Source organism: Ovis canadensis, chromosome 1, assembly GCF_042477335.2.
Source record: "Ovis canadensis isolate MfBH-ARS-UI-01 breed Bighorn chromosome 1, ARS-UI_OviCan_v2, whole genome shotgun sequence".
NCBI classification, from domain to species: domain Eukaryota; kingdom Metazoa; phylum Chordata; class Mammalia; order Artiodactyla; family Bovidae; genus Ovis; species Ovis canadensis.
Window position 1 is genome coordinate 111,753,899 of NC_091245.1, and position 256,141 is coordinate 112,010,039.

The window sequence follows — 256,141 nt, forward strand, 5'->3', positions numbered from 1 at the left end:
GGGAAAATATATAGCTGAATATTTATATAATCTTGGGGTGGGGAAGTCTTTCTAAAAATAACAACAATATAGAAATTATAAAAGGAACAAACTGACCATACAGTTTTTAAACATTTCAGTTCTCAAAACATAAAAGGCTGGTGGCAGACTAGGAAAAATATTTAAAACACAAAAGATCAATAGCCCTTACATAGAAAGACAGATTGTACAAATCAATAACAAGCACCTTCAGAAAATATCAAGCATAGGCTGTGGAAGAGTAATTTGCAAAATAAGGAATGCCAACAGCCAATGAATATATTGTAATGTCCCATGTCACTAATCAAAGAAATACAAATAAAGCCAGTGACTCAATGCCATTTTCCCCTATCAACTTGAAAAAGGTATTTTAAACTATCTTTTAATTTTTTAATTTATTTGACTACACCAGATCTTACTTGCAGCATGTGGGATATAGTTCCCTGACCAGGGATTGAGCCCCCGGGCCACTTGCATTGGGAGTGCGGAGTCTTGGCCACTGGACTACCAGGGAAGTCCCTGACAAAGATTTTTGTTTGTTTGTTTTTGAGGTCCAGTGTTGACAAAAACATTTATCAGTGGTAGAAGGATCTTTGAATACAGCTTATAGAACAATTTGACATTATAGGTCAGAATGCTTTAACTCAGCAAGTCCATTGCTGGAAGTTTAGCCTGAGGAAATAATATATACAAGGATTTAGTTGCAAGAATGTTATTATTGATATAATGTGTGTGTGCTTAGCTGTTCCGTTGTGTCCAGCTCGTTGGGATTCCACGGACTATAGTCCGATAGGCCCCTCTGCCAATGTTGATGTAATATCAGAACCCAAAAACAAACAAACCAAAAAACAGAACAATGCAAACACTAATTGAGAAATACCTAAATGAGTACATTCATAGTGGGAACATCTTAGCATTCAGTTGCAAGTCTGAAGAAGTCTTGAAAAATATTTATTATTATTGAAAGACATTCACAATACATTGCTGAAGATTTTTAAAATTTATTTTTAATTACATTTAAAATAAATAAAATTAAGTATATTTTTATTTTTAAATTAGTGTGACTCCAAACTACGCAGTTGTATATACAAAGATCAGAAAGAATATATCTCAAGATATCAACATAAGTTCTTACAGTGGTCATCTCTGGATTGTGGAGATATGATTATTGTGTTCCAAATCTCCTTTTTTAATATTTTGTTTTTGTTTTTCTATAATGAACATTTTGTTTTGATAACAAGAAGGGAAGCTTTATTTTAAAATAAAAAATAAGGAAAGCTAGGGTCCATCTAGTCAAGGCTATGGTTTTTCCAGTGGTCATGTATGGATGTGAGAGCTGGACTGTGAAGAAGGCTGAGCACCGAAGAATTGATGCTTTTGAACTGTGGTGTTGGAGAAGAGTCTTGAGAGTCCCTTGGACTGCAAGGAGATCCAACCAGTCCAATCTGAAGGAGATCAGCCCTGGGATTTCTTTAGAGGGAATGATGCTAAAGCTGAAACTCCAGTACTTTGGCCACCTCATGCGAAGAGTTGACTCATTGGAAAAGACTCTGATGCTGGGAGGGATTGGGGGCAGGAGATGAAGGGGACGACAGAGGATGAGATGGCTGGATGGCATCACTGATTCGATGGAGGTGAGTCTGAGTGAACTCCGGGAGTTGGTGATGGACAGGGAGGCTGCGATTCATGGGGTCGCAAAGAGTAGGACACAACTGAGTGACTGAACTGAACTGAACTGAACTGAGCGGTACCAGGTGGACTGATTGATTATTACAGTTACTTGGCTGTAAGTATTAGAAGAAGCCAGACAGCATTCAGATAGTTTAGTCTGCTCTGCATGTGTACATAAACATATATACTGAATATAATCAGGCTCGCTTTCTACTCATGTTTTGCTTGGACTGCTTTTAAAATAAAGTCATTTGCTAAATGCTGGTAAAGAGAGCCACCCCAGAAATATGTGAAATGCAATAAGAGAGCTTAGGCAGGATTTAATTTAATCTGAAAAATTAAAATTTTATTGCAAATACTCCACAAAATGGATTTTCTACATGTGGTTTATTAGAGTTGCTTATAAGTACCTGGTTTAGCCACAGTAACTTAATGGACGCTATACAAATATTTACAGGCCCAGAGAGAGGTTTATTGGCAGACTTGGCCTTCCTGCCAGGCCTAACAGTGAATTCCTGCCAACCCTTCAAACACACATAAAGAAGCTAGAAAGATTTTGCCAGTGATTTAGGCAAGGAAAAGTGTGGAGCTGTGAAGGGTCTGACATTTACTAGATGAATCTGGAGTGTATTCATAAACAACGCAAGTATCCAAAATAAACTGAGTGGTACATGTTAACCTGGAAACTAAAGGCCTGCACTTTAAAAGCAAAATGGCATTTCCCTAATCTCACCAACCACTCCCTGTCTCTGTTGCCCATTGCTGCCCAGCTAGACTTTCGATTGTGACAGCACCCAGGGCTCAGTCTTAGGTGCTCCCACGTGACCTCATCCCGCCTCTTGTTTTAGGTCAAGTCTGTAACTTGGTGGCTCCCAGACACACATCCAGCTGCCCACATGCTTCCCCACTAGGACATCTGACCCCTCAAACTTGACATGATATCATTCAATTCCCAACTCCATCTTCCTCCCTAAATCTGCTCCTTCTCTCAGTCTTTGCAGCTCAGTGAAGGGTATTACCGGGCTTCACAGATGGAGCTAATAGTAAAGAACCTTCCTGCCACTGCAGGAGACATAAGAGACACAAGTTCGATCCCTGGGTTGGGAAGATCCCCCGGAGGAGGGCATGGCAACCCACTCCAGTACTCTTGCCTGGATAATCCCATGGATAGACGAGCCTGATGGGCTATAGTCCATAGGGTCTCAAAGAGTCGGACACGACTGAAGCAACTTAGCTCACACACACGCAAAGGGCATTACTGGCCTCTTAGCTGCTCAAGCCAAAAGCTTAAGAAACATTTGGATTAATTTCATCAGCAATTCCTGTCAATTCTGTCTCCAAAACACAAAAATACACGCTGAATATATCCCCTTCTCACCCCTTGATTCAAGCCACCATCACCTCTCAGGTAGATTACTGCAATAACCTCCAAGTTGAACTTTCTAGAATTCATTCTCCATTGCCAAATTGAATTTTTAAATGTAATTTATATGTGTTTAAATCCCTCCAGTGACTTTCATCGCACCCAGGAAGAAAAAACCCTAACTTCCCACCACTGCCTACAACTTCGGTGAATGCCTTTACTCTGCTCCCCATTCCTTGCCAATTATTCTTTAGCTACAAGAGCCTTCTTTCTATTTCTGGGATTCCAAGTTCATCCTACCCGAGGGCCATTGCACTTCTTGTTTCCTCTGGCTCAAACTTCTCCCACCCAATTCCCACCCCGTTCCCATTCATTCATTTTTAAAACAGTAAGAAATTAAGAATATGCACGGACAGAAAGCAACAAAATTCTGTAAAGCAATTATCCTTCAGTAAAGAAAGAAATAATAAGCACTGAGGGCACAGTGTGTCACTGGCAAACAGAAGACCTGGGTGCTTGTCTCCCATTGTTTTCAAGGTATGACACCTGCTCCAAACCAATAGTGATCCCAGCAGCCAGCAACCACCGAGGAGATGCTTTTACTCACAGCTTCCCCTTATGTAGGACGGGTACCAACAGCTAGCTTCTCTCCTGGCAATTTAAAACCTGGACACAGAGATTTAGAGCCTGGAGGTCTCGATGGAGCTGGTTCCCAGATTCTCTTGTTCAGGTCTCTCCGTGGAGTTTATGAGCTACTCGGTACTCTTCAAATAAGTCCCTTGGCTAATCTTTGTTCCCGCAATGTACAACTGAAATGAACTTTGACTAAAATAATGAAGGACTCCATCTTAATTGCCTGGACTGCTTCCTAGAACTCAGCTTCACAGAATCCTTCTTTTACAGATGACTACTGGCTAACCCGGGGCGTCCACCGTGGAGCTAGTGGTAAAGAACCTGCCTGCCAACACAGGAGACATAAGAGATGTGGGTTCAATCCCTGGATCAGGAGGATCCCCCGGAGTAGGAAATGGCAACCTGCACCAGTATTCCTGCCTGGAAAATCCCATGGATAAAGGAATCTGGCGGACTACAGTCCATGGGGTCACAAAGAGTTGGACACAATTGAGCACAGATGGATAGATGATTGGCTAACCCAGGGCATCCTTGGAACCAAAAATCAGCATTGATGTTGGCATAAGTGATAAATGAAAGTCGCTCAGTTGTGTCCAACTCTTTGCTACTGCATGGACTAAACAGTCCACGGAATTCTCCAGGCCAGAATACTGGAGTGGGTAGCCTTTCCCTTCTCCAGGGGATCTTCCCAACCCAGAGATCGAACCCAGGTCTCCTGAATTGCGGGCGGATTCTTTACCAGCTGAGCCATAAGGGAAGCCTGATGTTGGCATACTTGGGCAATTTAATAGTCATTTTGTCCTCTCTGACTGATACACACACACGCTCCTAAAGTCTCTCCAGGTCCTCTTTCTCCAGCATCCTTGAGGATAAACTCTTTTCTGTTTTGATGTTTGCTCACAGCTCATCTCCTCTCTGCACTGCATGTTTGTACATGTACATGAAAGGGCCTTGTGCAAACACAGCAATAAATCCAAACTCTGAGAAGGAAATCTCTCTCTTCTAGGAGGAATTTACTTCCCTTGCCTTTCCTGAGTTAATCTTCTTTCTATTTCATTTTCCCTAGTAGTTACATTTTCATCACCAAGACAGTGAGCTTCTCTTGGAGTGAGCACACTCCCTACAAGCACACACAATCTTGCATGCAAGAAAAAGCTATTGGATTCTTGATTGAGAATCACTGCACTAGAAACAGGACTTCTGTGACCTCCTACAACCCCATACATACACACATACACACACACACCACTAATTCTCCCCTTTCTCTACCAATGACTCATCCATGCCTCTGCTGTCAAAGATACTGATAAATTAAATGTGGTTCCTCCCTTCTAGGGTTTATTCTGCTGGTGGGAAAAAAAAAAAAAAAAAAAAACACCCAAAGCATCCTTAACAATTATAGGCAGTTAAATTTATGAGTCATCAGAAGCTTCCCCCATTAGAACACTTCCCCAGGACAAACATTTAAAAATTACAGTTCATCTCACACAAGTTACATTTTAAATGTTTTCCTTCACCGGGAAGCACTCTTGGACTCTGACTGAGCTTAGGAAAACAGACAAGTTTCATCAGTAGCGCACTTATCAAGAGTTTCTTAGGTGGGTTATTTCCTGGGTAGATTATCGCAGTAATTAATCTCGTCCATTTTTCATTGTCAGTTTCAGAAGGTGACATTTTTGGCCCTGTTCCCAGATTCTAGAGATGTTGTCAGTTTGGAACCTGCAGCTTCCCATATACTGACTCTGCCTTCTGATTAGAGCTTAGAAAAAAATGGTGTTTTCTGGGTTGCCTTCTACAAGCTAAATCAGAGTTTGCTAGGGGTCTGCCCTGGTGGCTCAGAGGTTAAAACGTCTGCCCACAATGTGGGAGACCTGGGTTCAATCCCTGGGTCCGGAAGATCCCCTGGAGAAGGAAATGGCAACCCACTCCAGTATTCTTGCCTGGAGAATCCCATAGACGAAGGAGTGTGGTGGGCACCGGGAGTCCACAGGGTCGCAAAGAGTCGGACACAACTGAGCGACGAAAGACTGGATGAATGCATTAGAGAAAGAACGGAAAAACCAGAGGCTGATCAGATGAGTCTTTTTTTTTTTCTTATAAAAGCCAGTGGCTCCTGATTGGCCTCAAGCCCCTAAGGTGTCTCTTCACCCAGTTAGCCTCCCCGGTAGATGCATTTACTTTGTATGATTATTCATTCTTGAATAGAGTCAACATGGTGTAGAGTGGGGTTTCTCAACCTCTGCTCTGCTGACATCTGGGGCCAGAAAGTCCGTTGTCAGCACTGTCCTGTGCGTTGTGGGAGGTTTAGCTGCGTTCCTGATCTGTACTCTCTAGATGCCAGTAGCAAGTCCTAGTTGTGGCCACTAAAAATGTCCCAAGAGTGGGGAGCAAAATCACCCCTGGCTGAGAATCACTCAACAGAGGAAAGCGGCAGATTCAGGTTTAGGTTCCAATTCTAGCTCCATCCTTTACATCCTTAACAAACAAACAGACAAAATAATATTTACTTGAGCTTATTTTCTTTCTTTTTAAAAAAATTTACTTATTTGTCTGCACCGGGTCTTAGTTGCAGAACGCGGGGTCTTTAGAGGTGAAATGTGGGGTCTCGTTCCCTGACTAGGGATTGAACTAGGGCCCCCTGCATTGGGAGCACAGAGCCTTAGCCAGTGATCCACCAGGGAAGTCCCTGAGCCTGTTTTCAGGTCAGCAAATGCTTATCTCAAAAGCTGTTTTGAGAATGAAATGAAATGTGTGAAAAGCATATATTATCATTATCATTAACACTGAGCTCCCAACAGGTGTTTAGTAAGCATTTGTTCCCTCCCCATTCCAGCTTCATTTATTTAACAAATGTTTACTGAGAACGTATGCTGTATGCTAAGGATACAAGCAGAGAACAATTCCTGTCCTCCAGGAGGTAACCCACTCTGAAAGGAGATAATACTGCAGGTTTCTACGTGTACATGAAAGGGCATATGGACACATATTATAGTAGTATAATACTACACTAGACCAAGTGCAGTAATAATGTTTACCAAATCTTACAACTGTGCTCCTATTTTTCTTTCTTTTCTTACTAATTAATATCTCTGTCTAAACTCACTTTGCATGCCTCCTAGTAGACAAAGGGGCCTGTGAGTTGGGTCTTAAAAAATGAGTGACAGTTCATCTGAAGAACAGGAGCAGCACATGTGGCCGAGAAAGAGAGCGAGCCAGGGCAAAGGCTTAATAGTGTGGTGATTTCAGAAAACCCGGCATCATTCAGCAGGTAGAGAGAGGCTGAGCAGGAGGAATTGGCCCAAGATGGAGGAGGCCACAGAATTTAGACCTTCTCTTGCCGGTCACGCACGGAGTCCTCTAGGATGCTTTTATCGGGATGGTGACAGGATCAGTCTGCTTTGGAAAGCATGCTCTGGCAGCAGTCGGGAGGATAAATGAGAGGCGCAGTGGAGGGCGGGAGAGATGGGATCTGCGAGGACCAGTCAGGAGCCATCGATTCCAGATGAGAGATAATGAGGACCTGAACTGCAGAATCGGCAGTGACAATGGCGAGATGCCAGCAGGCTCCAGGGACATTAAAAGGTAGAGCTGACAGGATTCAGTGACTGATTAGATGGGAAGGCAGGCAGCAAGCGAAGAAGAAGGAATAGGAGGTGATTATAAGATTCTAGCTTAGAAAATTAGGTGGATAGACGGCATTTAGAAATGACAGGCACCCAGAAACTGCTCCCTTTCTTTTCTCAGCTGCCACCATTGACACTGGGCACAGAAGCTCACTATCCCTGGTTCCCACTTGACAGATTCATGTACAACTTAATTCAACAAACCCAGGAGAGTATGTGGCGCACACAACAGCTCGGCGACATGTGTTACTGCTGTTTGGCTCTTCTTGGTCCCGGGAACACCCAAGGAAAATAACATCAGTAACTAAGAAATAATCACTGTCCCTAGGGAGCTCAGTCTGGGTAGCTCAGACACACAAGTGGGAAGTTACTGCACTATGCTATCTGCACTGTATAATAGGGGCACTGAATCAGAGAACGTTTCATGAAGGTCGTTGTTAAACTGAACAGGGGCTGGTGAGAGAGACAAGGGGATGAGTAGAACGTTTTGGCCAAAGAAATGGCAGATGAAGAGGCGTGAAGAGGTGGTGTGGTTTGGTATGACTGCAGGGTGGGTTGAGGCCCAAGAGGAAGCTGGAGTCATAGGCCAGGGCCACATCATAAAAGGTCTTGTGAGCCTAAGCTAAGGATAATCTAAAGTGTACTTAATCACTGAGTGACTTAAGCAAGGGAATTTCAAAGACAGCCCCCAATATTTACTCAGTATGGAAGGAAAACAGGTAACAAACATCTCAGAACCTAGTGCTAAAAGATAAACTTGCGCAATTAGTTTTTTTAAGCTTATATAAGCAAAAATTGTTTCAAATTGGGCAGATTAACCTGGAAGTGGTTAAGAGCAGTCTACCTACAGGAACTAGGGGAAAGACTTTTACAGGGAAGAAGCAGAAGCAGAGCAAGGAAATTATGTGATTGGCTATAGCTCAAGGTGTTGCGTTATTTGGAAAAAACTTACTTAGCTGTCCGTAACTAGCTTTCCTTAGGTTTCGGTTTGAGAGGTTAAGGCCTTCTTAACCTTTACAGGCTTAGGTTTTAGCTTGCTCATGCAGGCTGCTAAGGTTTTAGAACCACCTTAGTTAAACAGTCTCCTTATTTAACTAGTTTAACACTAATATGCACCATGTTCTGTGCTGGCTTTGTCCAGTGGGTGGATTAGTGAAGCGCTTCCAGTTACTTTATGTGTGTTTGCTCTTGCCATTGTCACACTGAATTATAATCACCTTTCCATTTGTGTCCTCTGTGAGACACTGTGAGCTCCTTGGAGCGAGGAATGTTGTCATAACCATCCTCACACCCCCAGCCTAGCTGAGTGCGTGGAATAAGACCGAAGCATGCAACAAAACAAATTCAGGAAAAATTTACTAAGTGAGTGAATGCTCTATTGGACAACTTTCCCCCAAACTTCTGCCTTCTAGAGTCCACATGTAAATGATAAGAGTAACACAGAGAGAGGAGTGGTAACTTTGGCTCTGGAAGATGTGGGTTCTGGTCCTATCTTATGTACTAACTCACCTTGGGCACATATTCTGAGCCTTAGGGTTCTCATCTGTGACAATAGATTCAAGAAAATCCTCATATCTCAAAATAACATGTGAAAGTACTTTGTAACCCTGCTCAGATTAGTTTATATATATATATATATTATCTTCCTTACAAATTAACATGTGATCAAAAGTCAGGAAAAACAGAGCTCCAAGTTATTCTATTACAGGCCAATAAAAATACTAATGTTAATTGTATTTCTCAACTAGCATTCATGTTCTACTGGATACTGTGCATGCAATTCTGGTTCATCCTCGCACACTCCCATCCATTATACCATCCTTCCTGGTGTTCTTTAAGCCTGCCAAGCTCTTTCCTGTCTCAGTGGCCTCCACTCAGCAAGGTACACTCTTCTTCAGGGAGCTTCACGAGTGCTAGGGCTTCGCTCCCTTCAGGTCTCTGCTTAAATGCCACCTCAAGATGCCGTCTGCAACCACTTTATCTAAAATAGCACCCCTACTTCTTACTTCCGTCACTCTTTACTTTCTTAGCTTGCTTAATTTTCCTTCGTGACAGTCGCCACAGTCGTGTATTTGCTTACTCTTTGCTTCCCATGAAACTGTAAGCTCCGTGAAGACAGTCTTTGCCTCACTCACTCAGAGACGCATCTACATTGCTTAGAACAATGTCTGGCACATAAAAGATACTTGGGGCCTTTTGTTATATGAACAGCAGTTGGTAAATAAGTGAAGTTTCTCACTGTAATCACCTGTCACCATACGGAACTAAGAAGGACTTGCAAAATACAGAATTAGAATCAGAACACCTACTCTTTTCACTAACAAGCCGTTTGGTCTTGGAAAGTCACATGCTTCTTAGCCTCTATTTTCTTATCTGTAAAATGGAAATAGTAGAATACTTTCTACTGCCTCATTTTAAGAATCACCAAATTATTGTGGAACTTAATGAGGTCTCCTATAGAATTTATTATATTAATGTTTGTCTTTACTGTTAACTCAAGAGTATGGACCCTGTCTTACTCATCTATTATTAGACTTGGCATAGGCCTGGATCTATAAATAATCACCAAAAGGATGGAGAGCAAAGGTTAAAAACTCCCTTTGTGAAATCACTGAGCTTCAAATATTCACACTACAAATTATCTTTAAATAGTCACTATGTCATTTCGTCTTATATAGCAGACATAACAATTAGCAAAGTGTCTGAGCAGCTAGAAATATTCCCATTTTGTCTGGTTTTTGTTCAGGGTAATGAATATGAATGCTTGTTTTGACTAAATGAATGGTTCTCCTGGATCAGCACTGAATAAATGCTTGCGCTATTATTCTGATGATTCTCAGCTAGACAGAGGACATGTGCTTCCATCAACATAACACCAACCCTTGAATGACCCCTCAACACAATGGAGAAAAGAAGTGCTGTGTAACTTAGGGGCTAGAGCCAAATCGCCAATGTGTAGTGTCAGCCAAGGTATGACACGAATGCACAAATACAAAACTGTCAGGTCAGAACCAGAAATCTGAAAAACCTGTGCATACATTCTCACACATAACTACTATCTTCTCAGAGAACCAGATCAAAATTAGAAGGAATATAGCTTAAGTTAACAGATAGACTCATTGGAAAAGACTCTGCTGCTGGGAGGGATTGGAGGCAGGAGGAGAAGGGGACAACAGAGGATGAGATGGCTGGATGGCATCACTGACTCGATGGAGGTGAGTCTGAGTGAACTCCGGGAGTTGGTGATGGACAGGGAGGCCTGGCGTGCTGCAATTCATGGGGTCACAAAGAGTCGGAAACGACTGAGCAACTGAACTGAACTGAACTGAACTGAAAACAATTATTTAATACAAATCCAGGTTCTTTTCCTATATTCTAGTAAATTGGGAGAAAAAGACAAGTCTAGATTCTAAAAAGAGTTCCTTCTTTAAAGGCTTGTAAACAGATGTGAAACCTGGGGAAGTGATGGGGAACAGCTTGTCCTAGGCGGGCATAAGCACTTTGGGTATATTAACTCACTTAATTCTTACAAACAATTCTATGAAGATTATATTATCATCCCCAATTCACAGATGGAAAACTAATTTATCTAGATAGAAGAAATCTGTCCAAAGTTACACACTGGGATTTGAACCTAAACTATATAAATCTGTGTTTTCTTTTGTTATACTTTTAGTATAGGACATGAGTTTTAACCATATGAATGCACTCTGCAGAAGGTACATTGTAGAACAAGAGGAATTTAACAATAATTTGGAAATCTTTGATTTATAAATAGAAGACTAACATGTGGCTCAGCAAATCAACTTCTTAGACCAGGCTATGGAGGGAAAGGACATTACAAAGTCAGCAGTAACAAAGAAATTATACAATTTGGTGAGAGGGTTTGGATGTGGGAAGGGGTTATTAAATGTCTGGAATTACTAAAGTTGGGGAATGACATAAACTTTTGCCCAACTGCAAGAGAACTGCCCCTCAAGCAAATAAAAGAGTAAGGACAAATTGATTGGCAAGGCAATTGTTGAGAGTAGTGCTGAGTTTCATTTATTTTGCCAGAATCTCCACCTGTTGCATCTAGACACTTTGGAAAATCCCAAAGCCTAATATAGTGGAAAGGTTATGACATGTAGTCTGGCAAAATGTGCTTCAAATTCTAGCCCTGTAATTTATTTCTAAGCCATTTAATCTTTGAGCTTCTTCATTCATCTATAAGATGGAAGCACAAATATCAATTCTAAAGTGTTGCTGTGAAAATTAAATGAAACCACATATGGCAGCAAAGGTACCCCGAATCATTTAGCCATGAAAAGCCAGAACTTATCATCAAGATATAAAATCAGTTAATCACTTGTTGGAAGAGAGAAGTAGATATCAAGAATCTACACACGGGTAATTCCTGGCGGCCTAGTGGTTAGGATTCTGTTTCACTGTCGTGATCCAGGTGCAATCTCTGATCAGGGAACTGAGATCCCTCAAGGCTCATGGCCCAGCCAAAAAAAATCTAAACATGTAATCTTTTATTTGGAAAACTTATTAGGGATGATTACTGCCCTGCATTTTCTTAGGAGGAAGACAGAAAGATCTGCACAAAAGAATTGTTCGGTCGACTTTGATAGAAGGTAAATCCCTTAGTTTACACTTTGCTTTCAAGAACAGGGAAAGATCCAAACTTCCTAATTATGGATTATTTCTCATCTCTTTCAGAGAATCTTTGAGATCCAAGAATGTCTATTCTTTAAAATTAAACACAAAATAATTGAAGAAACTTGAAAATGGACAGGATGCAAAATTATATTAGGTAACAATATAATAGTTTTACAGGAAGAGTATTTTTACGCAATGCATGCTGATGTACTTAGTGGTAAAGTTCAATGATGTTTTCAACTTTGTGTGGTTCAGGAAAAAATTGTATGTAAATAAAGCAAGCATGGCAAAAGTTGTTGAACTTAAATATGGTAGGCATATGGATAATGTTTAAAACTGTTCATGGTAAAGCACTGGGTATGAGGAGGGGGGAAACAAACAAGAAATTGCTTTTAAGGCCTGTCCCACATGAAGGTTTCCATCTTTTCCATTTCTACTCATTGCACAGATGGTTGAGGTAAGGGTGGTACAACAGAAAACAGCTGGAGAAGTAATATATTCAGTAATATATTCAACAAGTGAATTAACTAAAAGACAAGTACTGCAAAGCTTTTGAAACCATGTTGTCACTCAGAGTCATTCAGCAAGGTGATGAGAAGTCAGTAACTGAAGAATATGGTTTTAAGAAAGAGGTCCTTTCCAATGGACCTAATTCAGGGACTTTAGGGATATTTAGGGACCACATTTTGAAGACATTAAGGCAAACACAGAAGAAAATAAGTCATGCAGTCCCTCTGTTTAGAACACACACCATCTTGAGAAGCATCCTTCACATGTTAATAATTAATGTTTATCTATAAATGGGTATATTGATCTTAAAGGGTGGCATAAGAACAAAAAGTATTATATAGGAAAAAATCCAAAGTGCTGTTCAATTTTAAAGTGTTATAATAGGATTAACAATGAAACCAAAGGACTTCATATGAGAAGACAAGAAATTTTACAAAACCAAAAAACAAAAACAAATGAAAAAAATTTAAAAGCCCAAGAGATCAAATAAGATCTTTTCTTGAGTTAATTTACTAAATGACTTGTAGCATAAAAGAACACTTTCAGCATCTTCTAAGAAATTCCTGTAGTTCTTTGGTAGAGAATTTCTTGTAAGGCAGGATTTGCTGATGAAATTCCCTCCAAAATCCCAACAGAACCCCACTGATTTCTAAGAATGTTAAGGTAATTTAAAATGTGGAAAATGTTTACTCTTATGATGCATTTATAATGTGAACATTCATATGATAGAGTATTATTTAGCAATTTCAATGTAAATATGAAGAGTAAGGCACAACAAAGAATGTTAAAGTAAAAAAGAAATGAATAAGTAAATACACTTGTGACTATTAAACATACCAAAAAACCAATTATATTGAGATATTGGAAATCTATTTCTGATACCCTTTCCCTCCCAGTTCTACCAGGAAAAAAAATTTTTTTTAATTATTATTATAAAAGGATGAAGAAAAAAAAAAATTAAGACTGCTATGGCTGGAAGGCCACTATTGAACAGTCATATACAAACGTTAATGTTGCATATGAGACTGTTACAAGAAAGGTCTCTGTCCTCAACAATTAATTCTCTCCACTACTTTCATCCAAACAGCAGCCCATGCAAAGTCACCCATTCTCCCCTTCTTCTTCTTTTTTTAATATTTATTTGGCTCCATTCTGCCAGGTTTTAGTTTCAGCACATGGGACCTTTAGTTGCGGCATGTGGGATCTAGCTCCCTGGCCAGGGATGGAACTCAGCCCTGCATTTGAAGGACAGAGTCTTATCCACTGAACCACCAGAGAAGTACTCTTTCTTTTTAATGGTGGGTTGTAAAAGGTATCTATTTAAGAAGTGCTGCCAATAATAGCATTCTTAATTATGACCTGTCTACAGACATCTTATTTTCAGACATTTTTAGGCTTGAACTGACATGAAATATACTACTTCCTCTGCAGTTTTTTGGTTTTAGTGAAAGAACAATGTTGTCACATTACTCATCTTTTACTATCAAAATCATAAAACCAAACTCACTCATTGCTAATACATTTAGAGTGTTAGGGAGTCCCCAGTCTAGATGGGTTGGTTTTTTTTAGCTTGCTTGTTTGAAACTCACAAAGCATTTTTTTCCTAGAAAATTAAGAGTAATAAGGAAAGTGCATCTGGCTAAAGCCCATTTTCACAATCTCTCCGTCAATTTCCTGGTCTAAAAGACTAATGGCTATTAGAATGCTTCTTATACTTTTTAGGAGCCTCCTATGCAGGTCTGCATTTCTATCATAAAATTTTCATAAGTGAGGTATTTTTAAGCTGGTAAATGCCTATTAATGATTTTTTTATCACCTAAAATCTCTAATCATTTTAACAACACTGATAATACTTGATTAACTTATATTCTGTATCAAAAGTCTTTTCTAGCAATTAGAAAATTAAAAAGAGACAAAAGTGAGTTCTAAAATGTCATAACAGTATGTGACCTCAAACATCAAAAGCAAGATGCTATTTTAAAACGTTGAGAAGTTTAAAGATGAATGAATTTATCTTTTTAAAAATATATATTTATTTATATTTATTTGGCCGCACGGGGTGTTATTTGCAGCATGCGAGATCTTCATTCTTTTGTTGTGGCACATGGGCTTAATTGCTCCGTGGCATGTGGGATCTCAGTTCCCTAACCAGGGATCAAACCCAAGTCCCCTGCATTACAAAGTGGATTCTTGACCACTGGACTACCAGGGAAGTGCCAAGATGGATAAATTTAAATTTAATCCTTTTTGTATAAAACCAAACAGTAAACTAATACCACTAGAATTAAGTGCTGAAAAACTAAGTTATAAAACAAATATATGAAACATAACTATAATTTAAATTCTTCCATTCTTTATCTTCTAAGCCCCCACTTTTAATACAGAATTAACTTTCCCAACCTCAGTAGTATTACTTAACACTTTATATCTAAAAGCTATACTTTAGGAACATTTTGAGTTTTCACAGTTATCAGGAAAGCCTTAGAACAAAAAAGTGGGGGATAAAAGACAGTTTCAGACAGTACCACAGTATAACTGTAAAAAATACTGGCTTAGATTTCATATCTTGACTGTATTCCTCTATCCTTTCTACAAAAACCTTTTAGTATCTGATTATTTCATTAGCCCTTCCATTTTCAAACAAGAGGACTGCAAGGAGATCCAACCAGTCCATTCTAAAGGAGATCAGTCCTGGGTGTTCTTTAGAAGGACTGATGCTAAAGCTGAAACTCCAATACTTTGGCCACCTCATGCGAAGAGTTGACTCATTGGAAAAGACCCTGATGCTGGGAGGGATTGGGGGCAGGAGGAGAAGGGGATGACAGAGGATGAGATGGCTGGATGACATCACAGACTCAATGGACATGAGTTTGGGTGAATTTTGGTGATGTACAGGGAAGCCTGGTGTGCTGCAATTCATGGGGTCGCAAAGAGTTGGACACGACTGAGCGACTGAACTAAACTGAACTGAACCTTTACTTCCCATCATGTCCCGGATGAATGAGTCCTGAGATTTCCCAAAGGGTGAAACTCAATCATTGAGCCCTCTATAAGTAAGCAAACATTCATTAAAATTTGTTGGAATAGTTTTATGCTCCAAACTGAACTTTCACTAGAGTGCTTAGGATGTTCAAAAAAAATTTCTCCAAAGCTCTCTCTGATCCATTCAGAACAATCAGAATCCAAGTCGCAGAAGGATTGGAGCATATCAGTCATATTTGGTTCTGTCTGTCAGGGGTTCCTCCTTGTAATGGGAAATGATTTGAACGAGGATGGAACAGTTGATAAGGAGGAAGAACAAACCGGCTAACCAGATAAACAGAAAGGTGTTCTTTCCTTGAAACTCAAGAACATAAGCAGGAGCCAGCCACAAGGCCTGCCCGATGAACCATAACATCAGGAGAACCACAGCTCTTCTCCAAGGTATTCTCACTAGTGGCATCACAAGAGGCAGGAGGCAGAGGTACCAAAGAAAGTACTGGGAGGTGCAGACTTTGTTAAATGTCACAAAAATTGATGTATGAAGAAAACAGCAAAAGACAAGGTCTCTGTAATAGGCGAAAGACACTGCTGAAAGTAAGATGAACTGCGGCAGGAATGCGGCAATTCCCAAGGAAAAACTCCACTTGCTCTCTGCGGTCAAATAAAGCATGTAGAAGTACGGAGAGAAGTTGTGTCGGATATCCCGCCTGGTCAGGTGATAAAGGTAGGCGTGCTCCAAAAACTCCCAACCATATCTGTAATAAAAACCGAAGCTCAGGGCAAAAAACGTGAGTCCAGCAACTGCTACGAAGAGCAGCACAGCCCGATGACACAACCTTTTCAGGAATTCGTACAAACGAGCCTGGAAAGAATATCGGGATTGACGGAGACCTTCATCACTGTCGCGCTCCGGAAGCAAGTGGAGGGCAATGGGAAGGATATAGGTCACCGGATACATCTTCAGGTGGACTGCGAAACCATAGGATACAGCGGCACACGCGACGAGTCTTTTTTCTATTAGGTACAGGGTCATAAGCACCAGGGAGGCGACAATCGAGTCCGCATTGCCTCGGCTGGACACCGCCATAGGTAGGGGATTAAGAAGCCAAAAGACACAGTACCCGCAAGCCTGGCGGCGACCCAGCCCCTTAAGAAGCAGTAGCCGGTATAGGAGGAAGGCGGTGAGGAGGTCGAAGCTGATGAAGAGAAACTTTCCAAACAGTTCATTGAGATAGATGTTGGGAGTGAGTAGCCACCCCAACAGAGGAGTGTACCGGTATGTCGCCCTGAGGTAGGGGGAGCGCCCCTCCGTGACGAAACGCGCGGCGTCCGTGAAAACCTGGTAGTCGATGTCTGTATACCTCACTAGCAGGGTCCGGTCCTGGAAGACCCCATAGAAAATCAGGGCCACTCGGGCAAGGAAGGCCACAACAAATACCCCAGCGGGGGGAACCCGCAGATTCAGGAACTTATCTCCCCAGTGTGTGGTCGGGCTCATGATCTGACGGCACCACAGCAGCTCAGTTGCCAGCACTCAAACTGCCCCGGAATGTTTAATCCTCGCTTCGGTTCCTCGCTTCAGAATGCCTGCACATCTATCAGCTAGGCGGCCAATCGAAAACAACTTCCGGCAGGAAGATCCGCCCCCGTCCTGCTTCCGGCCACATACCAGGGGCTGGATTCTCAGCGGCCCCTGCGGCAGAACTGCCTTCTGTACTGGCTGTCTCGCTTCCGGTCCTTCTCCGGCGAAGGCGGGATTTCCGGTCTTTGGGATAGGCGACTTTCGCTTGCCGGGCCGGCTGGCTCAGGGTGGACTTCTACAGAGCTGGAAGTGTGTTATTTGTCGGTGGCCGTGTACTTCCCCCGCCTCAACTCCAGTTGGGAGAGACTGACTCCTAGAGCGGAGCAAACTTCTAGCCACATCCCTCTGGCCTGGGCGGGAGACCCGAGAGTGAAAAAAATAGGAGTGAAGGAAAAGTAAACCTGTGATGATTTCTCACGCTTTACGTCTCCTGCTCGAGGGTAATTCGGAGGCCGGGGGCGGAAATGAGGTGGGTTGTGGGCTACCAGAGAGCCGAGCTGGGATGAATTGAAAGGCCCAACGTGTGTGCAATATTTGGGACATAGTTATATTTTGAAAGTATTGTTTATCTAAATTTGAATTGAACTGGTCAGCCTGTATATTATCCGACAGCGCTTGGTGGAGGAACGGGAAGGGAGAACGGGAAGCTTCGTAGGGTTCCTAAAATATGTCATGCCCTCGTACTTCAGTGTCACTGTATTTGCTGTTCTTTCTGTCAACGTTGCCGTCTCCTCTTCAGTCACTACGTAACCCTTCAAGCTTCGGCTCACCTGTTAACTCCTGAAAGCATATCCTGGCTCTCAGCTCACTATTTCATCAGGCACTGTGATTTAGATGCCATTCCGCTAAGGGACTTACCTGGTGGCTCAGACGGTTAAGCGTCTGTCCACAATGTGGGAGACCCGGGTTCGATCCCTGGGTCGGGAAGATCCCCTGGAGAAGGAAATGGCAATCCACTCCATTACTATTGCCTGGAAAATCCCATGGACTGAGAAGCCTGATAGGCTACAGTCCATGGGGTCGCAAAGAGTCGGACACGACTGAGTGCCTTCACTTTCACTTTTCTTTCTTTTCGCTGAGGATGTACAGACAGAGGCCAGGGGCCTCTAAGTTCTAGAAAATCATTCACACAGAAGCTCCTGTGTCCAGTGCCTGCTGTCCCGTTGCTCTAAAATTCCCTTTTGGAATCACTATCCCTGTAATGTACCATTTGTCAGTGATAACTGTTTTTTGGTTTCATTTTCCTAGTTTTCTGTCAGGACACTTTGAGTTCTTTGAGAACAGAGATGATCTTGTTCTCTGTACCTCAGCGAATATCGCATTACCAGACTTATGGCATTCGGTTCACGTTGAATTGATTTTCCAGGTTGCTCATAGCAGAACCTCTGGAGTGTCATCTTTGGGGATGCTTCCAACTCCCAGTCCTTTTGTCTTTGAAATATCCGTTATTTCAAGTTCTACCCCGTTTACTCATCCCACTCCAAAACCCTGTTCCCATGAATTTCTCACCAAGGACTCTAACCCATGATCTCTTGCCCTTCTGTGGGCACTTATTGAACTTATAGTCTGCACTTTGGAATTTCATCATTTATTTTATATTGTATTCATAACCCTTTCAATGAGATTGTAGGGTTTTTGAGGCCAGGGGTTATATCTTATCCTTATTTTTTTTTTAATTGCTTGTAACTTATTACAGTCTTAGGCACATGGTACATGTTCAGTAAATGCTGACCTTCTTGACTTTACAGATTGATCCTACTTCCTAGGGGAAGTCTTCTATACTAACATAAGGAAAGTAAATGACTCCATCTCGTCTGAACATGCAGCTCCCAGGACTACCCTCCATGCATCCCTCATACAATTTACATTTATTCTTTGGATGAACTGTCTTAATCTCACACAGCCTGTATTCATATTCTGATATCTCTTTGTCATTATCTGTGCCTTGCTGCTGCTGCTGCTAAGTCACATCAGTCGTGTCCGACTCTGTGCGACCCCATGGACGGCAGCCCACCAGGCTCCCCTGTCCCTGGGATTCTCCAGGCAAGAACACTGGAGTGGGTTGCCATTTCCTTCTCCAATGCATGAAAGTGAAAAGTTAAAGTGAAGTCACTCAGTGGTGTCCGAATCTTCGCGACCCCATGGACTGCAGCCTATCAGGCTCCTCTGTCAATGGGAGTTTCCAGGCAAGAGTACTGGAGTGGGGTGCCATTGCCTTCTCCAATCTGTGCCTTAGTATAAATATATACCTTATATTAATAGTTACTTCAATTTTTTTGGCTCTGCTGGGTCTTCATTGCTGCGGGAGCTTTTCTCCAGTTGTGGAGAGCAGCGGCTACTCTCTAGTTGCAGTGTGCAGGCTTCTCATTGTGATGGCTTCTCTTGTTGCAGAGCGCAGGCTCTAGGGCACATGAACTTCATTCAGTATTTGCGGGATCTTCCCAGATCAGGGATGGAACCTGTGTCTTCTGTGTTGGTAGGCAGATTGTTTGCCACTGAGCCACCAGGGAAGTCCCAATAATTACTTTTAACCTTTTTTTTTCCTTGCAGTTAAGTTTCTTGCATCATTCAAATGATGATGATGATGACGATTTCTAATAGCCAGCTTTGCTGACAACTTATTTGCAGTATGTCCATCGTCACAATAAATGCTTAACCATGTAAGATAGTCCCACATTCACAAATGAGGAAATCAAGGCTTATGGAGGTTAAGTAATGTTGCTCAGTCACATAGTCAGCTAGTGGCAGAGCTGGAACTCAAAAGCAGATGGCCCAGAGTATGCAAATAGAATGTTGATTATGACATCTAATTTCCCCCTCTCCCTCCCTTCATCAATCTCTTGTTTGAATCTTTCTGATATTTTCTCTCACTGTGATTTATCTCTGATATTCTTTTCCTCTGCTAGTGATAGATAAGTGAGGGCTGGTCCCAGAAGGTAGAGGATATGGGAGGTAGATGTCTGAGTATTAACTTAGTTAATCCCCCAGAGGGAGAAAGGGGTTCCTTTGGTTGGATTGGTTTAAATAGTGTGGCAGAAAAGCCTCAACCAGTTTGTCCCTATAGAGCTTAACCTAGTAAACATAAAACACATCAAATTTGGGAAATTAAGGAAACAGTAAACAGCTAATCAAAAGAAACAAGTTTGGCTCAAAGTGAGATGTAGATAGTGTTTGTGGGACTTAAGAAGGGAGTAGATTAGGGAAGGCAATTCTAGGCAACATTCCTATTTCTAGGTGAGACAGAAGTATCACGGCACTGAGGGCCCCATATTGAGCTTTTTGCATTGGGCATAGGAGTTGTGTCTTCTCACTTCTCCCTGAAAAAGCTACATTTTTTCAAATGCTCCACTGTTTGTTACCTCTTGAACTATTACTTAAAATCCTTCCTAATTCTCCCTCTCATTGTCTGTCTCTTGCTTTCCAGTTTTTTAGAACGAGTGGCTAGGGAAAACACACAGACCTGCATACCTAAGCCCCGGCATCGTTAGTGAGGACCTTGGCCTTGGTTACTGCGCTGTGTGTGCCCTCATTTGCTTTTTAGGTCCACTCTGTCTATTCGTCCCTGTTCTTTCAGCGTCACACAGTTTCCCTGGCCCCCTGGTTTCTCATTAGAATAGGCCAGTGGCAGGCATTAGCAGGACTTTGGCAGTGGCATGAGTTCCTCTACCTAAGGCCAAGGCTCCTGCTGAAATTATAGCCCTCTCCCTTGGCTACAACTCGCACCAGGTTTCAATGGCAGTCCCTTCAGATTTAAGGCTAGTAAAGCTTCCTTAGAGAAGGGCATGGCAACCCATTCCAGTATTCTTGCCTAGAGAATGCCATGGACAGAGAAGCCTGGTGGGGTACAGTCCATAGGGTCACAAAGAGACATAACTGAAGCGACTTAGCAGGCACACACACGAAGTCTTCCTACTGTTCCAAGTCCCTGGGTGCTTCACCAGCCCTGAGCCTCCCCATACCTCTGCAGATAATCTCTTCATTAAATCATGTCCAGTTAGCCCTTTGAGTATAAGCATCTGCTTCCTGCTGATGCCCTAATTCAATCCCCTTCTTTTTTTGTCTGGATCTTGCTTATATTTCCTGCTTTGTAATTTCTTTTGAGTCTGTCCCTAATTCTTTTTGTGCTCAGCATCCTTCACCTTAGTCCAGACTTCAACAGCTCAATTTGATAACAGTATTGACACTTGTATTACACTAGGATCTGTGGCAGTTACCTTTCCCCTAAGGTTTTGCCAGTCTCGAACTGGTTCAGTGTCTCCTGGTTCTCAATTCTGCAGCCAGATTGTTATTCATAAACAGTATTTTAATTAGATGCTTTCTTTTCTCAGACATCTTCAATAGCTCCCAAGCCTGTAGAAAAAAATAGTAAACTATTTAACCTGATATTAAATCCTTCCATTATCTTGTGTTTTAAACTTATTCACCGAGAAAGCCCTCTATTCTAGGGTGTTTTTTATAATATAATTTTTATTTTATATTGGGGTACAGTTAATTTACAGTATTGTGGTAGTTCCAAGTGTACAGCAAAGTGGTTCATTTATACACACATATTTTTTTTTCATTCTTTTTCAGATTCTTTTTCCATGTAAGTTATTTCAGAATATTGAGTGCAGTTCCTTGTGCTATGCATTAGGTCCTTGTTGATTATATCTTAGGTTTATTAACCATTCCTTAAATATACCTTTTGCCTTTTTAACTGTGATACTTTTTTTCATGCTGTCCTACCTACAAAGGTTACTGTTTCTCCTCATTTATCTATTACTTGTCTTTCAGTATAAGAACAGACTTGTCTCCCTCTTTTCTTTCCATCCTTCGTTCTGCAGTTCTGAGCATCGCACCTGCAGGTGGGCTTCCCAGGTGGCACTAGTGGTGAAGAACCCACCTGCCGATGCAGGAGACGTGAGTTCAATCTCTGGGTCAGGAAGATCCCCTGGAAAAGGAATGCAACCCCCTCCAGGATTCCTACCTGGAGAACCCCAGGGACAGAGGCGCCTAGAGGGCTACGGTCCACGGGGTCGCACAGAGTTGGACATGACTGAAGCAACTTGGCACGCGTGCCTGCAGGTGCATGCTAGATGCCCAGCTGTACTGGCGACCCAGCACTGACAAGAATCGCACTTAAAGTCACACAGCACTTAAAGTCTAGTGAGTGAGGCAGATCTTAGATAACGGACAAGTAGCAAAATTGCAGCTGTGACAAGTGTAATGAAAGGAGTACATGATGCAGTCACAGCTTTTAACAGGGTTCTGTCTACTGAGAGTTAACATGGGAGTTTGCAAGCAGTACGGAGAGTTCCCCAGAAGGAATAGCAGGTATAAAGTCAGAAAAAACTGTATGCACCTTGATGGCATGTTTCGTGTCTTGTTTGTCTCTTGAATGGTACATTTCTTGTAATAGGAACCCAGTTTTTGCTGATTTTTCTTGAATCCTATGTCAGATGTGCTTTAACCACACCTCTTAGATTGATACCATCCCTTGCCTAGTGCCCATCCTTGGGGAACGTTTCCCACAGAGATCTCACTGTTTAGAATATACTGTTAATGGTGTATCTGGCCCTAGTGTATGCTACATTTATTTTATCTTTTTTTCTTCACAGGTTGACAAGTTTCTTCAAATGTTATGGGTCTGTATATTTCATATATAAGATATATGAAAACCTGTTTTATGTGTGCATGCATGAAATCACTTCAGTTGTGTCTGACTCTTTGTGACCCTGTGGACCATAGCCCACCAGACTGCTCTGTCCATGGGATTCTCCAGAAAAAAATACTGGAGTGAGTTGCCATGCCCTCCTCCAGGGGATCTTCCCAACCCCAGGGATCAAATCAGTCTCCTACGTCCCCTGCACTGCAGGCGGGTTCTTTATTTCTAGTACCACCTGGGAAGCCCCATGTCCCATGACTCATCCCTAAAACCTAGTGTTTCCCAAATGTTGTAGATAAGTATTTATTGATGATGGTAAGAGACCCAGTCTTCTCCCTCTGTCTTTCCTTTTCTGGGGAACAAGAGTCAGTAACCATGGAGGTCTGTTTTTTCAATTCAGGACTGGATATTAACAACCAAGCCTTTTTCAGGCTATTAATAGATAAGCATAGAAGAGAAACCCACTTCTTTGAGAATTGGGGCAAGAAATACCTAATGATTAAATGCATGGGCATATAGAGCCTTGAGGACATATAAGAAACTACTCCATGGTAGCATGGGAGGGAAGTTGCATTCGTGATCGCTGGCTAAAAGGGGCAATGCCTGGGTTCCAAAGCAACTTGACTTTCCTGGATTAAGCTGAGACAGTTTTCAGATTTCTCATTCTTAACTTTTTTGTAATCCTTTTAAAACTGAGTGTAAAAGGTATTTGCTAGAGGGTCCTAAAGTTAATGAGGGGAGGTGTGGGAAAGGAGTTGGGGGACTGATGATAACACTAAAGGAGAAAGACCTGACCATGTTGTCAGTGGCTCCTCCAGCACAGCCTGGTTCCACCCTCCTTTCCCAAAGGAAGGCCAGTGAGTTTAGGCCTTAATAACAGGATTGGTTTTGAGTTCTAAAAGAAGCTGGAGCGAAGAACAGAGATTCAGCCATTTTATTTAGTAATAGTAACTTGTTCTGAACAGACAAAAATAAACAACAAAAAAAAAACAACCCCACATATTTTTCCTAGGTACGTTTGACCTGGTTTAGTCTTTAATGCAGTGAATGGAAAAACCATCCCTAGATATTTCTGCTTTCAATAGAGTTGGCCATGACTGAGCCCGAAGCCCAGGCTAACTTTACAGCAAAGATAGTGTGTTATGTTATGTTACAAATAAGCTAGGTTAACTAGCAAGGGTAAAGGAGCAAGGTAGCAGCCTTGGGAGGGGGCAGTGTCCTTGACTAGTAGCAGTAGTATAACCGGCTTATTTTCTCTGCTCAGGTCTCAGAGAGAAATCCCTGATGGTCTTACTAGCTGACGCTGGGTTAGGGGGTTAGGCGGGTAGGCGGGTAATGAGGTAAAGCACAGAGTGGGGATTTCAGAAGCCTCTCCCATCAAAGCTAAAGCACCACGCCCTGCCCCATGCCCAGGTGCTGGAATTGGGACTCTTCCAGCACAGAAGGCATTCTCTTTGGGCTGCTTGCAGCCACACAGAAAGCTGGGCCTCTGCCTTGAGAATATCTTGGGTCCAGCAGCTCTTTAGTCCTGGCATTTAGATTCTAGACTTGAGGCTTCCCTTTAGTACCTCTGACACACCAAAGTGCTCAGCTTCTCAGTTTAATAGCCATCACCTCCTGGGGCTGGAGCTGCAGTTGCCCCACCCCATGACAGCAGGGAAATAGAGAGGGGAACAGGATTCTTAAGTCCCACAGGGACAGGACATTGGGTGTGCAAGCACGCCGGCTACGTGGTAGGCCGTCCTAGATTTCCATGGATGGAGTGTCTCCCCTCCTCCTGGTCCTGTCAGCAGCACAGCGTTTATCAGAAGCCTCAGTGGACACCTCTTTATTCTGAAGAGCAACTTCCACCCCTCCCTTTCCCATCATCAAACCTGAAAGCCTTTGTCAGGCTTTGCATGTTGACATCAGGATCACTGGCTGTAAGTTCTGGGAACCTGGGAGTCCTACCTCCCAAACGAGAGCAAGATACCTGCCCCCATGCTGAGCTCTCTGAATACTTTCTTTCTGTACATTCTGTATATTTGGTCCTATGTACATCTATATTACATCTCTCTATATATGTGTGTGTATGTATATATATATATATATATATTATCTCTGTTTCTTTCTTAGATAAACCTTTCATTTATTTATCATAGCTTAATTCCCCGAGCCTCCAGCTACTTCTTGTCTGCTAGCCCAAGTAAGACTCAAGGGTTTCATCGATTTCACTAGGTCCCCCCAGTACCACCCTTTCTCATCTTTGCACCCTGAGTATCCTCCCACATGAGTCATGTTGCCCATCCTCTGAAATCTCCTCCCTTAAGATCTGTGCCCAGTGCTCTCCCGACAGTCCAGGTCCATCATTGGTGTGGTCAGGGATCCCATTGCTCACCAGACCTGGCTGCTTCTAAAGCTTGCCTGATAGCCGGAAAGATGATTTCAGCTCAGAAGAGATGGGGGCTGTAGGCTAGAAAACCACTTAGGGTTGAGGGCAAGGGAGTGTTGTTCTCTGATGGGGCTTATAAGCCAGGTTGTATCAAAAGGATGGTATGATTTAAAGTGCAATTTAGAGCAAAGTCAGGGATTGTGCAGGAGAATGAAAAAGGGTAAGTCAGAAAGTGTTCATTTTGTTATCCAAGAATCTGAGGAGTCTGGAGGCTTGGAATAGACAGCGAGGGAATGGGAAGAGCATTTCTCTCAGGAGGGAAGCCACTGTGCAGAAGAAACTAGATGGAGGATAATTTGCAAATAGATAAGAAGATACACACACATGTACACACAACGCAATGCTCTTTGCCCTTACACATGGAAAGAAATCAGGTGAGCCAAACATTGAATAAAGTGTAGAGCCCAGAAGGTGACTCTTTGCCTTGTTTTCTGTCTCAGATTTTCAAGTTGTTCTGGTTCTTGTTTGCTTGAGAGCTAGGGAGTAACGGCGGGGTTTACAGTAAGTGGAGAATGAAGGGTTAGTTGAGTTCAAGGAGAGATCAATATAAGAGGATCTTGGGCAGTTGTAGTAAATGATAACCATGGGTCCACTCTCCAGATTTTGTGGGTTTCTCTGTAAGGCTCATCTTTACACAGATGCAAATACACATTCTGTATAAGTGTGTAACTTATAACAAGTGTGTGTGTGTGTGTGTGCATTAGTTGCTATAGCCCACCAGGCTCCTCTGTCCATAGGATTCTTCAAGCAGGAATACTAGAATGGGTTGCCAGTTCCTTCTCTAGCTCTTCCTGACCCAGGGATCAAACCTGGGTCTCCCAGATTGCAGGCAGATTCTTTACCATCTAGGCCACCAGGGAAACCCATAATAATTGGCTGGTCTACCTTAAATAATTTGCCACTTGATTCATATATTGACTCTATGTGAATCCATCTGGGGTGGGGGAGAGTGTTCCTTGGTACCTAAATGAGAACAGGGAGCATTCTTGGGATTTGGAGCTTTTGAGAAAGTTCTGGCATCCATACACCCTTCATGACCTCATACCACAGTCCCCATCAGGGAACAAGGAACGGCCTGAGTCTGATCTTGTAAAATATGCCTTTTAACTTGCCTGAAACTGGCTTCATGGCAGAGGAGAGAAGAGAGAAGACTGATCCTCATTTTATAATGTCTTGGGAATGGCTGAGGGAGACCATAGTTATTTGAACAGGAGGTGTAATTTCCTCCCCTCCCAGCACTGCCTAACAGAATAGCTGGCACTTTTCAGAAGGGCACTGGGAGGGGTAACAGTGAATAGTGTCTGCCAGCCACAGAGTTCTGCCTCTGCTCAAACCTTAAAGCCATGCCGATTCCCAGAAGCTGTCTACAGCAGTCTGGAAATCTGAGAATGTACTACTTGCATTTGGTGGGTTGGTTTAACTTTCCTGCGACTCTGTGCCCTGTGAGTCTAGTTTTAGTCAAGCATCAGTGTTAAGAGAGGAAGGCCGTTGCATTTTCCATCCCTTCCTTCAGAGCTGGGATTAAGGGGAGAGTGGGCTAGGAAGGAAAGAATCAGGGAAGCCAGGGACAGAGTGATCAGGAACACTATTTCCAGACCTTTCCCTGGGGCCTGGGCATTGGACTTTTTCTAGGGGAATGAATTGGGGAGGGTCATCACTTTATGGGACACAGGGAAACAGGGCTACCTGGAGGACAGGTTCAAGGTTTGAAATAGTAGCTCTGCGTTAGTCACCCCACAGTGAAGAATTCAGTATTCAGGCTGGGTACAGGTGTGGTGGTTGTGTCTTTATGCTTTATATTCCCTGGGAGTAGAGGACATCTGTGTAGGAGCTGGGTATCCAAAGAGAGAGTCCAGTTTAGAAACTAGAAAGGAGAACAGTGGGGACCAAGATCCTAGGTTAGAGTCAGGAGTTGCCAACAGAAAGTAAACTATACCATGAAAAACCCTGGCTTCTCTCCACAGGTTTCGGTGGGGAAACATTATTCTGCAGACTATATTTCTGAGGGCATATACCCCATCAGAGAGAGTCTTGCCTTAGGTAACATGGTGAGTGGGAAGATAGGGAGGGGGCTCCAGCCTCAAAGTACCAGACATTGGTGGTAGTGGGAGGTGGGGGGGAGTCTATTCATCCAGCCGCACGGTCCTTCTAATGGGAGTCTCCAAGCATGGCTGAGGCCTTCTAAGCCACTTCAGCCTAATCTTCCCTCTCCTTCCCCATCCTGGCTTAAGGGAGTTGTGCATCTTGGGCCCAAAGTGGGGTGAGGTGAAGGGAGGAAAACGTGGACTCCAGGTGGCCTCTGGGTTAAAGAAGAAGAAGTGGAGAAGGATGTTCCTGGGGCTCCCCAGTAAGCCTGGGTAACAAACATCCCTCACCCAGGAGCCACAAGAAGAAGAGAAACCAGAGGGATGGGGAGGTGGGACTCCAAGCCGTCAGACATTGCTGATGCGCACGCTAACAGCACTGCCCTCCTTCTCAGCCTGCTCCCTTAATGACTCCTCCAATTTGAGCTTTTCGGGGTCTCCATAGCGTACAGTGCTGTCACGGAGGCCGCTTGGAGAGGCTACTTTCACCACTTGGTCAAAAAGGCTGAAGTCTGCTATGTATTTGCCACTGGCTGACAGCGAGATGGCGGGTATGAACTCATAGCCCCAAAGGATCTCCTCCGGCAGGTAGGAAGTGCGCACCTGGCAGGTGGCACTGGTGGATTCCACTGTCCCACTTAGGATGAGCACCAGCTCGAAGTCGCCCTCACCACTGCGGAGGGGGAGGTCTTTCAAGGGACTGGTCTCATCTACCACGTGGTAGAAAGTAAGGGGGAGGATGAGGAAGGGGCTGTCAGAGGCTGTATCCACTTGGAAAGTCACATTGACCTGGTTGAGGCGGATGTTCTCCCCCTCTTTGGTCTGGTGGGTCTGAAGCAGTTTGCCTGTCACCTGGCAGCCAATGAGGAGGCTCTTCCGCATGTTGGCCACTCGGATCATAAGGCAGGGCTTCCCATTGTGGGCGGCTACGACCGCATGCTGGCTGAAACGGATGGTCTCCGCCCGCTTCTTGGGCCGGGCAATCTTTGCCAGGAAGGTACCTGTGATGAAGATTTCCAGGATGGTGGTGAGCACCAGCTGGGCAATAAGAAGCACAATGGCCAGTGGGCACTCCTCACTGATGTAGCGGAAGCCATAGCCAATGGTGGTCTGGGACTCGAGGGAGAAGAGGAAGGCCCCGGTGAGTGTGTGCACCTGGACCACGCAGGGGGTGTGGTTGGCCGGGGGACCCAGCTCCAGCAGGTCCCCATGGGCCACGGCCACCAGATACCACACCACACCAAAGAGGAACCAGGTGCCTGCGAAGGTGGCAGAGAAGAGCAGGAGCTTGTAGCGCCACTGCATGTCAATGAAGGTGGTCCACAGGTCCTTGAGGTAGAGGAAGCGCTTATCAGCGATGTGCTCCATTCTCACGTTGCTTCGACCATCTTTAGTGAGGACTCTCCTCCTCCGGATCCCTGGGCCCATTAGGGGCCGGCTTTCCGTCTGAGTGGTCTGGCTGTAATACACCTTGGCAACCGAAGTCATCTGCAGAGAGCAAGACAGCATAATGAGAGTTACTGCTGAAATCCAGCCAACTCCCAGCCACCCCCTTCCCAACGGGAAGGAAGAAGAAGTATTCATTTCAGTGCCACTGATCTGTTCTCTTATTAGCAAATGTTTACTGAGCACTTGCAACATGCCAGGCCCTGTAGTGCAAGATGCTGGAAAGTCAAAAATGAATCTGACAGCTGACAGCAACCTTGCTCTCCAAGAATTCACAGCCTAGTGAGAAAGATACTTGTTCAACAAAGCGAACAATTGCAATGTAGTCTGATATTTTTAATTATTAGGAAAAGCAGAGAAGAAAATACGTTCCCAGTTCCTTGAAGGTGGCAGTGGGACTAAAGAGGGCTCTACTGGTCTCCTTTCACCACAAAACTGGTTCTGTGAAGATCCCTAATTCTGAAATAGGATCCCTCCCTACCTTCTTGAATGACACTGGCAAGGAATACTATCCTGTTGTTATCCTTCCAAGTCAGTCCCCCTGAACACACATATGCCCTTAATTTCTCCATTCTGTCCTCAACCTCCACATCAGTGCTCACTGGTGATACTAAGATACTCTTCTAGCTGAGAAGATAGCAGAAACTACCCATTCTTCTACCCCTCAAGATGTTCTCTAAGCACCCAGCCAGTTTCACTATTTATTATTGTCATTATCATTATTATCATCATCTTTTTTCATTATCTAGGTTGGGGTCTGGAGTGGTGTCAGAAAGAGCATAGACAGAACTGAGTAAAAGTAAACAAGCGATGGTGTAGGAAAAACATCAAACTGAAGCCTCCTGGCAGCACTGGGCCATTTTCCCAAGGACTGGGAGAGATGCCAGATTGTAGTGGCAAAATTGTCTTGACTGAGTGAAGTAGAGAGTGGGGAGTGTATATTAGCTTGTGCCTATGTGTGCTCAAGTTCAGATTCAGGAATGCTGTTTGTCCTGATAGTAGAAAGTGGGACAAGTCTCTGAAATAGGAGACAACTCATTTAATACAAGGTGCTTGGCACCTCTGCCCAAGGAATAACTTGGTTTTTTCCTGCAGAGAAAGAATTATAATAAATTGAGCCTTTGGACTTGAGATCTGCCAGCCAGACCTTCTGGGAAGGAGCAGGTGATCTCTGGGGAGTTTGTCTCTTCTTGGAGAACACAGAGAGGCTCATCACCTTCTTCATTCTCAGAAGTCTGTCCCATTGCATTTTATCCTTCTGCACATTGCCCCTTAGCCTGTGTTTCCATGGCCTTATTGCTAGAAAACTCTAAACTATCTAGGTCCATTCATATATTCACCCGGTCAATCAGTTCAGTTGCTCCATTGTGTCCAACTCTGCGACCCCATGGATTACAGCAAACCAGGCTTCCCTGTCCATTACCAACTCCCGGAGCTTGCTCAAACTCGAGTTTGAGTCAGTGATGCCATCCAACCATTTCATCCTCTGTCATCCCCTTGTCCTCCTACTTTCAGTCTTTCCCAGCATCAGAGTCTTTTCCAATGAGTCAGTTCTTTGCATCAGGTGGCCAAAGTATTGGAGCTTCACCCAAGTAGACACAAAATTGGAGATCACCAACAGACAAGAATCCAAGAATATTCAGAGACAACCAGCAGCGCATTTTACACTGCCCACTTGGAACTCATCCACATGAGACTCCTCAGCCAGACATGGCTATTTTGGAGAAGGAGACCCTATAATTCTGAAGTTTGAAAAAATCTTATTTAGGGCCCAAGTAAAGCCCCACTCAGTACTCAGTAGTAATATTAATAAAAGAAACAATCACCACAAAACTTGCATCTGTGTGCCATTCACAGTTTACGTGTTAGCATGCTTCTCATTTGACCCTGAAACTTGAAAGAAGTGAAACTTCTATAGAAGATTTTGAAGAACAGGGGAATCTAAAACAGGCATGCTAGAAAGTTGTGGATGAGTGAGCATGATTTTAATTTTCAGAAAGAAAATTTAAGTGCATTTCACAAATTACAAAGAGGGAGACCATAGACAAGACTCTAGAATGGAATGTTAAGATAGTGAATACTTGGACAGGGTTGGGGAAAGGCAGTTATCAGTAGGACCCAGCATGGCGTTACTAAGAACAAGTCAAATGACACTAACCTAATTTTCTTCTTTGACAAGGTTACTAATTTGGCACATCAGAGAAATGCAATAGAGAAAGTGCATCTAAGCAAGATTTTTTTTTTAAGATCTCTCATTATGTCCTTGGGGATAGAGACAAATGAACAAAATGCATCTCTAATTGGTGGCTTAAAAATAAAAAATCAGTGTTACTGGTGAGTGGATCATGAGAGCCTGAAATAAGCTTTCTAATGATGTGCCAGAGAGCTTTATCTTTGGTCTTGCCCTCAGTCAATGTTCTTAACACTAATTTTACTCAAAAATATAGAACACATGGCCATCGATTATGCAGATGACACAGAGCTGGGACAGATCAAAAAGAAGTCAGATGAGTGGGCCAAATATAACAAAAAGGATAAACACTGGATTACATATTTGGGTCTAAAAATTACCTGAGCAAGTTCTGCAATTAGAAAGATGTGATTTCATAAGCAGAACCATGAAAGTAAATGTAAGCATTTTAGCAGAAAGTAATCCAATGTGAGTTACTTACGTGTTTTGGTTGCCAAAAAAGCAGTGCAATTTTAAGTTCCTTGAGTTGAACTAAAGTATCTAAGGATTCAGTTGAGTCTGCTCTGTTCATCTCACATCTGCAGTATTGAGTCTCAAGGAACAATTGGGACATGAGGGTCTTCGGAACCAAATCACATGAGAAGTGGTTGAAGGTAATGGAGAAGTTTACTTGAATGCACTGCCATGTGAATAGAAGTTTGAATTTGAGCTCCAAGAGGAACAACCGGGACCACTGAGTTTAAACCATCAAGAAAAAGATTCCAGATTGATATGAAGAACACTGTAACAAATGTAGAAAGAGCATCTCAAAAGGTAGAGAGTACCCTGTGCCTGGAAGTGTTCAATGCTGGGTAGGATGAGAATTTTACAGAGATTCTATAGAGGAGACTAGAGCTTTGGATGGGAGATTTAAAGACTGTCTTTAAGTTTCTGACTACATTCATAGAAGATCAAGATGCCTGCCTCCTCCCCGTCTCTATCCCCTCACTTTATACCCTGACATCCAGAGATCCTGCACTGAAGTCCTAACTTTGTGTTGAGGAGAGACCCTGTCTGAGGAAATGGAAGCTCTTGGGGCTCAAGGAAAGTCTTGCTTATCGTTCCCAACATAATAGCCTATGATTATATGTCATTTGGGGGCTTCCCTAGTGGCTTAGTTGGTAAATAATCCGCCTGCATTGTGGGAGACCTGGGTTCGATCTCTGGGTTGGGAAGATCCCCTGGAGAAGGGAAAGGCTACCCACTCCAGTATTCTGGGCTAAAGAATTCCAAGGACTGTATAGTCCACAGGGTTGCAAAGAGTCAGACACAACTGAGCGACTTTCACTTTACTTCACTTCTATATCATTTTACAGTTTATGAGACATATAATTTGACCCCCACACCATGAGGTAAGTAGGAAACGCATCATTAAAAACTAAGGTTCAGAGACGTTTACTCCAAGTGGATTTGGAGCCAGAACCCGTCTTCTGGCTCCAGGACTTTTAAATTATAGCAGCTGCTTCCGTATATCCCAAGTTCATTCTCACCATCTCATGTTCTCAGGAGGCACCTCTGTGGTCTCTTGTATAGAGAAGCACAGCCGAGACAGAGAAGACAGGGCCCAGAGCTTCTAGAGGCCAGTGTTAAGGCTACAGTTTCTTGGGCAGTGGAGGTTTTGGCTACTGGCTAGTGGTGACTGACGCCTCCAACTGTGGGCCTGCTGCTGCCAGCCTTTGTATCTGCCTGCTCCAGCTGTTATATGCTGCTCCCAGCTATTGCGCTACCTCCCACCGCCAGGCAGCTTTGTTCTCCACAGTAGTAAGAATCAGAAGCGTATAAACAAATCTGCTACACTCCACCCCCAGGGCTGGCTGGGCCCGGGAGAAGGGGGCAGCATAGAGTTCTGGAAATGATTTGTTGCTGCCCCACCTGAAACATACATGACTGTCTCCTCTAGAGGGTGCTGTTTCCCCAGAACAGTCCCAGCAAGATACCAGGGACAGTAGCTGAAGAATTCTGAAAACAAAAGCAGCCTCTCAGCAGTCAGACACAATCACCTTCTTTCTACTCCAAAAATTAAGCTAATGAGTCCCTAAAACAAAGGCCAGTCACACCTACAATGATGTCTGGCATGTTCCCTTAGCAAACAGCTCTCCCTCCTGATTCACACCTGCAGATGGATCTAAGCTTTATTTCTTTATCTAAGAGCTCATGAGTCATTTACCCTCCAGAATGGATTTATCAGAGCCTTTCTTGAGTACCAGACTGCTCTGCAGTATGCACACTCCTCCTGTGATTAAAACTGATTCCTGGCTCCCCACTGCTCTGAGCACAACATTCAAGGCTCTTCGTGATCTGGTCCTTGCCTCCTCCTTGGCTTTGGTCTGGCCACATTTCTGCTCATATCCTAGACTCCAGCTCCATAAAGCCGCTCACATCTACCTTTACCTCTGGATCTGCTTTCGCTCTGCCCCGCTCCTTGCCCACCAGGATGATGACCTTCAGCTTATCTTTCAAAATTCACTCAAGTGTTATTTGCACCCTTGGAAGCCTGCCTGACCATCGAAGAAAGAGTTCATCTCCACCCCCCACCTCCAGCAAGAGTTTACTAAGCATAGTTTGTACACATTCCTATTTTCAAACATCATGGTGTTTTGCAACGGTTTGTTTACAATTGTTTGCCATCTGTGAGTTCTGAATTTAAGGCCACAGACTGTGCACATCATCTGTTTCACTAGTACTGAGTGCAGTTTGTTAAGAAAGTCTGAGTAAAAGGAAGACTAGAACCCTGATTTGGACAAACAGAGGCCAGGTCTACCTCACAAGGACCCAAGTTTACACGTGCACAGATGTTTACAAATTCTTTTTTCAAAAGGTGGGATAGAGCAAGCCCCAGGCACAGGTCCCAGCTCCCTCTGGATCTGCAGTTCCCTTTCCAAGAGGATGAAGGAGGAGAACATGCCTATACACAGCTGTGGGCATTGGGGAGGACTCTGCCAAACGGCATGACCAGAAAGGATGCTTCAGCCCCCTCCCTGAGGCAGTGGAGGAGGGGCAGGTTAGAGCTGTGTGCCTGTCAGGCTGGGAGTGGGGTGGGCGGGGAAGCAGCCCTGAGCAAAGAGCTTTATCTGTCCTCTCTGGCAAGAGCAAGCCTAATGAAGAAGCTTTGGGATACGAATCCTAAATGGATCCATTTCCACGTGTTAATGGATTCTCTTTCTTTTACTTCTGCCCCTCTTTCATTTCCTAAATAGTTAACAGTGCCAGGACTTCCCTGGTGGTCCAGTGGTTAAGACTTCGTGCTCCAGTAAAGGAAACCCTCAGAATGGGAGAAAATCATTGCAGATGAAACAACTGACAAAGGATTAATCTCCAAAATATACAAGCAGCTTATGTAGCTCAATACCAGGAAAACAAACAACCCAATCAAAAAAAAAAAGGGTGGAAGACCTAAACAGACATTTCTCCAAAGTAGACATACAGATGGCTAACAAACACATGAAAAGATGCTCAACATCACTCATTATTAGAGAGATGCAAATACAAGCTACAATAAGGTATCACCTCATGCCAATCAGAATGGCCATCATTTAAAAATCTACAAACAAATGCTGGAGAGGATGTGGAGGAAAGCAAACCTTCTTGCATGGTTGGTGGGAAAGTAAATTGATACGGCCGCTAAGGAACAACATGAAGATTCCTTAAAAAAACAAAAAGCAAAACTAGGAACAGAACTACCATATGACCCAGCAATCCCTCTACTGGCCGTATATCCTGTGAAAATCGTAGCTGAACGGGGCACGTGTATCCCAATGTTCGCTGCGCACTTTTTTACAGTAGTTAGGACATGGAAGCAGCCTAGATGTCAATCAACAGATGAATGAATACAGAAATTGTGGTACATATATACAATGGGATGTTACTCAGCTTTTAAAAAGTATGCATTTGAGTCAGTCCTAATAGGTGGATGAACCTATAGCCTATTGTACAGACTGAAGTAAGTCAGAAAGACAAATACTGTATATTAAGCATATATATGGAATCTATAAAGATGGTACTGATGGACCTATTTGCAGGGCATCAGTGGAGATGCAGGTATAGGGACCAGACTTGTGGACACGGTGTGGGGGAGAGAGGATGAGACGAATTGAGAGAGTAGCATGGAAACATACATTACCACATGCAAACTAGATACCCATGGGAATTGGCTGTGTGACACAGGGAGCTCAACCCAGTGCTCCATGACAACCGAGAAGGGCTGGCTGGGGAGGGAGCTGGCAGGGAGGTCCAAGAGGGAGAGGACGTATGTATACCTGTGGCTGACTCATGTTGATGTATGGCAGAAACCAGCACAATATTGTAAAGCAAATACCTTGCAATGAAAAATATTTTAAAAAAGACTCTGTACTTCCAGTGTAAGTAGCACAGGTTTGATTCCCTGGTCAGGGAATTAAGATCCTGCATGAATGGTGCAGCCAAAGATTGTTTAAATAGTTAACAGTGCCATGACCTCCAAGTTAACTGCATTGAAAATGTTTGATAACATCTCAAACTCTGCTCCCTCCTCATCCCAATATTCATCAGGCGCCACATGCTGTGGATTTGTTACTTATGTCTCTTCCCCCTCATTTCATTGTCTGAGTTCAGGTCCTTAATACCTTTTGGCTGAATCATCAACCTCCTACTCATCGCCTGTCTCTACTCTTTCTCTCCCCAAATGCTTCCTACACTGCTGCTGGATCGCTCTTCCTAAGCTGCGCCTCTGATCACGAACCAGTGCACCTGCATCAGTACTTCACATAGCACGTCTGCTTTCATGGCATTCCTGTGAGGTATGGAGGTTACGATCCTTTATGAATGAGGAAACTGAAGCTAAGGGAGAGGATGTGATCGGTAAATCGAGGTCTTTGGCCTCCCAAACCTTTCTGCCTCCAAACTCCATTTGTCATTGTCCTGTAACTCTCTCAGATCCTTCCCCAGCTCAATCCCTTCTACTCTTGGTGTAGGTCTGACAGATGATGTGTCCACTACGTATCAAAGAGAGGCCAAACTCAGTCTGGAGCATTAGCAGAGTCTGCTTCTGTACCTTCTTTCCAGCCTTTTTTCCTGCCTCTTCTGTCCTTGGCAAACTTCAGACAAACCAGCAGTCCCCTGCTCCCTATTGCACAAACCCAGGTTTTCCTGCCTTCAAAGGATTGTTCATGCTCTTGTATCTTTCTGGTCTCCCTTTCTCCTTGTCTTCGTATAGCCAAGATATCTTTCAGAGCCCATTTCAAATGATTCCTCTTCCATGAGGACTTCTCTGACCCCCACAGCCTTACGTAAAGCCTCTGAAAAAAAAATATATATATGTGTGTGTATTTTTATATTCCATCTATATCTTCTATTGCACATCTACTTGGTATAACATGTATCTTCTACTACCAAGGAGCTTATTGAAATAAGGATCCAGGTACAGCATATTTCGATTAGCCTGACATATGATTAACACAATGTTTGACACACAGTAGGTACTCAAGAAGTAGTTTCAGTCAGTTCAGTCACTCAGTCGTGTCCGACTCTTTGCGACCCCATGAATCACAGCACACCAGGCCTCCCTGTCCATCACCAACTCCCAGAGTTCACTCAAACTCATGTCCATCGAGTCGGTGATGCCATCCAGCCATCTCATCCTCTGTCATCCCCTTCTCCTCCTGCCCCCAATCCCTCCCAGCATCAGGGTCTTCTCCAATGAGTCAACTCTTCACATGAGGTGGCCAAAATATTGGAGTTTCAGCATCAGTCCCTCCAATGAACACCCAGGACTGATCTCCTTTAGGATGGACTGGTTGGATCTCCTTGCAGCCCAAGGGACTCTCAAGAGTCTTCTCCAGCACCACAGTTCAAAGCATCAATTCTTCAGTGCTCAGCTTTCTTCACAGTCCAACTCTCACATCCATACATGACCACTGGAAAAACCATAGCCTTGACTAGACAGATCTTTGTTGGCAAAGTAATATCTCTGCTTTTCAATATGCTATCTAGGTTGGTCATAACTTTCCTTCCAAGGAGTAAGCGTCTTTTAATTTCATGGCTGCAATCACCATCTACATTGATTTTGGAGCCCCCCAAAAATAAAGTCTGACACTGTTTCCACTGTTTCCCCATCTACCTGCCATGAAGTAATAGGACCAGATGCCATGATCTTATTTTTCTGAATGTTGAGCTTTAAGCCAACTTTTTCACTCTCCTCTTTCACTTTCATCAAGAGGCTTTTTAGCTCCTCTTAATTTTCTGCCATAAGGGTGGTGCCATCTGCGTATCTGAGGTTATTGATATTTTTCCTGGCAATCTTGATTCCAACTTGTGCTTCTTCCAGCCCAGCATTTCTCATGATGTACTCTGCATATAAATTAAATAATCAGGGTGACAATATACAGCCTTGATGTACTCCTCTTCCTATTTGGAACCAGTTAGTTGTTCCATGTCCAGTTCTGTTGCTTTCTGACCTGCATATAGGTTTCTCAAGAGGCAGGTCAGGTGGTCTGGTATTCCCATCTCCTTCAGAATTTTCCACAGTTGATTGTGATCCACATAGTCAAAGGCTTTAGCATAGTCAATAAAGCAGAAATAGATGTTTTTCTGGAACTCTCTTGATTTTTTGATGATCTAGCGGATGTTGGCAATTTGATCTCTGGTTCCTCTGCCTTTTCTAAATCCAGCTTGAACATCTGAAAGTTCACGATTCACGTACTGCTGAAGCCTGGCTTGGAGAATTTTGAGCATTACTTTACTAGCATGTGAGATGAGTGCAATTGTGTAGTAGTTTGAGCATTCTTTGGCATTGCCTTTCTTTGGGATTGGAATGAAAAGTGACCTTTTCCAGTCCTGTGGCCACTGCTGAGTTTCCCAAATTTTCTGGCATATTGAGTGCAGCACTTTCACAGCATCATCTTTCAGGATTTGAAATAGCTCAACTGGAATTCCATCACCTCCACTAGCTTTGTTCATAGTGATGCCTTCTAAGGCCCACTTGACTTCACATTCCAGGATGTCTGGCTCTAGGTGAGTGATCACATCATCATGATTATCTGGGTCATGAAGATCATTTTTGTACAGTTCTTCTGTGTATTCTTGCCACCTTTTCTTAATATCTTCTGCTTCTGTTAGGTCCATACCATTTCTGTCCTTTATTAAGCCCATCTTTGCATGAAATATTCCCTTGGTATCTCTAATTTTCTTAAAGAGATCTCTAGTCTTTCCCATTCTGTTATTTTCCTCTCTTTCTTTGCATTGATCACTGAGGAAGGCTTTCTTATCTCTTCTTGCTATTCTTTGGAACTCTGCATTCAGATGCTTATATCTTTCCTTTTCTCCTTTGCTTTTTGCATCTCTTCTTTTCACAGCTATTTGTAAGGCCTCCTCAGACAGCTGTTTAGCTTTTTTGCATTTCTTTTCCATGGGGATGGTCTTGATCCCTGTTTCCTGTACAATGTCACGAACCTCTGTCCATAGTTCATCAGGCACTCTGTCAATCAGATCTAGTCCCTTAAATCTATTTCTCACTTCCACTGTATAATCATAAGGGATTTGATTTAGGTCATACCTGAATGGTCTAGTGGTTTTCCCCACTTTCTTCAATTTAAGTCTGAATTTGGCAGGAAGGAGTTCATGATCTGAGCTACAGTCAGCTCCCGGTCTCATTTTTCCTGACTGTATAGAGCTTCTCCATCTTTGGCTGCAAAGAATATAATCAATCTGATTTTGGTGTTGACCATCTGGTGATGTCCATGTGTAGAGTCTTCTTTATCAAGTAGTTTATGAGTGAATAAATGAGGAGGAGGGTACTCCCAAGTCACTCCAGCCACAGGGGCCAATGTAAGCATATTGAGAATCCTCCTCCATGAGGACTGAGGGCATATGGAAGCTCTTGGCCTGGGGACAACAGATAGAACTTCACTCTGGTTCAGGGTCTCTCTTCTTCTGGGGCCTTCCCACTCCCCATTCTCATTTGTATCTTCTTTTGATTTTTTCTTATGATGATTTTTCTCTTTCCTGTATCCACTGAAATGCCAATAACTAATTATCAGCACTATTAGATATGCAAACAAACCAAACATCCTCATCTGTAATGATGCACCCGCTGCATAGGCATATTTATGCAGTTTCAGGTGTGTGTTCGTGCATTTATACAATGAACATTTACTAGGTGCCAGATTCTGAATAGGACACTGAAATTATGGAGGTAAGTTGGATATAGACTCTAGCCTTGAGGACCTTACAATCAAAGGAGGCAACCACAAAGCAGGCAAGCTGTGATAAGTGCCACGGGGTGAGGGGAAGATCCCTGAAGTCCTGGGGGACTTTGCAGAGGGAAAGGTGACATCTAGCTCAAGGTGATGGGGCTGGAAAGACAACCAATATGTATTGATGGAGCACCTATTAAGTGCTAGGCACTGGGCTAAGTTGTGGGGGATATTTTAACGTTATGTAAGTGCTATTATCCTAATTTTGTTTACCAGGAAACATAATCAGTAAGTAACAAGCAAGAGTTGAGATTTTTCTCCACACCTGACTGTTTCACCCAGGGGAGATTATGTTAGAGAAAGGTGGCACAGGGACTGAGCCTGAAGGCAAGATTTGGACCCTTAGAGATTGGAGTTTTGGGGTGGGGTCAAAGAGAAGGCCCCTCAGGGAAGGGAGCAGTAGGAACAAAAAGTATAGCGTTGAGGCAATCCAGGGCCAGCAGGGGAGAGGAGCCAGTCATTTTGGGAGAAGTGTTGAGAGCACATGAGACTTAATGGGACAAATGGGAAAACAACGATGGGCTCTGATCCCATAACACCCTCCTGCCTTGGGGTCAGCTTCATGGATTTAAAGGTTGGGCTGTTAGAATGAGGGGCAAGAGCCACATGGCCTGGGTATGGAGCCCGGCGCCTCCCACAGGGATCAGATGCAGGGACTTGGTCCCCTCCCTGTAGTGCACACCCATTCAGAGCCCCCCAGGGGAGTCTTCTTCAGGGAAACAGAAGGAGAGAGAATGAGGGCAACTGTCATTTCCTGAATGCCTCCTTTAGGCCAGCACATCACATTTCATCCTCACAGCAATTTGGGAACAGTTTTGTTTTTTTCTTTTTTTAAGGGTTGTTTTTTTTTTTTTTTTATGTGGACCATTTTTAAAGTCTTTATTGAATTTGTTACAATATTGCTTCTGTTTTATGTCTTGGTTTTTTGGCCACAAAGCATGTGGAATCTAAACTCCCCAACCAGGGATCAAACACACACCGCCTGTGTTGGAAGGCGAAATCGTAACCACTGGACTGCCCAGGATGTCCCAGGCAGAATTTCCACTCTTCAGTTCCTTATGGAACTGGGGTTCAAGGAGCCCCAGTATATAAGTAGCAGAGCTGAGATTAGTATCTAGTTCTGGCTGCATTACAAAGTTCTCTCCACTATAGCTTCAGGTTAATATTACAGTGACCCTGCCTTTGCTGAGCAGATTTCACACTCAACCAGCGAAGATGGGCACCTGGAGCAGGATGGCGGCTCGCAGGAGCCAGCCAGGTGTGAAGAATGCGCAGCAATCACCCAGGGTGCATCTGAGGGTTGGTGGTCATGCTCTCTGTTGTGTGACCGCTCCGCCCTAGTGTTCCTTCTAGGTTCGCGTGACAGGTCTTTATCCTCCCCGTTCCTTCCCTTGCACTCTGCTCCCAGCTCTCTTCTCATCTCTTCTATCATCTGCACTGCCCTGCTCATATTTCATACTGGCTGTTTTACCAAAATGTGTCTCCCCTTATCTGTCCTCCTTTTCACTTTCCTCTCTGTCTTTTCACTCCCCCGACATCTGTCTGGCCCATCCCTTCTTCTCCTCCACCTTTCTTCTGCCTCCTGTCTTGCAACCTGGACATGTGATTTTGGAAGATGGTGATATGGAGGAATACTGTGTGTGTGTGTGAGTCGCTCAGTCGTGTCCCACTCTTTGCCACCCCATGGACTATAGCCCACCAGGCTTCTCTGTCCATGGGATTCTCCAGGCAAGAGTACTGGAGTGGTTAGCCATTCCCTTAACCAGGGGATCTTCCTGACCCAGAGATCAAACCCAGGTCTCCTGCATTGCAGGTGGATTCTTTACTGTCTGAGCCACCAGGGAAGCCTGAAGGAATACTGTGCTGTCCATCAAATCACAGCTCTGACCTCCAAAATCTGTCACACTATATCCCCACCCACATCCCCAAGCCAAGGTGCCCATGTTAGTAGAGGCATTCTAAGCCCCACAAACTCCCGTTCACCCTGTTTCTTCCCTCCAGAGATGGCTTCTTGATGCAGGGATTTGGAAGTGGGATCAGAAAGGTAGGCAGTTTCTAGGAAGATAGGAAGAGTTCCCACTATCCAATTATTCTACATTTGAAGGTACAGGAATACCTGAACCAATCACAGTGGGGTATAGATAAATGAATGGGGGGCTAGAAACAGGAAGTCATAGTGCCAGCTCACTCTGTCCCAACAACTGCCCATCATGCTCAGGTGCTGTGTGCTGGGAGAGCCCTGTGCACAAACAGTGGGGCTGTGAGCATGATCAGGCTCAGAGCTGGAGGCTGGGTGGGTCTCCAAGCCCATACACATCTTAGACAGCTGAGTTAGGTGTGTGTCTGAGCCTATGTCCTGGAGACGGAGCCAGGTATCAGGAACTCATAGGTAGGCAGTGGGCTGGAGTGGGAATAAGAGCTTTCAGTACCTGCCTCAACTCTGCCTCTGACTAACAGTGATCTTGAGTAAGTATTTAAACTTCTTCGGCCATTATTTCCTTAATTGTGGAAAAAAGGGCATCAGATTACCTCCATACTTCTCAAACTAGGGTGCCAGGAGGTGCTCAAAGCCACAGGATTAAATTTAAGATACCTTCCTAAGATATCAATTTCACTCAAGGATTCTGAGGGGAAATCTTATTTTACCATTAAACATAGTTAATATTACAGTTAAGTGTTAGTCGCTCAGTCGTGTCCAACTCTCCAACCCATCGACTGTAGTCCGCCAGCCTCCTCTGTCCATGGGATTCTCCAGGCAAGAATACCGGAGAAGGTCCCTTCTCCAGGGGATTTTCCCAACCCAGGGATCGAAGCCAGGTCTCCTGCATTACAGGCAGATTCTTTACTGTCTGAGCCACCAGGGAAGCCCCAGTATTCAACAAATGATGTAAAATGGAGTGAAAATTTTATGGAATTTAAGAGACAAAACAGATTTCAAGGATATCCAGGGTGTGGGAGCTTATGACCCACCCCTGTATCTTCTGGGATAAAATTCCTTCTGCCTTTTAGAACCTGTTGCTGGGTCAATTTGGGATGCACTGTGCTTGAGAGTTATCAAGGTCACGTCCTGCTTTAAAAGTCCATGTCTAGCCTGAGCCCCTCCCCGTGCAGATGGGTCCCATCCCTCCCACTGGCCTTGGTGGAGACAGGAGACTACTACTTAGCCTCCTCTCACCAACCGTATTATCTCTGTTTTGGATACCAGCTCCAACTTGAATAGCGACCTTGGAGGCCTCCAGGAGGAGATCAGCTGCACAGTGGGGACTGAAAAGAAGCATTTCTAGGCTTCCAAGTGTTCCAAATGCGAGTGAGGGGAAGAGAAGAGAAAGGAGACGGTGTCAAGGAAGGCCTGGAAGAAAAGCACTGCAGGATTATGTAAGCCCTCGAGGTTGGGAGAGGAATGGAGCTGGGTTTGGGGTTCTTTTGAAAGTTGACATCTTTGTTCATTTATCTTCCTCCTGTCCTGCCCCAAAGAAAATAAACAAATAGAAACCCAGCCAGATGCACACAAATCTTGAGGTGGGGAAAAAAGGGCCGTGTGTGTGTCCGGGGCCTGCCTTGCCAGCTGAGTCACCGCAGGCTCTGCCTCCCACCCTCCTGTCTCCTTCCCCTTCCCTCCCATCCTCTAGCCTCGGCCTGACACAAGGCCCTGGCCCAAGGAAGAATAGGCTTTTCTTCCCTTGTGTCAACGTTTGGAAAGTTCTCATAGTCTGATCAAAAGAAGGGATAAAAGCCTTCAAAGCATTTCCTGGGAGCCTGTGACCTCCATCTGGCCCTTCTGACCCTCTTGTGCTTTCCGGTCAGAAGAGGGAGGAACACAGGGGTGGATCCCTGTCAGATGTTCTCCTCTGTCCAGACGCCACCCCAGTCAGTGTGGGCTGATTAGGGCCACAGCCCCTTCCTCCACCCCAATTCCCTGGCAGTGACTTCTGTCCCATACGAAAAGAGAGCAGCGTTCCTGCAAAGAACTACCGGGGCGGGGGGAGGGGTGTGGTTCCTGGGGGACCTCCATCCCCCAGCTGGAGAGGGAGAAGACTTCCTGGCACGTGCAGCTGGTGACGACTGCCTCTTTGATGCACCTGCCTCCCCTTGCCCCCAGCGTGCGCTCCCTCTGTGAGTCACCACCTGGCCACAGCGTCTGCCCCTACCCATTGTTTGGGGCCGCAGGGCTGCACATCCTGGTCCTGTGTGAGGAGCTTGGCACCATCCAGAGTTCAGCTGAGGACAAAGGACACGCCAGTGCCTCCTCAGCCCCAGCTCCAGCCATCCCGGGAGCCTCCTGGCCTGGGTTCTCACCTCAGAAGAAGGTCTCAGAGATATTAACCCACCCCTCCTCACCTCGACTGAAGAACCGGAAAAAGCAGGCGCTAAGACACAGCTGAGGCGCTGAGAAGCAATAGCATTAATACAAATAAGATCTGTTTTCATTGTTATTCTGTTGTCTTTGGTAAGATCTGAGACACCGAAGAGGTCGCCACGGACACTGGGGGAGGTTTCAGAGGAGCTGGGCTGGCGATGACCAACAGGTTGGTTCAAGACCTCGTGTTCATGTGTCAGCCTGCCTGGACTCTTTAATCAGGCACCACCTGGCCTGGGTTCCTGAGATTGTCCATAGAACCCAACTGATCCCCAGTGGTACTAGTTGAGAGGATCACCCTAGTTTGGAAGTTAGAAGTATTCTTCCAGACAGAGCCCCGCTGGGAGAGTTCACCCCCACGCCCAGCTGCACTTAGCATAGAGGGTGCTGGCAAGATTACAGATGGCTGGAGGGGCAGAAGAGAGGACTCCACGAATTCAAGCTTCACCAGGTTACCTGCCCCCCACACTCTGCCCCCTGGTCTGTGCTGAAGCTCACCTTCCCACCACCAGGGGGCAGGGCACCCCAGCCCCAGGAGCCTGCCTGTGCCCAGGGCGGCTGGAGTCTCCCCATTCAGTGCCCTGGCCGCCCTACCGCCACCCCAGCCCACTCCTTTTACGATTAGGTTAAAGCATACGAAATTACCCATTTTTTTAAATGTCAGCAATCTCAAGTGGTCCAAGCCATTAATATTTAATAACAATAAAAACAAGAGAACCAGTCTCCTTCAAACTACCAGGGTCTGCGTTCTGCAAAGCATGTTAGAAGCAATTTCACTTGATCCTCACAGCCAGCTGGGTGGCAGCTAGAGCTCCAAGAAGCTCTCTCCAAGGTCTGAACTTCCAGTCATCACATCCAAGGGCGTTTTGTCAGCCCTTGACCCCAGCCGTCTCTCTGCATCATGTGAGACTGATGACCAGGCTCTCCGTTCTGGACACTCTCTCCTTTGACTGCCCTTTGACTCTTAACTGTGATGTGATGGGGACCCACTGATCTGGAGACCTTGATTAGCTCTTAGTAGCTCTGCCACGTCTAGGCTTTGGGATTTGGGAAAAATCACTTAAACTCTTTGAGTTTCCTTTTCCTTTATCTGCAAAAAAAGAAGGGTCTAATGATGACTACCTCACCAGGGTGTTGGGAGAGTTAGATAAGCACACAGATGTACCAAGAGCACTGGGTGGGCCAGTACAGACGGTGTGGAGGGTCTCAGCATCACTCTCTGAGTTGCTCCTCCAGGCTTTCTCCTCCCTCTCTCTTTTCTTTTTTTTTTAAAATTTTTGGCTGCACAATACAGCTTGTGGCATCTTAGTTCCCCGACCAGGGATTAAACCTACATGCCCTGCATTGGAAGCGCAGAGTCTTAACCACTGGACCACCAGGGAAATCCCATCTCCCTGTCTCTTTACATTTGGCCCGTCTCTCTTGCTGTGGCCTCTCGCTGACGCTGAATTACTGATGATTCTCAGGGATCCTCCTTGGCTCTCATCTCTAACCTCTCTGCTCTCACTTCCTCAGCTGTTTCAGCCACTCCCACGATCTCCCCTCACCTCTGCCCCCTAGGTCCAACCCTTACAGGCTCCCTCTAACTGGAGGTAACAGTTTTACCATGTTCAGACTCACGCACTATCCTCAAAGGGAGTCTTCTGTGCTTCCCCTCTTGTACGCAGAATCACCCCCCCCCCCATTCAGCACCCAAGCTGCAACCTTAGAGTCACCCTCCGTTTCTCTCTTGCCCCTCATCCAGCGGCTCACTAGGTCTTATCAATTCTGCCTTTGTGGGCTTCTCTCTGTCTCCTTTGAGGCTGCCCAAGTTCTCTTTCACCTGAAACACTGCAGTGATCTTCTGTTTCCCCGCCCCCATCCTCGCCTCCCTCACCTCCACCTCCTCAGCCGAAGCAGCGCCTTTCAACAACACAGTTACATCCCATCACTCTGGCTTTCCATCCTCAAGGAGTTCCAGAGCTTCTGCAATAAAACCCAAACATCTAGACATAGCATTCTGAATCCTTCCCCATCTGATGCCACCCTGATTTTCACAGCCTCTCCCTCTGGTTCTTTTCCCCTTCGGGCCTCATATTCTAGCCATACAGAACTGCCATTGGCTCTTCAAATGCAGCCTGCACCCCCACCTGCATGGTCCCCAAGCTTTATCAAGCAGGCCCCTCCACCTAGAATGCCCTCTAGATGCCCTCTACATTCCTGGACGTTTTACCACGTCATCAGTTTAGCACTCCTCTGTCCTTGAGAGATGGTGAGCTCTTTGAAGGCAGAGGCTATATCTTAGTTCTCTTTTAAGCAGGTGCCTTTGAACCTAACCTAATTGATTAGTATAGGGAAAGGACTTAGACATGAAGTCCTGGTCTGACTCCTGGCTGGGGATGCCAACCATACTGCAGGTGGGCCACCACTTACTCCACCTCCCGCCCTTCAAAGATATCACCAGTTCATCACAGTCCTTTTTTTTTTCTTACTGAGCCTGAATCTTTCTCAACATGGTGATACAGAGAGCCATTTTCCAATGCAGTTAGCCTTACACAGGAAACCTGTTTATTATCTTGGCAGGTCTGAGTCACAGCCAGAGGTCCCTATCTATTCTTCTTTTCCACTATTTGCCATCCTGGTCTGTGCCATTTACCAGGCACGGGAACTCCAATCAATCTTTTCATCTCTCTAGGGCTCCATTTCCTCACCTAAGGAGGCAATAAAACCTTCCATTGTGTGGTTGGGATTACAGAAGTTAACGTTTGAGAAATCTCTATGGCCCTTATGTAAATATAAGGTATTATTATTAGCCTACTTTGCAGATGAAAGAAAAATATCTACCAAATTAGAGAAACCAAGGCTCCGAGAGGTAACGTAACTTGCTAATGTTTATATAATGGCAAAGCTGCACCCTCTGTTCTCCAAGCCCAGTGGATCTTTACTCATGGTGCCTCTGCACACCTCCTCGGGCTTGACGGTGCTCCAGCTCCCCGTCTTATTTTTCCTTTCTCCAGGGTAACAGTGCTTCATGAAGTAAGACTTACTGTAGCCCTGGAATTGGGAGGCTTTCAGCCCACCTCCTTCATGCTACTTCCCTATAATTCCCAAGGCGAAGCTCCCTCCAAACCATTCACCCTACCAAACGGTAGGAAAGGTGTTCAGTGAGGGATGCCCAATAGAATCCAGTTCCTCCATCATGCCCTGCAGCCCTTTGCCCTCCTGCTCCCCCCACCCCCCACCTTGATGGCTCCAGGCAACTGGCAGGCTGTTCAAAGCCCAGGATGAGGGGTAAAGCACAGAGCTGTTTCAAAATGCATCTCTGAAGAGAGCACACTGGATTTCAGTTAAGTTCCTTATGTCTTCACCTGAAATTGCTACCTTCTCGCAGGGGCAAATGAAATACCGGGCTCTACCAAAACCTATAAGGACTACAAAGTGTGGCCGGGGGAAGTCTTGATAGGAACTGAGAATTCTCCTGGTGTGCAGGCTACAGATGAGCAGGAAGTTGTCAAGAAGGGTATGCAGATCCTTGTGATTGGCCAGGGGGTGACTGAGGCCTGGAAGGTACCCCCATTAACCGTGGAGCACCTCAGGAAACAAGGCACTGATGTGCGGGTCCAAAGGACGAAAATGCCTTGCTTACCCAAGGTGTCAGGGCGGAAATGGTCTTCCATTCCCCCTCCTGATGGAGCCTTAAAAGAATAAATCACTAAGCAATGATCAAACAAATTTTGTTTAAAACTGTACGGAGCCCAGGATGCCAGGCCCCAGGAGATAAGGTTTCTGGGGTGGAGGCCAGGGAGCCATTGAGCTATCACCAGGTCTGCCACCAGAACCTGGGAGACCAGAGGCCAGGTTGATGGGACTGGCTCCTTAGGGTCCTGGGGCCAGTGTGACTTCCCACCTGAGAGAGAAAAGGGAGGCTGACTACCTCCTGGCTGAGGGGCTCCTTCTCTATCCCCTTTCTTGTCTGGGACCTTAGACATTGTGTGGCTAGTCGGTGGAGGCTCCAAGAGGCAACGTAGGCAGCGGAGGAGGCATGAGCGTTACCCCCAGTGTGGAAGCACCCTCAGAAGCTGCCAGAGGGGGCCTTTTATCTGTTCCACTTCTTCCAGGAAGGATCATGCAACCCTTCCCAAGCAGGAGGATCGTTTCTTTTATCCTAAATTATTTATTTATTTGGAAGCTCTGGGTCTTAGCTGCAGCATGTGGGATCTAGTTCCAGACAAAGGATGGAACCCGGGCCTCCCTGCACTGGGAGCGTGGAGTCTGAGCCACTAGACCATCGAGAAAACCCCAGGAGAATCATTTCTGAACTGCTTCCTGACCAGTGCAGTGTTCATCTTTGTAACCTCCTCAGTGCCTAGTACAGAGCTTTCGCTAAGTAGTTTTTGGCTTTAAAAGAACCCATAGGATTGATATTGTACGTCTCTTTTCCCTCCCTCAGGCCCCCTTTCTGGCGTGTGACCTGCTTCATCCTTGGGAAGCCTTTCCTCCGAGTTTCCCATGACAGTGCCAGTCTTTGAACAGCGGAGGGCGCTGACTCGGTCTCCCCATCAGCCTTTACTCCAGGCTGAAGACCTGTCTTCCTCTGGTTTCCCTCCGTGCTCACTCCACACTGCCCTCAGCCCACCTCCACCAACACTCTCACGCCTCTATATCATGAGGGGGCAGTGCGGCAGCCAGGGTCCACAGTGGGTACACAGGGAGCCTCAATGCCAGAAATCGAGTCTTCAGCAGAAAGCAGATCTTTCTTTAATGGTGGGAAAGGGGAGAGGCAGAAAACTCCAGACCTGGACCCCAGACTGGGCCCAAGTCAGACGACTGGGGCCCAGAGCTCCTCCCGGGACCACCCAGGTCCTCTTGGGGAGCTCAGTGCTTCCCTGTACCCATATGACCAAAGGCAAGGGGACTGAGCTTGGGGAAAAGAAAAGTAGGAAAAGGAAGATGCGGTAGAAGTGGAGGCGCCCAGCTCTCAAGCTCCTAGGGTTACAGGCAGCACAGACTGTGCAATAAGCTGCCCTCCGCTGCCCTCTCCAGCATCAATGTTCTCGGCCCTCCACGTGCCCCTCACACACGGCCTCCGTCTTCCAGCCACACTAAGCTGCTCCCAGCGCCTGAACGGGCCACGCTTTCTCTCACCAACAGTTCTCGGCAAACAGCGGGGCCTCTTCTGTGAAGCTCCCTTCCTCTCCCCACTCTCCTAGGTCGATCTCTACCCCTCCTTCAAGCCTCAGTGTGGATGTCAGTTTCTCTGGGAAGCCCTTCTGGATGCCCACAGCCTCGTCGTGAGCTGCTGCCCCTCCTCCGTGTCCCCGTGTACCGTGGACTTCCCTGCCCCAGTTCTTACAATGAGCCAGGCCGAGTGCTGCGTGTTTGCACACTGCATCATCCTATATCCTCCCTGGGAGCTAGGTGATGCCATTGCCCTCATATGAAAGGGGGGAACCACCCTCGCCCAGGAGGACCACTAGTGAGGAGGAGGTGACTGCAAGGTGAACCCAGGCCCGCTGAAACCGAGGTCGGTGCTTTTCCTCTGACCGCCCTATCGTCATGGCGCGTCGGCACTGGGAGGCCCCCATGGTCATCTTGTCCAATCCCCTCATCCCACCGAAGGGGAAGCCAAGTCCCAAAAAAGCTGAGTAACTTTCCCACAGTCACAGAGCTGGCTTGTAGCACAGAATCAGAATGACCCTGGCTTGCTTCTTCATCCCAGCCTCTCTCTTCCTACAAGATCCTGTCTTGATCCTCGGGTGCTGAAGGGCCAACCTGAGAGCATTCGCCACTGAGGTCTTCCCCTCCAACTACAGCCCCAGCCCAGGGTGTGCAGTGTGCCCCGCCCATCAGCAGGCCTCAGGAATCTAACCCAAACCCTAACCCGCCCTCCCACAACAGCAGCTGGGCCAGAGATAGACCCAGAGGAGCTGGAAGGAACAGCAGATAGGGGGCCCATTAGGAGAGGGCAGATACAATGACACTCTCTGTGGGGTTTGTGAAGCTGATCAAGAGAGTTTCTCTGAGACAGCTGGAAATCACGCGGCCCACAGGGGCTCTGAGCCCCTTTGGAACTGTCTCCTAGATGACCCCCCCCCGCCCCACCCCGCCACCTCTGTTCAATAGGAGACTTAACCAGGCCTCTCTTTCTCCTCAAGGGGAGTGGGTTGCCCACCTCTCTCCATCCTTCCCCTTTGCCTGGTAATCCCTTACACCCAGGAAGTGCTTCCCATTAAGACAAAATTGACGTGCTGCTGCCTAAGTGATTTCCTCTTATTTTTACCCTTGATGGAGATGGAAACCCATAGGTACCCTGTGCTTCTGATGTGTATTCAGGACACTGATCCACCTTCCCTAACCCGTGTCCTCGTCACTCCCTTTCCTTCTCAGGTTTCACGCATGAGAAACAATCCCTGACCCTCATACAGAGAAACCCAGGGAAGGCCTCCTGTCGCCCTGGGAGGGAATCTCTCCGTCCTTCCCCAGCTGTCCACTTATTCCTCATCCACAGTCCTTGTTTGAGTAGAAGTTTGGGGGCAGGGTGGCATGAAGATACTGACTACATGCAGAACTAGATTCAGAGGTGGCTTCCCCCTATCCCTCCTCTGAGCCAGAGTGCTGCTGGAGGGGCTGAAGATTTTGGCCAGGCCCCCTTCTCCAACGGGGAGCACTGGAAGGGGCACTTGGAGACGGAAGAACCAGAGAATAATAAAGACTGGGGCAGAGGGTTCATGCATGGAGGAAGAGGGATGAATCATGCAGCTGAAGCTGAATCTGGTAGCGAGCCGGGGAGCATCCAAGAGGAGCAGTGGCGTAAGCAATAGAAGGGGCCTACTGGTAAAGATTTCGCCAGCAATGCAGGAGACCTGGGTATGGTCCCAGGTCTGAGCCACCACGGAAGCCCATGAATACTGGAGTGGGTAGACAATCCCTTCTCCAGGGGATTTTCCTGACCCAGGAATCAAACCGGGGTCTCCTGCATTGCAGGCAGATTCTCTACCAGCTGAGCTACCAGGAAAGCCCATAGATCCTTATACAGACATAGGATATTAACAGGGAAGGTCAGAATCAGGTGTCATGGACTTAAAATCAATACAGATCTCAATCCCTAAACCCTAGCCCGGAAGGCCATGTGGCTTCTCTCTCCAGTGATCCCGTCAGCAGCAGGGAGTGGGGCTCATGGGAAGGCAGGAAATGAAAGGAGGTAGACTCACTCTGCCCAGAGGCAGTCAGAGGTCAAGGTGACCTTTCAAAGTTCTTTCTAGACTGAGAATCCCATTCAGGCTTTTTTCCCCCCTCTACCACCCATCCCAATATGCCCTGACTCTTCCCAACAAAGATGGGCAAAAGATAGCTCTGATAAAATTCCACATGGAGTAGGTCATCTGAGGAAGTCAAGAGGCAGAGACTGCGTGTGTGTGTGTGTGTGTGTGTGTGTGTGTGTGTGTGTGTGTGTGTACTCAGCCCCTTCAGTCATTTCCAACTCTGCGACCCTATGGACTGTAGCCTGCCAGACTCCTCAGTCCATGGGATTTTCCAAGCAAGAATACTGGAGTGGGTTGCCATGCCCTCCTCCAGGGAATCTTCCTGCCGCAGGGATCGAACCCGAGTCTCCTGGGTCTCCTGCATTGCAGGTGGATTCTTTACCACCAAGCCAACCAGAAAGCCCCTAGGCAGACAGTGATCAACACCCCCGGCCGCCCACCGAAAAAAAAACCAACAGAAAAACATCAAGCAGCGAGAAACCCCCATTCCAGAATAGAGTCCAGTCTTGCCAACTGGATATATCATGTCAGCTGGTCAGAGCCTTCCCGTAAAATGGGAACATAGTAACGCTGCCGTCTACCTCACAGGGTTGTAAGAGGCTGTGACCCGGAGTGCACTGGGCGGGTGCAGAGGTGGTCGCCCTGGGGCTGGGCTGGGGTGGCTTGGGGTTCATCTTCCCCACACTCTCCATTCAGTATCTGGCTGAGCCCTGGGGCCGGGGGTCCTGGGCCCACAACACCTCTCTGTGGGCGGTGAGACGGGGCGGAGGGGGGGGGGGCGGCGAGGGGGAGCCTGGTCAGAGTTCAGCGGAGGCGGTGTCTGTGGTTAACAGGTAAGCAGGAGCGGTCTGGAGCAGTGGGACATTTCCCGCCTCAGGGCTACATTCTTGAAGTCACAAGTGCAAACTTGTTATAACCTGTGTTGGAGCAGCAGGGGGCAGCGAGGGCATGGTGGGGGGCGGGGGCACCGGCGCTGAGCTGCCCGAGGCTGGTGGAAGGGGCGCAAAGGGGGTGGAGGGCAGGTGTGCAGGTGCATATATGCAAGTGAGGGGTGGGTCGGTGCGCCTGAGTTGGCCTGCTGGGTCCAGGCGCCTCCTCCGCTCAGACGTGCGGACGAGAGCGTGTGTGGGGCCGCATACAAGAGCGTGCGCCTGTGTGTCTCTGCATATATGAGCCTTGTGGTGGGAGGGGGAGGAGAGGCGGGCAGCCACCGGCCGCGGTGGCTGAGCCTGTGGAGCCAAGGAGTGGGCAGGCTGCGTGCCCCTTCCCCTGGCCGGCCTCATGGAACCTGAATTCCAAGTCGGTCCACAGACTGCCCGGCCCCGCCCCACTGGGAGCCGGGGCCACTCCCTGCCGGGTGCCCATCTCCCCAGCCTGCCCAGAGAAGGGGGGGTCGCCTCCTGCCCGTCCCCCTGGCCTTGGGCTCATTCCCCCGCCCTCACTGGGCCCTCTGGACACTGGGGTGGGTGGGGGTGGTGGGGGGAGGCTCTGAAAGCAGGTGACTGTTTGGGGGAACTCGGGGACAGAGCCCCCATTGTGCCCGCCCCGGAGCCGCCTCAATGGAGCTCCCGGGCACAAAGGGGCTTTGACAATGGGCAGGACATTAGTATGCAGGGCCAGCCCCTCGGCCCTCTCCCTGTCCCACAGCCCAGGGGAGGCAGGGGGAGGAGGGGCGCTGCTGCCAGCCTCGTGGGTGGAGGCAGGGGATGGGGCAGGGCTGAGGCTGTAGAGATCTTAGCCCCCAAGGGCTCCCCTGGGGGCACTGCCCAGGAGACAGGGAAGGAGACTAGACCAGGGCCCCCAAACATGCCACTTGTCAGGGCTCTCCAAGTGGAAAAAGCCAGGGGGACTGGGAGGAGGAGGGGCAGTGCTGTGGGAGACCAGGCTCCTTCCTCCCAGGCTGGACTCCTGAAGAAGCACGTGGGCTGTCTGAGCCCACCCACTTTTTGGCCTCAGTTTTCCCATCTATTCAAGGGAACTGTGTGGGTGGGAGAGGCAAAACCAAGCAATAGGGAGCAAGGTCTCAAACCTCAGCCTGCCATGTCTCAGAGTCGCCAGGCTGCATGTGGGTCCTGACCGTCCAGAATCCTTCTGCTCAGGGTGTGTGCCTGGAGTTCGGGGTGTTTAGGCTTCAGACAAGGTAGTGCCTGCGGCTCAGCCCAGGGGGATTTGGCTGATAGACGAAGAGCCGGAACTAGCTCCCCTCAACCCCTGCCCACCCCCACCATATGTTTGTGTGTCTCCCCCATCTGCCTCATCCCCTTCCCCAGGCTGTGGGAAGAGGCTTCTCCTCCTGGCCAGGGACCCCCACCCCCATCCCTCCTCCACCTCAACTAGCACCTTCAGGACCACCCCTGCCTTCCCAAGGTGCACTGCCTGTGGCACCACAGGACAAAGGGCAGGGTTGGAGCAACGCGGAAAGGCACCCCAGGGCTGGGAGACTGAGAGGGAGTGATGCTTGAGAAAGGGCTGCAGGCAGACAGCAGGGAAGGGACAGGAAAGGGACCACGGAGAAGCAGTGTTGCTGGTTACAGACATCCTCTGCCCTGGGTCAGGAACCCACAGGAGAGAGGGTTGGGCCCACTTTACAGAAGTGCTTCCCGCAAGGAACAGTGGAAAACCTGAGCTGAGGAATGTCTTCTCCTGGCTTGCTTTCTCCTTTTGCAGTTGCTGTTGATGTCAGGAGGTCCTCCCTGCTACCCACCTTCTGCTCTGCCCTTAGCCATGGATGGCACACTTGGGATTGCTGGGGGAAAGGTAAGGTCTGTTCCCCTCTCTGAGCATCTTGAGTTTTTTCCCTCCACTGAAACAGTCTGATGGGGAGCGTGCAGGACTAAGAATATGGACTCCTGGGTTCAGGCCCAACAACCCTATTAACTTTTTCTAGGACCTCGCACAAATCACTTTTTCTGTCTGGTTCAAGAAGCCCACATCTGCAACATGGGAAAGGCCAATTCTGCATCACCCTGCCTTCTGGGCCCATGGGCGGGGGATTCAGGGACAAGGCTCTGGGATTTACTAAGAGCTCATATTATTCAGCACTATGTTAGGCCCTTTTCTAGCCTTACATCATCTAATTCTCAACAATTCTAAAAACTAGACAGTATTTAAAAGTTCCATTTTATAGACAAGACAACTGAAGCCCAGAGATGTTAATAATTTGCCCAGGCTTGTACAACTAGCAAGTGGTAGAACTGAGATTCAAGCTCAAGCAGGTAGTCTGTCTCCAGAGCCCACATGATGAATCATTACCCCATGCAGCCTCCCTAGTGAAAATATTCAGAAGACCATGGGCAGCTGGGAGCAATCAGCCAGGATATTCAGATCACTGAGGGCTTTTCCAAACCTATCTTCATAATAATGCTAATATGTCATTTGCTTTTTATTTTTTCACTTTCATTTTCTCCTGGGTGTTCAGTAGAATTTTCCAGAATCAATGTGATATTGTAACATATTGAATGCAGAAGCAGATATGAGATACCAACTGTCTTCTGTTAAGCCAGATATCACACAGATTTGAGATAGTGAGACAGTGCCACTGACTAAATTTTGTTTGTTTTTAAATATAGCTATCTTTCATTAAAAATATGTCATTAAAGTTGACATCCAAAACAGGTTGATTGTTATTTTTGAATGAATTAATACATATTTTAAGTTTGCTTTCCTTTCTAACCTATCAGCAGATATAATCCACGTGAACAAAACTCAATAAATTTTAAGATGTGAAGGGAGTCCTGAGATCAACAAGTGTGAGAGCCACTGTTTTAGACTCAGACATCCTTACCTTCTCCTCTTGCTGTTGCCTGTGGCTTTCTTTCTTTTTTTTTAAGCAGATCAACTAGGGAGATTTGGATGTGGGGAAAAGGTCTTGGGGTTGGAACTAGGATGAGGGCTGAAGCTGAGTATATAATGCTAAAAGGTCAGGCCTACCCCTACTTGAGAACTATCTCCACATGTCTCCTAACCTGCAAGCTCCCGCCCAGAAGTATGCTCAAGACCACGGGCCTGTCTCAGGCTGGACTCTGGTCTCCGCCCCTTTCACAATCCAGATACCCGCTGACAAGTCCAGCATCAGGCAGGGGCAGACCTTCCTGGTGAGGAGAGAAAATTTCTATGGATACCCGTGTGGATTTTTGTGTTTGGGCCAGCAATGCTTAATCTGCTTCCTGTAATCTTAGGATGAAACTGTCTCCACAGAATGGGGAGCTTGGTAGGAGATAAATGTCTCTGGCAGTTCCCAGGAGAATTGGATAATAGGGCCTTATGTATACCCTAGTCTGGGCTTCCCAGGTGGCACTCGTGGATAGAACCTGCCTGCCAATGCAGGAGATATAAGAAATGCAGGTTCGATCCCTAGGTCAGGAAGATCTCCTGGAGGAGGGCATGGCAACCCACTCTAGTATTCTTGACAGAGTTGGACATGACTGAAGTGACTTAGCATGCACAAATGTGCACCCTAGTCTAGGACACTCCTAAGTTTCTAAAGCCTTAAAAGTCAAGATCCTCCCCCAGAATTAGCAACCAGAAAGACTTTTTCCCTAGAATCAAGCTGGTCAGTAGGCACTCTGTGCCCTGGGGTAGAGGGATTCAGGGAGGGAAAAGATGCGCTTGCTTCAGGGAGTCCACAGTCCGACAGGGGTGTAGGCCCCTCCCTAGAAGAGCCCCTGTTATTGAAGGAGACAGGATGTCCCCTCCAATATTACCACTGCCCAGGTTGTCCTGGGCAAAGTCACAGACACATAGGACAAGGGACAGGCAGGATGCTGACAAGAAGGGGCACAAGATGATAGAGCAGATAGGGAAATAGGAGGATGGAGATTTGCAGGAGGTGCAAGGTTAAGATCCATAGGCCTGTGTGAGGGCCCAGGGTAGAATGGTGTGGCTCAGGAATTGCCGTGGGATATGCTCCCCCAGTACAAAGTCTGAATAGATTGGGGTCCCTTAAAGAGGGGGTGCTGGAGGGGATAGGAGAAAGGCTTATATAAAGCAGCTTGAAGACTGTGATTGGGAACTTTAGTCTGAAAACCGATAGAGATGTCTGGGTAGGAAAGGGGCAAGGTAAAACTGATGCTTCATGATGACAATTCCAGTGCTGAGTCCATGAAGTAAAGGGAGAGAATCAAAGAGAAAGAAAGGCGGGAGTCAGGACAGTCCTAAGGAGGCTGCTATGGGCACCCAGGCTAATGGGATGGACAGGCTGATCAGGGGGCAGGGAAGAGGCTGGCTCACACACCTGAAAGGAATTATGGCGGGTGGGGGGAAATGGGCAGGGAGGGGACAGGCAGGGCCATGGAGGGACCAGGGTGAGATGTGGGGACAGAAAGAAGCTGCCATCTTTGGCTGGAAGAAATAAGTTGCCCAGAATGGGGAAAGACACTCTTTTAGGGAAGCTCACCAGCTCAGGTACATTTGTCATATCTGAGCTGAACACAAGACATCTGCTGGGTGGAAACTTATGGAGTGAAAGGGCCAGGAACATGGAGACCCAGGCTCTGGCTGTGGCCAGACTGTTGGAATGAAGACAGGAAGCTCATCTTAAACAACTTGATAATTCTCCCACCCTTCCAAAGTCTAGAAGGGTGGAGAGATAGAGACCCAGGACAGACCTCAGAAAAAGCCCAGGGAAGGGCTGTGGCAGGCCCAGGAGCCAGGCAAGATGATGGAGCAGAAAGAGTCACGTATGGGGGGGAACCAGGACAGCCAACAATGCACTTTTTAGTTTTCACTTGCTGAGCACCATTCCAAGCCCTTTACAAATACTGACTCTGTTAATCCATAACTATAGCTTTTAGCCCCATTGTAAGGATGAGGGAATGTGCAGCTACGAAGCGGCAGAAGATAGATTGTAAACCCAGGAAGTCCGACTCCAAGGCTGTGTTCCTAACTGCTATGCCTCTGCCTCTCAGGCAACAGAAATGCACCCTGGGATGCACTGCGGGTCACACCTTCCTTCCAGAAGAGGCCTCTTGACCTGTTATAGTAATCCGTGCATTTCTCTGAGTTTCCCAGCTCCCCTCACAAGCCTTAATGATGGGCTTTTTTTGTTTGTTTCGGAGCTTTTTTTGTTTTTGCTAGAGTCCACAGGGTGATCTCCCCCTCTTTTCCAAACTCCATTTCAGATCTCTTTCCTTCTATGGACATGCTTCCTGAAATCTAGCCTAAGTCCTTCAAGTTGCAGCCCCAACCCTTTCCCCAGGTCTTCTGCCATTGGCCACATCCACTCCTTCAATACTACACCTTTTCAGGGACCTGAAGTGCTAATTAAGCCCTCTCAAGCCCATGCTTCTCCAGGCTCCTTCTCCAGGCCACCATTTCAGTTCTCACTTCCCTCCTGCATTCCACAGCCAACCCCTCCCTTCTCCCCACCACCTCAAATCCAGCTTCCAGCTGGCTGACACCCACGGGAGGGTTTTTCCCATAATCCCTTTCTCTCTGCCCTTTCAAGGTTCTGATGGGAGGAGGGGATGAAGAGGGACCACGCAGATCCACAGTCTCCATGAAAATGGAGGCACCACCTATAATAAGCTTGGATGAAGGGAGAAAAGCATTGAACTCAGCCTGTGGAAGAGAAGGGGTGATGTGATAAACTCAGAAAGCTCTGATTCCCAAGAGGTGCCCCTTCCAACCACCCTTCACTGGGTGCTAAAACAGTTGGATTCCAGATCTCCCATCTTTCTAATCTTTCTGCAGTTTCATCTTAACAGTGTGCCTTGGACTCTCCCTTCTCTCTGCCCCTTCCAGGGCCTCACCACCATCCTGGACAGCTTGGCCTCAACCCGGACCGTAGCACTGACCAGTCAGGCAAGAGAAGAATCTAGGCTGGCTGGGGAGGGGATTGAGAGTGGAAGTTTCTTCATTCTGTCCTAAATAACCCTTGGCAGGAAACCTGAGGGGCTCTATGGCCCAACATCTCTTTTCCTCCCCACCAATGCCAGGGGGTTCAGCCTACCTTCCATCTTGTGTGCAGAAACCAAACATTTTACTAAAAGGTGCAAGAGGCCATTTCTCCTTTTTGTAGAAGTGGGTCTTTCTGCCTGACTCACTCCCCCACCCAGAGCCCTAAACCCCTTATTCCATCAATCCCAGCATGGCCCCAGAGGACTTCATTTAAGCTCACCCAGATCCAAGTGTCCTGGCCTTTCTGGTCCCTAGGGAGGACTGGGGAAGGAGGCCCCTGGGTCTTATGCCATGCCCTTCCCTTCTAGCCCAAACCAGTGTGCACAGAGGTACAGGTGCAGAGATGGGGCACCCGCCGTCCAGTGGGGCACAGGGACGAGGTGGGAGATGCCAAGGGCCTGACAACTAACCCTCCCACACAAGCAGACATGTCCACAGACTGCATGTGGGGCAATGTTGGGGAGACAGATTTTTTCCCCCAGAGTAGGGGGCAGCAGTGGGATTTCGCATTGAACCACACAAGGGATGAGACTATAACCCTGCCCCCCAGCTCCCCCTGTCACTGCCATTTGATATCCACTGAGACAAGTTGGCTGCTCTGCTCAGGGTGGAGGGTGGGGGGATGACTCAGAAAACAGCAGCTCCTTTCAGGACCTAGGTTGGCAAGGGCTTTGGGAGGCTGGACTGGCCCAGATCACCCCCAACACCCCCTCTCTCCCTCCCGCGCCACCACCACCAAAGGACTGGAGGACGGTGAAAAGGAGTTGGCACTGCCTGGGCCATGCCTATTGCCTCTGTGGACCAGCCCTGGCCCCCCTCCTTGGCATGATGCCTTCCCTCCCCTCCTCCCTCATTTCCTCCTCCCTGAAGAACTAACTATAAACCAGGACACCTGGTTCCTTCTACACTTTGTCCCTAGTACCCAGCTTATACTCTGCGGAATTAATAAGCCTGCTCCTCAGCACAGGATGGTGCCCACCATCATGCCAGGAACATAGAACAGAAATCCTTGGAGATTAGGGAGACAGTTTCAAGATGAAACTAAATGGAACTCAGTGGTAGCTGCTGGTCTCTCCTCAAACCGGTTTCCTGATAGCCACCCCAAGCCCCCCCACCTCATTCCTAAACAAGCGTCACTCCTCACAGGACACCAAATCTCTCACCATCTCCTTCCCACCCAGAAATGCCTAAAGCAGTCCTGGTGGGGAAAAAAAATTCAAGCACCACAACCAAGGCAGACAGGCTAAAAATCTTTAGCCAGAATGTGTATTGATAAGCAACAGCACCAGGCTTTAAGTCTAGGCCTCCTTGGGGTCCAAAGTTGTATTGGCTTCTTCACCACCCCACTTTCCCAACTGTCTCACCTTGCAGTGGGGAGGGGGTTATTAATGGGGAGGCATGTCTTGAAATGGGAGGCAAGTTGGAGTGGAGGGAAGACATTAAGTGGGCAGGGGGGTCCCAGTTATACCAAGCTACTACATCTCCCTAATCTGAGCTGAATAATACGAGCAGTAGTTACACATACAGCTTTCTTCCCCTGTGTGAATTATGTGTGGGTGTCACTATGTGTCACAGCATGGGGAGGGGGAAAGGGGCTGGGCATGGGAGTGGGAGTAACCTGATGATCCTGGGAAAAGGGGGCGCTGTCTGGAGTGCCTGTGGGGCGTGCATGGTTATCTGCGGTAGTTACTGCATTAGTTGGAAAGCTGTGATGCAACTGCAGGTCTGCCCAATAGGAAGGGGTATTGGGAAAGCCCCTTCCTGGGCTGAAAGCGCTGAGGTGACCAGCTTAGGTAAATTTCCCTTCTTGGAGAGCCCTTCCCAGACGCCCAAGGTGGAAGGCTAAGGAATAGGACCGTACCACTGAGGCCAGTCAGGGTAGGGACCCAGGGACTGGGGGCCCCGGTATCTCTGAAGAGTGAGGTAAACAGGACCCCGGCCTAGGCGGCAGCACTCTTTCATTAGGGCCAGGGTCTTACCTTGGGTCCAGGGTGGAGTGGCCCCTCGGATGGGCAGCGGGACAGACGGACGGATGGGGCGGGCAGGCGTGAGGAACGGAGCTGTGCGACCGGCAGGGCCAGGACTCTTAAACCCGGAGCTGGGATCAGATAAGGGCTGGTCCAGGGGCCGGGGCTGGGGTCGGGCCGGCCGGGGGCAGAGCTGGGCCGGGCCGGGCCGCCCCCTCCCTCCGCAGCGCAGAGCCAAACTTTGCGTGAATGGAGGGACCTGGAGGGGCCGGGCGGGCGGGGGCGGGGGGCTCCGGACAGGCCAATGGGAACGTGGAGCGCCAGGCCCGAGCCGCCGGGATTGGAGGGGCCTGGGCAGGGGGCGGGGCGTGTGGAGCAACGAAGCGGAGCCCCAGACAGCTGCAGGAACGGGGCAGAGAGCAACATCCAAAGACAGAGACCCAGACAGACTCAGGAGAAAGAGAGGGAGACACGATAGGCGAAGCGATAGAAGCCGAGCTGGCAAGGTGACAGAGGAAAAGAGAAGGAAGAAAAAGGAGGCGGTCGTGTCAGGGATGGGGAATGGAAGCGGGAGCTGGCGGGGGCGGGCCTGGGGCCGAGTTAATGAGGTGGAAATGAATTCAGCACCCGCCCAGTGGCCCGACAGGCAGCGCCGAAGGGGCGGGCTCCGGGGGCTCCGGGGTTATATCCCTCGGCACCATTTCCACGCTGTTTGCCGTTTTCTAAGCTCTGAGTGAGGTCCTGCGAACTGCGCAGACATCATTCCCACCTGCAGTGGCTTGGTTTGAGAGAGGGCAGAACACGCAGCCCTAGTGCCTGGGAGGTGCTAGAAGCTGCAGAAAGGGAAAGAGCACTCTACTTAGGTCTTAGGTGGGAGGACAGACTTCCGATAAGGACCCTAAAGAATGCAGAGGATTCAGGTACTGGGAGATGATGGGGAGGGAATTTAAGGCAGAGACAACTGCATTCAACAGTTCTGGGAGGACAGGAAAATGCCAGTAGGCTTGGGAAAGAAACAGCAGCAAAGTGGTCCATTGGACTGGAATATAGAGCGGTGGTTCTCAACCTTATCATCACAAGGGACTTACTTGATTATCTGAATCCATGTTTTGAGAGGTTTTTCTCCACAATCTACCATTCTAAGCATGTATTAAGAAAGAAAACATTTACTTCCCTGTTTCTATACATCATAGATATTTAACTGCTACTGCTACTGCTGCTAAGTCGCTTCAGTCGTGTCCGACTCTGTGTGACCCCATAGACGGAAGCCCACTAGGCTCCTCTGTCTCTGGGATTCTCCAGGCAAGAATACTGGAGTGGGGTGCCATTGCCTTCTCCAATGCATGAAAGTGAAAAGTGAAAGTGAAGTCGCTCAGTCGTGCCGATTCTTAGCGACCCCATGGACTGCAGCCTACCAGGCTCCTCCGTCCATGGGACTTTCCAGGCAAGAGTACTGCAGTGGGGTGCCATTGCCTTCTCCGAGATATTTAACTACTAATCAGTAAACTGTATTATCATATTGAGTTGATAAACATCTTGGGGGGAGGAAAGGAAAGAAACTTGAAATTTTAGCTTAGTTCAACTGCTAAACGCCCTATGATGGATAAATGTCCATTCAAACAGCACCCGTGGGGCAGGGCGCGGGGGCAGAGGGGGTTGTACTGGGCTGAAGGTAAGCGCCACAGGTATAGTGATTGTGGTGAGGGAAGACCTGGACCAAATATAGAGCTGTGCCCATTCACGGTCAGCTCTGAAGGCGATGGAGAGCTATGAAGGTGTCTTGAGCAGGGGGGAGACAAAGCTAGAGCAGAATTTTAGGGAGGTTGATCTGGACGTGAGCAGAATGGTGATTCAAGAGGGAATCTGGCAGCAATCCTAGACTCCTCCTGAGCAAAAAGGTGGGTCAGGAGGGAAGCTGGCAACAATTCTAGGCTTTTCCTGAACAAAAAGGTGACTCAAGATGAAACCTGGCAGCAATCCTAGACTCTTTCTTCACCTCCCTTATCTAAGCACTGCATCTACTTTCTAAATCCCCTAAATCCCGCTCCCTTCCTCCCTAGCGCATCATCCTGCCAGTGGTCCAGGACCCCATCACCTCTCACAGGATGACTGCAGCAGCCTTCCAACACCTACCTTTAGTCACTCTCCACTCTAATAATCCTTCGAATCATGAAGTCTTTCTTTTAAAAAGAAACACCAGTGCCTCTGAAACACAAATCTGACTGTTTCACTTCCCAATTTAAGTTTTCAATGACTGCCCATTGTCTACAAATCAAGTCCAAATTCATAACCATGGAACAGAAGGCCTCTGGTGACCTGGACCACTCCAGTCTCATCTTCTTCCACTGCCCCTACATCCCAACCTACAGTTTCCTCCTCAGACACTCAAGGTTTAATCTTATGTTCTCTTTCCCTGTCCTGCTGCTGGAGCTTTCATGGCGTACATGGCTTAAATGTTTCCTGAGTTATACCCAGATCTCTGTCTTCAGTCTTAGGCTGAAGGGTTACCTCCACAATTCCAGTTCCTTGCTGGGGATTTCCACTCTTAACTGGACAGGCACCAAATTGAACACATCATCTTCCACCCCAAGTGTGACACTCCTCATGACTTCTCATGGCTTACTCTGTGTTTCTCCCAGTCAATCAGATTAAAAAGTTAGAAGTCATCTTCATTCTCACCCTTACCCTGTGCTCCATCCATCGGCACGTCAACTAAATTCTGTCATGTCTCCCTTTGGCCTGTTTCTCTAGGATATTCTTTTTCATTCCATGGCCACTTTTAGGGTCAGGACGATCCCTAGCAGCCCAGGACCTTGACCCGCTCTTCACCTTTCCCTCCAGTCTCAAAGGAAGAGGCAGCCTGTATTCACCATGTCACTCCTTGTGTCCTTGGATCAAAACCCCAAACTGGTGGCCCTTGCTAACAGGTCACAACCCAAACTCGCTAGCTTGACGCTTAGAGTACTCCTCTGAGGAGTAGGGGGCGGAAGAATCAAAGGGCAGAAGCAGAAAGAGATACCTAGTGGTGAAGACGTCTCTGGAGAAGTTCCTTACAAAAGGTCTTCACGTCTGTGTAATTCAGAAAAGTCATTCACGGAAACTCAAGGTGTGGCAGGACAGGACAGTTAGAAGCACTTAGATGTTCTAGAAGAGCAGATGTGTGGAGACTGTAGAAAATGCGCAGATAACCTGAATGGCATTGTTAAGTTTTCCATTTTAAAATAGTGATTTAAATAAAAGTTTTGTTCTTTCTATGTTTTATACAATTATAGAGATATCTATTATGTATATTGCTTTTTGCATGGTCAGTTTTTAATTTTTGTCTTGTTACAAAAGAGAAGTCTCAAAACAGTCACTAGGAGACCAATATGGAATCAATAGTACAGGCATAGGAAATTCATATGTGTGAGTGTTCGCTATGCAAGATACACATATTACTTGAGATGGGAAAACGGAGAGGTTCGGCAGCTCACCTATGGTAACAGAGCAGAAAGTGTTAGATTTGGAGTCTGAATCCACGTATGTTGGACTCCAAAGTTTGTCTCAAGGTAATACTAGAGTGAATTTGCGTGGTTGAAACATAAACTCGTCATTATGAGCACACGTTGGTATGAAAAATTTGCCAGGGTTGCAATGTCCAGTGTTTCCCAATTTGGGGAACCGCCATCCTTTGAGGACCTCCCCCCACCCCATTCCTCACTTTAGCAAATTCTATCTTTCTTATTTTCAGTGACTCCTTTCCGACTCACTCCTTCCAACTTTGGCCTCATCTCTTCCTTTATCTCATCCGTAGTAGGGCAGGGGCTTCCTCAGAGCACAGAGCGCAGCAGAGATGAGAAACCTGTTTGGGGAGGAGAGTCCACAAGTGGGCAGCAGTATGAGGGGCTCCTGCTGGGAAAGGCCAGTGGACACAGGACAGGGAACCTTTGGGTCGGGAGGCATGAGGAGGCTCAGAGCAGACAACACTTCACAGTCAGGGGTGCCACCTAGAAATAGCAGAGACATTGACAATGCTCACCACAGGATGCCAAGGGGCACTTTAGTGTTCAGGCCCCATAAGGCTGAACAATTTCCATTAGTAGCAGGGTGCCTACTAGCTGGATAATTCAGACCACAGAGGAGAAAGCCAAGAGAGGGACTGAGCCTTCCCCCTGCCCACCGCCCCCCCCACTCCGCAGTCACGAATGGATCCATTATTTAAGATATACCACTTCCTTTCAGTAAATGAGATATCCACAACCTCACACTTATAAGACATAAGTTACGGGATGCTTAATCACACTACCGAAGTGTTCGTCCCAGAATTTCTGTAACTAGGCGGTTCCTCTTGTGTGGCTCAGTCGTTGAGTTGTGTCTTGACTCTGCGGCACCGTGGACTGCAGCACTCCAGGCTCCTCTGTCCTCCGCTGACTCCTGGAATGTATTCAAACTCCTGTCCATTGAGTCAGTGACGCTATCTAGCCATCTCATCCTCTGCCACTCCCCTCTCCTTTTGCCTTCAATCTTTCCTAACATCAGGGTCTTTTCCAACGAGTTGGCTCTTCACATCAGGTGGCCAAAGTATTGGAGCTTTGACTTCAGCATCAGTCCTTCCAATGAATATTCAGGATTGATTTCCTTTAGGAATGACTGGTTTCATCTCCTTGCTGTCCAGGGGACTCTCAAGAGTCCTCTACAGCACCACAGTTTGAAAGCATGAAGTCTTCAACACTCAACCTTCTTTATGGTCCAACTCACATCCATACATGACTACTGGAAAAACCATAGCTTTGACTATACAGACCTTTGTTGGCAAAGTGATGTCTCTACTTTTTAATACACTGTCTAGGTTTGTTGTAGCTTTCCTACTAAGGAGCGAGAGTCTTTTAATTTCATGTATGCAATCACCATTCACAATGGAAACAGTAGAAGACTTTATTTTCTTGGGCTCCAAAATCACTGCAGATGGTGACTGCAGCCATGAAATTAAAAGATGCTTGCTCCTTGGAAGAAAAGCTATGACCAACCTAGACAGCATATTAAAAAGCAGAGACATTACTTTGCCGACAAAGGTCCATCTAATCAAAGCTATGATTTTTCCAGTAGTCATGCATGGAGGTGAGAGTTGGACCATAAAGAAGGCTGAGTGCCGAAGAATTGATGCTTTGGAACTATGGTGTTGGAGAAGATTCTTGAGAGTCCCTTGGACAGCAAGGAGATCAAACCAGTCAATCTTAAAAGAAATTAATCCTGAATATTCATTAGAAGGACTGATGCTGAAACTGAAGCTCCAATACTTTGGCCACCTGATGCAAACAGCTAACTTATTGGAAAAGACCGTGATGCTGGGAAAGATTGAAACCAGTAGGAGAAGGGGATGACAGAGGATGAGATGTTTGGATGGCATCACTGATTCAATGGACATGAGTTTGAGCCAGCTCTGGGAGATGGTGAAGGACAGGGAAGCCTGGCGTGCTGCAGTCCAGGGGGTCGCAAAGAGTCGGACACGACTGAGCAACTGAATGACAACAATCACCATCCTCAGTGATTTTGGAGCCCAAAAAAATAAATCTGTCACTAGTACTTTTTTTTTTTTAAATTAGGACCTTTCTAACTGATCCAATGGACAGAAATTCTATTAACACCCAATGTACTGCAGTAGGAGGGAGGTAACAGGGAATACATGAACAACAAGGGACCAGGAGCCAGGCAGCCCGGATCTCAGTCCTGTCTATTCTCTTGGGACCCATCTCTTACCTGTGAAGTGAGGACTAATTCTGGACTACCTCTAAATGCCTTGACTTTTCAATCCTGGCCTACTTCCAGCCAGTCCTATAAAGCAAGATAGACCTGTGTATGAGAAGGCTCTGATCCTCTTGCTCTCCTGAACTCAGCCAGAGGACAGCAAAGCCCTCAGCTTCAGAAGCCCGCTGGGGCTCCGTGTGCCTGGATCTGTGCTCCACTTCTCCCCACTGCATCCTAATCTCCAGCCACATGCACTCCGGCAAACATAAGCTCCATCTCCTCTGAATTTTCTAGGGCCTCATCTCCCTTGAATCTATAGAAATTGTTATGATCTATCTGATTGGCCTCCTTGCTCCATTAAGCTCAGATCCTCAACCATCTCCTGACTCCATCATGCTTCTTCTCCCACTTCCAGCCTTTTATGATATTGCTCAAGGAAACCTTCCCAGATTGGTTGATCCCAAGGCTGCCACATACAGTTGCACGGTTTGTGGACTGCACAAAGGCACCTGCTGAGGGGGCAACCCGAGGACTGCGGTTCAGTTTGTCTTTTGTTGCACCATAGCTCAGAGCAGTGTTTACTGGAGGGACTCCCGTTTTTACTTTTTTAACCCCAAAGTACCACTTGCTACATGCCATAAGGAGTACATCTGCCCAGAGAGGGTTCCTTTTTGCTATTTTGTACTGTTTCTTTATAGACCAGCAATGTGGCCCCAGCTGTGACTCTCTTGCCCTCAATATTTTCCAGTTCCAAACCCAATCTCCCATCATCACACTGTACTGACATATTTAATTGGTTCCTTGTAAAGTTGCTTTCTTTATCCCGTAATACTGACAGCTGGGATCTTGCCTATGTTTCTGTCTCCTGGTACCTAAGAAAATGTTTTTTTCCCTCGCTCTGTTCAAGTTCAATGATAAACAAAGAGCTGAGGTTAGATACCAGGTAAAATCCAGGACCAGAAGGATCTGCAAAGCAGGGCAGGGGGTTGTGGGCTTCTTCTTTGTCAGCAAGGCTATGCTCAAGGCAGCCTAGACTGAGGCAGGGGGCTGGCTGATACAGCTTCTGGGGGGCCCTGTCAGCCCTGCCATCTCCCCCTCCAGGAAATGGGGCCAGTCCTATGCAAATACGTTCTTGCCCAGGAGTTTGGTTTCTTCTCCCTGGGCTCCTGGCACAGTGGCACCAACGTGAGTGGCTGCTTGGCAGGACAGAGAAGGGCGGGCTAGCAGTCCCGAGGCTCAGGTGACAAGGCTGGGCCCAGGAGACAGGGATGCTGACGGGGCTCTAGCTGCCCTCCTGATGCCAATCTCAGGCTGAAAACTCGATATTTCCACTTAGAACAAGAAACACAGGCGAGAAGGCTAGGAGAGGAGGGCAGTGTACCAGGAGTGCCCCCTGCAGGTCTCACTAGGTGGCACTAGAACAGGAGAAGGTGGCATTGGGTGGGCAGGGATTTCAGGAGGTGCCTGAGCGGAGGATAATGAGAAGGAAGACCATAGCTAGCATCTCCAGGTGGCGCTAGTGGTAAAGAACCCGCCTGCCAATGCAGGAGACATAAAGGCCGCAGGTTTTTCCCTGGGTCAGGAAGATCCCCTGGAGGAGGGCATGGCAACCAACTCCAGTATTCTTGCCTGGAGAATCCCACGGACAGAGGAGCCTGGTGGGCTACAGCCCATGGGGTGGCAAAGAGTCAGACACGACTGAGGCCACCTAGCACACACACACGCACCGAGTGCTTGCAACACACCAGTCCCTGCCTCGTGTAATCCTCACGACAACATCCCCAGAGATGAACAATACAGGTGTTCTCAGTTCTTAGATGAAGAAACTGTTCACAGAGGTTAAGTAGCTTGCTCAGAGTGACCCAGCTCCTAAGGAACAGCATTGGGACCTGAACCCAGGACTCTGCCTCCTGAGACTACATTACTCAGCGCTCCCTTTTCCACCTTGCCAAGCCATTTCAGGAACTTCTAACTGGCCAGTATCCATTTCTACATCTTCCCACTCCTTTAGCTCACTGTTCCAACTTTAACACAGCTGGAGAATTGATCAACACATAGGCTATAATAATACTGATGTCGTCCACCACTCTGTGCTTTTAATTATTTCCCTGGGGAAAGTGAACATTCAAGTATTTCCATTCCTCCAATTTTTTTTCTTGATTTTTTTTATCAGTGCTCCTAAAGCTATGTCTTTACAGTTATGATCAGTGAATAAGAATACTTTTGGGATTCCCTGGTGGTCCAGTGGTTAGGAGTCCACACTTCCATTGCCCAGGGCACTGATTTGATCCCTAGTTGGGCTTCCCTGGTGGTTCAGACGATAAACAATCTGCCTGCAATGCGGGAGACCTGGGTTCAATTCCTGGGTTGGGAAGATCTGGAGGAGGACATGGCAACCCACTCCAGTATTCTTGCCTGGAGAATCCCCACGAACAGAGAAGCCTGGCGGGCTACAGTCCATGGGGTCGCAAACAGTCAGACACGACTGACCAACTAAGCACAGCACAGGGCACTACGATCCTACCAGCTGAGTTGGTGGCCAAAAAAAAGAGAATACTTCCATGTTCTGGTTTTTATGTACCAGTGTGCCAACATGTGTGTTTACATACAAACATCATAACTGCTTATACTGCTTTGCCATAGATGTTGCATTGCCAAGGGAGTGGGGCATTGGGATGTGAGTGGGACCACTTCTCTGCCAATATCCAACTCTGTGACATTCAGTAAACCATTTAACCTTTCTCAGCTTTAGTTTTCTCATCCATAAATGGAGAAAATAGTACTTATCCCATAGGGTATCACCCAGGGTTTTTAAATGAGGTGTGTCTAGCTCAGAGCTGATACTCAAAGAATCCTTAATAGTAGCGTCAGTATTTGGAGAAGGCAATGTCACCCCACTCCAGTACTCTTGCCTGGAAAATCCCATGGATGGAGGAGCCTGGTGGGCTGCAGTCCATGGGGTCGCTAAGAGTCGGACACGACTGAGTGACTTCACTTTCACTTTTCTCTTTCCTGCATTGGAGAAGGAAATGGCAACCCACTCCAGTGTTCTTGCCTGGAGAATCCCAGGGACGGCGGAGCCTGGTAGGCTGCCATCTATGGGGTCGCACAGACTTGGACACGACTGAAGCGACTCAGCAGCAGCAGCAGTGTCAGAATTCTGTGCTAATGCGTCTTTCTCCCGAGCAACCATGTGCTTCTGGTGGGCAGGGACTTATTTCTGTAACTGCTTCCACCCAGCACATTACCTGGTACTTGGGCTCCACGAGAGTTTGTTGAATGAAGAGTTATAAGCCCTAACCTAGCCTTTTCTGTTGGACATCTGGGCTGTTTCTAGACCTTTCACTGTTAACAAACTAGACTCCAGAGCCCTTCTATTCACATTGCTTCATTCAGTCTGCACACCCTGTGAAGTAGGTGGCAAGAGGCTATTTGCACATATCCACGTCCTGGGAAAGATGGAGCAACTGCGGCTGACTGAAATGGGTCACCTCGCAAATCAGTGACAAAGGTTAGAACCCCTGACCCTACCTCCCTTCCTTGGGTGGATCTCTTTTCTCTCTGACTACCTTCCTCTGGATCAGAGTGGCCTCTCCAAAATGAAGACTGTGATGGCGGGCCTGACCAAGAGCCTGACTTGAACCCAGGAAACTGCCTCATGAGATCCTATTACTCAGCACCGCCTTTTCCATCTTGCCAGGCCATTCCAGGAACTTCAAACCTTCCAGCACCCAGAAGCCCGACTGGAGGTGAATCCCCGGGAAACCAAATGCCTAATTCCCAAACACATCAGGGCTTGTATTTTCTCAGAGCAAGGAGCTTCTTAGGAAAGAGCCAGCATGCCAGCTTTTCTTCTTTTTTTTTTTCCTGAGGGGGTGAGGAGGCGAGCATTGAGTTGTCCAGGAGGAGGGACTTTGGCTAAAAATAGCCGTGGCGTGTGGATCAGCCTCTAGTGGTACCCAGGACTGGGGAGGGGAGGGGGATGCTCTAGAGCTGTCGCCAGACCGGTTGCTGTGGAAACAAGAGAGGAGCAGGGGAGCCTGGGAAGTGGGGATGACACAGATAGCGAGTCCTAGTCAGAGCTGCCGCTACATTTAGGGGAAACAGCAGTGCTCGCGGCTCCCACCCTCCAGGGGTGCTTGGGGTGAGGGGGAGGCGGTGTCAGGGGCATGGACGCTACCCCCCAGGGGTCTCTGCTGCCGGCTACTCTCCTCTCCACACGCTGTGAGTTGAGTTGCGGGGGACTTGGGTTTGGGCCCCTATTTCCAAAGCAAGTGGGGATTTGGGAAGAGCTGGTTCCTGAGGGAGTTTTCATCAGATACCCTTCCAACAAATAAGCCCCCTTGCAGGCCAGCACTCTCAAGCGGGAGAAAGGGAGATTCAGCAGAACGCAGCACTGGGGTCTTCTGAAAAGGGGCACAGCATGCACATGAAATAAGGACGAACAGGCTGGAGGAACAGGACTCTTTGGAGGGAAGCTGCAGAAATTGAGTCTTTGCTCCTGGGATGGAGGCAACCATTTCACACCTTTCCTGCCCCACTGAGGAAAATGCAGCCCCCACTTAAGGAAGATGGGAGACAGAACACAGTCAAAGTGAGGCTCACCTAGATCCCCAGGGCAATGGAGGGCGAAAGAGTTCTGGGGACTCTGACTCTGGGGTTTCTTCCTCACACATGGCAGAGAAATCTGTCTAAGCAGGCAGACTGGGGGTCAGATGACCTAAGACCTCAAGAGAACATCTGAAAGCCCACCTGGACGGAAGCTGGAATATGTGGGCTCAGGCTCTTTTCTGCAGGACCTGTGATCTCTAAGCCGATCAGTGCTTGGAGATCACTTCTCAAGGATATCCTGGGCTGCGGGGAGAGAAAGGGATGCTCACCACTGGGGGAGGGGAAGACCCTAACCTGCCGTTGCACTGGGACTCGTGGACGTGTCCCCGATTCCTCCTGAAAAATAAATATAGGGGTGCCCCCAAGCTCCAAGCCCTCTTGTTTTGGTTTTTCCTCCTGCCCTCTACCCCAGCAACACACACAAACCACACATACACCCACACCCACACCCACACCACCTCCAAAGATCTACAGAACACCTCACTCCAGAACTTAAATTCAAGAGTGCTGGGTTTGGAGTTACATATCCAGGCAGCGTCTCCCCAGGACCTGGTCAAATGTCCAGACCATCTGTGGTCCTTATGTCACATCTTCCCATCCACCACTCTACTACAACCAGTCCAGGATTCCTTGGAGTGGGAGAAGAGGATGATTCCCAGGAAGAAGCGAAGGTTGAAAAGCCTTGAATCTTTATTCTTAACCTTTCCTTGTATGGGCTATACCTCCTAGGGGTCCCTAGATGCCTACGGAAGGACTCTGGGTCTCTCTCTCTCAGGGCAGATTGCAGTCCAGAGAGCTGCTCACAGGGAAGAATTTAAAGCAAAATCGGGTAGGCTTCTCTTGGAATGTGAGATCTGGGACATATGGAGGGGGGGCTGTTGTCAGGATAGTCAAGGGAGGTGGGAGGCTGGGGCGGGGAGAGAACTGAAGGGAGGAGAGAGGTAAATGCGGGTGCTTCGATCACTTAATCTGAGTTAAAGGCTCATTAGCTCAGGCTCAAACTCTGAGTTAAAGAGTAGGTTGCTAGAGGGTTACAAGCCTAATCCTGATGACCTTTGTGCTTCTTTTACCCTGGCTGTCCGTGTTGATCTCACATCCTCCGACCCTCCTGCCCACTTGCAGGCTGTCTCCACTGTGGAAATAACCCAGGGGAAATGGGGCTAACACTACAGCTGCAATGACCAGCATCAGTCCTCAGGGAGAATTCTCAGTGGGAATTTCCTAAGGTGGGAATGTTCAACCTTTGCCCACTGGAGATTTTTCACTCGCTTTCCACCACTTTCACTTCTTCTTTGTAAGCTTCTTGAGAGGAAGAAGGTGTGCGGGGAGGGGAGCTGGGGGTAGAGTAAGCAACGTCCAAAAAGGGAGGAATGGGAAAGACTTTCTGTGTCAGTCTCCTGGTAAATGGTAAAACAGCCTAGTTAGCCGGCAGGCTGAATGCGGAGGTCAGGGATAAGGGGACTGCCTGACTTTAGCCTGGGTTGGGTGGAAGCGGGAGACCTTTGGGCAGGGAGGGCTCTGCACTGGCGAGGAAGATGAACCACCACCTGCTTTCAAGAAGCTCACAGTGCACAGATCTCAGGAAACTCCCTTCTTGCCCAGGGCCTTCTGCCTGGGGGTGGCCGTGAGGTGCTGCACAGCCCAGTTAGAGGCAGTGGGACCAATATCTCTGTTACCATGCCCCGCCCTTTCCTTCTAAAATAATCAGTCATGCAGAGTGCGATCCAGTTCATACACCCTATCCCACTGGATCCTCATGATTTTGTGAGCTGCGGGTGGGGCCAGCTAGGGCTGTGTGTATCGTTCCCATTCTACCGATGCGGCAAGCCGTGGCAGCGAGGGACTCGCACAGGGCCACCCGGCCCCTGCGCGCAGGCCCGGACGTCTCGGCCTCTCCGGCGGGTCGGCTAATACAGCCCACCTCTCAGCCCCTCCAGGCCCCGCGCCGCCGCCCGGGCAGTGACCTCGCCGCCCGCGGCCACGGCCATGGCCATGGCGCAGGAGAACGCCGCCTTCTCGCCGGGCCCGGAGGAGCCGCCGCGGCGCCGCGGCCGCCAGCGCTACGTGGAAAAGGACGGGCGCTGCAACGTGCAGCAGGGCAACGTGCGTGAGACGTACCGCTACCTGACCGACCTGTTCACCACGCTCGTGGACCTGCAGTGGCGCCTGAGCCTGCTCTTCTTCGTGCTGGCCTACGCGCTCACCTGGCTCTTCTTCGGCGCCATCTGGTGGCTGATCGCCTACGGCCGCGGCGACCTGGAGCACCTGGAGGACACGGCGTGGACCCCGTGTGTCAACAACCTCAACGGCTTCGTGGCCGCCTTCCTCTTCTCCATCGAGACGGAGACCACCATCGGCTACGGGCACCGCGTCATCACCGACCAGTGCCCCGAGGGCATCGTGCTGCTGCTGCTGCAGGCCATCCTGGGCTCCATGGTGAACGCCTTCATGGTGGGCTGCATGTTCGTCAAGATCTCGCAGCCCAACAAGCGCGCCGCCACGCTCGTCTTCTCCTCGCACGCCGTGGTGTCGCTGCGCGACGGGCGCCTCTGCCTCATGTTCCGGGTGGGCGACCTGCGATCTTCGCACATCGTCGAGGCCTCCATCCGCGCCAAGCTCATCCGCTCGCGCCAGACGCTGGAGGGCGAGTTCATCCCGCTGCACCAGACCGACCTCAGCGTGGGCTTCGACACGGGCGACGACCGCCTCTTCCTCGTCTCGCCTCTGGTCATCAGCCACGAGATCGACGCCGCCAGTCCCTTCTGGGAGGCGTCGCGCCGCGCCCTCGAGAGGGACGACTTCGAGATCGTGGTCATCCTCGAGGGCATGGTGGAAGCCACGGGTGCGGGCGGACCCGAGGAGGAGGAAGAGGGGAGGCGAGCGGGTGGGCGGAAAACTGGACCTAGAGGAGCCAGGGCAGGCGAAGCAGGGGATGAGGAGGGATGGAGGGACGGGTAGAGAATGGATGGAGAGGCTGGTAGAGGATGAGAGAGTCTGAGGTGAGATTCGGGACCTGGGTTGGGAGAGGTGTGTGAACAGAGTGATTCCGCAGAGAGCCGAGAAAAAGCAGGACTCCTCCGAAGTAGCCTGGCCGGGTCCCTGGCTCAGAAGTGGAAACAGGGCAGAGTAATGACAGTAGCCAACCCAGTGCTTACTCCGTGCCCTGCACGGTTCCAAAGCACCTTCCCCTCTGAGCTCATTTAATCCAAGCCCCATGAAGGACCCCGCTGAGGTTATTTCTCATTTGGGGGCTCATTTTTCAGGGAGCAGAATGCCCCAGTGAGAAGTTAAGTTGTCCACAGTCATAGGCTAAATAAGCAGTGGACACAGGCAGTCTGGCTTCAGTGTTTAGGGTGCAGAGTAGGAGGGAAGGTTTAGGTTTGCAATCTTTCTCAGTACTGAGAGGTCCAGGCTTCTGGAATTTGATGGTGAGGGTTTTTCCATGACCTGAATTATTCCTAGCCTGGACCTTAAGGAGAGGTTGATAGCTGCTCGCAGCTCTGCCTGGGTTTCCCAATCCATCAAAAGGCTCAGTTTCCACTGACAAAGGAAACAGATGACCTGAACATTTCGAGCCCCTTTCCAGAAGGAATTGGCAATGTACCTGTAATGTCAGAACTTCCAACTCAGGCCTCCACAGTGAAAGGTTTGGGAGCAAGTCCCTGGTGGCTCAGACGGTAAAGTGTCTGTCTACAATATGGGAGACCCGGGTTCGATCCCTGGGTTGGGAAGATCCCCTGGAGAAGGAAATGGCAACCCACTCCAGTACTATTGCCTGGAAAACCCCATGGATGGAGGAGTGTGGTAGGCTATGGTCCATGGGGTCTCCAAGAGTCGGACACGACTGAGCGACTTCACTTCACAGGACAAGACCAGTGTAGCAGGACCAGCAAATGAGTCCTTTGATACTTGAGATCCAGAAGAGGGTACTTCCCTGGCAGTTCAGCAGTTGAGACTCTGAGCTGCCAGTGCAGGAGGTGGGGCTGGATCCCTGGTCCGGGGACTAAGATCCTGTATGCTTTGGTGGGGCCCAAAACAATTTTTTTTTTTTTAATGGGGATAGAAATGGGAGGAGAAGATTGCAAGTGGATAACCAAAGGCCCACCAGGTGGCCCTGTGGCTCCTGCCTGTGTTGTCCCCTGCTGGCTTATCCTAGGTTGGTGCCAGCAAACACGCTTCACTCTGAGCCTGTACCACTTTCTGCCTCAGTGTTCCTCACTCCTTCCCCCACATCGTACCCCCCCTCCCCGTTCCCTTCGCTTCCCCCACTCACCCTGTTTCCTTTCCTCTCATCTCACCAGCTGGCACTCTTGCTGGTACCTGGGAAATCCCTGCCCAACCCTCTTCTCATGTATCGCCAACCTTCACCCTCTTCCTCGAGCCCTCTCTCTCCAGGGTCACTTTTGCTTCCTCTGCCCCTCCTCTGCTGGACATTCCCTCTGCCAGTCAAAGGAACAGAGAATGCCAACGTCCCCACACTGGCTCGAGGTGGGGCTTTCAGTGCTAAGAGCCGGGCTCTGATCAGCTAGTGTTCACGCTTCTGTTCCCCTTTGTTCAAAGGTAGATATGAGTTGAGTGGGATGTGAGAGACCCCAAGTAGAGGAGAAGCATTTGCTGCAGTGGCTGTGGCCACCCCACAGGGAAAACAGGACACACGGCCATGGCAAGGAGTACGGGGGAAGGGTAGGTGAAGGAGAGAGGGAGGGGAGCTTATCGGATTTTTCTAGAGAGACAAAGTTGGAAAGGATGGTATTTTGGGTGAGAGAGTCAGTATCCAAAATGCTTCTGAAAAACAAGTATAATGAGCCAAAAACCCAACAAGATGACATTTAAAAGGAATAAATATAAAGTTCTAGATTTAGGCTTAAAAAAAATCACTTATGTAAGCACAGCATGGAAGAGCTCTGGTGAAAAAAGAACTGGGGGTTTTAGTTGGCCACAGGCAATGTGATACAGCTTCCCAAAATGTTTATATAATGTGATCTTGGGCCCTATTAGCTAAAGAATCATGGGCAGAAGGAGAGGCAGTGAGCCCTCTCTTATGCATGCATCAGGCCACGGTTGGAGTATTTATCACATCCAAAGTGCTTAAAGCATCCTTTGGCCATTCTGGTTTGCAGTCAAGAAAGTAAAATTTTTGGAAGCCAGGTCACAGGAATGGTGAAGGGAGACAGATATTCAGTCTGAAAGAGAGAAGACATGATGAAACCAGAGACTCCTGCTTCCAGTTACTTGAAGGGGTATCATCAAGCAGAGGAATGAGACTAAGGGAAGCAGATTTTGGCTCTGTACAAAGAACAACTCAAATAGTAGCGCTATTACACAAAAGAGGGGATTCCTTGTGAGGTGGTGAGTTCTTAATCCTAGGAGGTAATCAAGTGCACGCTAAACGCGCATGATTGGGAATGCTCCAGTGGGGGACCCTGCATGGAAAGGCAAGTTGGGCTAGATGATCCCCAAGGTCAGTCTCAAGGTTAAGCTTGTCTGGTTGGCATCTCCAGTGGAGGGGAAGGGAGAATGTGGGCCAGAGAGGAAGGGTTGGGATAAATGGAGGAGAGGAGGGGTACAAAAATTGGGAAGGAAGAGAAAGTGGACCAAAGGGGGTTGCGGGCCCTTGAGGAGGGCTACAGGCAAGAGTTTTAGGAATAGGGTTGTGGAATGACACAGGAGAGGTAAGGCTCCGCTGGGATCCCCTTGACCTATGCCCCTCCCCCCAGGAATGACATGCCAAGCTCGGAGCTCCTACCTGGTGGATGAGGTGCTATGGGGCCACCGCTTCACCTCAGTGCTGACCCTGGAGGATGGCTTCTATGAAGTAGACTATGCCAGCTTCCACGAGACCTTTGAGGTGCCCACACCTTCATGCAGTGCCCGGGAGCTGGCCGAGGCCGCGGCCCGACTGGACGCCCATCTCTACTGGTCCATCCCCAGCCGGCTGGACGAGAAGGTGGAGGAGGAGGGGGCTGGAGAGGGGGCTGGAGAGGAGGCGGGAGAGGAGGCGGGAGAGGGGGCGGGTGAAGGGGCTGGGGTTGACAAAGAGCAGAATGGCTGCCTGCCACCCCCAGAGAGTGAGTCCAAGGTATGACCAGATTCCTCCAGACCCCTGTGGCAGGGCCAGAAACAGGTACCTGGGCAGCTGAATGTCGTAGGTGGAGAAAGAGTCCGGCAAGGTCCCTATGAATGCACCAAAGCTGGAGAGCCCCCTCAGAATCTCGGGTCTGGGATCCAACTTGGACAGGAGAGATCCTGATTTCAGGAGAATGGAGGGTGAGGATGGGTGAACTTACCCAGCCTGTCTGTGTTTGACCTTCCTGTCTGCTCATAGTTGGATATGTGGACAGAAGGATGGGCCTGTGTGAGCCGGATGAGAAGACGGAAGCAGAGAGAGACAGCCAGTAGATAGATAAATGGGCTGACAAGCTGGTGGAGCGCTCAGGGCTGCCGCTAACTCACAGAGCATCTTTGTGCAAATTCTAAAAAGGCACCCTTTTCCTCTAGACTGACACCACCCTAAACCAGGGTGCACGGCTTGGGGAGCAGATGTGGGCTGCATTTTAGTCTCCACTCTTCTCCTCAGCCAGCCTCCCCGAGTCTGGCCCATCTTGTCTCACTGGATGCAGCAGCCGGAGCTAGCCAGGGCAGAGAAAGCTGGAAGGAGGCAGGCAAAGAGGGAGAGGCTGTCCTCCCACCTCCACCCCCACCACCGTGACAGGCTGGGGGCAGGCTGAGACGCTGGCGGGGGCAGCTCAGTAGGGTGTGAAGGACCTCATCCATGATGGAGGGAAACCAACTGTAGGGGAGATGCCAGAGCTGGGGCCCTAGGGGCCTGGGGCTGGGCCTGGACAAGGCAAGCTGAGGACGACCATCTTCTAACAGAGAAGGGAGACCTCAGAAGTGCCACTGCAGAGGCGGGAGGGGAGAGCAGGGTTGAGAAGAGAGGAACCAGGGGAGACACGGAGCTCGTGAGTTCACTAGAGCTGGGACACAGGGCCCTCGGGAAACAAGACTCAGTCTTGGGGTACAGTGAGAGGGAGTCATTCACGTGGCTCACTGGGTGCCAGCTGGGTCCGGAGCGCTGACCCGGGCATGTGTGGGGAAGATGGCCAGAGATCCGATTCCTATTCCAGGAATACAGCACGTGCATGTGGGAAAGACAGGGACATATGCCTTTGGCAACTGTTTCAAACCAAGAACCTGGGCAATCTCTCTGAGTAGGGGTGGGAGTGCTCGGTGATCAGAAAGCCGAGGACTGAGTCAGACCTAGAGAGAGAGTGACTTGAGCCAGCAGTTGTGAACTGGGGTGGGCATCACCCCAGTTGGGTGGGCATCAGGATCAACCTGGAGGACTCGGGGACACAGATGGTTGAACTGCACTCCCAGAGTTTTGGACACAGTAGGGCTGGGGCAGAGACCAAAACTCTGCATTTCTAACGCGTCAGGTCCTGATGCCAGAACAGGGACCACGCTTTGAGAAGCCCTCCCCGAAGCAGACTGGGGGTTCTGTCAGGAAGTGGGCATCAAGCTGAGGAGGCGCTGAGGATCCTTGGGAAGGAGACTGAAATATAATGGGTGGAGAATTGTGGTGGGGGGAAAGGGGACCCTGAAACCCAGTCTGAAGAGTTTAACTCTGGACTCAGGGACTCACCTGTCAGTGAAAATAGGGTAGCGACAAGCTAGAGATGGGGTTTGGTGAAGATGAGTAGGCATAATAGATAGAGCAAAGCAGCTGGGAGGGCTTCGGGGGGGTCCTGGAGAAGCAATGGGAGCTGGAGGAGGAAGGGCATCAGTGACAGAGGATGGAATCCCACCTGGGACTTGACGTAGGCTCAAACGTGGGAGAAGGTTGAGAGAGAAGCCAGAGTCCAAATATCTGGATGTGGCTGTGGCCTGCCGTTTGCCCAGCTGGGACAGGAGCCCCTGGAGACATGTTCCCATGCCACGTGCATCCCCTTCCTGGCCTCATCCCAGTCACCAGCGAGGCCCTCCATCCCAGGATGATGAAGGGAGAGCAACAGCGAGTCAAGAAGGGGCAGAGATGGGGGAGCCTGCGGCTGGGAGAGACGTGTACACACGCACAAGCGCACCGTCCCCAGCGGCGACCTCCAGCCCTTGGCCCTGGCCACATCCCACTCCCGAACGTTTAATAAAAGTCTGAACTCCTTGGGGGGGAGCACCCCACTGTGCTGCATTCCAGGCTGCGCAGCTGGGGTCCTATGAGACGCTGTACCTCCTGGAAGCAGGAAGGAGCCATGCCAGCTCAGAGAGGACGTCTTTGCCTCAGATCAGGGTCATCTGGGCACCATCAGTCAAAGATGAGGTCCCTGCACCCTGGCATCAATTGTTCGCAAAAAAAAAAATGTTTGGGGGTGGGGTGGGGTGTGCTTTTGGTTCAATTTGCTGAGACGGCTGGAGTTGGATAGACGGGAGGGGGCTGCTGGTGCCCACACTTGCTCCTGTGGTAGTTCACCCACTGCAGAGAACTGAGGCTGGACGGGAGGCCTGAGACCCTGCCGCCCCTCTCCTCACGCCCAGCCACCTCTCAGGGCCCCGCTGTGTGCGGCGCAGGGAGTCTGGAGACCCGGGTTCGAGTCCTGACACTGCCACTACTTAGTTCTATGACTCTGGGCAAGTCGCGTCACTTCTCTGAGCCTCGGTTGCCCCATCTGTAAAAACAACACTTGGCAAACTGGTAATGCTCAATAAATGTTTAAATCACTGAGCTGAAAGAGATCAGAGAATCCTTAGGCAGAGACAAATTCCGGGAGCCCCAAGGGCACGGGAGGGGATGGGGGGCAGCCAGGAGGAGCAGGGGCTTTGTAGGGGCTCCTCTGAGTGCTGTCCGCCCGCCACCCGGGCGGCTGTGTTCTGGGGCTTCCATTCTGCTGCTGTCAGACCGAATAATGAAGATCAGGAGGGAAAGGCTGAGGCCCCAGGGCCTGGGGGGAGGAGTCAGGTCCAAGATCAGCCTGATCAAGAGGCTGAGATTGTAGAGTAGCACGGGAACTCAGAAAGGGGGGTGCTGGGCCCTGGAAGCCCCTGCCCTGCAACCTGGGAGAAGTCTTGAGGCGAAGGCTTGCTCAGCTGGAACTCACCCCCCTTCCTCCCTTCCCGCCCCAAGCAAGAATCCCTACAGGAATCAGCTCTGCACTGACAGCTCGGACAGCAGATGGGACCCAGGTGTCCCTCCTGGGGTGGGTGGCATGGCCCACGGAGGCCAGATGGTGTTTGTAGGGGGAAGAGCGACCCAGGTTGTCCAGAAGAGGCCGTCAGCCCCCAGCAGCCTCCCTGCCACCCGTCCCAGCCTCCACGGCAGGGAAGACACAGCCAGCCCGGATTTTATAAAACAAGTTTATTCACATTTTAGAAAAACTAATTCTAGGACAGGGAACTGCCTCTCTTTGGGCTGGGTATGAGATCATGAACAGAAGGCCAGAGGGAGGAGCTTGGGAAGGAAGGCGTGGGGGATGGGGGGGTCACGTCTCCCACTCTGGGTGGGAGTCGGTCAAATAAATTAAAGGAAGGGAAGGCAGAGGGAGAGGGTATTCAGACACCAAAGGCAGGCTTGCGGCTGGGCTGGAAGACAGTCACATCTGCAGGAACAGGAGAGCAGGCTGTGAGGGGGCTAGGGAGAGCGTGACTCCCTCCTGGCCCTTGCCAGGGTCCCGCAGAGCTGAGAGCGGCTGGGTAGGGCCAGGGAGGGAGCCGTTCATCTCAGGACTGGGGAGGACAGGGATGGGGGTTCTCACCCCTCACCTGGGGTGGGAGGAATCACCGTTTCCGCAGCCGCTTCATGAAACAGCAGGTGATGGAGCCGAGGATGGTGGCTCCGACGACTAGCGCAACCCCCGCGCCCACCAGCAGGGGCACAAACAGAGTGTCCAGGGCTGGGCGAGAGAGGATGGCTCTGCTCAGCCTGGGGTGTCCCTGCTCTCCACCCACAGTCCCACCCATCTGCCAGCACCTTCTGTCAAGCTGTCCACACCACCTCCCCCCCACACACAGTCTTCTGCCGGCTCCCTGCCTTCTCTGCACTCAAGCCAGTACCCACCACCAGGACACTGGAGCAGCTGGGTGGCGAACGGCCGAAAGCTGGACTTTGGGAGGAGAAAGAGGGACCAGAGGGACAGCTAGTGGGAGGATCAGATGCAAAGGAGAGAACAAGAGCGGGGGATGGGGGGAGGCCTGAGCAAGGAGGAGAGGGCGGGCGTCACTCACCATGCGTGTATGGGTAGACTGTGACAGGCCCCGAGCGGGCACTGCCCGCCTGGTACCAGCTGTAGTCAGCGTGCTGCACCCAGGCGCTGGGGGCACAGTGGTACACGCCTTCGTCCTCAGGCCCCAAGCTGTGCAGTCTCAGCCGATGGCTTCGGGGCCCCACCAGCTCCACGCTGACGGGGCCTCCTCCAGGCCGGACCCCCAGCTCCGCCACACCGTCCTGGCCCACCCCGCCCACCAGCTGGGCAGGGGCAGAGCTCAGCTCCCCCTCCTCCGGCCGCTCCACCCACCAGCTGGCAGCAAGCCGCAGCCCAGGGGGGCCGCCCCGCACGGAGACGTTGCAGAGCAGGGAGGCAGTCTCCCCGCGGTACACTGCGCCTCCCGCCAGCCAGGCCACGGCCTCCAGCACCACACCTGCACAACGAAGGTCAGAGGTGAAAGGTCAGGGCACATGGGATTAGGACCACTGTCCAAGCAAGCCCCCAGAAATTCAGTGTTCCCACAATCTTAGAAGAGGAGTGTGAGGCTAAGACATGGAAGCAGCTGATGGAGAGGGAGAGAGGCTCAGAAACGGAAGGGAAAGGTTCTACAGACCCCGAAACCTGTCCAGGGTCCAGCCTGCCCCGCTCACCTTCTTCTCGGACGTGCACGGGGAGGGGCCGGGAGCGAGCACTGGCGGCTTCACGAAGCCGGGCCCCAGACCCTCGGACGTAGGCCTTGGCTAGGCAGCGGTAGGTGCCCGCATCCCCAGGCCGGGCAGCCTCCAGCCGTAGCCGGTAAGTTCGGGAGGCCACCTTCTCCATGGCAATGTGCCGGCCCTCGTAGCCAGGGCCCAGGCTGCCCACTCCCTCCGTGTCCAACTGGGCCACCAGGCGGCCGGGCCCAGGTGCCCCTGCGGGTGCCATCTCCCAGCCCACAGAGTAGGCGGCATGACGGCCCGGGGGGGGCAAGGCCCCCGACACATTGCACAGCAGCTCCAAGGGCTCCCCTGGGCCGACCCGACGCTCACCAGGCCCTACTGTCACTGCCAGCTGGCTGGCTGGAACACAGGCAGGAAAGAGGTGTCAAGGAGCCAGGAGAGGGCACGGAGCACCTGTCCCCCCTTGACAAGAGGAAACTGCCCCCCATCTCTCCCACCCGGGGGCCCGACTCTCACCCTCAGCCGCGGCCCTCCCATCTCCACACCCATATCTGAGCAGAGAAAACCCATCATGGGGACAGATGCTAACGGGAAGCAATGCTAACGAGACTGCTCACTCGAGGTCTCGGACCACGGTCCTCTAGGGTCCCTGAGATACTCTGGCTCCCAGCTGGCACTGGGGGACCCCAGGCACTCACACAGTGTCTGAACATCCACGTGCGCCAGCACAGCCCTCTTCTCTGCTATCTGGGCCCAGCTGCCATCCGGATCCTGAATCCACTCGGTGGCAGTGCAGTGGTAGGTGCCTGCATCGTCCGCTTGGGCACCGCCCAGCACCATGCGGTACCGCTCGGACCCCTCCTTGCCCAGCCGCAGCTCCCCGGCTGCCAGTCGTGCGGCATAGGGGGCTCCAGCGTCCACTGCCAGGTCGGGCCGGAGCCCCACCACTTCCTGCAGAGTCGCTCGCCCCACAGGCACCTCGGGCACAGCCCGCCCAAAGGACACGGCCAGGTGTGTGTGCTTCTGCGTGCTCGTCCTCGCCAGGCAGCCCAGTGCCAGCTCCTGCCCCTCATGCACTGTGAGGCGAGGGGGTGAAGTCGGGGCCTGGCGGCCTCGCGGCCCCGGGGGGCTAGCAGACACCTGCAGCGTGTCTGGAAGAACTAGAGAGAGCAGGTGGAGTGAGGGGGCGCTGTTGACCTGTGTGAGCTGTTTTCCACCTACAACTTATTTCCCTAAATAGACCGTGAGATCCTAGAAGGCAGAGACTTCGTGTTGTATCATTGCTTCTGTAACCCCAGTGGTGCCAAGCCCAGTGCTGGCACACAGCAGGCACTCAGTAAATACTTGCTGAGTTTCATAGAACCAGCTCATCGCCTACTCACCCTTATGTTTGAGAGTGACCCCTGTTTGAAATACTCAGCTAAGTGGCTCTGTCTTCCTTCCCGGAAGACAAAGAACCTTAAGAGAGCAAGAATGTCACATGGTCTCCCTCTTCCTACCCTGCCTCTACTTTCCCCACTCCTCCCCCAGATCTGGATCCTGAAATCTCCAGGCATGGAGTCTGTTCACCCTATGGGGCTCCCCCACCCTCCAGGGAATGGAAAGCTTCAGGACACTTCCCCGTCTCCCAGGAAGCCGCTTGATAGAGTAAGAGCTGTGCTGTGCTTAGTCATTCGGCTGTGTCTGACCCTGTGTGACCCCATGGACTGTAGCCTGCCAGGCTCCTCTGTCCATGAGGATTCTCCAGGCAAGAAGACTGGAGTCGGTTGCCATGCTCTCCTCAATAAGAGCTGTGGACTGGAATGAAGAGTTCTGGGTTAGAGTCCCAGGCCAGTCACTAATTTGCACAAAGTCAAATTAGGGGACCTCCTTGGACCTCAAGTCCCTCTTGAGTTGCGGCTGGCCCTGACTTCCTGCCTTTGGGAGAGAGTGGCCCCACCCTCTCAGGGCCCAGTACCTCTCAGTTCCACTTTGCCGCTGTAGCTGCCCAGGTAGCGGGCATCAGTGGAGGGTGTGTAGCATTCGTAAATGCCAGCATCCTGGGCCTGCAGGTGGGAGATCCTGAGCACCGCGGCATCACCCTGCAGACGCTGCACCTGAACCTCGCCAGCTGCCACTCGGGGCCCAAAGATGGCGTAGGAGAACCGGGTGTCCCTGGTGCTGACAATGCCCAGGGCAGCCTCTGGGGCCTCGGGCCTGTACAGGAACCACTCGAAGTCCTGCTGGGCAGAGCCCTCGTAGCCACTGACATTGCAGGAGATGGAGACGGCAGTGCCAGCCACACGGTACAGGGGCCCCTGAGGGACCAGCACTTCCCGGGCACAGCACCCAATTCCTACGGGGAAGGACGAAGTTAGGCACGCCTGGGTCCTCACTGCATCCCCCCGGCACCCGCATCATCCTTGCTGCCTGCTTGTGAAAGGAAAGGAAACCCGAGGACACTCGGTGTACAGCTTGGGCCCCGTTCTGAGAACCAGGAAAGGATGCTGGGAGGCAAGACACCTGGGTCTCAAGGAGGTGGTGGGAGAGAGCCGGTTAGCCTCAGAACACAGAATCATCCCTGTTCCTGGCAGGCCAGAAGCAGAGCAGCTAAGTGAAGGAAGGGGTGTATCTGCTTTCTGATTTAACCATTGCTTGATTCCAGCTGCACCTCCCCTTATTACCCCACTCTTCTGTCTGCGGACCAGGTGAGCCTTCTAGCTAAGGGATCCTGAGACCACATGTCCCCCTCCTTTATTTAAAAGGAGCTGGAAAAACTTTGATCAGAAGGGCTGGTTGGCCCAGCTGTGTCACCTGGGCCAGGGGACTCCAGACAATGGAGCCACTGGCCCGGGCAGGAGAGGGTACAGGCCCTGTCAGTTCTCACCACAGCATCCCTCCCCCCTCTCCAGCTGTGTCATGAGCTCACTGCTTCTCCGCCCTCTGGGGCTGCCGAGGCAGCTGAGGCTCATGGGGCAAGAACCAGCCTCTGCCCTGGGCTCTGGGGGCAGAGGCTCCCCTCCCCCACCAGTGCCTGCCAACCTTCCCCGAAGGCCCAGCTGACACACAATCCTCCCCCCACCCCCTAAACAAAAGCCTTAATTTGCATATAGTGTGCATTCATTTACATACGGCTCGCTTTCTGTAGGGAGGCTGTAACGACCACCACCCGGCCCCCAACCCGCCCTCACGGTTGTCCCCTCCCATCTTTCTCTCCTCAGAGAGGCCAAAACTTCTTCACCCCACCCTCACCCCTAGCCTGCCCTCAAAGGGTAGCCCTGTGGCCTTGGACGGCTCAGCTTCTTCTTCTGTCTTTCCACAGCCCCAAATCACAGAATCTCAGGACACAAGGAGGGCTGGGTCAACTCTCTACCTCCATCTTACAGATGAGAAAGGTAAGGTATGAGAAGTAGAATGTCTTGGCCAAGTTCCTACTATCCTTGGCTGGCCAGAGGCAATGGGAACACACAAGGGGAGGCCTGAGGGCAATGGCCTCACCAAGCAGAGCATCACTCCAGGGACAGACCCTAACCTTTCTGCAGGGGGGGGAGGAAAACACCTAGTCTGTAGTCAGACTGTCCTCCAGAAGCCCTCCCCATAGCTCCGTCTTCTCCCTGCGGCTGAGTCATGGGGAGACCTCGTGGCTGCTCAGTTAGAGCACAGGCTGGGAGTCTGGAAGCCGAAGCCGAGTTCCACCTCCATGCCCAATCCCAGCTGTACCGTGTGGACTAGCCCCATCCACACTACACTGGAGGAGAGCTAGGAGCTCTCCACTTTGACAGGGAGACAGCCTGTGACTCAGAAGGGCCCTGCCTCAGGGCATTTCATAATCAGCATGACGGGCTGGCCTAGGGGCAGACTCTGCTCAGGAGGGCCCCCTCCCATCTTCCTGGCTCCACAACTGCTGATGCTTGGAGATCCCCATGGGAAAGTCACCCTCACCGCCTTGGGAAACCAGCTGCCAGGGAGCTCTCTCCAGGCCCCCTCCTGTGGGTTAGCAGAGAAGGAAAGGAGAGCAAAGAGACCTGCTTCGGGTCTCTGGGGTGGGTTCAAATGCAAGCCCCAGCACTCACTCAGTGTGTTCTCTGGGGCAAGTTATTTCATTTTCCTCACCTTCAAAGTAACAGTAAGTGCCCGCATCCGGGACACTCAGATCCCACAGACTCTCTTATCTCTCAGCGCCACACTTACCCTGGGCTCCTCTCCGCGCCACGCTGCCCACTGGGGAAAAGAGGCCCAGTGCTAGGTAACCAGGGCCCACAGCTCCCTGCTCTGTATGGCCCCGCCTAGGGCCCCAAGGAGAGGACTCATTCTAGTCCCACAGGGCCCCGGGACCTATGCAGTACAGGGAGGCCGCTTGGCTCTGAGATGGAGCGCTGGTCTAGAAACAGGCGGCTAGGGCTACGTCAGCCTCTGCCTTAACTATGGCAGCTCCGAATCCGGGCACCAAAGCCACCCCCTCGCCGCCCTCTGTTCTGATTTCAAGGGTTGCAGTCTCCTGAGTCTGTGTAGGCAGCCACCGTCCCATCCTCCTCCCCAGGCCAGCCCTACAGGGAGCCCTCCAGTCCACACCCAGAACATTCCCACTGTCACTCCCTCATGCAGCCTTGCAGCAGTGGCTCAGACAGCCCACCGTGAACACCCACCACAACAGACACGGGGTGCTTGGGGGTCTCAGCATCAGTCTCCAGGGAGCCTGGTTTCTCCTGAGGCAGGGAGGCTGGGACTAAGGGGGTGTGACAGCTGGTGGGAGGCTACAGAGACAAGTGCTATCTGAGAGACCCGACCCAGGATGAGGCTGACGCGTCAGATAATGAAGTTGGAGAGGGGGATGCAGTTAGGGGAGACTTACTTCAAAAGATCGTGGGCAGAACGGGCCCCTGGGCCTCCAGCCAACTCGGGCGATTATGAAGATGGCCAGGCACTGCCCACGCAGGGCGAGTACCTAAGGCCGGGCCTGAAGCTGAGTGTGAGGCAGACAGGAGTCGCAGCGCCCCCCGGACCTGAGTGTGCCAGCAGGGAAGCAGGACCCGGCCCCCGGAGGCCTGGCGGTCCCTGGGGACCGCACTTTGGTGGGTCCAAACTCTGTCCCAGCCTAGGGCCTAGAACTGGGGAGCCTCATCACCCCCGCAAGACTGGCTAGGCCGGCGGCCACAGAGGGAAGCTGGACGCCAGGCCCGGGAAGGCTGGAGGCGCCGCTGAGGGAGAAGGGGCTACCAGGGGCTCCGAAATGCTGGGGAGACGACAGGGCTGAACAGATAGCAGGCACCTGCCGGGCGGGGCTGGGAGCCGGGGCGGGGGGGCCTGGCTTACCCAGCATTAACAGCAGCAGCGGCGGCGGCGGCGGCAACTTGGGACCGAGGGCGCCCATCCTGCACAGCCGGCTCTAGGAAGGCTCTGGGGGGCGGCGCGGGCTCTGGGTGACCAGGGGTTCGGGGGGCGCATGCCCGGGTGGGGGTCACGAAGCGGAGCTGCGAGGCGTGGGTGCGCGGAGCGGAGCTGAGCTAAGCGGGAGCTGCCAAGTCCCCGCCCTCTTCCCTCCTCCCTCTCCCCTCCTCCTCGCCACCTCCTACTGCTTTCCCTCCCGCCTAGGCTACTAGGAAGACCGTTCCCGCCCCGCGTTGCCCCGACGCCTCCCAGCCTTGCCCAGGCCCCGCCCCGGCCCTGGGCTGCTGGCCCCAGTCTGGCCCCGCCCCGGTCCCCAACTCCGCCCCAACCCCTTCCGACCCTGGCCCCGCTCAGGTCCCCGGTTTGTCCCGACAGGGTCGTGGACCTCGGCCCCGGCTCTGCCTGCCCCAGTCTCCGCCCCGACCTCAGCCTAGGCCCAGCCCGGGTGCGGCTCGGGTACTCGGCTCCGCCCAGACCCCGGCCCAGGCCCGCCCCCCTCAGCCCTAGCTCCGCCCCGACCCCGGTCCGCGGGCTGGAGGCACAGGAGCTTGGCCAAGTCCCCACAAGCTCCGCAGAGTGCACAGGTGCCCTGCACAGTCTTGTTTTTCTCCGAGAGTTAGATGCTAGGGCCCTGGGATGGGCGAAGTGACTGTGCCTTCGTATTTAGAACCTGGCTATTTGCTCTGGACCTCTAGGCCTCGCCGCAAATCCTGCTGAAACGGGAAAGGGCGGATCTAGACGTAGCGGAACTAGGAGGACCTGAGCTGAAGGGCTTTACCCGGCTCCACAGGGTCACTGAAGACCTGTTTGCCACCCCCTCGGGGCAGAACAAGAGGAAGAGAGTTAGGAGGCTGGGCCGTCTGGGTGCCGTCGCTTCCTGGCTGGCAATCCTGGTCAAGTCGCTTAACATCCTTCCACTTTTCTTGTTGGCAAATTGAAATGAATGACATCCACCCCAAAGGATTTTTGTGACAATTGAGATAATGTACAGAAGGTGTCTGGCACAGAATACACTACATAGGGGATGCTGCTGCTGCTGCTAAGTCGCTTCAGTCGTGTCCGACTCTGCGACCCCATGGACCGCAGCCCACCAGGCTCCCCCGTCCCTGTGATTTTGCAGGCAAGAACACTGGAGTGGGTTGCCATTTCCTTCTCCAATGGATGAAAGTGAAAAGTGAAAGTGAAGTCGCTCAGTCGTGTCCGACTCTTAGCAACCCCGGTGGACTGCAGCCTACCAGGCTCCTCTGTCCATGGGATTTTCCAGGCAAAAGTACTGGAGTGGGGTGCCATTGCCTTCTCCGAAATAGGAGATGGGGGAGGGGTAAATTATTACAAACGTTTGCTAAGAGATTTAGTTCAGACCTAAAGAGGGGGTGATCCTGGGGTTTAGGTGAAGGAGTCTCTAGTTCCAGTGAAAGACCAGGGTGGGGCCAGACCAGGAAAAGGGACAACCAAGCCTGCTAAGCTAAGGCTGTCAGAGTGGCCGTCCATGGGGGGGTGACCCCAAAGCTCATCTAGCGCCTTCATCCTCAGAATTTCATCTGTTCCCACTCATTACCCCCAACCCTTCCTTTCACTCCTTACTCCCTTTTACAGAGGAGGAAATGGAGGCCCAGAAAGAGGAGGTGGCACAGGCCAGACAACGTTCCTTGATTTTGTCTTCTCAGAGTCTGGCATAGAGTCTAGATCAGAGGAGGTGCTCAGCTGAAGCCACATTAGGAACCCTAGAGAGACTGGAGAAATTCTGAGGCAGAATCCTGGGGACCACTGCGGGAACCAGAGGTCCAGCCCTCCCTCTCAATACTTCCAGTTCTGCCCCAAGAATAGGGCAGCAGGGTGTCTTTTCCTTCACAATTTATCATATCTACAGCCTGAGGTCTCCAGACTCATTTTATCTAAATGCATCCACAGGCCAGGCTGAATTATGTGAAAACTGAAATGTGTCGGGAAGCTTTTGGAGAAAAGCCACACTCCCTTTATTTGGGAGTGGAGTGGACATGACGCCTTTCTGATGCTTGAGAGATGAGAGATGTTGCCAAACATCATTATCATCACAGATGCAATTTATGGGACGTGTTGATCTTAAAGATAACAAGGTCTTAAGCTACAAAAATGAGTTTATCCAGGAATAGCAGAGGAATTACAATTCAAGAGACACAAACTATGCTGAACCATAGGCATGTTGGAGAAAAGAGAAGCTCAGCTTTCATAAGCAAAAGCTTTCATCTTAAGGAGGAAACGAGAGGGCAGATTTCTTTTTCATTTTCTGCAAGCGGTGAACAGCTTGTCATTGCTGAGTCAGAAGGAAACCATTTCTCCTGTTTGGGTGGGATCTGTAAGCTATAGTTATGTGCGTAAGAGCCGTCGCTTCATGGCTTCCTGACTCCATTTGGACTTAGGTGTCCTTTGTTCATTTTCACATTTTCCCCTTTTGATCAAAATATTTCCCTGAAAGTGTTTCATTGAGTCAACATTCTATTAGGTGCTTTGTTTTCTGCAGAGGTTGGACAGGAAACAGTTGCAAAATTTTTAAATTATACAAAGCAAAATTGAAAGTGGCTTTGTTTGTATGATGCTTTTAAATCATGACCCTAAAGTAGTCAACTGACAAATAGCAAGTATACTTCTTCCCAATCTTGTATAGTTGAGTTTCTCCTTCTCCAGAGGCATTTATCCATGGGCAACAGGTGGTGTCTGCTAATGCCACCTTGTTTGGAGTCAAGGCTATTGATTGTCTACAACTACTTTAGCCAGGAATTCAAGTGATCATTGTTAGGTTGCAGAATCAGCTAGCTCTCTTAACATTAGGGAGAGATTTATATTCATATGCTCAATGGCATTTTGACCCAAGAGGGACAGGCTCTTGCTAAGGAGGTGGGCCCAGAGTCATGTATGGGCCACATAGCTTCCACTTGAGATGCTTATGAAAGTTTAATGGGGAAAATCAGTAGGAAGCTTCAGATTTATTATAGATATTAAGAGGGGTGATTAAATATCCCCATAAACTCTGGCCTCCCGTTTGCCAGCTGTGCAAATATTCACAGACTCATTGAGAGTTTCATTTACCACAGACAAAGCTAAAGGCAGGTGGTGCACATAAACTTATTAATAGTGCCACTAACTGGAATCTGTCAATTGGTCTTTCAGAGCCCAGCATCAGTGCGTTTGGGGGATATTTAGGGAGAAACCATTCTGTTCTGTAGATTTCATCACTAAAGGCTGCAAAAAAAGGGGGTTTATTTTGTTACAGCGATCAGACTTAATACTAGAGGGTCACCACTGTCATGGACATATTGAGGTTTCTGGTACAAATCTGACAATTAGAAAGTTTTTCCTCTTTGGCAATGAATTGGGAAGTATGGGTAAGAGCGTTGTCTTTCCAAGAAAGAGAGGGAAAAGATAAGACAAGAAGTAACAGTAGGGGAAAGATGTACAGGCTGGTCATATTGGGAAAGCTGTTTCCTTCATCTGTACAGTTCAGTTCAGTTCAGTCGCTCAGTTGTGTCTGGCTCTTTGCAACCCCATGAATCACAGCACGCCAGGCCTCCCTGTCCATCACCAACTCCTGGAGTTCACTCAGACTCACATCCATCGAGTCAGTGATGCCATTCAGCCATCTCATCCTCTGTTGTCCCCTTTCCTCCTGCCCCCAATCCCTCCCAGTAATTCTTGGAAACCTTTACCTTTAGGTCACCAGTTGGGGTGTAGGTCCAGTCGGGGTTTGGTGCTTTCTTTAGATGTGACACACGGATCCAAGTGCCTATTCCTTGGGAGTTTCATGGCACAAGGGTTGGTTAACAGTACTTGATAGTGGCCTTTCCAATGGAGTTGAAGAGAGTCTTTCTAGAGATGTCTTTTCCAGTAGACAAATTCTCCATATTGTAAAGTGTGATGCTTAAGGTCTTCATGCCTGAGGAGCATGCCATGATTGTTTTAATATATGGTTAAATATAGTCTGTGGGTTCCAAAAGGAGTGTCCCTAAGGTTCAGAAGAACCAAATGGCAATGCTTTTGGCCAGGTGTCTCTACACATTTTTTCCTTTTTAAAAAAATTTTTTTAATTTATTTATTTATTATTGGCTGTGCTTGAACTTACATCATGAGAAACGCTGGGCTGGAAGAAGCACAAGCTGGAATCAAGATTGCTGGGAGAAATATCAATAACCTCAAATATGCAGATGACACCACACTTACGGCAGAAAGTGAAGAGGAACTCAAAAGCCTCTTGATGAAAGTGAAAGTGGAGAGTGAAAAAGTTGGCTTAAAGCTCAACATTCAGAAAATGAAGATCATGGCATTTGGTCCCATCATTTCATGGGAAATAGATGGGGAAACAATGGAAACAGTGTCAGACTTTTTTTGGGGGGCTCCAAAATCACTGCAGATGGTGATTACAGCCATGAAATTAAAAGACGCTTACTCCTTGGAAGAAAAGTTATGACCAACCTAGATAGCATATTGAAAAGCAGAGATGTAACTTTGCCAACAAAGGTCTGTCTAGTCAAGGCTATGGTTTTTCCAGTGGTCATGTATGGATGTGAGAGTTGGACTGTGAAGAAAGCTGAGCACTGAAGAATTGATGCTTTTGAACTGTGGTGTTGGAGAAGATTCTTGAGAGTCCCTTGGACTGCAAGGAGATCCAACAGTCCGTTCTAAAGGAGATCAGCCCTGGGATTTCTTTGGAAGGAATGATGCTAAAGCTGAAACTCCAATACTTTGGCCATCTCATGCGAAGAGTTGGCTCACTGGCAAAGACTCTGATGCTGGGAGGGATTGGGGGCAGGAGGAGAAGGGGACAACAGAGGATGAGATGGCTGGATGGCATCACTGACTCGATGGAGGTGAGTCTGAGTGAACTCCGGGAGTTGGTGATGGACAGGGAGGCCTGGCGTGCTGCGATTCACGGGGTCGCAAAGAGTCGGACATGACTGAGCGACCGAACTGAACTGAACTGTGCTGGGACGTCATTGCTGCATGGGCTTTCTCTACTTGTGGCACACAGGGGCTACTCTCTAGCTGCCGTACACGGGCTTCTCCTTGCAGTGGCTTCTTGTTGCAGAGCAAGGGCTCTAGGGTGTTCGGGCTCAGTAGTTGCTGTGGGTGGGCTCAGTAATTGTGGCTCCCGGGCTCCAGAGCACAGGCTCAGTAGTTGTGGTGCACAGGCTCAGCTGCTTTGCAGAATGTGGGATCCTCCCAGGCCAGGTATCACACCCATGCCTCCTGCACTGGCAGGAGGGGAGCCAGCAGGGAAGCCCTCCTATTGGTTGGTTTTTGGCTGTGCTGGGTCTTCACTGCTGTGTGGGCTTCTCTCTAGTTCGGGGGCTACTCTAGTTGCGATGCGTGGGCTTCTCATTGCGATGGTTCCTCTAGGTGCAGAGCGCTGGGGCGAGAGGGCTTCAATAGTTGTGGTACGTGGGCTTAGTTGCTCCTCAGTATGTGGGACCTTCCCGGACCAGAGATCAAACCTGTGTCTCCTGCATTGGCAGGCAGTTTCTTTACCACTGAGCCACCAGGGAAGCCCCTCCTATTGGGTTTTGCTGATGCCATTGGTGCATTTGACTAGTCCTGAAGACTGGAGATGATAAGAGCAGTGAAAATGCTGCAGAACTGGTCAAACAGCACAGACTTCTTGTTGCACTTAACCAGTAAAGTGAGTTCCCCAGTACTAGGAAGTTTGGGGGTGGTTCCCTCAGGTAGGAATGATCTTTTCCAATAGGATCTTAGCCACTGAGGAGTCAGAAGTTTATCTACATGAAAAAGCTTCAGTCCAGTAAGAAGACATGCAAACCATTGCCAAGACCTGTGAGCTTAGGGTAGCTGTATACAATCCATTTGCCGAATCTCAGATGGTCCATCAGGCAATTTAAAGTGCCTAGAAGTAAAATAAATAAATAAATAAAATAAAAATAAATTTAAAAATAAAGTGCCTAGAAGCAGTGAGGACATATTTTTCCTGGATTGTATTTTAGGAATAAACATCAGCCCTGAATCCAACATCTTCCTATGCAATGCTGCATAATATTGCTCTGATATCATCTGCTAAGAATTCATTACTTGGGAAAGCAACATTAAAGCCTGCCTACTGGTGTTAAAATTCACAATATGTAACACTTTAAACAGCGTGTCGACCTGCTCCTTCACTTTGTCATCAGTAGGCTGTTTAAGCATTTTTGATTCAATTTTTTCTTGACTTGTTAAAGTTTATTAGAGTACCCCACTACTTGAAATGGTTTAGCGTTCTGAAGCAGGGGCTGTTTAATAGTAGCTCCAGCAGAAATTCATTTCCAGTCTGGAGAAGGGTTGGGGAAAGCCCCTGTGATTTCTTAAGTCCCGTCACTGGAATGTAGGAAGACACTGGAAAGATTGGTTGGGTGACTGAAGACTCCTGAAGTGTTTAGTTTATAGCAGTCTTTTTTTCAATGTCCTGGCTTCTTACAATAATGACAGGCCAGGAGGATTTTTACTTAAAGGCCTCCATCTGTTGAAGCTGGAGATTAAGGATTTTAATGGTCTTTTTCTTAATATAATCGTCTAGGGTGCAGGCTAATCAGTTTGCCGATTTACGTCTGGAATAGACATGGTTTCCTGTTCTGTTCTGGTTCACTTCACCAAGAGAGAAAGGTCCTGGTTTAGCCTATTGATGAACACAAAGTTGAAGGCTACCCAGATGGATTCAACATCCAGAGGTAGATCAAAAATCTCAAAAACATTTGGTGTTGACTCTAAAGAGGGGCTTCCCTGGTAGCTCAGATGATAAAGAATCCTGCAATGCAGGAGACCTGACTTCAATCTCTGGGTAGGGAAGATCCCCTGGAGAAGCCAGTGGCAATCCACACTTGTATTCTTGCCTGGGAAATCCCATGGACAGAGGAGCTTGGTCTACTGTCGCTTGGAGCTACAATCCATGGGATCACAAAGAGTTGGACATGACTTAGCGACCAACACTTTCACAAAGATGTGCATAGATTCATTGGTTTCTGAGTGTCAGCCTGAGTCTTATTCCAATTAACAAGTTTGGGGGGGTGGTGCCAGGTGAAGTCGTCTAGCAACTGGTGAGTGTGATTCTATGAGGCAGGGGGTAGGTCTCTCGCTTGCAGTTCTAGAGCTTTTTCGGGGTTATTCCAATTAGCTGTGTTCATTTAGTGTTGGGCTTGGCCTTTGCCAACAAGCATGTGAACTAGCTGGCATAAATCTGAGGAACCTGATTGGTAAGTCCGGATAACTGTATTAAATACCTCTGCAAAATCTATAAGGATCTTCAGTAGCTCTAAGAAAATCCTTGACTATGGCTGTACTTGGGCCTTAGTCTAGAAGACATGAGAAATTAGGGGTTTAGCATTGAGACCCTCAGAGGGACTGATTTTAAAACAGCAGGTTCTAAGAGGTTCCGATGAGGAGAAAGTAAGAAAGAGTGAGGCTTGGAGTAAAAGGGAAATTCAGTGAGAGGGTTGGAATGAGGATTTGGTGGGTACAAAGGAAGTGGGGTACATGCAGCAGAGGAAGAGGACGGAGTCTTCCAGGGCCTTTTAATCTTCCGGTAATGGTTTATTCACCTCAGTCAGTTTAGAAAAGTTATTTTGTAAAGCTTCAAGATGTCAGTTGAGGACTTTCCTGGTGATCCAGTGGTTAAGAATCCACCTGTCAATGCTGGGGACACAAGTTTGATCCCTGGTCGGGGAAGATCCCACATACTTTGGGGCAGCTAAGCCCATGCACCACAGCTACTGAGCCTGCGTGCCCTAGAGTCTGTGCTCTGCAACAAGGCAAGCCACCGGAATGAGAAGCCTGTGCACCTGAACTAGAAAGGAGCCCCTGCTGGCCGCAGCTAGCCCCATGAGCTGTGACGAAGACCCAGTGCAGCCTAAATAAATAAATAAGGTGTCAACTGAGACAAGCATGCCCTTCCGTTTGCTGTATTTTGGAGCCACAATCCTCAAGTTTCGTCCTGAGAGAAACAAACTGGGGAGACTGAAGCTTCGCCATCATGGCCGTTGATTCTAAATTATCTTTGGTGAGGTCAGTCCATTAGATTAAAAATGCATACGCGGAGGGACCATAGTTTTTAAACACAGAAGGGGCCAGGGTCCCAAAGGAAGGGCCATCCTCAGAGTGTTTAGAGGACTGGGATACCATAATCCTAATTTAAACGTTCAGGGGAAAAAAAGAAAGAAAAAGTACTCACCAAAAGGACAAAAAAACAGATCCTGAATGAAGTCAGAGAATTCAACCGAAAAGAGGGAGCTTAAATCTGAGAAGAAACTCGTGAACCACAGGGAATAAGGCAGCTCATAGGAGCAGAGAGCACGCTGTTCTAGGGGGCTCATCTCCTTTGGGTCCCTTAATGGTCACTGTGAAAAGTTGACCTTAAAAATGAAACATCAAAAGTGTGTTAGTTGCTCAGTCGTATCAGACTCTTTGCAACCCTGTGGACTGTAGCCTGTCAGGCTCCTGTGTCCATGGAATTCCCAGGCAAGAATACTGGAGTGGGTTGCCATTTCCTTCCCCATCAAACAACAAGGTCTTAAGCTAATCAAATCAACTTTATCCATGAATAGCACAGGAATTGCAGTTCAGGTCATGCAAACTATGATGAACCACAGGCAAACCCAAAGAGACAAAGGGAAACTTGAGTTTTACTAGGTTTTAGGAAGAAATGGAGGGCTTCTCAGGTGGCTCAGTGGATAAAGAATCCAGCCACAGTGCAGGAGATGCAGGAGACTTAAGTTCGATCCCTGGGTCTGGGTCGGGAAGATCCCCTGGAGGAGGATGTAGCAACCCACTCCAGTATTCTTGCCTGGAGAATCCCATGGACAGAGGAGTCTGGCAAGTTATGGTCCATAGGCTTGCAAAGAGCTGGACATGGACACGACTGAGCATGCACACACACAGGAAGAAATCAAAGGGGAGGAAGAGGCTGTGGGCAGGGAATTTTTATTGGCTCCAAGCAGTGGACAGCTTGTTGCTGAGTCAAAAGGAAGACTTCCTTCTTGGTTCTGGAATCTGTAAGCTGTGGTGAGCAATGAATGCGTGAAAGCTCTCCCTTCATGGCATCCCAATTCCATTTTGATTCAGGTTTCCTTTGCTCATTTTCACAGATGCCTGCACACTAAGGCCCTTTTGGATATTATCTACAGCCTTTATAGTGTGTTGTGGCAGATGGTATCATTTAACAGATGAGAAACCTGAGGTCCAGAGGGCTTAAGCATTTTGCCCTAGGCCACACAGCTTTTAAGTGGCTAAGGTGTAACAATTTGATCTCTGGTTCCTCTGCCTTTTCTAAAACCAGCTTGAACATCAGGGAGTTCAAGGTTCACGTATTGATGAAGCCTGGCTTGGAGAATTTTGAGCATTACTTTACTAGCATGTGAGATGAGTGCAATTGTGCGGTAGTTTGAGCATTCTTTTGCATTTCCTTTCTTTGGGATTGGAATGAAAACTGACCTTTTCCAGTCCTGTGGCCTCTGCTGAATTTTCCAAATTTGCTGGCATATTGAGCTCAGCACTTTCACAGCATCATCTTTCAGGATTTGAAATAGCTCAATTGGAATTCCATCACCTCCACTAGCTTTGTTCGTAGTGATGCTTTCTAAGGCCCACTTGACTTCACGTTCCAAGATGTCTGGCTCTAGATTAGTGATCACGTCATCATGATTATCTGGGTCGTGAAGATCTTTTTTGTACAGTCTTCTGTGTATTCTTGCCACCTCTTCTTAATATATTCTGATTCTGTTAGGTCCAGACCATTTCTGTCCTTTATCGAGCCCATCTTTGCATGAAATGTTCCCTTGGTATCTCTAATTTTCTTGAAGAGATCTCTAGTCTTTCCCATTCTGTTCTTTTCCTCTATTTCTTTGCACTGATCGCTGAAGAAGCCTTTCTTATCTCTTCTTGCTATTCTTTGGAACTCTGCATTCAGATGTTTATCTTTCCTTTTCTCCTTTGCTTTTTGCCTCTCTTCTTTTCACAGCTATTTGTAAGGCCTCCCCAGACAGCCATTTTGCTTTCTTGCATTTCTTTTCCATGGGGATGGTCTTGATCCCTGGATCATGGAAAAAGCAAGAGAGTTCCAGAAAAACATCTGCTTTATTGACTATGCCAAAGCAAGAGAGTTCCAGAAAAACATCTGCCTTATTGACTATGCCAAAGCGTTTGACTGTGTGGATCACAATAAACTGTGGAAAATTCTGAAAAAGATGGGAATACCAGACCACCTGACCTGCCTCTTGAGAAATCTGTATGCAGGTCAGGAAGCAACAGTTAGAACTGGACATGGAACAACAGACTAGTTCCAAAGAGGAAAAGGAGTATGTCAAGGCTGTATATTGTCACCCTGCTTATTTAACTTCTATGCAGAGTACATCATGAGAAACGCTGGACTGGAAGAAACACAAGCTGGAATCAAGATTGCTGGGAGAAATATCAATAACCTCAGATATGCAGACGATACCACCCTTATGGCAGAAAGTGAAGAGGAGCTAAAAAGCCTCTTGATGAAAGTGAAAGAGGAGAATGAAAAACTTGGCTTAAAGCTCAACATTCAGAAAACGAAGATCATGGCATCCAGTCCCATCACTTCATGGGAAATAGATGGGGAAACAGTGGAAACAGTGTCAGACTTTACTTTTTGGGGCTCCAAAATCACTGCAGATGGTGACTGCAGCCATGAAATTAAAAGACACTTACTCCTTGGAAGAAAAGTTATGACCAACCTAGATAGTATATTCAAAAGCAGAGACATTACTTTGCCGACTAAGGTCCATCTAGTCAAGGCTATGGTTTTTCCTGTGGTCATGTATGGATGTGAGAGTTGGACTGTGAAGAAAGCTGAGCGCTGAAGAATTGATGCTTTTGAACTGTGGTGTTGGAGAAGACTCTTGAGAGTCCCTTGGACTGCAAGGAGATCCAACCAGTCCATTATGAAAGAGATCAGCCCTGGGATTTCTTTGGAAGGAATGATGCTAAAGCTGAAACTCCAGTACTTTGGCCACGTCATGCGAAGAGTTGACTCATTGGAAAAGACTCTGATGCTGGGAGGGATTAGGGGCAGGAGGAGAAGGGGACGACCGAGGATGAGATGGCTGGATGACATCACCGACTCGATGGACGTGAGTCTGAGTGAACTCCGGGAGATGGTGATGAACAGGGAGGCCTGGCGTGCTGCGATTCATGGGGTCGCAAAGAATCGGACACGACTGAGGGACTGAACTGAACTGCACTGAAGGGGTAACAAGTTCGGGCCTATCTGTCCAAAAGCCCCCAGGCAGTGGCCATGATGGCTACTGCTGCTGCTTCCCCACTGCTCCAGGAGTGGTCATTTTTAATGAAGTCTGCCGAAAGTCAGAGGAGTTTACTACTCCCTAATTGGAAGAATCACAGAGGTATAGAATTGAACAGGTTAAAATTTAAGCTTAAGCAACAGAGATATCAACAGCACCAAACTTTCATCTTATCTGAAACCTGTACATCCTTAGGAATTTGGACCTTTTTAAAGTCTCCTAAGCATCTTAAAAGGAATAAACATTGACTTTTTAAAAGCGTAAAAAAAAAATCTTCCCATACCCCACTGTCTTCCCAAGCCTCTCCACCCTATAAACTTTTCATTGAACAAATACCGATTGGAAATAGATAACTGTGAAGGACCTACTGTATAGTGCAGGGAACTGTACTTAATACTCTGTAACGACCTATATGGGGGAAAGAATCTAAACTAGAGTGGATATATGTATACTTACTCACTTGGATTGATTCACTTTGCTATATAGCAGAAACTAACACAACATTGTAAATCAACTGTACTCATTAAATTTTTTGAATGGGCATGCTGTGGAAGCATGCACGCACACACAAATACCAGCTGGGCGACACTTCTTGCTGGGAGAGCAATGGTAAACAGGTGGACGTGTTTCCCTTGCAGAACATTCAGCCAAGCCACAGAGATGTACCATAGCAAGTGATAACCAACCCCCTAGTATGACTGTCATGAGAGGTACACTCAGAAGTAGAGAGCACCCCAGGGCTTGGGGCTGGGAAGAAGCTAAGGGCAGGCAGTCAACGAGGACTGGGCGACTGGGCGGGCCTCCCTGTGGAGGGAGGCCCTGGGAGACTCGCTCTTCCTGAAGCCACTCCCCAGGCTGCGAGTTCCAGAGGCTACCAGTAGGGGGAGCCCATTGCCCAGGCCTGAGTAGCCCCTCAGTTGCTTATGTAACCTGGAAACCTGGGGGAGGAGAGCAAACCGCAGGCAGAGGCGCATCACACATACAGACATTACGCGTGTACCCACAATAACACAAAGAGGCTTCTTACAGAATGACGTCACGTCGCCAACAGAGCGATGCACAGACGCAGCACGCGCGCGTGCGGCAGAGGAGGGATATATCTTGGGGAGTGGAGAGCTTCCCATCTGGTCCATAAATAATCCACCCAGGCTGACCCAGCACTGAGGCCGATGCCTGCGGTGGGCTGAGCAGAGAAAGGGGGAATGTGGCCTCTCTAGGAGTCTCAGGCCAGCCTGAGTCTTTAAGGGAGGGATCCAGGGGCTTCCCTGGTGGCTCAGACAGTAAAGAATGAGCCTACAAGGCGGGAGATCTGGGTTCAATCCCTGGGTTGGGAAGATCCCCTGGAGAAGGGAATGGCAACCTGCTCCAGTATTCTGGCCTGGAGAATTCCGTGGACAATGGAGCCTGGCAGACTACAGTCCATGGGGTCGCAAAGAACTTTCACTTTACTGAGGTTGCAGAAATGTGAGTGAGCCGGGACATAGTGATCAGTGATCATGGGGGGCTGTCCTCACTATGCCATCCCCAGCCCGCCAGCCCTCCTCGTACCACCAGGCGTGGGCATACTTCAGATACCAGGCCCATGTTTCCCAGGCTTATTTTATTCATTTCCCCTAAGATGAAATATGCACAGGCACTGAGGCGCCACTGAGGTGTCCCGAGTCCTTGAAATAATTAAGACTCATGCTGTGTCCTGAAAGAGTGTAAGTATAACCTTGTTCAGATGTCACACTTTACAGTCACAACTGTGGAGACAGGGTTCTCAGAGAGGCACATTCACGGACGGGGCTGCTGATATATTTTGACCTCCATCATGTGTGATCTCATCTAATCGTCCCAGCACCCTGTGAGCTTAGTGCTGTTATTATCCCCACGAGGAGACCGAGGCCTACAGGAGTTTAGGAACATGTCCACAGTTAATGGATTAGTTACTGTCCAAACTCAGGTTTGATTCCTGGATTGTCTGGTGTGAGGAGTTGGTAATTCTTGTTACACGGCTTCTTTTATTTATTCATTTGGCCACACCACGTGGCAAGTAGATCTTAGTTCTCCAACCAGGGATTGAGCCTGAGTCCCCTGCAGTGGAAGCACAAAGTCCCAGCGACTGGACTGCCAGGGAAGTCCTTGTTACATGGCTTCTTAAAGGCAAACGTGAGGGAGGGAGGTTCAAGAGGGAGGGGACGTGTGTATGTCTATGGCTGATTCATGTTGATGTATGGCAGAAGGCAACACCACACTGTAAAGCAATCATCCTTCAATCTAAAATAGATAAATTATTAAAAAAAAAAAAAAGGCAGACATGGAGCAGCATGTATGTGAAACACGTACTCTACTCTGGACCCAGACAGCAGCTTGGGGACAGGGTGACAACCACACCCAAGCAAAGAGCGCGCACACACACCCCAAACACTGACGTGGAGAAGCGCCGCCAGCACACAGCCCTCAGCTCTGCTTCTCTTAAGCGTGTATAAACCCCAGTTTGGTGGGGGCTAAGAATCACACACAAGAATGTCCTGTGATTTGTGTGTGTTTATGAAAGCCTTGACCCATACTGCCCCGATGAGCCATGTTTTCCCACCCTCCCAGAAGGGAACGTTCTCTCTGTCCACTTGCTGAGAGGCTCAACTCAAAGAGACAAGACAGAGATGCTGCCTAAAACCTACCTTTACCCAGACGCCCAACTCGTGCAGAGATGAACCAGGACAGATATGCCGATCCAGGGACCTGGGTGCCCCAACACATAAGCACACAGACATCATGCACGCCCAGACCCACTCACTCTACCACAAAGCTGTCTCCCACGACCACACACACTCACACCGGGCCCGCCTTCCTCCCTAGCCAGGCATCTGCACCCTCATGGAGATCTGCGTGTGTATCTCCTCCCTGCACCCTCCTCTAGCCCTGGCTGGGCCCACACTCCTTCTCAAGTTCTTAAACCCTATGCCAAGTGGGTGGCACATCTGTTCAAGAACAGAGAAGCCACAGCACCACTGCCAGCCTGGCCCTGACTCCTGAGGAGACCCTGCCGTCTCACCCAGATTAGGGCCAGCTGCCACCCACTCTGGAATGCCGTGGATGGATCCCTCTCTGCTGGAATCCCCTTATCCTCCCCGCCCCGCCCCCCCACCGACAGTCCCTTGTTCCCTAATCCCATAGGGCTGGGTGCCCAGGCCCCACCCCAGAGGCTCCCCCATCCCTCTACTCCATCCCCAGCCAGCTAAGAGGGAGCTGGTGCTGCAGACATATGTCTGGAGGGTGGCACGGGGCTGAGGCAACCCCCGCTGTGTGAGATCACTTCTTCCCCACCCGAACAGCTGGCGTGGGGGAGTGGGGGCTGAGTAAGGGCAGAAGATGGCAGTGGTCTGGCTAGACAGATCTGTGCGCTGCATGTTGTGGCTGAGCCTCTGGGGGCGGGGCAGGAGGTGGTTAACTCACTGCCTCTGAGTCAGTGAGCGGGGGTCAGATTTGGAGAACAGGTTGTTCCCAAGTCTGTCCACACCCAGCTCCGAGCAAGGTGAGGAGGAGGCACCAGGAACTGCTGATAGCGAACACCCGCTCTGTGCCCCGCACTGCTCTGCAGACCCTGCACATGCGCGCTCACTCCCTTGGCCCTCGCAACAACCCCGAGGGCTGAGTCCTATTGTTACCTATTTACAGATGGGAGCAGGAGGCCTGGGGAGGATACATCACTTCCCCAAGGTCACCGGGCCAGCAAATGGTAGCACCTGGATGCCAAAGCCAGCTGTTTAACTCCCCAGCTTAAGCTCGTAACATTCCTCTTGCTCCTGCTCCCCTAATGCTTCCTCCTCACACACTTATTCATACACGCACATGTGCGTGTGCACACTCAACCACACACTCTCTCCTGGCATCTATGCAACCTTTTGAAATAATAGTCTTTTCCCACCAGTGTATTTCCAGCCCCTGACACACAGTGGGTGTTCAATAAATATCTGTTGGATGAATGGAGGCGGTGCTGAGACTCAGGAAAAGAGGAATCAATAAGAGGCAGGTATGTATGTGTGCGGGGTTGGGGTGGGGAAAGAAGAAAGGGGTGAGAAGAATTGCATGAGTGCACTTACACAGCCCTCTAGAATTGCTGGTAGTATGGAAGGCTCGCTTCTACCCCTGAGGCCTGGCATTTCCAAGCGCCCTGGATGGGGAAAGGGGATTGAAAGTGGGGTTCACAGGGTTCCCTGAGTGAACGGAGGCCTTAACTCTTCCCCTCCAATCAGGACAGAGTTTGTGGGGGGTGAGGTAAGGTCTGGGAGGAGGGTAAGGAGCACACAGCCACTTGGACCATTGCATCCCCTGCTTGTCACTATTCCCTGCCCCTGTGCTTCAAGCTTTCCCCAGGCCCTGCCCCCCAAATGCCCTGGCCTCCCGCCATCCACACCTGGACTCTCCAGGAACCTGGCACCCCTTAGCTCTCCTGGCCGAAGAGTGGACAAGTCCCCTTTTCCCTAGGCCAACTGAAACAAGGGTGGAATTTTTCCAAAGGCTCTCTGATGGGAAAGGAAAGGGAAAACAAAGCCAGAAATAAAGATTATAAAAACAAAGAAACAGATGGGTGCAGGAGCTCACCGCGGGAGGGAGTGGGCCTGGGGCCCTGATCCCCCGCTTTCCCAGCACCTGTTCTCAGCCCTTGGATGGTGTTCTCCACTCTGCACTGTCATCCCAGCCTCGGTTTATACCTGCCTCTGCATCCTGGCTGTGAGCTGCTCAAGGCCACTGTTGGCTCTTCTTGGCTCTGCCCCCAGGCCTAGTACAGTGCCTTGCAAAGAGTAGAAGTGCCACAGACACGTGCCAAGCAACCGAGGAAGCGAAGGAGCAAGGGGGTGACCGAGAGAGAAGGAAGCTGGGTTCTTTCTCTCTGGTGACCAGATCGCCTCCATGGTGGGCACCGCTGACCCCTCTGGAGCTTGTCTCACACTGGACACTTCCATCCACAGCTGACAGAAAGCTTCTCCTCCTATTTCAGAGCCCAAACCTGCCATCTCTCAGCAGCAACCCAGCCTGGCTTCCCGGGCAGCCTGGGACGGGCCCAGCTCTGTCCTCTGGGGAGGGACGGGTCCTGCAGATCACATTCAGCTGAGGAACAAACGGCAGGCCTGAGACCAGGACATGGAAAAACAAGGGCAGGAAATCGTAGCGAACATGCATCGCGGATTTGAATTTGCCAAACAACCCTCTGAATTAGAGCTGATGAGAAAATGAAAGCTCAGAGAAGTTAAACTTTTGGTCAGTGAGTGGTAGATCTAGAGTTTCTTTTCTTTTTTTGGTTATTTGGTTTTATTGAGCATGGATTTGGTGGGGCTTCCCTGGTAACTCAGCTGGCAAAATCTGCCTGCAATGCAGGAGACCCCAGTTCGATTCCTGGGTTGGGAAGTTCCCCTGGTGACGGGATAGACTACCCACTCCAGTGTTCTTGGGCTTCCCTGGTGGCTCAGCCAGTAAAGAATCTGCCTGCAATGCGGGAGACCTGGGTTCGATCCCTGGATTGGGAAGATCTCTTGGAGGAGGGCATGGCAACCCACTCTGGTATTCTTGCCTGGAGAATATCCCTGGGCAGAGGAGCCTGGGGGGCTACAGTTCATGGGGTCGGAAAGAGTCGGACACGACTGAAGTGGCTAAGCACAGCACAGTGCCCTGAGGCCTGTGTGATCTTATTTCCTGTGATCAGGCATTGAACTGGCACCCTCTGCAGTGGGAGCGTGCATGGGTGCTAAGTTGCTTCAGTCATGTCCAACTCTTTGCGACTCCATGAACTGTAGCCACCAGGCTCCTCTGTCCATGCGATTCTCCAGGAAAGAATACTGAAGTGGGTTGCCGTGCCCTTCTCCAGGAAATCTTCCCAATCCAGGGATCAAACCTGCATCTTTTACGATTCCTGCATTGCCAGGCAGGCAGCTTCCTTACCGCTAGCACCACCTCGGAAGCCTCTGCGGTGGGAGCATGAAGTCTTAACCACTGGACCAGCAGGGAGATCCAGGATCTAGGGTTTCTTATCCAGGCATTCTGACTGCACAGCAGTTCCTGACCATGTTGCCAACCAGCCTCTGCATGGGACAAACCACCACACTGAGAAGAAGCTGACATCTACGGGAATGACAAGGGAGCAGGTCCAGCCGGCTAGCAGGACAGGGTGATAGGAGTCCAGATGCTCAGGACTGCCTGCTCTGGGGGTAACAAGTCGCCGAGCACTGGCACTCAGGATGCCAGCTCCTGAACCGGATATCCCTGGGGGAAGGCAACTGGACGGAACACACCCCCAAAGAGGGGGATCAAGCCAGTTACCTTCAGGAGTTCAGAAATATGAAATAGAACTTCTGTATTCTGAACACAGTCAAAAATGTCAGGGCTGAGATTCCAGAATCAGACAACACAGGCCTGGATGCCCCTGGATCTCCCGGCTGTGTGGCCTCCATCCCATCTCTGAGTTTCTCTAGTCTTGATTTCACTGTGTGGAATAGGAGAATTAGTACGGTCTTGACCTCTTGCTTTTTGAGATTGTTGTGAAAATAAATGAGAATGTAGGAACCACGGTGCCTGGCTACGATCAAAGCTAGGGCTCCTGTGGCTCCTGCGGCAGATGGAGGCGGGAGATTCTTCTCGGTGAACCGTGTCCTTCCCTGGCTCCCACCTACTCTGTTCTCTGTTCCCTGCTATCTTTTCCCTTCCACTTCCTGGACTCCTCCTGAAGAGGGTAACCTCCACCCCTGCTTCAGTTTCCTCACCATGCACTCCTTAACCCTTCACAATTTTATTTGCAAACTCTACCCTCCTGGCTCAGACAGTAGAGAATCTGCCTGCAATGCGGGAGACCTGGGTTTGATCCCTGGGTCAGGAAGATCCCCTGAAGAAGGAAATAGCAACCCACTCCAATATTCTTGCCTGGAGAATTCCATGGACAGAGGAGCCTGGCAGGCAAACAGTCCATGGAATTGCAAAGAGTCGGACATGACTGAGCAACTGACACACACACATACCCTCTATGGAAATGTTTTTCTGAAGGTTATACCAGTAACTTCCACGTTTCCCCAGTGTAGCCATCTTTCATTTCCCCTTGGCCTTCTGTAGTATCTGAAGCTGCTAGTTTCTTGCCCTTGAAACTTTTTCCTCTCTCGGTTTCCAGGCCTCCTCCTGGGTCTCGCTCCCCGTCTCGCTGGCTTGTCTACTTCTCCGTCTTTGGATCCTCCTTCTCTGTGCTGGGTGTGACCCACGCATCTGTCCACGACCGCTGGCGCTCTCCTCCACTCCCCTGGTTCAGCACTCACCTCTGTGCAGGTGACTTCCATGGCCTGTCCTCTCTCCCAAGCACCAATCCCCATTTCACCACTCACTGGGCACCTTCACCTGGAAAGCCTGCCAGCAGCATCTCACGCTGAACATGCTCCAGGGCAAACATGCACCTTCTCTGCCACACAGCCTCCTTTCAGCCATCCTCCGCCTTCTTTTTCGGTTGTACTGGGGTCTTTGTTGCAGCATGTGGGCTTCTCAAGTTGTGGCACCAGTTTCTAGAGTGTGGGCTCAGTAGCCGTGGTGGGATCTTAGTTCCCTGAGCGGGAATGGAACCTTGTCCCCAGCGTTGAAAGGGTGGATTCTTTACCACTGGGCCACCAGGGAAGTCCCCATACCCTTACGGTAGTTAATTCTGCACTAGCATCCACTTCCATCTCCAGCTCCTTCCTCCCATACAATCAATTGCCAAATCCTGAAATTCTACCTCCCAAAGTCCTTCTCTCATCATTGTCATTGCAACTCTCTTGCTCCAGACCTTCACACCCCTTGGCTAAATTTTTGCCATAACCTCGTTTCTGTCTCTCCCAGCCCAACACCCCAGTTCGTGTGCACACACTGCAATCATTGAACCATCTGAGAACATCCCTCCTCCCTGCTCAAACCTTTGAAGTGGCTCCTTGTCGCTATAACAATATTTTTCAAACTTGCTTGGTGGTAAAAATACTGAATCCCACTCCTCACCCCTGCCCTTTTAGATGAGGATTTCTAAGAGATGTGACTGCTTTCCTGTATTTGTAACAAGCACTCCAAGCGTTTATTATCATCAGGGCCTTTAGAATGGCATTGAGAATGGCACCTAGCTGGTGTTCAAGGCCCTGCACGAAATGACCCCCATCTCCATTCCCAGTATCGGCTTCCGTGTTTCTTTTCTTTTTTAAAAACATGCTTGCGAGCTAAGTCGCTTCAGTCATGTCCGACTCTTTGCGATCCTATGGACAGTAGCCCACCAGGCCCTTTTGTCCATAGGATTCTTCAGGCAACAATACTGGAATGGACTACCATTTCTCCTCCAGGGGATCTTCCCGACCGGGACCCAGCCTGTGTCTCTTTTATCTCCTGCACTGGCAGGCGGGTTTTTTTTTTTTTTTTTTCTTCTTACCACTAACGCCGTTATTTATTCGGCTGCTCTGCTCTGGGTTTTAGTTGTGGCATTCAGGATCTTTAGTTGCGGCCTATGAACTCTTAGTTGCGGCATGTGGAATCCAGTTCGCTGACCCTGAACCCAGGCCCTCTGCATTGGGATCATGGAGTCTTAGCCATTGGGCCACCGTGGAAATCCCTTGGCTCCCATGTTTCTTGGCGCGCTGGGAGTTCCAGGCTTCTGTGCCTGTGACCGTGGTGTTTCCTCTACTTGGAGCATGCTCTCTCTGGGTCTCTAAGCTAGACCCTACCTGTCTGTTGAGGCTCAACTAGAATGCCAGCTCCCCGCTGCAAGCCTCCTAATTCTTCCAGCTGAGAACCATCTCTTCCTTCACCAAGCTTCCCTCCCCCTCTAAACTGAACAGTGTGCAGCCAGCTGTACTGTTCCTCTCCTGTGTCTCCTGGGGGCACTCTTCACTCTCACCATTGCAACCTAGAGGTTTCTGCACATGTGCTCGTGGGGATGAGAACCCAGAGCAGATCCTTCTCTGCATCCCTATACCATGGAAATGACACATTCGGGTTCTAGAAACAAACTGCCTGGGTTTGAATCCCAACTGCCCTGCTTGGGTTAGCATCTTGGGATCTTGGGGTTTCAGTTTTCCCATCAATAAAAGATTTGTTTGTAATTTAAAAGTTATTAAACTGAGGAACTCATGGAAAGTACACAAGTGCTTAGCGAGGTGCCTCATTAAACTCCTAACTCTAATGAGCTAGAGTTCTTAGACACAATTGGTTCCAACTCTGCCTGCACATTGAATCATCTGGGAGCTTTTAAAAGACACTAATGGCTGAGCCCCATCTCAGACCAGCGAAAACATGATCCTTGGGGTAAGGCCCAGGCATAGAACCTTAATATAGAGCTGGGAGTGAGAACCTCTTCACAGTCCACCCCCTCACTCTATTGATGGGAGGTAAAGGACTTATTCAGGTCCACACTGCTAGCTCATGGTGGAGTGAGTCCTATTCCACAAGCCTCTGCCCTCCCTCTGGTCTAGCCTCAGTGATGTCTAGGGCTCCGTGGCCTAGCATCTTTGGGATAGGGGAATTGCCTAGGTCCACCCAATCTCATTCAGCAGAAATGGAGGTGAAGAAGTATGAGGAGCTAGAGGAAATGAGGTGTCCCCAAGGGCTCAGAGCTGCCCTGGGAGCTCAGGTCAAGGGATGCGGTGGAGGGTGGAGAGATTTGGAGTCTGAAAGGCCATGAGATTCTGACAAAAGGACCATGACATGGCGACCTTGTTTGCCTTGATTGCAACAGTCTCTCTAGCACCTGTGTGCAGGGATCCTGGCACACAGTCAGTGCTCCAGAAACGCTGGGAGAGTCTGAAGGGGGCAGTGGCCTGACTGGGAACTCGCCCCACTGGCTGAGTTGTCTATGGGGGCATTCACATTCCCCAAGGGGGAGGGCTGAGAACATCAAGAGAGAGCACAAGGGTGAATGGGTCAGGACTTACAGAGAAACTGAGGCCCAGGAGAGGCCGAGCTCCCTGAGGTCCCAAGGAGAGCTCGTTGTGCAAGCTGCCCTGCACAACGAGGCTGCTGCCCTGCGTCTCAGGTGTTTTCAGGGCCTCCTGGCCCATCTGGGGGTCCAGAATGCCTAAGAGGGCAGGAAGACAAACAGAGCCGTGTCCTGGGCCAAGTGGAGGGGGCCTGGTTAGGGAAGGAGGAGGCTGGGGGCGAACCAGGCTGCCTCTTGATAGGGGGAACAGAGAGGCGGGGAGCTCTGGGTCAGATCTCTAGCCAAACCAAACCTGCCCCAGGGGGCTGGGGGCCGCTCCCTCCCTACCCAGATGGAATCAAAGGCAAACAGGAACCCTAGCGGGCCCAGCTGTGACCCCTGCCCCCTACACTCAGCAGGGCCCATTAACCACATCCTTCCCATTACCCCTCACAGACTTTGCCCAGCCCAAAGAAGCTCTGGAAACAGACTCATCTGGGTTTTGTGGGTCAAATGCCAGCCAAGAAATGTCCGGTTTCTCCAACCTCACCCTCAACCTGGCTCTTCTCCCCCAAAGATAGCCAGACCCCTTCCCTTCTCATGCAGGTACTCTGTAAGAAAGCAGGGTAGTCTTTGCTCAGACCCTGAGCCCTTCCTTCCCTCTATGCCAAGAGCTGAAGGGATCAGACCCATTTCTGAGAGTCATACTAATGAACAAAATAGGAGCGCCTGCCCCTTGGATCGCCTTCTGAACCCTGGTCTCCAACTGATTGTTGGAGATACAAACACAGGTAATTTTTCCTGTTTACCTGGGTGGAGCCAAGTGCTAAGAAGGAAGTAGCCTGGAATTTGGGGATCATCAGAGCTGTAAAGAAACCTCAGAGATTTTCTAGCTCTGCTCATTATTCAGATGAAGGATGCCTCTTCCCTAAGGTCCCTTGAGTGGTTCCACTGGCACCAGCCTCACTGGCCTGACGTGCAGACGTGTCCCCTTTGCATTGGACCATGGTCGGGGCTGCAGGTAGGACTCTGGGAAGACAGGCCCAGAGCAGCTCTGGGCCATGATGCTTAGCGCGGAGGTTGACACGCATCTCTCAGGCCACACTCTGATCCTTTCCTGCCCCTCCATATGCCTTCCACTGCACTTCCAGGACACAAACATGGAGCCATCCTAACCCAGAGAGCAGCAAAGAGAGCCAAAAGAGGTGGGCAGGGAGCAGAGGCGGAGAGATTGAGGAAAATTCCTCCAGGAGCTCTTACTTCTTGTCCATTTTCTGAATTCTGTATAATGTGGTTTTACCAACATATATAATCCAGAGGAAAAATTTAAAATGACAGAAGCGAAGAGAAACAGAGGAAGAGGTTTCTAAGATGCATTCTGAGTGGTTTGAAAAGACAAGAAAGAGCACAGAGGCACAGATGTAAACACAGAAAGAGAGAGAGAGAAAAATCCAACACAGCCCTTGGGGTCCAGTGGGGGAACTGAGGCAGCAGCAGGACCTGGACAGGCTCTTTGCAGCTCCGAGCCCAACCTGCGCACAAGATCACTGCAACCTGTGGGACCTGCGAGGAGAGAGGGCTGGGGAGGAGGGAAAAGAGGCAGCCTTCTGGGACAGCCCAGGCCTGCCCTGCTCCCCATCATCCTGTCACCCTAGCCAGCCTCCCAGGGCGAGGAGAGCTTGTTCACTCATTCCCCCAAAAGGCCCCAGAAGCCTGGCAGTGGTGACAAGACCCTGAAGAGCAATGGGGGGGAGGAGGAGCAGCGGGGAGGGGAGGGAATGACGGAAGCAGAGGAGAGACTGCCTGGAGCGGTCTGACAAAGGGAGGCGAGGAAGAGCAAGCAGGACTGGGGAGCCAGGCCCAGATGGAGGGACTGGGGCAGAGAAGTGGGGTGAGGGGTGGGCGCAGGGCCAGGGGCGGCAGTGATAGCACCTCCCAGTGCTTCCTGCCTCCCACTCACCCTCCCTCGCGCTCTTTCATGATCTTGAAACAACCTTCAAGTCTGGGCTGGAGGCCCCAGGAGGCCAGTCACTTAGGAAACAAAACTGTTTCTTGGAGACCTTGAAAGCCCATCTGCAGCTGAGCGGCGTCCCCACCCCCTCCCCGCGCACACACACATTCTCCCATGGACTCTCACGTACACCCGCCTGACTCCACACGTGCTCCGCACCAGCCACACACGCACATCAGGAACGCAGAGGACAGGGTGTTACCACACTGACGACACCCTCTCCTCAGGAGTTTACTCGGCTCCTTCCCACAGGCTCTTCCCTACACACAGCAGCCCTCCGTCACTGACTGGCACACGTCTGCACACACACAAGAATATACCCTCCTCTGCCTGTCTCCTGTCTCGCTCTCACGCACACACCTCCTTCCCAGATCCTCCCATACCAACAGAACACTTGGTTCAGGACCACACAGCCTCTCCTTCGTGGACCTGCTTTCTGATCTAAGACTTTCTCTCAGATCCAGCCCCCAGCCCACTCCCCCTGGACTTCCCACCTCCAACTTTCAAGTCTTTCTTGCTCTGTTTCCCTCTTCTTACCCCAAGGGCACTGGTCCAAGCTGGCACCACTGGCTGTGTTCAAAGGAAGCAGGAGCCCAACCAGGCACCCCAAATCAAAAGACCAGGTGGCGTCTACTCTGGTTGATGTCCTGGAGTTGGAGGTCTGCAGAGGAGGAGGAGGAAGGGGTGACCTCCCAGAGCCTCCACACTGTCCTGGGCAGGGAGGGAGGCCAGGGACACCCTACACAGGCGAGGGATGGGCCCTGGGTCCTGTGCTCCTTTGCTTTGTCTGAGTCCCAGATATGCACGTAGCAGCGCCCTTAAGACTGCGTGTATGTGTGTGCGTGCTAAGTCGCTTCAGTCTTGTCTGACTCTGTGCGACCCCATGGACTGTAGCCCGCAAGGCTCCTCTGTCCATGGATTCTCCAGGCAAGAACACCGGAGTGGGTGGCCATGCCGTCCTCCAGGGGACCTTCCCCACCCAGGGATCCAAGTCTCCTGCATTCTTTACCACTAGCTAGACTCACCCAACTGCAGGGCTAGGCAGGGACCCTCCCCCCTTCACCAGGTTTCTGCGGGCAGAGGAAGGGCACAGCCCCTTCTGGTGTTGGGCCTGGCTACAAGGGCCAGAGCCAGGACCTTGGAAGGACTGGGCAGTGCTGGGAGGTGCCAGCAGGGATGAGGATGGGGTGTGAAAACCCTGAGAACCCAGTGCTGGAAGCTGGCCTGCCCTATCTCACCTTGTGTCCTGCAGAGGGCAGGGCAGAAGATAACCCAGGCACTCTGACCCAGGAACCGATGAGTAGCTGCTTCCTAAATCCCAAGTCATCTCTGGTCCACCCAGGGCAAGGCTGCCCCCCACCTGTGGGTCTCTCTTTCACTGACTTCTTCAGGCGGTCCCTCCTGTTGTCTAACCATGAGCCTTCTCGCTGCATCTCCAATTACTTCTCTCACTCTGTCTACACACCGAGGCTTGAACTGGGATCAATTTTCTCCTTGTTATTTCCTCCCACTACCTGATCTCCCCAGGTCCAAAGTCAAGGTCGGTGGAGGGGCCGGTGCAGAGAAGGGAGTTGCCCCCTTCCACTCACCCTTCCTGCTGTAACCCAGGAAGAGAAGGAGGCCAGATGCTGGGCATGACCTACCGGATCCCTGTAATGGAAAATCCCAACCGCTGGCCCGGAGGGGGCCAGTTATTTGGGGAATTCAAACATGAACCCTGTGCCCTGAGAGTGGACTTGCTGGAGGAGAGGTCGATAATCCCTCTGTGGGGCGTTCCCTCTGGGCCAGCAAGGACCAGTCCTGCCAGCAGACACCTCAGGCATCTGGCTGGAGGGCCCCACTCCCGCCCTCCTCTCCTAACTTCCTTTGAAGCTTACTCGCCAGGGCTCAGACCTGACCCCAGCCCACTGGCTTCCCTCCACCAGGAGAACCCTGTCCTCTGACAGCCTCCACGAGAAGGCAGGACTTGTTTTCTCTCTCTGCCCCTTCTGATTTCCCTTTCTTCCTTTGGCCCCCGGTTCTTTGGCTTTTTTGACAGATGAGCAGCGACACCACGGGGTCCTGTCTTGGTCACCTCCTCTGCCCCTGTTTCTGGCTGGTGTCAGCTACCAGAGCCCTCCCGCCTCCCCAGGCACTGCCTCAGATTCTCCCAGGCTTCCCTGCAGAGAGGTCCCTATGTATCTCCCCGCCATCCTGCCTGCTGCAGACTAGTCTTCCTTTCCCTTCCACCCCGCCCCCCAGTAAGGAAGCAGCTGCCCTCCTTTCTAGTTCACAAGTCTGGTACTTGTTAGCATGCTGACCTCCACATCCCTCTTTGAATCTCCCCATTTGCCTCTTTATGGGCTTCTCCTCAGGTACCCAACAACCCCAGGCATAACTTCAGCCCAGAGCTCTCAGTTAGCGACTAAGCGAGTAATGTGTCCCATCTATAACCAGGGTGAAGGAAACCCAGAGAGAGATCTTCTCTGGAAGGCCTACTGGTCTGTCCAGGAGGCCCGGCCTGCCCTTCCACCAGCCACCTCCCAGATCCTGCGAGTTTTGATGCTCAAACTTTGGAAAGGTGCACCTGGAGGGCTTGGGGAGACCCTCTGGCCTCTGTCTGCAAGCAGACTCCGTGCTGCTCCTGAAACTGTCTCTGACTCTCCTATCTAAGGGCCGGCCTGGGGCTCCAACGCTACCTTCCCCTGGCTTCGGCCATCCCACCGCCTAACAGTGCAGGAAACAGTCTCCGTTTCTTTCTCTGGGAGGTTACAGACTCAGGAGACCTGGGTTCTGATTCTGTTTCATAAGCTCAAACTGTTCAGTCTCCCTGGGCCTCAGTTTCCCCATCAGGAAATCGAGAGGAAGATGTCGCACCTCATGGGCTCCGGTCCCTACAAGGCCGAGAGGACTGGTCCCCCGGCCCCGTCCCGAGGGGCGCGTTCCCCACAGGGCGCAGCCTCCCTGCCGCTGCTCTCGGCGGTGGTGCCAGGCCTCGGAGGGTGAGGGGAGCCCAGGGGGAGCACCCAGCGGGACAAATGGACCTTCCACGGGCCAGTTGCTTAAGGGGCGGGAGGGGAGGAGTCCTCAGAGATCCTGTTTCAACAAACGTTTCTTTCCCGAGAAGGGGAAGGCGGGGGAGGGGGAGAGGGGCCTATTTAAAGCTACCCTGTTGCTCGCTGTCTCGGTCTGTCTGCCGGGGCCTCTGGCCACTGCCCCAGACTGGTGATCTGGGCTTGGGTTCCTCCTGGCGACCTCTCCCGTCTAGGTCCCTCAGCCACTCTGCCCCAAGATGGGCCGCGGGGTGAGTATCTCCAAAGAGCAGGGGTCACGCTGGAGGGAGCCGTAGGGCTCTCTGGATGTGAGGGAGGCTGGAGGGAAAGGATGAGGTCAGGATGGGATGTGGAGGGAGGAGCAGAGGGCTGGTTTGAACTTGAAAGGAAGAGTCTTCCAGCTATGGCTCTATGTACAGACCCGCAGCGTTCACCACCCGAGCACTGCGCTCTCCTCCTCCTCCGCGGCAGCAGCCCGCAGCCCAGCCCCGCATCTCCTCCAGCGCTCCCTCCTCCCAGCCCTCGTCTGTCCCTGCGCCTCCCCGCCACCATCACATCCCCACCATCCCTCCTCTCTCGCCGCGCCCCCGGGCCTCCCAGGGATCCGTGGTACTGTCAATCCTCCCCACCTTCACCCCCCCACCCCGCCCCCGCTGGAGGTATCTGTTCCTCTGGGAGTCTCAGCCTGGGGGATGGGGGTCCAAGGTGAGGTGGGAGAGAGGCACAGGGGCTGTCCACTCCTGAGTCACCAAGCAGTTGTGCACACCAGCTCCAGGGGCCCTGAGCTCCCAGGACAGCTGGGAGGAGTGTGTGGAGGAAAGCAAATGTGCCCTGAGCCCCCCCTGTCCAGCACCCCTGGGCGTCCCAGGCAGCATTGTCCTCCAGCTCCAAGCCACGTACTTCGCACTTCGAGGACTTTCCCAGAGGCCGGTGAGAGCTGCCGGCACCCCCCTCAGTCCACCCCAGCCTGTGGCATTCTGTGCCAAGGGGAAGATTAACAACCACCAAGGCAGAGGGGGGCAGGGCCAGGGCTTTGAATTCTTGGAAATGAAATTTCCATATGGAGGAAAGGGACCCAGTCCCTTTACGTCCTGCGCCTGGTGGCTTTCCTTTTGTGGAATGCTGGCCAAAGACAGCAGGGAGGGAGAGGGTCTGGGGAACGACAGGGCTGGGAGGGTGCTGAGGAAAGACGGTGCCAGCGGGAACTGTGGGGGCATCTCTGGGGCTGGGAGGGTCAGGCAAGGACATTGTATCACACTAAGTTTAGCAGCTGGGAAAACTCTGAGCTTGGACACCAGGGTTCCTGAGCTGGGGTGGGAGCTATAAATAGAACTGGTGTGTGTGTCTGTGTGTGTGTGTGTGTGTGTGTGTGTGTGTGTGTGTTGGTGACTCATGCGTTCTCCATAGACTGCGGCTGATACAGATATTCCTGGGTGAGCACCTGTGTTTGTGTCCCAGGAGACAATTTTGCAAACGTGCAGGCCTTCAGACGTGAATAGGCATAGATGTCACCGTGTGAAGGCACGTGAGGGTCTGTGAAGAGCTGTCTCTGACGTGTGGGCTTCACAGAGGAAGAGCTCACAGCCGTGGGAAGATGCACTGTCTGGGGACTTTCAGCTGCACCTTGACGTCTTTGGTTTCCTCAGGAAGCAGGAGTCCCCAGCTGAGGCGCAGGACCTCTGACCTCTCCTCTCCTCTGCCTTAGCACAGGGTGGACCCAGCTCAAGAAGTCCTGCTTGAGAAGCAATTTGACCTTGACTTCTTCAGGGGCCTGCGCTTCTCCCCCAGCGCCCACGAATTCTCTCCCATCCACCCCCAGTAGCAAGCCAGGGAGTAGGTCTGGTTCTGTTCAGACTGAGGCTGGGGCCCCTTAGGGCTTGGAGCTTGGAGTTCAACCAGCCTTGAGACCCCCGAAGAGGGAAGGCACCCCCATCCACATCCCCCTTCTCCCTGCAGAGCAAGAGCTCACTGTTACCGCCTCCCCCTGTGGCCTCGAAGGGCAGCGTGGGAGTTGGGGGAAGGGACAGCCGAGTGGGGAGGGAGCCTGCTCCAGCTGCCACCGAAGGGCAGCGGTGGGGGGAGCGATGGCTGATTTCCAGCTGCCCCCACTGTGTCCCGGCCCTGGGCTCTCTCAAAAAGAACTCTCTGTTCTCCTTCAGCATTCAAGGTCCAGAGAGGGGGACTTGTGGACTTGTGGATGGAGGAGGGAGAAAGGGGGGGTGGTCCTCGCTTCCTCTCTTTCTTTCTTGCCTGAGCAGTCCTCTGGCCCCAGATCTCCACAGGCTCCTGGCTGCAGAGACTGAGATCTCTGCCAGGATGGGAGAGGGGACAGGGCAGTGTGTCCCCAGCCCTGTGACTGCCTGCAAGAGAGCAGGGTGGGCGCTTAGGGGTTGCTGTTCAGCCACCATCTGTACATGCCAGACATGCATGTGTGGGCTGGCAAATTTTTAAAGCCATACCTTTGATTCCAATTTTCACACAACTTTATTTCATATCTAAGTATGCAGAAATTCTCTGGGCTCTGCTCCTTGGCCCCTAGTCGTAGCCTGATCCTCTGTGCATGCTCAGGCCTTATCCTACCCTAGGAGCTGCAGAGGGTCACAGAGAAGCTTGTTTAGCCTCGTCTCTTGCCTCTTGGCTCTTCAGTGCTTTTTAATCATTCTCAGCCCTGTCCCACCAAGGACAGGATCCAAAGAATTAGATTGGTGAATCCAGGACTTTTCAAAACAGTCAAGTAAATGAGTCCCCCTAAGTCACTGGGGAAAGGAGAGGTATCACTCACAACCCTTCCCCACTCGTTCTGTTGAGTTGCTTCAGTCTCCCCAGGAAGACAACCTTCAGGACGCCAAAAATAGCCCTGATTCGTAGATGCTTCACATGAAAACAAATGCAAGATTTACTGGTCATCTTTGCTGAGAAGAGCATTCTGAGCAACACAGCCTAGGAGAGCTCAGTTCAGTTCAGTTCAGTTCAGTCGCTCAGTCGTGTCCAACTCTTTACGACCCCACGAATCACAGCACGCCAGGCCTCCCTGTCCATCACCAACTCCCAGAGTTCACTCAGACTCACATTTATCGAGTCAGTGATGCCATCCAGCCATCTCATCCTCTGTCGTCCCCTTTTCCTCCTGCCCGCAATCCCTCCCAGCATCAGAGTCTTTTCCAATGAGTCAACTCTTTGCATGAGGTGGCCACAGTACTGGAGTTTCAGCTTTAGCATCTTTCCTTCCAAAGAAATCCCAGGGCTGATCTCCTTCAGAATGGACTGGTTGGATCTCCTTGCAGTCCAAGGGACTCTCAAGAGTCTTCTCCAACACCACAGCTCAAAACCATCAATTCTTCGGTGCTCAGCTTTCTTCACAGTCCAACTCTCACATCCATACATGACCACAGGAAAAACCATAGCCTTGACTAGACGGACCTTCTAAATAGATCATTATGCGTTATCTGGGCGATAACGGTGTCCACCTCTCACTGCACTGCCCCCATCCCAGCTCCTGATGTCACTGGTCAGACTTCTGTCTCTTCTAGTGCTGGAATCTAGGTGCTAGATGCATGATCTTTTGTGATCAGGGCAGCCGTCACATTCCTTGGATTGCTCCTCTTTGATGGGAAAAAAATTGTATTACCCTTGAGCACAATGGATTTCTAGGGCAGTAAAACTACTCTATATACTATAATAGTGGATATATGTCATTATAGTGAACATGTTAGTCGCTCAATTGTGTCCAACTCTTTGTGACCCTGTAGACTGTAGCCCACCAGGCTCCTCTGTCCATAGAATTCTCCAGGCAAAAATACTGGAATGGGTAGCCTTTCCCTTCTCCAGGGGATCTTCCCAACCCAAGGATCCATGCCAGGTTCAATGGTAAAGAATTGCAGGCGGATTCTTTGCCTTCTGAGCCACCAGGGAACCCCATATGTCACTGCACATTCATCCAAACCCACAGAATGAACCCTAATGTAAACTATGGACTTCGAGTGATAGTGATATATCCATGTAGGTTCATCCATTGTAACAATGTACCACCGGTGCCAGGTGTTGATGGTAGGGGAGGCCATGCACGTTGGGGCAGGAGATATATGGGAACCTGTAATTTCTGCTCAGCTTTGCTGTCAACCTAAAACTGCTCTAAAAGAAAAGGTCTTTTTTTTTTTCTTAGAGCATTATCTTGAAAAAAAAGCGGGGTGGCGGTGGGGGGACAAAGCCCTTGATGTAAATCCCACCCAGGTATCCTCTCTTTATGGGAAAGAGAGGAGTGTTTCTATAGAAACACTAATCCCTGAAGCCTTGGCCTGGCACTTGGGATTCAGGGTAAGTAGAGGCGCGGGACAGCACCTGAGCAGCGCCTCGGCAACAAGGATGCCACAGCCTGAAGGAGTGGGGAAAGGAGCCTAGGGAAGAGGGAACGAGCAGGCACTGGCTACGCCACCCCAAGCCCTCCTCAGCCCCTCCTGTTCTATCGCCCAAGACCCCTTGGAAGGAGAGCTTCCTCACCCTCTCCCCACAAAGTCCCCTCTGAGACCCTGGAAGCCTGGGGGCGGTGAGGAGCCCACCGACCCGTAAGAGGAGGGAGAAATGGGGACCTTGGGAAACTCCAGTTAGAATGTCCAACTGACTTCACCAGAGGACCCAGGAATGTCTGGACCTAGGAGTCCCACGCATCTTCAGTTTCAGATTTATCCTCAGAGACGATCTCTTATCTATTTAGACAAATAGGGCCTGGTCCCCTCCTCACCAAGTTGTGCACTGAGGCTTCATGTCCTGTGAACCGCCTTTTACCCCGTTACAGGCAGGCCTGCCCAACAGGACCCTCTGAGTGCCCATTTCCTGGAGGCACTGAAACCTCCAGCTACTGATTTCTCAGTCTGTGAGCCCTGCCCATCATTTCCACACTCCACCAACCAGACCCTAGGGCTCCCCTCCTCCTCTAGACACTTCCGTGCCCTGATCCCTGACTCCCCAAAGACTCCTACCCCCCAGATTCCTAACTCTCTCTTCTCCCCTCTGAGTCAAGCAGTCACATGTTGAGACAAAGACATTCCCACAGGGTGCTTCTACCCCCTCGATGAACCCCCCCCTAGCCAGTCCCTTCCAGAGCTCCAAATAGTGTAGGATGGTGGTTTTTAAGCTTTTTGTTTATTTTACTTTAAGAGCAAGGTTCTCTAGACAAACAAAATCTGAGCAGAAGCCCAGCTACTAAACAGCTAAGGGTGGGCTCCTGAGTCTTGAGCCCCTCGGCCTTTCCTAAAGTTCAAACATAGAGCCCCAGGACTCTGCCAACAGTTTGCACACAGAGGGCCTGGGGTCCCTGCCACCCTGCACCCTCCTCCTCCCCTGGGATGACACTGACTTTGAACCCACTGGCCTCCACTCGCAGTGCCTGGGCTCCCAGTCCTTCAGTGGGAATGGAAGCTCCAGCCTCCCTGACTCCCCAGGTCCTCCCTTCCTCCTGCAGGCCGGCCGTGAGTACTCGCCTGCGGCCACCACTGCGGAAAATGGGGGCGGCAAGAAGAAACAGAAAGAGAAGGAGCTGGATGAGCTGAAGAAGGAGGTGGCCATGGTGAGCCCCAGCCTACCCTGCCAGGCCGTGGCTGGGAGAGCTGCCCCCGCAGCCCGTGCACTCCTGGATCCCTGCACCCAGCCTCGCATGCTCCTTGCTCCCCTGCTGTGCTCCGAGTGCCCTCAGATGCATTCTAGACACGCTCAGCCTTCTTCCCCAAAGCAACTTGCTTTCCCTTCCCCAGGATGACCACAAGCTGTCCTTGGATGAGCTGGGCCGCAAGTACCAAGTGGATCTGTCCAAGGTCAGTGAAGGGGTGTCTGGGGAAGCACCAAAGAGGTGAGAGAACCTTTTCCCTGAGAGAGCCTCAGGGAAAACGGAGCTTTAAAATTCAAATCCAACCCTCCACGGCTAAGGAAACTGAAGCCCAGAGATGAGGGACTAGTCGGCGGCAGAGCCACAACTAGGAAGTGACCCTCTGCTTCTTAGTCTGTAGCTCCTTCCCTGGCTGCCTGGAAGCCAGGGCTCCGTACACCCCAAGGCCCCGGAGGCCTCTGGGCAGCAGCTCAGCGACACCTCCTCTCGTGGAACCGACAGAGCTGTAGCAGGGAGGGAACCCAGGACTGCTATCACAGTAGAGCACCGGGCGCCCACTATGCGCGTAGCACTGGGGTAGGATTACCTGCTTTCCTGATGCTTACAACAAGCCAGGTGTGGAGCCCTGTTCAATAAAGCAAGGACACTCGGGGAGAGTAACTTCCCACGATTACGCCAATAGTTGATGGCACAGTCACATTACCAAGCCCATCATTTTGAAAAGTAGTAAGTCATTCATCAAAAATGTAGGCCTCCCCTGACTGCCTTTCTGAAAATTCTATGCCCCCTTCCTTTACCTTACCTTATTTTTTAGAATAACATTTTTCACTATCGGGCAGTAATGTCTGTTTATCGTGTATCCCCTCGTGAGATCATCAGCTTCACAGGGCAGGGACTTGTGGGTCTTGTCCATCCCTGGAGCCCCAGCTCTGACCCTATTGCCCGACGTGTAGGCGCTCAGTACACATTTATTGAATAAGAAAGAGGACAGATAGAAAAATTGTCAAGAAGTGGCTTCTGCCTTCAAGGAGCTCAAAGTCTAGCATCCAGTGCCTTGTGGTGAGTGCAGCCCCAGAATCATGCCTGGGATACAAGGGGACCAGAGAGGGGTGTCTGGGCCAGCCTCGGGCTCAGGGTACAGGGCCAGGTGAAGCTTTCTGGGGAAAGTGGTGAGTGGTGACCGAGGCTCTGTGACATTGACGGTCAACAGTGTAGGACCTGCTTGAATCCTTGGTGAAGGGGGGAATCAGAAGGAAGAGAGAGATGAGGCAGGGTGGGGGGCGGGGGGGGGGGCCAAGTGAGATGTCTTTCCAGAGAGCCTTATCCAGGCTGCCTCCAGAGGAGATTACTGGGGCCCTGACCAAAATATGTCTCAACCCAAGGTTAACCAGAGTTGGCGGAGCCACAGCCCATATCCTCAGCCTTCAAAACCTCCAACACCCATTGCAAATGCCACCTCCTCCATGTGGCCTCTCCTGATGCCCCCCCCCACCCCTTCCAACCAGGTGGGAGTTTTCCCTCCACCTGGACATTATGCCCCTGTGAGGTTCCTGGCGGGAAATGGTGGAGGGCCAGGTGGGTTCTGGATGTGAGCACACTCAGCTTCCTCACCTCTCCTCACCTCCCCCAGGGCCTCACCAACCAGCGGGCCCAGGACATTCTGGCTCGGGATGGACCCAATGCCCTCACCCCACCCCCGACCACCCCTGAGTGGGTCAAGTTCTGTCGTCAGCTTTTCGGGGGCTTCTCCATCCTGCTGTGGATTGGAGCCATCCTCTGCTTCCTGGCCTTTGGCATCCAGGCTGCCATGGAGGATGAGCCGTCCAACGACAATGTAAGCCAGCACACCTGACCCCTGAACCAGCCTATGACTCTGTCCTCTAGCCCTAAATCTTCAGTACAGTGGGTTGGGGGGAGGCAGGGAGCAAGACCTCTTGTACAATCCCACAGCCCTTCAGCTCTTTGGACTGAAAAGGGGTAAGGCTTCTGAAAGTGAAAGTGTTAATTGCTCAGTCATGTCTGACTCTGTGACCCTATGGACTGTAGCCTGCCAGACTCCTCTGTCCATGGGATTCTCCAGGAAAAACTACTGGAGTGGGTGGCTGGGACCTCCTCCAGGGGATCTTCCTGACCCAGAGATCAAACCTAGGTCTCCTGACCTCCAGGTGGATTCTTGACCGTTTCAGCGACCAGGAAGCCTTCTATACACATCTAGAAACAGCCCCTCCAATGCAGGCACCCATGGTGGAGACAGCCCCTCCCTGTTCTTCACACTTTAGTGGACTTGTCTGCACCCCCAGGTCTTTCCTCTCTCGAGAAGTCCTCGTTCTGGGAACTCCCTACAATTTCCCCATCCCCTCTAGTCTTAGGTGGCTGGGGATCAGCAGGTGGAGGGGGGATGGGAGAGAAGGACTTTCTTCCTCTACTCTCACTTCCAGACACGAACAAAAGCGGCCCTGAACTCTCACCCTGAGTGGCAGCTGGCCCTCCAGGGCTGGGCAAAGTCAGGTCCCTCAAAGCCTTTCTCCTCACCAGCTGTACCTGGGCGTGGTGCTGGCAGCTGTGGTCATCGTCACCGGCTGCTTCTCCTACTACCAGGAGGCCAAGAGTTCCAAGATCATGGATTCCTTCAAGAACATGGTGCCTCAGGTAGATGGCTGTGGGCTGGGCTGTCGGCTGGGGCGTAAGGTTTCTGGGAGAGTCTGGCTTAGCTCTTCTCAACTCCTCGTGCTCAGAGAAGGAGGCTTGGGCAGAAAAGACCCTCCAGTTCTCCACACTGGGGCCTATCTTGTTGCTAAGGGTGCCAGGTGTGTCCTTCTCCTTGGTGGGGTTGGAGGTGCGGGGGGAAACCGGTGCAAGAGGAAGGTCGGGGTAGAGATGTGCACAGCTTCCCCGCAGCAAGCCCTGGTGGTGCGAGAAGGAGAGAAGATGCAGATCAACGCGGAGGAGGTGGTGGTGGGAGACCTGGTGGAGGTGAAGGGGGGAGACCGCGTACCCGCGGACCTCCGGATCGTCTCTTCTCACGGCTGCAAGGTGAGGGCGCCGCGTCACAGCCACTGGCTGAGCCTAAACAGCAAGCTGTCTAAGGCTGCGAGGGGCCAGCTCAGGGCTTCAAGTCCGGGAGACTCAGGTCCAGCTGTCAACACCTGCCCCACGCTGCCCAGCCCCACCTTGTCTTATACGAGAGCTGTGTGCCATGAATGCTCTGCACCCTGGGTGGTTCTTTGAGTTTCCTTGATATTCACTTCATAGCAACAATTTATTGAGTATTATTATGTGTCAGATGCTTTATAGACATTCACACAGGCTATCTAATTTAACTCTGCCAGAATGGTGTAATCACCCAGGGAGGTTGCGCGTGGTCACACAAGTCATGCCCCACACAACCCTAGACTGTGCCGTTTTCACAGACTACAGAGTTGGTGGCGCCCCCTGTAGTTGTGCAGCGCAGACATTCTGCTTCCGTGCCCCACTTAAAGAAGAGTAAATCAGAAGCACTGTTGGTTAAGTAACCAGCCCAAGGTCACAGAAGAAGTCAGTGAGCCCAGATTCCAAACCAGAGCAGGGACAATAGCTGAGTAACACTATAAGTATGTGATGAGGGCAAGTGTGATTCTGTCTCCAGTGTCAGGGCGCCTGAGTGTGGCTGGAGTCAGGACGCAGCTGTGTGGGCACGAGCGTGTCTGCCCATCTGATGACCCCACACTGCCTTCCTTCTCAGGTGGACAACTCCTCCCTGACAGGCGAGTCAGAACCCCAGACCCGCTCCCCCGAGTTCACCCACGAGAATCCCCTGGAGACCCGCAATATCTGTTTCTTCTCTACCAACTGTGTGGAAGGTGAGAGATCAGCCTGGTGGGGAGCCCCTGCTTCCAGCAGCAGCTGTGGGAGGAGCCTGAATCCTGGGTCCCCAGGCAGGACTGGGGGCTGTGGCCATGCTTGCTTGTCAGGAGCCTGGCTATGGAGAAGGGAATCAAAGGGGCTGGAACCCTGAGTGTTATAGGGATAATCTCTCCAGAGGGCAGCAAATCAGCTGGGGCAGTGTGAGCCCATGGAATAGTTACCTCCCACAGTAAGAGCTCTGTTCTGTCCACCGCAGGACAGAGCGGGTTCCCAAGCCTTCAGATATGAGTCAAGACCACTATGCGCGTGTGCGTGCGCACACACACACACACACACACACACATCCCCCAAACCAGCCTCAACTCCTAGAAGTCTTTGGTTTGACTAATAGCCCCCTTCACTCCTGGTTCCAGGACCAGTTGCTTCATCTCCTGACCCTTGCTTGACCAGCACCCAGACTGGGGAAGGGGTAAGAAAGCACCCGGCCCAGGTGAACACTGGGCCTTTCCTAAGGCTGCCTCCAGGCCTGGGCTTCACCAAAGGAACTGTTGGCCATGCACAGGCTGCCCGGCGGGCCCTTAGCTCTGGCTTCTAGAGATGACCAAAGGCCAGGAAGAGGCCCCAGAGCTGTCACTGCTGAGTGGCTGGAGTACAGGCCCACCCGAAACCCTACCCTCACTGTTGTGAGCAGTGTCGGGGGCTGACTCGAGCTGGTGGGAGGAAGTGTCTGACTAGACGATGAGCCTCAGAAAGTGGGTCAAACAGGCCTTGTATCCCCCTCCCCCACCCCCCACACACCTCTCCCTTCTTGTATCTCATTCGCCTTCAGTGTGTTCTGTTTCTCTGGGCTTTTCTCTTCCTTCAGCATTTGGATTCACAGCAAAAAATATCACCACACATTGTTTCTTAAAGTTTTAATGTCCTGACATTCTGAAAGTTGCTCTGCATTTCCCACAATTGATAAAAATGGCTCGTAAAACATGCCACTGATTACCCTGACCTGACTTTGGAGAGAGGAGAGGAAATGAATGGAACTAATGTTTTTGAAGTGCCTACAGTGTGCCAGACGCTGCGTTAGGTGTATCACAGCACTGTCTCATTTCATTATTAAAATGAGTAGGAAGGAATTCACACAAGGATGCAAACCCGGGTTTGGCTGGTTCCGATGCATGCTCTTTCCGCAACAGTGCACTTCCTCCCCTGAGTACCCCTGGAATGTCTACCTAAGAGCCAGTGGTTGCCTAGCTTCTTCTAGAGAGATTTGTACCTAGTGTCGAGAAACAAACACTTAGGCCAACAGGGAGAATCCATAAGTGCTTTACTTACGAATTTACTTATGAACACAATATATGTATTCAAAAATATTGTTATGTTTTTAAATGAAAACAAGTGTGAGATTAGGGCTTCCCAGGTGGCAGTGGTAAAGAACCTACCTGCCAATGCAAGAGACGCAAGAGATGTGGGTTTGATCCTTGGGTCAGGAAGATCCCCTAGAGAAGGAAATGGCAACTCACTCCAGTATTCTTTCCTGGGAAATCCCATGGACAGAGAAGCCTGGCGGGTGACAGTCCATGGGGTCACAGAGTCAGATACGACTAAGCACACACAAGATCTTAGAGATGAGGTTGATTTTACTGAAATAGCCACAGGCAATACTTTTCTTTCATTTACTGAATCTCCTCAATGTGAACTTTAAGTTTGTTTGCAAGGATTCGCCCCCCACCTCTGCCCCAGGTGCAAGTACGTATAAGAGAGACTAGCGTGCTGTTGCACTGAGTTTTGGGATTGGCCATCTGTCCTGGGACAGGAAGCCAAGGGAGGTAGTCTCCTGGAGGCACCCTCCAGGATGGGAGTCCTTGGCTCATGCACGCTGTGCTGGTTTTCCTTTCCCAGGAAGCAGGAAGGGACTTCAGTTCCTAGGATCCCCAGGGTACCCGACCTGGTGTCCCTTCCTGTGTTGCAGGCACTGCCAGGGGCATCGTGATCGCCACGGGTGACCGGACGGTGATGGGCCGTATAGCCACTCTGGCCTCGGGCCTGGAGGTCGGGCGGACGCCCATAGCCATGGAGATTGAGCATTTCATCCAGCTGATCACAGGGGTGGCCGTGTTCCTGGGGGTCTCCTTCTTCGTGCTGTCCCTCATCCTGGGCTACAGCTGGCTGGAGGCGGTCATCTTCCTTATCGGCATCATTGTGGCCAACGTGCCCGAGGGCCTGCTGGCCACTGTCACCGTGAGTGGGTCAGGGTGAGGGGCTGCCCGGGGAGGGCTCTGCTCCTGTGCCTCAAGAGCAAGAGAGGCTTATAGCTCTTCTGCAGTTTTTTCACTTCCAGCCCCTACAATCACACATTCGATTTCTCATTACTACATGGCTTGGAATGTGGGTCTGAAAAAGTCCACTTTAGTACCTGGCTCAGGGTTTGAGTAGGAAAAATCTCAGGTTGGGCTGTGTCTTAGTGCTCAGTTTCTCTCCCGGAGCTCTTGCTAGTCACCTTTCCTCACAACCCTCATATTAGTCATCTCTCCACTGCCATCTGGAGCTCGTCCTGGCCAACCCGCCTGTCAAGCCTCTCTCAAAGGTCACCAGTCACTGACTAGCAAATCCAGTGACCTTTCCTCAGCTCCCATCCTTCACTCTGCTGCTGAAATGGATACTGCTGCCCACCTTCCTAGCATTCTCACCTTCGCGGATGGCTGCGACAGGTTGCCGCCCTGGTTCTCCTCGCCCCTGTTCCCTGCAGCGTCTCCTCCTCCCCGCCCCTCACTGGTCGTCAGGCCTCAGTGCTCTGTTCATCTCCTAATGCACCCGAGTGAGCTCTTCTCCTCCCAGTTCCTGGTGCCTGTTCCATGTTGATGACTCGCACATACCTACACCCTGCTCTGACCAAATATCTGCAACTCCTTACTGGACATTTCACCTAAATATACACTCATGATCTCAGCTCAACACGTCTAAAGTGGAACACGTTCACGACTTACATCTAGGTCCCTCTCCATGTTCGTGGAGTAGGATCAAGAGAGGAGGGACAGAGCCATGGTCTGGGGTAAGAACAAGGTCATCTCCAGCTCCAGGTGGAGCCCTTTTTACTGCCCACTCTCTCTACCAGGTGTGCCTGACCCTGACGGCCAAGCGCATGGCCCGGAAGAACTGCCTGGTGAAGAACCTGGAGGCGGTGGAGACCCTGGGCTCCACCTCCACCATCTGCTCCGACAAGACCGGTACCCTCACCCAGAACCGCATGACCGTCGCCCACATGTGGTTCGACAATCAGATCCATGAGGCCGACACCACGGAAGATCAGTCTGGTGACTGGGCGCTCTACCCAGAGCGGGGCGGGGGGAATGTTCAGAGCACCGGGGTTGGCAGGGCGGGTGGGATGAGATAAGGGCCCTAAAGGGGAGCCAACCTCCTTCTTCTCCCTCCTTTCCTCCCAGGGGCCACTTTTGACAAACGATCCCCGACGTGGACCGCCCTATCCCGGATTGCTGGTCTCTGCAACCGTGCTGTGTTCAAGGCAGGGCAGGAAAACATCTCTGTGTCTAAGGTAAGGTGGGGGTCCCCACAGTCTACCCCCTTTCCTGACACAAAGCCTCCCCTTTCACACCCTGCGGCTGCCCAGAGGATGGCGTGCTCCGACCTCCACCGTGACGCTGAGTTCTGCTCGTTGGCAGCGGGACACAGCAGGTGATGCCTCCGAGTCAGCTCTCCTCAAGTGCATTGAGCTGTCCTGCGGCTCCGTGAGGAAGATGAGGGACAGAAACCCTAAGGTGGCCGAGATCCCTTTCAACTCAACCAATAAGTACCAGGTGGGGTTTGGATGCCGGGTCGGGGGAGAGGAAGGGATGGGAGTGGGGGGGGGCACACAAAGTCAAGGGGGAATCCATAGGCAGAGAGAGGCCCTCCGAGCGTCACCTCCTCACACCCCTGCCTCATCCCCCGGCAGCATGGATGACCAGACGTCTGGTTGCAACCACCTCCTGTCCCCAGCTCCCAAACCTTCGTTTCTTTACTATAAGCTGCCACCCTCTCAACTCTTCACATCCTCTGGCTCCAGTCGCCCAACCTTTCCATTCCATTGAGTTGAATCATACTTTGGAAATATCTTTAGGGTATCCCCCAGCCTGCCCCTCTCTGTTAAATGCCAGGACAGCAGCCTCAGAACCATAGATGTGGGGCTTCCTTGGTGGTACGGTGGTTAAAAATCTGCCTGCTAATTCAGGGGACACGGGTTCAATCCCTGGTCCGGGAAGATCCCACTTGCCTCAAGGCAACTAAGCCCGGGCACCATAACTACTGAGCCCGCCCTCTAAAGCCCAAGAGCTGCAAACTACTGAAGCCCGTGTGCTTTAGAGCTCATGCTCCACACGAGAAGCCATGGCAATGAGAATCCGACACACCGCAACTAGAGAATAGACCCTGCTCACCGCGACCGGAGAAAGAGCTTGTGCAGCAACGAAGACCCAGCGCAGCCAATAAAGAAATAAATACAATTTAAAAAGCCATATGGCTAAAGCCCCCTGAATCCAGTATGGTGATGGGACATGGTGACGACCCCCGTGATGTCACCTGTGATGATAGAGCCACCTCGCCCCTAGCCCAGGGCCTGTCCTAAGTGATCAGAGTAACTATCTGCCGAGTGGATAAATGTCCTATGGGAAAGTGACCCGCAGGTCACAGGGTTATGGCTATGAGGTCCAAACACCCATGCACACACAGGGCCTCTCCCTATGGTGACAGTGGTCAGTGGCTCAGGGGGTATTTTATTAAGGGAATTTTACCATCCTCTGCTCTTTCCCAGGCCCCGTGCTGGGCGCTGGAGCTTCTGAGACAAGTCTGGCCCCCTCTGTAACTGCCTGTCCTCTCTCCAGCTGTCCATCCACGAGCGAGAAGACAGCCCCCAGAGCCACGTGCTGGTGATGAAGGGGGCCCCTGAGCGCATCCTGGACCGCTGCTCCTCCATCCTGGTGCAGGGCAAGGAGATCCCTCTGGACAAGGAGATGCAAGATGCCTTCCAGAATGCCTACCTGGAGCTGGGAGGGCTCGGGGAGCGCGTCCTGGGTGAGGGGACAGCAGCAGGGAGCAGGGCTCAGGAAGGCCTCCCTGGGGTGAGAGGCGCGGGGGACACCCAGGTGACCACCAGCCTGCTCTCGCTCTTCCCATCTGCCCTCTTCAGGCTTCTGTCAACTGAATCTGCCCTCTGGAAAGTTTCCTCGGGGCTTCAAGTTCGACACGGATGAGCTGAACTTTCCCACCGAGAAGCTCTGCTTCGTGGGGCTCATGTCCATGATTGACCCTCCACGGGCTGCCGTGCCCGACGCTGTGGGCAAGTGCCGGAGTGCAGGCATCAAGGTACCGGCCTCGCTTCGCCCCTCCTCCCAAACACCAAAGGTCCAGGGGATGTGGGGGCTGCTGCCCTGGGGAGACCCGACCACTGGTGGCCTCCTTCCCACTGACCAAGAGGAGAAGTTGTCCATCTGCAAGGAAAGTTTCAGTCCTGCCTTAGACTCTCACTCTGGCCCTTCTGCTCAGAATAACCAGTCTCCCATGCCCATCCTCTCTCTCTCCGGGGCACAGCTTCTTCCACTCTGATTTCAAGCTGGTCAGGCACCCCTGTTTTGGAGATCTGGTTGTTTTCCCCTTCCCAGGCACTGCCCACTCCCTCTCTCTAGCTGTTTGGGATGAGATTAGGCCTTCTCAACAACCACTCCCTCTTCTGTGCTACGTGTGTGCTTCATTCAACAAATATTTATTGTTTACCAAGTATGTACCGGGCACTGTTGAAGGTGCTGGTGTTCAACAAACAAAAAGCCCCTTCCCTTTTGGTTACTTTCTTGTTTCCAAGATACAGCTCTTTACCACTCTTAGCCTGTCCAGTTGCCAGTGCTGAGGCCATCGTTTGCTCTTCCTTTTTCAACATCTCACCTACTCCCAAATCAGTTCAACTCAAGTCTGTCTGTTGAGGGCTGAACGGGGGCACTGGGGTTACAAAAACAAACAAGATACAGTGCCTGGCCTCCAGAGCTCATGATCCCTCTGGGGGAAAGATGCCTTGAAATTAATCACAGAACAATGTCAACAGCTAGGGTCTTTGCGCAGCTGCTAAGGGGCAGATACTCTAATAATAAAAAGAGCCCATTGTTTTGTGAGGCTTTATATTGGCGCCAGTGGTAAAGAATCTGCCTGCCAATGCAGGTGACTCAAGAGACATGGGTTTGACCTTAGGTTGGGAAGATCCCTGGAGTAGGAAATGGCAAGCCGCTCCAGTATTCTTGCCTGGAGAAACCCATGGACAGAAGAGCCTGGCGGGCTATAGTCCATGGGGTCACAAAGAGTTGAACACAGCTGAGCAACTAAACAGCAACCACCACCAGAATATGCATCAGGCACTATTCCAAGCACCAAATCTGTATGATCTCATTTGATCTTCACTACAACCCTATAAGTAGGCACTACTATTTTCCCTTTTTTTACAGAAGGGAAACTGAGGCTTAAAGTAACATGCCCAAGGCCTCAGAGTTAGTAAGTGGTAGAGCTGGGATTTGAACCAAGGCATGCTATTTTTTAACCATCACACTCAAGCACTTGTGTGCATATATGTACACATATGCGATTTCTGAACCCTGCCACCACTTTTTGTCTGTAGGCATCACTACTCCCATTTAAAAATAAAACAAGCTGAGACTCAGAGCGGTAGGTAGCTTTCCCAAAATAAAATTGCTATTAAGAGGGAGATTGGCTAGAGGAAGCCTGGCCAGCTCATCCGGAAAGCCCATGCTCCCGTTGTCACCAGGCAGCCGGTTGCCATGATCAGAACTGTCGCCAGGCCTGGGAAGGCACGTCCGGGAAACTCAGAGCAGCAGCGAGCAGTTAAGTCCACCTTGGAGAACTGGACAGTTTTACAGAGGGCATGATATTTGATCTGGTCTTCGAAGGGTGAAGAGCATTTGGAAAGGAGGGAGGGAGCGGAAGGCAGGAGCAGGGAACAGTGTGTACCCTGCCGTGGCTGGGCTGTTCAGGGCACGTGGGGGTGGCCGAGGAGCGGCTGGGATGGAGACTGGAGCCGGGGCAGGGGCCAGCTGGAAGGACTTTGCTTAAATGCCAGTCTTGGGCTTTACCCCACGAGCCACTGCGAGTCACAGGTATCACAGGACAGAGCTAGCTCCTAGGAGGCTAGACCTAGATGGAGGAGGGGCCGCACTTGGAGAAGAGTGACCTCGAGGCAGGGATACAGTGTGAGAAGGTAACACAGTGCACAGGCAAGGAAACGGCCCAAACGAGGGCAGCAACAAAGGGGGTGGAGGAGTTAACACTTGAGAGAGGTTTTGAGAACTTGGTGAGCAAACTCAAATCGAGAGGCGAGGAAGATCCAGAAGACAGAGGGACTGGATGGACAGAGGGATAGAATCTCAGGTGGGGAGCAGAGGGGCAGGCTCAGTGAGGGTGGTGGGATAGATAACTAGTTCTATTTGCCCTGACATTGGAAGGGTCTGTAAGATGCCCAGGGGAGATGTTTCTGGGAAAGCCGGAATATGCCTACCAAGGGAGGACAGGGCTTCAAGGAGAGGGTGGTGGACAGCGCCAAACCCCTCAAGGGGTGAAGAAGGTGAGGACTGCAAAGATGCTTCTGTCTTTCAGTTGGGAGGCCCGTATGGCCTTTGGGGATGGAAGAGAAGGCAGTGGGGCCCGAAGAAGCTTCTTTCTCAGATCTGTGGGCTTCACCCCCAAAACCCCCACATGCAAATGCTGTCCTAAGCCAGCTCTGATGTCCTGATGCTTATAAAAGCCTCTTATCCAGCCTCTCAGATGTTAACCACCCACCCCATCCAAGTGCATCCATCCTGCAACAGCAGCAATGAACGTCGTCGCTGTTGAGGCAGGGAACCCCCTGGTGAAGGGATGGCAGAGGCAGAGGAGCATGAGTTGGAAGGTAGAGGGAGGGACAGAGGAGGTCCCCTCCCATCCCTGCCCAGTCCGGTCGGGATGCCAGCAGCCGCCACATTGAGCAGTAAGAAAGCCACATCCGTCCTGGCTCCTGGAACTTGCAGCAATGAAGGGGCTGCAACCAAAGGGGCTAAAACAAATGGCCGAAGCCTCTAGTTCCTCATCAGTGAAATGAAGGAGCTGTCAAGAGTCTTTCCAACTCTGACAACCTCGTATCCCATGAAATCCAAACTCCTAAACAACCCTAGAGGCTTCTCTTCCAGGGGACCCTCATTAACTCGTTACTCTATCAGAGAGGCTTTCCTGCATTTAGGCAAACGTTCTCTGTATCTCCTGAACATAACCTGCCATCTCTCCCTCTCACCCTCCCTCCCAAACACACACAGTTCAGTCATTTTGGCTGGGCCACTTCCAGCCCCACTATCTAGTTGGAAGACTTTGGGGAAGGAATGAAAGGAGAAAATGAACGTAATGCTGCTTTCCTTTTCTCTTTCCTTCTTCCTGCCAGGTGATCATGGTGACCGGTGACCACCCCATCACAGCCAAGGCCATTGCCAAAGGTGTGGGCATCATCTCAGAAGGCAACGAGACAGTGGAGGACATTGCCGCCCGGCTCAACATTCCTGTTAGCCAAGTCAACCCCAGGTGAGGCTCTGCAGGACCCCTCGCCATCAACTCAGCCTCTCCCACAGGACGCTCGAGCATCCTGGGCTCTCTGGTCCTAACCTGTGGTTCCCTGGTCCTGAGCGGGTGGCCAGGCTGTGCTGTGTAACCTTGAAGACATCACTTTCCTTTCCTGAGCCTCCATTTCCTCAGCTACAAGATGAGGGTGGTCTCTGTGCTGCCAGGTTGCTATGGGAGCGAGATGCGTGTCACCAGCACCTGGCCTAGCACACTGTGCAGATGACCACGATGATGCCACACGGGGAAGACTGAGCACCATCCCCTCTAAGAGAGAAGTGGGAAAGGCAGGGCCCTGAGCTGTAGAAGGAGAGGAGGACTGACGCTGTGGGGGAGTCCCTGCAGTGGCGAGGAGGGGCAGGGGGCGCTCTCAGGCGCCAGGCAATCTGTGGGCTCTGCCCCTGCCTCCAGAGAAGCCAAGGCGTGTGTGGTGCACGGCTCTGACCTGAAAGATATGACGTCAGAGCAGCTGGACGAGATCCTCAAGAACCACACGGAGATCGTCTTTGCCCGGACGTCTCCTCAGCAGAAGCTCATCATCGTGGAGGGCTGCCAGAGGCAGGTGGGTGTTGGGGAAGGGGCCGGGGCCAGGCGCGTGCAGGGGCTGCACCCCCAGCTCTGGCTGTACCCTCTCCCCAGGGAGCCATTGTGGCGGTGACGGGGGATGGGGTGAACGACTCCCCAGCGCTGAAGAAGGCGGACATCGGCATCGCCATGGGCATCGCCGGCTCCGACGTGTCTAAGCAGGCCGCCGATATGATCCTGCTGGATGACAACTTTGCCTCCATCGTCACCGGCGTGGAGGAGGGTGAGGGACTGCACAGGCTGGGGTGGCGCCCCGGATATCCGAGCTGGCACAGCTGCTCCCTGCCTTTTACCTCAATTACAGACTCAACTAGGATTTCAGGCATCCACCTTCTGGTTTAGCTCCAATACAAAATCTCCCCCTACTGGGAAGACGGGCAGCCTTGCTTGCAGGAGGCAGGGATGGGCAGGGTCCCTCTGGCCTCCCTGAAGCCCTCAGGACCTCCCCACAGGCCGCCTGATCTTTGACAACCTGAAGAAATCCATCGCCTACACCCTGACCAGTAACATCCCCGAGATCACCCCATTCCTGCTGTTCATCATCGCCAACATCCCCCTGCCTCTGGGCACCGTGACCATCCTCTGCATTGACCTGGGCACTGACATGGTGAGGCCAGGGGTTGAAGGAGGTCATGGGGCAAGGCAGTCGTGGGGATGCAGTGGGTAGGGATAGGCAGCAGAGGGAAGAGGAGGTGCAGCAGGGGCACCCGAGCAGGCTGGGAGGGTTGCCGAGAAGAGAAGCACAGGCCTGGAGGATGAGAGGATTTGGGGAACTTACTAAGTGAATTGTGTCAAAGATTCTTCACTGCTGGTCATCCTCTGCTCCCACCCTCCCCCTTCAAATGCCCTCCCCCACCCACGGCCCCCTTGCACAGGTCCCTGCCATCTCCTTGGCCTACGAGGCAGCTGAGAGTGATATTATGAAGCGGCAGCCGCGAAATCCACAGACGGACAAGCTGGTGAACGAGAGGCTCATCAGCATGGCCTATGGACAGATCGGTGCGGCCAGACCCCGGGTTCAGGAGGGAACCCCAAGAGGATGCCTTTCCTGGCTTTTAAAGGGATGATCCCCCTGCAAAATTCCAGAACAGGGGCCACCTCCCCAAGGCTCAGGGATGTCCATCTCTGGCCCAGAGGGGCTGGCTCCACCCTGCTACCTGCTCTGACCCAGGCCCTGCCCTTTGTCCTTTGCCCACCCACAGGGATGATCCAGGCTCTGGGTGGCTTCTTCACCTACTTTGTGATCCTGGCAGAGAATGGTTTTCTGCCTTCACGGCTTCTGGGAATCCGCCTGGACTGGGATGACCGGTCCATGAATGACTTGGAGGATAGCTACGGACAGGAGTGGGTGAGTGGGCCGCATAAGTGCGGATGCATGCGCGTAGGGTGGGGCTGAAGGCCTGGCAGGAGTGGTCAGTCGTGGCCGGTGGGATTGGAGGCCAAGGGTTGTATAGGTGCCCAGGGTTTAACGTCTGCCCCGGAGCACAATGAACTCTGGTCCTCCTCTTTCCTCTCACTCTCTCACCTCTCTCTGCCTGCCCTCCCCCAGACCTATGAACAGCGGAAGGTGGTGGAGTTCACGTGCCACACGGCCTTCTTTGCCAGCATTGTGGTCGTGCAATGGGCTGACCTCATCATCTGCAAGACCCGCCGCAACTCAGTCTTCCAGCAGGGCATGAAGTGAGCGCCGCCCACCACCCGTCGGCCCCGCCCACCAGCCCCGCCCACCGGGCCGAGCACGCTGTGGGTGCACTCACTCACCCACACAGGCCCAGATCTGTTGGAGTCTCAGACTGCAGTTGCCCAGCTGTATATCCGTAGCATTGTTGGAAATAGATGAGAGAAGAGGAAGGAGGGCTATGACCGTTTCTGATGAGTTTCAATTTGCTTCTAAAATCTCCTTCACTATGGTCTTCCATCTTCCTTTTCATCTTCTCCCCACACCTCTTCTCTTCCTTCTTCCATTCCTTCCATCTTATACTCTAATCCTCACCCATCCTCACCCTTGGGCCAGCCCTAAATACAGGATCTTCTGTGCTCTCCTCCACTTGGCAGGTGGCTCCAGTTTGTAGCACTTGCCTTGTGATGGTGGTGTTATTCTTGCAGGGCAGAGAGTTACTCGGAGTCAAGTTCAGGGCCTTGAGTTACAGGTGCCAGTCACTGTGCTAAGTGATTCACATACATCCTCTGACATGCCTGAGGTCACCCAGCTGGGAACGCCTGAGCCCGCAACTGTTACACTGGGTGGCTCACCCATCCCAGAGCCTGGAATCTGGGGGGTACTCAGTGATTTCCTCTGCAATTCCAGCCTAGATGGTGATCAGTGCTGAAGGTTTCACCCTCATTTTCTTTCTTTTCTACTACTGCAAGCAATGGGCAAAATCCCCGTGAGTTTTGTCACAATTTCTTACTTTAAGAAGAAGAAGAAGAAAAAAAAAAGATGCCAAAACTCTGGTGAACTTAATAGCCTTAAGATCCTAGGGAGAAGAAGGGGACATGTCTGTTAGATAAAGAAAGGTAGCCCAAGAGAAGGAGATTGCACTGAGCTAAAATCACTCATGGGGACGAGGCAGGGAGGAGAGGACAAGGAGCAGAGTCCTTACTGTGCAGGGCAGGGCAAGCAGAGAACATAACCATTCTTTATTGGATATCTACGACCAGCAGCTACCAGGGGCTGCAGAAGACACTGAGACGGTATAAGACATCCATGGGTCCTGAACTGAAGGGGAGACGACGCTTTCAAAGGCCACGTGCCTGGAGCACTACCAAGATTATAAGATGCCTGAGGGCAGGCCCCCATTCTCTAGAAGGAAGCTTCTCCAGCACAGGGCTGTGTAGGCTGTGCATCACCCAACATAGGAAGCATTTCTTCAATGAATGAACCTATGTGTTATAGACAACAATCGGTGGTGAAACCAGCAAGAAGAAAAAGTAAAGACAATCTTTCTTTGGTTACATTTATCATCAGAAGAGGAGAAGGCAATGGCACCCCACTCCGGTACTCTTGCCTGGAAAATCCCATGGATGGAGGAGCCTGGTGGGCTGCAGTCCATGGGGTCGCTGAGAGTTGGACACGACTGAGTGACTTCACTTTCGCTTTTCACTTTCATGCATTGGAGCAGGAAATGGCAACCCACTCCAGTGTTCTTGCCTGGAGAATCCCAGGGACTGCGGAGCCTGGTGGGCTGCCGTCTATGGGGTCGCACAGAGTCGGACACGACTGAAGCGATTTAGCAGCAGCAGCAACAGCAGCAGCAGAGGGCGTTTGAAGAAGGCATGGGAATACATCGTTGGTAGTCTTTCCTCGGCATTTCTTCCCGCCTCTCTCCCTTCCACCACCAGGGGTCACCCTAGATCTCTGCCCCCCTTCTCGCCCTCCCCTCAAACCCTATTTACCCTCCTTTCTTTGCCTTTCCAGGAACAAGATTCTGATTTTTGGGCTCCTGGAGGAGACAGCACTGGCCGCCTTTCTGTCTTACTGCCCGGGCATGGGTGTGGCTCTCCGAATGTACCCGCTCAAGTGAGTGTCCTCTCGGAAGGGCCCCCTGCTAGGAACCAAGTTCTGGACCCTCGGAAGCAACTTCTGATGTTCCTGACACTCCTGTTTCCTTCAGGGTCACCTGGTGGTTCTGCGCCTTCCCCTACAGTCTCCTTATCTTCATCTACGATGAGGTCCGGAAGCTGATCCTGCGGCGATATCCCGGTGGTAAGCACTCCCGTGCCTCACCCCGACCCTCCAAAGTGCAGCCCCCCACTCCGGCTACCTACCCCGCCAGGGCTCTGAACGAGGACTCCATCCCCATTACGGACAGATCGTTGCGCCTTTCCCTCCGGGCCCTCCATCCTGGGCTCCCTGGGCCTTGGAGCCCGGACTCTGCGGAACCTCTTCCTCTCAGATTCTGGTCCCACCTAACTGGTCTCTGAGGCCCTCCACCTTCCACCTGGAATCACAGTACATCGGAAACTAGAAGGGGCCTCCGAGACCATCTAGTCCCACCTCCACATTTTACAGACAAAGAGAGGAGCAGAGGTGAATTGATTCGTTCAGGGTCAAAACGGGAGCAGCGCAGAACTGGCCCTACGGCCCAGGCCTCCCAAGTCCCAGGCATCATCCAAGTGTTTTCTTTCCCCCCCAACAAGCATTTTTGATCACTTAGTGGAGGTCGAAAATGGATGGCCTACAAGCCAGATACGGTCCGTGGATATTGTTTGGTTTGGCTACCCTGTATGGGCGGGTGTTTTTTGTTTGTTTGTTTTTCAATTGGCCTACTATCTAAAACTTAGAGGCCTTCACATAAAACCTGAATTTCTGACTTCTCCTGAAAAATCACAGGTGCTGTTGACCCCAGGCCCCATTTCTGCACAGCAGCCGTGGACAGCTGCCCTTCAGGAACTCATTTATTACTTGAACAGTCCCTGTTGGCATTTGTGTTTTCACCCCCATCCCAGTCTGGGCCCACCGGCCCCCGCACTGAGAGCAGGTCTCTCCTTCCCCCTAACCCATGGCCCTACTCCCTGGAGTCTCCTTCTCCCCTTCCACCTTCCACAGCTGTTTTTCCCCTCCCCAGGCTTCTGTCCCACCTGGCCTCGGCCACCCAAGCCCCTAGGACGTGTATCTCTTGCCTCTTTGTAAGCTCGTGCTGCAACCCCACCCCTCATCTCTCTAACAGGCTGGGTGGAGAAGGAGACCTACTACTGAGCCGGTCGGAAGGGAGGAGCAGGCACAGAGAAGACGGGGCCCTGGCGGTGTCACCGGGATGGCACTGGGTAGGGGTGGAAAACACTGGGGTGTGTTTGGCAGGGAGGCCGAGAGAATGAGGCAACTCAGCAGGCCAAGTTGGGGGAGAGGGTAACTTAGCTTGGGGTGATTGCCCCAGAGGCCTAACTAGGAGCAGTCAGCTTAGACACTACATGTCATGATCCCTCCCCAGATCCTGCTCCATTCCACGGGCTGCCTTTCTTATCCAAGGAACTGAGGGGTACCCCAGCCCTCCGCAGTCCCCGCCCCTTCACCCCCACCTCCCACTAGGACAGATCGACACTGAAAGGCAGGGGTCTGTCTAAAGCGGGGGAGGGGAGCTGTCTCCGATCACCAAGGTCCCTTTATCTCCCCAGCCTCACCCCACTTCCCACCTTTACCCCTCGTTTGCTTCCTGCTCAACTCTGACCCCTGCTTCCCCTTCAGACCTGGAATCCACCTGGTGAGTGCTAGGACCTGAGGCCAGAAAGGGAACAGGTTGGAGAAGCTGGCCTGCCTGCCAGCCTAGGCTGTTCAGGAAACGCTAGAGGAGAGCTGCTCGGACAGATGGGAGGGTCGGGTATGGTGGAGGAGATGGGCAGGAAGGGAGAGGGGTCAATGACAGGACCTCTGACATAGACGTCCGGGCCCCAGCTCTGAGTCCTGCCCTTTAAAGTACCCCGCCAGCAGACCAGATTCCAGGGCCACAGAGGCAGAGGCAGGACCAGGAAGCAATCTGGGAAGCTTCACTGAGGCTGCACGCTCAAAGTGCCTGTGGCGTTCCCCACAGACACTTGGTTTGTGGTCTGCTGGTCCCCAAGGCCCAGTTGTCACAGAAACTCCAGCTCTCTCTGTCAGCATCCTTGGTAATACCCTGGCCTTTTGAATGCCAAGTCCCCAGAAGTTCTGCGTGGTGCTGAGAGGGGGAGCTGCCATTCCCCGTCATGCCCACCCTGGATGAACCTGCACCACTCCCAGGCACTGCCAAGCCAGCCCTGGAAAAGGAGGTCCCAGGCCATGAGCTGGAATTGAGGTGGAGAAGTTTCCAGAAACGTCCTGTCTTCCAGGGACACACAGAATGAGCTTAGGTCATGGACATGGTTAGAACCTCTGGACAACAAGAAAGAAAGCATTAGGAGTCCTGCCTTGGTCTCTCAAGGGCTGTTTCGCCCAGCCAAACACCCTTCACACTATGGTCACTGTGCCCACTTTCCCTTGAGACAGGGAGGTGGTTTCAGGTCCCTACAGGAAGATGCTTTTCCTCCTCAACCTCCTCCCCACCTGCACTCTGCTCTGTTGGCAGCACTGCCCATTCTCTTAAGCCTGGCTTAGATTAGAAGGCATTGGGAATACCCTGTAGAGAGACACCTAGGTGAACCAAGAGTGTGAGAGAGACATCTAAGGAAAATGGAAGACCTAAGGCAGAAAGGAAGCACTACAGATAAACATCAGGCCTGCAAGCAACCTCCCAAGCGCTGTTACTTCAATACACTGGAAGGTACTTTATCCGAAGTACCTCGAAATAACGAGTCATTGTCTGGGGCTTAGAAAACCAAACGGGAAACCATATGAATTTGGGCCTGATGAATCTGAGATTTATTGACCATGGACAAAGGTTTACCTTGTTCAATGAATAAAATGGCATTTGTTTAGCAAATTAAGAGCATAAACGATATTGCTAGGGGTGGCACATGTAGTCTCCTAAAACAATACTTTTTGGACACTTTAGGAATATCCATTTAGAAATAGTGAATGCATGGGCTAATTATCATCTGCTGTGTTTGTTAAAGAAACATCTGCAAGACCTTTACTTGGTGACCTCTTGTAAGACATTAGTTTGAGGCAGTTTGTACGTACTTGAAAATAATAAAGTTGCATTTCTTTATGAAAGAAGTCCCTTCCACAAGTCGGATTTTTATACTTACCACTTGCCTCCCTCCCAAACTGTGGTGTTGAAGGGTGTGCTGTGGCAAGATTTGGCTTGTAGAGGAGGCAGTAGGGAGGGCAGGAGGTAAGGATCAGAGGGAAGCAACCTGGGAACAGATGATGTCAGTGGAGCAAGAGAAACAGGAAGAAGTTAGGGTTGCAGGACAATGCGGAAGCGAGTAGAGTGCGGCCGTCCTTCCTGACGGCTGAACCCACCCCAAGAACCATCAAGACTTTTCGAGGACAAGAAAGAGTCCATGAATCTACAGGCCCGAACCCTGAAGGCCATGCCTGCTTTTTCCATGCCAGACCACAAGCAGGCCACTCAATATGAGCAGCAGGGTCGGGATGGCGGGGAGGAGATGGTGGGCTGAAGGACTCTGCTTGTCAACACCAGTCAACAGTCTGTACCGTTCTAGTTGCTGTCTTTGGAGGGGGAAGAATGGAGGGAGAGGCAGATGCAATCCTTGGAATTCATCTAAGTAGCGGACATTGGAGGCTTCCCAGGTGGCTCAGTGGTAAAGAATCTGCCTGCTGGTGCAGGAGACACAGGTCAGGAAAATCCTCTGGAGGAGGGTATGTCAACCCACTCCAGTATTTATGCCTGGAGAATCCCGCGGACAGAGGAGTCGAGTGCGCTATAGTCCATGGGGTCACAAATAGTCGGACACAACTGAGTGACTGTGCCACAGCAGTAGACATCAGAAATCTTCTCGGACAGGGTGTGATGGGCAGTAAGGAGGGATGCTTCTGTGCTGGGGGTGGAGGGGTGGATGGGAGGGAGTGCGTTTTCCCACGAGTCCCTAACAACAGGAGAGAGGAAGACGCCAAACTCATAGCCCTGTGTCAGGATCTTGGGATGGCAGTCGGGAGTCAGCTCTTGGCCCCTTTATTACCACGTTAGCAGTGGTGGTGATGGTGATTATTGTGATAGAACTTGTAGGAGAATTAACTGCAGCTTTCTCAGTGCTGTAAGTATGTCACACTTTTAGCTGTATAGTCTCATTTAATCCTGCCTCAGGGCCTTTATTTTTGATGGTCCCTCTGCCAGGAATCGATTTCTCTAGTTCTTCACATGACTGGCTGCCTCACTTTCTACAGATTGCCCCTTAAACATTACCTCTTCACAAGGTCCTCACAGACCACAGCAAATAAATTAACACTTTTGGCACCTCTTTCCCCATTCTCTGTTTTCATTCATGAACACTACCTCAAATTTACACAGATAGGTGGATATAGGTAGTGTATAAAAATATATAAATATAATTCACACACACATATATAGTTTTTTGCTTATACAAAAGCAAAAATGTTTGCCTGACTCCTCCAGAATTATTTCCATGTACACAGAAGTGTTTCTCTCTTCACCACCTTTATTTATCACCTAAAAAAATGATGCCTGACATGTATTGGGCAATTAATAAATATTGGTTGGATGATGAAAAAAATCCTCCTAATCCAGTGAAATGGAGACTATTGTTTAATTTTCAAATGGGAAAATTAGGGCTTGGAAAGGCAAAATTATGTACTCCGTCTCAAAGATGGTAAGCATCTGAATCAGGATTCAAACCCGAGACCAGCTCCCTTACCAGCATGCCGTACTCACTGGCAATGGTGTGAACAGAAAACCCGTGGGCATGGAGGCAGCCTGATGAGTGATATGGTTTAACAAACTGGGGAAGCTACACAGGGAGCCAGGAACGCGTGGACAGTGAACGTCTGACCAGTAGAGGCTGGGCAGATCCAAGTGATTAGAGCCCGAGGAGGGGAGAGGGCGTGACCTTAATGATGGGTAGGGGGTTAAGAATCAACCATCTTAGGGGCTGTTACTGAGAAGATGAAAGACTCTTACTATGGGATGTAGTGTAAAAATCAAGGCCAACGTCTGACCCAGGCAGACAGGTTTTCCATGCCTTTTCCTTTTCCCCTGCAGAATAGTAAATATCAAGATTCATCAGAGACAGAAAACAAGCTAAATACTCATAATGCTAAGAATGCAACATGACGTAGGGCAAATGATTAGATCATTTGGTGCTGGTTTCATGGGATATCCTTTCTAGATTTTGAACGCAGCCCCTCCCCCAGACCTCTAGGGCACTTCATTAGGTGAAGCCGTGGGTCAACTGTGTCTCTGATCCCTGATCCCACATTTATTTTAGGGATTAAAGAATGGGGGAAGTAGGAAACAAGGGACACTCAAAACATTTTCCTAGCTCTTTGGCCCCGGGTAGCATTAAAAACAACCGAATGCTGTACTGTCCATGGGGCCTACGTCTATAAGCTTTCAACCATCAGCCTGCTCAGAGCACTGAGGAGCAGATAAAACTGCCAACAATTAGAACTCAAAGAACACCCTTATATTATTTCAACTGTACTAGAAGACAGAAAAAACTTTTATATTGCTCAGCCTATTTTATGAAACAAATAGTTTTGATAGAATTCAATAAAATAAACAAATATATATATATATTTGTTAATGTATCATCAAATAGTAGACCATTTGATTATCATCAAATAGTAGAATTCAAGGACAGTATATTATACAGAAACTAAACATTAACATTCAGTAGAAAAATGATTAAGTAATTATTTCAAAAGATGTTAGAAGGTTATCAGTAAAATTTAACTGATTAAGATGTTTGAGGAAAAAGCATTCAGGAAAATATAATTATGTTCAGAGAAGTGGGGAAGGATGTATAAGTCTAGAAAACTATAATAATAACAACTATAACAAAAGCAATAGCAGCAACATTTGAAATCTTGGATAAGAAGTTTGTATTTATATGGTCTAAATAAAGGGACAAGCTGGAAGAAATAAAAACATATTTTTTTGGTAGTGAATATGGTTAAATACTTAAAAGTATCCAAGTAAGCCAACCAAAAGAAAGCTACAGGAACAACAAAAAAGTCCTATAAGCAATGATTTCAAAATTACAGGCCCAAGACATCGGTTTTTTAAAAATAAAATTTATCTCTAAGTATTAGAAAATACAGTAAAAGAGCTTCTATTTACAACAGAACCAAAACACATTATACTCAAGATTTAGCGTTTGTGACATAAGGTACTTATTCAAGAAAATTTAAAAACACAATGAGAATAATAAAAAAAAATGCATGTAAGGCTAAGCTTGACTGCTGTTTGGGAAGACAGAATATAGTAAAGATAAAAATAAGTTGCTATAAAGAGCCGATATAATACCAATTAAAAGCCTCACTGTGTTTTTATAAAACATGACATGTTAGTTGTGACATTCAGCTGCAAGAGTGATCAGGTAAGAATATCAGAGGGTTTTTTTTAAAATAAGTGTTTATGAAGCAAATGAGTAGACAACTGTAATTCTAGCGTATCAACCCTGACAGGTTTTAAAACATACCAGACCAAAATGATGGGTATGGAACCTTATAATATTAGGATAAAACCTGAACATTCATTGTCATCAACTTATTTTTAGGAACTGTCTGGGGATGAACCACTCTGTGCTATTCTAGGGCCTGGGTATAGAGCCCAAATAAGCCCAAAAGGTCCTCACTGTCATGGAGAAACAGAAAACTTAACAAGTCAATGGATAAATGGCAGGATAATTTCAGAGGTCAAGAAGTGCAGTGAAGCCCACAAGTGATGGATTGAGGACTGCTTGTGAGAGCTGCTATTTTGGATTTGGCAATTAGAAAAGGCCTCTCAGAAGAGGTACACTTTTGAACTAAGATCTGTGGGACAGAATGGGGTTTTCGAAAATAAATTCACTTGATTTTATTGTCAATAAAGTTGCCTTGAAGGACCTCCTATGTGCAAAGCTGGGCTAAGTGGTATTGTCACATGGATGATGCATAGATTAACTTAACAGGTTTAACTTTAATTCTAACCTTGCTCTTTGGGATTTTATGATCTACATTAAACACAGAGACCGGGAGAAAATATTTGTAATGTATATGATATGAGGTTGGAACCCCTTGGAACACACCAATAAGGAAAAGAACAATGGAAAATTGGGCAAATAATGACAATTCAGAAAAAGGAAAATGAAGCCCAGAAAGCCAATAAATATGAGAAAAAGCGCTACCTAGAAAATAAAGAAATGGACATTAAAACTGTAAGATTATCAAAGTCTGCCAGTTATGATAGAAAAAATGAAAATGGTCAGGATCATCCAGTGTGGGAAGTGGACATTTCTATATCTTGGTGGTGGAATATGGGTAAGACAAGCCCTTTTGAAGAGCAATCTGGTAGAAATTTTTTAAGATTTTAAACAAGAGTCTTATGATTCAGAACAGGAATCAGTTCTATGTAAACTGAAGCTCAAAGGCCTAAAAGTACTATATATAAGGATGCTGCTGCAGCAATGTTTTTAGTAGTTAAAAAATTAAAAGGGAAATATCCTATAAATCAATTAGTAGTGGGAATGAGTGAAAGTGTCTGTAAAAAGTGAGAATCCACTTCCTTATAGATACTATTAGTATAAATGTAGAAAAAAGACTGGAGGGATGCACAGCACGCTGCCAACAGCAGTTAACATCAGCAGTGGGGAGTCTAAGTTTAGGGAGAGGGAAAGGGGACTTTCAGTTTCCATTTTGTATGCTCTTAGAAGAGAAGGAAAATTTCAGCCAGTCTATTAAAGAAACAAACTATTACTTGTCCCAGCTGGGAAGGGAAATTTTCTATTTCTGAATACTAAAGGAATGTTACATCAGCCCCTAGGTGGATGTTTTCTGATCCAGTTATATTTTTGAAAAGCATGCCAAACCAAAACACAAAAATGTATGTGACATGAATAACTGACAAAACGTACAAATAATATAAACATATAGCCACTTCAGATGGTTTTTTGGAAGGAGGCACAACATAATTTTCCATATAAAATATATATAAAGTTAATACAACCAAACAGCATACTGAGATGTCAATGAAGGTGAATAAAAGAGATAAATATGTCATGAGGAAATACAGGGTATTCACATGGAAAGGGTATTTTCAGTCTCACTGAGAAGAGCTGTACATTAAGTGACAGATAAGACTCATAACATTTAATTCAAGCTATATGTTGAGCACAAGGCTTCCCTGGTGGCTCAGTGGGTAAAGAATCTGCCTGCAATGCAGACCAGGGTTTGATCCCTGGGTTGGGAAGATCCCCTGGAGAAGGAAATGGCAACCCACTCCAGTATTCTTGCCTGGAGAATCTCTTGGACAGAGGAGCCTGGCAGGCTACAGTCCATGGGGTTGCAAAGAGTCAGACATGAGTAGATGACTTTCACTTCATTTCATATGTTGAGCACATACTATGTATATCAGATATGCTTTACATGAAGCACCCCACTTTAATCCTTACTCTTGCCAGCTTACAATGTAGATAGTATCCCCCTCTAGCGATGAGGAAAGAGAGGCACAAAGGGGTTAGGTAACTTAACCAAAGCCACACTCCTCTGGTAAGCAGAGGAGAAAGGATTCAAAGCCAGGACTGATTCAAAAGTCCAAAGTCTGACCTAACCTGCTCTCTGATCTCCTATAACCAAAAGCTCAAAATCAAAGTCGGTGGGAAGTGTGCTTCTGGAAAAGCACACTCACATACAGACTGCCTACTCTATTTTTTAAGTCAGCTATCTGGGGTACCTCTGGGTCCCAGCAGCTGGCAGGACCAGGCTGGGACCTTGCGCTAGTCTTGCGTTCAGACTACAATTGTCTGCGGCAGAACCTGCTCCAATTATTGCCAAACCCAGGGACTAAGACTTGTGTATTCTGGGTTAGAACTTGGCAGAGGCCTTTGTGACCACAGGTTTGGGCGTTGCCTTGGAGCCACGGGGGCTGGGGCTGGGGGGCTTCCAGCATACCCTGAAGCCCACTGCACTTCCTACCTGCTCAGGGTCCTGTAGCATCTTCAGCACTGAGGCACATAACACCCTCCACGCTTCATTTCCTCGCTCCCTATCCTTACCCCTTCTCCTTCCTGTAACTTAGGCCACAGGCTCCTCTCGCCCCTCCACGCCTCCCCCGACCCCATCCAGGGCTTCCGCGCCGCTGCCCTCCCTGCCTGCCTCCCTTGGTCCCCCTTCCATGAGCCGCTGTCCCCAGTCTCCTCCTTCCTCTGTCCCCTCACATTCCTCACTCTCTTTGCTTTCTTCCCACCAGTTGATCTGGGGCAGCCATATCCAGGGAAAACCATGGGGCTTGGAGGGAAAAAAGGGACCGTGACACCTCATGAGCGGAATCCAAACCCAGGGCCCACAAACAGTCCTAAGATGAGTAAAAAAAAAATGAAGAGGAAAAAAAAGAAGAAAGATTTGGAGGAGCTGAAGAAGGAAGTAGTCATGGTGAGAACAGCTGAAGAGGGTGCTGGCAAGCTGCCCTCCAAAGTCTCTGCCAGCCCTCAGCCTTCTCACATCTCACCCTGAGAATTCATCACGCAGGCCAGCGCCCTCCCTCTTCCCCAGAAATGTCTCCCCTGGAAATGACGTGTCACCACCCGTCCCTCAGTGGCTCTACTGTCTCCTCAGGATGACCACAAGTTAACCTTGGATGAGCTGAGCGCCAAGTACTCTGTGGACCTGACCAGGGTGAGTGGAGGGGTTCCCTGAGGGAGGCAGAGGCTCTGCATCCCCGACCCTGAGGCTCCCAGGACAAAGGCAGAGCTGGAAACCTAGCCCCTGACTTGAAGGTCAATGATCTGACCCTTAACCTGCACCTCGCCAAGGACACACATTCCAAACAAGATGATAATGGTAACTACTCCAAAGAGAGCTCAGGATTAGAGCAAAGAATAGGACGGACTAGGGCAGCACGTCTCAAACCTGTGTCCCAGGGACCCATTCACGCTCTTACAGATTGTCAAGGACTCCAAGGAGCTTTGGCTCACGTGGGTTACATCTAGCAGGCTTCCCCGGCGGCTCAGCCGTAAAGAATACACCTGCGGTGCAGGTATCAGAGGAGACGTGGGTTGGATCCCTGGGTCAAGAAGATCCCCTGAAGGAGGGCATCAGTTCAGTTCAGTTCAGTTCAGTCGCTCAGTCGTGGCCGACTCTTTGCGACCCCATGAATCGCAGCACGCCAGGCCTCCCTGTCCATCACCAACTCCCAGAGTTCACTCAGACTCACGTCCATCGAGTCAGTGATGCCATCCAGCCATCTCATCCTCGGTCGTCCCCTTCTCCTCCTGCCCCCAATCCCTCCCAGCATCAGAGTCTTTTCCAATGAGTCAACTCTTCGCATGAAGTGGCCAAAGTACTGGAGTTTCAGCTTTAGCATCATTCCTTCCAAAGAGCAACTCAGTATACTTTCCAGGAGAATCCCATGAACAGAGGAGCCTGGTAGGCTGCGGTCCATGGGGTCACAAAGAGTTGGACACGACTGAGCAACTAAGCACAGCACACATCTATCATGTATATTTATCATATTAGAAATTAAAATTAAGAAAATTAAAAAGTATTTCCTAATTGATTTGTAAGAGTAAAGCTATTATCTATTAGTATAAATATTTTTATGTCAACTGCTTTTCAAAGCAAAAAAAATTAGTGGTATTTTACATTTTTGCAAATCTAACATCTAGCTTTTTAGTAGAAGACTGCTGGATTCTCACATAGTTTCAGCATTAACTCTGTTGTGGTATCATGTGCCCTGTAGCCTTAGGAAAATTGTACTATATACTCAAGAGAATGAGAGTGAAAAGACAAACAACAATTTAGTGTTATTATGAAAATTGGTTGAGAATTCCTTCATGGTCCAGTGGTTAAGGCTCTACTTGTGGCCAAAAGGAAAAAAAAAATTATTTGGCTTTGTGGATCCCCTCTGCCCAGAAAGCATCTCAGGACCCTGTAGGTCCCCAGGCCACACTTTGAGAACTGCTGGTTTAATAGCAAAACCATATATTACCTCTGCTGTCACTTCACCGCTGCTGCTTCTACTCTGACCACTAATACAATGATCCCAAATAAACAAAAGCCCTGGAAATGTGAGTTCTTCTGAGCTCTAGAATCTCCTCATTGGAGGGTCTTAGGGTGACCCTCTGGTAACCAGAGATGAGCATAGGAGGCGGGTCCTGTTTTTATTTAAATTGTATTTTTCCAGGGCAGGTTGGGGAGTGGCTGATGGGTATTTAAGAGAGCTACTTTCTTCTTCTTCTTCTTTTTATTACAATCCTCTAGCAGGTTTTAGCCTCACTGTCACTCAGAGGAAAAAGCACCCAAGCTTATGCACCAGGCTAGAGCGAGGATTTACACTTTCCTGTATCTAGCTGATTGTTTGTTTTTTTCTGTTTCCAAGTTAAAGAATCAGAGTGTGGATGTCTGTATGTTATAAGCATATGCTTTGTATCTCCTCATTCCATTAGCCTGGCACACTGTATTATAAATCGTTTATATGCATCTCCTCACTGGAGGTGGAGCTCCATTAGGCCCGGCACCAGTCTCACTCACTTTAGTACTCTACCATTGTACCCGTCCCAAGACAGGTGTTCAAAAGATTTATGAATCAACCCATAAACTGAAAATCCTTCCTATGTAAGGAGGCTAAATAATACCCTTCTGTAATGCAAGTTTTAGAATCCCACTTATGTAGGAAGAACTACCAGGCTGACCTTCGGAGAACTTCACTGGTCTCTAGACTTAGACTGGGGCTATAAATGGCAGGTCTGAGTTCTGAAGCCAGGTTCTCCTTTGTGACAGCTGCTTTCTTCTAATGGTTCTCCCTTCCTCCCTGTTTCTTCTCCACACAGGGCCACAGCCCTGAAAAGGCGCAGGAAATCCTGGCTCGAGACGGACCCAATGCACTGACCCCTCCCACTACCACTCCAGAATGGGTCAAATTCTGCAAGCAGCTGTTTGGCGGCTTCTCGCTTCTCCTGTGGACTGGTGCCATTCTTTGCTTCGTGGCCTACAGTATCCAGCTGTATTTCAGTGAGGACGCCACCAAAGACAACGTGAGTCCATTCAACCACCGTTGCCTAGTCTCTGCTCAGCCCCTGCCGCTCTCCTACTCAGCAGCCTAGCACTCCTGAAGTCCTCAGGTCCAAATCAATATACTCCCAGGGGCTGCTAAGAGAGCTTTGGTCCCTCCTGGTTTCCCTTTTATCTAGAAAGCTTCTTTAAAAAAAAAAAAAAAAAAGATCTTGGAAACGCCCTGGCAGTCCAGCGGTTAGGATTCCGCTGCACTGCAGAGCTTCCACCGCGGGGGGGCATGAGTTTGATCCCAGGTCAAGAAACTAAGATCCTGCCAGCCATGTGGTGTGGCCAAAAAAAGAAAAAGAAAGCTTCTGACTCAGCTCCCTGAGATACAGAGCTGTCTCTAGAAACTTGTTCTCCTTTGATTATCCTCCCGACTGATCATCAAAGCACTATGCTGTCCATTCTCTTTCGCAGAATTTTAATCTCTCTCCTTCCTGTCCTTCTCCCTCACGAGCTCCCTCTCCCTGTGAGTAGCCTTTCTGGAGAGGAAAAGATGATGCTCCTCGGATCTGGAGTTCTGCTGGCTCCAAACTGTAGCTCCGGGCTCCTTCAGCAGGAAGCTGAAAGAGCCAGACTGTCTCAGACTCTGCTCAACCCCTGTGCTCTCCCGCCAAGTCCCATGGTTTCCTCCACCTAGACAAATGGCTATTACCTCTGCAAACTGACTTTCTGAGGACGAAGAGGGAGGAAAGACCCTATTGATGAGCCCTTGGTTTCCCTACCCGCAGCTGTACCTGGGCATTGTACTAACTGTCGTCGTTGTCATCACTGGCTGCTTCTCCTATTATCAGGAGGCCAAGAGCTCCAAGATCATGGAATCTTTTAAGAACATGGTACCTCAGGTAGGATTCATATGGAAGGATCTAGTGAGAGAATGTGTTAGAATGCAGCCAAATATATGACTTTTATGTCCCTTGAAGAATTGTACTCTACCATGAGTGGACTGTGTGAGGCTGATAATAAGAGTGAATTCATTTAACTTTTGTCCTGTCTGGCCTTAAAAGTACCCTGAGAAAAACACATCACCTTTGAAGCTGTCTGGTCTGAAATGCATAATCTGAATCTAACGAGCATAATGAAAGTGAGAGTGTTAGTCGCTCAGTGATTTCCGACTCTGCGAACCCACAGGCTGCAGCCAGCCAGCTCCCCTGTCCATGAATTCTCCAGGCCAGAATACTGGAGTGGGTTGCCATTCCCTTCTCCAGGAAATCTTCCCCACCCAGGGATCTAACCCAGGTCTCCCGCATTGCAGGCGGATTCTTTACCGTCTGAGCCACCAGGGAAGTCCAATGAGCATAATATGAAACCTCAGATCTATTGGGTTCTATCCCCCCAAAAGTAAGCTGGAGGCACGGGGGGGTGGGGAAGGCAGATTCTTCAAATGTTGATGGTCTTAAAGACAAAGAACAGCTATGAAAGTGATGCAGATTAAAGGAGGCTAAATGGACATGAGAGCTAAATGCAGTATCTAACCCTAGACCAAATCCTATGCTGGAGCAGAAAATAATGCCGTAAAGGATATGTTGATAAAACTGGAATGCAGACAGCAGATGAAAGTATTGTGTCTATGTGAAATTTACTGAGTCTGATAACCATTTTATGGTTATTTAACACCGTAATTCTTATGCTTGCATGCTTAGTCACTAAGTCATGTCTGACTCTTTGCAACCCCATGGACTACTGTAGCCCACAAGGCTCCTCTATCCATGGAATTTTCCAGGCAAGAATACTGGAGTGGATTTCCATTTCCTTCGCCTAATTTCTGGGAAATGCTCACTGAAGTCTGTACGATAAAAGATCATGACTTATGTGGGGACTTCCCTGGCAGCCAGTGGTTAAGACTTCACCTTCCAATGTAGGGGGTGTGGTTCGATCCCTGGTCAGTGAACTAAGATTCCACATGCATTACAGTCAAAAAAAAAAAAAAAACAACAAAAGGTAAAACAGAAGCGATATTGTAACAAATTCAATAAAGACTTTAAAAATGGTCCACATCAAAAAAGGTAATATTTTTCTAAAAAGATCATGATGTATGTAACTTGCCCTCAAATAGTTTGGGGGAAAAAAGAATTCACATACACACATCCAGAGACCGAGAAGAAATGACAAAGCGGATAGGGTAAAATGCTAACAGGTGAATCTGGGCAAAGGTTATATAGGTGTTCTTGATACAATTTTTATTCTTGCAACTCTTCTGAAAGTTTAGATTGTTTTCAAATAAAACCTTTCTAAAGAGCCTGGAAAACATGATGGCAGAAGGATATTCCTAGGCACAGGGCTGGAAACTTGAAGAGGGATAGGCTCCAGATTTTCCCAATGACATGGTCGTGTTCTAGCCTTTTAGCCCAGGATCTTCTCCCTTTGATGTCAACAGAACTTAATTCCTTCCTTGGGTAAGAGTCCAGGGGAAAATGTTTTGGTAGAATGAAGTAGGAGTTTGGAGCCTATCAGGGTCTGCTGCCTAGCAAGCCACCCTAAAAGCATAGTGGCTCAAAACAACAAATATCGTACTTCTCACTGTGGCTGGGCGGTTCTGATCCGGGCTGAGTTCAGCTGGTGCTGGCTGGTCTCAGATGACCTCATTCACGTGTCTGGGGCCTCAGATGAGATGTCGTGGACATCTGGGCCTTTCTCTTTATAATCTCTCTTCCTCCAGGAGGCTAGCTTGAGCCTTCATATGGTGACAGAGGGCAAGCCCCAGTGTGCAAGCATTTTTTAGGCATCTGCTTGCATTACATTTGCTAATGTCCTATGGGTCAAAGCAAGCCAAATGGTCGAACCTAACTGTAGAAATGAAAAGATAAACCCCATTCCTACATGGGGTGTAAGTGAGAGGAGCATCAAAGGGCCCTGCAGAGAGTGATGGTAAGAATTTGCAATCTACCAAAGTGATCTGCACAAATGATGTGGTGAGTAACCGTGGGAATCAGAGGACAGGAGACCAGGAACTGGATGGGAAAGAGAAAAGAGCTTTGGAAATGAACCCTACACTGTCTTCCCACAGCAAGCGCTGGTCATTCGAGGTGGAGAGAAGTTTCAGATCCCTGTACGTGAAGTGGTGGTAGGCGACCTGGTAGAAGTGAAGGGTGGGGACCGGATCCCCGCTGACATCCGGCTTATCTCTTCACACGGATGTAAGGTGAGGGGGTGTGAAATGCTGCGGAAGGAGGCCGAGTGTGGTCTCCGAGCACGGCGGTGACCTGGGCTCAGTTAACGAAGTTACCGTCTTCCTCGGAAACATGAGAAGTCACAAGAGCAGATTTGAGGCTCCAGTGGTGTGCAGGTTTATGTTCCTGTCTGCATGTCGATAACGATGATGCTGGTGGCAGAAAGAGATGTGCTATCTGTGTAAGTCTTTTTTTCCATCCTCGCTTTATGACCCTCCTCTCTCCCATCCCAGGTGGACAACTCATCCTTGACAGGAGAGTCAGAACCCCAGTCCCGCTCCACTGAGTTCACCAATGAGAACCCTCTGGAGACCCAAAATATCTGCTTCTTCTCCACCAACTGTGTGGAAGGTGAATGTCGAATCATAAGCAGCCTAGATTCAAAGGCAAAGATTAATGGTGGTCACCTAAGGTGGTCCAGTGGTTAGGATTCCAACAGTCCACTGGTGGAGGCACAGGTTTGATCTCTAGTTGGGGAGTTAAGATCTCACATGCCAAAAAAAAAAAAAGAAAAGAAAAGAAGCCAAGGTTGAAACAAAGATTTCTAGAACTCTCTATCAACTAAAGGTAGTAAGGAATGTAATAGCCAGTAAATAGTCTACCTTCTTTGTCACTCGTGAGCTGTATGATCTTAAATAAAAGGTCAAAGCCATCATTTCCACATTTGAACAATGATGATACTGAAAGTCACTGGTCCATAAATTTTTATGTGGGTTAAAGAAGATAATACATATAAAATGCTTAGCACAAGGCCTAACACATTTTAAGTGCCCTGTAATTGTAGCTATTTTTATTCTATGTAGTGAATGGACTGTGCTCTATGAACTGAAAACAGGATAGAAGGGAAGAAAATTATTCAGCCCTGCTAATTCATTCTTCTCCTGAAGTAAGCCCTAACTTCTCCTCAGCATCCCAAGAGAGGGTACTGACTTTAGAAATTTGAACTTGCCCCAGAGCAAATAGCTAGTATGTTGAAAAGTTGAGGTTTCAGGCATGAGTCTTTCTGATTAAAAAATAAGAGCTATCTCTATAATATGTTGCTTTTCTGGGTGGTTCTGACTGTAGCTTTAATGGTAGGAGTTTCAGTCATTATGGTAAGGCAGGAAGAATTATTGTAAGCGAAGAACTTTGTGGGGCCCTTCATTTCAAGCCGCATACCCGAGTGTTCCACATCCCGTGTGTGAAGTTCGCCTCCTGACTGAGGGCCCAGAAAGCCCCACTGTTATGGCCTGTGCCAGCCAGCAGGGGTCAGACTGGCTCCAGCCAGCAAAGTAGGGAGGGGGCTGCAGGCAGAGTGCTTCTGACAACTGGGCAGTGGTTCTTGCTGGTAGGGAAAGGAGGGCTGTCCTCTGAGTGCCAGGATATCTGGCAGCACCCTGCTCTCTGCCCATTAGGTGCCAGTAGTAACCCTCCCATCTTGTCTCAACTCCAGATGCTGCCAGATGAGTCCTGGGGGCAAATTGAGAAGCCCTGGGTGAGAGGATGGGGGTTTTGGAATGTTGGATTCCAGCAGAAGGGTAACCACTATTCCTGGGGCTCAAGAAACTCTTCAGCTGCCGAGGACAAAATGAGAAGCATGCAGGCAATAGGAGATATTTAGATTAAGTGCAACAAAGACGAATACCTTGATGGTGAAGGCAATTAGGCAATAAAATTGGCTATCTCTGGAGAACTGTGGAATCTGAGATTTTTCAGACTAGGAGCCCCTCACTTGTACAAACGAAACATAAAGAGAGCAGAACGTAATAACCTCTCAGAGACCCTTGTTTTCGACCAGTGACAGTTTTTTCTATGTAGGAACCAAATCCAACAGTCTTCCTGATTCAGACTTCCCCCTTCATCCACAGGCTCAGCCCAAGGTATTGTAATCGCCACAGGAGACTCCACTGTGATGGGCCGTATAGCCTCACTGACCTCCGGTCTGGTGGTGGGCAAGACCCCCATTGCTATTGAGATCGAACACTTCATCCATCTGATCACAGCGGTGGCCGTCTTCCTGGGGGTCACTTTCTTCGGGCTCTCGCTTATCTTGGGCTATACCTGGCTGGAGGCTGTCATCTTTCTTATTGGCATCATTGTGGCCAACGTGCCTGAGGGGCTGCTGGCCACCGTCACAGTGAGTAACCAGAGTGGAGGGTGGCTCCAAGGCAGACAAACTGCCCCCAGGGAAATGAAATCACTAGTATGTTCTTTTGTGGCTGAGTCTCTCAAGTGCAAGAGTACTCCAGTGCATATACAGATGCCAAATTATTTAGTTCCCAAATTACGCTGACTTCCTCCACCCGTATTTTCTGGTGCCTTCTCTCTTTAATGAGAAAAGAAGTGAGTTATGATGCAGAAAGCATTAGATTATAAATCACCCAGAGGGAGTTCCAGTCCTGGGTGTACTGGCTGGTGAACCTGGCCAACTCGCTGCACTCCAGGGCCTCAATTTATTAGAATTATAGAATCTTACTGGTAAGGACGTCAGAATTCACAGAAATTCAACCTTTCAACTAATGCCAAATATCCTGTATAAAATCTGTAGGAGATGATGATTTCTAGTAATGGGAAGCCTACCCCCCTTTTATCTGACTTCATTTCATTGCTGGATTGCTCTAGTTAGATTTCATTATGTTGAATAGACATATGATTCTCTGTTTGGTCCTAGTTTTCTTATCTGAAGGAACACAAAATAAGTCAATTCTCTGTCTTCTACAAACCTACCCTTTTTTTGCAGTAGCCATTATGTCCCCTCAAACTCTGCAGGTGGGGAGGTCAAAGAATCCCTTTTCCCTTAGCCCTTCTATCTGTGACATGATCGTCAGATACCTGTTTGGGGCCTGCGCTCCTTTATCAATATCCTTCTTAAAATGGAAATGAGAACAATATCCAGGGTGTGGCTGGACTAGCACAAAAACATCAGGACTCATGATGTTATGTAAATAAAAATTCCACAGTTCAAATTCTGTGCATAACCACAGCCTAAGAATTTATTCGCTTTTAAAATAACCTTGCCACATGCCTGGTTTTCACTCGAATTATGGTTAACAAAAATCTTCTGGTTTAAGTGATTTCTCAAGTCCTTTTCAGCGCCGCAACAGTCCTCAGTTTTGTCATTCTCTCCTCTTCATTCTTTCTTTAAACTATTGGTGCAACCCTCCTCCACCCACAGCATCTTATACCACAGTTAAAGGTTAGCCTTCAACGTGGTCCTTGAAAAGACTGGACTTGAGAAACAGGTGTAGCCTGAACTTGATTGGAGAAGAGGCTGTGGAAGAGAAAAGATGAAAGGATCAAGGGGGAGAGGAATAGTCTAGAAGGAACAGGAGATCATTCTCTATAATACCCTGGTAAAGGAATGCACTCTTTTTTTTGAAACTCTGCCATAAAGTACAAACCAAACCAGAATCACTTTCCTAATTTCCTTTACTGTGGCCACAGATGGGATTTCTAAAGGCTAGGTGACAACAAAAGGGAAATAAGTACCAAAAATTAAAAAAGCAGTAAAAACTATCAGGTTTCCCACCACATAGTGCTGTGGGTGGCAGAGCTCTCCTCTTCATTTAACGCTGCTCCCCTCCTGGCCTCAGGTGTGCCTGACCCTGACGGCCAAGCGCATGGCCCGGAAGAACTGCCTGGTGAAGAACCTGGAGGCGGTGGAGACCCTGGGGTCCACCTCCACCATCTGCTCCGACAAGACGGGCACCCTGACCCAGAACCGCATGACCGTCGCCCACCTGTGGTTTGACAAGACCATCTACGAGGCCGACACCAGTGAAGAACAGATTGGTTGGTGACTGGTGGCGTTGGTGGTCAGAGAGTGGAAGGATGTGGGAGATGTGATGGGTAGCTGAGAGGGCGTGCTGAGTCCAGACAGTGAGGAAAGAGCTGGTGAGTGAGAGGGGAGCCAGGAGGCCTGGAGAAGAGGAGATGTCTCTGAGGAGTGTCTGGATGCTGAACAGGAGGTGAATAACCCCCTGCTTTAAACGCTCCCATTCCCTGCCCTGCTCACAGTTCTGTTCTCTTCTCAGGGAATACATTTGCCAAGGGCTCTGACACCTGGTTTATCCTAGCCCAAATCGCTGGCCTCTGCAACCGGGCTGATTTTAAGGCGAATGAGGAGAGCCTTCCCATAGCTAAGGTGTCAGGCCCAAGCGGGTAGAGGGGATTTCAGTGTCCAGCATATAAGCCTAAATCTCTCTTTCCTGGCCCTGGGTGATGCCCCCAGCAGCCCTCCCCATTCTGTCCCTCTCCTTGCTACCACTGGCAAACCCAGGTGCCACGCCTCCCAGGCTTATTATACCAACCCCATCCTGGCAGCGGACAACAACAGGAGATGCTTCGGAGTCAGCGCTCCTCAAGTTCGTCGAGCAGTCCTACAGCTCCGTGAAGGAGATGAGAGAGAAGAGCCCCAAGGTGGCAGAGATTCCCTTCAATTCCACCAACAAGTACCAGGTACAGAACCGACCAATGTAGGAAATAGCAGTGGGGGATGGGCTCGTCGTCTGGAGGAAGGGGGAGCTTTACCTTTGCCTTTGTCTGAACTATAGAACAAGATACAGTGTGTAACTGGCACCCCAGTTAGGAGGCAGGCTCACCTCAAGGGAAAGTGCGTGCATGTTAGTGTGCAAGTTGCTTCAGTCCTGTCCTACTCTTTCCACCCCTGTGGACTATAGCCCACCAGGCTCCTCTGTGCATTGGGATTCTCCAGGCAAGAATCCTGGAACGGGTTGCCAGGCCCTCTTCCAAGAGATCTTCTCAACCCTGGGATTGAACCTGAGTTTCCTGCGGCTCCTGCATTGCAGGTAGATTCTTTACCACTGAGCCACCAGGGAAGCCCAAGGGAAAGTGGTAAACAGAAAAAGGCAGACATAGATGATAAAGGAAGAGGTGTTCGGCCCTAAGCAGTCTTGAGGCTACATCAGTGTGCAGAGAGCTAGTCATGAAGTCCTCTCTGAAATGTCCACAGGCAGCAAGGGCTGGCTGTGCGTCTCGGTGGCAACTGTGAGACTTGCTGCTGAAGAATATGTTAGACTTGTCAGCCACTTCCTTGAGTACCTTATCTCACAAGTCATCAAATATTTCTTTTCATTCCATGCTTGCAGTTCTAGCAGCTGCCATCATCAGGTAGGCGGTCAGGGCTCTCCTGACTGTTTTTGAAGCTGCTTTTCTAGGGTCATTGTGTCTGTGATCCAGGGAAATGTGACAAGAGAAGGAGAAATGCTGGGAGAGGGACAGTGGTGGCCCTCCCAGTAAACTTCATGAGAGGGACAGAAACCCAGTACTTCCCTCATATGTGGGAACACTGGCACATTTTTAGGAGGGCTTCTGGTGGAAAGGAGGAAACAGCGGCATCGCCGTTGGGGTGGGAGCTCTAGCAGCTAAGGGTTGATTTGCTTAGGACAGTGAAATTCTCTAAATTCATGCAATACTCATTCAGGTGTGGATAACAGAAAAGAAATGAGACTCCCAAAAGTCAGTTTGGGTTTTGAGTCTTAAAATCACGTAACAGGGCTCACTTTGCAACACATGTACTAAAACTAAATAATACAGAGATTAGTATGGCCCCCAGATGACAGGCATTTCGTGAAGTGGTCCATACTTTTATATTTGAAAGTTGCTTAAAAGAATAGATCTTTAAAGTTTTTGTCACAAGAGAAACATTTTTGTAACTAAAAATAACAACATAATAAAAGCTATATAGATCTTTTAAAAACAAATTACCTACACTTTCACATTGAATGCTGAACAAGTAAAAGCTTAAGCAACAGACCTGTAAGTTTTTTGTCTCAACTGGCTTTTCATCAGTGAAATAAGATAGGTCCCCTCGGCCCAGACTGCAAACCTATTTCCATTTTTTCCTGATGTTTAGTGGCCTCACTAACCAGACAGGAATTTTGTGCTTGGCAAGGCCCAATTAAAGCCTTCAACTGGAAAGAATTAGGTACCTCTCTTTCCACAAGATTCAAAATAAAAGCAAAACATAGTTATGACATTTGTTGGGATGTCCAACAAAATAGCAATCTTTCCCCTAGATGACTGAGCTAATGAGTATCAAGTTCAAACAGCAAAATCCTCCTCTATACCAAGTGTGCTCGGCCAGTCTGCAAGCCGCCAACTCTGGTGGGGTTTGCCTGGGGCCCCAAGAAAACCCCTCTGACTCCTTTCTCTCCCTACCCATAAACAAGCTGCCTTATTGGCTTGCTCTGCTCTCGGGGCAGTCAGAGAGAGGCCCTGGTATGCAAGGGACATCTTAGCCTGTTGGTCGTTTGCAAGGCCTGGTCTCTCTCCCTCTCTGAGACTGAAATGAAAGGAAGAAGCTTCTCAGTTCTGACATTTCCAGTTTTTCCCATCTTTTTCATCTGTAATTTTCTATTAAGTTGTGATTTGTGTGTGTGTGACTAAATTACCAGCTTAAGCAGATCTTGCTGTCATCTCCAATAATCTCCTATTGGAGATAGTCAGCAAAGGGGTTTTTTTAAGTGCTCAGAAAATTAAGCTTTTAAATTGTTTTTTTACAGTTTTCTGCTTACATGAGTTAAGGTTTTCCCCCTTTAACTGCTTAAGCATATTTTGAATAAAATAGTTTTTGGAAAGTTTCCCAAGGAGCTGTTGTAACTACATCTTACACCCAGGTTTCCCATCTGGCTTCTCCCTGGGCCAGTGCGGTCTGGCTCCCTCAGCACTGCAGGCTCAGTTCCTCCCAATGTGCTGATTTTGTTACCTGACAGGTTACGTAGCAGGAATTTCCTGTCAATCATTAGAGGAACATCAGAAATAGCTCCTTTGCTCAGATCAGATCACAGGGAAACGAAAAGTGAAACTGATCTCTGTCCTTCAGGCTCCCTTTATGACTATGCCCCCTGCTCCACGACTGAGCCACAGGGACCCCCAGTCCCCTCTCAGGGGACTCGTCATGTTTCCAGGAGATTGGCCAGGGGGCTAGAATGGCTAACCGTTGTACTTCACAGGTTTCAATATATTCTTTTTTTTTTCGATTTGGAGATGTGTTCTGTTTATTGGTAAAAAAAAAAAAAAATCATAAACACAAAATAATAGTACATTCAACATATAAATAAAATTACCAAAGGTGCGATTATACAAATTTTACTGGCAACATGTAGAAAATAGTTTATCATTCCCAAAAGTGAACATAAAAATATTCGAAGCCACCGCACCTCACTAGGTCTGACTCAGATTCACTCCTTCTTATGGCTGAGTAATATTCCATTGTAGGTATGTACACAGCTTCTTTATCCATTCATCTGTCGAGGGACATCTAGGTTGCTTCCACGTCCTGACTGTTGTGAACAGTGCTTCAGTGAACACTGTGGTACATGTGTCTTTTAGAATGGTTTCTCAGGATACATGCCCAGTAGTGGGGTTGTTGGGTCACATGGTAGGTTTATTCCTAGTTTTTAAGGAAATCACCATATTGTTTCGGAGAAGGTAATGGCAACCCACTCCAGTACTCTTGCCTGGAAAATCCCATGGACAGAGGAGCCTGGTAGGCTGCAGTCCATGGGGTCGCTGAGAGTCAGACACGACTGAGCGACTTCACTTTCACTTTTCCCTTTCATGCATTGGAGAAAGAAATGGCAACTCACTCCAGTGTGATTGCCTGGAGAATCCCAGGGACAGGCTGCCGTCTATGGGGTCGCACAGAGTTGGACACGACTGAAGCGACTTCAGTTCAGTTCAGTTCGGTCGCTCAGTCGTGTCAGAGTCTTTGTGACCCCATGACCCCATGAATTGCAGCACGCCAGGCCTCTCTGTCCATCACCAATTCCCGGAGTTCACTCAGATTCACGTCCATCGAGTCCGTGATGCCATCCAGCCATCTCATCCTCTGTCGTCCCCTTCTCCTCCTGCCCCCAATCCCTCCCAGCAACAAAGTCTTTTCCAGTGAGTCAACACTTCGCATGAGGTGGCCAAAGTACTGGAGTTTCAGCTTTAGCATCATTCCTTCCAAAGAAATCCCAGGGCTGATCTCCTTCAGAATGGACTGGTTGGATCTCCTTGCAGTCCAAGGGACTCTCAAGAGTCTTCTCCAACACCCCAGTTCAAACGCATCAATTCTTCAGCGCTCAGCCTTCTTCACAGTCCAGCTCTCACACCCATGCATGACCACAGGAAAAACCATAGCCTTGACTAGACAGACCTTAGTTGGCAAAGTAATGTCTCTGCTTTTGAATATGCTATCTAGGTTGGTCATAACTTTTCTTCCAAGGAGTAAGCATCTTTTAATTTCATGGCTGCAATCACCATCTGCAGTGATTTTGGAGCCCCCCAAAATAAAGTCTGACACTGTTTCCCCTGTTTCCCCATCTATTTCCCATGAAGTGATGGAACCGGATGCCATGATCTTCGTTTTCTGAATGTTGAGCTTTAAGCAGCAAACAAATCAGAATGCTTGAAGAGTTTGGTAACTCAAAGTGAATAGATACCCTTACTCTTTTAGGAAAAAAATAAAGACAGTATTAATAAAGATGAAGCAACAATCATAAATATTAAGTAGACAGTCACCAAATACGCGATGACAGAGTTAACAAAGAATTTAGAACATAGGCTGGTTAAGAGAGCATGTTCTAAAGTCAGTCTATTTGGATTCTTCCCTTGATTGCTTCTACCTTCTAGCTATGTGATTCTGGACACAGCTTAAGCTTAGTTTTGTCATCTATAAAACAACTTTATAGTGCCTACCTCACAGGGTAGTGACTGGAGGGTTAAAATGACGATTTACGTAAAGCACTTGGAACAATGCCTGGCACATAGTAAGTGCTCAATAAATGCTACTATTATTATTCATCCTAATCCCATCCTTCAGGCTCAACCAATCATGGTAAAGAACTGTCAATGTTTTTCAATATATTCTTCATTAATACTCTCTCTCTTTTATAAAAGCCAAATGAAGTGGGCATCGCAGATCTTTCACATTTTCTCAAAGGAGCTAAGGTTTGCAGAGGTTATAGACAGACCTGAGGCCAGAAAGCTAAGAAAGCCTTCCTGTTGGTCCTAGAACATAGGTGTTCGGCTCTAAGCTTTCTTTCCTGTTCACTCTGCTGTCTCTGCTCACTAGCCACTCAGGCAGAGAGGAAGCCAGGGAAACAGAGTGCCTGGCTGCCCTTAGCTCCAAGTATGGCTAAGAAGATAACGGAGATTTGTGTGCAAATAATACCAGGCTGTGGGGTCCTACAAAGGAGGAAAGCGCTCGACCAAAGAGCAGATATGACTGCAGGGAGGAGGGCTGTGTTGGGTCAAGGAACAAAGGAAATGGAGGTATGACACAGCTTAACTTTGCTTCTCTGACCCAACCCTCGTGCTCTCCTCCCATCGAAGCTTCCTCTCCTCTCCCTAGGTGTCCATCCACCTGCGGGAAGACAGCTCCCAGGCCCACATCCTGATGATGAAGGGGGCGCCCGAGAGGATCTTAGAGTTTTGCTCTACTTACCTTCTGAAAGGGCAGGAGTACCCCATAGATGATGAAATGAAGGACGCCTTCCAAAACGCCTACTTGGATCTGGGAGGTCTGGGGGAACGTGTGCTAGGTGAGGCGGCTGTGGGAGAAGCCTCTGCAGAGTGATGTCAAAACTGTCATTATTTGTGGGGTGAAGAATCTAGGAGGTTGGGGCAAGTGGGTAGAGACACAGCAGAATGACTACTGGTCCCCTCTTCTGTCCCTCTCCAGGGTTCTGCTTCTTGAATCTGCCTAACACTTACTCCAAGGGATTCAAGTTTAACACCAGTGAAATCAACTTTCCCATAAATAACCTTTGTTTCGTGGGGCTCATCTCCATGATTGACCCTCCCCGAGCTGCTGTGCCTGATGCTGTGGGCAAGTGCCGGAGTGCTGGGATTAAGGTAACTGCCGGAGCAATCCAGACACCCCTCACCTATCCTAACCTGGATCAACCATAGGAAATCTTGGACAGAGTAGGTTCTTCATTTAATTGAGCTGATTTCTGCTTCCTTGAGCTTATAAGTTTTAGTCTTAAGAGAGAACTTTATAGTGTGCCCTCTGTAGATAGAATCCTGTCTTAAATTAGAATCACCAGGGGATGAACATAACATTGTAAATCAACTATACTTCAATAAAATTAAAAAGTAAAATAAAACAGGATCTCCAGGGGAGCTTTAAAACTCTGATGCCTTGGCCACACTCCAGACCCCTTCAAGTTTCTGATTGGGAGCCAGGTATCTGTATTTTTCAAAAGTTTCCTAGAGATTCCAGTGTGCAGACAGGTTTGAGAACCTAAGCCCTAGGAGAGTGCTTCTCAAACTGATGTGCATTGAATAGCCTGGGGCTTTTATTGGAATGCAAATCTATTTTTTTTTTGTTTTGTAAGTCCAGAAGACCCCAAAATGCTGTATTTTTGACAAGCTCCTAGGTGATGCCATTGCTGCTGGTTGCAAGCCACACTGGAAATAGCAAAGTGCTAGAAGATGTCATAAAAATGTACTGCTGAGTGGATTGTCAAAAGGGTGAAGCCAGGTGGGCTGGGGTCCTGGAGCAGACACTTGTGAGAATGGGAGACAGAGCTGGGGCCCTCGATGGATCTGACTCAGGGTGAGCAGCTGCCGTAACAGAGCAGCTGCCGTAACAGGTATATGTCCAGGAGCAAAAGCTAGAAGCTTAAAATGAAGTGGTCCAAGAGCAAACCCAGCGGAGAGCAAACCCAGAGATGGGAACGTCCCTTCAGTCAGAAGAGGACTTTGGACTTCATGGAATAGCAGCAGCAAAATTCTTCTGATTCTGAGATGATCTGTATTCCACTTTCCCAGGTCAAATTCTACCACTTGTTGCTGCTTGTTTGCTTGGTTTTGTATTTTGGCTGGTATGCGGGATGGTTCCCCGACCAGGGATCAAACCCAGGGCACTGCAGTGAAAGTACCAAATCCTAACCACTAGGCCACCAGGGAACTCCCTCCAAGGTCAAATTCTAAGACTTCTACACATCTTTATAGATTAGGTATTGTCACCTCTCTGCTCACACTGATATTCTGGAATATTTAGGAGAGCAGGTTGGAGTTGGGGTGGGGCTGGAAGTATTTAAGGAGAACTGGATGCTCTGTGTCAGAGTTGACTTCCCCGTGACCTTTAACCATTGGCAGTTCGTCTCTGAGCAGTCTGGGTCACGCTAAGTACAGTGATTGGTCACTACAGTGGGAACCGAGGAATAGATAGTGGAAACTACTCTGAGTGAATTCCCTGATTGCTACAGGATGCTTTGGGGTGGAACAGGTCTTGATTATAACACATCTGGCCAGGGTAACCATACGTCTTGATAGTCCTCCACAGAGCTACAGCATCATGCTATGGTAGCTAAACGGAGAAGGGGTTCATTGCATTTTCTCAGCCTCCAGGTGGGCTGCTGGGATGAGAAGTATAGATCTTATGCAGGTGGTCGAAAGTTTACTTCATCAGGGAGTTTATGGATCTCTAGCAAGAAGCAGAACTATAATAGTGTCCATAGGTGGGGAGGCCCACCCCGGAGACAAGAAGTGACCTGAGTCAGGGTGCCTGCCGGCGCAGGGCCCGCTCATGGCCCACGAGGCTGAGCAATCCTCAGGTAACAGTCCGCAGAGGATTCAGGCGGGTCTGAAGCTGGCACCTGAAGCACAAAGGCTGGTGCTTCCTGGGCCCGTTCTTGTTCTGGGCACAGGTGTACACTTTAATTTCTTACCTCTTCTGGACATGAAGCTGACAGAAGCTTGGCTGGCTTGGTGAGGAAATCTGCATCACTCCCTTTTCTCCCTATAGGGGAGTATAAGATGTACACAGGAGGCCATCTTTCAAGGAGGATGAAGTGTAGTGGCTAAACAGGGGGTTGGGTTTCCCAGGCGACTCGCTGGTAAAGGACCTGACTGCCAGTGGAGGAGACACAGGAGACTCAGGTTTGACCCCTGGGTCGAGAAGCTCCTCGAGAGAAGGAAAGTGCAACCCAATCCAGTATTCTTGCCTGGAAAATCCCATAGACAGAGGAGCCTGACGGGCTACAGTCCAGGGGTCACAGGGGGTGGGACACGACTAAGCATACAATATAGAGTGTTGTCCCAGCGGTGAGAACCTTCCAAGGTTAACTCCAAAGTGGTGTTGACGCAGAGCTGATGGATGTGATGAAGCTGTTGAAAGAGGCTGGATAACAGCTGCGTGGCAGCAAAATTTTTTTTACAGTTGATGGTGGGACTGGTGTTTCTCAGATAGTCATGTGTTCAGGCCTTAGGAATGAATGATTTTTAAAAAACTAAAATAAGGGACTTCCTTGATGGTCCAGTAGTTAAGATTCCACACTTCCCATGCAGGGGGTGTGGGTTTGATTCCTTGGGGAACTAAGATCCCACATGCTGTGTGTGGCATGGCCAAAAAAAAAAAAAAACTGAAATAAAATTATCCCATTATGGAAGGGGAGTCAGCAGGGAAGGGATACATGTATATATATGGCTGAGTCTCTTTGCTGTCCATCTGAAACTGTCACAACATTATTAATTGGCTATGTTGTTGTTATCTCTCAGTCCTGTCCAACTCTTTTGCAAGCCCATGGCCTGTGGCCTGCCAGGATCCTTTGTTTATAGAATTCTCCAGGCAAGAATATTGGAGTGGGTTACCATGTCCTTCTCCAGGAGATTTTCCTGACACAGGGATCGAACCCATGTCTCTTATGTCTCCTGCATTGGCAGGCAGGTTCTTTACCACTGAGCTACCTGGGAAGCCAATTGGCTCTACTCCAATATAAAATGAAAAGTTTTTTTTTTTTTTTTAATGAAGAATACCAAATCATTAAAAAAAAAAAAAAAATATCCCATCGTATTTGCCACTACCTGAGGCCCTTAACAGTATGAGGCCACTTGGCCCTGGCTATGAATTCAGCCTTCTCTAAGAACTGCAGCTGAGCAGCAAGCACCTGAAGTTAAGGTCACCAGCGCTGGAAGCTCTCTCTCAATGGGTCTGATCTGGGGGAAGAGGGCCCAAGGGAACAAGGAAGGCAGCTTGCAAGAGTACGTGGGAACACCAGAGGTACAGACAGCATCAAGAAGTGAGACATGAAATTCCTTTAGTGCTTGACGAATTCCAGAAACTACTAGATGCCTTTTATTTTGAAGGGAGCCATTCTCTTCAATTATGTGAATGCATCTCAATGTTCTGTGAAATTGTCTCCTAGGAACTCACTCTTGGGGTGACTGACTTTGTTTTTATTTCTCCGGGCTGGCAGAGAGGTGGTACTTCCAGAAACTGCTGTAAACAGTAGTTCTGGTGAGGCAAGCCTAGGTACGACAACTGTCCTACACGTCATTATTAATGAGCTACTGGGAAATGTTCAGGGCATGGTAAGCCTAAAAACCCATCACTGAGGGCTCAGTCTGAACCACACCTGGAATTTTTGGTTGTGGGTTCCTCCTACATCCTCCCTGCACCCCACAGGACGAGCTTTGTGAGGCCCCAGTGCCCCACAACCGAGCCAGGGCATTGGAAAGCAATGAGGGGGGAACTGCTCATAGCGCACCTTGCCTGAGTCCCTGGTAATCCCAGCTTAGTTAGCACTGCATCCAGCAAGCCAGCAGTGCCAGTATGGAATGAGGACGGCTCATGGGAAAACCCCTTCAAGGCTTATTTCCACGCTCTGGGAGTGAATAGACTGACCTTTCCAGGACCTCTGTTCTTAGTTCAGCCACAGTCAGATAGTTGCCTTCTCCCTCCCACCAAAGCCTGAGAATTATGTGCTTAGAGGGCACTTGGGAACCATGGGCAGCGGTTCCCAGGAAGCGATCCTTCCTTCATTCTATAATTGCTTGTTGATGGATTACTCTGCGCTAGAAATTATGCTAGGCTGGAAACTTAACATGAATCATAGGCATGGCCCCACACTCTCAGTCCAGCAGAGGAGAGAGACAGACAAGCCATCATGCACAGACAATGTGAGGAGGGTTAGGAGAACAGAAGGCTAGAAGACCACACACATGGGCACCTGATCTTTGGGGAGGAAAGGGATAGGACTAGGGCTGGGCCCAGGTACCTGGAAAAGGGCCAGAACCCAGGGACACAAGGAGGCAGTGGGAAGAAGAGGGGTAGAGTGAGGATCAGAATGCACTGGGCTGGGATGAAATTTTGCTAGGGAGATGGATTCTTCCAGACGTCCCTTTTCTGCAATTGTTCTAATGGTAGGTGCTTCTGTCTTTGAGCTTAAAAAGGAAGTATAGCACTATGGAGAATAGTATGGAGATTCCTTTAAAAACTAGGACTAAAACTACCACAAAACCCAGCAATCCTACTACTAGGCATATACCCTGAGAAAACCATAATTCAAAAAGACACAGGTATGCCAATGTTCGTTGTGGCACCATTTACAACAGGCAGGACATAGAGGCAACAGAGATGTCCATCAGCAAATGAATGGATAAAGAAGTTGTGGTCCATACATACAATGGAATATTACTCACTCGTTAAAAGGAGCAAATTTAAGTCAGTGCTAGTGAGGTGGCAACCCACTCCAGTGTTCTTGCCTGGAGAATCCCAGGGACAGGGGAGCCTGGTGGGCTGCCGTCTCTGAGGTTGCACAGAGTCGGACACGACTGAAGCGACTTAGCAGCAGCAGCAGCAGTGAGGTGGATGAATCTAGAGTCTGTAATACCGAGGGAAGTATGTCAGGAAGAGAAAAATATTGTATATTAACACATATATTTGGAACCTAGAAAAATGATACTGATGAACCTGTTTGCAGAACAAGAATAAAGATGCAGACACAGAGAAGAGACTTAGAGAAACAACAGGGGAAGGAAAGGGTGGGGCGAATTGAGAGAGTAGCATTGAAGCAGCTACGTTACCATATATAAAACTAGTGGGAAGCTGCTGTATAACACAGGAAGCTCAACCTGATGCTTGGTGACAACCTGGAGGAGGGGGATGGGGTGGGAGGTGGGATGGAGATTCAAGAGGGAGGGAGTATATATACACTTATGGCTGATTTGGGTTGTTGTATGGCAGAAACCAACAAAACATTGTAAAGCACTTATCCTCCAATTAAGATAAAATAATTTTTAAAAAAAGAGGCAGAATAGCTTCTGGAGCGATACATGAAATTCTGAATATAGTGTGCTTGTGCGTGCTGAATCACGTCAGGCTCTTTGCAACCCCGTGGACTGTAGCCTGCCAGGCTCCTCTGTCCACTGGCTTTTTCAGGCAGGAATACAAGAGTGGGTTTCCATTTCCTTCTCCATCTGAATATAGTAAATACACTCAAATCCCTGATTTATTCATGGGCAACCGGAGAAGGCAATGGCACCCCAACTCCAGTACTCTTGCCTGGAAAATCCCATGGATGGAGGAGCCTGGTAGGCTGCAGTCCATGGGGTCTCGAAGAGTTGGACACAACTGAGCGACTTCCCTTTCACTTTTCACTTTCATGCACTGGAGAAGGAAATGGCAACCCACTCGTGTTCTTGCCTGGAGAATTCCAGGATGGGGGAGCCTGGTGGGCTGCCATCTATGGGGTCGCACAGAGTCGGACACGACTGAAGCGACTTAGCAGCAGCAGCAGCAGCAGCAGAGTCCAATCTGTCCTATGTTTTATGGTCTGATGGCTTTGACCCCCTCCCAAGGGTTGAAGCTAGCATAGCAAGATTTTTGACTGACAGCCCAAGTTCTCGGGAATGAGCTACTTAAACCCCTGTGGAATGACAGTAGTGGTCTGTTAGCTCTTGGAGAGAGAGGTGAAGGACTGGGGACCTCTCTGAAGATGACTCTGCTCTCTTTCCCTCCCCTCCCAACCCAGGTGATTATGGTAACAGGGGATCATCCCATCACAGCCAAGGCCATTGCCAAGGGTGTGGGCATCATCTCAGAGAGCTCTGAGACAGCAGAGGACATTGCTGCCCGGCTCAAGATCCCTGTCAGCAAGGTCAATCCTAGGTGAGACCCCCTAAAGAACTCAGATATACCATTTTTCCCCCTCCATCCTTAGCTTGCTCCACCAACTAAAGCTTTCTGAGGTTCTTTCTGTAGGTGGGTAAAACATAATAGGAAAATGACCAAGCGACTGTGTCAGTAGGTTTTCAGATGAAGGTGGGCCAAAGAAGAAGGCAGAGAAGAGGGACGGAGGTGGGGGGCAGGGATACAGTGCGCCAGTCTCACGGCTGGGGACAAGTTGAGGGGATGGGGCTGAAAGGAGAAACATGCAGGTTATAGCAAAGATGACTGTGAGGGTACCAGGATGCCTGGTGAATTCTCAATACCTGGAGCTAAACTTTAGAAATTCCCCTTCCTCAGGGACGCCCAAGCCATTGTGGTGCATGGCTCAGAACTAAAGGATATGAACTCTGAGCAGCTTGATGAGATCCTCCAAAAACACACTGAGATCGTGTTCGCTCGGACCTCGCCCCAGCAGAAGCTCATCATTGTAGAGGGATGTCAGAGGCTGGTAAGGGAGACCAAGGAGGCTTGGGAAGTCACCCAGCCTGCCCCAAACCAAGCAGAGCAACATGTGGGCTGGGCTGGAGGAGGAGCCAGAGAGCATCCGATTGTGAACCCCTGAGACAGGCATCTATTTGGGGGCTCCCTGACAGTTTTGCTGTCTCAGGAGGTGCAGGAGAAGGAAGGGCCAAGAAGCCATATCAAGAAACAAGGGATGATGGAATCAAGCTGACCTTTGGGACGGGGCTTGAACCTGATACAGTGTTATTTCACTCCCTCTGTGCTTCCTCCAGGGAGCCATTGTGGCGGTGACGGGGGATGGGGTGAACGACTCCCCGGCGCTGAAGAAGGCGGACATCGGCATCGCCATGGGCATCGCCGGCTCCGACGTGTCTAAGCAGGCCGCCGACATGATCCTACTGGATGACAACTTTGCTTCCATTGTCACGGGTGTGGAGGAGGGTGAGGAAGCTGGGTGCCCAGGGTAGGGACTTACTTGGCCCTCAGACTCAGGTGAGAGTTGATGCACATTATTCTCATTTCCTTTGCCCATCTTCCAACCTCCTGTACACACTGGGAAAAATCACTGTAAGTCACAGTTTTGCAAATTGGACTCAGCTGGTCCTTAGACCATCACTATGTGGAACCTTTATGTGATTGGAGGAAAGTCCAGATTGTCCAGGCAGCTCCAGTGCAGCATAGTTTGTTTTTTTCTCTCATGGAGAGTCAGGAGACCCTACCTGAATCTGCTATAGGTTTCTACTGTAGGATTCTACTGTAGGTTTCAGGGTGTAGCCATATCCATAAGACTACTCTGTACTTCACAATTTCAGGAGGACTTTGAGGCAACATGTTGTCTGAATGATGTTGACATATCAAGGTCATTTGGAGCCTGACTGAATGAGCCAAATCAAGTCCCCTCTTTCACAGAGACAATTCCCATTGGTGAAGCCCAGATTTCTGCTTCCTGGGCTCCCTGATTTTTGTCTGGAGCTATGAAGTAAAACCTATTACAATCCACATAATAATAATGATTAACATTATATTGAAACCGTGAACGATCCTCAGTATTGAGACCTTGTATAATCCTCAGTATTGTATGTCCACTCAATTCCATAAACTTTTGTGCATCAACTATGTATCAGGCACTATTCTAGATGCTGGGGATTCAACAATGGGGAGTAAAAAGACACCCTTGCTCTCAGGTAACTTAATTTCTAGTTGAATTAAGATAGATAGAAAATCAACTGAACAGTATAATAAAAGAAGACAAGTGCAATGGGAAAAAAGTAAGTAAAGCAGGGAGTGGAAGGAGGGTGACACTCTTTTAAAAGGTCGTCAGGGAAGGATTCAAGCCATCTTGCAATGCAGAAGGAATGAAGCTCAGAGAGGTGAGGGGTGCCCAAGATCACAAGTTAGTTATGGCAGAAAAAGCAACTGGAACCCACACCCAGGGTCTTTCCATTTCAGCCTTAATTTTTTCTAATTGAAGTGTAATGGACTTACCACATTGTGTTAGTCTCTGGTGTATAGTGGAGTGACTCAGTTCTACATATACGTAATTCTTCCCTTTGATAATCCTAAGTCTGGTTTTCCACGTCTGTGAGTCTGTCTGCTTTGTAAATTCATTCGTGTCATATTCTAGATTTTACATGTAGGTGATGTCATATGGTATTTGTCTTTGTCTGACTTACTTCACTTAGTATGATAATCTCTAGTTCCATCCATGTTGCTGCAAATCCAGCCTTAATCTTCTTAGGGCTTTTATACTGGCATTCTCAGACATCTCAAAGTATTAACCAGGCCCCAGCCTGCTTGATTTTCAGAGATCAGATGATAGTAGCCATGTTGAATCCAAGAACGCAGAGTATACAAATCTGACATGCTTAAATCATGGCTTTAACTAACAGTCACACAATTTAGAAACAAAACTTGGGCTGCCACGGCCCAAGACCCTTTCACGGACTGTGTGACACTGCTTTGTAGTGGCCTCTCTGCCCAGGAGCTGGTTTGTGGGAGGTGTGATGTCTCTGTGCTGCTCACAGAAGGTTGACCATCCTTCCCAGGCCGCCTGATCTTTGACAACCTGAAGAAATCCATCGCCTACACCCTGACCAGCAACATCCCCGAGATCACCCCCTTCCTGATGTTCATCCTCCTCGGCATCCCCCTGCCCCTGGGCACCATAACCATCCTCTGCATTGACCTGGGCACTGACATGGTGAGGACCGAGCCGGGACCCAGCTCGTGGGACTCCTGTGAAATGGACTGAGTTGGGACAGTCTATGTCAGGCAGAGGGGCAGAGCTTGAGTGACTTCTCTGAGTTTCCTTCTGAACTGTGTGTTCCCTATTGCTTCCACCCTCCATCCTCCAGGTCCCTGCTATCTCCTTGGCTTATGAGTCAGCTGAGAGTGACATCATGAAGAGGGCTCCAAGGAACGCAAAGACTGATAAGCTGGTGAATCACCGTCTCATTGGCATGGCCTACGGACAGATTGGTGCGGCTGCAGGAATGAGGGGTGGAAGGGAGTGCGGAGAGGCTGCCCCAGAAGGGTCTTGAGGCCAGTCTTGGTTTGGAAGTTCAGGGAGCTATCTTCTTAATTATGAACTGCGCTAGGCCTTAGCACAAAAAACCGCTATCTCTGATCTGCTCTTGACTTAAGGATCCAGTCAGAAAGGCGCAAACACACATGGAAGAACGGCAGGTTGTTTTCCGAGTGCCACATACTGAGTACAGATAGGACACACTACAGGAATACGAGGCAGAAGGACTCACCAATCTTGCGGACAGAGAGGCCTTGCGGAGGAGCCAGGACTTAGACTTGGGGCCGGAAGATAGGGCTCAGCTAATGAATGGACGGTCAGACGGGGACCAGGCGATACCTGGTTGATGAAGAGTGAATAAATCAAGTTGGTGGAGTGCTTATTCCTGATAAAGAAGTAGTGGGAAACGAGGCTATGGACACAGATAGTATTTATAGTGGGTCCAAGTCTCGAAAGACACTTCTTCGTTCTTGAGTAGCCAGGCACAATGCCAGTAAAGGCAAGAGATATGGACAGAGGAGACAATATCAGTATTTAGAGATGGAAACACATAGAAAAGGCACAGATTTAGGAGCCATATCTATGTTTGAATCTCAGAATCACAACTTACTACCTGTACCACTCTGGATAATGACTGAATCTTTTTCGTGCTTCAGTTTTCCCACTGATGAAACGTAAATGACAATTCAGAATTGCTGTGAGAATCACTGTGCAGGTATCTGCAGTGAAAGCTCTGTGGTCAGTAGGCAAACATTAGCATCAGCCGGCTATGGTTTCCAGGCATGGGGATGGAGGTTTTGACTAACAGAGAGTCATGGAGCAGATGCGAGAAATGTGAGGGGAAGAGAGGACTTGATGAGTGTCCTGGTGTCAGAGGAAGTGTGCAGGAGTCCAGCATTCACTCAGTGGAGAGAGAGAGAATGAACCCCCTCTCAGGTCCTTTCCAGTTTTATGGCTATATAACGCTGGGTTACAGCTTAAAAACCAGTGTCAGACTTTGGAGGCAAGTCCAACAGAGATGGCAGGGTCAAATCACTGATGGCATGAATCTTCAACATTACAGCTCAGACACACATCAACCCTACTATAGAAGCAAGTCCCAGGCGCCACCTCTTCCGTGGTCTGCCTTTTGAGATCCTCCTCTGAGCGAGGTTCCCCTGACCTCTAACTATCACTGACAGGGATGATCCAGGCTCTGGCAGGATTCTTCACCTACTTTGTGATCTTGGCTGAGAATGGTTTTAAGCCTCCTGATCTGCTGGGCATCCGCGTCACCTGGGAAAATCGATACATCAATGACCTGGAGGACAGCTATGGACAGCAGTGGGTGAGTGAAAGGCAAGGTAGTAAATGCTGGCCAATAAGAGTGAAGAAGTAACCAGCAGAAATGGGTTTAGCAGAAGACACCAGGCAGACAGAGATGATCCTCATCTCCAGTCCTACAGGAGCTTTCTAACATTTGACCTCAACCTCGGATCACATCAGCAAACATTCTTCTCTTTGTTTACAATGACTTCATTTCTGTTCATTACGACTGTCTGTTGCCTGTTCATATCGTCCTGGGTCTTTCTGGCTTCCTTGGACCTGGAAATCTTCTTTGTCAATCAACTTTTGGGAGGCTGATTTCCAGGTTCGAATCATCACTGCCCCAGAAATGAGTGCTGGATCCTCTTTCTCCTGTTAGTCTCCTTTTCCATGGGAGTTCAAAGAATAGGATTTTAAATCTGAAAACTTATTTTCTTTGTATATTCTCTTCCTTGTCATTCTAAACTGTTTAAACTTAGAGGATGCCTCTCTGTATTAGTCATTCCTACCAACCAAGATAAATGAGGTCTAAACTGAAGCCCCCTATCCAAAAATATGTATTTAAGAATTTTAGTAAGTATGTATTTGTGAACACTTCCATCCCAATTTCTGAGACAGTGGGAGATGTGACACCAATTTTTGCTAGACTCATAGGACCAGAGACTTCACATACAGTCCACGGAGGACAAGATGGCCTATTCTTCATCCTACAAATGAGGAATCTGAGTCTGGAAATGTTTAGCGACTTGCTCAAAGCCCCACAGTGAATCCCTACAAGAGCTGGACTAGAATTCTGGATTGATTCCTGCCCAGCACTTTCCCATGTCACCACGATGCCTCCAAACCAAGCTAACTGCAGGGTTCTCAAAAGTACGTTAAAATCAAGAACACTGTTGGAACGCTGGCTCGCACAAACAGTTCAGTTCAGTTCAGTCACTCAGTCATGTCCGACTCTTTGCGACCCCTTGGACTGCAGCAAGCCAGGCCTCCCTGTCCATCACCAACTCCCAGAGTTGCTCAAACTCATGTCCATTGAGTTCGTGATGCCATCCAACCATCTCATCCTCCGTTGTCCCCTTCTCCTCCTGCCTTCAATCCTCTCCAGCACCAACGAGTCAGTTCTTCGCATCAGGTGGCCAAAGTATTGGAGTTTCAGCTTCAGCATCAGTCCTTCCAATGAATATTCAGGCCTGATTTCCTTTAGGATGGACTGGTTTGATCTCTTTGCAGTCCAAGGGACTCTCAAGAGTCTTCTCCAACAGATTTCCACTATCTGAGCCTCTCGAGGCCGACAGATGTCAGTATCCCCACTAGCAAGGTCCAAAGATGCCCAGAGTCCTCCCTGCTGTGTACCTTGTCAACATCTCCTTAATCCTCAGATCAAGCCCCTTGTTAGTTTTATACCTTGAAACCATCTCCCTGCTACCAAGATGAAGCTTGTCATATGTTTATTTACAATCAACTAATGATAATTAAAATTAATTTGAATTAACATCAAATGATGTCAGCAATGTCTTAAGATATTGCAAAACGTATTGAGAACAACTGCCCTGCCAAACAAATGCCATAAAGGCGAGGTCTATGCCTCTTCCACTGCTGCAATCTTCAGATTATCAAGTATAGAGCTTCCTCCCTAGGAGGTACCCTACATACTGCTAATGCCTCTGGCAGTAATTCAGTTGGTCACCGTTCATTCATTTAGCAAATATTTGTTGAGCATCTTCTATGCACTGGAGACTGTTTTGTCCCTGGGATATGGTAGTGAACAAAAATAGCCAAGAGACTGCTCTTGCGGAGGTTATATTCTAGTTAGGGGCACAGGGTGGGAAGGGAGAAAGATAACAGCCAAATAGATAACATACCGGGTTCATAGATTGTAAGCCCAAGAGGAGTCCAAAGAAGTGTTGGAATGAGGATACTAAAGTAGGTGAGATTGAAAGACGAAGATGGTGAACAGAGAGAAAAGAGGTGCTTGAGAGTGAAATCACAGAAAAAATGTGGCTATTGAAAAAGACATCTGGAGATTAATCATGGGAGCAAGCAATCAGGTGGGGAAGGGAGTATACCATTGGAGTAGAAGATGAAGACACTGTGAGACCACGGTATGGGAAGGATCATCAACATGGATATTTAAATCTCCAAAGATGAGGACAGGCGCCATTAGAATGACAGTGAGTCAGAAACTAAAATTTTCGTGATGATGGGAGTGGTTTGGTTTCGGTAGCTGGCTGCAGAGGCAGGGGTGGCATGATCTGATGCACAGAAATGTGCTGACTGGTCTCATTCCAAGTTCAGTGCTTGGCTCATCAATTTCCAGCTTTTGTTTTCTATTGTTTTGGACTCTATGGTGGTGGTGATAGTTTAGTATCTAGGTCGAGTCCAACATTTGCAACCCCATGCACTATAGCCCTCTAGGTTCCTCGGTCCATGGGATTTCCAGGCAAGAATATTGGAGCAGGGTGCCATTTCCTTCTTCAGGGGATCTTCCCACCCAGGGATTGACCCTGCGTCCCTTGCCCTGTAGGCAGATTCTTTACCACTGAACCACCAGGGAAGCCCTTAGGGCTCTGTATTTCCCTCCAAGTACAACTCTGACCACATCCCATGAAGTTCTATCTGTAGTATCTCATTATTGTTCGGTCCTACACATTTTCCAATTTTTCATTCGAGCTACAAGTTATTTATAAACATGCTATTTTTAAAAAAGACTTTGTTTGATGTTGACCACTTTTTAAAGTCTTTATTGAGTTTGTTACAATATTGCTTCTCTTGTTTTTTTGTTTTGGTTTTTTTGGCGGTGAGGCACGTGGGATCTTAGCTCCCCAACCAGAGGTTGAACCCACACCCCCATGCATTGGAAGGTGAAGTCTTAACCAGTCAAGGAAGTCCCACAAACATGTTGCTGTTGTTTTTTTTTAATGAGCTTTTTCTCCAGTCTAATTTAAATGCACCTCTCCTGTGCTTGCACAGCCCTCTGTGATGTCCCTCATAACCAGCCTACTGTGCTGACGTCACATATTTATCTTCCCCACTGGACTCTTAACTTCCTTCTGTGCAAAATGTGAATGAAAGAATCAATGACTGGACGAGCGAATGCCTCCCACCTGGGCCCACTCTTCGGGTGTCCCTTCCCCTCTGCATGCAGATTCCCTATAGTCCCACCTTCCTTACCTGTTTCCTCAGACCCTGCTTTCCTTTTGAGTCCACCTTCTTTTACACCACTCTTCTGATTAACTTAGTAAATATTTATGAGCCATCCTCCCTACCACTCACTGAACAAAGCACGGGGAGGGAGGACCCAGATAAAAATGAAGAGGTGCTTGCCCTTGAGGGGCTCTCAATCAGATAAGGAAAACATAAACACACAACACAAAGTGAAAAGTGCTATGACAGAGATATGTGAGAAGGGCTGTGGGAATCTAAAGAGGTCCCCTAATTCAGCCTTGGGGTGTGAGAAGGCAGAAGAAAGAAGCAGCTTCTGAGGCAGAGCTGAATCCCTCCTGACGCTGATGGCTCCCCTCTGCCCGTCCTTCCCCAGACCTATGAGCAGCGGAAGGTGCTGGAGTTCACGTGCCAAACGGCCTTCTTTGTCAGCATCGTGATCGTGCAGTGGGCTGACCTCCTCATATGTAAGACCCGCCGCAACTCAATCTTCCAGCAGGGCATGAAGTGAGCGCCACCCCCCAGCCCCAGCCCCGCCCCAAACTGCACCCCCTATCTCTCCCTGATCACCTCCCTCACCCCATAAACATCTCCTCTCAGAAACAAGATCCTCATATTTGGGATCCTGGAGGAGACAATCCTGGCCGCTTTTCTGTCCTACACTCCAGGCATGGACGTGGCTCTGCGAATGTACCCACTCAAGTGAGTAAGGGGAGGGGGGCAAGGCAAGGCTTCTCTGGGCACAGGGGAAGCATATGGGAGGAAGTGCGGTTGAGTGGGAAGTCGAGTGGGGCAGGCGGCACTCAGTGATGTAGAGAGGACCGCCTGTAGAAACGCATCTTATTTGAGGAGGGATTAGGGATGAGTGATTGCACTCACCAGACATGCAAATTTAGTGGATTCACCAGTGCTTAACAGAGTGGTTTCTTTTCTATAATAATGCATGGTATAGCTGTCCTAGGCCACGTATTGCTCGGAACTGATGCAATCATAAAATAGTCTAATCTATGCAAGGCTAATTTTGCTGTACTTCTGCAAATATGTTTTCATATGTATGTATGTATGTGAGTGGGCACACTGAAATTCTTACTGTCTGGTACATTGTTTGGTTCAAGTCCTATGTTTTCATTTTTTATATTAGTATATGCTTATGAAATTTTTTCATTTAACAGTTTTGTAGAGAAAGAACCAAAACTCCCATTTCACTCCCCCTTCCCCCAACTCTGAATTGGCAGCCTCTATTAATGATTTAGTGTGTATTCTCCCAACTGATTTTCTACGTGTTTATTCATTTTGCTCACCTTTCTGTTCCTTGCAGTGTTTTACACAATGTTTTGCATTGTGTAGCTGCTAAATTAATGTTTACTAAGACACTGGTACTGCCCTTAGATGCTGATAATTCCAGGTTTGAATTTCAACTGTACTGTATATTATCCTATGATCTTGAACAAGTTGGTAACCTCTCTGAGCCTCAGCTTTATGGCAAAGTCTCGATAACACACATCTGGCAGACTGTCCGAGAATTACATGTAGCGATGCATATAACACATGGAGCATGGCACCTGGGGGGCACTTTGCTAATAGTAGCTCAGCTGATGTTGCTAATCATGTCAACATACAAATGCTAGTAAGTGTGGTTGGGCATTAACCATGCTCCCAAACACGGTATATAAACCTTGACCATTGAACTCATTACCTAACACTGATTACTTATTCTGTGTGTTTCTCTCTTTTCTCCAATCACTTGAGCTTCTTGAGACCAAAGACCATCATGTCTTCAGTTTCATTTCTGCAGGACCTAGCACACAGAGTAGACATATGGTACCAGCTGTTGAATGGCTGCGTGACTGTATGTATGTAACTGCTTCTATCGGTTGAAGGGCATGTGTGTACACACATAGCCATGGCCTAGGCCTGCTCTGTCCAACAGGGTAGCCACCATCCTTATGCAACTACTGAGCTCTTGAAACGTGGCTAGTGAGACTGAGAAATTGAATTTATAATTTTAGTTACCGAAAGTTAAAAACTAAGGCACTGTCAAGTATTTTTCTATTAAACACAACTTTATTGTTTTGGTTGGACTACATTTTCCACCAAAAATTTAGTGTCTTACTTGAGACACACTGTCAGTGTAAAATACTCACTGGATTTCAAGGGCTGGGGATAAAAAAGGGAGGTAAAATAACTAATTAAACATGTTTATATTGATTATGTGTTGAAACAATAATCTTTTGGATATTTGGGGCTAAATAAAATACTAAAATAACTTTACTTGTTTCATTTTCATGTGGCTCCTAGAAAATATAAATTTCACATGTGGCTTACAGTATATTTCTATCAGACAGTGCTGGTCTAGGCCATCTCTCTGTCACTCAAGGGACAAATGTGGTCCTGACCCTACCCCTCTCTGGAGTCAGCTCCTTGGTCTATTGAAGAGGTTCAGGAAGGAAAAGATTTCCCCATCCGTGCAATATGGAGGAGGATATATGTTCCCTGGCAAGATATCCCCCACATCTAGTCTCAGACGGACCATCCTGCTTGTGGGTGCAAGAGCTAGAGGACCCGGAAAGCAAAGGGGGCTCTCCCTCAGTGACTCCATGGAAACCAGTATATAATCTCCACGAACACGGAATATGCCTCTTGGATGGCATTTATCCCACTCTGTCCTCATCGGCTTTTTAATATTCCTGTCCTGGGCCCTCCACCCTCACTCTCCGGGCTCTGGCCTCCTCAAAAGGTAGGAATCAACTTTCCACACCGAAGCAAAGTTACGTGGCTCAAAATAGCCTGGAGTTAAAATTCTCTTCAGATCCTCCCCACCATTCTATGCAAAACAAAGAACTCTCTCACCCGAAGGAAAAAATGGACATTAAGGTTGGTTACCCCAGCTCCCAGCTGGTCCAGCCTCTGGCCGATCTCCAGAATTCCTTGCCCCAGCCATTTAAGAGATAACTACTCCAAACAATCTTGGAGAAGAACAGGCCCCCTTAAGACAGTAGATTTCCACATGTATGCCTATATATACTTACTCTTCTTTTGGGTTAGTGCAGCAGCTCACTAATCTGACTGCTGCCCCTTCTCGCCTCATTAAAGGCAATCTGTTCCTGTAAAGTGCCGGTCTCATTCTTTTTCTGATCCTCCGAACCTCGCCTTCTCTAACTCCCTTACCCCACATACACAATAAACAAAACACTCGATTCCCAGCCACGCTCTCTGCTCCTGCCTTTCTCAGGCGCCTCTCTCCTCTGCTGACCAGCTTTTGCTCTCTTCAGGATAACCTGGTGGTTCTGTGCCACCCCCTACAGCCTCCTCATCTTTGTGTATGATGAAATAAGAAGACTCATCATTCGTCGTTATCCCGGCGGTGAGGCTCCCCCACACCTTGGCCTGGGAGGTCACTAGGCTCCTGACTGGCTGTCCCATTGCAGATGGTTCCTGCAGCCCCATGGCCCCTCTCCCCAGGTCACTGCCTGGCCTGTGCAGTGCCTGGACCCTGCCCTCTAGTCCTTGACCCCACCACGCTGAGCCTTCCAATCCTTGGGGCCCTGCCTTCCCCGCTCAGGCCTCCCACCCTGTCCTGGCTCATCTTTCTGTTTTTCTCCCCTTGATGCCTTCCCCGGTTCACTCTGGTCTCTTCTCTTCCACAGGCTGGGTGGAGAAGGAGACCTACTACTAACCCCAAAAGAGGAGGAGCTCACACGACATCGGGGTGTTCTGAGGGCCGGGTGGGGGAGGTTTAGAGGTGATGAGCTTGGGAAAACATCCGAGAGAGCGTATTAGTTGGGGCAGAGAGATGCCGAGAGGAAGAACCTTAGATAAGAGAGACAGGCGATCCTAGGGCTGGGTTGATGGCACCATGGGTAGGAGATGAGGTGGGGCTGAGGGGAGCCCAGCCTGTGTCTTCCTGGAGCCCAGCGAGGGGCTCAGTAACCAGTCAGGAGAGTAAACATTTGCATCGGCCCTCAGCTCCTGGACGTGTCGCATCTGGTTTTCGGAGATGCTCTCTCCCTAGATCTTCATTCAGGGTGGCCGGGCAGGGGGAGTCTTTCAGGGGCCCGGCTGGGAAGGGGTCAGAATCAAGCATCCCTGCCTGCTGAGGGTATCCCCTCAAAGTTACTCTCCATTTCAACTGATAGCAAGGACAGGACAAGTCAAGCTGGGATCAGAGAAACGGAGGGGATGAGAAAGGAGCAGGATGCCACACCTTATAGCTGGGTCGCAGCACCCACTCAGGTCCTCAGATAATGTACAGACTCATAGAATCTTCATGCTAGAAGACACCTCATTTCATCAGGAAGGACAGGAGGTCCAGAGAGGTTAAACAATTTGGAAGGGGCTGTGTGGTGCGAGGTGACTGTGGAGGCTACCACTCCACCTCTGAGGATGATCTGGTGTCCCTGCCCTCAGCCCTAGGCATCAGGGCATCTCGACCCCATCCCATCCCTTGGCCATTTTCCCTGGCGTAGCCTTGCAGCAGAGACTGAAACGATGCTGTCTGGATGCCTGTAGCCTTTGCTTCAGGCATAGCACCCGCCCCTCATGCTCCAGCTCAATACAGGTGATGGCCGCTCCCCAAAGCTTAACCTCTGAGCCTGAGCCTGGCACTTGCTGCATCTCAGGTCACTGTGGAGTCCCCAGGAGCTTTCTCTCCTGCCCACCCTCGGCGGCAGCTCTTCCTTCCTCTTCACCCACTCACTGGCTTTTGCTTTGTGAGCTGGTCTACTCTGCCCTGTGGTTCGGTTCACTCTCAGGCTTTTTTTAGAGGAGGGAGTTGGCTATGCCAAAAAGCAGAGAGAGAGAAATGCTGAGAAAAGCTGGGGGAAATCGTAGACTGTCACCAAAAACAAAGCGCATGTGTTAAGTGACTGCACATTATGTCTGGCAGTGGACAAAGGCCTTAGTCACATCATCCATTAATCCGTACAACAAACACATTCTTACCACCCGACCCGGTTTTTTTAGATGATTCTGATTCCAGAACTTGTGCCCTTAACCACTTTTCAGGCTAGTCTTACAATGAAGGCTGGGCCAAAAATCTACAAATGCCTCATGAAAAAGGAGTCTGGCGGATGAGAGGCTGTGGGCTAGCAAAGAAAAGGCCCGTCTGTAAGGGACACCAGCCACTTTCCCCCTACACCGGGCACACCCTCCTCGGAGGTCTCTCTCCCACCTGCTCCCCTCCTCCTCCAACACAAGGTCTCCTGGGGACAGAGCTGTATCAGTCTGGGGTCCTTCCCTGCTGCTGACAGGGCTGAACCAGACCCTGGGAGACAGAGGGGCCAGGTTGTGTGTGTGTGTGTGTGTGTGTGTGTGTGAGGTAGGGAGAGGGGAGTGTGAAACCAGCTCCTCAGGTTTCAGTAGCAGGAGCTTCGGGTGTCTGGTGGGTTAAAAATACAGAGGCCCCAACTTAGGGTCATTTGATACCAGTGGCTGAGCCTGAAGGCAGGGGCCTAGAGGGAAAGGACCGAGTAGAAAGTAGAGGGGAAAGCATCAGAAAGGAGGACAGGGAGGAGAGGAGGGCTACAGCTGCTGGAAAGGCTCCGGGTGTCTCTGCAGAGCCAGGGGCGAGGAGAGGGAGCAGGGCAGGATGAAGCAGCCTGGTGACTGCAGGAGAGGAGGGGAGAATGGAGCGGGCCTGGGCCTTCATGCCATCTCACACCTGGGGGCATGAAAGGTCAAATTCAGGATGAACTGAGTCTAATGTCCCAGTGTCTGTCTCAATGTCCCCCCACCCCCACCCCCACCCCCAGGGTGCGCACGGCACGAGGAGTTGGGGCTGGACGTCATCTGGTCGTGGACTTCTGGGTGGGTCTGCCCTTCTCTCCTGTAGTCTTTGCGCGGTGGTAGAGCACATTGTTTGGCCTCCCTGACTCCAGGAGATGGGTTCTGGGGTCTCTCCAGCTCCAACATGCCCTGCTTAGCGACATCTGGCCTCTCCTGCTCAACAACAGCTGCCTCTCTTGGATGCACTCCTGCCACATTCCTGAGATATTTTCCTGGCCTTCCTTGCTTAGCTGTGTCAGGTCTGCCCCACAGGAGAGGGGAAAAATTCCTCCCCTAACATAATTTCATGGTGCAAAACACATGCTTGCCCTTCCACCATCAGCGATACCTCCGGGCAGGAATGGGGCTTCCGACTTCGATCTGGCTAGCCTCTCTCTGGCCTCTCTTGTGCCTCAGTTTACCTGTGCATGAGCCCTGGGTGGTGATGGGGCCATGAAAAGGGTCCCTCCTTCAAGGTACCCAGAGTTGAACTCATCCACTCTGCCCTCACCCCCAAGCTGGGATCCGGGAAGCGAGAGGCCCATCCTCCCAGCTCTGCTTTGACGCTTAGTGCACAGGATTAATCAACATCCTTGGTTCAGGGCCCCACCTCCTCACGTTTCCCCAGTGTTAATTTTTTCCCCTTATTCTTTATACCTGGTCCTTTTTGTCTTGTCAAAGACGTAGGAATGAGTAGTCGCAACTTGCTTTCCTTGGAATCATTCATCCTGGGGAAGCCTCCTTTCCACCGTGCCCTAGAAAACCAGTCCCATAGGATCAGAGTAGAGAGTACCAGCAGGAGGCCGCAGCCGAATGACTCTCTCCTTCTCATCTCAGGGCTGTGGGCAGAGAAGCCCCAGATCTGCATTTCCCAGGGAGGCTGTGGGCCAGCACTTCACGCCCCACGCCCCGTCCTTCCCCTGCATTCTCCAGTTAGGAGTGTTGAGTGAAGCAAAGGAAACTGGCTGGAGCTGAGCCAGGGCGCCGGTCCTGGACGCGGCTCCATCTTTTATTCGGGGAATGATCTCATCCTTGGTCTTGGTTCTTTAAAGGGAAGTGCAAGGGGTCTCTTTCCTGCAGCCTGGATTGCATTTGTACTCCCTGCCTTCCTCCACAGGATCAAACAAACAGACTTGACCCAGAGGAGAGCCCCAGGTTTTAGGACTCAGAGGCAATACTGTTCTTGTCCCTCCTTTACGAATGTATCACCAGTCCAACCTCTGACCCGGAATACAGCCCAGTTTCCCTCTCTCTGAGTACCCTTGCCCTCCCTCAACTCTCCCTAATTACCCCCAAGCCTTCCCTCCCCCAGCCCCAGCTTCATTTACCTCCGACTCATCTCATCTTATTTTTAGCTCCAGCCTTTTCCTTTCTTAATATGGTGATGAGCTCTTAGGCCAGTGTGGGGACAGGGGCTGAGGAGCCCTGGACATGGGGTGCGGGGGAGGGGAAGGAGGCTCTGGGAGCCTGGGTGAGAGGTGGTGGAGGTAGGAGGATCCCGGCCCTTGTGGAGCTGCCCTGGCCTCAGAAGGTCATCCGTCTCCCCTGCCAATCCTGGAGACATATTTAGACGGGACCAGGTGGGGGCCGAGGGGTGCCAACCTCAGGGGCAGCTCCGGTTCCCTCCCCGCCCCCTGCTCCTATTCCTCCTCTGACCCTTTTTCTCTTGGCTCTGTCGGCAGTTTCTCCAGGGCCGGCAGGGTCCTCTGTCCACTGCTCTGGGCCATTCCCCACCCCACCCCCACTGTGAGCCCCCAACTCAGGATTTGGGACCCAGGGGCCCCTCCCTACCCCAGCTGACCTCTTCTAGACGAGACGTGCCGACCCAGACCCCACTACCTCCATGAGCACTGCAGACAGGATGGGGGCCAGAGCTGTGCCCGGCCTGCGGCTGGCACTGCTGTTCCTGCTGGTGCTGGGGACACCCAAGTCAGGGGTGCAGGGGGAGGAAGGGCTCGACTTCCCTGAGTATGATGGCGTGGACCGTGTGGTCAATGTCAACGCAAAGAACTACAAGAATGTGTTCAAGAAGTACGAGGTGCTGGCGCTGCTCTACCACGAACCCCCTGAGGACGACAAGGCCTCACAAAGGCAGTTTGAGATGGAGGAGCTGATCCTGGAGGTGAGTGATGGGGTCTGCAGGCTGGCAGAGCAGGCTCAGCCCCTCTCTGCACCCCTCTCTCCTACAACGCCACATGGACCTCTGAGGGTGGGGCTGGGGGGAAAGGCAATGCAGCAGGATCCTGCTTCCACTAACAGGACACAAGTGGCATATGACCTTGGCCAAAAGAGAGAGGGATTCAGGAACCCCAAAGTACCCCCTTAGCCAGGCAATGGTAGCAAAGAGGGGAGCTGCAGGGAGAATCTCTCCTCCATGCTAGCGGAGGCTGGAAGTACTAGGTTTGGCTAGGACTGGGATGACCTTGGGGGCACCCCAAAGGGGGTGCAAAAAAGGAAAAGAGACTTTCTTCATGGGAAGGAGAGGAATTGCCGTGCATCCCCAAATCTACTGTCCTAGCCAGAACATGCCCGTTCTCTACACACTTTAGGGGCTGCACTCCAAAGAGTTCCAAACGGTATAAATAGAAATGTCAATGACATTTTATTTGCATGGCATTGTTTAGTTGCTAAGTTGTGTCTGACTCTTTTGTGACCCCATGGACTGTAGCCCAGCAGCCTCCTCTGTCCATAGGATTTCCCAGGCAAGATACTGGAGTAGGTTGTCATTTCCTTCTCCAGAGGACCTTCCCGACCCAGGGATGGAACCCACATCTCCTGCTTGGCAGGCAGATTCTTTACCACTGAGCCATCTGAGAAGGCTGCATGTCAGTGATTTCATAGCTATAGGTGTACTGGAGCCCACCATGCCTCCCACTGGCCTCTCAGGCCCCTCTCTCCTCCCCCATCCCATCTGCCCCTACTGGATCAAGCTGGGCACGCGGACTGGAAAATTTTTGTGTTTGGAGGCGGCTTCACCAGGCCTTCCCCAAATTGTCTTTGTGGGAAGACTCTCCTCACCCGCTAGCTGACCTCAGGCATAAAGGAGAGAGGGCCTATTGTTACAAGAAAAAAGCCCGTGTTTATAAATGATTGGAGACTTGGTCACACAGCCCTCCTGGAGCCGGGATGTGTTGGAGTCTCCTTGTCCAAGCTGCTGCAGCTCCTTCTCTAGCTTGACAGCACAGAGGCCCCAGCCTGCCCAGAGCTTGGAGTATTTCAGGGCAAGACATCAGGATTGCAGGCTTTCAGTTCTGTGTGCCCCTGCCGCATGCTGGAACCTGCCATCTGATTAATGAGCTGAGTATTTTTATCCTGAGTGCTCAGCATCCCTGGCCATCCACCTGCCAACCGTCTCCCTGCCCTGTCCTCCTGAGAATCTGAGCACAGACTCGGGCACTCAGATGGGTAAAGGTGGGGGGTAAAGCTGCAAACTGTGCCCCATGCAGAGTGCATCAGGGTCGAGAGCCTGGCCGGAGGGGGTGGGGTGGGTGGGGCCAGGGCCAGGGGCCTAGGGCTGACACTCCATAGCCTAAGGACAGGCTGAAGTAGTCGGTGAAAAGCAAAGTCCCACTCCATTGAGGAAAGCCGGGCCTACTTCACCTGTAGTCTCTCTGTCGGTCTCTTTGCCTCTGAGGGTAACCAGTGTTTGCCCCAGTGACCTCTGCTCTCAGCTCCCCATCTCTCCCCGCTCCTCAGCAACATGAACAGACCCCATCACTACCCTCTTTCTCTCCAAAATTCTCCCCATTGGGAGTCACTCAGAAGAATCCAAGGGATGCAGAACATCACCCCCACACTGAGTATGGCCTTTGTATGGAGGACAGGGCTCAGCTCTGAAGGAGGAAAGGGCCTCAGGCATTCTGAAGATCCCTCAGCACCCTTAAGGAACCCATAAGCACATGAACAGTGCCTTCAAGTTCAACATAATAAGCACACTGTAAATGAGCAATGGGCTTCCCAGGCAACTCAACGGTAAAGAATCCACCTGCCAATTAATCTCCAATTAAAATAAATAAATTTATATTAAAAAAATAATAAAAATGAAAAAAATAAAAAGAATCCACCTGCCAAGCAGCAGATGCAGATTTGATCCCTGGGTGGGGAAGATCCTCTGGAGAAAGAAATGGCAACCCACTCCAGTATTCTTGCCTGGGAAATCCCATGGACAGAGGAGCCTCATGGGCCACAGTCCATGGGGTCCTAGAGTCAGACATGATTTAGCGCCTAAACAACAATAAATGAGCAATAAATGTTCAAGGATTAAATTTGAACCAAGGACCAAAAAAAATGGGGGGGGTGGTGCGGGTAGAAGGGAAAGGAGCGATATCCTGGATCCTGGAACAGCGTCAAGGTCTCATAGTCCCAGAATCCCAAATGACCCAACTCAAAAGAATGAGATGGGAACTCGTGGTTATTAAGACTTTCAGGGGCTGATTTTAACCCTAACTCTCCCTTCAGTTAGCAGCCCAAGTGCTAGAAGACAAGGGTGTTGGCTTCGGGATGGTGGACTCTGAGAAGGACGCGGCTGTAGCCAAGAAGCTAGGTAAGGGTAGGAGCAGGAAGCGGAAGGTGGCAAGTGAGGAAAGGCTGAAAGTTGCAGGGGTATGGCTGGGGGTTCCAGGCTCTCCGTTATTCCTTACAGAGAACCATGCTCAAATCTCAGAGAGAAGTGGAGCTGGCCTTTTTTGTACATATCTGAAAAACAGGGCTAGGTGCTGGAGGAAAGGGGGAATTAGGGAACACAAGTGCGGCTAGAGAGGCCTCCCGCAAGCTCCGCTTCCAATCCCTCCCCCACCCGCAGAGCTGAGGGCCGGATGTTACAGCACCAGCCGCCAGGGGGCAGCACAGGCTGGAGACGGGACTCCGGATGTGGATGGGGGAGGGGTGGTCAGTAATGAAGTCATCCGGGCAGTAATAGCAGAAGGTTAAAGGGCCCGGGCTGGGAATTAGTAACCAGAGTTCTCAGAGGCGGTAAAAGGAATATTTGTCCTTGGTTATGGCAGATAGAGAAAGGGAGACATCTTGCTAGAGTCTGTATCTCCCTTTGGCCTCCCCCGCCTCTGACCTCTTTCTCTCTGGAGAGCCCCTGGGGCCAGACTAGCCACCTAGGCTAAATCCAGGGGGTTGGGCCTCAGGGATATACGGGCTAAGAGGCAGTGGAGGTGAGCAGGGCTGGGGGCAGGGGAGGTGAAGCACGGGAGAGAGGGTCCAGTGGGATTATGGAATGGGCTGTGGCCCTGGATTTGGACGCTCGGATCTGTGGGAAGGCTGGAATCACGGCCCACCTCTGGCTCCCTCCCTAGGACTGACTGAAGAAGACAGCGTTTATGTTTTCAAGGGGGATGAAGTCATTGAGTACGATGGCGAGTTTTCTGCTGACACCCTGGTGGAGTTTCTGCTTGATGTGAGGACCTCTTGGACCTAATGGCCTTGCTTAAAGACCTCATGCCCGTCGGACCAACTCCAGCCTCACACACAAACACACACACAAAGGCAACAGAGAGCCCTTCCTCCCCAACAGAGAGCCCCTTTCTCCCTGATCCCTCTCCCTGTCTCTGCCACTGAGTTCAGAGACTCACTCTCATTCATTCAATGTCCTTGCTCTTCCAGGTCCTAGAGGACCCTGTGGAATTGATTGAGGGTGAACGAGAGCTGCAGGCATTTGAGAATATTGAAGACGATAACAAACTCATTGGCTACTTCAAGAACAAAGACTCAGAGCGTGGGTAACCACCCTCAGACTCCACTGTCCCCCCCCCCCACCACCACTTCATCTGCCCTCCTCCTTCTCCACTGGCTCAGACCCCTGCCCCCTCACCCCTCTTGCCGGGGTGGGTCCAGCGACTGCTCTGATCCCCCGGCACTCTGCGAGTTTCCCAGACAGGCACCAAGGCATTTCCCTTCCCCGCCCCTCACCACTGTATCTCCTCTTGGAAAGCTAGAGGGATTGGGTCTCAGAATGAACCCATTTGCCAAAGAACTGGGGAGACAGAGCGGAGGTGGAGGTGGTTCCCTGGCAGACCCTGGTTGCCCCAGAGACTGACTCTGCATTCCCTCCTCAGATTACAAAGCCTACGAGGACGCCGCGGAGGAGTTCCACCCCTACATCCCCTTCTTCGCCACCTTTGACAGCAAGGTTCTCCTCCCTGCGGCGCCCTGAGTCTCCCTCACTCCTGTCAGCTGCCCTCCAGAGCCCCCTCCCAGAATCGATGGGGGCACCTCCTCCCTCATTACACACCAGTATTCCCCACCCCTCCCCACCCCAGCTTCCCCCACTCCACAGATTTCAGAGGCTCTAACCCAGCCCTCTCAGGCTCAGCCGAAGCCCAGAGAAGTTGAGACACGAGTCCAGTGTCACAATGGCAGTGACGAGGGCCCAGGTTGTCTGACTCCCCGTTTGATACCGGCTCCCCCGCCCGCCCCCATAACACTCTCCACTAATACTGCTTCTCCCCTGACCGCATGTCCCCTGCTCCAATCCCCCATCCCCTTCCCCAAAAGGTGGCAAAGAAGCTGACCCTAAAGCTGAATGAAATTGATTTCTACGAGGCCTTCATGGAGGAGCCTGTGACCATCCCAGACAAGCCCAACAGCGAAGAGGAGATCGTCAACTTTGTGGAGGCACACAAAAGGTGGGCATGGGGGCAAGCCCCTGAGCAGGGTGGGCTCCTCCTCAGGAGCACGTCTGGGAGATGGGCTGGGGGAAAGGCAGCTGACCAGGAGCCTGGTCTCCCCTGGAGACAAATACCTCTCTGGGGACCAGTGTTCCCTGGCGCACTGATGCTTTTGCACCTAGCCAGAGCCTTACACACAGAAGGTGCCCCATAAACCTGTATAGTTCACTGTGATGTGGCCTGAGACCAGCGTTGAGTGCCTGTGGTCTGCTGGGAACACTGAAGTGCTCTCTTTCTTATTCTATTTAATCCTTTAACAACCTTAGTTAGAGAGAGTCCACAAGGAGTGTCAGAACAGGGATCCTAAGCCAGGTCTGACACATTGCCTATAGCAGTGGTTCTCAACAGGGCTGGAGGGAGTGGTGACATAGGGGGATGATTCCGTCCTCCAGGGGATATTTGGCAATGTCTACAGACACTTTCGGTTGGAGAGAGAGCTACTGGTGTTTAGTGGGTGGAGACCAGAGATGCTGCTTACTATCCCGAAGTGCACAGGACAGCCCTCCCACAACAAAGAATTATCCGGCCCCAAATGTCAAATGCTGAGAAACCCTGCCCTACACTCACGCATTAATTCTCTTCCTCCACAGCTGGGAACACCCATTCGTCACTGTGAACACTACTTGCTCTCACTCTCCCCCACTAGAGTACGGTTTTCTCCCTCAGGGCAGGAGTATGTTGGCCTCGTTGGATTCTGTCTCCGCAGCACCTAGCACAGCTTTAGAACATCTCTAGCACTCAATTTGTGAATGAATGAATGAGCATCCAGATGTCCAGTTCTTTCTCCCAAAAATCTCTTTTCCAGTCCCCTTGCCCACCCTCTGCTCTCCCACCTGCTTCAACCATGCAATGATCTGGGCCTGGTGCCCAGAGCTTAGTCTTTTCCAGATGGCTTGGTTCTGGGCTACAAGCTGTCTGTGCCCTAGGTGTGACCCTGTGGCAGCCTCTGCTCACAGGGATCCACTGGAGCCAAGGGTGTCCTTCTCGCCCGCTGAGTAGTGCCCTTCTCTCTCTTCTAGATCAACCCTGAGGAAGCTGAAGCCTGAGAGTATGTATGAGACTTGGGTGAGTGCCCCTGGATGGGGCCAGGCCCTGGGCGAGCATGGGAAAATTCAAGTCCTGGGAACTAGTCCTGCTGTTCCTCATGTCTTGCTTGTAGGAAAGACAGTGCACCAGCCAAGGTTGAGGGTTTCTGTTCTGAAGAACGTGTCAGGAGCTGGGGGACACACATAACTTGATGACGATGCCAGAGGAGGAGCCCTAAGCTCTGGGGCTGAAGGGTTTGCTCGAGGAGTGTGGGTGACAGGAACATTCCTGCTTCAGAAGCTAGACTGCCACAAGACTCAGGTCCAAGATCTAGGGTCTGTTCTGGGCTCACTAACTTCAGGGAGTATAGCTAAGGTCTTCCTCCCCACACCCTTCAACAGGAGGACGATCTGGATGGAATCCATATTGTGGCCTTTGCAGAGGAAGCTGATCCTGGTGAGGAAGGAATACTGGGTTGGATGTGGGAGGCAGGGGCACTGGTGAGAAGGGGAGATGGGGTATTAATTGGAGCGTAGGCTTTTAACACGCAAGATGTGTTTGCTCAGAGCACAGTTTACAAGCTAGACATGTGGAGCTATGGGAGGCGGGAACAGAGAGCTGGACTCTAGTTCCCTCTGTGCCCCGTCACACCCTTATCACCTGTGTTCCCTCCAAGATGGCTATGAGTTCTTAGAGATACTCAAGTCCGTGGCCCAAGATAACACGGACAATCCTGATCTGAGCATCATCTGGATCGACCCTGATGACTTCCCCCTGGTAAGAAACATCACTGGGCACTGCTGTCCTCGGCAGGGCCTTAGTCTGGGGCATGTCCTGAGGGGGTCTGTTTCAGAGTCCCTGCTCCCATCTCCCAGTGGAGGACCCTACTGCATGCTCAGGGCCACTAAGGGCATCCTCAGAAAGAGGACACAGGGCGGGGCGCGTGGAACAACAGGATTCCCAGCGCAGAGGCTGAGCAGCTAGCTCAGGTGCCCAGGGGCACCTTTCTCTTTCTAGAGAAATCCAGAGTTTGGGGGAGCAGGGGGCACATTAACCCTGCACGTGGGTGTACATAATCACAGAATCAACTCACAGAGACTCCATGTCTCCGGGCGTGGCTCTGTTCCCAGCCGAACCCCCAACACCTAAAACATTCTTTGTTGAAAAGAGAACAGATAAACAGAAGTGTGAGGACCAGTGGCAGTCACTGACTATAACTCCCTTAGAGATGCAGGAACTGAGGGCCAGGGAGAAGTGACTTGCCCTGAGTCACAAAGTCAATCAGTAGCAGATCCAGGATCAGAGCAGGCTTCCTATCTATCAGTAGTTTTCTTCAGAAGGAAGCGGCCAGTGTTCCCAGCTGACGCTCCTGATACTCTCCTTTTGGTATATCTACTCTTTCTGAACTGCTTAGTTCTACTGATTCCCTTCAGGGACTGTAGCTAGACCCACCGTCCACCCCCCACAGGCTCACAGTGTCCTCTGTCTCCCCATTGCTGGCCCTCACACGCACCCTCCTGGACTCAGGTATTCCTAGTCTCCATTAAGTTTTACCATATGTGGTCTCTCCACAGCTGGTTCCATACTGGGAGAAGACATTTAACATCGACTTGTCAGCCCCACAAATAGGAGTCGTCAATGTTACTGACGTGAGTTTCCTTCAATCATCCCTGGCTGACTTCCACCTCTGCTTCCCAGCGTAGCTAGTTCTCTGCTTTGCTAACAAGGAATTGAGGTCCCTTCCCAGAGGAATCAGACCGGCCCAGTCTAATGGCTGGAAAGAGGGAAAGATTCCTGCCCTGAATACACTCCTGCTTCTATCTGTTGGAATTTGGCTGCTCGTCCTTCAAAGCCCAGTTCAAATCCTCTCTTCTCCATGAAGTCTTTCCAGATCTCCCATTTGCAATCATTTTCTTCCTCCCAGAGCCCATTTGGCATCGAGAACATGACTTTTATACAGCTATTATGTATCATGTGTGTCTCTTCCAGTAGTCTTTGAGCTTTTAGAAGGCAGAAATCTTCTCTTTCACATACATATAAAGAATAAATCATTTAAATCTAAAAAATTTAAATACACTGGAGTTCTGGGAGTGAAAATTATGAGATGTTATTTCCAAACTGATGGAAAAGTTACAGCAAAAGGTCAAAAAGAAGGAAAATGAGTATCAGGCCTGGGAAAAGGCAAGTCGGATTTTACGGCTTCAGAGTCCAGAGATCTCTGAGGATGATGCCAGAAAAGCAGGTTTTAGAAAGTCTGGAATGCTAGAGATTTTGACTTTATTTTCCAGGCCATGAAGAGTCACCAGTGGTTTTGCATCAAGGGCATGATAGAGAGGTCTGTTTTGTGAAGCTCAGCACAGCCAGAGCTTGTTAAGAAAGACCAAAGGGAGAAGGTCTATTTGCTGACCAGCTGTTCTTTCTACTCCCACTGTCTGTTCCAACCTGGACCTTCATCTGGACAGTTCTCCTGCCCAGGGACAGATGCAGAGAAGGGGACAGAGGGTGTACAGAGGCCAGAGAGTGGGAGGACAGGTCTGGAGACCTGAGTCAGGCTTAGTTCTGATCCCTGGTCTGTGCCATGTCCTAGGCGGACAGCGTATGGATGGAAATGGATGATGAGGAGGACCTGCCCTCTGCCGAGGAGCTGGAGGACTGGCTGGAGGACGTGCTGGAGGGCGAGATCAACACAGAGGACGACGACGAAGACGACGACGACGACTAGTTGCCGTGGCAGCCGTCTCCCGGCCCCACCCGCTCTCCTCCTGCTCCCCTCTCCTTCCCTGAGCTCCTCCAGGGATACTAGGTTGTCCTCTGCCATGGGGCTTGTTGGGGTCTATATGCTAGGTGCTGAGATTTCCCAACACACCAGCTCAGCTGTCTTCTCTGGCTTCTGTTTCCTGTCCCACTGCGTCCCTGTATCAATTGTTTCTTCCGTCACTCCCTTCATGCTTCCTTGTGACTCCCCCCTTGCCATATCCATGGGTCCCCATCTCTTCTGTTCCCCTCACCTGAGCAACTCCTCCTTACTCTCTCAAGTCCTCTGTCCTGATTGTCCTATCCCTGGCCAGAGGGATGGGAGAGTACTGTGTTTGGGGCTGAACTTTAGCAAACTCTTGTTGATGTATTTGGGTCAAATGAGACCTCAATAAAGGATCTGGGGCAACATTAGCAAGTGTCTGCTGATGAGGTCTCACCCCTACGGCAGGAGGAAGGCAGCTAGAGGGTGGGGGATTTAGGTGTGGGTACCTTCTTAGGGGACTGTGATCACAAGGGGGTGGGGCTCTTCCCTCTGGACAGTTATCCCAGAGAAGCTTGGGTTATTTATCTGCTGCAAGTCAACAACGCTTTGCTGAACACATGGTGTTCCTCTAGCACCACTGTCAGGCTCTGGGAGAACAGACAGTGCCGAGCCTGTCCCTGCTCTCCGGCTGATTAGTCTCACTGGGAAGTCAAGACAAGCACACTAAACAATTGAAGAAAAATACAAAGCAATATATAATTAAGTGATTATGTGCCACTTGATAGCATCCTCCCTTGCAGCTCTTATTTGAACAGCAAGATTGAGCCCAAATAACACTTCCTCGGTTAGGCCTTCCCAGAGGTGGCCCTTCCTGCAGCTCCCTTCTCTGGGTTCCCACCACACTCTCTCCATCCACCTCCTGCCACCTGTATTCTAATGTCTGTCCTTCCCACCAGACTGTGAGCCCTTGAAGGAAGGAAGGACCCCAGGCTTCTTCTCTGTGTCTACAGGGTTTGGTACACAAGAAGTCCTTAGTAAATGTTTTTTGAAAGAAGGAACAAATGGATAGAAAAGACTCGAAAAAGAGAGATGAGAATAGGTTTTGATGGCTTCATAATGGAAATGAGTATTTTCTAGGTCTTAAATGAAGAGTGGAATTTGATTGGGGCAAAGAAGTTGGGGAGGAGACATTTCAAGTGGTGAAAACATCAAAAGCACTGGCAGAATGTATGTGCCATGCTAGGGGTATAGAGAGGAGACCACATACACAAGAAGAGTTCAAATGGTGGCTGTGAGGTTGCTGTGCATCCAGGCCTAGGTCGCAGAGGTGTCCTGTGAGCTAGGGAGAGAGAACAACATGTAATCTGGCAGTGATGAGCAGGATGGATGGGGGAAGGAAGCTGATGGAGATACCAGAGGAAGGGAGTCCAGCTCTTATCAGACTGTTACAGTAATCAAGTAGAGTTAGGAGAACGTGGGCTGGAGCAGTGGTCAAGGGAATACAAAGGAGACCTTTTAGTTTGTACAACGGGAATTCCCCCAGACCTGGGGGCCCACTGGCAATCCTGGCAGGAAGGACCCACATTCTCTCCAGCACAGGCCCAGGCTGGGGTAAGTGTAATGGAGTCAGGAGTAGGCGTGAAGGACAAGCAACTGAACAAGCCCGTAACTAACAGATGTTACAGTTTTCATAGCCTGAGTATAAAGACATTGCTGGACAACTTAAGAGGATGTCTGAGCATGGATGAATGAGACCTAAGGTGAGAGAAGTTTTCACCCTCCACAGACAAATCCAGGAAGTCTTCCTGGAGATGGTGGCAGAAGCATAAAGTAGAAACCACCTATTCATCCAACTTGTACCCATCTAATAAATGTTTAATACATGGTATGGGCACTAGGCCATACAAAAACATTGCAGAACCTACTCTCTAGCACAGGTCAGTGGAAAGCCCCGGACTAAACGATAGCTCCCATGTTTTAAGCATCCATCCGTGCCAGTCACTAGGGACTTACCATTTCTAAATCTCACCAGAACCCTGTGAGACAGACATCAGTGTTCCCATCTTACCCACAAGGACACAGGCTCTGAGGCATAACCTGCCCAAGAGAGGAGGAGAGCCAGCATGAAGCCTGAGTCCCCTTACCTGGCTGCCTCTGAAAGATCTGGATCTTTCACTGACTGCACGCAAGTCATTCAGTTTTTCTGAGTCTCAGAGGTGGGTCAACAAAACAGGTTTTGGCCCTACAACTCAGAACAAAGGAGACATATGCAAAAGCATGTTAGAATATGTTGCTGTCACGGGGGCAGGGACAGGGCACCCTGGGGAGAGGATGCCATAGCAGAGAGAGACCCAGAGCAGCCAGCTGGAGCCTCTTCTAGGGGAAATGTAGTCTCACGAAAGGAGGGGCTCACCTGAGGCTTCCTGAGGGGTCCCCTGCTGGAACCCAGGTGAAAGAACCAAGGCTGGTAGGTGAAGCCGGGGCATTCCCGGGGGTGACACAGACACTGATGGGGCTCAGACCTCATCAGCAGGCTCTGCCAGAGTTGAGGAGAGACCCTTTAGGCTGGAGAGGAAAATAGAGGCTTTTCTACTTCTTCCTTCCCGCTTGCAGTCTGCCTGAGAATCTGAGGGAGGAAAGTCCCTAGGGTGGAGGGAAGTGAGAGCGGCTGCTGGGCCTGGGCAGAGGGGTAAAGCAAAGAGACAGAGGGAAGCACGGCTCTGCAAGTCGTCTATATTTGCATGCTGAGCTCATTGCTGCTCTTTTTCTCCCCAGAAAATAAAATTACATCATGATGCAGGGGGGGAGGGGGAAGGCTGGAGGGTGGTAATTTGGGAAAGGTGAGAGGAACACAGGGGGCGGCCAGCATCATCCTGGCGAGAGAAGATCTGTAACTCCAGGACAGGCGAAGAAACCCCCCACCTTGCTTCTGGACTCCACTCCTCCCCCTCTCCCTCCTTCAAGGTGGATAAATCTGAGTGGTCATTTACTACGTCTCCCCTGACCCATAAAGGGAAGAAAAAGGTTTTTTTCAAACACGGAGTCAAGCAGCTAAAAGGATCCAGAGGCCAAAGGCCTTCCAAACTCTAACTTACTCTTTGCTGTCCAGGGTCCCAGCCACTGTGGTCACCGAAAGGTCGTAAGGGGAGGTGTGTGTTCCTTTGGGAAGAATTAAATCTGAGAATGGGGGGGGGGGCGCGGGTTGGCTGTTTAGGGGAAGAGGCAGCGTCACTAGTCCAGTCCTCCCTTACTTCTGCCCCCATCCCGAGTCTTCCAGAACCCCAGCCCCCTCCTGCCTCCCCTCCCCCTCTCCCGCCCCTCCCCGCCCCCCGCCCCTCCCCGGCTCTGACATCACGGGCCGGCCGGGTGGGGTGAGGCGGCGCCGGGCTCGGGCTCAGGCTCCGCGGGCGGAAGAGGCGGCGGCGGCGGCGGCAGAAGCGGCGGCGGCGGCGGGAGCCGAGGAGGAGGCTCCGGACGCTGCTCAGGAACCGGGGACGCCAGAGTGCCCGCTCCCTGAGCGCTCAGCCCCGGAGGCGGTGAGAGGGCCGCGAGGGGACGTGTCGCGGGGAGGGGCAGATCTGGGGTCTGGGATTGGAGGGGCGTCGATCTGGGACGCCTGGGGACAGATGCGGAGCGTGGGGGCCCCGGACGGGTTCGCTCCGTGTCAGGCCCCACGGGCTCCGTCTCTGTCGGTGTGCTCGAGCGCTGAGTGCGTGCTGGAGGCTGCGTGGCTCCGGCCGCCCGTTCCACGGTGAACGGCAGTTTGGGAGTCGGACCGGGGCCTGGGGATTGGGGTGCAGCCTGCTTCCCGCCCAGCCGGCTCGGCTGGGCCAGCTCCTGCCCCTCCCTCCCCTTCTCTGGCTTCGGACTCGCCTCGGCTGGCGGTCTCCCTGCCCAGCCCTGCCTCAGTTCCGCCAGCAGCCGCCCCTACTCCGAGGGCTTAAATTCGGCAGCTGGCACCACGTGCCTTCATCCAGTCTCTGCACTTGGGGAAGAGGTGGGATTGTCGAAGGCTAGTCCAGAGGGAAGGAGTCGGGAACTGGGGGGTGTAGAGGAGTGAAGTAGCTAACGTAAAACCTATTCATTTCATATAATCCGTGTCAAAATTGTCAGGGACACACACACACCTACAAGAGACACGCCAACACACACGGTGACACACAGCCATGTGACTCTTACACACATCAACTGCACACAGCAAATCACAAACAGCCCTGCACTTGGGCATCCAAGCCCCCACCTCATCCCCACTGCCTCCCTTGTGTGAGTCTTCTGGAAGAGTATCAGTCTAACAGGACAGCTGAAGTCCACCCTGATTTTCTGGGTATTTTCTCCCAGCCTTAGGCTTCGGATTGCCCCTCTTTAAAACAATGGAAAAAAAAAATGGTAGAAAATCCTGGTCACATTCCAGGACAGGGAGACAGGATCTTGAGGGTGAGTGAGGCTGCTACTTTGAAACTGAGTGAGGGTAGGGGCTGCTGATGGCCTCTCTTGCTGGGTCCAGTTGGAGCTTAGGGTGCTGGGAGTGGCTGGCTTCTGGGCTTCTGAGTGGCCAAGGGATGGAGGAGGGGGTGGAAGAAAGGGAGAGGGAGAAAAAGAAGAAATGAGTATGAGTCAGCCAAGGATGGAGCCCAAATCAGGGAGAGAGAATGAGGGGAATGTGTGTGACAGGCAGACAACATGGAGAGAGGGACACAGGGACGGAGATACAGTCAGGGAACAGGGAGAGGAAGGAAGTGAGAGTCAGAGATGGTCAGAAGAGTGGGGACAGTGCTGGGGAATGGACTACAGAGGCTCAGAAATTAGGGAGGATGAAAGCAGGATGGTGGTGAGACCACTGGGAGTTAGGGGAAACATGCTGAATATGTATGTTTTGTTTCCCTGTGTGTCTGGCCTCCAGGCTGTCAGAGCGATTAACTTTAATTGCTCTTCCCTTTGTGGTTAAACACTCCTTTGGGGAAATTGCCAGAGATGCCCTAGGCTGCTGGCTGCCCTGGTTGCCTACTTCCTCACTTCCCTGACACCTGTGCCCATCATGTGTGCATGTATTGTCATGCACGTATAGGACCAGAGTTACACCCTGCATGCCATCCCCTCACTCTCTTAACAGCGTCACCCACTGTGCAGTGGTAGACATCACTAACCTGTGTGCAAACTTATTTTCTTTATAGCAGGGACACTCACTCCTTCCTAGTATAGCTATAATAGTACAGTAGCTCTGTGTATTAAAATGAGGACACCAAGTCACAGAACCCAGGAGTACTAAGGTATTCTCGGCTACCACCAGGTAGGATAGGATGAAAGCCCATTTAAAGACCAGGGACAGAGGTAATAGATGAGGAAGAGAGAGAGATGGGAGAGAAATACAAGTAGGAAGAGAGAGAACCAGATGATTAGAGAATGGTGCAGCCCCACGCCCTCTCCCCTGCCCTGCCTGGTGTCTCCTCTTGCTCTCATCTTGGGCCCAGTCTTTCTTCTCTCAGACTGAGGGCTAGAAGCTTCGCCCCTGTCTCTGTGCTCAGGCGTAGCCCATTTTGCTTCTTGCACTGAACATTTGGAGGTCCAGGTGCCCTACCTCACCCCCTCATTCCCAGGCTGGCTCTGGAGTCCTAGAGTCCTCTTCTTCCTACTTTATAGATATAGATGCATCCTCTGCACCCCACAAAAGTTTGAATAGAAGCTAAGGGGAACAGTTGTGTATGACTGTAAAGGGATAATTAGGGATGGACTACAGGACTGCTTGAATTTGGGGCCCAGATCAAACTTAACTGGGCACTTGCCCACCCCATCCCTCTGCTTTGCTGTGAGTACCACCCTCTCAAGCCCAGGCAGTAAGACTGACAGACCTGAGTGCCTACAGGCCCCCTTCTGCCTGCTGCAGGGATCTCCAGGTCCTTGCAGCTTCCCTCAGCTTAGGCAGCTGCAGCAGATGTGAGGGAGGGAGGGGTAGCAGCTCTTAATCCTAAGGCTTCTTAAATTTACTGAGGATTTGGAACCAAATGCTAGGGAGTGGGGATAATCATGAGTTAATGTCCAAATGCATAGAAATTCTTGGGGTGCTGCCACCTCCTCCACAGGAGGTTACCCCAGTTTCCCAGACTTCTCCAAGTGCCCCCAGGGCCTGCCTCTCCCTCCCCAGTGCCCATGGAGCACCCACCTCTCATGTTCCCGACCACTGCCATCCTAGAAGGTCAGAATATAACCCTTACCTCTTGCCCCTCTCCCTCAGCATCCTCAGTTGGTTTGACTTTTGTCAGGGCCCCACCTGCAGCCAGCTCAGGAGGAGAGGGAGGCAGGAAGGAAGGTGTGAGGAAGCGGTGAGCAGAGCGCAGAATGATCTGGGAGGGAAGGGGACTGACTTCCTGGCAGCCTCAGCTCCGGTTCCCGGTTCCTGCCTGAGTATCCTGTCCCAAGAATGGCCTCCACCCAGGCCGCCTGGTGTTCCTGGGCAGCCTCTGCCCTGTTCCAGAGATCAGGAGGACTTTCTGAGCTATGGGGACAGGAGAATCTCTATAGGCCCTATGGAATTCTGAATCTTGGGTGAGAAAAGCAACATGGAAAGTGAAGGAGCCAAGCTTCTGCCAAGCCGCACCCATCATGGCCAGACTACAGCTGAATAATGGTTGACCAGGGAGACTCGAGAACCAAGTAAGGAAACTCCCCCCACAATTCCCTGCTGTTGCACCTGCTGCCACACCCAGGCCTGGGCAGATGGCCGTCTGCAGGGAGGCAGGCCACCAGGCTGCCTTTCCCAGCTCCCTCATGGGGCCTTTCCCCTATCGCTTCTGTCTCTTCTTACTCACCATTCCCCACATCCCTCCCATCCAGTGGTGTCATTGTCCTGACAACTGGGATGGGGGGGGCCAGAACTGAGGTTGCCATGGTAACCGCTGAGCTCAGGCTGCAGCCTTCTCATTGTGGACTCTGTGCTCCCTGTCCCCTTTGCTGCCGCCGCAGGATTCCTCATTTGCAGCCTCAGTCTCTCCCTCTCCCTACGGCAGTTTGCTTCCTCCATACTGTAGGCCCCCTCTTACCCTTCCTCTTTTCTCTGGATGTAAGCTTGTGATTATCTGCCTGCTTTCACATACTCTCAGCTGGTCAGGCACACACACACTAGACCACATACACTCAGAACCACTCATCCAATGTTGGCACATACACATCCGTTACCAGAACATGCACACACACCCACAGACAGCAGCACCGCCGCCTCCCTGCGCCTGTGCCCACACTCAGAGCAGCACCCACACAGGGTTCTGGCGCACACACCTTCCCACCCCATTTCTCTTAGGGGCCTGCTTGCATCCATTCCACTCTCACAGAAAGGCCCTACCCACCGCCCCCAGGCTTAATACACATTAATCCCTTCCCACCTACCTCCCCTGTAAGTCTGTGTTTGATTCAGAGTCCTAAATCTTAACTCCTCCCAGGAGCTACACACACACACACACACACACACACACACCTCCCTCCCAGGAGCTACACACAAACACACACACACACACTCCCTCCTCCCTCCCAGGAGCTACACACACACACACCCACACACCCCTCTCCCTCCCAGGAGCTATACACACACACACACACACCTTCCTCCCAGGAGCTACACACACACACACACACACACACCTCCCTCCCAGGAGCTACACACACACACACTCTCTACCTCCCAGGAGCTACACACACACACACTCCCTCCTCCCACAGTATGTCTCATTTACAAACTTCTTCGATGTGAAAGCAGGGCGCCGTGATCCTAAAGTCTGTCCCATTTTCTAGCTGAGGGCTTGGTCCCAGAGGCTCCTCGGTGGGGGCAGTCTTCTTGAGGGCCTCCCTCCCACGCTGCCCTTTTCCTTTCTGCTCTTTTCTTACCCCCCTTCATTATTATCCCCGTCTCTGAACCCTGTCCCCGTCATTCGCCTGTCTCTGTACCCCACCTCCTGTCCTTGGATTATCAGTGCAGGGGGCGGGGGCTGAGCTCGGGCCTGCTGCTGTGGCCTAGATTTCAGGGCGGAGACGGTCCTGGAGCTGACAGTCGGAGAGCCGTGTTCCTGGCCCAGCCTGGCAGGGCCACCGCTGGGCCCTTCTGTCTGGCTGCACCTGGGTGTGCAAGTGAGCATGCATGTAAGTGCCTGCTTCTCGTGGGGGTCATGCTGGCCCTGCCGCCTGGCTTATTGTGTGTTTGTGTCACGGTGCCTGCCGCCAAAGGAGGCTTGTTTGTTCTGGTCCAAGCAGGGGGCTGGGAATGGGGCCTTCTGGGTCCACACCCGTTACTATATAGTGGCCATGCTTCTCCGCCTCAGTGTTCCTCCATATAAACAGAAATAAGGAAAATGGGGTGTGTCAGCCAGCCCCTTTCTGCAGTATTCCTAGCCCATTCTTGGAGAGATTTGTGGGCAGTTTCGTACGAGGTCGTCTCCCTCCTTGCTCCACCCCTTGGTCTAGCTACAGAGTGTTTACGGCATAACTTATTTTTGTAAATGCTTTACTTTTCTAATTATAAAAGAAATATAGTTCTGGGGGGAAAAAGCCCCTTTTTAAAAACCTACCACTAGAGTTGTATATTTTATCAAATCCAGAAAGTTCATTCTAAGGTCTGACTTTTTTCTGTCTTAGCCATAGTCCCTATCTTAGTGGAAGGAGGGTCTTTGATGTCCTCTCCCTTTTCACCCAAGAATCATGCATGGGGCATGGGGTGAAGGCCTAAATGAGGTCTAGCCTTCCCAGCTTTGGGGAGGTCATGTGGAAGGTAGTGCCAGCAGGATGTTGATGGAAGCAGAAGTGGCAGCCCCCTTCCTGCCAGACTTTCCCAAAGCAGCATCTGAACCCCTTCCCCCTGCCACCCAGCCAGCCTGAGAACTGGGCAGGGGGCCAGAGCCAGCCGCTTGGTATTCTTGGGCGTGGGGGCTGTAGGCATAGCACAAAGGCTAGGAGAGAGGGTTGTGTGGAGGCCTGGCAGCCATCAAGGGAGAAAATGGGCTCTACAAAGGTGGGGCTGTGGCCCATTGCTTTACCCTCCCCACCCCCACCCCAATGACTGAATACAGGGCTGAGCATGGAGGGGCCAGGGGACCATTAGACCAGGCAACTAGGCATCTATCCAAAAATGAGTCACTGGTGGGGTAGTGGGGAGTTGAACTGAGGGACCCCATTTGCTTCTGGAAAAGAATGGGAGCTAGAACATGAGCCACCCCGCCCACCCCAGCCCCTTCTTTTTAGCTTCTTACTGCCACAGCAAGCCTTTCCCTGGTAGTTGTTTCGGAGTATTTTGTTTTGTTTTTTGACAGGGGGAGGGGTTGCAGGTGGGTGGGGCGATCTGGGTGAGAAAGTCAGAAGCAGGTTGCTATGGTAACCGCCTCCTCAGTCAGGGAGCTGTTGCCAGGGTTACTGTTACAGGGAGGAAAAGGAAGAAAAAGAGATGGTGGGAGAAGGAGGTGTGATTTTTCACTCTAGACTCGAGCCTGGTCCCTAGCTTTCCAGTTACTTCCTGTCTGCTCTTGTCTCCCTTGGGTCTTTGTTTACTTCTTCCAGCCCTGGCCTCCCCAGTCTGAGTTCAGGGCACATGCCTGGCAGGGCTGAGGAAGTGGGCAGTGCCAGTGAGTGAACCAGATCCTGAAGCTCAAGTTCAGCGTCCTGTCTCCTTGTTCCCCCAACTCCAGTCATGGCCGAGTACGGGACCCTCCTCCAGGACCTGACCAACAACATTACCCTTGAAGATCTGGAGCAGCTCAAGTCAGCCTGCAAGGAGGACATCCCCAGTGAGAAGAGTGAGGAGATCACTACTGGCAGTGCCTGGTTTAGCTTCCTGGAGAGCCACAACAAGCTGGACAAAGGTGGGGGAAGGGCCACAGGTGTCTGACCGCCAGCCTCTCAGGCTCAGGTCATGCAGCAAGTAGAAATCAGACCTCCTGTACAAAGACCTCCTCTCTGAGAAGGCAGGGTGAGAGGAATGCTCTAGGAGAGGAGACCGGCTCTAGGGCAGTGGTCTTTACATTCTTCATGGTTCCCTTGTCAGTAAAAATATTAATTCAGCAGATGTTACTCAGATCCTATTATCACATATATAATAGAACATTAGAAGTCCAAAGTGATAAAAATTTAAAACCACAAGTTCTATCATTTCCTTGTCTACTTTTAGAGACCACTGCCCTGGAAAGGGCTTTGGGGAGGAACTCATGTTTAAGATGGCCCTGAAGGGCAAGGGGGATTTCAAAGGTAGGATCCAAAGGAAGACCTGCTAGGCAGAGGGACACAGTATGTTTAGAAGTGGCTGGAAAGGTGAGTTGAGACGGGGCTGTGGAGGGCCTTGAGTGATGCAGCATTTGATAGGTGAGGTGAATGACCTGAGGGCCCTTTCGGAGAGATGAACCTGTAGCATGGAATATAGGGAGGCTGAAGGAGGACATGCTGCACTCAGCGGACTACGGCAGTAGAGGGGAGGAGCCAGGCAAGAAGGCCTTGGCAGTCTCCTAGAGCTGGCCAACTCACAGGCACCATCCCTCTGGTCGTGTCCATACCTTCTTGTTCACAGTTACCCTTCTCACTGGGCCCAGAATCTCCCCCAGGTTGTCTCAGATCCCACCCTTTCAGTCCCACTTGGGCTGCGAGGAAATTCTGATGCATGTTGTGGTTCTGTCGCTAAGTCACATCCTCTGTCCATGGGATTTCCCAGGCAAGAATACTGCAGGGGGTGGCCATTTCCTTCTCCGGGATCTTCCAAGTCCAGGGATCGAACCTGAGTCTCCTGCATTGGCAGGCGGATTCAGGCAGGCGGATTCTTTACCACTGAGCCACCAGTGAAGCCCCCGTTCTGATGCTTACTTGGAGGAAAAAAGGAAGAGGGACAGGGCAGATGATGGGTATTTGGAAGGCCACTTCATTTTCTCTGCTCCCCTCCCCTCCCATGTGGAACCTGGTGTTTCACCTACATCTCACATTCTAAGTCTGTAATCTTGAGACTTAACTGATCAATGACCTGTCCTTCCTGGGAACAGTCCTCTGGCTTTCTGTTCCTGGCTTAGTCACCCCTCGTCCTCCAGGGAGGCCTCCCTCTTCCGGGGGGAGCGCCCAGTCTCCGTTCTTGAAGCCCAGTCCAGTAGTGTAGGGGAAGCCGACAGCTACAGTCTGGCTCTGACCCTGTCTCCTGCCTTCCTCTAGACAACCTCTCTTATATCGAGCACATCTTTGAGATCTCCCGCCGTCCTGACCTCCTCACTATGGTGGTTGACTACAGAACCCGTGTTCTGAAGATTTCTGAGGAAGATGAGCTGGACACCAAGCTAACCCGTATCCCCAGTGCCAAGAAGTACAAAGGTAAGAGGCCATGCCTTTCATGCGCAGCTCTGCCCCTCCCACGGACTACCCGTGGGATACTTGAATTTTGGGAGGACAGAGGCTCTGTTGGCCTACCTGCTGTCTCCCATGACTTCTGTCCCTGGACATGTCCCTTTTTGCCCTCAGACATTATCCGGCAGCCCTCTGAGGAAGAGATCATCAAATTGGCTCCTCCACCGAAGAAAGCCTGAGCAAGGGGGAGGAAGAGGAGGAAGGTTGGACCTTCATCAGACTACTCTTTCCCCATCCTCCAGGGGAGGGGCAAGGGCAGCCCTCCCCCATCTACCCACTTACTAACCCGGTCCTAACCCCTTACTGTGCGCGTGTGTGTGCGTGTGCGCACGCTCTGGCTGTCTGTCTACATGTCTAGCTCATCTAGTTCCTCCTCCTTGTGAGGGGATGGGGGTCAGGGGCTGGGGGTGGTGGTGGGGCTCAGGTTCCCCACTCTAGGGGGAGTTGAGGGCTATTTCTATGCAAATAGAAATAGACACATTCTCTTACTTCCCTTTCCTCCACTCTTCCCCCACCTCCAAGTGTGGAAACAGAAAGGACCTGTCTTTTCCTACATTGAGGAGGCAAGGCAAGAGTGAGGCATGGGAGAGCTGGGTGAATCTAATGAAAAGCAGTGAGAGGGAAAATGAAGAGGCCACCCAACCCCCACCTGGAAGGGGCAAAGAGAAGCAAGGGGCAAAGAAACCAGAGTTTGTGTTTGTACCCCAATGCTGGACTGGCTGAGGAGTCCTATCTCCGACTGTTCCTCAGGTTAGAGGGCCTGGGCACCAGCAGGTCCCCTTTTGCTCCCCTTTCATAGGCCTAGGGTGGGTGTGAGCCAGGGACCTGAAGAGAGACATCACTGGATCCTTCCCTGGCCCCAAAGTTCAAATCCCATGGAGAACCCAGCACTAGATTCCACCCCCATCCCCCACTTTTGGAGAGACTATGCTGGGAACATGCCCCCACCACTGAGCCTGAGGGGATGAAGGCAGAGAGGAGTTCTCTTTTCTACTTGTTTATTCCTACTCAGACTGTTGCACACACTAACCTTGGGAGTTCCTAGAATAGAAATCCTTAGGTTTTAATTCCAGCCCTGTTTCCACCTACAGAGTCCCAACGTGGTTATTGCAGGCAAAGTTCCCTCTCTCGGTGGTCTAGAAGCCCCTCCCCCAAGGTAGAAAGAAGGGAAGAGGCTAACTACAGTGTTTCCGTTGCACTGATCCCCAATTCAGTCCAGGAGGGGGCTTGGTAACCCCTCTCCCTCAATATCCTGGCACCTTGGGCTTGTGAACACCTCCTAGCCAAATCACTAGAGTACAGTGACCCCAGCCTCCTGCCTGTCCCAAGTGAGCCCTCCCCACCCTGACCGTGCTAACTGTGTGTACATATATATTCTACATATATGTATATTAAACCCGCACTGCCATGTGTACCCTTTTTCTGTGGTGTCTAGCATTAACTTATTGTCAAGGCCCGGGTGGGGGTGGAAGGAGAATGCCACACTGAAGGGAGTGGCAGAGTCAAATTGCTATATAGTCGAAAAAGAAAACTTTTTTAAACTTTAATTTCACATGTAATCTCAAGAGACTATTTAAGTGAGGTGGGGAGCTTTTGGGATGTTGGGAACAAAACTTCAGTGGGAGGGAAGGGCTGGCTGTTGGAGAGGGAAGAAGCCAGACTGGCTGGAGAGCACCCTCTACCAGCCCAGCCCAGCCCAGCCCAGCCCAGCCCAGCCCAGCCCAGCCCAGCCCAGCCTGTCCCCTCTGGCCACTGCTGCGGACACCTGCCTTAAAACACACACCTCGAGTACTCCACAGTTTTGCCTTAAAGGACCTTCCCAAGTTTCCTCAGCCCTGTCTGGCTTTCTCCCTCAAGGAGAGAGAGATACTTGTAGAACTGGGAGGTGGAAAATGAGCATGAATTGTCCTTCCAAGCCAGGATATGTTATGTGCGATAGAGTCTGAGGAAGAGAGAGAGAGAGAGAGAGAGAGAGAGGGAATAAAGAGGCTCTTCAAAGCGAGGCTTCCTTTGAAGAGAGGATAGGATGAGATGAGAGAAGGGAGACAGGGTTCATTTTCACCAGAGTGTAGTAAATTTCTCTGTAAGGCAAAATAATCTAAAAAGACTAACCTGCCCCCCCCACCTGCATACTGCTGTGAGATTGCCCCATTCTCTGCTCCTGTCTGCAGTGTGCACGGCCTTGTTCTAACCCTGGAATAAAGGTGATTGATTGTACTGTACCTAACTGATTTTAGAATTTCTGTGAATGACCAAGATTTTGGAGACTTTGGATGACTGGGAAGGGAGGGAGAGCAAAATTTACCCCCAAATCATTAACTGCCACCTGGAACAGAGGTCAGGAAAATACCCCTAAATAGTATCACTCCCTTCCCTCATCTTCTAAGTTATCACTGAACTGTGAGGCCTATTTCACTCATACAGTCTCCAACTGGAGCCCAACTGCTGGAAACATGGATATACCAAGCTGGACTTCCTAAAATTGTAATAAAACTAAGGTCAGGCACCATACTGAAAGGAGCAAAAACAGCCCATCACAGTGAATGGCTCACATATCACACACAGAGCAGCAGTCAGGAAAAACAAAAAAAAGCTTTACTGAGAGAAAATACACAACAAATTCCAGAGTGCATGGTTTCAGCCCACTCCATCACCCTACCAGCAGTAAAGAACACAGACCACTCACAGTCACCACACATTCCCTACCCCTGGAAGGAAGTGCAGCAGCTAACATCTGGTCTGAGAGCTGCTAGGAAAAGGGACAGGAGGAAGGAGTATCTGGGAATTCCATCCTTTCACTCTTCCCTTCCTTCCTGGCCTGTTCTAGTGGAATCTGACTGTCCCAGGATGCAGAATTCCTAGCTGGGGACAAAGAAATAGCAGCAAAAGCATTTAAGGGCAAGAATTCAACTGGGACTTTCCTATTTATTGACCACTGACACAATCCCAGCCGCCTTAATCAATCCTTAGATTAACTTGTCCTTCAATCCCAAGATATAGGAAGGTGGACAAGGTAGAAAGTCAAACCCAGGAGGTCTTTCCCTATACTCTTCCATTAGGAAGGGAGCTGGTGTGAAGCTGGATAGCTTAAAGAATCAAGCAGATAAAGGTCAGAGTGAGTGTGTCTTCTGTCACACATGGTACTAGGGGAAATGGTCTGCAGTGGCAGGACCCTTCCTGAAGTCATAATTCAGTCAAGTTTTAAAGATAAGCCAGTCTCTGGCTAGAAGAGCCATCCTAGGAACCCTTACAAGACTTAAGGAGAGGTAGGATATCTGGGGCAAAAAGCTGAAAGGGAGTTCCTCAACCCTGCAACCATGGTGGGAAAGCACAGAAGGGCAGAATTCAGGATCCTTCCATTCCGGAGCCTCATAAAACCTGAAGAGTTAAGCCCCAGTCTCCAATGGCCATGCACAGAGGGTAGGCTGACCCCAGGTGACACCTCCACACCATTACTCTCACTCACTCTCTCCTGAAGTCCCTTTATTGCAGTCATAGAGAATATATAGGTATTTAAACTTTGACAATAATTTTAACGTGATACATCCAATTTTGAGTTGCTTTTTAATATATTTATAGATATAAAATTAGGCCTCTAACAGTGATAGGGACAGGGAGATTGCTGCCACCAAACTTTTTTTTTTAAAGTAAGAGAAGAGGTAACATCCTTCCTATGCTTCCACTTCTGCCCCTCCTCCCACCTCCCCCCAACCTCCCTCACCAGACCTACTGAGGGGATGATGGGAAAAAGAAGAAAGTGAAGGATACATAATCAAGTGCAAAACACTGTGATAAGTTCAGAGAATGAATGGGGTGGAAAGGAAAGTGAAGAGTGTAGGATGGTTAGGGACTCTTATTAAAAAGACTTCCCAGAAAAACAGGATCCTGGGATGGGGTTGCTCGGGGGTTGGGGGGCAGGCGGGCGGAGAAAAAACAATGCAACTGTCATAGACTTTTAAAAAATAAAGAAAATAAAGTCAAAAACCTAAACCAAAGAGAGTGTGGCATTTCTGCCACCCCCAGTCTGGCCCCTCGGTACTGAACAGCCAGTTGTCCCCCCACCCGCCACCCAAGAAACAAGGGAGACCGAGGAAAAGGAAACCCCACTCCCTGCCCCAAACCAGTTAGCAGAACAGGCTCTCCCTTCCCCCGAAAAGGGCTGGGGAAAAGCCATTTCTGCTGAGTCCTATGCACCTCTCCATGGAGCCCCATTCCAGGGCTCAACTCCCACTCCTAGATACTCTCTGTAGGTTTGCTCCCCTCTGGCTTGTCCTCCTGGGATGTCTTTTTTTTTTTTTTTTTTTAATCTAAAGCAAAAAAGTCCAAAGTGCGTTTCTGCTGAATGTTAGGGCCTGGCACAGGAAAGGGCTGCCCAGGCAGGATCGGGTTGGCAGCCCCAGCCCACCCCTCCTGGGTATGAGGCCTCAGGATGGCATGCACTGCACCCGGTCAGGACCCTCCTCCTCGTCCGATGTGTCTGAGGAGCTGGGAGACTCATCAGAGTCGGCGTCTGTGGCCCCAACCCCAGGTTCTCGCCAGCGCTGTAGGATGGGAAAGGCTTATTAGTAATTTCCTTGGAACAAGGTCAAGCCTGTTAGGCCTTAGCTACAATTTATATGCTCTAGCTCAGGGGTCAGCAGAATTTTTCTTAAAGGGCCAGATGGTAAATATTTTAGACTCATGGGCCATATCTCTGTCACAACTATTCAACTCTGCTTTCCTGTTGTAGCATGAAAGCAGCCAGACAATACATAAATCCATGGGGGTGGCTATATTCTAATACTTTATTTACAAAAAGCAGGCACTTGCCCAAACTGCCAGTTTGCTAAAATCCTACCCCAAGGTCTCTTCTGGCATGAGAGAAAAAAACAGAAGACAGCCTGAGATTTATTATTTCTTCTCAACTCCTTCCCCGCCCTCAACTCCGTTCGCCTTTTTGAAGACACCCTGGCGCATGCATGGTGATGGAGAACACAGAACAGACACCATCTATTTCCACTAGTGGCTTGGCCAAGGCTACAGGAAGGCTCTGATGGGGATGGGGAATAATGGATAGGAAACCCAACCAACTTCACCTGATTCCTCCCTAAAGCAATGAGGAAGTATGCACTGGGATGTTTCCCCCTCTTGAGAGGGTCACTGCCCTTGGGAGCTCACTTTCCACTTTCACCCTCTTGAGAGGGTCACTGCCCTTGGGAGCTCACTTTCCACTCCCGCTTACCCGGTGATGGCGTCTCTGTCTCAGGTGGTGCATGAGGAACCAGAGCATGTGGCTATCAAACAGGTCAGTGTGGTGCAAGCTATCTTCATCCCGTTCCCGCTTGTTCTTCTTAATCACCTGGAACCGAAGAGGATGAGGGGATTGGGCGAGGAATATAAACCCTAGACTTGATCAGAAAAGGCTGGTGTTCCAGCCCAGTAAAATCTTCTCTTAGAAGCTTATTAAACTGGAGTGAGCTAGATGAGATTAAGAAAGGATGCTCCAGGTTCATCCATTGAGAAGGTGGATGATTTTTCCTAACGATGTCCCCTACCCCACTCTACCATTAACGAGAGGCACTTAAAAGCTGTGCCATGGACCCCTGGACTGGGACTACTCCTAGAGAGGCAATGACAGGAATGTGGAGGATGGTGTTAGAGCAGCGCCTTTAAAAAACTGTACAGCAAGTTATTCCTTCTGATAACAATGAAAACTCCTAATAGTATTTTGATAAGCAGAAAGAAGAAATCCTTGATCAGTTACTTACATCCTTTAACCCTGTAAGTTCAGTGGAAGTTTCAGCTGTGGGTGCCCAGATTTTGACATCATGGTCTAGGCCACTGGTTGCCAGCACAGGCAGGTGAGGGTGGGGCTCAAGACAGTTTACCTGGTCAGGAGAAGAGGAAAACATAGGCTTAGGGGTACATGGGAAGTCTAAAAATCACTACATATTTTGCACCAATAACTGTCCTTGATAAAAGTTAAGGTAGCTGCTGGGAGGACATGCCCACCCATCATGAGCCTAGGCCAAAGGGCCCTGGACACAGACTGGGTATAAGATCAGGCCTATCTCTCATTTCCCATGTTTAGGTAGGGGTGGCCTCATCCCCAGACATAGCTCCAGGGGTGGGCGGGTGACTGGCCAAGCGTATGCTGCCTTCACAAAAAAGCAATGAGGTCCAGATGACCTCATTCTCTCCAGATTCCAAAGCTTCAACTCGCCCAAGGCTGGAAAAAAACATCCCAGTGGCTTTTACCAAGTGGCAAATAAATTTTTTAAAATGAAGAAAACAGCAGCAGCTGCTGAGCCCCTAGAGAAGGCTCAGAGAACAATTACATTCACTTGGCACTGTTTACTAGAACTGGAAGAAGGCATGGGCTGGGAAGAGGCTGAGCCTGAACACTGCTGGGGTAGTGGAGACACTTGTCTGCTTGAGACCCCTGCACACCCCAGGAGACGGCACCCTGCTGCCTGCCAACAGGCTCAGCTGCAGGACAGCAGAGTACAGCAAGGCAGTTTCCTGGGGCACCAACCGCCTCAAGCTCAGCCACCCTCCGGATACTATTCACTGGGCAGGAGGAAGAAATTTCAGAAGCTGAGATGAAGGCCTTCTGGTTTAGGCAGCCTCCTATCCAAAGGCACCCATGCCCCCTGCTGTCTGACTTGGAAACATCAGCCTTCCTCGGCAGAGCAGGGTAGCTACTGTCCCCACCGGAAGAGCTGGTCCTAGTCTAGTTGCTAAAGAATTTTTGGGCTTTTAGTCAGACGAGGAATAGACAGCAAAAGAAAGAAGGTGTGGTCCCGTCCACTCCTCATTTCACCCCACCCCACCCTGTCTTGCATCTGCCATACAGTCCAAGAAAACCACCTTGGCAAACAGCCTCTCAGCTCTCTATGGACCAGCCTCTGCCTCACCTGCACATGCAGAGTGGCTGGCGGGAAGCCAAGGTCAGCATGGAAAACTGACATACACAATTCTAACTCTGAGAATAGACTGACGCTAAGTCTGAGTGTAAAAGTAAAGCAGAAACCACATTTCCCTTTCTCCTTTTATTCCACGTATCAGCTCACTGCAAAGTTTATATCTGAGCTCCTTTAGGAAGTGTGGAAGAAGCTCCACCACCTGGAGCAGAGAAGGCACTAAATAGAAAAACTCCGTGGCCAGAAATATTATCAAGATATGTGATAACACATACAAACCTGAACTCATTCATCCATCTCCAGATAAGCCCTGGATACTCTTCTAAAACTCTGACCTAGCTTTGCTTGACAAGTCAGTAAAATAAAAAAGCACAGGAGGGAAATTCCTTGGAACTTGAGACTTATGGACAAAGTGACAAGAGAACAAGACAGTAATTTACACATAGTACCTGAGTTGGAGCTTGCAGAGGGAGCCGCCAGAGAGCTTCTGGGCCAGAAGACCTGGTCGTTTCACCTGACCTATCTGAAGGTCAGGGCTTATCCTGTCAATAATGCCTGAGCAGAGAAAAGAGCTCTGGCCTTAGATGACTGAGTTAGGGGATGCAGAGGATGGGATAAAGGAGCAAAGTGCTTTTGGGAAACTAAGGATTGTCCTGTGACAACCCTTGGCCCTGAGTGGAAACAATAAAAGGCCTAGATTTTGAGCCAAATACAAAATCAAGAGACTTGGGCAAGGTGGATGAGAATTTCAAAGATCCCTATCTCCTTTATGATATATTCTGCATTCAGGCTGGTGCTGTGACCTCACTGCTGGGAGGTTAGCACAAAAAGTCAGAAGGAGCCACGTGAGGACCACACGGATCATTCAGCTTACACAGAGGCAAGAAAAAAGCAGGAATCTCACTGCAGGGTGCAGTCTTCATACCTCCTGTTCTAGTGCTTCACTCTTATGACCACTAAATTCAGGCCTGGGGCCCGCCCATCCAAAGCAAATGCCCTCCCCATCTGAGCACCTGGATTAATCATCAAATCCTGACACCGGCTGAGCTGACAAGACTGGCCTGTGGAGTGATCTGGGCAAAAGACAAGTACTGGCCTGTGGGGAAGGCATTTAGCCCTGTATTTCTCTAGAACAGAATGCAAGACAATAGTTTATGATCAAGAAAAGATTCACTGGCTTCCTTTGACTTCCTTATGGCTACATGCCCACTACAGAATTCTCATTAAGACCCCAGTGTTTTGGGTCTGCTCCCTACACATGGAAGAGGGCCTATGGAAGAGCAGGAGATGAGGCAGGCAACAGTGACACACCCCTGTAAGTTCTAGACTCTTCTCTGCTCATGTTCAAGCCATACAAGCCTTGGATCTATACTGGCTCCAGGTCCCCGACATTTAGTGGAACCAGAAAAGTCTGAAATAGCCTCGTACCATGATAAGAGACACACAAGAAGAAATGGGAACCCAACTGCAATGAACCATTCTAACTTTTAATACCACTCTCAATAAACCTCATCAAGGGATGGCTGGGTTCTCTTACAGCTCCTCAGCCATTCCTGAGATGCTCTTAACCAGACTATCTTGGGTAGTCAGGACAATGCAGCTGCCCCAACTGCCTCTTTCTTATTATCTGTAGTCTGAAAACCTTATCATAGAAAGCTACTGAATACTGAATCCTTCCTGACTCTAGGTCTCAAAGGAGGAAAAAAAAATTATGGTTAGCTAGGTATATCTTAGGAGGTGACCATCTTTCACTCCCAACTCAAGATCCTCAGGCTTCCTTTTTTGTCTTATCTCTATGGAGGTTGTAGAACTCAAAGGACAGGCAGATATGATACGATAATGGGTTGTATAGCAGTAAAAAAAAAAAAAAGGTGGTCGGGCAGGGGGCGCATATTTTCTCCTATATATATCATGTGTGTTTTTATCAGTGTACAGACTATATATCCTGATTTTCTCAACTGTCAGAAAAAAAAATTCTCCTAGCTTCTATCTGCTAATCCAGGATGTCATCAAGATTACTACTAAGCTACTTACTACACTGTGTAGGATGGTGTGCCCTTAACTCTTAACGCTTTTGTTCTGGGAAAAGTCTACACATAAAGATATCTCAGTCAGGCCAGAGATTCTTCCCTAAAATCCCTTTCTCTTCTTAATAAACCATGCTGTAGAGTTACAGAAGACAGGAAAAGGAAAATAATTTCATTAAAACCTCAGCATCCCCATCCCATAGTATAAAAAGACTGTACTGTCTTTTTATTTAGCTGGCTAGACCTCTAAGACATGGTATTATGTTGTCAAAGTAAGAATTCTGCGGCCCTGCTGAAACCTACCTTAATGACTGGAGAGAGTAGGGAGTCAGCCAGCCCAGCAAACCATACTCACCACGCCTCCCTTGTCCCCCTCCATGAATTGAATGATCTGGCAGGATGATTTCTCCCAGAGGAAGATGTGCCCACAGTCACTACCGCTCACCACAAACTCACTCTTGGGGCCATAGAAATTGACGCCTTTTACTGTAATGATAAATGAGGGAATAAACCGCATGAGAGCTGGCATTAGGCCTAAATATTTACCTCACAGGAAATTTATTTACAAATCTAAATCAGCTAAGAGCCAAGAATTTCTTTCACTTTCACAAAACAAATCAAGGGATTATGCATGTAAAATAGACAGAATAAGAATCACACCAAGTCCCAGAGACGATTTATAGTCTCCCAAAGAGGTCCACGGAGCTGAGCGGTTTACAGTCCTCAGCAACAGCCTCTATGGAGCAGCCACCAGCCTTACCAATGCCTCACCTGTCCCAGCCTGAATGGCCACAGCTTACCCACTCTAAAGCAGCACTGTCCTATGCCCTACAATTATCCTTGGTATCTGTGATTCACTGGTACCCTGTCCATGCTTCCTGGGTCATTAGATGACCTAGGACAGGTGGAAGTTTACGCTACAACTGCCTGAAGCACCTGAGGTGTGCTTGCTACCAAGACTGAACAACAGGACTCCACCCTCTGAAATTAGTAAGAAGATCCAGGAGTCCCAACTGCTATGTCTAGTTCCGTATCAATCATAAAACTGAAACACTTCCTTCTGTATGCCCACGGACCAAGATTAAATATAGCATTTCCCCGCTCTTCTCACAGTTCAAGAGAAAAAGGAAAACTAACTGCTCTCTCCCAGTCAACATTATAACAGACATCTGTTATGAGCACTAATAACAACCAAGAGCAGTGATTCCAACTTGTCTGTACAAGAATCAAACAGGTAGCTTTTTAAAACTCCTAATCAAGTTGTACCCTATACCAATTAAGTCAGAATGGATGGGTGTGGGAGCCGGCTTCAGGTGACTTCATCGTATAGCAAAGTTTGGGAACCACAGACAGAACAAAAAGCGCCAACCATCACTGCAAACCTGGGTGAGGTGCTATTGCCATTCCTCCTCTTCTATCTCATGCAAAAAAATTACTTCTTCCTCTTCCTTAAAAGCACAAGCTCACCCCCTATTTTAGGCAATTAGTCTTAGTACCACTAACTAAGAAGGGCTCTCCCAAACTCCCTAGTAAGTCTTTTAATCCTGAAGTTACCTAAAATCATGTTTTCATATATATATATATATATTTTTTTTTTACATATAAAAAATAAAAAATATAGTCAGTCTAGTTTCCTTACACCCAGACCAAGTCTAATGTCACTGCTGTGGTGAGAAATGCTCCTGAGCCCTCTCTCCCCTAGCACAGGAGGGCCAATGAAAACTCCAGCCCACTTAGGCTTGTCCCTTGGTGATGGGTAGCCTACTCCTTTAGGTAGTTCTTATTTGCACAACCTAAATGAGATACTGTGGTTCTTCAAATCAACAGGCTTGGGGTACAGAAACCTAGAAAGACAGCCTCACCTGTGGCGTTATTTCTGTGGCCCTTATATCTCTTAATATACTGGGCCCCATCACTGTGAGAGGAGTTGAAGAGGTAAATGTCTTCATCATTGTAACTGGCCAGGAGCTCTGCCAAGAACAAGCACACAGCAGTGAAGGCAAAGGCTGAAAAAAGCTAGGACTAGGAGTTGGGGGTTGGGGTGGGGCTTCTTGCCAGTAGTGCCCCCTCCTAACACCCAGGTATAGTGCCCATCTTACTCAGTTGGAACAGCAAGCAATTCAGGTGTCTAGGGTAGACTAGGAACACGCTGCCAACTCAGGGGTAGCAGAATGCTCAGGAAGATCATACCCATTACTTCAGGAATGAGCCAAAGGCGTAAGAACCTGCTCAAGCAAGTGGCCTGGCCTTCAGGACAGGCCCTGCCAAGGATCAGCTGTGGCATTCTGCAAGTGCCTGCCATCTCCAAGGGTCATCTGCTGCGTCCCCCCACTGTGTGCTCACCATCAGCGACGACTCCCCACGGCTCCACTTGGAGCCACAGCACAGTGGTGAGCACGGGAGGGCACATGCCTCACTGGCTCAGCAGCTCCCTAGACAGAGGGGGCATGCCAGCCTAGGAGCTGGGCCCTGCTCACGTACCTGTGCCGTCGTGGCTGTACACAAGACAGGTGATGTTTGCTTTGGACTCACTGTTCACCTGCAATAAGGAGCAGATACTGACTGATGCCCCACCCCCCCATTTATTATACCACCTTCAGGAAACAGGTTTTCCTTAAAACTCCCCTATATCTTCTCCCAGAGTCTGAGAGAGAGAGACAGAGAAAGGCAGAGAGACAGATAGACAGGAGTACAACTGATGAAACTTGACCAAACTGGGGGAGAGGGCTTTCTACTGGCTGTCTTCTGTATGCTAGCCATTTCATATGCACATTATCTTGTTAGGCTTTACCATTGCGGTACAAGGCAGTTATCTGTATCTCTTTTTGTTGGTAAGAATATTGACGCTAAAGGAGGTAAGGTGACAAAACTGCTCAACGGTAGAGCCAGAATTCAAATCCAGGTGTCTTTTGACTCCAAAGTCCAAGCTCTTCCCACTATGTCAACAAGTCTGGTGGCAGGCTTGGGGTTGAGTCAGGGAAGCCTGGAGCCACTGGCCCTTCATGAATCTTACCAGGTGATGAGGGCAGAATTTCTTGAGGACTCCATTGTTTTCATTCTCATCAATCTTCCTCTGGTCATAAATCCTACAGAAGAAGCAATGAAAATGTCAAAACTTACAAACAACCCTTGAAGAGCTGAAGTTCAATGTAGTGACTAGAACAGCAGTCAGCTGGATGTCAGAACAGATAAAAGACATTTCCCAATTCAGCTTCTGGCTCAGGCTTTTCCTCAAAAATCTTCTCCTACCCCTCTTCCAAACAAAACTCTTTTATCCAGGTACTTCTCATTTCAAGTAGTAATCCTAAATTACATTATTTTGAAGTGGCTTATCTCCTCTCTCAGCTTTTATATCACTTACCATTTATCTACACTGAAATAACATTACAGATCCTTTTCTATGTATGCTGCCTCCCCAATATGGTTTATTACTCATGGGCAGAGACCATGCTTTTTGTAAGTCAGGGGGTCCTCAGTCCCAATCCCTTCCTGAAATTGTATTTGGCTAGTTCTCCCCACAACTATTACAAGCTACCACCTATATCTCAAGACTCCCTCTATTCTTCCATCTTTCCCATCAAGCACCAAACCACCTTCACCTTCCCTCATCTTTCCAATCCAAACTTTAATCATCCGTGCAACCACGGACACAAAGATTAGGTGCCAAGTATTATACCAGGTGCTAGAAATACAGTGAGGAACAAGCCACATCTAGTCATTGTCCTTGCACATCAGTGTCCTCCAATCTCAGGCATCCCATCCCTCCAAGGACCCTGTTTGCTTGATTAGCCCTCTTGCTCACCACTGTCTGCCCATTTTCTAAAAATCCTTCCACTGACCTTTCCTACTCTTGCTTTTTCTGTCCCCCCACCACCCCATTATGCCATCAGTTAAATTATGGAAAAGAGCAATCTGCTCTCAACATTTTCATTCTCTCACCCCCTATTCATTTCTCAATCCATTCTAATCTAGCTTTGGCTTTCACTTCACTACTGAAACTACTCTGGCTAAAGTCATCAGTAACCTAACCACCAAAGCCAACAAGATACTTTTTTCGGGTCTTTCTCTCTTCTTGACATTATTCATTACTCCTTCCCTGAAATACTTTCCTTCCTTGATATCCAACCACAAGCACATGGGCTTGTGTTCATCCCTTAAATGCTAATGTTGTTCAAAGGTCTAGTCTTAAGTTCTCCTCTGACTCTATGCAAGGAAATTTTAAAACCTAGAGTTCAAGTATATGTGAATGCCCAGAAATTGTGCTTACATGTATTCTTCCAAGGAGACGGGATCATAGTTCTCATACTCTCAAAGAGGCCAGAGACTCAAAAGGGAGGAAGAATTCTGCACTATACTTTCTTCTGGGGATCAAATCCCATTACCAACATTTTAACTGCCACCTATATGTAGATACATGTGTCTGAGATCTGTGTCTCCAGCCCACACTTGTTCTGAGCGAGCTCTACACTTACAGCCACATGCCAAATGAGTGTTGTAATGGAATGCCCCAAACAAAATCATTCTCCTTAAATTAAGATCATTCAAGATTTACCCTTTCCCCCAAATCTTTGTTAATGGCACCATCCTAAATTCAAACCAAAAATCAGGTCCTTTCTTCTCCTATGTCTTTCCTGTCAACAATCTGACTTCCTGGGTGTATTTCTTCACTATATGTGCTTTCTCCACTCTTATTCATTTTTTGCCTACATTATTTGTAGTAACCTTCTAACTGATTTCCTTGCTCATACTGTCACCAGAATTACGTCTAACATGAAAAATGTAATGTAAATTCCATAATTAAATCTCTTCAGTGATTTTGTACTTTCTAGTACAAGCTACTCAATATGGCTGCCCACCACTTCCCAAAGATCCTATACATTACACACACACACACACACACACACACAGCTATGCTTTCTTGAATATACCATGTCTCATCTTGTTATCCTAATACAACTGTTCCCTTTACCTGAAATATTTCCCATTTGTCTTTAATTTTCTTTTGTGAGAAAGAACAGCATAGTTAATGGTTTCCACCATATTGAAGGAGTCTGAACTGAGTTCAGAAACTATGCTACTTACTAGATGAGTAACATTGGGTAAGTTACTTAATATTTTTAATCTTATGTATCTGTTTCTTCAGAATCCTCCTTGAAGGCAGAAACTGTATCTAGTCAACTGTGTATCTAGCACACAACAAATGCTCAGTAAATGCTAGGTGAATAAACAAATGAATCAATATGTTTGTGTTCTCCACAATTCATTAACAAATATCCTGCATAAACAGACTATCCAGGAAATGTTTTTTAAATGAACCAATACAAAAAGAAGACAAATAGGAGACTGCTGTACAACCAATTACTACTCTTCAGCAAATATAGCTGCTAACAATCAGATTTGTTTCCCCTCTAAATCTAAATCAACAGCTTTCAAATATCACTAGGTCATTATTATGTTCCCAAGTCATCAAATTAGTAAAAAAAATTTTAACTAAGTATTTAATATTTTGGTGTATGGAACATTCTGTGTTCCTCAATATCTAAAGCTCTTTGCCCTTCTTTTATCTTCCTCTTTCTTCCATAAGTATTTATTAAGAACCTACTATATTCTAGATATAATGCTTGAGACGAGGGGTTGGCAAATTTTTTCTTAAACGGCAAGGCAGTAATTATTTTAAGCTGGCAGGGCCATCCAGTCTCTATCACAGTAACAAATGGCTATGGCTATGTTCCAGTAAAACTTTATTTACAAAAACAGTGTAGACTGCTAACCCCTGTGCTAGAAAGTGGTGATACAAAAATACAAAAAATTCTCTTATTATCTGAGCATAGGACAGAAGCCTGTCATTCAAAAAAATTTTTTTTGATTTATACTACTTTACTTTACTAAGCAGTTCTACGTATACAACAAAACAGAGAGCTGTATAGGTATTTTCACACACTCCGTGCCCTCACACATGTACAGCCTCTCCCATTATCTAAATCACTCACCAAAATGGTAGTTTTCTTAAAAACTTACACTGACATACAATAATCACTCAAAATCTACAGAGTTTACTCTACATTCTACAGGTTTGGATAAATGTATAATGACATATATCCATCATTAACATCATAGAGTATTTCTACTGCTGTAAAAAATCCACTGCCTATTCCTCTCTCTTGGCCCACCCCACCCCTGGCTATCACTGATCCTATTTCCACAGTTTTGCCTTTTCCAGAATGTCATACTGTTGGAACATATAGTATGGAGTCCTTACATACTGGCTTTTTTTCCCACTCAGTAATATGCATTTAAGATTCCTCCATGTCTTTTCATGATATGATAGCTCATTTCTTTCTAGTGGTGAATAATGTTTCATTGTCTAGATAAACCACCATTTAACATACTGAAGAACATGCTGGTTGCTTCCAAAGTTTGGGAATTATGAATAAAGCTATAGATGTCCATGTATAGGTTTCTGTATAAACATATGTTTTCAACTTCTTTAGGTAAATACCAAGGAGCTTAACTGCTGGATCACAGGGTGCCAGTTTTGGAGACACTGTCAAACTGTCTTCCAAAGCAGCTGTTATCATTTTGCACTGTATGCATTTTCCTGATGGTCATCTTTCCATTCAGTTATCTGAATATCTTCTTAAGTGAGGTGTCTGTTAAGGTCTTTAGCCCGTTTTTGATTGACTTTTTTTTCACTGTTGAGATTTAAGAGTTATTTGTATATTTTGGATAACAGTCCTTCATCAGATGCGCCTTTTGCAAGTATTTTCTCTCAGTCTGTGGCTTATCTTCCAATTCTCTTGAAAGATACTGTCACAGAGCAGAAGCTTTTAATTTTAATGTCATCTAACCTATCAATTTTTTCTTTCATGGATGTCTTTATAATGCAAGGTCTTCTAGGTTTTCTCCTATGTTATCTTTTTTTTAGGACTTTCACAGCTTTGGGTTTTACTTTCAGATGTATTATCCATTTTGAGTTAACTTCTGTGAAGGGTGTAAGGTCTATGTCTAGATTCAGTTTTTACACGTCGATGTCCAGTTATTTCAGCACCATGTATTGCAGAGACTATCATTTCTCCATTTTTTGCCTTTGCATCTTTGTCGAAGATAGCTCAACAATATTTACGGGGGTCTATTTCTGGGCTCTCTATTCTGTCCCTTTGATCTATTTGTCTCTTTCACCAATATAATGCTGTCTGAATTACTGTAGCTTTATACTAAGTCTTGAAGTTGGGTAGTATCAGGCCTCCAACTTTGTTCTTCTCCCTCAGTATGGTGTTGTCTCACCTCACAAACTTTAGGATCAGCTTGTTGATATACATAAAATATCTTGCTGGAATTTTGACTGGAACTGCGCTGAATCAACAACCCAAGTTGAGAAGCGACATCTCCACATTATTGAGTCTTCCTGTGCCCGACACTTTAAATCAAATGAAGAATAGCGTGGGCACTGTCTCAACACCCTCACTGCATGTCTCTGCACGGGCCTCCAGGCCCTCACTGACTTTAAGCGCCTCTTCCCTCCTCACCTCCTCTTCCTGCCATGCGCCTTTAACCTAGTGTTCTCTCAGTATCACTGATAACAACAGGGAAGCAAAGGGACTATTTATTGACTCTGTTTTATAAATCTGGGCCTATACCAAATCCTTTAGCAATAAATTTACATGTCAACCAATCACACTGCCAAATCTATCACCACAAGACTCATTTATCTGATATAGTCTCCTTTCCTTCACTCCTGTAAATTCTTACACCAACTCAAAGCAGGATTTAGTAGCAGAGACTCAAATCGCTATCACCCTTCACTTGGCTACCTTTTTTCTTTCTCCCTACCTATCCCCGCTTTTTGATCATATTCCAAAAAGCATGGCTCTCTAAGGTTTCCCTTAAATGTTCCTTCACAATCCTAATAAATTCAGTATTTACGATGCAAAAGCCTTGAGGATAAGTAAGCGATTTCTCTGTACTCCCTTAGAGGTTTTCCTTCAGACTAGTGAAAGCTAATAGTGTTATGATATAAAATATTCAGCAAAAAGATTTTCAGATTCATACTGTAAGGTGAGCCTAAAGTTCCATCAAAGAAAGAATCAGAAAGGAGGAATTCCAATATACTCAATGAACTGAAGAGGTGCCAGAGAAATTGAGGATGATGAGAGACGAGCTAGGGTGTTGGAAGGGCCATCTGCTCATAGGTGATCAGTTCAGTCACTCAGTCGTATCTGGCTCTTTGCAACCCCATGGACAGCAGCTCGCCAGGCTTCCCCGTCCATCACCAATTGTGCCTCAAAATTTACACGTGCTTCTGTCAAGTAAACAGCCTATGACATGCTGAGAATTTGGCACCCAAAAAGGGATAAAGAACACAGGCTGGTAAGAGTCAGAAGATCTGAGTATTTCTCCTTGTGTCGAAACACTGAAACAAATTCCAGCCCCATTTTAACCCTCATAAAGTATCAGCTTTGGATAAAGGCATTATCAATTGCAGTTATCAATGCAGACAATGCCTCCATTTTCCTTCAAACATCAAGGTCCTTGTGGCTGAATTATCTGAATTCACAGACTTTTCAACGAATCCAGAGCTCAAGCAGGAAATCCAAATTAGAAATTTCAGTAAATGCTTTTATTGGAGGAAGTAGCACATGAAAGTTCCAACAACTAAACCCTTTTTTTGATCAACAGCTTCTTATCTTTAAAAAAAAATCTACTGCTACATATTTGCTATTGGTCAACAGAGGAAAGGAATTTAGGAGGCAATGAAAACAGGGGAAGAAGAGAGTAACAAAGTTCCCCAATTCTCTTGCAGGGCTCTTCAATAAATTAAGATCGTTTCTCAGGGATTTCTAGAGATTTAGTCCATCCCTGTGATTATTAATAAAATTAATTACAGAATACACTTATAAAAATGGAGAAGGCAATGGCAACCCACTCCAGTACTCTTGCCTGGAAAATCCCATGGACGGAGCAGCCTGGTAGGTTGTAGTCCATGGGGTCGCAAAGAGTTGGACACGACTGAGCAACTTCACTTTCACTTTTCGTTTTATGCACTGGAGAAGGAAATGGCAACCCACTCCAGTGTTCTTGCCTGGAGAATCCCAGGGATGGCGGAGCTTGGTGGGCTGCTGTCTATGGGGTCGCACAGAGTCGGACACGACTGAAGTGACTTAGCAGCAGCAGTAGTTATAAAAAATACCCTCTCATTTAAAAAGGAAGATCATGTATTTCACCACTATCAGAAAAACATAAAGTCATTCATTTTCCTATAAACCTCTCCTTCCTCCCTTTCAAACTGGTGATCCCTTGGCAACTAAAAAAATATACTTGAGACAGACCAACTGAGTAGGGACGGGATGTAACTGTGACAAAGGGTCAAGGAAACTAACTGCAGTCACATGTAGTCATGGACTGAATCCATAAACTGTTTCCCTTAGGATATGCCTCAACAGACAATGTTACAAGAAATGTTCAAAACAAAAATATCACTAAGGGCAAAGAAAAGTGGTTCAGGAGACTAGCAGCCAAAAACTCTAAGTTCACAATGAGAATTTCCAAGTCAAATAAATCATTTCTGAATCTGAAACCAGCATTCAAAATTACTACTGCATGCTAACTTACATATGAAAAATGGTGGAAAGTATTTACTAACTAGAGCACTTGCTAGTAAACCTGGGTTTACGCAAATGGTGGAGACCTCGATCAATTCATCAAACTTCCTTAAACCTGATAATATCCGCAACATGTCAAGCCATCCCTCAGGGAATGTTAATTAGGGAACAGAATACATCACAGAAGTTTAAACTCTTTGGAAGATGGCAAAAAATCAAAGATGGTGGTTAATGGATTTCTAGGCAATTCATACCTTTCCAAAAGGGACAGCTGGTAGTACACAATGCATCACAATCTCAAACTCTCAAAGACACAAAACAGCCACAGACTCACCTTACAAACTGGTCTCGTCCACCCACTGCAAATTGGTGGGTGTTGGCAGGATTCACATAGATTGTATACAGCCCCACCTTCTTCTCCTTTTCTTTTGTCACCACCAGTTTCCTTCAAGAGTAGAGAAGTACAAATGTTATATTCTCCCAAAGATTCAGACAGTCATGGCAAGTGAGAACAGAGAGTAATGCAGACACAGCTAGTAAGAACCCAAACAGATTTTCATTTGGAAAGAAAGAAAAAAGTGGTTTTGTTTGTACATTGCAACAAGAAAAGAAAAATATAACCCACTGTCTTATACATTTACTAAGTGCTACTTTGGAAACGGAATAAAACATGTAGTACTTTTATGGTGTTCCTCAAGAAGTATAAAATTAAAGGTGTATGAAAGTATATCACTCCCCAGAGTCTCAGCCTGAGTCCAATATGATGATAACCAACCATTCAAGAGACAATACCCACATTTTCCCACCTTTTACTTACAAATATATCTTTCCAATCATCTGGGAGCAGGGAGTGAAAGGAGGATGAATCACAGGAACAGTGGACAGAAAAGACTTTAAGGTCAGAATCTACCTCCCAGATTTCAGAAAAGTATCACTTAAAACACAGTTTTAAAATGCACAAAGAAAAATGGCAAGCAACAGTTAATCCAAAGGGAAACAATATTAGTGTTCCCTTATTTGAAGAAAACTAGGAGAGGAGATTCCTATGAAGACAGCTATTTATAAGGCTGAAAATAATTTCTGAATTATTCTTCTGGTTGTACTACAAAAACAGGTGATTCATGGGACCCCCAGGGAAACCTTATAAAATTTCCATAATTTGTCCCACCTTAAGGGTGGCCCTATGACTACTCTTCCCAGATTGAAGTGTCCAACCTGTCAAATATGACATCATAAGGATTAGTAAATTTATAGAAGACAGGAAAGGAAGGGCTGGACTTTTTTTTTTTTTTTTTAGTGCCAGATAATATTCTATTATCTGGGTGTACCATAGTTTATCCATTCACCTACTGAACTACATCTTGGCTGCTTGCAAGTTTTGGCAATTATGAATAAGAGTTTTCATTTTTAATTCTAAGCTTTTGTTCATTTCTGGTGCTTAGAGAAAGAACTATAATTATGACAAGTTTCTTTGTAAATGGTGTTAGCATCCTCTCTACATGGTCAAAGTCATTCCAACCTAAACTGTTCTAGGCAAAGAGGAGAAATTTTATTAATATTTAATTTTAAAATCTCTGTAGTTTTCCACTAAAAGAATAGTGTATAGAGGTCATTAAAAATAAATGTTATTAGGGAAAACATAAATACACGTGTACCCAACCCTCAAAAACACAAGGCAGACACAAATAAAGAGTTTCAGGAACAAAATTAGCAATGGAGAAGAGGCAGCTCTGAGTTTTAGATAAGGAAGAGGAAGAGGAGTAGATACTGCTCTTTTCCAGAGTACTGTCTCATCTCCTAAGCAATCTGAATTTTTTCACAGGGAGAGGGTCAGACAAACATAAAGTTTACCATGCAGAAGCAAAATGAGGAAACCGAGGTGAAAGATTATGAAGTTATTACGACAGCTCCACTGTCATCTAATCCTGACAAAGAACTCAATCTTTCCATGCCTCCATATATTCACCTAAAACAAACAATTCTCTCTCCCAATATATAAATACACAGAGTACCCTGAACTCTCCAGGGAAAATGCAGAGGTATAAATATGATTAATAATGGTAGCAGGGGAAAAAAAAAAAGGTTTGACACCAGAGCAAGGTAGCAGACAAAATCATATGAAACAAATTTACCAAATTTTGCCTTAAAACTTGCAATTTTAATGAGCAGGTATGCTCTAAGAAAAAGGGAAATTATGGATCAAACCAAAGGATTCTTTTGAAGAATATCTCAAACCAGCTTCCACTGGCTAAAGGAATACCCCCCACCCCCAGCTCTAAATCTCTTTTCCTATGACATTAGCCATTTTCACCAGCTTCTAGAGAGTCAGCTATTATGAATACAAAAAGGAAATATTCCTCTAAATTAATCTCATACAAAAATGTCTAGCATATAAGCAGATGTTAAGGCACCAGCTTAAGATATTCTAGCCATGACCTTCACATTCAGTCCTCTGACCTCATTCCAGCCTTTCACTAATTCAACCCCTAAAGCAAAAACTTTTTGAAGACCCACTGTCTCTTATTTTCCCAGCTCAGAATCTGGACCCCCTCCTACTATAAGTTCCTCCTATGTTCCCGCGTTTAATTTCTATCCCATCTATTACTGCTTGCATCTGGATTCACTGGTCAACTCCAGTCAGATTTTCTGCCTATAACATCTCATCACACATTCCATTATCTGCCAAAGTCATGTGCTCTGCCCATTACTTGAACCAGATTCCCAATTTCTTATGGGTTAATAGTAGTTTTCCTCTGAACCTGATTCAGAGGATCTCATTCTGCTTCACAACTCTCTACCAGAGCAGACCAAACAAACTTCTATCATTTTTTCCATCTTTGCCCTTCCCACTCCTCTCTGGAAAACCTGCTAATGTTCCATTATTATCACAGAACCACAGAATTTTAGAACTGAAAATAACAAACATCATTCAGTTTAAGAGCTTAAATGATTTCTCAAAGGTAGATAACTACATGCTAGGACTGAAGGTAGCACCTTTATCACCCAGGCCTGTTCCCTTTCCAGTAGAAGTCCATTCATTCTCTCTCAACCTTCATCCTCTTGAAGTTTTACATAAATAACCAACATATCCTTTCCACAAGCTGAAAACATTTCCATCCTTTAACCAGTTATTTTAAATTCTTCCACTTTGTAGACAACTTTTTCTATACTAATCTCTCTAAAAGCCTGATAATAATCAGCCTTAAGATTATATCACCTAATTAACATATATTTTACTTGTCTGCTTTGTAAAGATCAGTGATACCCCTTACTCAATATTGGTATTCACTTATAAGATTTAAGATAATTTTTAAGGGGGGAAAGATCTGTAAAGTTGAATACTCTGTGGTCCCATAGTAAACTTCCAGTATGGCATATTAAATATATATATATATAATTTTAAAAACAAACAATATCATAAATAATCTAGATAATCTATCAACTAGGTCATCATTAAACAAACTGTGGTACACCAATGTTATGATATATATGACATGGTTAAAAATGAGGTAGGCCTTTTTGGTCTGACGTAGAAATATCTCCAAAATGCATTACAATGTGAAAAAGGCAAATTGCAAGAACATAACATACACGCAAGTTTATACATACACACAATTATCCCACACTGGAGGGAAAAGTGTGTATGGATATAGTAAAGATACGTAAATGTACACAAACGGGACTGGAGAGGCACTGAACACTTTTGACAGCAGTTACCAACAGCCAGGAAAGTGGGAGGCGGGGGAGGCATGCATGAGGCAGCGTTTATTCTGCCCACGTGCTTCACTACTGCATCCGTGCATGTTTTATTACAAGCACAATAAAAACGGAAAAAGTCAACTAATTAGTAGCTGCAATTTAGCCAGGTATAACCACGGTGCCAGGCTTCCCTGGTGGCTCAGTGGTAAAGAATTCGCCAGACAGTGCGGAGACACAGGTCTGACCCCTGACCCAGGAAGAGCCGACATGCCACAGAGAACTAAGCCTGTGCACCACCACTACTGAGCCTATGCTCTTGAGCCCAGGAACCAAACTACCAGGCCCTCGGACACAACTACTGAAGCCCACATGCAGCAGCGCCCGCGGCCCACAGCAAGAAAGCTACCACACACAGAAGCCTGCACACGCAACCAGAGAGCAGCCCCCATTCACTGCAACTAGAGGAAAACCAGTGCAGCAACAAAGACACAGTGCAGTCAAAAAAGAAAACCCACCGCGCTGCCACACACTATGCTGAGGCACCAAGCACACTTATCAGTGATCCTCACAGAAATCAGAGAGAGAGAGTGAGGCTGATTATACCCACAGTGAGGCCGAAGAACCTGACGTGCAGAAAGGTCACATGGGGCACTACTAGTAACGCCCAAGTTAATATCTGACCTAGGGCTGCCTGGATACAAACAAGATGCTATGCTCTTTCTATGGTATCACACAGCTAAAAGCAGATATAATTTACCCATCAGTCTCAGATTCATGTAAAAATGAGCTATGATATGATGAGTTCTACTACAACTACCAATATTTTTAAGAGTCACCATTTAATTTTTATGTTTCTATACATAACTGAAGTGAAAATCACACATGAGCATATCTCTAAGCTGCCAGCAACGTGCTTCTTGTCGGGAAGCTCAGCGGCACCCAAATGAACTAGAAGATCATCCAGTTTTTACAGCTCACAATATAATAAGATAACTGAACTCTGCTTTAGAAATGAAGCTAAGTTGAATAGTACTTTATTGCTGAGAAACAGATTAACAACAAAGTAGTAAGGAATTTCCCTAAACTAATCCATTTCTTGTTATAAACACAAAGGAACTATTCTTTGTGCTTAGTTGAGAATTATCTAGGACATGTGCAATATCTTCAAAACCTAGGACATCTGCAATACTTTCAAGGTCAAGAAATTCAAATTGTGTAAAAATACTCTTGCTACACTTACGAAGCGGGTCGGTCTTGTCTGAGGTCAATGGTGAAGACCACCGCGTCCTCACCGGCAGACAGGAACGTACAGGGAGAGTCTGGTTCTAGGGCCAACTGAAGGAGAAGAGAGAAAGGAAGCGGTTTCTGAAAGATTAACATTAAAGGCTGTCTAGTTCATTCCTTTATATTTATGAAGGGCTGCAATTAAAATGGCTCAGCAAGACAAATAGCTAGCTTTTTTTGTTGTAAAATCCCAGGAAAGAAGGTAATTTAATAAGCCCATTCTCTCTTGTGCGTGAATTACTTACAGCTTGTTTATTCTATACAAGTCAAAAGCACAGGTGATTTGCTACTTTAACTAAGTCTCCAGGGGATCTGAACAGTGACACCAAAGGAAAACACTGCCATTAGGGCTCATTCTCAAAATCAATTCCACGCCCTCACTCAGGTGGGGAGAGAAATGGCACCCAAGTTTCATTTTCTATAGCTTAGTTCTAAAAGTTAGTTATCTAACTAACAGTCTTAAGAATCAAAGAAATAGGTAATTTTCACATTTCTTGAGTCATCTGGGCAAGAAAAGCTATATATTTTATATACATTCAGGTCCACCTATATATTTGTGGAGGGTTTATAAAAAGAGAGGATCATCTTTTCATGGCATGGAAGAAAACAGTGCCTACTCTGAGACTAGGCAGTTCTTGGCTCCTCATTGCCTGCCACCATGACTATTTGGCCTATATTCCCAGCTTTAAATAGGGCTTCCAGAAATAGTGCTGTTTATGCACTGAGTGTTGTGAACAGGAAAGTTGGAGCTCTCACATATGAGAAGCCAACAGCTAGCACCTTTGAACTGTTAAAATGTTCAAAATACAGTAAGAGCAAATTTTAAATGCTTGGGAGGCAAAGGGGGCCTCAGGATCTCCAAACCAACCATGGCTCAGCTTAGGAGTTAAGAATAATCAGGTGAATGCTGCATGTGCAAGATTCTGAGAAGTTTTGGGAGACTGCTTTTTCTCCAATCTTATCTACAAGTCTTAGGACTGAAAGAAGTGATGCAGGTGTCCATAACAAAGGGGACACAATGGACAGAAATACTGGAGGGCCTTGGCTGAGATCCATGGAAGAGCTAAAATGTACAACCTTTGGGACAAGGGCTTACTTACCTTGTGGGATGCTCCCTTGTGCTGGGCCACACGCTTTGTATTCTTGCAGCACTGTGTAGCAGACAACTCTGCTACCCGAACCTGTCCATCACGGGCACACATGGCCAGGGTGGAATCACCACTGTTAGGAAGGAACTTGGCCTGGATGTTAATTAAAAAAAACAGGACAAGAGAAATTGAAGGAGTGAATCTGAGAGGTAAAAACGTGATGACAACCCCAAATCATCCCCTTTTGCTATACAACAGCTGGAAACTTAGACCTCCTGCTCTCGTACAGCTGGCTCAAGTCCAATTTCTTCGGAGGGTTAAAGGAGAAGAGAAAGAATTTCTAATATAAGAGAGCATTTCTGTTGATTCTGGAAGGTTGAACTGGTTTAGGATAAGTACTCAGGTGAACTAGGACTAACCCAGTAAGAAAGAAAGGTAAGGGAAAAACAGAGAAGAATCTTCCTTGATTCAAGAAGTCAACAAAAATTTGCTACAAAGATAAAGGAAACCAGAGGGGATACCGGGGAAGGAAAGAGAACATGCTTAGGGATAAATGTCTAGTACTAGATGATGGACGGGCTGATAAGTAAAACTTCTAGAGAATAAAAATGTTAACTTTATCAATCAATGGTTTATTAAGTACCAAGCACGGTTCTAACTGCTTAGCTTCTATTGTTATTTAATCTTCATAACTCTGTACGTTATCAGGCCTAAATTAAAGGCAAATCAACTGAAAGACAGAGGTTAAATAAACTTGCCCATAATCACACAGCTAGTTAAGGGTTTGGGCCAAGATTTAAACTCAGTAGTCTGGTTCAAGAGCCTCTGTTCTTATATTATATGCCTCCGAGCACAGCATTAGTGCCTTCCTGATGATTTCCAAACACCCTTCCTATATAACGAGGCTTCTAACAGTTTCTGTGCTCAAGGAAACAAAAGATTACCCCGGGTCTTTCAGTGTATTTAACTCTTCTAAGTCATTAAGGGAGCCAAGGTATGACCAACTCCTGATATCTAATTCCTACCACAACTCACTATCACTCTTCCTTCAGCAGCAGCTCAGGCCTAGCTCATGCCTGACTTTCTCAATTGCCAGTCTGTCCTCTGGCCTCACCTGGAAGACATTGCTCTTGTGGCCGCTCTCAAAGTCCAGCACTGGCTGCCGCCGCACCCAGTCCCAGACCACCACTTTCAGGTCGTCGCTGCCACTGGCCAGCCAGGTGCCGCGCTGGTTAAAGTGCAGAGTATTGACACAGCCAGTATGGCCTTCAAGCCCATGCTGCAGGCGGAAACGCTGCACAAAGACTCTTGCCCCACAAGCCTCATACACAAAGCGGGCACTTGAACCCAGCTCCCGCTCCCGAAGGGCAGGAAGGGCTTGCCAGCGAGGTCGGGGCAGGGCTGATGTCTCTGAGGACACCCAGTCTTCCAGGGCCCGCTCATCGTCTGATGAGTCCTGGTCACGATTGGCCCGCTTGCGCTGCACACGACGACGAGGATGCTCCTCCTCCTCTTCCTCCTCCTCCTCTGAGCGGTCGTGGACTTGGCTCTCATCGTTGACCGAGTAATGGCCGGTGTCCTCCATGCTGTCAGAGTCCTTGTCTTCACCTGAGCTCTCTGTATCTGTGCCTCGACTCTCTGTGCTGGTGCGGTTGGGGCCACCATCGTCCCCGGTCAAGCTCAAGCTCAGGTCTGAAGCCTCCACTTCAATGCCTGAGGATGTCTCCCTCCCCTCCTCAGCACCAGACATCTCCTCTGGACTGCTAGACAGGCTTCCTGCATGTTAGTAAGGAATGGGTAGGTGAGGGGGCAAAATAAGGAAATAAGATAGTGACCACAAGGTCTCCATAGTCTAAAAAAATCATCACATCATGAGACCCATAAACCAAAACTGGTCAAAAATGTTTTCATTACAAATGCTTATAAACAGTACCTTCTAGAGGGAATCCAGAAAAGATTAAAGCCAGAGATAAACACAAAGAACTGCAGGGCACACAAATGAGAACCGTAGGACAACCAATGATTATAATAAATTCTCAAGAAGCAAAGCACTGGCAGATTTTATTAAAGCAGGCCTGAGCCTAACTACCTTAGGCTCTGTTTTGCTGGATGGGCATCCATTAGTTATAGCAATTAAACTGAATATAAGGAAAAAGAACAGCCATCCCCAGCATGAGTCGGCTCGAAAAGAAAAGTTTATCACATTCTAGGTCTGCCATACTGGTAGTTATACAATAACTGGGTCACTTTGAGCAATATAATTCCCAACAGTCAGATACGAATTCTCCTATCTAACAGCCAAATTCTATACCAGTGAACGAATTATATACCAGATACGAATTCTCCTATCTAACAGCCAAAACACTCAGGCAATGTTCTGGAGCCCACAGGGCTACAACTTTCAAACTAAGGTCAAGGTGTAAAGAAAGGAGGGGGCAAATGAGAATTTTAAACACTGCTTATGGCCTCCTTTCCTCAGATGACTACAAATTTTATCCTGCCAGAAGTAGAGGCTATGACGAAAGGCTGACCAGCTATATGTGACCCTGGGATAGCTATTCAACCCCAGTACCACACTGATGGTCTAAGGGTTCAAAGCGGGAGTGTCTTCTTGCTTAGTCATCTGGGTAAGAGCAGTAATTTCTGAAGCTCTTTGAAGCAATGATATCTCTTCTCAATGAACTCTTAGACAAAGTCTATTAAGGAAAACGATAAACACATATGTTTTTGGTTCAAGTAGTGACGAAAGGCTGGAAGACACATAAACATCTGTTTTCAAAAAGCACTTCAACTACAGTACAGTGTGAAAACAGCTAGGAACTGGAAGGAGGAAAAGTGCAGCAATTTGCTCCTAGGAACTACATTTGCTGAGGTTCCTGTGTGCAGTGAGAACGATTAATACATGTGGTTTTTGAAATGAAATTGCATTTGAGATTGAGAGTGGTGAGAAGGGATAAAATTTCACACCCATCACTTCTGGGGAGAAGAAAAAAATAATACATCAAACCTCCTAGCACATATTGTTAAGATTATGATTAACAAAGAAAGATGACTTTGGGGGCCTTAACACTTTAAGATAAGGGCCAGAGGATATCACAAGCTCAGTAAGAGGACCCTAACAGTCAATGACCAGATACAGCTAAGAGTTGGCAATTTTTTTCTATAAAAGGCCCGATAATGAAAATTTTAGGCTTCACGGGCACAAGTACTCAACTCCATGTTGTAGCACAAAAGCAACCATAAATACTATGTAAATAAATGGGGCTTGACTGAATTCCAATAAACTACAAAAATAGCAGCCTGCAGGCCATAATTTGCAATCCCTGATCTAGCTAATGGCCAAACTCCAATTTTATATCTCAACCCCCTCTAGAATCCTGTGTCTTTCAACTAAGCCCAGTGAAAAATCTTAATCACTCTCCTTTACAGAAAATAAATGAGCAGCGGTGGTTAAGAAAATAACAAAAGGGGTAGAAAAACAGCATGTTGAAGATCTCCCCTTCCCTTACTCAACACTTCATTGCTCTACCAATTACATCAACTAGAATTTAGCCTATAATCCTAAGATACAAGGTGCTAAGGAATACTGGACTCAGTACTGCCCAATTGTAACTATTCTGAAGGACTTTCTCTAGCTTGGAAGTTGGCTCCAAGTTGATGCACTGGTCAATGACCTAGTGGTAGCTATATTCTATTAGAAATTGATATTCTGCCTTCAAATATGCCCTAATATGCTATGCTATGCTAAGTCACTTCAGTCGTGGCCCTAGACACAATGATTTAATAGTTTTTCTTAAGAAAAGAAAAAGAAATGAAGAAAAAGGAACAAAGAAAAAAAGCTCTAATCCCAGTTATTTATAACTATCTCTTATCTAATCTATTGAACTATGATCTACCATGGAAAGAGACCTCTCCTTGTAACCGGGGAGGTCTTGCCTTCCAAACAACTACCTTGGTTCCACCACCAATTCGATCTTCTTTTCCTCTTTTATTAACAGCATCTCCTAGGTTTTGTCCACCCTTACAAACTTTCAGAATTCCAAACCACTTGACCTTTTAGAGGCACAACTCCATTACTGATCTTCTGAAAACAATCAAGATAAAAGCTGAAGGAACAAAAGTACCAGAAACAAAAAGGTGTTTCCTATGTACTTCCAACACTCGGACAGCACAGGAGGAGTTCAATCCCTCCCTTAAAGTCCAGGTCTCCATTCTCTTTGCAGTCGACAGCAAAGATAGCTTCACCTTCATTCTGGTCCCTTACCATTAGCTAAGTCTGTTTTGCCATCTGTGCTGCTCCCTTTGCTGGACATCTTGGATGATATTTACTGTAGCCAGCCTGGATTGAGGAGAGAAAGAAAATGAAAAAATCAGGAAACAATCTGGGAAAGATGATAAAAGGCACCAGGAGATTTAGCAATGTACAGCCTTTGTCATTTTTATAAAAATGATTTTTTGGTGTGTGCTCAACAGGGCTTCTCAGTTGCTGAAAATTATGTCAGATATTATCCCCTCATGTCTAAATTCCATAAAGGGACATATCTTTGGGAGGCCAACTGCCATCTCTTTACCTTAACAAGTCACTGGCAGTGATTTTTCAGATGGGGAAGAGGAACTGAAATAAATCCTGGAATAGCAGGTCTGTCTATATCAAGTGACAGGTATTGCAAGCAAGCAGTCTTAATACAAAGAAAGTTAGCTTCAGCACTACCCTCTTAGGCAAAAATCTTGTTGTAAATATTCATCGTATGTATCCACAAAGTTTATACAACATTTGTCTTCACAACATGACGAGGAGGGGCAGAATGAGTATCTTTTTACATACAAAACAGCCAAGATAGAAGAGACTGAGCTCTTGGTATAACACCTTGAGATTTATGGCCATTCAGATGCCTAGTTTCAAACTTACAGGCACAGATACAAATTAGGGATTATCAAAAAGAGAGTCAAATTAGAACCCAGGAGCACCCTACCCCTAAAAAAGAACCTTAAAGTTTTTCTTTCCCTTACGACTAGTCATCAAATGCAAAGCTGGAGAAGAAAAGAGCAACATTTCCATTAAAACCGTCTCAGTCCATTTCATAAAATGGCAAACACTATTTCACCTAGTTCCACCAACTTTCACCAGATTTGTCTGTTTAGCAAGGCCCTAACTAGGAACTGGGGTACCTAACTTTATTCCTTTTACATTCCTTTAATACAGTCATTATTTTTTCAGGGCTTCACTCCCACCTTAAGCAAATTCCAAAGAGCAAAGAATATTATTCAGACCAGAATTCTGTTAAGCCCTTTCAGTGCTTTGGACAAAAGGCACTGGTAAAAGACAAAGTATGATTATGATTCCAGTCCTTGGACCCAGGCACACTGGCCTCTAATCTTTCAACAGCCCTTTCATTCCCATAACAATTATCCCAGAAGCAGCCCCATCCTTTTCCTTACCCCCTACTCTCTCTACAGAAATCCAAGTTGCTTCAGAGAAAAAAAAAGTATCCTCTGCCAAGAGACAGCTGCCCAAAACTTGCTCACATTAGGCCAGGACGAGGCAGTAGAAATAATCCAAGAGCAGGACTGAGGCTGAATTTGAAGGAGGGACACCTGGAAGGGTGATGATGAAAGACAATGTCAACAAAAAGCAGATCTGTGAAGCCACATAAAGAAAAACAGAAGAGCTATTTGCAGAGCAGGCTGTTTTATTCCTCCCACTTCAATGATGTGTTTTTGTAGTGTTCTCCTCACACAACACTTTGTTTTTTCCTCTCAGTTGTCCCTGTGTATATTCTTTGGTAATGCAGCAGTATCTTCTTCCCCACCTAGGGCTTAAATTAATTACATTAATTGCAAGTGTCTATGGAGCAGGGAAAAATAGTTGTACTACTTTAAGGTTAAAATCTAAGGTCATAGACGTACCTTATGGCCAAACACTAACAAGAGTTGTTTTTTCATCTCAAGAATCAAAACTGTCAACCACACCATACTTCCCACCTCACTAATATCCACTCCTAGAAAAGTAGTAATGCAGCTCCAGAGACCTTTATCTCAAAACCCAGTCTCATCAACTTCTACAGAAGCCCAGACTGCTTGAACGTCAGTCTCATAACGGCTCTAGAAAACATTTGCAAATGCCTAATGCTTACCTAGCTCTCTGAGAACCACTTCTCAGAAAAGGAGAGTCATGGGGTTCAACCTATGCCCAGAAGCTGCAGAGAACGTCTGCCTTTTGGGAAATTGGTTTAAGGTTCTTGCAAGGAGGGATCTTTTCCTTGAAGAAAAAAGCTGACAGAATTTACTCCTAGATTCAGAACAGAACATGGTCTATGTGAACTCTGTTTAATCACTGAGCTGATAGCTTCTAAAGGTCACATTTTAGGGGTCACAGAGTCTAGTGAAACTAGTCATAGGCTGAAAGTTAGAAGTGCAGGGCTCTAGTACTAGCTGAGTTTATGAACAAACTTTGTGACATGACTTTGGATGTGCTGCTTAATCGTCTCTGGGCTTCACTTTCTTTTTTTGTAAAATGGTAATCACAGAGATGGTACAGTTAAGCAGAATTATATGTTAAAACTTCTGCAGAGGATGTTCTTAGAACAGTGATCTCAAAACTGATTATGAACGTCTATCAGTGAAAACTCTGTGCATGAACCCACATTTAATCAATTAACATTAATTACTGAGCTTGATTTTTCTAGGGAAAAAAACCCAAAAAACAAAAATTTCAATGTTCTTTCCCTATACACCACTGGATCATCTTCCATACCCCATGTGAAGTGAAAAAGTTGTGTCCGACTCAGTGGCCCCATGAATTATACAGTCCATCGAATTCTCCAGGCCAGAATACTGGAGTGAGTAGCCTTTCCCTTCTCCAGGGGATCTTCCCAACCCAGGGATTGAACCCAGGTCTCCCACATTGCAGATGGATTCTTTACCAGCTGAGCCACAAGGAAAGCCCTCCATACCCCATGGGGTACATACATTCCCATTCTGGGGGACTGCTTCTCTAAAAAGCCAAGAAATGATGACAGTGATAAAACCACAATTACTTTTGGGATGAGTTGTTATTATATAACTCTGTCAAAATGAAACTTAAAATCATCGCAACACAATGGCAGAAATTAGAGTAAGTGCCCAAATTAAAGCAGGCTAAAGTGCTATGACTGTTCCCTAGGTCTTAAGTATACGAGTCACTCTAGAATTTCTACCATCACCAAAAAATGCAATCTTATTTTATAATCTGAGTTTGGGAACCGTATCTGACCCAAACGTAAATTACTTTTATTCTTTAATGCACTCCATTCCCAACAAATCCACTGTTTTTACCTTGATCATTTTCCATGTAAAATCCAGTCCAGAGCAAACCAATCTGAGTTCGGAAGAGCTCACTGGCCCAGGTAGCTGGGGAAGTTAATCAGACTAGCTCTACTGCCTGTGCTCTAAAAATAACCATAACCCCTGCCGAAGGGAAGGTTAAAGAGGAAACTATGGGGGATGGTGAAAAAGACCCAGGTGTCATTTTAATTTCTACCCAAGAAATTCTAATGACTGAGATTTTTCCTGTCTTAAAAAGGCCATAAAGTTTTGACCAAATACATGATAAAATATTAGCTAAAAATCAAGAAGAGGGGGAGTTAATCCAGGATGTAAGAGTAGTCTGTGGAAGAAGCACCAAACAGCTCTTGTTTAAAACCATTGGGGCTGCTTTCTTATCCTAACACTGATGCAAGAGCTACACAAGAGACCAGGTATACTAGAACAACAGGACATCCAAATGTAAAAAAAAAACCTCAATTTGTACACTGAATGATATACAAAAACTAACTCAAAATGAATCACAGACCTAAATGTAAAAGCTAAAACAATACAACTTCTAGAAGAAAACAAAGTAGATAACCTTTGTGACAACGGGGTAGGCAAATATTTCTTAAGACAAGGCAAAAAAGCCCAAACCATGAGAGAAAAAGTTAATTAACTGGCTATATCAGAATTAAAAATCTACTCTTCAAGACACTGTTAAAAAATGAAAAGATGAGCTATGGACTGGAAGAAAATATCTGCCAAAGACATATTTGACAGCAACAGGAACATATTTACAGAATCTCACACCTAAATAACAATCACTTGAAAAAGATGATCAACATTATGAGTCATTAGGAAAATACAAATTAAAACCACAATGAGAATCCTCTACACACCTATTAAAATAGCTGAAACTTAAAAAATAATAATAATGACAGTTTTCTTTATCAAGTGCTAACAAAGGGTAGAGTAACTAGACTCTCACACACCGCTCAGAGAAATGTAAAACGGTAGTTAGTTGCTTTGGAAAGTGGTTGGTTTGAGTTTTTTTTAAATAAAGTTAAACATACACTTACCATACAACCCAGGAATCCTACCCAGGTACATACTAAAGAAAAATGAAACTAAGAATGAAAAGATCCATCTAAAAATCTAAATGTAAATGTTTTAAGTGACTTTACTTAGATCCATCAAAAACTAAAGTGTTTTTGAGCTAGGTCATGGATAAACAAACTATGGTCCATCACACAGTAGGCTACATCTAAGCAATAAAAAGAAAGAACTACTGATACAACATGAATGGATCCCAAATGTGTTATGCTACGTGAAAGAAGCAAGACTCAGTTACGTAGTATTACTTCATTTACAGGACAGTCTGGAAAAGATAAACTACAGGGACACAGAGTCACTGCTGGGATATGGGGGAAAGGAACTAACAACAAACAGTCATGAGAAAACCTTTTGAAAAGATGAAAATGTTCTGTGCCTTCATCGCAGCGGTGTCACATGACTATGCATTTGTTAGAATTCATAGAATAGGTCAATGAAACAAAGGGCAAATTTTACTGTATGTAAATTATCAATCAATCTGGCCAGAAAAGAGAAAGGGGGTGAGGGGGAGGAAATTCACACAAAGTGTTAAGTGATAAGATACAACCCAACGATTAAAAATACTAGACTCTCGAGCTTGTGACTATTAACAGAAGCTACCTAACAGTGGTCAATAAGTCACAATAAATGAGAGCAAAATGTCAGGTCTTCTTGCCTGAAAATTAAAACATGGAAGAATTTTTGTTGCAAACAAAGCTGCCTTATCAGAACCCCATTAAATGTAAGATAAATCCTGAACTCATAAAAGTCTTCAACCCTACTGTCTAGGTGACAACTAAGAATATCAGAAGCTTAAAGTAATCCAAAGTAATTATAGTAGTTGTACTATTAATTTGTATACATATGCCTTCTACCTTGATAGAAATTTCAAAGATTTCTCTTTCAAGTTCACTTTAATCCATTTGGAGTCTAGGGTCTATAGAAAACGATCTGATAACTCTACTCTACCTCAGTTTCAATTTCTAAACAATATTACTGTTCCTGATCCCTTTACTAAGACCTGAACTTAGGTTCAGTGAGTTCTCTTGAGTTACATAATCCCAGCATTCTCTTGGGTCCATCCAGCTGTCTCATTTGGCATGTCTCATTCTGCAACATAAGTTCCCAACTTTCTTACACAGACACCCATGTTTAAATGAGACAAGGTCTCAGAACTTCCTCTGAAAGTGAAAGGTGACGGTAGAAACTACTTCAATTATTAGTAAGACAGATATCTGAGAGCCACACAATCCCTAGTTCCTCTTGAGAGGACAGATGTCCCATACCACTCATGACTGAACAGCTGTTCAGGGTTGATCTCCATCCAAAGTACAAATTTGCTTTTCAGCCTTGGGTCCCTACAGTCCATCTGGAATCAACCAGTACTACTTTCTCCATAACCAGTTTTTGCTTTCAAACTGAAATGACTCATTTAAATTCATTCTCTTTACCTTACTACTCTTCTAGTTTACAGTAAACACTTCTCCAAGTCAACCTTCCCAACTCCAGCTGCCAGCCCAACTCTTAACAGTACAGTGTTTATTAATCAGACAGAGAACCTTAGGCTCTGAAATTCAAAGAATGACCCCAATGAAGCTGAAACTCATACTATAAAAAACATGTTTATAGCGGGGCTACTCTCTATTAAAGTAGTTGGAGGTGTTATTAATAAATACACTATACTGTCTCCTCTGATAAGCTGGAATGAGGAGCAGAAACTATCAATGTTTCTGGGATTAGGGAAATCAATCTCTATTCCTATCCTGCAGAATATGCAACAGCACTGGCTAACCATACAGCAGCTTGAGCCTCCCTTTTTTATCTAAATTATAGGCCTCTGGCACCACCCAGTGGCCCACTTGCACTGAGACATGCTAGTAATGCAACAATGTACAAGGCAAGACAGGAGCTACAAATACAAACAAGGCAGTCATAATACCTTTTGTAGCCAATAATCGATTAAGAAAAACAGGTATACAACTACGATGAAAGAGACACAAGTGTTAGTACCATTAAAAAAAAAAAAGGAAATTCCATGGTGGTCCAGTGGTTAGGACTTTGCTCTTTCACTACCATAGCCCTGGTTCAATTTCTGGTTGGGGAACTAAAATCCCACAAGCCACATGGTACAGCCAAAAAATGGGGAAAAAAAAAAGAAAAGAAAGAAAAAAAAAGTAAAAAAAAAGAAAGAAAAAGAAAAGATAAATAGAATATTGTCATAGTTCAATAGAATAAGGATTATATTGTTTCAGGGGGAAATAGTTCATCAGTTAAGAAGTGCATGTGTGTGTTAGGCATCAGGAAGATTTGGTTAGAATAACAAGATGGACAGAAAAGGGAGAAACAAGTTTAAAAGACTTCCCCGGTAGTGCAGTGGAAGAGTGAGTGAGTGAGTGAGTGTCAAGCATCAGGAAGATTTGGTTAAGAATAATAAGTGGAAGGGTGTGTGTGTGTGTGTGTAAGTGGAAGAGTGTGTGTGTGTGTGTAAGTGGAAGTGTGTGTAAGAGTGTGTAAGTGGAAGAGTGTGTGTGTAAGTGGAAGTGTGTAAGTGGAAGAGTGTGTGTGTGTGTGTGTGTGTGTGTGTTGGGCATCAGGAAGTTTTGGTTAAGAATAATAAAATGGACAGAAAAGGGAGAAACAAGTTTAAAAGCTACCAGAGGACTTCCCTGGTGGCACAGTGGGTAAGAATCAGCCTGCCAATGCAGGCGACATGGGTTTAACCCCCAATCGAGGAAAGTTCCACATGCTGATGCACAGCTGAATCTGTGCACTACCACCTCAGCCTGCGGCGCCTAGAACCTGTGCTCCGCCCCAAGAAGCCCTCGCATGGCAGCAAAGAGTAACCCCGACAGGAACGCTCCCATGCAGCAACCAAGACCCAGTGTAATTAAAAATTGTAACAAATGAATAATTCTTAAAAGACACACATGAAATATTTTCTTTAAAAGCTATCACAAAGTTGCCAAAGTTAGAAGCAATGAGACCCTGTATCAGGTCTATGGCAGAAGAAATGAACAGAAGGGGATCAATGTGAGAAGCACTGTATAGAGGCAGGACTGACAGTGTCTAGCTCAGTGAGCCAGCTGCTTTTCTGTGGAATCACCTCAGGAACTGAGGGAAAATGCTGGTTTCCTCCCTATTCAAGTATCATAAAAGATTCAGCTATCTCTTCAGTTAAGCCCATTAAAACTATTTCCATAAAAAACTTATTAGGTTACCAATTAATGATAATCTGAGATCTATGTGTAAACAATTAAAGAATGTTTTCATTCATATTATCATTTGGACAGACCTTTTATATTTTAAATACACTTTTATAAGCAGCACTGAATTCTACCTTTCAGCTCAATTTGCTTCATCACTTGGCATTGAAGAGCCCTGGTTTTTAAAGACAGCATATGGTATAATGAAAAGAAAAGGGCTTTGGTGTTACTCAGACTTGGGCTTGAGTTTTACTTCTACCACCTACCTGTGAGTTTGTTTCTCTTTTTGTAAAATGGGACAATACCATTATCCTGAAGAAATGGTTTAGAGGATTAAACATGGTATTTGCAATTGGCTATCTATACGTGTCAGGCATTTATATTATTTTTCTAGCTTCTCATCTCTGGTTCCAGACTGCATTTTCTAGAGAAGCCTAGGCATCTTCACCACTCGACAACGATCCTCCAAACACTGTACACAAATTAAGACATAGTTCCAAGTCTATGAAATCTGCTTACGTGCTATATCACTGGTCTTTTAAAGTATTCAGAGAGGGACTTCCCTGGTGGTTCAGTGGTTAAGACTCTGGGCTCCCAATGCAGGGGGCACAAGTTCGATCCCTGGTCAGGGAACTAGAGCCTACACACAACTAAGAATTTGCATGCCATGACTAAGACTGGCACAACCAAATTAAAAAAAAAAAAGAATTCAGAGAGCTCTGTTAATACCTTCCTTTGAGCACATTCATGTTCTATGAACTAGGGTAAAACAATATACCCAAAAGCCCACCACATTAAGTCTCTTTAACTTCTCCTGCCTTTTGAAGTGTCAGAAGATAGCCAAGGTGAAAACTTCAAATCAATCATCACAAATGATAAGGAGGAACATAAGCCCTACATCAACTATACTAAAAACAAGGAATTCTGTTCCTCCACTGGAATGAATGCCTTCTCTCCCTGTTGGTAACACCAAATGCCCTGTGTTTATAGTTTACTGACTTTAATTCTACTAACAGTATTTCAGAGTATGTTAGGAATGTGCTAAGTGCTATCTCCAGCAGCAGCAGAGCTAAGGAACTTTTTATAATAACATTTAAGCCCATTCACCTCAATTTAAATAATTTTAAGGAAAATCACTTAGGAAATTTCACTGTTTCTATGAAATGTTTTATATTTAAACATTTGTTACTAACATTATTAAACATAGTGTTACTATGAAATGACTTGTATTTACATCTGAATCCAGTCCCCATTACCTGTTTTTGCCTTTCACATTTCAAATTTTTTTCTTAAAATTGTTCAAAAGTATACCAGAGAGATAAAGGGGTACAACTTAAAACAATAAGGAGAGGCTAAAAACATCAAGACGTGCCCTCCAATCTGAATGAAACTAGAGGCGAGAGTATAATGTGGGTCCTGAGTAAGGTTACAAACATACCTGAAAATGTGGCAATGCTTAAAACACCAGAGGAATATAGCCTCTTGGCTACCACTAGAGGTAAATCCTATAATAGCTTTCCAGATGGCTAACTTAAAAAAAAAAAAGACACGTGAGGCAACATGGATGCTTCACATTAGAACTTGCCCAGACCTCCTTAAATAGTATCCTCAGAGGATAAGAGCAAATATTTAACCTCTTAGATATGATGAAAATTTCTGCAATAACCCAATCCATTAGACATACTATGTTTCATTAATGTCACCGTTGTCAAATTAATCACTTATCATGCCCTATTTGCAAATTCAGGACAGCTTTAGTTCATTGGCTTATCTTGGGCATATACCTTCCTTGGATAAAGGTAATACTTGAGAAACTGAGCTTTTGGCCCAGAAACTATGTTCTGTAGAGGCAGAAATTTAAAAAACTGCTATATAAAGAAGTGACAAATTCATAAAATGCATCACACTCTATTCTTTACCTTTCAAGACTTTCTTCTCACTCTAAGAATAACTGAATCAGTAAACAAGAACAGGTAACCCCCTTTTCTGACCAATTCTAAGAGTGATGAAGTTTACTCATGAAAATGAAAGATGAAAAGTTTTCAGTATTACTGTAAAGCTAATCTAAAATCACTGCCTTTGGGCTCTGAAACTAAGATATGCACAGTCATTACTTCCATGACTGCCGCTGATTCAATTCCTTCAGTTGCCTGGGTTCCAAATGGGTGAGGGCAAATAACAGATTATCTTGGCTCACCAATAATCTGCTTTAAAAAAAAAATTAATTCAATCTTAAAAACTGACACCAATGTGATGCAATAAAAAGCTGTTTGGATAACTCTTTTATAGAAACTCTGAACATTTACTAGATATGTTTAGAGTAACTTTTCCACAGTAGAAATAAACCAGGAATAAACCTATCTGAAAACAAGGTCAACCATCACTTCATTATTTAAAAGCCTTTAACTCATCTGAAAGAACACAGGACCTAGAGCATGAAACTCTGAAGACCTCAGTCTCCCAAAACAGGGCACACTTCTACAGAATGTCTTCTACTAGAGTATGTCTGCTTTTGAAATGCCAGTACTATTTTTAAAAGGTAATAAAAAGACATTTCTTTTAAGTTTTCTCTGAAGACATGTTTTTCTCTTAGGTTGATCCTAATCAAAACTAAAGGTCATGGAGACTGATTCTTATACATTTAATAAGTTGCTGTATAAAATGCCCTGTCAGGTTGGTGGCGGGAACTAAGATCATAAGCATAACTAGCTTCCTACTGCAACCACAGAAGAAAATACTTACTAGCAAGATGCAACAATTCTTATGCAATACCCTGAAATATAAAATATCCTCAGAAATACAAGAATTTTAGAATTCTGGTCCACAGACTACAAATACTGATTCACTGTATACACAGGTGTCACCTGGAACATAAAATGTGAAGACCTTCCTGGTAGTGTTGATGGTGGGAGAAGGATCTTACCCAGCATATACAGTAATAAGGAACAAAGTTATGGCTCTTTCAACATATTTCCTTTTCTCCTCCCACACCTGCTCCTGCCCTACTCAACACAGAACTCAAGATCTCAAAAAAAAAAAAAACCCAAAAAAAACCCAAAAATACAAATAATAAAGTGCATGTTACTATCCTTCACCCCAAGAGTTTTTACCTTTCAAGAGAGAGCATTTAGACCCTAGATGGTAGTAATCAAAGTTGGTTAACTTTAAGTTGATCATTGGCTTGAATAAATACAGTTGCTTTCATCGTAATGTTATCAACATTTTCTTAATTTTCATGTGCCCTTACCACACTCAAAAATATATGTCATGTCAATGTATGGCAAAACCAATACAATACTGTAAAGTAATTAGCCTCAAATTTAAATAAATAAAAATTCTAATAAAATTTCAAAAAAAAAAAAGTGAAATGAAAGCCAACAAGAGAAGGTTAAAAACTTTTCATCTCTGCTGTCATATTATTAAGATGGCCAAGTTGGGGAGATGAAATAAACTGCATTCCTGACTTCCTAGCCCAGATTCACTTCAAAAAGAAAGGAGACTTTTTCATGGTCCAGGGTTGTTTTTTTGGCCATGGGGATCCTAGTTCCCTGACCAGGGATCAAATCCATACTCCCTGCAATGGAAGTGCAGTCGTAACCACTGGACCACCAGGGAAGTCCCTCATGGTCTAGTCCTTTGATAAGCTATTGATGAGGATCACTGCAGAGCCCAACAGCTTGGAAAAAATGTATTCTTTCTGTGGCAAAAACAAAAAGGCATAAGCGGTAGCTGGAGCTGAGGTGGTGAGCAACTCTGATTAGGTGTGCTAAAAGGGAGACCAAGAGGTAGGAGCAAAGAATAAAGGAAAGTTACTGATGCTTAGTTTAAGAATGAATTTAGAAAGACACTACATCAACATCTAATATTCCTGCTGTTCTCTGGTCTTAAACTCCCACCAGAATGACCTGAATCATGATCAAAAGGCAACCCTAGGTGGGCACCTACAAAGAACACATCTAAGCTGGCCAATTAAACATGAATCTGAAAAAATTACCAGGAAAACATGTTCAAAACTAAAATGCAAAGAGGAGGACACTAACGTACAACTTATTTAAAGCTATATCAATGATGTATAAAGAAAAATTTTTCAGTGTCTATCTTGTGCTAGGCATAATATAAGACCTTTATATGAGTTTCCTCACACAATACCGACAATGACTCTAGGACATAAGCTGTATTATCCCACTTACAGAGATGTGGACATTAAGAAAAGACTCAGAAAAGTTTAAGGACTTGCCCAAGGTCACATGGCTAATAAATCTTAGTACAATATTTAAACCCAGACCTATCAAGTTCTAAAGACTGTATTTTTATCTGATTGATACACACACATACTGTCAATTACCTTATTTCAGCTCCTAATAAGCCATTTCTACACAGAACACCAAGTGGAATAAAACTCACCAGTGTCACACTCAACCTCGTCCTACTACAAATCATAAACATATTAAGAATCAGCCAGGTCTACCTTCCAGAGCCACTCAGCTCTTCCATCACATCCCATGAAACTCAACCATAGTACTATTCTCTGCTACCAGGAATCCAAAATCTTTACAAAAATTACATTTGCCAGTAGTATGTCCTAACTCCCTCTGTGGCACTGGCCCATGCTGCTGAATGCATAGGATGATTCCTCTGCTAAATAAGAACTCCTCAGACCAGATATAAAAGAGCACCAGTGTTTTGTGGGGTCTTTTTTCCACTCAAAATTTACCATGAAGTCCTGAAAAGCAGAATTCTAAGGTGGATGAACTCAGACACCAACAAAAGGCAGTATCACTCAGGATTCACTAGCTTTTAGTTAAAAGTGGCTAAATGTTCCCCTAAATAGCAAGAAATGACAATCCAAAGCCCTAAGAGGCAAAGAGAACTGATTTGACAAAGGGCTAAAGAGAACTCTGGCAAACTAATTCCCAGCTTTTAACAGTGTAAGAAATACGATCTGCACAAAGGCAAAACAGGGAGGCAAATGAAGATACATTCACTTCTAGGCTTAACTGGAGTCATGTGAAGATATGCAGCAACCATTTAGGATAGAAAGTCAAGAAGCCTAGAGTCAATTAAACTTGCAAAAGTAATTTTACCAGAGGTGGAACAAAGCCAAGAACAATACCCCAACTCTCTGGAAACAGTGGCAGGAATTTTATGACTTTAGTGGTCAGCACTTGAGCACCAGGGTAGGGTATGTCTTGAACTCGAATTTAAACGCCTTCAACTCCTACTCACCTTTCCTCCTTTATCACTGAAGTAGGGTCAGGCTGAGCTCCTGAGAAAATAGGTCTGCAGATTCACTGAAGGACTGAGAAAAGTTAAAGTTTAAATGGCAAAGGTGTCTCTTCTACTAAACATAATAAAAAAAATTGTAACATAATAAAAAAAAGTATTAATACATGCTAGTATTTTTCAGACCTCCTCGAACTATTTAGAACCACAGAAATTTATGTTACTAAAGAAGTAACTTTCAAACATTGTTACAGAAATGAAATGAACCAGGCAAGTAATCTCCCAGTTCTGCTAAAATGTAAAACTCATTGGAAAGTAAAAGCTGAATCTTTTCAAAGCTAACCCATAAGCAAACCTCTCAACAAGCAGCCACAGGGCAGGGGGGAAATCCCGCAGAGAGCGTGATCGCGCTGGTGCCGGTTTGTTTACAGACTCCAGCAGCAATCGCATGAGTCAGAAATTCAAACCACCAGATGCTTTCCAACTAACAGGGACAAACGGCACCGTTCTAGGGTGTCCTCAAAGATTTAGGGGTGAAGGGAGGCAGACTACGAGAATTACATTACAAAGCGGACAGGAAAAGACGGCAACAACTGACTCCCGGGTTCTTGAACCTCGGCCTTCCGTACAAGGTGCTGGGCCCGAGAACTCGAGATGGGGGAGGGGGGCACACTGCGCGGTGGCCCCGAGGTTACCGGAGAACTCGAGGGGCGCCGCGTCCCTCAACCTAAAGGTGGGGGGGGGGAGCGCACACAAATGGGTCACCCGATGAAGCAAGAGGTCCTGCAGATTGTGGGGCAGGCTCCTAGGGGCAACCCTGGGGCTGACCTGAGGGAAGGGCAGCCAGTCCTCCCAGCGGTGACTCGGGTCATGGGGAGAAGACCTGAGCCCTGGGAGCTTGGGAAAGGAGTCAAACCCATCCTGGAGGGGTCTGGGCCAGGGGAGAAGGGGTCAGGCCAAGCCGGAACGAGACACGGACCGGGTAGGTCAAGGGGGGGGGGGATGTCCGGCTGGGGCAGTTACAAGCACGGGAGCCGGCGAGGCTCAGCAGCCCGCTTCCCGTCTTGGGTCATCCTTCTGCCAGCGGCTGCTCCAACTGTTCCGGGCCCAGCCGCCCCGTCCACTGCCGCCACCAACGCCGCCGCCATCTTACACTGGCCAGCGGCCGCCACCACCACCGCCTCCGCTCTCTGCGCTTGCGCCTGCGCCGCCACGCTTTCCGGCCCCTTTGCGACGCTGTGCTGGAGAAGGCTGAGGGAAGAGTGGTCGCGCGAGCTCTCGGCTCCCAACCCTCCTCGAAGGACGCATAGGGGGCGGGGCTTAAAGTCAACGGAAAACGGAGCGAGGGGCGCGTGCGCATTACTGCGAAGGGAAAGTTGCTTTTCGTAGTTTTACTGGGGTTCACTTTCCTTGTGATACTCAAAAGATAGACGGCCTCCCAGAATTGTGTTGGAAATCAACTTCATTTCTAACAGGCTGGCAGGCAACCTTCTGAACCTCCATTTTCCCCCGTTTTTGAATACTTGGAACAAGCAGCTGTCTCTAGATTTCTTCTGAAACCCCATTTCCTTTGAGGACCTTGTTAAGTGGTTTCTATACCTCTGAGAGCTATTTACCCCTGGGAGCCTCTATCTTTTAAGAAGCCTGAGGTGCAGCTAAGCTATTCAAGAGGCTCTCTGAAGCAGGGTAGTGCGTTGAAGACTCCCAAGAATGGGACTGGAGGTATTCACTCTGCCTACTTCTGACACCTGAAGGAAGCGTGCAGAAGATCCGTGAAAAGGTTACACCCAGCTGCCAGGCCGGGGGTGAGGGGTGGGGCGGGGGTGACCAGAACGCCCAGGGTGCAAGGCTCCTTGTCATCTCTTCTACCGCTACATTCCTATTATAAGTCATTATTATAATACGTGGACTTTTGCAACAGATGCCAAGCTGGTTTGTCTACTTCCATTATTGCCCTACTAGTTAAATAAAGGCAGTCAGACTGACCTTTTAAAATGTAAGCCCAGAGCACTCGCTCAAAAGCTTCCCATCACACAATAAAAATAAAAATGCTCAAAAGGACCTTCAAGGAAAGCCCTACATGATACTGCACCTATTTCTCTGATTTCATCTTCTCCCATACTACTTAGCTTTAACCCTGCTCTAGCCCTTTGGCCTTCTTGTTGTCACTCTTGACCAAAGTATGAAGAGCCCCAGGGCTTTTGCACTTGTTCCCTCTTCTTGGAATGTTCACCTACCCGATCTTTACTAGACTTGTTCTGTCCACTTAATCAGATCTCTACCCAAATACTCCTTCCTCAGAGAGACAACTCAACCATTCCAGCTATAATAGTATCCTACACTATCATCATCCTCTGTCTTTTCACTCTGCATTTTATACCGTTTTTTACATATAATATTTAACCTCTAATTATATATTTGTAATCTATACTACTAGAATATAAGCTCTATAAGGGTAATGGCTATGTCTTTTTCATCTTCATAACCCCATTACCTAAGAGGACTTAGAACACAAAGTTAACTATCTAATGCCTTAACATTCTATTCATTCTTTCATTCACCCCATCAACAACTGTTCAATTCCTACTACATGTAAGGCCTCTTCTTACTGAGGTAAGGTACTGAGGCTGCAGGAGTGAATAAAACAAACCAAGATTCCAACATTCGTGGAACTTACTAGTGCAGGGTTGGGAGTGTAGGGGGAAAAGAGGGCCATGCAGACAATATTAAATATTAAATGTAAAGAAAAATAAAGCAAGGTAAAAGTGGGTTACCTAAGTAGGTGTGCTCTTTTACATATGTGATTAGGGAAGGCACCTCTGCTGAGGTGACATTTAATAGAGATGAGGGCTTCCTTTATAGCTCAGTTGGTAGAGAATCCGCCTGCAATGCAGGAGATCCCAGATCGATTCCTGAGTCAGGAAGATTCGCTGGAGAAGGGATAGGCTACCCATTGCAGTGTTCTTGGGCTTCCCTTGTGGCTCAGCTGGTAAAGAATCTGCCTGCAATGCGAGAGAACTGGTTTTAAGCTCTGGGTTGGGAAGATCCCCTGGAGAAGGGAAAGGCTACCCACTCCATGATTCTGGCCTGGAGAATTCCATGAACTGTACAGTCCATGGGGTTGCAAAGAGTTGGACACAACTGAACAATCGACATGACTGAGCAACTTTTACTTCACTTCACTTCAAACTACTATCCACATAATGATGACTCCCATGTATTTATTTCCAAACCGGGCTTCTCCTTCAAGTTTTAGACTGACACACCTGACAGCCAATGGCACTTTTAAAAACACAGCTTTATTGAAATGAAATTCACATACCATACAATTTCACTCATTTAAAGTGTTCAATTGAATGGCTTTGGGTACATTCACAGATATATGCAAACATAACAACAGTCAATTTTCAATAATTTTCATCGCCTAAAAAAACCCACAAGAACCCAGTTTCCTTTAGGTATCACCTCCCACCCCCATCTCCCATCCCCCTCCAACTCTAAGAAACCACTAATCTGTTTTATCCCTATAGATTTCTCTATTCTAGACTTTCATATGAATGGAATCATATAGTATGTGGCCTTTTGTGACTGGCTTATTTCACTTAGCAATGATTCCAAAATTCACCCATTGTATAGAATGTAACAGTACTTCTTTTAAAACAAATATTCCATTGTATACTTTCAACCATTCATCTGTTGATGGATGTTAGTGTTGTTTCTACCTTTCAGCTATTAGAAAAAATGCTGCTATAAAAATGTATATACAAGTTTTTGTTTGGACATATGTTTCATTTCTTTGGGGCATATACTTAGGAATTAAATTGCTGGGTCATATGGTTAACTCTATGTTTAATCATTTGAGGAACTGACAGTGCTTTTTGAAGCTGTTGTACCATTTTACTTTCACACCAGCAATGTATAAAGGTTCCAGTTTTTTCCCATCTTTACCAATGTTTAATAATTTTTTGATTCTAGACATCCTAATGGGTTTGAAGTGATTTTTGATTTGCACTTCACTCCTTGGAAGGAAAGTTATGACCAACCTAGATAGCATATTGAAAAGCAGAGACATTACTTTGTCAACAAAGGTCCGTCTAGTCAAGGCTATGGTTTTTCCAGTAGTCATGTATGGATGTGAGAGTTGGACTGTGAAGAAAGCTGAGCACAGAAGAATTGATGCTTTTGAACTGTGGTGTTGGAGAAGACTCTTGAGAGTCCCTTGGACTGCAAGGAGATCCAACCAATCCATTCTAAAGGAGATCAGTCCTGGGTGTTCTTTGAGGAGTGATGCTAAAGCTGAAACTCCAGTACTCTGGCCACTTCATGCGAAGAGTTGACTCATTGGAAAAGACTCTGATGCTGGGAGGGATTGGGGGCAGGAGGAGAAGGGGACGACAGAGGATGAGATGGCTGGATGGCATCACTGACTCGATGGACGTGAGTCTGAGTGAACTCCGGGAGTTGGTGATGGACAGGGAGGCCTGGCATGCTGCAGTTCATGGGGTCGCAAAGAGTGGGACACGACTGAGTGACTGAACTGAACTGATGACTAACGATGTCAAACATCTTTTCATGTGTTTATTGCTCATTTTTGTTTTTGTTTTTTTTTTTTTTTTGGAGAAATGTCTATTCAAGTCCTCTGCTCACTTTTTAAAATAGGTTGTTTTTCTTTTGAAAACCCACTCCAGTATTCTTGGGCTTCCCTGGTGGCACAGCTGGTAAAGAATCCGCCTGCAATGTGGGAGACCTGGGTTCAATCTCTGGGTTGGGAAGATCCCTTGGAGAAGGGAAAGGCTACCCACTCCAGTATTCTAGCCTGGAGAATTCCATGGACTACAGTCCAGGGGGTCGCAAAGAGTCGGACACGACCAAGGGACTTTCACTTTTCTTAAAAAACAACAACAACAACTTATTTATGGCTGTGCTGTCTTCACTGCTGTGCGGGCTTTTCTCCAGTTGCGGCGAGTAGGGCCTAGTCACTCGTTGTGATGTGCAGGCTTCTCACTGCAGTGATGCAACGGCTTCTCGTTGCACTGCACAGCTCCAGGGCTCTTGGGATTCAGTAGTTGCGGCACCATGGGCTCAGTAGTTGCAGCTCCCAGGCTCCGGAGCACAGGCTCAATAGCTGCTCTGCAGCATGTGGGATCTTCCTGGATCAGGAATGGAACCCGTGTCTCCAGCACTGGCAGGCAGATTCTTAACCACTGTGCCACCAGGGAAGCCCTCCTTTGCTCATTTTTAAATTGGGATACTTGTCTTTTTATTATGGAGTTATAAGAGTACATAGTTTTTCTAGATACAAATCCTTCATCAGTTACGTGATTTAAATATTTTCTCCCATTCTGTGAGCTGTCTTTGGCCTTTTTTGATGGTGTCCTTTGAAGTACAAACTTTTCAATTTTGATGAGGTCCAATTTATCTTTTTCATTGCTCATGCATTTGGGGTCCTATATAATTCTTGGGTTTCCCTGGTAGCTCAGACAGTAAAGAATCTGCCTACTATGCATGAGACCTGGTTGGATCCCTGGGTTGGGAAGATCCCCTGGAGAATGGAATGGCTACCACTCCAGTACTTTTGCCTGGAGAATCCCATGGACACAGTTATTACTTTTAGCTGTTTGAGTTAATTTTTTTATATGGTGTGACGTAAGGATTGAATGTATTATTTTGCATGTGGCTATCTAGTTGTCCCAGGGCAATTGTTGAAAAGACTGTTCTTTCTCATTGGATGGTTTTGGCCCCTTTGTACAACAAATCAGTTAACCACAGATACATAGATTTACTTCTGGAGTCTTAGTTCTACTCCACTTGTATCTCTGTCTTTTCTATGTGCCATCACCACATTTTTGTGTTTTTGCTTGCTGCCTGCAGGCTTCCTCTCATTGTAGAGAGCACAGGTTCTAGGTGCTCAGGCTCAGCAGTTGTGGCACACAGGCCTAGTTGCCCCATGGCAGGTAGGGTCTTCCTGGACCAGGGATTGAACCTGTGTGCCCTGCCCTGGCAGGTGGATTCTTAACCACTGAACAGCATAGAAGTCCTCATCATATTGTTTTGTAGCAGTTTTTCAAGATTAGTTTCTTCTTTTGAGTCCACTGTGATGCCATAATGAATTTTAGGACTAGTTAGTCAATTTCCACAAAGCAAGCTGGGATTCTGATAGAGACTGCATTGAATATGGAGCTTAGGGAGTAGAACAGTTCCAAACTGACAATGGTTCAGCTCATGATTTTCTTTACTTTATGGTGGTGTGTAAGAGATAAACGTTCTGTAAAAACTGTACTTTGACTTTTGATCTTTTCCTGGGCTAGGGATATGTGGTAGGATATTCTTTCAGGATGTTGGGCAGCAACAGTGAGCCACAGCTCCCAGTCAGCCACACAATCATGAGGGTAAACAATCAATACACTTAAAATCATTCTTTTTAACTTTCAGTACATGAGATATTCAACACTTTATTATAAAACAACAGGCTTTGTATTAGATGGTTTTGCCCAACTGCAGGCTAATGTAAGTGTTCTGAGCATGTTTAAAGTAGACTAGGCTAACCTATGAGTTTGGTAGGTTAGTGTATTAAATGTATTGGCTTCAGATATTTTCAGCTTACAATGGGTTTATCAGGACATAACCCCATGGTAAATCGAGGAAGATCTGTAGTGACATTTTAACAATGTGCTCTGTGAACATATTTAGATCTTTCTTAACAATATTTTGTAGCTTTAACACTACTTCTTTTGTTAAATTTATTCTTAAGTATTCTTCTCCCTTAATCCCAAGTATTCTTTTTGATGCTTTTGTGAGTGGAATTGTTTTCTTAGTCTCACTTTTCTGGACTGTTCACTGCAAATCATAGGAATATAATTGATTTCTGTATATTGAACTTAAGTCCTGCAACCTTGCTGAACTCATTAGTTCTAACAGTTTTTTAGTGGATTCTTTAAGATTTCCTATATCTGCAAATACAGTTTTATTTTTCCTTTCCAATCTCAATGTCTTTTCTTTTTCTTGCTTAACTGCCCTGACTAAAACCTCTGACTAAAACCAAAGCCTTTGACTGTGTGGGTCACAATAAACTGTGGAAAATTCTTCAAGAGATGGGAATACTAGACCACCTGACCTGCTTCTTGAGAAACCTGTATGCAGGTCAGGAAGCAACGGTTAGAACTGTACATGGAACAACAGACTGGTTCCAAATAGGAAAAGGACTATGTCTAGGCTGTATATTGTCACCCTGCTTATTTAACTTCTATGCAGAGTACATCATAAGAAACGCTGGGCTGGAAGAAGCACAAGCTGGAATCAAGATTGCTGGGAGAAATATCAATAACTTCAGATATGCAAATGACACCACCCTTATGGCAGAAAGTGAAGAGGAACTAAAGAGCCTCTTGATGAAAGTGAAAGAAGAGAGTGAAAAAGTTGGCTTAAAGCTCAACATTCAGAAAACGAAGATCATGGCATCTGGTCTCATCACTTCATGGCAAATAGATGGGCTAACAGTGGAAACAGTGGCTGATTTTATTTTTGGGGGCTCCAGAATCACTGCAGATGGTGATTGCAGCCATGAAATTAAAAGACGCTTACTTCTTGGAAGGAAAGTTATGACCAACCTAGACAGCATATTAAAAAGCAGAGACATTATTTTGTCAACAAAGGTCCATAGTCCAGGCTATGGTTTTTCCAGTGGTCATGTATGGATGTGAGAGTTGGACTATAAAGAAAGCTAAGCACTGAAGAATTGATGCTTTTCAACTGTGGTGTTGGAGAAGACTCTTGAGAGTCCCTTGGATTGCAAGAAGATCCAACCAGTCCATCTGAAAGGAGATCAGTCCTGGGTGTTCATTGGAAGGACTGATGTTGAAGCTGAAACTCCAATAATTTGGCCACCTGATGTGAAGAGCTGACTCATTGGGAAAGACCCTGATGCTGGGAAAGATTGAGGGCAGGAGAAGGGGATGACAGAGAATGAGATGGCTGGATAGCATCACCAACTCAATGGACATGGGTTTGGGTGAACTCCGGGAGTTGGTGATGGACAGGGAGGCCTGGTGTGCCGTGGTTCATGGGGTCGCAGAGTCAGACACAACTGAGTGACTGAACTGAACTGAAAACCTCTGGCAAAATATTGACTAGAAGTGGCTACAGCTGATATCCTTGTATTGTTCCTGATCCTTAAGTATGCTGTTAGCTGTAGATTTTTTGTGTAGTTGTACTTTACCAGATTGAGGATGTTCTCTTCTAGTCTACCCAATGGCACCTTAACATTCCCAAACTGAACTCAACACTTGCTCTTTGCTCTACTTCTGTCACAGTCAAATCTCTCAGTTGACACTATTATTCTCCTGTCTTAGATTGGAGTCCCTAGAAACAGAGTCCAAGAAAGGGATTCTGTACAAGTAGTTTATTGAGGGAGTGCTCTCAAGTAAAACTGGTAATGGAGTGAGTGAAGCAAGATAGGACAAGAGGAAAAGTTAGGCAAAGATACAGGTTCAGCTGATAAGTTTAGCCTCCACTGGGAACTGTTGGCACATAAATGGCTCATCTGTTTCACCTTGAGGAAAGCAGCAAGGAATTTTGTACCTTAGTATCATTTGCTGACAACAGAATTACTAATTACATATCATCACTGATAATGCAATCCCTATCAGAATCCTGACTGACTTCTGAACAGGAACTAATATCATACCATTGACTCTGGTGTTATCCCTGGGAAGGAACAACAAATTTCCAGGAAATTTCCCGAAGTGGCTTTTGTTGGCAAATAGTGATTCCCAAGAAGATGTAGCAGTGAGCTATTAGCAGCCAACACTCACTTCCTGGTAAAGAGGCTCTGGACAGAGTACCAACAATGTCTACTATATTGGGGCCATTTGTGTTGTACATTAAGTTCTCTATATCTAAGCAGTTTCTCCGTAAGTCAAGTTAGTCACAATTTCTGGAAACACAAGGGGGACTGCAGTTGGTCCAGAAATTGCAGATGACATTCATGATCTTCCTTCAATGACACCTATTTCAGAGTCATCTTCTTGTTGACTACAATTTTTGTTAGTCTAGATGGCTTACCTCTGGGGTGATCCAGACCTTCACCCCTGAGCGTTCTGGGCCCCTGGAGATCATGCCCTCCCAGGCTGTAAGTGTTTAGCTATTTACAGTTAAAATTGAGCACAGGAGAACCAAAAGTTAACCCAGGGATTACATGTGCATCAAATACTTTTCTGCTTGTATTCATACTGTAAATGTGATCCTAACTCCTCGTAACAGAGCTAATTATCCCAGACAGTATGGCAACTTCTTTTTCTGCCTGATAATCTGCTGGCATTAGGAGCCCAAAGTGACCAGATGACAGCCATACCTTTAAGTTTATTAAGATTCTTACACTGTGCCTGGTAGAAGCATCTCCACTCTGGGAAACAGAAGCTCCAGACCTACAGAATGTAAAGTTGCAAGGACAAAGTACAAATGCCTCAAGTGGCTCACGGAAGCGATATTGAATAGGGTCACACCAATCTCCACCCCTTGGTTCCAGAACCCATGAATTCTACCTTTTGTGGATAAAGCACCCTATTATTGTCATGTAGGTTTATACTGTATTGTGAAGGACAGCACTCCATCCTTAATGGCACCACAAATGCACCTTTAAAAGGCCATCCTGCTACTCTACCAGGCCAGAAGCTTCTGGGTAAAAAGGTATTTGATAGAAGCAGTGGGCCCCACTGTCAAGTGCCCATTACTGTACTTGCTTTGCCATTAACTGAGAACCTTGTTCCAAGGCATTCTTATGGAGGACCCAATGCCAGCAAATGGCTCAGGCACTTACAGGCAAAGCAAAATATATATCAGTCCTGATTAGAATGTTAAACTATTGCTTTTTCCAGAATGGAAAAGGTTTGATGTAATCAACTTGCCACCAAATGGTGAGCTGTTCTCACTGAACAGTGGTACTTAACAAGGGGATCAGCACTGCTCTTTGATGCTGACAAGATAGACATTTAGAAACAGCAGAGCTCAGTCAGTCTGGGTAAGAAAGGAGTTCATGTTAACAGGCTGAAAAACAGCCTCCATTTCTGCCACCACGGAGATTCTATTTATAAACACACTATACACGAATCAGGGTAGCTGAAATCGTCCCAGCTAAATTATCCTATCCATACAGTTTATTTATTTAGTGAATACAAGTCCCACTTCTGGTGAATACAAGTCCCACTCTTACAGATCCACTTAAACACTCTTTACCAGACCCCATTTTCAGATCTTGCTCCTTTTGGGCCCTTGACCAACCAGCCACTGACTTGAGTTCATTTCTATCTTCGCCTCCAGCCACTTCTTTCTCCAAAGTAAACTGCCTGAAGTCGTACTAATTGAGAGAATTTCCCCTCAATCACTGTCTCTCAGGATTCAGGACCACTCAGGAAAAGGCTATTGAGAAGCAGCAGTCCTTACTTGGCTTAGTTTGCCCTAACATGATCAAACTAAGCCATCCACAAACCAGACTTGGACTTTTTCCTCCTCTGTCAAATGGTTGAAGGAATTCTTATGTTGCCATAGGTATGAGCTACAAGAAAGGTTTTAGTGCAACAGATATAGGTAATATGAAGGCCTGGGGCCCTTTTAATTACTTATGCCAAGTTTGCTTGGGCTTCTTCCAAAGTGAACAATTTCCACTGTAAAATATAGTTATTGTATCCACCCAATCTTATGACTTGGCATGTCTGACAATAACATGCTATTTATATGGGCAACTGGTCACATAGTCACTTGATATTTTGTGGTCAGACACTGAATTTCTTTCAGGACCTAACAGTATGCCAGGAGATACTTTGCAATGGTGAAACTTTCTCTACTGCAGAAACCACCACCTTACTCCAGAACCCTAGAGATCTGTGCTGGAATTCTCCTACTGTGGATTGCCAGACAATTCACACATCTTTTCTTACCACAGGTACCTCTAGTACCATGGAACTTTCCAAGTGTTATGACCCAAGCAGCAGGACTGCTTGTATGGTAGTCACTCTCCAGTAGATGTGTCCAGCCTCTTCTCAGATGGCCCACAAGGGAGTGTTTCTCTCATGGACTCAACATGTGTTTGCAGGTGAAGCATCTTGTTATCTCTACAAGCCAGAGATGAAGCTCATCCAATGTAAGATTTGTTGTGTTCAACCAGAATGCCAAGTCCTAGTTGTAAGGGCCAGAACAGACCCTACAGTTGTAAGGGTCAGGACTACTAACTGCGCAAGTTTACAGCAGTCCATTTTAGCCCACCGTATCTCACTCAGTGTTTGCAAGGGCCAGATGGTGAGACTAAACGAGGATATGATGGGGACCAACACCTTGTACCCTTTTTAACTCTTAAAGAGTATAATTGCTGCCATTTTCCCCAGAATGCAATAGTACTTATTTACTATTTTTGGCAGAGGTGGTGGTGTAGTTTTAGGGGTTCTACTTGGGCTTTCTGCCGACTGCCAAATATGTCCATTTGGATTACCTATGGCAACTGGAAAAATGACTATAGATTTTTGGACCCACTGTGAGACAGACTTGGGCAAGCACTCCATTTATTATCTGATCTCATATTTTCCTACTGTAATTGGGTTGGGGTGGGGGGATGCAGGGATAGGAGGTGTGTGGCAGTGCTTGTATTCCAACTAAAAAAATGTGGACAGTCTTCTTTCCTGAGTGTGTGGTTAACTAAGTAAATGATGTGGTCAGCTGAAGAGTTTAGTCTGAAGACTGTCTCAAGCCTAGAAACTGGGCAAGGAATTGTGAACTTTCATTGAAGTTACTGACCTCAGTCATCTGTTCAACCATTCTTGGCTACTCTTAATTATATGTAAATTGATTTATCCTCCTTGACTGTCTATCTATGGCCTCTAGGACTCATTTTCCATTAGTCTCCTCCTCTTTGACCATGCTGCCCTTATGGAAACTCATTCACTCTGCTTCTGAGAGTGAAGTGTTGCCATTTGGTCTCTGCTTTCTGAGGCAAATGCTAGGATCCTATCATCCCCAACACTACCAGGGAAACCAGTTCTTAAACAACATCCTCTTCCATCAGCCTCCACCCAGAGACAACCCTTCTTAACTTCTCAAACATGCTGGTGACCCCTTCATCAGGGCCTTTCCTTTATAAAAAAATTTCCCAAGACCTTCCTGAAAAACAGGTAGCAGGTGGATTTTCCAGTGAAATAAACATTCATTCTTGCATGCATACTTCTGCTAAGACTTTTGATCACTTCTCATATGGTCTGTCATCTTTACCTGATTTAGTGTGGGCCATCATTTCTCCTAAGCTCCCCAAAAGCCATCTCAATAGCATATTATAAGTGTCTCATGGGATCCCTGGGCTGTGGGTTCAATCCCTGGGTCAGGAAGATCCCCTGGAAGAGGGCAGGGCAACCTACTCCAGCATTCTTGTGCCTGGTGAATCCTATGGACAGAGGAGCCTGGCAGGCTATAATCCATGGGGTCACAAAGAGTTAGACACGACTGAGGCGACTTAGTACACACACATGGGGCCCTTACCAGGGTGTTCCAAAAATCATAGGAAATTGACCCCATTATCACAGTATTAACTTGATTCTTAATTCATTAAACCATCTAAACAACCACGAATTTGTTTTCTAATGTACAGAATTTTGGAACAAGGGGGCATTTCCTTTAAAGTCTGACAGTAGCATAAACACTTCATGCACAACTGAAAGCTAGGCTTTGTAATGGTTATTTTAAGTAGCAAAAGGAAGGCTAGAAAAATACTAGAAACTTCCTTACAGTGACACATTCTTGCTAAAGAAAAAGTTCATTAAAAGCAACACTCACATGGAACAAGTATAGAAATGTATCTATTTGGCTGATGCAGCTGTGGAAAGACTGAGGAGGGCCCCAGAGCAGAGCTACTCAGGTGGTTAGAAATTTGTGCTGGTCCGTGAGTAGTTTACCACTCTGTGACAAGAGGAGTTAGAAATTCAGTTTTTAGAAACTTTTTAGCATTTTATTTTTTCATATTTATTCATTTAGGCTGTGCCGTGTGGCATGTGGGATCTTAAATCCTTGACCAGGGATCAAACTGGTGCCCTATGTATTGGCAGTGTCGAGCCTTAACCACTGGACTGTCAGGGAAGTCCCTACATTCTGACATTGCTATAATATCTGAATGCATAAGGAGTGGCTTTATCAGGCAGAAGGGATTTGGTCAATTTGGTGTTGTCAGACTTATATGGTGGGTAGCCCACAGTATGAACTGTGCATATGGAAAACATACTGGTGGGCAGAGGACAGGATACCTGTAAAACAAAACGCCTGGTCCTTTACCAGGGACCTTTACTAGTTTGAGAAAGACTGCTCTATCTTTCCATGAGCCCTAGAATAGTTCAAATAGTATTTTTGGAACAGACAGTAACCTGAGGCCAATCTATTCATGTTCAATTAAAATCAAAATGAATGTCTCAGTAACAAAACTAAGGTGGTACCTGTTTAGGTTCCTGGAGTAAGTCCTGGCCAGGCCGGCAGAAGTGAGAATGTGTAAAAGGAAACTGGCACATGGGTCAAGGGGCAGGGCCCTTTTGCCCTTCCCACCCCGCTTCCCATCCTTGTTCAGTTTCTGGCTGGAGCTATAAGGAGAGAATTTTGGCCATTCATGTCCTGTGACCATCAGCACAGGTCTGCTTGTACTCTCCCATCTCTTGCAGAGGTGAGGAGTCTCAGACTCAGGCCTGGGCTCTTCCATACTCTAAGGTACAATAGCTGGACCTTCCTAAACAGCCTGAGGTCTTAAAAATATTTCCTTCCTCACCAATACCACAGAACGTCTGGGGGATCTTAAGGGGGGAAATGTCTTAACCCAAGGGAAAGTGTCATGTCAGGTGATCAGAGTGCCACAAATGGTGTAAGTAAAAATTTGCTCTGGTAGCTATTTTCTGAGTGCTGAACCAGGACAGCCAGCTGGTCTGAACCAGAGTATCCACCAACATGTGGTACCCAAGATCTACAGATCCACTGGCTCCCATAGTGAAAAGCAAGGTCAGCTCCAGCAAAAAAAAATTTAGAAAACATGTTAATAATACATTACTAACATTAA

The 256,141-nt window shown here is 48.2% G+C and overlaps 9 protein-coding genes and 3 long non-coding RNA genes across 22 annotated transcripts; 6 read left to right on the forward strand and 6 right to left on the reverse strand.

Annotated features, from left to right (window-relative positions):
* Nucleotides 1–14,471: 14,471 nt before the first annotated feature.
* PIGM (phosphatidylinositol glycan anchor biosynthesis class M) lies at nucleotides 14,472–17,185 on the reverse strand. Its single transcript, XM_069577455.1, has one exon. The coding sequence runs from the start codon at nucleotides 16,940–16,942 to the stop codon at nucleotides 15,671–15,673; it is 1,272 nt and encodes a 423-aa protein (XP_069433556.1). The 5' UTR covers nucleotides 16,943–17,185; the 3' UTR covers nucleotides 14,472–15,670.
* Nucleotides 17,186–17,241: 56 nt separating this feature from the next.
* Nucleotides 17,242–42,584, forward strand: LOC138433932 (uncharacterized). Of its 2 annotated transcripts, XR_011254528.1 has the most exons (4): nucleotides 17,242–17,495; nucleotides 21,850–22,090; nucleotides 22,624–22,650; nucleotides 42,295–42,584. It is a non-coding gene; the product is annotated as an uncharacterized lncRNA (long non-coding RNA). The 2 variants fall into 2 exon arrangements; XR_011254526.1 differs by lacking the exon at nucleotides 42,295–42,584 and having other exon boundaries at nucleotides 17,246–17,466; nucleotides 22,624–22,712.
* On the reverse strand, nucleotides 23,589–59,761 carry KCNJ10 (potassium inwardly rectifying channel subfamily J member 10). The gene is made up of 2 exons (XM_069577471.1): nucleotides 59,564–59,761; nucleotides 23,589–28,673 (listed from the first exon to the last, which is right to left on the reverse strand). The coding sequence occupies exon 2, from the start codon at nucleotides 28,671–28,673 to the stop codon at nucleotides 27,534–27,536; it is 1,140 nt and encodes a 379-aa protein (XP_069433572.1). The 5' UTR covers nucleotides 59,564–59,761; the 3' UTR covers nucleotides 23,589–27,533.
* Nucleotides 59,762–71,878: 12,117 nt separating this feature from the next.
* Nucleotides 71,879–75,971, forward strand: KCNJ9 (potassium inwardly rectifying channel subfamily J member 9). The gene is made up of 2 exons (XM_069545527.1): nucleotides 71,879–72,728; nucleotides 75,604–75,971. The coding sequence occupies exons 1-2, from the start codon at nucleotides 71,879–71,881 to the stop codon at nucleotides 75,969–75,971; spliced, it is 1,218 nt and encodes a 405-aa protein (XP_069401628.1).
* A 3,249-nt stretch (nucleotides 75,972–79,220) lies between these two features.
* On the reverse strand, nucleotides 79,221–86,535 carry IGSF8 (immunoglobulin superfamily member 8). 2 transcript variants are annotated; one of them, XM_069545514.1, is made up of 8 exons: nucleotides 86,448–86,535; nucleotides 86,034–86,191; nucleotides 82,699–83,076; nucleotides 81,440–81,901; nucleotides 80,733–81,140; nucleotides 80,102–80,515; nucleotides 79,640–79,770; nucleotides 79,221–79,476 (listed from the first exon to the last, which is right to left on the reverse strand). In XM_069545514.1, exons 2-7 carry the CDS (start codon nucleotides 86,089–86,091, stop codon nucleotides 79,655–79,657), a joined length of 1,836 nt encoding a protein of 611 aa, XP_069401615.1. In that variant the 5' UTR covers nucleotides 86,092–86,191; nucleotides 86,448–86,535; the 3' UTR covers nucleotides 79,221–79,476; nucleotides 79,640–79,654. The 2 variants fall into 2 exon arrangements, with proteins under 2 accessions (XP_069401615.1, XP_069401607.1); XM_069545506.1 differs by lacking the exon at nucleotides 86,448–86,535 and having other exon boundaries at nucleotides 86,034–86,310.
* A 25,860-nt stretch (nucleotides 86,536–112,395) lies between these two features.
* Nucleotides 112,396–137,590, forward strand: ATP1A2 (ATPase Na+/K+ transporting subunit alpha 2). Its single transcript, XM_069545543.1, has 23 exons — nucleotides 112,396–112,564; nucleotides 117,772–117,876; nucleotides 118,061–118,120; nucleotides 119,543–119,746; nucleotides 120,448–120,561; nucleotides 120,811–120,945; nucleotides 121,634–121,751; nucleotides 123,719–123,987; nucleotides 124,862–125,060; nucleotides 125,190–125,299; nucleotides 125,427–125,561; nucleotides 126,624–126,813; nucleotides 126,929–127,104; nucleotides 130,205–130,341; nucleotides 130,789–130,939; nucleotides 131,017–131,185; nucleotides 131,415–131,569; nucleotides 131,838–131,961; nucleotides 132,165–132,310; nucleotides 132,512–132,642; nucleotides 134,381–134,482; nucleotides 134,577–134,668; nucleotides 135,633–137,590. Exons 1-23 carry the CDS (start codon nucleotides 112,553–112,555, stop codon nucleotides 135,659–135,661), a joined length of 3,063 nt encoding a protein of 1,020 aa, XP_069401644.1. The 5' UTR covers nucleotides 112,396–112,552; the 3' UTR covers nucleotides 135,662–137,590.
* Nucleotides 137,591–143,753: 6,163 nt separating this feature from the next.
* Nucleotides 143,754–177,085, forward strand: LOC138416472 (sodium/potassium-transporting ATPase subunit alpha-4). The gene is made up of 22 exons (XM_069545661.1): nucleotides 143,754–143,929; nucleotides 144,113–144,172; nucleotides 146,326–146,529; nucleotides 147,283–147,396; nucleotides 149,559–149,693; nucleotides 149,955–150,072; nucleotides 151,569–151,837; nucleotides 153,294–153,492; nucleotides 153,735–153,844; nucleotides 154,024–154,158; nucleotides 159,062–159,251; nucleotides 159,392–159,564; nucleotides 165,471–165,607; nucleotides 165,965–166,115; nucleotides 166,402–166,570; nucleotides 168,175–168,329; nucleotides 168,484–168,607; nucleotides 169,835–169,980; nucleotides 173,497–173,627; nucleotides 173,721–173,822; nucleotides 176,393–176,484; nucleotides 176,768–177,085. The coding sequence occupies exons 1-22, from the start codon at nucleotides 143,780–143,782 to the stop codon at nucleotides 176,794–176,796; spliced, it is 3,093 nt and encodes a 1,030-aa protein (XP_069401762.1). The 5' UTR covers nucleotides 143,754–143,779; the 3' UTR covers nucleotides 176,797–177,085.
* Nucleotides 161,883–179,741, reverse strand: LOC138416477 (uncharacterized). The gene is made up of 3 exons (XR_011247692.1): nucleotides 179,541–179,741; nucleotides 168,886–168,992; nucleotides 161,883–164,321 (listed from the first exon to the last, which is right to left on the reverse strand). It is a non-coding gene; the product is annotated as an uncharacterized lncRNA (long non-coding RNA).
* A 153-nt stretch (nucleotides 179,742–179,894) lies between these two features.
* CASQ1 (calsequestrin 1) lies at nucleotides 179,895–189,751 on the forward strand. The gene is made up of 11 exons (XM_069545608.1): nucleotides 179,895–181,005; nucleotides 183,342–183,426; nucleotides 184,187–184,287; nucleotides 184,494–184,605; nucleotides 184,946–185,019; nucleotides 185,385–185,515; nucleotides 186,577–186,622; nucleotides 186,985–187,039; nucleotides 187,260–187,360; nucleotides 188,158–188,232; nucleotides 189,171–189,751. Exons 1-11 carry the CDS (start codon nucleotides 180,727–180,729, stop codon nucleotides 189,303–189,305), a joined length of 1,194 nt encoding a protein of 397 aa, XP_069401709.1. The 5' UTR covers nucleotides 179,895–180,726; the 3' UTR covers nucleotides 189,306–189,751.
* Nucleotides 189,181–192,641, reverse strand: LOC138416484 (uncharacterized). 2 transcript variants are annotated; one of them, XR_011247695.1, is made up of 4 exons: nucleotides 192,419–192,613; nucleotides 191,737–191,859; nucleotides 191,468–191,565; nucleotides 189,181–190,662 (listed from the first exon to the last, which is right to left on the reverse strand). It is a non-coding gene; the product is annotated as an uncharacterized lncRNA (long non-coding RNA). The 2 variants fall into 2 exon arrangements; XR_011247694.1 differs by having other exon boundaries at nucleotides 190,055–190,662; nucleotides 191,737–191,888; nucleotides 192,419–192,641.
* Nucleotides 192,523–202,891, forward strand: PEA15 (proliferation and apoptosis adaptor protein 15). Of its 3 annotated transcripts, XM_069545633.1 has the most exons (5): nucleotides 195,581–195,971; nucleotides 197,326–197,447; nucleotides 198,983–199,156; nucleotides 200,481–200,636; nucleotides 200,784–202,891. In XM_069545633.1, exons 1-5 carry the CDS (start codon nucleotides 195,943–195,945, stop codon nucleotides 200,846–200,848), a joined length of 546 nt encoding a protein of 181 aa, XP_069401734.1. In that variant the 5' UTR covers nucleotides 195,581–195,942; the 3' UTR covers nucleotides 200,849–202,891. The 3 variants fall into 3 exon arrangements, with proteins under 3 accessions (XP_069401745.1, XP_069401754.1, XP_069401734.1); XM_069545644.1 differs by lacking the exons at nucleotides 195,581–195,971; nucleotides 197,326–197,447 and adding an exon at nucleotides 192,523–192,859; XM_069545653.1 differs by lacking the exon at nucleotides 197,326–197,447 and having other exon boundaries at nucleotides 194,371–195,971.
* A 351-nt stretch (nucleotides 202,892–203,242) lies between these two features.
* On the reverse strand, nucleotides 203,243–243,411 carry DCAF8 (DDB1 and CUL4 associated factor 8). 6 transcript variants are annotated; one of them, XM_069545590.1, is made up of 15 exons: nucleotides 243,227–243,381; nucleotides 242,077–242,149; nucleotides 230,708–230,863; nucleotides 229,533–229,607; nucleotides 226,383–227,044; nucleotides 225,281–225,421; nucleotides 224,137–224,231; nucleotides 219,532–219,642; nucleotides 212,612–212,684; nucleotides 212,080–212,137; nucleotides 211,461–211,568; nucleotides 209,954–210,084; nucleotides 206,417–206,536; nucleotides 205,891–206,007; nucleotides 203,243–205,210 (listed from the first exon to the last, which is right to left on the reverse strand). In XM_069545590.1, the coding sequence occupies exons 4-15, from the start codon at nucleotides 229,579–229,581 to the stop codon at nucleotides 205,094–205,096; spliced, it is 1,782 nt and encodes a 593-aa protein (XP_069401691.1). In that variant the 5' UTR covers nucleotides 229,582–229,607; nucleotides 230,708–230,863; nucleotides 242,077–242,149; nucleotides 243,227–243,381; the 3' UTR covers nucleotides 203,243–205,093. The 6 variants fall into 6 exon arrangements, with proteins under 6 accessions (XP_069401691.1, XP_069401672.1, XP_069401698.1 ...); XM_069545571.1 differs by having other exon boundaries at nucleotides 243,053–243,341; XM_069545597.1 differs by having other exon boundaries at nucleotides 242,902–243,267.
* Between the last annotated feature and the right edge of the window lie 12,730 nt (nucleotides 243,412–256,141).

Bases quoted from the DNA above. Each gene is read 5' to 3' on its own strand.
- PIGM (XM_069577455.1), bottom strand. From the start codon at position 16,942: ATGAGCCCGACCACACACTGGGGAGATAAGTTCCTGAATCTGCGGGTT.
- KCNJ10 (XM_069577471.1), bottom strand. From the start codon at position 28,673: ATGACTTCGGTTGCCAAGGTGTATTACAGCCAGACCACTCAGACGGAA.
- KCNJ9 (XM_069545527.1), top strand. From the start codon at position 71,879: ATGGCGCAGGAGAACGCCGCCTTCTCGCCGGGCCCGGAGGAGCCGCCG. The intron at 72,729-75,603 runs GTGCGGGCGGAC...CCCTCCCCCCAG, and splicing joins GGGCATGGTGGAAGCCACGG to GAATGACATGCCAAGCTCGG.
- IGSF8 (XM_069545514.1), bottom strand. From the start codon at position 86,091: ATGGGCGCCCTCGGTCCCAAGTTGCCGCCGCCGCCGCCGCTGCTGCTG. The intron at 81,902-82,698 runs GTACTGGGCCCT...TGCTCTCTCTAG, and splicing joins CGGCAAAGTGGAACTGAGAG to TTCTTCCAGACACGCTGCAG. The intron at 81,141-81,439 runs GTGAGTGCCTGG...CCTGTGTTCCAG, and splicing joins CGTGGATGTTCAGACACTGT to CCAGCCAGCTGGCAGTGACA.
- ATP1A2 (XM_069545543.1), top strand. The intron at 132,311-132,511 runs GTGAGTGGGCCG...GCCCTCCCCCAG, and splicing joins ATAGCTACGGACAGGAGTGG to ACCTATGAACAGCGGAAGGT. The intron at 132,643-134,380 runs GTGAGCGCCGCC...TTGCCTTTCCAG, and splicing joins GTCTTCCAGCAGGGCATGAA to GAACAAGATTCTGATTTTTG.
- LOC138416472 (XM_069545661.1), top strand. From the start codon at position 143,780: ATGGGGCTTGGAGGGAAAAAAGGGACCGTGACACCTCATGAGCGGAAT. The intron at 153,845-154,023 runs GTGTCAGGCCCA...CCATCCTGGCAG, and splicing joins AGAGCCTTCCCATAGCTAAG to CGGACAACAACAGGAGATGC. The intron at 166,571-168,174 runs GTGAGGAAGCTG...CATCCTTCCCAG, and splicing joins TGTCACGGGTGTGGAGGAGG to GCCGCCTGATCTTTGACAAC.
- CASQ1 (XM_069545608.1), top strand. From the start codon at position 180,727: ATGAGCACTGCAGACAGGATGGGGGCCAGAGCTGTGCCCGGCCTGCGG. The intron at 181,006-183,341 runs GTGAGTGATGGG...CTCTCCCTTCAG, and splicing joins TGGAGGAGCTGATCCTGGAG to TTAGCAGCCCAAGTGCTAGA. The intron at 184,606-184,945 runs GTGGGTAACCAC...TTCCCTCCTCAG, and splicing joins CAAGAACAAAGACTCAGAGC to ATTACAAAGCCTACGAGGAC.
- PEA15 (XM_069545633.1), top strand. From the start codon at position 195,943: ATGGTTGACCAGGGAGACTCGAGAACCAA. The intron at 197,448-198,982 runs GTAAGTGCCTGC...CCCCAACTCCAG, and splicing joins GTGTGCAAGTGAGCATGCAT to TCATGGCCGAGTACGGGACC. The intron at 199,157-200,480 runs GTGGGGGAAGGG...GCCTTCCTCTAG, and splicing joins CCACAACAAGCTGGACAAAG to ACAACCTCTCTTATATCGAG.
- DCAF8 (XM_069545564.1), bottom strand. From the start codon at position 229,581: ATGTCCAGCAAAGGGAGCAGCACAGATGGCAAAACAGACTTAGCTAAT. The intron at 224,232-225,280 runs GTAAGTAAGCCC...CTTCTCCTTCAG, and splicing joins ACAAGGGAGCATCCCACAAG to TTGGCCCTAGAACCAGACTC. The intron at 206,008-206,416 runs GTAAGTAACTGA...CTTCGGTTCCAG, and splicing joins AACTTACAGGGTTAAAGGAT to GTGATTAAGAAGAACAAGCG.